The sequence below is a fragment of the Lynx rufus genome, unplaced genomic scaffold (assembly GCF_022079265.1).
Source record: "Lynx rufus isolate CCGP_SWC_20201006 ecotype Redwood Valley unplaced genomic scaffold, mLynRuf1.p SCAF_7, whole genome shotgun sequence".
Lineage (NCBI taxonomy): Eukaryota > Metazoa > Chordata > Mammalia > Carnivora > Felidae > Lynx > Lynx rufus.
Window position 1 is genome coordinate 98,786,814 of NW_025814889.1, and position 288,358 is coordinate 99,075,171.

General features: G+C 35.9%; 1 protein-coding gene and 1 pseudogene across 5 annotated transcripts; both read right to left on the reverse strand.

Moving 5' to 3' along the window:
* Positions 1-45,799: 45,799 nt before the first annotated feature.
* Positions 45,800-240,492, reverse strand: KCNC2 (potassium voltage-gated channel subfamily C member 2). Of its 5 annotated transcripts, none has more exons than XM_047066893.1 (4): positions 239,830-240,492; positions 55,540-56,467; positions 53,298-53,462; positions 45,800-45,909 (listed from the first exon to the last, which is right to left on the reverse strand). In XM_047066893.1, the coding sequence occupies exons 1-4, from the start codon at positions 240,490-240,492 to the stop codon at positions 45,800-45,802; spliced, it is 1,866 nt and encodes a 621-aa protein (XP_046922849.1). The 5 variants fall into 5 exon arrangements, with proteins under 5 accessions (XP_046922849.1, XP_046922851.1, XP_046922853.1 ...); XM_047066895.1 differs by lacking the exon at positions 45,800-45,909 and adding an exon at positions 47,012-47,073; XM_047066892.1 differs by lacking the exon at positions 45,800-45,909 and adding an exon at positions 47,782-47,918.
* A 20,401-nt stretch (positions 240,493-260,893) lies between these two features.
* LOC124501966 (cyclin-G2-like) lies at positions 260,894-274,820 on the reverse strand (annotated as a pseudogene).
* Positions 274,821-288,358: the final 13,538 nt, after the last annotated feature.

Consider the following 288,358-nt stretch of genomic DNA (forward strand, 5'->3'; position numbering starts at 1 on the left):
GATCCTTTTCCTCAAGAGGCTTACTGTCTAGAAGAAAGAGGCAGAATGTATTTTCTAAAAGTACATATGGAGTGACTATAATTATGTGTAAATTCATAAAATATTAATCACCTTTGTTTGCTCTAAGATCAAAGTTCTCATTTTGAAAAGAACATTTTTCAAGAACTCCATACTAAAATACTTTTGCTAAGTAGTGCAGAATTTTAGGCTGCATTCCACACTGGGTATAGTATATAGAGGCCAGTGCCATATGTATTTATGAAAGGTCTTAAGCAAGAGAGCTTCTCATAATGGGAATTCTCCTAAGACAAATCTTAAATATATCTGGATCGAGGTCCAGGGCCTCCTGCCCATCCCTGGCTCTTACGATGCAAATGTACCATTATATTATTTAAGGATGGTTTGGTCTTTATTCAGAACAAACTGAGTAAGGTTGTTTGCTTTAAATGTATGCTGGACCTGTCAGAAGCAGTCAGATTTTGTCATGCACTCATTTTATGACAGATCCAGGACATAGACATGAAGCTTGGCAAGTGCCTTATAAATTATAGCTATTCTGAAGCTTATAGCAATGGCTCTTAACTCAGGACCACCTTCCAAAGCTTCTTACAAAAATAAAAATGATACAGTTACCTAACGCAGGAATGCAAAAAACAACTCCCAAAACTAAGTTCCAAGCACCAATAATAGTCTTAGATTTTTTATGAAGCTGCTTTATTTTCCAACAAACCTAAAACTGTCACTATTAATAGAAAACCATGTTATATTATGTAATGCTTTTCTTTAAAGTTTAACCAGCCCTAATTCTAAAGTCCTGGCACAGCTTTTATCTGACAAAATCTCACTCACAATAGATGTGACACTAATGTCACTCTTTGTTTTACCTTGAGCATTTTGGTAATCTTCATTCTAAATGGAAATGTCCTGTAAAGGCTATCATTACTTGGAAGAACAATCTATATCTCTTCACTCATTAATTTAGGATAACTGTTCTATGTTAAGTGCTCAGGCCAATCAAGAGATCTTTATTATATGTTTGATTACATCAACAATAAAGATTCCAGTATAAATCTAATATTCAAAGTAGGAAAAAAACTAATAAATCAATGAAGGAGTTCAGACAGTCTAACATAAAAACCTGTGTTGAACTTATAGATTAAACTTTCACATTTACATAAAAAGTTTATGTAAGCTTGTTATAGCAACGCTTAGAAGTTCTTTATAATTTGTGCAAAGTGTGAAAAATAAAAAAAAAACATAAAAATTCACAAAGAATTTGTATTACCTATTTTTAAAATTATCAAAATTTTTTCACCGTTGTGTAATTATCATTGACTTATTATACATTCTAAATGACTTTCAAAATTTGTATATTCTTTCTAGGAAATATATACCAGTACATGATTCCCCTCAGAATATGAAGAAAAGGGAATTTCTCTTTTCCTTGCCTAATGTTATAGAATGGTTTCTATGGGCCAACTTAAAGATTTTATAATCAATTCCAAAACTCTTTAGTAGAAAAATGTGTTTCGGTCAAACAATCTTTAAAATATGGTACTTAGAGTGTAACCAGTAGTGCATATTGTATGGACAAATATGAAATAACAGAAATAGTTCTAATTTTTCAGTCTTGTTAACCCAGCATTCTCCATTCAACTCTTGGTTTCAAGATAATGACTTCCACATAGGTGGTATCCTGAGTGCAGAGAATAAGCTCATGACATAAATGCTATTCTCTGTCAGGGGAACAGTTTTGGTGGGAACAACAGTTTTCTCACGAATAGCATTGAAGAGATCAAATTACATCTTGATCCCGAAACATTTTATGCCAAAACAACAGTATAAACTTAGGTCTGATCTGCCTCAAAATGAAAAACTTCCAAGAGAAATAAAGCATCACCTTTTCATGCAACCACATAGATGAAGACCATAATATGGAAACAAAATTTTAAATAAAAAAATAAAACAAAGATCTTGCAACTGCAGACATGATGATAAAACTGTGTCCTTGCCATTAACAATCGGAAAACTGGAAAAAATACATGAAACAACTCTTTTCAGACACCAGACAAAATGCAGCCCAGGGGTCTAATCCTTGAGAAAAGAAAAACAAGTGAGATGACCATCACAATCGTCTTGTCTTTCTGCCTAGAAACACATTCCAGACCACAATGAAGGCAGAAGGAGTCCAACCAGAGGATTGTGTTATTACTGACAGCAGGAGGCAGGCAATGAAATTTGAGGAGACTGAGGCAACTATTATTCTGAACAAAGTAATGGAGAAGAGGGGAAACACACAGAGAAAGAATGACAGAAATTTGAATAGGGTTTGCCTTTAGTATTTGAATAAACGCTAAACTTCATGCCAAAGGTTAAGCTCATCAAGGCTCAACAATGAAACATGGGGTTGTAAACTGTATAATTCCCAAAGCTCTCACAGGACAGAGAGATGCTCAAATTCCAACCAGTCAGAGTGGAGGAACTTTATTGAGTATCCAAGCATTCATTAGAGACTCAAGAAGGCCATACTTTAGTGAATAGGCTCAGGTGATGTTAGGAATTACAGCTACTCTAGATGCCACCTAACAAAGGCTAAAATCCTCAAAACAGCAAGCTGGTCCACAAGTAACTTAAAGTATTGCAAAACAGAACAAAATGCCCAAAACCTTTAAAGAGAGACAACCAGGGGCGCCTGGGTGGCTCAGGCGGATAAGCATCTGACTTTGGCTCATGTCATGATCTCCCAGTTTGTGAGTTTGAGCCCCACATCAGGCTCTGTGCTGACAGCCCAGAACCTGGAGCCTGCTTTAGATTCTGTGTCTCCCTCTCCCTCTCTGACCCTCCTCCACTCGTGCTGTCTCTGTCTCTCAAAAATAAATTTTAAAAAGGTAAAAAAAATTAAAGAGAGACAACCAAATCCAGACATTAGACAATTTAATATTTACAATAGCCAGTATCCAAAAAACCTTACTAGACATGCCAAAACAAAACAAAACAAAACAAAACAAAACCCACACAGGAAAATGTGATCAATAACCCAGAGAACAATCAATCAATAGAAACAGACTCAGAAAGTGACAAAGATGGTAAAAATAACAGAACATGACTTTACAAAAAAAGAAAAACTATCATAAATATGCTTAACAACTTAAAATATAAATATAATGAGATGCAAAGTATATTAAAAAGAACCAAATGGGGGGCACCTGGGTGGCCCAGTCGGTTTAGTGTCTGACTCTTGATTTGGGGTCAGATTATGATTTCATGGCTCATGAGAGCAAGCCCTATTTTAGACTCTGTACTAACAGCTAAGAGCCTTCTTGGGATTCTCTCTTCCCCTTCTTTCTGCCCCTACCCAGCTTGTGCGTCCATGAGGGCTCTCTCTCTCTTTCTCTTTCTCTCTATCCCAAAAATAAATAAATAAGCTTAAAAAAAGAGACAGAATCAAATGGAACTTCTAGAGATGAAAAATACAACATCTGAAAAAAGGTTTGCTGGATGGTTTAATATCAAATTAGATGCTATAGAAAAAATAAAACACTATCCAAACTTAAACATAAAGAAAAGGTTTAAAACATGAACAGACCCTAAGTGATGTGTGGCTCAATATTGAGCAGTCTAAAACATGTATGGTTGGAATTACAGAAGACAGGAGAGGGAGTGAAAATATTTGAAGAAATAATGAAAACCTCACATTCAGAGGAACAAGGGTTACAATTCTACTGACTTCTTTTCAGAAACAGTGCAAACCCGAAGAAAATGGAATGTAGTTATACTGTTCAAACAGCCTGTTAAATTAAAATTTAATATCTAGGAAAAATATTTTTTAATGTTTATTTATTTTTCAGAGAAGAGAGAGAGAGACAGAAAGAGAATGCTGGGTTGGGCGGGGGCGCTGCAGAGAGAGGGAGACACAGAATCTGAAGCAGGATCCAGACTCTGAGCTATCAGCACAGAGCCCGACATGGGGCTCGAACTCACGGACTGGGAGACCATGACTTGAGCCAAAGTGGGATGCTTAACCGACTGAGTCACTCAGGTACCTCTCTAGCAAAAGTATTTTTAAGAAACAAAGGTGGTATAACAAAATCTTTAGAAAAACAAAAGTTGAGAAAGTTTATTGCTAGCCAACTTGCACTACAAGATGTGCTAAAAGAAGTCTTTTGGCTGAAAAAAACTAACTCCATATAGAAAATCATGGGGCTCCTGGGTGGCTCAGTCAGTTAAGTGGCCCAGTTCAGCTCAGGTCATGATCTCGCAGTTTGTGAGTTCCAAGTCCCACAACAGTCTCTGTGCTAACAGCTCAGAGCTTGGAGCCTGCTTTGGATTTTGTGTCTCCCTCTCTCTCTCTGCCCCTCCCCAGCTCTCACTCTATCTCTCTCAAAAATAAATGAAGATTGTTAAAAAAAAAAAAAAAATCAGATCTACACAAAAAAATGAAGAGTGCCAAAAACTGAAAAAAAATGTAGGTAAATTAAAAGTAAGACTTTTGTTCCTTGTTTTCTAATTTACTTGAAAGATAAAGAATACTTGTTATTTTGCATATTCACCATGAAAGCTTATCATTAAGTGGAAGTTGCAAAGATGGTATTTAGTGAGTAATATGTAATCCTCAATATCAGAAGGACCAAGCAAAATCTGACTTCATGGGCTGGGCCAGGGATATTTTAACTGAGGGAAAAGGAAAATGAAAAATTAAGACACAGGACATAATTTGCAAACTTTGAAGACCAAAATTTAACTTTCTGCATCATGACTTCACACTAACTTTCCTGAATTATTCCTCACTATTTGCCAACATGTTATAGAGAGTTCAAGAAAGTTGGACTGCCTTCTGCATTGTTTTTTATTGATTATACTTTTTCAGCATTTCTCAATGTTCTTACCACTTAAAATGAAAAATTCACTAACCCCATATCCCTTAATTATCTCTTCTTAGCTCAATCCTACCCATTATTTGAGGTTTATCTCAAAATTGACTTTTTCCATGGAGTCTTTCTTAATTCTCTTTGCAAAATTAATAGCTTCTGTTTTTTTCTTATTTTTTATTTTTAGAGAGAGAGAATCTTAAGCAGACTCCATGCTTGGTGTTCAGCTCTCAGCATTGAGCCTGATGCAGGGCTCGATCTCATGACCCTAGGATCACGACCTAAGCCGAAATCAAAATCAAGAGCCACATGTTCAACCAACTGAGCCACCCAGTCACCCCTAATAGCCTCTTTCTTTGAACCTCATGGTATGTTATAAGAAACTCTCTTTATACACATGATCTCTGTTTATATTACTTAGCATATCTTCATGCAATATAAGAAGAGAATTATCATCTACTGAGTACCTACTATATATCTCAATGGAACTAATCATTTGAAAAACACTAATCTTCACCACAACCCAGCGAAACAGATATTATTATTCCAATTTACATAGGATGAAATAAAACCGGTGTAAATTGTTCAAGATCACAAAAATACTAAGCGCAAAGCCAGAAGAATAACATGATGACAAAGCATACATTTGTTCCACTCAATATTGTATGTAATTAATTGGCAAAAACAAATGTAAACTCAACAGTTTATAAGGATAAGTTGTTAAAACATTAAGTATTTCAAAGAAGGAAGGAAGGAAAGAGGGAAAGAGGGAGGAAGAGAGAAAAATGGCAGAAGTACAAGAAGATGCTAACAAGTATCTGAAGCAGAAATTTCAAGCATTTTGGTTTGGAACATTTCATATAGAACACCCACGGGAGTACAAAAGGATAAATCAAAGTAACTTTCAGCTGCATTCAACAGTGGGTATTCTTAAGGGGAAAAAAAGCACAGCTACTACTAAAAATGATTATTTTAAAGGGATAAAATTGCTATTGATTTGGATTTCTTAGAATTAGAGGAAGTAACCTGAATAAAAGATCCATTGAATTGCTGTTGGCAACTCCAAATGCAGTCTTAGGAATGCCTGAGTGAGAAGATATGTTTCTTTTAAGTAGATCAAGTTTCTTCAATGGATGTTGCATATGTATATAATTAAAGAGATCTATATCTTAGGAATTAAAATGACAATAAGACAGCTATTATTTTGGATAGCAAAGTCAAAAAGCACATTAGTCAATGCCTTGGTTGCTCCAAAAATGTCAGCTATGTTGTACATCTGATACTAATATAACATTGTATGTCAGCTATATGCCAATAAAAAATACAAATTAAGCTCCTAACCTCTAAACTACAATAAAGAAAATTGTCAGGAACACTTCTGTGCTAGAAAGCCTCAAAGAATATTGCACAATGACAGCGATTTTTTGAGATAATAAGGTCATGGCCTCTACTCAGTTCTTTAAATAAATGGTTTGGAGCAAGTGTCGCATAGGTTGTTAAAATATTCACAAATATAATTTATGTGTGTATATATATGTAAATATGTCTAGAAATCTGTATGTGTGTGTGTATACACAGATATGTATATACACATATATGTATGTGTATATATATATATATATATATATATATATATATATACACACACACACACACTGATATAAATACATACATATAAATGTTCAGGATACATCTAATTACAAATACCTCTGAGTCTTGTGACAAAACAATATAAAAATATTGGGGATTATACATATATATATATATATATATATGTTATTCTGATGGATATATATCATGGGCAGATAAAAAGTTATATAATATATTAGCATATTTTAAAAAATAGAATAGGCAGATGTTACTAAGTTTCATTTGTTCACCTCAAGACACAGACATGCAATGATGTAACGTGATCACCACCAGTGTTTTGTGAAGATGACATAACAAGTTTGAAGTATATGGAGTTAATATCTAAAAAATGTACACCTTATGAAAATACACATTTAAATCTATTCCTGAAAGACATTAGCAGAGTTTTCCCAATATACGACTTTAAGATATTGAACCATTTTTTTTAAAAAATGTATTTACTAAGGCTTTCTTTTCAACAGACACTCCAAAGTGGTTCATAATAACAATAATTAAAATTTAAAATAATGATGATAGGAAGCAATTACTGTGGTAATAATCTGTGGAAGATAACTTCAAGCAGCTAATATCAAAGGCAAAATTATAGGGACTAAATAATAGTGGTAATCAAATGAACAATTTCCCTACTAAAAATGCTTATTTCATGGCAACCTGCTTGATTAATATTGTCAGTTGCGAATCAATTCAAAACAAACAAGTATATTGGCTAAAACAGATAAGCAGAACACCTTTCGAAAAATTAGAAAAATACTGTTAAGCATCACAAAAGACTCACTTGATAAATATTTGTGGAGACATAACTCAATCAGGTAAACAGATAAGAAATATAGATGTAATGTTGAATTATGAATCCTAATGTTAATTGACCCAGTTTGCATCATGTCACAAATATTACCTAATGCTTAAACTCCCTGAGTTCAATGACTTTGTGGACCACTAATCCACAGATCTAACCCTTGCACATTCCTGGTGTTAAATAGTTATCTGTTGAATGAGTGAACTGGAAGATGAAAAATCTCCTCTGAGAATAACCTTTGCGATGGGAAGATCCATATTTACTCCTTTTCTATATATGGTATGTACTTTCAATCTTTTCTCTATGCTGTTGTGGAGTCCACGTGTTACAAGGACATTTTCCAATGGAAAAGATCGATAAATTGCTAATTATGTGCCTGGCAGATTACTGTGTGTGTGTGTGTGTGTGTGTGTGTGTGTGTGTGTGATTTCACTGAACAACATGTGGCCCAGAGGGAACAGGAAAGCTTAACATATGGGATAAAGTGTTCCTTTTGGTGTTTTGTTGTGGCACTGCACAGTAAAGTTTTATGAGTTGCAGGAAAACAAATGAAAACAGTAATTCAGACTCCAGTCTAACTATCTCTATAACCTTAATTTTTGTTCTCACTTAGGCATAGCCATCTTGGGAGTTCTTATTACAAAATTTAAATTTCTGAATCAACAGAGCAATTCAAACAGCAAAGCTTGCCCAACCCATCAAAGAGGTTCGTGTTGCAGATGGTGGCAGAAGGGCAGGAACCTCTTCCGATGCATTCTTTCAGTCCTAGTGATTATCATGCTATATCTGGTATTATAAGTCCCCTGCCATTAAAGCCACAGAGTTCTTCTATTAAAACATGTCTTATCACTGCCTAGCCCCAGCCCTACCGTGCTTGCTCAAGATTTTATGAAAAATCCCTTGCTGATACTGCCAGCTCACTGAATGTGATAAATAGGCAAGAGGTGAATACTGTCAATGATTATGAGATTAAGTCTCGTCTAAAAACAGTATTAAAAAAGGTCTGGGAAAGGAAGTTCTGGTGAAAGAAAGAAAGAAAAAAAAGAAAGAAAGAAAGAAAGAAAGAAAGAAAGAAAGAAAGAAAGAAAGAGAGAGAGAGAAAGAAGAAAGAAAGGAAAGACCCAAATTAAAATAAGTGGGTAAAGACAGTTCATTATTGAGAATAAGAAGTTAATGGGCAGGCCAAGATAATTGACAACTGTAGATGCAGGAGAGGAGGCTAGGGTAAAATTAAAAAGGTAACTTGATTTGGTGTCTTGTAACTATCTAGCTCTAGCTCATATGTATAAAATACTTGGAATTTAAGAAACAAAACAAATGAGCAGAGGGTAAAAAAAAGAGAGAGAGGTAAACCAAAAAACAGACTCATTTTTTAAAAAGTTTATTCACCTTTGAGAGAGAGAGTATGTGAGTAGGGGAAGAACAGAGAAGGGAGGGGTGGGGGACAGAGGGTCCTAAGCAGGCTCTGACAGCTGTGAGCCCGATATGGGACTCAAACTCACGAACCATGAGACCATGACCTGAGCAGAAGTCTGATGCTCAACCAACTGAGCCATCCAGGCGCTCCCTCCTGAGAAGTGGACTCTTAACTATAGAGAACAAAATGATGGTTACTAGAAGGTAGGTAGGTGGGGAGATGGGTAAAACAGGGGATGGGAATCAAGAAGACCACTTGTTGTGATAAGTATAGGGTGTGGTATGGAACTGTTGAATCACTAAATTGTACACCTGAAACTAACATTACACTACATGTTAACTGGAATTTAAATAAAAACTTTAAAAAAAAGTGGTAAAGTCCAGGGTAAATGTGATAAGTTCTATGGACCTTGGTTCCAGAATTTCAATATTCTTCAGTATTTTTTAATAGTTTAATAACATGTGAGGCTCTACAAGTGGTATAGTGGATATTAAGATTAAAAGAATCTATAAATATTTAAAAATATTATCTAAAATATATACAAAACTCTTTGACATTTCTTTTTTTTTAATCAATATTCCAGGTCATGTGAAATAAAATTACTGGGATAGACTCCAGTTGGTGTTCTGGTTTTCTATTCCCAGGTTGGAAATGTCAGGGCTGAGCTCTGTGTTGAATCTTGTAAGGGAATAGTATAAAGAACACAGCTTTCTTGAAGTTAATGGAATGGATGATTAAAGAAAGCAACCAGCAGGGAGCAGCCCAGGTTCCTCAGATCTAGCCAGGGAACGGTAAACAACCAAGTAGAGTGTCACCATCTCCACTTAACGGGAACACAACCTATTGCCAAAGCTTTTAAGGATGATTCAGATCCTCTGGGTGACTTAAGTCTTTGCATAAAGAAAATATAACCTTGCCATCAGAGACTCAATTTCCTTGCTCCATCCTTTGAGTTATTTGACACGTACAACACCAGCCATTAAGAAATGGTCAGAGCAGTCACATAGTCCTGGATTTTCTCGGTCAGTACGAAATTAATAATTTCTGTCTTCTTGTTCGAGTGAGTGTGTCTTAGATTTGAAATCAGGAAATAATGTCCCCCTGCACCTGACATCACTGAGCATTAAAAAATTACTGCCTGGGTGCCTGGGTGGTGCAGTCAGTTAAGTGACCGACTTTGGCTCAGGTCATGATCTCACGGTTCGTGGGTTCGGCCCCGCGTCAGGCTCTGTGCTGAACGCTTGTTTGGAGTGTGGGGCCTACTTCAGATTCTGTGTCTCCTTCTCTCTCTGCCCCTCCCCCGCTGGTGTTCTGTCTCATCTGTTTCTCAAAAATAAATAAATGTAAAAAAAAAAAATTTAAATCACTACCTTAACTCAGATGGGACAGAGAAAGTAAGAGGGGGTTTTCTTAGAGTAAATAAGTTCCACACCAATTTTCAGCTTCTTAAAGAGAAAGGATCTAGGCTCTGAATAATCAAAGAGTTCAGGATAGTGAAGAGGTTAGCAGAAAATATGGGTTATTTTTTTTTCGATTTTAATGTTTATTTTTGAGAGAGAGAGAGAGAGTGCACACAGGCGCGCAGGAGTGGGGAGGGGCAGAAAGAGAGGGAGACACAGATTCCAAAGTAGGCTCCAGGCTCTGAGCTGTCAGCACAGAGCCCAACGCTGGGCTCAAACACAGAACCACATCATCATGACATGAACCGAAGTCGGACACCTAACCGATTGAGCCACCCAGGTGCCCCTGGATTGTTTTTATTTTTATTTTTAGAAAAGAATCTTTGAGGACCATAGATTTAGCTTAGACACCTCTGTGAAATTTCTGAAGTGAGATCTAATCTACAAGACTGATTTCACTTCTCATCATGGAACATTTAGAAAAGACCCTAATAACCACAGGAATTGCGAGTAAATATAATGTAGATGCACCTGCTGTTATCTCTCCTATTCACTTATTACACGGGATGCATATATGGGTGTGTATATGTGTGTGTTTGTGAGTTTTCTCAGCATCTCCCCCCATTATATTATGAAATTCTTCAAGGTAAGGATACATATATTTTTAAATATCTTCATGTTCTAGAGTGTGACATAGAATAGACAATTAATAAATGCATGGTTTTGCAACAGTACATGCATGTTTAATGAATGAATGCTATTTCCAAGAGAGGAAAAGTAAATAAAACAATAGTTAATTGGCTTTAGCTTACATGCTTAAATACCTCAGTGAAGAAGCTAGAATCTTGGCTTTTAAAATGGAATATAATTCATTTCATTAGCTTGTATATAGGAAGCAGAAAGGGCATAGACTTTGGATGGTTGCCTAGCAACTGCTTACCACTAATAGGAGACACTTTTGGAGACAGACCTGAAGAAAGGATCCTAAACCACTGCAGCATCAAATATATTTTCTAACTCAGATAGAGTTAATTCTTGATTATTAAATTCCACTTCATCAAATGGTTTCTGACTAGTTATGTACTATTTGGCTTTCTTCATAGGAGCATAGAGAAAGCGGTGTTCTCCATTTGCCTTATTCGATCAAGTATACCTCCCTCTCTACCACACTCAGGGTTGAAGAGATAAAGCTGAGTGAGTTTTCTAAAAGGAATGGTGAGCAAAGGCATATGGAAAACATGGAACCAAAGAACCTGCCTGTCTGGAACCAGATAAAATTATAAGGAAATGCCAGATGTGGCAGAGATGGCCATTCTTGAGGATACTGATGGGTAATTGTACTCAATGTAACTGATCGTGTCATTCCTCAAGTTAAAATCTGGAGAAGCTTGCACGGCCTATACCACCTCATGACCCTCAGACTGGATATATCTGACAGACATGTTTTCTTAGGTCTAGTTACTATTAGCCTCCACAGTTTTCATTTTATTTTATTTTAATTTATTTTATTTTATTTTATTTTATTTTATTTTATTTTATTTTATTTTATTTTATTTTATTTTATTTTATTATTTTTGAGATGGAGAGAGAGAGAAGGAGAAAGAGAGAGCAAGCCTGAGCGAGGGAGGTGCAGAGGGAAGAGGGGGAGAGAGAGAGAGAAAGAGAGAGAGAAACTTAAGCAGACTCCATACTCAGCACAGAGCCTAATGCAGGGCTCGATCTCATGACCATGAGATCATGACCTGAGCTGAAATCAAGAGTCAGACACTTAACCAACTGAGCCACCCAGGAACCCCCATCTCCATAGTATTTTAAAAATTACTTGATCAGCAATTACAATTTGGGACACTTTATGAACCTAATGTGTAATTCTATACTTCTTGAAAAAGTGGAAGTTCTAACAACACAGTGATTATGGCTAGGGCTTGGTAATATCCACTTCCTTTAGACAAAGGAGATATTCTCCAGTCTACCACAATTCTAGTCACTCCTAAATGATCAAACAGCTTTCATGTCAGGATTCCTTTCAGGGATACAAAACATACTGGTAAATTGAAGCACTCAGTGAGCTGGAGGCAGCTGATAGTGACTAAAGAGAAATAGTTTGCACATTTCTTCCCACTTTCAAGTTCAGGGCACATGCTGATACCTTGAAATTGGCCATGGTGGGATATTTACACAACAGAAGCCTGCAAATGTTATCATTCAGGTTCTTCACCCAGCCTCAGAGACCAATTGCTAAAGCTTTTACCAGTGTACCACCAAATTGAGATGAAATGAGAGTAGCCACAATTCACAAAGCTGCTTCAGTTATATATGTTACCTGCCTTATTGAATAAAATCGCAATTCACAATAAAAATATACTGGAACTATCATAATTGATGTCTACATTTATCTTTTAAACATAATAGCAAATAGTCCATTCCAGTGATACTGAACTGTTTGCCATTTTTAAGACGGGACATTTTTCTTTGTAAATATTCCCTTTTTATCGGATAATCTGTCTTGTCCATCTGACCAATGACTGCCTGTCTTCCAAAATTCAACTCAGATATTCTTTTATTTTTTAACTCATCTCATCCTCTCCTAAGTTACCTCCTTGACCGGCCTCAAGGCATATTTGTATGTTCCACCTCTGTGCTTCTGAATATGAAGCACATTCCTCTAATAGTTGTTCAGTGCTGGGCAATTGACTGATTGTCTCTTTCTCCTACTGGATTTTGTGTTACTTGAGAATATAGCTTTGCCTTTTTTAAATATCCTTCTAGAATGATACATTTCCTATTACCCAGTAGGTGTTCAGTAAAAATGCCTTTTCTTTCTTTCTCTCTTTCTCTCTTTCTCTCTTTCTTTCTTTCTTTCTTTCTTTCTTTCTTTCTTTCTTTCTTTCTTTCTTTCTTTCTTTCTTCATAGTGTGAGTAGGGAAGAGGCAGAGAGAGAGGGAAACAGAGAATCCCAAGTAGGCTCCACACTGATGTTAGGCTCGAGATCTCACAACTGTGAGATCCTGACCTGAGCCAAAACCAAGAATCAGACACTTAAGCAACCGAACCGCCCAGGTACCCCAAGTTTCTTAATTTTAATAAATATTTAGCATGGAGAAATGTAAAGTTCTTTTTATTTTGATACATTTTATACATGCTTGTTATAGTCATAAATACTTTCTGTCTCTTGCTTGAAACATGCCTCCCAAGCCTGAAACATATAGGTAGGGTGATATCTATGGAGATAAAGTACGGTGACAAGAGATAAAAAATGGCCTACTAGGACCACCAGGCTCTCAGCAAGGGACTGAATGAGAACGAGTCCAAGGCTACTAACAACAAATCCAACCACCTTTCCACTGGGTCCCAGTTGCCTCTCTTATTGTGTAATCCAATTGCTCCAACTTTATCTCCCTATTCTAAAAATTCCAGCACAGGTATTCTTTATCTTCTCATAGGCTCAGAAATTCAGTAAATATGCCATATATCCAGTTTCATTATTTAACACCTTAAATCTCTACTAATAACGTGAGTCCATTTCTACCTTTTCTGGAGTTCCTCAGAGACATCCCCTATCATCACCTTATCATTGAGATTTATTGATATCATTTCACTTACCAACTGCCTTCTTCATTTTATATCAGAGGCAGATGTTCAACCTGGCATCTTCCCCAGTTGCAATCAATGTACATAATACCACAGGCCCTTGATGGTTTCAGAACATTTTCCTGCCTATAAACAGGAAGACAGTTCAAGGTTTCTGAAGGCACATTTCAAGTGATGCTGCTCAATTCATCAGCAGGTCTCAGTTCCTTGGTTGTTTCATATTGATCTATAAAAATGGACTCTGATGTGGCAGCGTGAGAAGTGATCCTAAAGAAGAGATGAAAACCATGCTGGCACAATGTAGATACCCTATCCTACTGTGCTATAAGTATTAAATGAGCATGTTGAGGAAAGCTTTGATGTGTGGCGCAGGAGATATTGGATAACCCCTGCTAGGTGCCAAAGCTGTTTACTGAGATTGTTATTGCTTTTCTATTCAGTTTTTTTGGATGGCTTTTACTAGAAAAGAAAGAATTTTTTGGCAATAGTTATTTATGACTTTCATGATCTGTGAGAACAATTATCACTTAAGAAGAATATTTTCAGAATAATTGTCATATGAATTTCTCTTATGTTACATTAATACAACTTGCTGCAAATAAATTTAGTGTAATAAATGTCATTTATCCAAGGTTTTTAACAACTTTTTGAATCGTGTTTTTAAATGGTTTTACTTATAATATTCAAGCTGTCACATTAGAAATATTTTCTTTCATTTTGTTTCTATATGGTTGCTTTTACTGTCATTTTTATCATTTATTTAGTACCCATTGAGCAAGTCCCTATAACAAAGCAAAGGTTTTTGTCATTCTCCACTGAATTTGGCTCTGCTCTGACTATTCAGAGACAATCAAACCAAGAAAAACTTTAATTGTGGTTGATGAATTCTGAAAATGGCATGACTTTTAAAGGATTTCTCTCACAAAAATCACAACAGAAAGCATACAAATGAGTTTTTTAATCTATCTTTCAGAGTTGTGCTCACTTTCTTCTCTTCTTACAAACTGTTATTTTTTTTATCTAGATTAAAACAACCTGGTATTTGGAAAATCTGATAGACAGGACCTACATAGGTTTATACGATTCTATTTACAGATATTTTAAAAAATTTTTGGCAGTGTCTGTACCACAGGGTGTCCAGGTTATATCAGGGAGGTGGAATGAGGCAAGTGTTTCTCAAAGTGACAGTTATAAGTGAGTAAGACATAGGGAGATAAATCACTTGGTCATCATATTGATCTGAATTCTTGGAGGACATAGATCATAAATTTGAAGGAGAAAGGCAATGTATTTCTGCAAATGGATAGTGCTTAAGTCCCTAAAATGCTCCTTGAAAAAAAATGAGACACAGAAGAGGTTACTTTACCCTAAAACAATCTCACCTCCAATCTTGGCAGATTACTGAATTCTTCAGGCTTCTTGATTATCCTCTTAGATTAACATATCTTTAAGTGAGGCAATAGGGGTAGTCACTGAATGTAGATTCAGAGAATTTCGGCTTGAAAACAAACTTTGCCTCTTACCAACTGTTAACCTTAAGCAAGTCATTTAACCTCTGTAAATATTGATTGCCTCATCTGTAAAATAAAGTTTGCTGTAAAAAAATTACACAAGTCTCAAAAATCACATCATGCACAAAATGCATTGCGACCCCCAACCAAAAACCATTCCATTTCTTCATAGAACTCTGCTTTAGGAGCTAGCAAAAATTGTTCCAGTTAAACATCTAGTCATTCCTAAAAATTCTAGTGCTCCATGTTACATTATGTTGTTGTGTAATGAGGCACTAAACAGTATGGGTTAGGCTTCACTAAAATTCATAATTGGTTTATTGCCAGAAGAAATTGGCAAGTACACATACTAAGTTCACAAATTTGAATTTCATTTTGCTACATAATTTAAGATTTTCATCTTGCAAAAATAACCTTGGTCATCTCACTTAACTCCTCGAACCTTCATTTTTCTTCTTCTATAAAGTGGAGAGAATAATTCCAACTCCGATTCACAGGTTTATGAAAAGGAAATTTAATAATGTAAAAATAGCTATTATATTACCTAGGAATGTCCTGTGCTTATGTGCAGAAGCCAGAGTCTCTTGTAAGCATGAGTTGCTGTACTATCATGCTCTAAAGAATTACCTATTATTAGGTGAGATTCATTTATTCATTCATTCAAACCACACTGATATACTTCAAATATCATCCCAAGGTGGAAGACACTAAGATACATAAAACACATCCCCTAATTTCAAGATAATGTATAGTCGAAGACTCAGCTCACTGTGGCCCATGTGTATTTCCTTTGTGAGCATAGTTTATTTAAATTTTGAATTGGAATGCTTTTTAATGTACCCTCCGTCCAGTTATCCGAATGCTCAAATTCCTCCCTTTCTTCTTATATGAACCAACTCTAGTCAAATATGATAAGTGTACTTGTCTCCCAAAGGCCATGTAATACAGGTATTCCTTCCCTTGGCCAAATGGAAAAACCCCACTGTATATGCCTTACTAATGTGGTTTGACTTCAAGGATACTTTTAAGATGTGTGTTCCCAAGCAAGGCATTGGAATAACATTCAGATCATCCATTCTTATTTAAATATTTTTTCTCAAAAGCTTCTTTTTTTGTTTTCATTTTTCTTCTGGATTATGTATATCTCTAAATACTTCTTGGATGTGCTCTATTTCGTGTAATTTTGCCAAAATATAAACCCGCCAAACATGGTACCCTTCTCTTACCTCCTTCTGAGGACTATACTTCTCTCAAACTCAGCAACATAACTGAGATCACTTACTGCTAGATTATTCTACTCTTTACTGACTTTTCCTTTCCTGAACTGCTATAGTGTTCTAATGCTGGTACCGCTCACTTGGGAATGTAATCACATATGAAAACATTCCTTCAGCTATTTCAAATTTTTCCAAAACTGCATTGTTGAGTTTTTGACAGCAGGAACTGGGTCTTAAATATTCTTGTACATTCCACACCTTCTCCAAGTGAAATCTTGGTGAAGTAGTTTGGTGAATAAGCAGTGAAATATGGTCTAACCACATATATGGTAGAGTTATGTGAAATGTACAATTATCTATTTTATATGTAGTAAAAATTACTCTTAACTCTCAGAATCAACCTAAGAGTAACTTATCTGTCCACTTTCTTCATCCTTAAACACAAACAGCTGCAAAACAAACAAACAAAAATAAACACGCTCCAACTCTTATTCTGGAGCAATTAACCCAGTGACTTGAAATACCAATTATAGGGGCTCCTGGGTGGCTCAGTCAGTTAAGCATCTGACTTTGGCTCAGGTCATGATCTCATGGTTCATGGGTTCAAGCCCCATGTCAGGCTCTGTGCTGACAGCTCAGAGCCTAGAGCCTACTTCAGAGTCTGTGTCTCCCTCTCCCTCTGCCCCTCTCCTGCTCATGTTCTCTCTCTCTCTCTCTCTCTCTCTCTCTCTCTCTCTCTCAAAAATAAACATTTAAAAATGTTTTAAAAATACCAATTATAATAATATTATCTATGGGGCTATATTATCCATTAGTTTTCACAGAGGATTATTCTTATCTTCTGCTGCACTTGATAACCTCTTGATTTTATGCATAAACTTATTTTCCTGGGACCAAATGTTTCTACTTTACAGAATCATGCTTTGAATGCCTCTGGAAATAAAGCCTTTTGTGAGAAATTGTATGAAAACTTACAGAGTATTATTTTAATAGTTTCATCTAATACGTAGTCAGCTGAGCCCTGACTCTTCACGCAATTCCTAGGAGACCACAGTCCATTACTTTGATGCGCAAGATTTTAAGACTACATTTAACCATGCTCAGGCAAGGTCAGTTATCCTTTGTGGCTTTATGCTGTGTAAGACTGATCTCTTTATGTGCACATTTATTTTCCTTTCATTTTCTTTAATGGCACACGGCATGTTGGTCATATTTTCTCCAAATGGCTTCCATATAGAAAAATATAGTTGTTGTTTTTTTAATAAATGACGTCCCCCTATGGATTGATCTTTTTATGTATAAATTGTGAGGAGTCAGCATAAAGCAAAGGTTATTACTGTAGGAGCATTGAACTTCACTTCAGAAGGTCAAAACTTGCTTTCAGTTTTGTCAGTGAATAATTATATGACTTTTGTTGAGTTTAGTAACTTTTTTGAGCTTAATTTTCCTATACACATAGTAAGGTTATAATAATGCTACTACCCTCTAAGAGTAATTGAGGGTATCAAATGACATACTTTGAGTGAAGAGATTTGCAAACTTTTTAAAAATGTTTATTTTTGAGAGAGAGAGAGAAAGAGACAGAGCACAAACGGGGAAGGACAGAGAGAGGGAACGGGACAGAGGATCTAAGGTAGGCTCTGCCCTGACAGCAGAGAGCCCATGTGGGCCTTGAACTCACAAACCATGAGATCATGACCTGGGCCGAAGTCAGACACTTAATCAACTGAGCTACCCAGACACCCCAAGATTTGCAAACTTTTAAACATTATACAGATGTCCATAGTATAACTGCTAAGCATAAATAACGATGACCAAATCCTTATATTTGGCATTCTTGAATACCCCTAGGAAAAGCCACATAGAATAAGAGTTGAATGAACTGACTGACTTACAGGATTATGCAGAGCCAAAACACAGGTTTGAATATATACAAAAAAGAGGTCAGGGTTACATTTTGAATGGTGACTATATAAGAACAAAATAAGTTTGAAAATAAGTCCAAAACCAGGAAATTCCAAGTGGAAAAAACAATAGGTAATACATGAACTAAGAAATAATTTGATAGTGATTGTTATGATTGCAACATAAATATTCAATCAGTGCCCAAAATTCAGGGAGTCTATGCAAGTAGAAATGATAGTAATCAGGAAAGAGCTAAGAGCTATGCCACTAGTAGCAGAGAAGGAGAGCAAATGGGCAGCCAGCATTCACGGAACCTCACAGGAAAATTTCAATCTGGTCATAATAACATTTTAAAAAGTTCCAATTAGTGTGCCTGGGTGGGTCCGTCAGTTGGGCGTCCGACTTTGGCTCAGGTCATGATTGCACAGTTTGTGAGTTTGAGCCCCACATCGGGCCCTGTGCTGACAGCTCAGAGCCTGGAGCCTACTTTAGATTCTGTGTCTCCTCTCTCTGCCCCTCCCCAACTTGTGCTTTGTCTCTCTCTCTCTCTCAAAATAAATAAATAAATAAATAAATAAATAAATAAATAAATAAATGTAGACAAATTCTTTTAAAGTTCCAATTATTAGAATAATGTTAATTAATGAGAAAAGAATTAAAAAATACTTTTGTGTTGTTGTTGTTGTTGTTGTTGTTGTTGTTTTTACAGAAACATAGTGCAGAAGTTAAAGAGTAGAGAAACCAGAAGGTAGATTTGATATTTGGTCATATTGCAAAGTCCAAAAGAACCCTTTTATCCCATATCAGCCACACTCTCACAATTTAGGCTGGTACTTGCATATGTTTCAGGATGAGACCAAAGATGGCATTAATAGGCTAAAAGACTAGTATTAGAAGAGCTTTGTTTCACTGCGTCGCATTTCGTGTCTTTAGTGAGCTTACTATATAGTCAGAAAATCTAACAAGCATACAAGGCTGTAAAATTAAAACTGTGACAAGTGTCAGAAAGTTGGTGATACTCTTAAGCTTCTAAATTGGGCATGCACTGATTTATGCATGCCAGAGAAATTTCCCCAAGGAAGTAATAACTGAATTGAAATATGAGGAAGAAAGAAGCTAAGTGGTGGGGAAGCAGAAATGCCTCCTTCAGGCAGAGGAACAGTCTAGCCTCACTGAAGGGTGAGTAAAACTGGAGTACTGACAGCAAGGGGAAGGGCGGAAAAACATGAGGCTGTGAAGGTCAGTCAGGTCAGGTCTTAAAGGCCTTGTCTGTGGGCCCTGTCAAATAGCTTGGTCCTCTAAGTAATGAAATCTTTGAAGGGTTTGAAGCAAGAGGTCACATGTTTAAGTGTGCATTTCATAGAACATTGTGGCTTCAGGGTGAAGAAGGGATTTTTTTTTTTTATATTTACTTCATTTTTGAGAGAGAGAGAGAAAGAACACAGCAGGGGAGGGGCAGAGAGAGAGGGAGACACAGGATCTGAAGAAGGCTCCAGGCTCTCTGAGCGGTTAGCACGGAGCCCGACAGGGGGCCTGAACTCACGAACCATGAGATCATGACCTGAGCCAAAGTCAGCGCTTAACCGACTGAGCCACCCAGGCACCCCAAGAAGGGATTTAATGATGCAACATCACATATAGAAAGAATAGCTGTGGACTTGTAGTCCTTGTAGTAGAAAGGAGACAATACTGTATGGACTGGTGCAATGACAGTGGAGATGGAGAGGCTGATTTGAGATGTATTTAGGATGTAAAATCTATGCCCAGTGCTGAATGCTGTGATGGAGGGAAAAAGAGGGCAACAGATGTTGATTCAGGAAGCGCTGGAAGAGGTCCATCTTGTGGGGACAATAATGAGTTCATACATGTTGATTCATAGGTGTTTTTGAGATGTTGGCACTGGATATTGTAACCCTACTTGGGAATACGTTTTTGGATTCCAGAAATTTCAGGACTATAAATATAAATTTGTGAGTGATTTGCATATATTCCATAGTGGAATGGTTGAACAGCATTCAGATCTATTTTAATTTGGCGATCACTTTGCTGTATTGTGAGAATTTTCTCAACAGTATGTGATTAATCAAGTGCATTCATTGAGAGAGAGCAAGTGGTTTTACTGATTCACAGTTGGGGCTTTGCTGGATGGACGTGACAAAATAGCAAAACAGTCCAGAGAATTGAGAGTATTACTGAAGGTGTATTGAAATTTGGATAGTAGACTCTAATAAAATTGGAGCTATTTGAGGTAGTGACGAAGGAAAGGCAGTCAGTGGACTTAAGATGCCAATGAAGTCATGGATAAAAGCAGCTGGAATGGGAGTAGTTTGAGATCATAGTGGGATGTGCTTTAATTTTGATTGAAGATGAAATAGTTACAGGTGGCAGTAAGATACTCCAAGAATGAATGGTGTGATGGATTGGAAAAGATACTCATCGGAAGTGATGTCAAAGAGCTGGGGAGCTACATGGTGAACATCACCTGCCCCCAAAGCAAGAACAGAGCAGAGTAAACGGTCATGTAAATAAAATCACAAAGTCTCACATATTATTTCCTTGCTTAAGAATATCAAAGAAACAAGGGGGGTCTGGGTGGCTCAGTCAGTTGGACGGTGGCTCTTGATTTCGGCTCAGGTCATGATCTCACAGTTTATGAGTTTGAGCCCCACATTGTGCTGTGTGCTGATGGTGCGGAGCCTGCTTGGGATTCTGTCTCTCTGTCTCTCTTTGCCCCTCCTCTCTCTCTCTCAAAATAAATAAACATTAAAAAAAAAGAATATCAAAGATACAAGAGCATATGCTATTCTAGGAGCTTTTAAAAACAATTATGACAGGGGCACTTGGGTGGCTCAGTTGGTTAAGCATCCAACTCTTGATTTTGGTTCTAGTCATGATCTCACAGTTTGTGAGTTCGAGCCCCGTATCGGGTTCTGTGCTGACAACCCAGAGCTTTCTTGGGATTCTCTCTCTCCCCATGTCTCTGCCCCTCCCCCACATGTGTGCAATCTCTCTCTCTCTCTCTCTCTCTCTCTCTCTCAAAATAAACATTTAAAAAATTTAAAAAAATAAACAATTATGACAATAAACACTTTGGGGTTGCTCTGTGCCAAATATTTGTACATTGGAATCTAGTGTTTTTGGATATTTCACATTCTAGCTAATATTACACTCATGTCTCCTGTTATCACACACATACATACACACTAAAAAAAAAACAGAAAATATAACACAGAAAAAGTATCTATTTTGACAGTTTTGATCTTTAGGAAGCAGTGAAGACAGTCACAAGATATTTCCTAGTAGGCTCTTGGACAGAGAAAAGAAATGTAATTAAGATGTTGAATAATTTAATGGCATACCCTCTCCAGAGCATATCTACTTTCACTGCTGTTGCTATTTCCAGATCCTATTTTCCAGCCAGCGATTTTTTTATGAGCTGTGATATTCACTTGAAACCTTAATCATTCTCAGAGATCCAGCTCTAAAATGGAAACTAGGGCTTTTCCCTCTACCTGGAACGTACTTGAAAGAACTAGATAGAGCCGCTATGCCAACTGCTTTCAAGAATTATGGAGGGCAAGCCAAGGGAAATGCTTAAGAATAATGTAATCATTTTATTTATTTATTTTTTTAAGGCACTGGTTATGTAGACTTGCCCTGTGAAAACTTCAGTGTTAAATTTTCAGGCCCCAGATTAAACTGCTGGTTAGATGCACAATATGACCTAGGTAAGAATCTCTAATACACTATTTGATCATAAAATATGCTATTGACAGCATCTGAAATATATAATTAGAAAATAAGTGGGAATCATCATTTTTATACTTAAAATGCTAATTTGAAGAGTTCCATCAATTAACTTTCAACTTGCATTTAATATTATTTCAACAAATTTATTTGGCAAGTTCTATCATTTTACCTAATGCTATGTACACACTTTTACCTTTGTCCTGAGCTTTAAAACACAATCCTCATTCAATCCCAGAATGTTTGTACCCTCAGTTGTTTCTAGTTGTCTCCCAGCTATCCCATTGTCCTTATGCAGACTTTAACTCTGATATTCTCCAAAATGCCTTCTCAATTTTGCAAATGTTCTCCTTCCCCAAAGTGAAGTAAAATACAATGACTGATCTCATCCCACCATGGATTTCCAAGCTGTGATAGGCAGAATAATGTTCCCCCAAAAATATCTATGTGATAATCACAGGAACCTATACATATGTTATGTTATATGATAAAGGGGAAACAAGGTTGCAAATAAAAACCCTTTTCTAGAACTGACCTTAAAAAAGATTATTCTGGATTGTCCCAACATAATTGCAAGGGTTTTTAAAAGTAGAAGGAGAAAGAGAGAGGTCAGAGTTAGAGATATTTGATGATGCTATTCTACTTGCTTTGAGGATGAAGGAAGGGGCTTTAAGTCAAGGAATGCAAGTGGTTCCTAAAAGCTAAAAAAAGGCTAGGGTGACTGGGTGGCTCTGTTGGTCAGGCGTCCGACTTCAGCTCAGGTCATGATCTCACGGTTCGTGAGTTCTATCCCCATGTCAGGCTCTGAGTGTCAGGCTCTGTACTGACAGCTCAGAGCCTGGAGGCTGCTTCGGATTCTGTGTCTTCCTCTCTCTCTCTCTCTGCCCCTCCCCTGCTCTCACCCTGTCTGTCTCTCTCTCTCTCCCAAAAATACATAAACATTTAAAAGCTATAAAAAAAAGGCAAAAAAAAAAAAAAACCCACCCCACCAAAACCCAAACCAAACAAAAATAAAAATAGATTCTCTTCTAGACACCCTAGAGGGAACACTGTGCCACTAACACCTTGATTTTAACTCCACAGGACCCACTTTGAACTTCTGACTTCCAGAACTGTAACATAAATTTGTATTGTTTTAAGCCATTATGTTTGCAAAAATTTTTATTACAGTGTAATAGAAAACTAACACACAAGCTTTGGTCATGTGTCTATCAGCAACTTTCTGCCTCTGAATTCTTATCTTCATCAACAACTTGGATTGACTCTCTGTCCACATCAGTGACTAGCATTGTTATCAAAGCCAACTGGTTTACCGTGCAGTAGTCAGGGTTTCTCTTTACTGAGAAGCAATATCCTACTTTTGAAAAACTAAAAAGTGTTCCCATAAACGAAACATCTGAACACCCAGCACTAGAAATGATGGAGGCTTACAGTAACACTGCAGAAGAGTCACTTTCCTCAACCTCTCTTCATGCCATTCACCAGGCTCTCACCTGTGGGGCTGTTTTCTCCCCAGTCCCAGATTATTTTCTCTTATTTCTTAGAAGATCAAGAGTCAAGCTCATTTGAATGTGCCTGCATTTGTGCCCCTAATTCTCTACCTAAGATATATCTTAGGACTGCAATTCCCTTATTGTTGTTGCCTATTAGATCAGCTCATGAAGTATCTCTTCCCCTAGGAATTCCACAACTAATTGAAAAGACATGTTGATCTTCTGATTTGTCTAAATTAATAACAATTTCCAAATGCATATAACTTTAAATATTTTTAAAAATTTTTTAATGTTAATTTTTGAGAGAGAGAGACAGAACGCGAGTGGGGTAGGGGCAGCGAGAGGAAGAGAGAGAGAGACAGAGAGAGAGAGAGAATCCCAAGCAGGCTCCAGGCTCTGAGCTGTCAACACAGAGCCCAATGCAGCGCTCAGACTCATGAACCATGAGATCATGACCTGGGAAGTCAGAAGTCAAAAGTCAGACACTTAACACGTGCCCCTGGACTTGCTTAGTTAGAATAAGGACATTTTGATGCAACTTTGACTCAGTCCCATGAAAGCAATAATATCAAAATGTTTAAAAAAATTTTTATGTTATATATACAAAACGTATCCATGAAAATTATTCTATCTCTGAGCATCATCTTATTCCTGACCTTTACCATCCTCATTTCAGGATACTCATCAAGATTTTTAAATTCCAAATAATTATTAAGTGAAATATGTAACATCCCTACTGACCTTAACCATATTTCTGAGCCTCAGCCCATGCCATGTGCTATTTTTCTGAAATTTTTAAAGAAACAGCAACTATTTAAAAATAGAATTGAAAGTATGTAAATTTCTTTTACTCCCTCTAAGGAGAACTGATAAAAGTGAAGCAAAAGAAAGAGAGACTCAGAGAAGTTAAGTCTAGCTCTGGCTTCTGAGGAAATAGCAAAAGCCACAGTCTATCACCTCTTTTTCCCAAACTCAACTCCAGAGATGCCACAGAAGCAAAGAGAAGAACTATTAGGTCTTGTACTTGATACAGACAATTTGAAACTCCTGAAACTCCTGTAGAGACAGAAGCTGTTGGGGTCAAGGTGCGAGGAGAAATTGACAACCAAGTAGGCCATGGATGGAAGGTCTGCTGAGAAGAAAGCTTTTACTGGGTGTGTTTGCCCTCTCCTGGGAAGATCCTTGCCTGCTTCATTGCAGCTCAGAGGTAGAAACCAGTGCTGTCAACTGGCACTGGCCAACTGTGTCTGAGGGAAAACTGCAAGGTAGAGATCAAGCCTTGCTGGAGTAGCAAAAATATAAAAAGAAATATAAGCATACCCACCAGCTCCTGAATGTTTTCCTTCCTCAACTCTTTTCCATCTACACTCAAGGGCTAGGTGTTAATCCCCATGGGAGAATGTTGGAAAAAGAGCAGAGCCTACAGTATAAGTAAAGAATAACTCTCAGCCAAGCTCAAGTCCAAGGATGTTCCCAACCACTATTGCAGCCCTAGTTGTCGTGCCTCTCCCTTTGTGTCACACACACACACACACACACACACACACACACACAGACACACTCCCACAAGACACTCTGTATAGGACAAATATAAAAGGTGGAAGGGAGACTCCAAATGTTTCAGAGAACAAAATGAACAAAACAAAAAAAGTCATACTCTGGAAGATGAAGTGTGGTAATTTTCATAGATGGTATCAAAAATGATGAGGAAATGAAACATATAAGTGAAATATATATTTGGAAAATAAAAGTAGAGTTTCCAACATTTGTGGAAATCCTTCCAGAAGAAAAATATTGAGAGATGGAAATATTTATATAAGTGATGACTAGGATGTCTCAGAAATAAAGATCAATTAAACATCTCAGACTGAAATGCCCTAGAGAATTCCAAAGCAGAACACAAACTAAGAAACCTACTAAAAAATTCCGGAGAGAAAGAGAAAATCTACTAATGAAGAATAATCAAACTGACATTGGATTTTTCACCAGCATGTCTCAATGCAAGAAAATGACGCAGTAATGTTTTTAAAGTTTTGGAAAAAAACGAAGTTCAAACAAATATTAGCTATTCATCTATCATTTAAATGTAAAAGTGACATTACAGATATTCTTTGCTGTAAGTCCTTAAAGAGTTTACTATCCAAAGGCCGTCTTTTATATCATTCTTAGAGGAAGTACACAAATAAACCCTAGAAAATGAATTCAAGGATATAGAATATGACATTGACAATAACATTGAGTGAATGACTGAAAAGATGATCTTTGTCCACAAAGATAGGGATTAAATGCATCTTACTTATATGTTGATAAATCTGTCTATCCCTTCTTGGCACAACTTGAGTAGAAATGACATATTCACAAACTTTGACATCCACAGCCTTATAAAACCTCACATCTGTCCCATTCCCACAGTGTCTTACTAGATGACTAGATGACAGATACGAATAATAATCATATCCTACAAGGAAACCACATACTAGAATAAGTGAACTTGTACATTTGTGACTAAATAAGTCTACATGAAATACAATTCTTTAGCATTGTTTTCAATGTATCCACACACATGAATCATTAGAAAAACTCAACAGTATTAAAAAAAATTATTTGTACTGGAGGAATGAAATATTCTGTGGATTTAATTATGGGTTTTCTCTAATCAGGTTTTTCATATTAGTAATAAAATATACACCCACTGTCTTTTATTTAGAACTCTCCTGTGGTGGTAGAATTATGTTATAAATACTAATGTGAATAAACTTTGGCTTTATACCATAAGATATAGAGTTTCTGCATTAAATATTGATGAAAAAAAGGATAATTTTTAGGTATGCATTTTTCAAAGGACAATTGTAACTTTTAATTTGACATTTATTCTCATGTACTAATATATTTATTGTGAAACAGAACAAGACACCAGATGTCTTAGATTAAGTGTCCTTTTTTTGGGAAAGCAATATTTAATAAAGAACCAGAGCTCTCATTTTCCTGACATTAGAGGGAAAATGGCAGGTGTAAACCTATGCCAGAAGGAAAATCTCCCCTATATTCGGTGTGTGCTAAATAAAAAATTCAAGTATGTTGTTAAAAATGGAAGTGCTCTCAAAAGCAAACTTTAAAAGACTTTATGTTTTGAAAGTTCAACTTTAGAAAACTCTTTCCCTTTACGTGAACGACTGAGTTAATTATAAGTAAATCTATTGCTCTTTAAGATACTAGCTTTAACTTAAAAGATAGTTGAGAGGTAGTTTGAAAGTAATATTGAGGGGCGCCTGGGTGGCGCAGTCGGTTAAGCGTCCGACTTCAGCCAGGTCACGATCTCGCGGTCCGTGAGTTCGAGCCCCGCGTCGGGCTCTGGGCTGATGGCTCAGAGCCTGGAGCCTGTTTCCGATTCTGTGTCTCCCTCTCTCTCTGCCCCTCCCCCGTTCATGCTCTGTCTCTCTCTGTCCCAAAAATAAATAAACGTTGAAAAAAAAAATTAAAAAAAAAAAAAAGTAATATTGAATGCACACTGTGATATTATATTTGAATCTCTGATAAATTCCATCAAAAAGAAAAGGGAAAAAATTTTAAATTATTCCAAAATGTGTGTTATATTTTTATTAAATAAAATAGGTTTTATTTACATAAATTTGAATAGAATGAATAAACTTTGGTATGTTAATGTTGAAAGATCAGAGAGATGAATGACTATTGTTTGCAAATTTTGTTGAGTATGTGGTGGCTTTAGTTCAGAGAATGGTAAGAATATTTATGGATTGCTTACTATTTTACAGGCACTCTTCAAAGTGCTTTGATTATATCAGTGAACAAAATAGATAGACTTTCCTTCATGAAGCTGATGCTCTAGATTACTTAAATCTTTTAAAACTTTAATAACTTTAATAAAATGTAAATAAAACTTTTAATATAATTTAAAAATGAATTTTAAAATCTCAAATTGGCTATATTAAAAGCTCAATAAAAATCAACAACTACTTGATCTCCCAAAATGTTGATGTGTGCCTTACAATTAATTGACAAAACAACCAAAATGGCAGTTAATGTTCTAACCTATTCAGGCAAAGAATATAACATAAAGCTAATATGAAATCTTTAAAGACTATAGTCTAGACCTGTTTTCACTTTAAGTAGATTTATAATGTTGAAGCATAAGTGAATAAAAGTTAGATCTTTTTTATTCCATGATTTAGTGATGAGATTTTTTAGTTGCAAATTACTCCTGTTTTTCTTCTTTTTCCTTAAATCCTTCTCTGCATTGGACACTATGGAAACATAAAGTAATAGTAAAGAAGGAAATCTCTCCAAAAAAATAGTTGATGATACAACTAACAAGCAAATTTATTTTATAACCTTGGGGACAATATGCCATACTTGGCATGAGCAGTCTCTCTTCAACGGTATGAGTTCTCAAAAATAAATGAATATTTTAGCTATTAAGTTATTTAAACTTCACAGGATTTGGGGGCTGTTAAATTCTGTAAATGAAAATGTATGAAGATGCATTTGTCTTTAAGGTGGACATAAAAAATTTTATTTCTATGGCCAATCCAAATTGCAGTGAAAAACTTTGGATAATAATGAAAGATCACTTATGTTGTATGACTTATATGAAGCTTCATAAAAAAATTAAGGAATCTTGACTACTGAAATAATACGGTATAAAAACATAATATGCTTATTTTCTAAAAACTCTTTATCTCAAGTGATACAGATCGTTTAATGACTCAGAATGTCAACATTGTGAACCTTACATGTGAGCTCCATTTTTACAAACAGAACATAAAGGATATTTTTTATGTGGCAGTTCAGATGAGGTAATTGGGCACAAAATACTCCTGTTGAAAAGTTTAATTAGGCACGAATGGGGCTATGTATATATAGATAAAAAGACCTGACTTTGGGGCATTTTTATTTAAATCATCAAACCCATTACCATTCACGTGAGAAATAAGCCTACTGACCCAATCAAAATCAACATTCTTGCAAGAACAGGCATCTGATGGACAGGCACACTTGGGGTAGTTACCACAGACAATTTCTCTCCTAGTGTGCAAGTCCGTCTCCTGATTCCTCATTGGCTGAGTACTACAGAGGTTACAGCCTTATCTGGACTATGACCAAGTAAGGCAAAAAGTAGTCTGATTGGAACAAATGTACATTTCCGGAGGAGAGGCAGAGACTTTCAGTCCCTCCTTTGTTCCTTGGCACATGCTCATTGCAAAGCCAGGGAAATAAGCCCATGAAACAGAAAGGGGAAGAAGAACCAGGAAGTGAAGTATCTAAAGGTTTGGGACACCATTATAGGGGGGTGGGGGGTAGCGGGGTTCATATTTCCAAAAGGTTGTAAATCTGTTGTTAACTATACAGCACAGTTTTTATTTGGTATTTCTGAAAATGAATCATCTCCCTTACTTCTCACATTTCAGTCACAGCATTTACATGTTTCTCTCTCTCTCTCTCTCTCTCTCTCTCTCTGTGTGTGTGTGTGTGTGTGTGTGTGTGTGTGTGTGTGTTCCTATCTCTCTCATGTTTGGTCATAGGATTAAGGCTATTAGTAAAATAGTACAATGTTTATTGTTTAGAAGAATTAAAAACAAGTCATTTTCTTCTTCAATATATTTCATTGTCTAACTATTATTAAGTGAATAGCTGTGTTCCACAAATAGAATAAAGCTAAGATGATTTGCTTGAAATTTCCAGAAGAAAGAGTAAGAAAAGGAGACTAAGAAAATTTTTGCTGGTCTCAGTTGTTTTTTGATTGGATCTGAGTTTATTTCATCCTAGCTTGCCAACTTGTTAGATTTCTTAAAGGCTACCAGCCCAGAAGAAAATATCCCTTAAAATATTGTGATACTGTGTTCTCTGAAAAACCACTTTTTTTTAACATTTTTTGATTCAACATCAATCTAAGTAATATATTCTATCCTTGGTTGCAGAAATCAATTAATTATTTTGGTGTTGGTTTCTCTATTCCTCGTGTTTCTTGTAAACTACAGCATGGCATTTTTCCCCCCTTAGGAGAAGAACTGGATTATCTATATGCTAATTATCCCAAGTAGATTAAAATTATTTTCTGAGTTGCACAATTAGGGTAATGGTTTTTATGATAGTCCTTTATTTATTTTATCCTTGTTTTCTAATTAAAACATTCTGCCTGAGAACTTAGAGCTTGTAGGTTCAAAGATGAAAAAATTGATAACTAGGGTGATTATCATTGCTAATTTGAATAGGGTGCTTCTATCAAACCTTTATCTATGTTTCATGATGCACAGCTTCTGCCTGTAGATGCTGCAGCCTAGCATCAAAACTATAGATGTGGACAGATACAGCGTATATCAGTTTCCTAAATTATAACCCACTCAGCTCATTAACTTAAAAACCACCATCTCTTAATTTCTTACTTGCTTGGAAAGAAAAAATAATGATGAGAAAATTGAGTAACTTTCTAGAAGTATATATAATTTTTCTTTTTAGGAAAACAAGCTATTTTCTCACATTTGGGAAGTATCTTTAAACATACATTGATAGGTAGTCATAACTGACATTATTTTAAGGAAAACAGCTCAAATTTGACAACTGCAAGTTATATTGGGTTGAATGATATCAGTTTAAAACTTTATGTATCTGAAAATTCAGATTTCTCTCTTTTTCAGATAGGTCTTCTTTTAGCACTCAGTACTAATATGGAAGGTTTTATAACAAATAATTTAGGTTATTATTAGTAGAAATAATAGCCACTGGGTGGCTCAGTAGGTTAAGCATCCAACTCCAGCCCAGGTTGATCTCATGGTTCGTAGGTGCTTCAGATTCTGTGTCTCCCTCTCTCTGCCCCTCCCCCACTTGCTCACACATGCACTCTCTCTCTCTCTCTCTCAAATAAACATTAAAAAAATCTAACTAAGCAAGTCCTATGTATTAATGTGCCTTTGTTTATTGCTAATTGTGAGCCAAACACTGCAACATGCTTCTGCTTAACACTTAGGAAAGTGCTCTCATATTCAATGTCCTGTATGATTCCTCAGCCTCACAAAAGGTGAAATAACTTACCCTAGCACTGAGGTCTTCTGCTTCCAGAGTCTCAAAACTTTCCCTTAGACTATAGGAGAGTGAGCAGAGGTAATTCTTAATATAACTAGTAATACTAATTACTTCCAAAGTCCTCATTCAAATTCCTGCTGCCCAGGGATCCCTTTCTGGCACAACTTGAATAGAAATGACATGTTCACAAACTTTGACATCCACAGCCTTATAAAACCTCATATCTGTCCCATTCCCACAGTGTCTTACTAGATGACTGCCCAAGTCATTGCATTTCAAGGGATTTTTAAATAGATAATAGATTAATTTGCCTCCCTCTCAAAGGGTGTTTAAATAATTATCAGCAACCTCCAATGCCTTAACTCAAGGGAATGAATAAAGTGGTAATTTCCAGCTCTCTGACAGGGTTGGTAGGAGAAATGTTTTTGAACCTTGGGGTGTGGGAGTAGCAAGAATTAGGCTTGACATAAGCTGAATCACCCAGTGTAGGCAACTCTGTCACAATACCCACACAACCGCTTAGCATTCTTTCTGAGTAGTCAACCTAAACTTACAGGTATGTAGAGGCTCAAGACTCAACTTCAAAAAATGAAAAATGTCAACACTTTTAGAACCATTGAAAACCAATTGCATTTACACATATATTGCTTATGTTACATATGTTATTTATACAACATACTGCTATGTAACTTAATTATATCCAAGAAGTATTATAAAAGTGTGTCAACGTGTTTTACTCAGTACTATGTACTCACATCACATGAAAAGAATTAGGTCAACTAATCATATCAGCTAAAGTCCTAATTTTGAGTTTCTATTTTTTCAAAAAGTTCTTACCATAGCCTAAAATGCCCCTAAGTGATCTATGCCCCAGCTCATTCCCCACATTTCTTTTTTTTTTTTTTTTTTTGCTCAGCTCCAACCCCATTGGCTCCTTGTTGTTCCCTGATCGCATCAATAACACGTTGGCATTTCTGTCCTCTCAACCTGAAACACCCGTGTCCCAGATTTCTTCCAGTGCCAGACCTTCCATCAATACCCTATATACATGGTACCCAGACCATCCTCTCCCTATCTCCACATCCCTATTTATGTTGTACCCATTATCACCATCTGGTATACAACAGACAGAATTTATTCATGTATTTTCTGTCTTTCCCTATTAGAATCTAAGTTCCATGAGAGCAAAGACTTTGGTTTATTGAACCACTGTGCCTAGGCAAAAGATTGGAGATTCAATAATTACTTGTTAATGAATAAACCCAAAGAGAATTTAACAGTGTTTATCATAGCATTATTCACAATAAGCATTCACAAATGCCCATCAGCAGATGAATGGATAAAAAAGATGTGGTTTATGTACACAATGGGATATGATTTAGCCATGGGAAAAGAGGACATCCTGCCATTTGCAACAGCATGGATGGACCCTGAGCACATTCTGCTAAGTGAGGTAAGTCAGTCAGAGAAAGACATGAGAAGTATGATATCACTTATTTGTGGAATCTAAAAAAGTCAATCCTTAAAAAAAAAAAAAGACATAGAGTAAACATAGAGTAAAACAGTGTTTACCAGAGGATGGGGAAGAGTGGATAAGATTGATGGTGTTTAATGGTACAAACTTATACTAAGTACTAAATAAGCCATAGAGATCTAGTGTATGGGATATTGAATATAGACAATAATATTGTACATCAAGAATATAATTTGATAAATATCATCACAACAAAACCATATTACAATATATGAATGTATCAAAGTAACACACTGTATATCTCAAATTTACATAATGTTACATGTCAAATTTATCCAGTTTAAAAAAAAAAACAAAAAAGAACTTCAGAGATCCTAGACACTGCAAAAGTTTGGGAAGATATGAAATAAAAATGAATTCTAATCCATAAAATAAAAAAATTTTTAAAGAAAACTTAAGTGCATGTTGCAGTAAGAATCATATAATTCTGAAGTAATGCCATATCAATGAAACCAGTGTAGTGTTTCTGCAAATGCTTTAAAGTGAATAATTTATACAAAATAAAAGACATTATGAAATTTTTTCTGGCTTTTGACACTTTGTATAATTCCTAATTACTACTTTTAATAATCAAATGAAAATGGAGGTTTTAATCATCTGAATCTTGTCTGGTTGAAAATATTTGGAGCTAAAAGCATACCGATAAAATCAACAAACATTTAAGTACCTATATGCAAGTTTTTAGGGATTTCTTTATTTCTGCATTACCAGTGGAAAGATCCGTAATTGGGTATACTTTGAGATTGAGATTTTAACTTATCAGAATCATTTCTAATAGTGATAAAGCTTGATGGCAGATGTAGTTTAATTCTATCACATAAATCAGGCACAAGAAATATTATATAACTCTATCAGGTTAAATCTATCTCTATGCCTTTGTTACTGTGGCAAAAAAAATCAACTATAGTCATTATTGAGGAATTTCTTCCTCTTTGTCTCTAAGATTCGATGAAGATCGGTGAGTTTTATGCTTTCCAGAAAATGAAGCGTCCCTGGTCTTTCATTCTCACTAATGGTTGAAGGCATGCTTATATTTCAAGTTGGCATTTCTCTTGGGGAAAGTAACACTGCCGAGTGCAACAGAAGCTATGGGCTGCCTGACTCATCCTCCACTTGAACCTATCCTTTTTTGCCTTCCTTGAACGTAAGAAACTACAAGCACCAATGACTCAATTTACCAAGCTCTATGGCAGCTTGGAAGCCTTGGTGTACTGTCTGAGAAATGAACTAAAAGCAGAAGCTCACTGAATTGCTTTTTGCCATGGCTACTTCCCCATTCTGCTTCCTGAACCAATGACATGAGGCTGCCAGTACAGACGCCATATGAAAAGCAAAAGGATAAGAGCCAACATACTGAAGTTGGCAGAATAGGGAGACAGCAAGAGCCTAATGACATTGCTGAACAGCTGAGATAATGCCAAGAACCAACTATCTATGAATTAAATTTTACCTCTAAAGAATACACACTGTCTTAAGATCTGTAAAATTTTTCTTTCTGGTAGTTGAAAACATCTCTACTTGAAATGGAAACTTTGGTGCAAAGAGTCACTGTCTATCACAGTAGCCATGCAGCCTGCATCCCACATCTCTAGGTATATCATTTTCCACAGTTGGTGCTGTCGCTCCAGGCTATTGTAAGAAAGTGGATACAGTTACCTGTTATTTTGGTAACACTTCAGAAGGCTGCCTCCTTCTCATTCTTATGGAATTTTACCTTTCCCCAGAGTGGGCAGTTCCAGTCTTTTCCCTACAAGCACTGTATGTATTTTCCTCTTCTTTAGAAAGATCAAGTATATTCACTGAGAATGGAACTTTACACCCATATATTAAGAGCTCTTCTTAAAGGTGAAATAGAGGAAGGAATTGAATAGGGAAATTAGATACTGATGCCAGATAGTTCTTTTTCTATTAATTTTCCCAGTTACGCTATTATAACCTACTATCTCTTGGGGTGTACATACTTAATTTAGTAATGCAAAAGATCACTTTTTAAAAAGTTTATTTATTTTGTGTGTGATAGAGATAGTGAGAAAGAGTGAGCACGCCAGCAGGGGAGGAGCACAGAGAGAAGGAGAGAGAGAATCCCAAGCAGGCTCTGCACTGTCAGCTCAGAGCCCAATGAGGGGCCCAAACCCACAAACCGTGAGATCATGATGTGAGCCGAAATCAAGAGTCAGACACTCAACCGACTGAGCCACCCAGATGCCTCCAAAGATTGCTTTTAAATTCCAGGGTTTGTCTCAGCTACCAATAATCAATCAACTGCATGATGGACATACCCAATACATTGTTGGTTAAGATACCAAAGAACAGACTTCCACATCTCAGTCTTAAGCGCTCCTATGAAAAACAGTTAAAAACACAACCAGAGTTTAACTTGAAAGCAGATTTTGTTACTAGGAATAAAAGAAAATAAAAGTCCCATTTCAGCTCTTTCTTAGCCACCTAAAATCACCTTCAATCCAGAATCTATGTGTTAAGTTCGTGTAAAGTACTATTTAAATACATTTGTCCTTGTCTAGAAATAAGCAGAACTTGTTGGCAAAATAGTTAAAAGTATTGCCTTATTTTTTTCTGGTTATAAAGTAATATGCTGTTATTCCTTCCATCTTAGGAAAAAAAAATCATTCAACTCCACTTTTCCCATCTGCGGTTGCCCTATATCTTTGTTCCTTTTTGCAACAAATCTCCTCAAAAGAGTTTCTACATACATTTGCTATCTCCAGTTCTTCTCCTCCATAACCTTAAACCTATTCTAATCAGGTTTTTACCTCCGCAGCATCAACAAAGCTGATGCCATCAAGATTGCCAATGGCCTTGTGGCTAAATCCAACAGCCAGTTCTCACAGTTGATTATCCGCTTCTCTATCATGCTCTTTATTTCCAAGATTTCTCTTAGTTTTCCTTCTAACTCACTGTTTTCTCATTCTCAATATCCTTTGTTGCTCCTGACAATCTCTCCTTACCTATTAATGTGGAAGTGTCCCTAAGAATCAGTCCTTAGATCTCTTCTCTGTTCTTCTCCGCTCACCCATTACAACGGCTGTAAATGCTGTTTTTTTTTATACTAACAACTTTATACCAACAACTCCCAAATATAAATCTCTAGCCCAGACCTCTTACCTAATCACCAGTCTTATATATCCACCTGCCAACTTGAAATATCCCCTTGGGTGTTCAATGGAAATCTTGTATTTAACATACATAGAACTAAAGGAATTAAAATTTCTTTTGGCCTAGGAATAAAAAAGAGTGTGCCAATTTAGTTTCTAAAAAAGAAAACTACAAATACATAAATATAATATCTCCTTTTTGTGACTGATCAGTTTTTTCAATAATTTAATCTTTCACAGATTAATATACAGATTTTAGAAACAATTTCATAAATCATCCGAATGTAATTTCTGAACTGGGAAATAATGCCTTTCAGAAGCAGCAAATAAGGTTTTCTCTTTTCCCAACTCTATTCTCGTCAATTCAAAGAAAAATATGCCTAGTTATTCCCTAAAGAAGAGTTATCTTATCTTTGTTCATTTTTATCTCAAAAAAGAGCAGTCCCAAAGTGTCATGTTACTCCTATTGTTAACATTAATGATGACTGCATCCTCCTTGTCGTGCTAAAGGCAGCCATGTTTCCCATTTTCATAAGATTGTGAGAAACAGTTAAGCAAACAATCATGTGATCATAACCACTATTTTTTACCAGTTTAGAGTAGAATCTACTCCTAATGTGAAAGAACTAGATGAGGCACTTTTGTGATTTGGTAATTTTCTGAAGAATCCTCAATAGACAAGGGATATGCCAATACTACACCAAAGATTGTGCTTAATGTTGGGTAATAGTAATGTGACCCTGGGGTAATCTGGGAATCTGTTTAGCCTATTCTGCAGGATAGAATAGAAATAATCTACATTATGTTTTTATATACTTCTGGAGTTTTGTTAAAAATTTACAGTCATATTGAACCTTTATATTACCAAAGATAGTCTGCTAATTTCTATTTGTTGTTATAAAATGTAAATACCTTGATCTCTGGAGACAGTCTGTAAATAAGAAAATCCTTTGAAAGTCTGTTCGTGTTGATGCTAGGATAAATATGAAAGGAAGATTTCATTATCTTTAAAGGCAATTGGAAATGGGTTTAGAAACTGTTGCCAACATTTTGTGCAATAAGATCTACTACAAAGAAAATCAATACTAAAGAACAAAAATCACAAGTTGCTGTACTCTTTGTAAAAAACAAAAATCAATGAAAATATAATAATAATTATAATCATAATAACAGTTCATATTTACCCAGGAGAATCTTTGTACACAATACTGTACTAAGCATATTTCATACACCTTCTCATTCTGAACTCATGACAAAATTATGATGTAGATGTTATTTTTCTCAGCAGTTGACAAGTTTCTATAAAACTTAGTGTTTAAAGTACTTGCTGGAAAACATATAGCTAGTAAAGGATAAGAATAAGATTCCAACTCAAATTGACTTTGAGTCAATTATTTTCTTTACCATAGGTCAAGTAGATCTACCTTAACTAGGTTTATCATAGCATGATAGGACCTAATTACTTGTGCCAATTATGGGAATGGGGACCCAGAGGAGATCTGTAAAGTGAATTTCTAGTCCTGGGAATTAAGTCTGGCATTTGCTGTTGAAAAAGTTTAAAGAAATGTATAAGAGGTTCAAAACACTGTAACTACAGAGTCTGTGGCAAGTTGAAGTTTTAACTAGACTGGTATCGGTGTCCGAGAAGGTCCAGTCCAATGGGTGAGGCAGGATGGCAAGGGATCCAGGGACAGTGATAAATATGGTGTCCACTATATCCCAGATACCTTATGAGGCCCTGGAGATACTGAACAAAGGAACCAAATAAAAAGAATGAATAGTTGACCCTAAACAGGTAAAAGGAGCCAAATGACAAAATGTCTTGGATGGCAAGCTTAAAATTTTGTATTTTATTCTGACACTGATAGATAAACAACTGGGGGGAACACAATAAGATATGGATTTCAGAAAAATCAGTCTAAGTAACAGTTCGATTTAAAAAAAATGTGTTAAAATTCTATAAGTTCGGTAATGTGCTTGGCAGTAGAAATAAGGTGATGAATGCCTGCTGGAGGACCCTAAGGGTCAATTTCCAGAAAAAGAGCAGGCCTAGCTAACTCATTTTATTATGTTCCTTGACCATAAAATGAGAAGAGATGAATGGCAGCAACTTATCAGCTTACTTACAGTCCCCTGTCAATTTAACCATCCAAGAAAGAGGGGACTTAACTGCTTCAAAAAAGGAAAGCAAGCACTTGAGTTTTAATAATTTTAAAATAATATTTATAATATTATGAATAGCTTCTTAAGATCTACTTCAAAATTAAAGTAAGTTACAGAGTGGTTGGAATTCCTCCCCACCCCTACTCATTCCTTGTAAGTCCTCAAAGTTGTTTTATTGCGGTGTTTTATTGATTCACAATTTGTGATATCTATTAAGGAAACGTCAAAAACAAATTGCATCATACCGGTTAAACAGACGAGGAAAACTAAGATTACTGCAATAGGACTTAAGACTGTGCAATAGGGAAGAGAGATTGAACTCAACTCTGCTAAAACAAAAACAGCAGAGCTTTCAAACACTGGGATGAGTGAGAGGAAAAGTACTGGAAGACATTTGGGAAGATGTTGGTCAGTGTGGTTGGGCCATCTGTGTTTGCTAACTGGCATTTTAGGCTCCTATCCTCCCACAGGCACTGGTGGGTAGGGGCACTTTCATAATTATTATATTTTAAAGGAATGGCTCCCAGGCCCTTGGGAAAGACACTCTTGGGTTGTAACTGGCAAGAGCTGGGAGAAAAATTATATTTCCAAGGGATGGAGAAAGAATATGCAACATCAAGTTTTCTAAAGTAAATGCTCTAAGAAAACGGAGGTCAGGGTCCTCGAGTCAAGGAAAAATAAATCTAAAGTTTAGTCAAATGAGGAGAATATTAAGATATCTTGTCATAATTACCAGTTGGTAATTCAATGCTTTATTTTTAAGTAATATGTAACCTGATATTTAACATATGAGAAACAATCTCATATTTAAGGTGGTATGCTTGCATAAAGGATTTTTTGATGGTGTGAGGCAACAGAAATGTCTGCTTCTGGCTCTCTAGTGGACTACATATGTCAGAGAATGCTAAGTATTAATTCTGTGTCATTTTTCCATGGGTCTAACAAACCACATGTCAATACGTGGATATTTGGGACCAAGAAAAGCTGTTGCTAAAGGCAAACAGTCTTCTTCCACATTAATATTTTGACACTTAACATTACGATTTTTCATCATAGAGTTATCGGTTCTAAAAAACATATGTAGATCTACATCTCAACAATTTTAATTTTGGAAAATAAACCTTGTAATGATATTTGCCTTAGGAATCTCATTTGTGTCGTTAAGAAGTTGCACATTAAAAAGCAACCTGTTCTCAGTAGTATTTTGTCATTATATTTTGCTCTTGTAATAAATCAGACCAAAAGCTTGTGCAAAGACCTTTTATACAAATAAAAACAAAAGAAAGCCAGGAATATTTTATATTTTGACAGTCATTAGTTGATTCTGAAAGCATTTAACCCTAATATTAAAGAATTATTATTATTATTTGGTCAACACTGAAAGAAGAAAATAAAAACAAGGCATCTAAAAGAAAGTTGCTAACTTCATTCTTTGCTAGGGAATGTGAAAATTGGTGATCTCTTCTCCTGACTCCTTGTTATGCGATTGCAAACCTTTCAAGGTCTCCAGTGAAAAGAATGTCTGGCTCTTTTGTGCAGAACTTACCCAACATGGTTTATGAAGATGAATTATTGAATTTTTTCTTTATCTTTGGCTTGTCTTTTTGCTTACTTCACACTAAATGCCCTTGCTTCAGTCAATATTCAGTATTTGCTACTTTACCTTATGCCTTTTCTTTGTCTCTATATATCCAGCTGTGTGTATGAGTATGTTTTTTAATCATTATTATCTTAGATTCTGGATATTTCTACCAACCATCCCTCCAGAATTCCTATAATTTTTTAATGCTTCTCACCAGCAGCCAAGGTGAGAAGGTGCAGTAACTGCAACAGGAGGGAATACCATGTAGAGCATTTAAATTAATCCCTTTTGTTTCCAGAGAAACCAAGTTACTGGCAAGTGTGAGCTCTGGAGGAAAAAAAAAAATACATACAGTAATTCCTTGGGTACTAACTTCATCCTTAATCCTTTGCAATGAGGTTACAGGTTTTGTTTTTGGTTTGGGTTGGTTTTGGTTGGCAAATTAAGCATGTCTTAATACAGCTTCTTTAGACCACTAAGAAATAATTGATTAAACATATCTTTTTAGTTATGTAACACTGAGACCATTTAGTCATTCAAGAAAGATTTCAAGAACTGCCACATTCAAATTATGTGAAGAATCCTTTCCATATGGTGGCATTTTTAGCCATTTCATGTCATTATTTAGTACTCTTAATAGAAATTAAATTTCACTTAATGCCAAAGTATTTAAATAATTTTGCTGTAATAATTTTGCTTTTCCTGGCTTATAAGAAAATTTATCCCCCCCCCAAAATAGTTACTTGATACTGAGTTATATGGAATGCCCTTATCTCATTTTTTTACTATGAGAAATATACTGAAAAATGAAAATATAAGTTCTATGGGTCTACAATACGTGCACACTATTTTACAAACAATAATACATCATATTTGATTCCAAATTTGAAATTTGGCTCCAAAATGAAAAAAAGAATTTCCAGAGAAAAGATATGTGTCTGGTGTGCTAATAAATGAGTAGCTAAACTATAAGGTAAGTGGACACATGACATTTATAAAATCTAAAATGATTTGATTCATGTTAGTGTAATCATTTACATAAAATAACTCTAAGCAAAAGAATATTTTTTCACATTGTAATGCAGCTAAGAAAATTGTCCTGATAATGTCAATTTGATTTGTTGCTGATGAAATATAACATTATATGACTATGGGGAAGTAGTTTTTAAGGTATGCTCATAAAATTTTTCATACTCTTTAAGCCAATAATTCCATTTGGGGAATATTTTTTAAAATATATTAAGGTTTATTCTTTTTTTTTAATTTTTTAACATTTATTTGTTATTAAAAGACAGAGAGAGACAGAACATGAGCAGGGGAGAGGCAGAGAGAGAGGGAGACACAGAATCTGAAGCAGGCTCCAGGCTCTGAGCTGACAGCACAGAGCCCAATATGGGGCTCGAACTCACAAACCATGAGATCATGACCTCAGCTGAAGTCGGATGCTTAACCAACTGAGCCACTCAGGCGCCCCTAAGGTTTATTTATTCTTAAGAAAAAGAGAGAGAGAGAGAGTGAGTGGTGGAGAGGCAGAGAGAAGGAGACACAGAATCCAAAGAAGGCTCCAGACTCCAAGTTGTCAGCACAGAGCCCAAAGCTGGGCTCAAACCCATAAACTGTGAGATCATGACCTGAGTTGAAGTCAGATGCTTAAACTACTGAGCCACCCAGTCACCCTGGGGAATAACCTTCAAGAAAAAAGAAAAAACCTCCTTGCCACAAAATAAAATATACAAAAATATACAAAGACCATTGACAAAATGGTCAATGCTTTGTGATTTATAATGGAAAACAGGAAAAAGAAATAGAAATCATGAATAGCTGAGGGCAATGAATATATATAGAACATTAACCTAATGGGATATTATGCATCCTTTTTACATTTTAATTGCTAAAACAATACACCTATGTGCAAAATGTTTAGAAAAAATGCTATTCTATTAAGTTCAAGTATCTATCTTACATTAGGCCATGTTAGACAGGAGAAAGACCTGTGGGGTGTTTGTTCTTTGTTTTATTTAATAATACATACACATGAGACTTTACTTTTTAAAGCTAATATATATGTCCAGGCCTCATCCCAAGAGATAATTTCAAAAGATTTAGAGCTGAGCACAGAGGTGTGTGTGTGTGTGTGTGTGTGTGTGTGTGTGTGTGTGTGTGTGTTTATTTAGTTAGTTATTTTAAATTTTTAATGTTTATTTTTTATTGTATTTTTGAGAGAGAGAGCATGAGCAGGGGAAGGAAGAGCAGAGAGAGGGAGACACAGAATCTGAAGCAGGTTCCAGGCTCTGAGCTGTCAGCCCAGAGCCCAATGAGGGGCTCGAATTCACCAACTGCTAGATCATAACCTAAGCCGAAGTGGGACGCTTAGCTGACTGAGACACTAAGGCACCCCACAGGCATGTGTATTTTTAAAGGGCCCCAACAATTTTTTCTGATGCAGAGCCAGAAAGGGACCAACATACTAGATGGAGTTCTTCCATGGCAGGGATGATGTGATCATTGTGTGGCCCTGCAGTTCTTCCCTGAGACCGCACGGAGGGGGAATACAGTGCCTGAGCAAGAATGAACTGAGGCTAGAGGGGTAAAAGGCCAAACTGAAGCATGACTGAAATGAAAGGTAAAATACACACACATACCCACACTCACACATTATATTAATATTACAAAATGAGAATAACAAAAGGAAAAAAGGCAAACCAACAAAATGAAACCCTTTGGTTTGTGGAGTAGAACATTATGGAATTATATTTAACTTTATTTTTGTAGAAGCTTTGCTTATATTTTGTAAAAAAAAAAAAGCTATTTTTAAGGAGAAAGAATCTGCTGGTAGATAATCAACTAATCTATTTACTTCTTGAAATGAAACAGCAGATTTATCAATAATTTGTGTGTAGTCCACATTATTGGCATTGAGAAAATGAAGAGAACCAAATTTTAAAAATGAGTGTAAACTAACATACTCTTACCATATTACCCAGCAATTGTGCTCTTGGTATTTAGCCAATGGATCACAACCTTGTATCTACACAAAAACCTAACAGAGATGTTTACAGCAGCTTTATTCATGATTGTCAAAATTTGGAGACAACCAAGATGTCTTTCAGTAGGTGACTGGATAAACTGGGATACATTCAAAAACTGGAATATTATTCAGCACTAAAAGGAAATGAGCTATCAGGCCATGAAAAGGCAAGAAGAAATTTTAAATGCATATTCCTAGGTGAAACAAGTCAATCTGAAAAGACTATATACTGTATGAGCCCAAGTATATGACATTCTGGAAAAGCAAAACTATGGAGACAGTAAAAATATCAGTGGGTGCCAAGGGTTAAGGGGAAAGAAGGGATGAGCACAGAGGATTTTTAGGGCAGTGAAACTATTCCGTATGATATTACAATTGTGGACACATGTCATTACACACTTAACAAAATCCATAGAATGCACAACACCAAGAGTGAACCCTTATGTAAACTATGGGCTTTGGGTGATAATTATATGTCTTTGTAGGTCCATAGAGTGTGACAAATACATGACCATGGTGTGGGATGCAGACAGTAGGAAGATTGTGCATGTGTCAGGTGGGGGTAAATGGGAACTCTCTCTACTTTCTGTTCAATTTTGTATAGACCTAAAACTGCTCTAAAAAATAGTCTATTTAAAAAAAAATAGCATTAGGTTATGTGGGATTCTAACTGGAAATCACCAAAGTCTTTGAAGATCTTGCTGTTCAAAATGCATATTCAGCGATCCTTCACTTTGCCACGACAATATGATAAAGAAAAATATCAAGATGCATAGGGGCACTTGTACCCCAAAGTTTATAGCAGCACTCTCAACAATAGCCAAATTGCGGAAAAAGCCTAAATGTCCATCAGCTGATGAATGGATAAAGAAATTGTGGTTTCTATACACAATGGAGTACTACGTGGCAATGAGAAAGAATGAAATATGGCCCTTTGTAGCAACGTGGATGGAACTAGAGAGTGTGATGCTAAGTGAAATAAGCCATACAGAGAACGACAGATACCATATGTTTTCATTCTTATGTGGATCCTGAGAAACTTAACAGAAACCCATGGGGGAGGGGAAGGGAAAGAAAAAAAGAAAAAAAAAGAGGTTAGAGTGGGAGAGAGAGCCAAAGCATAAGAGACTCTTAAAAACTGAGAACAAACTGAGGATTGATGGGGAGTGGGAGGGAGCGGAGGGTAGGTGATGGGCATTGAAGAGGGTATCTTTTGGGATGAGCACTGGGTGTTGTATGGAAACTAATTTGACAATAAATTTCATATAATAAAACATAAAAAATTAAAGAAAAACATCAAGAAATACTAATTCAATACAATTATTTAATTTTTAGACAATGATGAAAAATATCATATCTTTGAAATAGAGTTAGTTTAGGGGAGAACAGGAAATTATTAAATTTAGTATCAATATGAATGATACTGAATCCATGTTAGAGAAAATTAATATATATCTATAATTTAATAATATTCAAGAATTTAAACAATTAACTGAATTTTGGCAGGGGAAATTGGAAGAGAGACAATTTTTGTCAGTAAGAAAAAATTTTAAGCTGCGTATTTTAATCATCATAAACTGCTCGGGATTTCAATATTTTAATAGATTCATTTAGCTCTAAATGTCTTCAAGCATGGTATAAATCCTCCAGAGCCCCTGCTTTGTAATATAGCCTTTTAACATATTCATTGTCTCTTTCCAAGAAAGTTCACTATTGCTATTCCATTAGTCTGTTTTGTGATTTATTTCAAAGATAAAATGAATATCTTCACTTTTCATTCATGACTATTTAATCTTGATTTTTTAATAAAAATTTGATGGTAATTATCATCTATTAAAACACATTCTTTCCCTCTTCTTGTGCATTTTTCCTCTTTACAGTAAATCCTACATTCTGACACCACAGTTAAAAACATTTTATCAGTAATTACATCTAGACATATTCCTTTTATGAACTCAGTCTTAATAGACTCTTAATCAACTCGGAGCATTTTTAGACATGGCAAAGATTCTATTGATGCATAATAGGAGAGTGTTGGATTTGCCAACCTCGTTTCTCTTTTTCACTTTACCCTTCCCTTAATCCCGATAGCTTCATAGCTTTTATAGGGTAAACTTATACAAAACCTTACCATATACTGGAATGTTAGCTATGTGTGGTGTGCTGTCAAAACAGAAGTCCATTACCCATAAGTGAGACAGAAGCCATCTTTAGATGGAGGAGGCATTCACAAGAGGTTCAGTAAATATTAGAAGATAAGGCATTTACAGGAGGCTCAGTAAATATTAAAACCATGAGAAACTATGGCAGAGAAGATCATCTGCAGCAAAAATAAAAGTAAACTGTTCTGCCTCTCTGATCCTTAACTTTACCATCATCAAAATGAAAACAAAATATATTTACCTCCAGAATTGCTGTGATGATTAAGTCAGAACATATAAATGAAAATTCAGTACTAGTCATAAAATGCCATATAAATATTGGGTAGTATCACAATTAATAATAATTCCATCTCAGAATTATAAGAAACTTAGGCAGGCAAAGCATTTAGAAGAGGAAAACACAGGCTACATGCCCAAGACTTGAATGAAAGTGAGAGCTCTGTATGTTCATAAATCCCTGCATCCCAAATTCCTTGTATTATGTGTGAGCGTCTGCTGTGGTACCATGAAGCATAAAAATAGTAAAGCCTGTTGAAAATTCCAAAACAAAGAGAGGAGCCAAGAAAAGAATATGAATAATTTAATCAGATAGGATTCAAGTTTATCCCCAGCTTATTTGCCTTTTATTCTTCATTTCAGTTAGTTACATATCCATCAGTTATCACCAAGGTTGTGCATGCACCTTGAAATGTTCACAAAAGGTCCACAATACAGGGGTTCATAATTAGGTTATATGTTATATTCAGAATCCCAGGGGAACTAATCGATTCTGGAAATATTGATTAAGCAAGATGAAGAATTCTTACACAGTTTCAACTACAACAATTTTAAACAAGTACAAGCTTCGGTTGCCACAAAACTCACAAAAAGTAATTGATTGAAGAATATCTCTTTTATGCAAAATATACATTTTAGGATATAATTTGATTAATACTCTACTATATACTGACATTACTCCTTGATCATTTAATAAAAAAATACTCTCGTTGCCAGAATTTTATTTTCTGTAATATTTATAATTGAGGTAACAATGACAAAAACACTTAAACCATGAATAACATTGGTGAGTTTTTTTTAAAAGTCATAATGATTCTCCAGAACTAAACAAATATGTGACTAAACACAGGTTAGTTTTGATAAATAGGCACTGAAAATTTCACAAAAAGACAAGCAGATAACATAAATGGTTTATAAAAAAATGATACCATCGATGTTCATGGATTCAAACAACAAAGAAGAAATAAGGGAAATTAAGACACATCTATACTACGCCATTATCACTGCCTTGTATGATTCACAGCACAATCTACTGCAGGCCCAAGAGGGGCAATTCACAGAGGTATGGGCCTTACTTGAAGCTTCAGAGATATTGATCATGAATTTGGCTTCCTTGGGTGTGAGATGGCTGAAGCTGTTGACCCATGCACACGTGTTGGTATTTACAATTGTCTCATGGATCCCGGCAGGTCCACAAGCAGACCACTCATATGGGGAGCACCAAATGAGTTCCAGCCACAGTTCTTTTCTAAGCTTTAGATGCCTCATGAAGACGCAGGGACTTCTTCCGAGTGCGACCTGGTCACATCAGGGCACATTCAGCAGCAGAAGTCTGTTTCCAGTACAGTCCTTGGCATGGCTAAATTCCACTGTCCCTTTTTCAGCAGTCAAAAATCCATGATAAATTCTGTACAACACTGCAGTCAATAACAGCAGCACCAGACAGTATATTAATTCCTTTACCATAAAGCTATATGGAATTATAACTTTCTAAGGGTGGTGTCATTAAAAGGATCACAGAATCTCTAAATATCAGATGTGTACGTCTGGGTAAATACATTGCCGTACAAAATCTCAGACATGCAGTTCATGCTTTAGGACTTAGAGAATAATAGACGTTATGTGATCAATGATAAAAATGACATTTGTCTTCCTCACAAAAAATAAACATGAGAATTAAGGATTAATCAACAGTCTCAAGGATCCTGAACGCCTTAGAAATAATAATGTTTATCCCTCAATTTATAGTATGGCATTTTTCCTCCTTCACATGCCCAATATACCGGACACACTATTGCTATTGCATTCATCGGGACGCTGTAAACAGAATTTCTTCCACTTGGGCTGAATAAAACTCCCTAGGGGTTTTGCTGGAGTGTAGTGATGAATGCTGGTTGCTAGGTAGTAGACACTGACACTGCAGCCAGCAACCAAATGTAATGGTGATACTGCTGCTTAAATCCTGCTTATCAAAAAGGTTCACAGTACTGATTAACGTAGGTAGTCTACAGGGCATCATCCATTTACACACAAAGCAGAGAGGCTGTTCCAAATAGCAGAGAAGGCGGGGGGCAGGGGAGAGGACCCGGTACTAAAATCATGAACATCTTATCAAGGCATTTCTGTGCTTCATGAAGACAGATGGCATATACATTGAAGACAGGGAGCTAAGACAGACGGACAAAACGCCATACAGGACAAAGCACCTGATTCAACACTGCCTGAAAATCTGATTAATCCCGTGAGTCAGAAATTTAAGGCTGGTCAAGAAAGCCTCCAGTGAAAACAATCATCTTTGATGTTTGCACAAAAATCAATAAATAAAAATAAAGGAAGGGGATAAAAAAAGACACGAGAGCTTTGGGTGATATTTGGCACTTTGCCTCTGAAAATGATGACAAATCCTGGGATTGGAAAAATATATATATGACTCTAATACCAAGCAGCAATTCCTGGCTAAACAATGCAAGCCTGGCTGGCAGTTACCTTTCTCTCATGTTTTGTGCCTTCCCCAAGTCATTAAGTAAGAGCTCTGGCCTCAGCTCGCGTGTAACCAGTAATGACAACCTCTTTGCAGTTATCTGTGTGCAAACAACCAGAGACATTCAGAACTCCAATACAGCATTTTTGAAGAAAAGTAAATCAACCAAGAAATTAAACTGTTTAAAACAAATATTTCTTTCAAAGAATAAGGAAAAAAAATGTCAAGGAGAAACTCGCCCTCCCTGCCCCACAATTCAACATGCAGAACAGTCAACCAGTGCTTTCATATCAGCAGGTACACATATCCTGAGCCATCCACGGTCCCCGAACTCTGCGACATTGCTTTCAGGTGATAGAGACAAGATGGTCCATGCAAATGAGCTGACCAAAGTCATGTTGTGTGCAATCAAGATAGGATCCCAAACATCTTCAAAATGGTTTAGAGTCACGAGAAATGAAGGTCCAATGAAGTGACCGGTGTTTGGAAGCACACTGTTTTAATTATATCTCCCTGAAGATATGTTTACGTATTAGCATACTGGCCAATATCTGACACTACCTGTCATTTTATTGCGAAAGGAGAGCAGGGTAATTAATATGGAGAAGTAGCACTACTTTAGATAATCTTTAAAGCCAGGAGAAGATTTGTTAGCTACCCAAGTGGCATTTCTGACTTCAAAAAGTAGTATCATGCAGGATTGAAACTGTATTTAATGGAGCCTGGAGTAACTCTACATTTACTTATTTCCATTTTGGGGTAAACAGTACTCGAATTCATACAATTTAGCCGACTGATGCAGTTTGGTTTACAAAATAGATGGGATGGGAGATCGAGGGCGCCTCAGAGGACAAGGAGAGTTGTAGGGTGATGTTACTGGAGACAGCCTCAGAGCATTGCCTGCCAAGCCCGCTATGTTGTTTAAGCTTCGGGATTTTTCATATCCTTTTATGAAAAAATGCACAGACATCAGTTGAATTCAACCAGAAAATAGACACAGACAAATAATACCATGCAGGATAATCAAAAGTGCTATTTTGAGCTCAAGGGAAAAAAATTTTTTTTACAAAGAATTCAATATTGAGACCATTTATAACTTAAAAAAATAAAGCTCACTATAGCTGTCATTCCCAAGAAATTAAATCAATCAAAACTTATAGTTGTAATACTTCAAAATTCATTCTTTCCCACTGTAATTTGTATTGATGTAATTTTGGTATATAAAATACTACAGATCTTTTAAGAGTTAGGCAAAGCAACTTAAGTAAGATATAAACTTGGCTAATATTTTTAAATTTCAAAATCTGTTTCTAAAAAAAAAAAAACCAAATGGGCTATTTTTTTCTTTTCACTTTGTATTGTTTACTAAGCTAATAAGCATGATCAACTTTAAGTGGACAACTCTTTTTCCAGCATATTCAATTTTTCAGCTTTATAGTGTTAAAAGGATGATTCTTAAATAATGGCGTTTGATGCCATTATCTAGGTGATGTAGAATGCCCATTTCTATATCTTTGGATAAAAAAATGTAAAGAAAAAAGGAAGGAAATGAAATATAAATTGAGTCATAATTTCAGTGAATTACAGTCTGAACTTTATGATGTGATGTTTTCAGTTAGCTCTCCACTGCCAAGAACTGAGAACCATTTGATCATAATTCACTTTTTCTATTATCTTGCGTTCTAATCAACTGTACGTGATTATCATGGACTTACGGAATAAAAGATCCTCCTCACAAGCTTTAACCCAGTGGTTTTCCTTAGTCACTCAAGCAACATTCCCATCAAAGTCACCTTTGGGAAGATTCATATATTGTAGCATTATTTATTAGAAAAAGAGTAGAGGCAGTTCAATGGGGTGGTTAGCACCATGTAAAGTTAGAAGTGAACTGTCTTAAAAGCAGGACAACTATTAATTGAAAAAGTAGTCAAGAACCAAATGTAGGAGTCAGTCATAAGAAAAACTAGTCAGGAAATAAGTGTTCTGAGAAGTCCACTGAAAAAAAAGTGTTGTCGAACAGGAAAATGAAATTCCCTCAGCCAAAGCTGAGCAAGTGGATACAACTTCACTAAACTTCATGGATTCCTTAGTCTCAGGACATATTCCTTGGGCTCTGATTAGCCCTCGGTGTGCATGTCAGTATATGAGAAAGAAAATGGGCCTATTGTGTTTCCCTGTGCTCCTCTCAGGTACTTTTTTTAATTTTCATGGAACTTCTGGGGAAGAAGCTAATACTATCTCTCCTCCTTTCACTAGAAAAGAAGAAACATTTTCAGTGAGTTAGTGATTATTTGATTTTCAAGCAGCCAGTACAAGAATGGACACAGACTGTAATAACTGCTCTACTGTGGGAGAAGCTGGACTGGACAGAAACGTCCTTCCCCATACACACACACAGAAACTTTCAGCAGTCTTCCTTGAAATTTTGTAGATGGAAATTTATGCCATCCATAACCTATTGTAAAATTCTCTAGGACATCCTTTCTGCTAATGAGAGGATTATATGCCAATAAGCTTTGTTAGCATTTAGAGATATAAAACATGGGAGGCAACATGTATTTCATTCTATTCCAGAGGATGATGGAATACTTAATAAGAGGATGTCTTAAATAATTAAAAAAGAATTGCAGATAATTTATCCTTACACAGGGACCTCCATGCTCCTGAAGAGCTAGTCATTACTGCTCTTCTGTAAAGACATTGGAAGTATAACTTTGGGAATTATATGAAGAATAATTTATCCTAGTTGACCATGTAATCTTCCCTACAGGACCTCCAAAAAGGTAAAAATTTACTTGATCGTTTTATGTTAATCACCCTAGTTATATGTAAATCTTGGTTCCCATTCTTAATGTTCAATTATTATTCTGAATTACAGTTTTTAAATTTTTTTTTCAACGTTTATTTATTTTGGGGACAGAGAGAGACAGAGCATGAACGGGGGAGGGGCAGAGAGAGAGGGAGACACAGAATCGGAAACAGGCTCCAGGCTCTGAGCCATCAGCCCAGAGCCCGACGCGGGGCTCGAACTCCCGGACCACGAGATCGTGACCTGGCTGAAGTCGGACGCTTAACCGACTGCGCCACCCAGGTGCCCCTGAATTACAGTTTTTAACATAAATATTATCTATTCTGTTTATAAGTCCTTTTACTTTAATAACTATAATTTCAGTGTTAATTTGAAAAGACTTCCCTTCTAATTTAATAACAAGTATTTAGTAAAATTATACGTTATTCATTGAATATATATATATTTTATTCTGCAGGTTCATTTCTGATACAAAATTTGATAAGGTTTTGCTTAAGCAAACTTTTTATTGAGTGGAATGGTTAAAAATATAATTCATGAGAATAAACAATATTGAACCTACTTGGAATTGGCATCTAAATACAAGGTGTGCCTATTATATGGTCCTTTTTTTTAAGTTTTTTTATTTTTTTAACACTTATTTACTTTTGAGACAGAGAGAGACAGAGCATGAACAGGGGAGGGTCAGAGAGAGAGGGAGACACAGAATCTGAAACAGGCTCCAGGCTCTGAGCTGTCAGCACAGAGCCTGACACAGGGCTCGAACTCAGAGACTGCAAGATCATGACCTGAGCCGAAGTCGGACGCTTAACCGACTGAGCCACCCAGGCGCCCCAATTATATGGTTGTCAAAAGCATGTGCTTATATGGGGAAATATTGAAACTGCCTAGCAATGTACTATCAATGGGTATGTTTTTGTGTATGTAATATGATTTCCTAAAAACTACTGAATAAATAAAAACACAGGTTCTAAGTATTGGGAGTTCATTCTTACAGGGAATCCATAAATTTTCTTAATGTATGTCCAACTATATTCATACTTGTTGGTAGAAAAGAATTCAGTGGGAATCTGGTAATTTCTTTTCATCTGTACAGGGGAGAATTTTCAGCACACTAAAATCAAATCAGTTGAAAGACCAACTTGAAAGATAAAAAAGGGATCATTTAGGAAATAAATGCCTGAATAAGAGTAATAGCAGAAATCTATAATCTACATAAAAGGAAACAAGAGAAGAAGTTAATAGATTCCTGATAAACATGACAAGACAACACACTAAAAAAAATAAGTGAAGTTAGCCAAAATGTTACAAGGACTGGGAGGAAAAACACAGTAGTGTAAAAAAAAAACAAGCAAGAATGAAAAAAGAAGTTGATTATGATGAGAAATGACAAAGAATAAAAGCCCATAGATGAATTTTCAAAGATGTGCTCACTGATAAAGAGAATTTTGTCTTTGTGAAATAGAATTTTACGTATAATTTTTCCATACAAACTAAATATCTTATTAATTGCTTTGCTCATGAAACTTTGCCATTTTACAGAAAAATTCTATATTTGCATAATGTTTTATAATTTGCAAAGTATTTTTTCATATGTGATCTCCTTTGAAGTTTAAAATTCAAATACTGTCTGACAGTGGAAGGAAAAAAATTTAGCTAAGTTCTTAACCATGTAACCTTAGTATAAGCATTGGATGTGATACTTTATTATGTGATGTTCAAAAATGTATAAAAATATAGCCACACATTACATATAAATACATATATACATATATATACATATATACATATATATACACATATATAGTGGGTTGAGATATGTAATGTACTTAAAATATAATGTTCTATACAATAAATTATTAGTTATACGTTATTATCATTAGTTAATGTATGTATACATATTTTGCTTAAGTACAATGATAGGATATTAACTATCATAAAATATTTAAAAAATTGTTCTAGCACTTAATATTTAAATGTAAATTAGCAAACAATCAAATAAACATATTCAAATAATTGAAATATATTTTGGTATAAAGAATAGATGCAGAGGAATGCAAGTAGCTTAAATGAAGAAGTATTTGAAATATTACATACTAAAATAAAAGAAGAGTCTGACTTCTCTTTTGAGATCAAAGGCATGGAGACAGACAGGACAATAAAAAGTGTTCAGAAGCAATGAAAGAGAAGTACAATATGGGTAATGAGACATTTCAAAGAAGACATCACAAAATAAATATTGAAGGCTTAAAATGTTAAAGTATTCAATTGGGAGAAACTGCAATGAATAGCAAAAAGTGAAGTATTTTTAAAACACAGTTGCACTAATATGAAAGTTTCGGATTGGTTTTCATTCAAATTCAGTACATTGCATAAGAAATAATTATAGTTCTTTCTCTATTCTGTCAATAAACAGAGAAAGAGAACCATGGCAATAAAGCAAACAGAATTATCAAAGTAGGAGTAATCAAAGAGCATATCAGCCCTTGGACCAGGGTAGGTAATGTCACAAAATTATTTCTTAAGGAGCGAGTAAAAGGGCCCAATTGTCCTGAGATCCATAAAGTTTACTCAAAACAAAAACAAAAAACAGCACCTAGGGAATGGTCAGAGACAGTGGCATAATCTAGAAAATTGGAAGCACATGGTGGAGTGGTGCTTCAATACTGTTATATTCCTTGACTAAGATGCCTAACCAACAAAATATACTCATTCAACAAGTGTTATTGAGTATCTTCTGTGTGCAAGTCACAGTTCAATGTGGGTTGAAAATAGTAATAAACTTAAAATTATTAGTATTGCCTTGAAGAGAAATTCTGTATCACATTATATAAGTATGCAAGTAGCCTTTTAAGTGATTGGATATACTGTTTTATACGGCCAGGGATGTTATATCTTTTTAGCCTTGTGACATTCAGATAAATCATGGCAAAGACTGCCCAAATACTGGATAAGAGATTTAATTAGAGAATGTTTAAAGCTTTTCTTTGAAAAAAGCCTTATTGTTCTATCAATTACTTATCAAATATATGCATAGAGCCAATTACTGAGTTTTATTACTTGTAGTTTAAAAGATAACTTTTAAAGACTGCTGAGTATATTATATTAAGATTATTAGATGAGTAACTTAATTTTTAAATACCCCATTACAATTCTTCCCATAGACAAATGGAAAACCAAAAACAAGAATGAATGAATGAATGAATGAAGACCGAAATGAATGAATGAAGAAAGAAAAAGACAGAAATGAAGAAAGAAAGAAAGAAAGAAAGAAAGAAAGAAAGAAAGAAAGAAAGAAAGAGAAAGAAAGATGAAATACCTTTCAGATATGACAGTCAAGTGTACTGTTATGTACTTTAAATGTTTATAATGAGAAAAGAGATGATGAGAAATGTGAAACAACACTGTGTGCAGTTTTTCGTAGAAAATGACAAAAGAGCATTTATATCACTCCATATATTAGTAGCACTTAATTTCTAAGTCACCTGTTAGGATCTGATTAAATGCATGCCTACCTTTCCTGATCCCTCCATCAGAAGCACACGTGTAATCACCTGTTGTCAGTAGGAAACATGTTTCCCCTCTTCTGTTTTTGTCTCTGGTACTAGAGCGTCTGATGGGGAGCCTTTCTGGGGGTGATAATGGCGGCTCACTTCCTGTACTGTCGTCACCTGATAACACTGGTCACAGCACCATGCCCATTGACAGACAGTGATGGATGAGGAAATGAGACAGTACAAAGAGTTTACACTGAATGTCCATAGTACAGTCACTCCATATACAAAACACAGTAATCACATCATGATAAGAAAAAGGATTTTCATCACTCATTACAAAAATCTACATGGAGCAAAATGGAAATGTATTGAAAAGGAGAGAAATGTTCTTTGGGAAATTTCAATTCCATTTTGGATCCCATTTAGTAGGAAACTGACTTTCACAGAACTAATATGAATTCAAAACAAGTGTGATAATGAACTGGCACACACATTAATATCTTAAGATTTTTGACATGCTTTGTAGTTACTGTGAATAGGAATCTTTAAAAGTGGAGCCTACTTAAGGAAAAACTCCGAGGTACGTATTTGTCTTTGGAGTTCTTTAAGACACAGGCTTTTAATATTTGCTGAAAGTAATTTCCCCCAAAATATTAATAAAATAAATCCAAAATCTCACTTTATGTCCAGGTTCTCCTTTTTGAAATGAAAAATATTTTTTGAGCATAACGAAGGAATAAGATTAACTTCTCCAAATGCCCTTGAAACAACTGTTTACTTCTATATGCTTGCCAAAGACATTTACATCCTATTGGCCTAGATGCTAGCTTGTTATAACAGTATTTACCCAGGTTGAGAGTTTGTCCTCTTTTTCCATGCCCTTCATAAGGAATCTGCACAGGTATACTGAGAACAGTCTGATGAGACCAACATCTACTAAACTCCACTATTCATAAAGACATTCTTGGCCTAATAGTTTTTAGATATATTGACAGAATCTGCAGAACAATGTACTAAATGAACAAAAAGATCTTTATGAATAATATATTTAAGAAAGCATTTTAGTTCCAGCCACATTTTTTTCCCCACTTACTTTGCAAAAACTTCTGGAAACTAATGAAGGGACCTATGGAAATGTTACTTGCCTTTTTTGTTTGTTTGCTTGCTTGCTCTGTGTAATTGGTGTCATTTCTGAATTATGCAAAAGTATTCACATAGGATTATCATAAATCTTTTTTTACAAGAAAAATATTAAATATATCTAAGTTACAGGGAATGTACATATCTTAAATTTTCATAGTGGGCTCAAAGCTAATTAAATTGTTTAATCTACAAAATATTTCATCTGTACCATACACAATAAACTAGAGAGGACACTACTGCCTATAACTTTGGCAAAATTAACATCAATTATCAGTTGATGTTCTCTAGGTTATTTATGGCAATGGAGAGGAGAAGGGATTCAGCAATATATCACCCAAAATTCATTTTGGGAGGGAACAGAGCGCCCAATGCATAGTGTAGAAAAAAGGAAATCCACAGGGAAATTCAACTTTGCCATTGACTAGACAAAGCAGATCATCTATCTCCAGAATAATGGTGAGTCTATTATATTACATAGCATTTTACCCAATCTAAAGGGATTATACTGAAGATCCTACCTAAGTTAACAATCATGAAAATTTAATCAAACCTCCAGAATATTACTAGCAACAACTTGTATTATCAAAAAGGCTATCTTCCATATCACCTTTTTGGTGTTCAGGCTTTTCAAATATAAGCATCCATTCTTTTTAAGTAACTGCTTCTTGTGAATTAGGTTGAGATGCATGGCCCCATGTGGCAGAGATAAAACTGAGACAAACACGCCAAGCCAAATGATATGGAAAGCAACATTTTGAGAATGAAAGATGGAAAATGGCCAATATCATACCATCACATCGTGCAGGGGAACAAAGAAACATTGGCACAAGAGCAACAAACAGGCAAAAGAAAATATTGGCACCATCAGCAGAGGGCATTCCCACTAAAGCAGGAAAACTCTATAGACCAGCTACGCAGGCTTCTACTTGGAATCTACTGAGAAAAGCTACAGGCTACAGTCTAGCTATCTACAAGCCTGATACAAACACATGTTTTGCGAAGGGGTAGAACTGAAAACTCATGAAAGTTTACAGAGAATGAAAATGGTTGCCTTCTACCTAAGGGACATACTGGTCTATAAAGTATTTAATGGCATGCATTTGAAATTGTGCCTTACCTGATCTGTTATGTTCCAGAAGCCGATTGTCTTTGCCCAGACACGTGTCACCCTGTGTGCTATTACAGGCCATATTTAATTCTGTCTTGCAAAAAGTAGGTGAGCTTGCCTGAGGGGCAGGAGGGATGTGCTTCTTTCTTTTCCTTGGAAGTTTCTGCTTCGCCATTGCCAAGGAGTAGTACATCCCAAAGTTGTTGACAATGACAGGCACTGGCATGGCTATTGTCAGCACTCCAGCCAGAGCACACAGGGCTCCCACCAGCATCCCTGACCATGTTTGGGGGTACATATCCCCATAGCCCAAGGTAGTCATGGTCACTACAGCCCACCAGAAGCCAATTGGAATGTTTTTAAACTGCGTGTGCTCACTAGCTGAAGGGTCGTTAGGTTGAGCTCCTACTCTCTCGGCATAGTAGATCATAGTAGCAAATATCAAAACTCCTAGAGCCAGGAAGATTATCAGCAGCAAAAATTCATTAGTGCTAGCTCGAAGAGTGTGTCCAAGCACCCTCAGACCTACAAAATGGCGGGTGAGCTTGAAGATTCTCAGGATCCTCACAAATCTTACCACCCTGAGGAAGCCAAGTACATCTTTAGCAGCTTTGGATGACAGCCCACTGAGTCCCACCTCTAAGTAGAAGGGTAGGATGGCCACAAAGTCAATGATATTCAAGAGATTTTTGATGAATTCAAGTTTATTAGGGGAAAAAATGATACGGACTAAAAATTCAAAAGTAAACCACACCACACACACTCCTTCTACATACGTCAAGGCAGGATCCGTTTCGATTTCATATTGCAGAACAACGCTTGTGCCATTGATGACTGGTTCTGTCTTGTTTTTAACAATATTGAAAGCTTCATGTGTCTCCAGGCAAAAGGTTGTGATCGAAACCAGGATGAAGAATAAAGAAGCAAAAGCAATAAACTGTAGGGGGCGGGGGAAGGGAAAGAAATAAAAAAAGAAACAAAGAGTGATCTGAACTATAATATACTTTGATCCAAATCTAAGAGCATCGATCCCCGCAGATGAAAAAGAGCAAAAGCATATTTGGAGATTTTGGAGGTTTTGCTTGGGATGTTATTTAAGTGAAAGAAGAGATGTGTAGGTATCATTAATTAGAGTTGCACATGTAATTTGTTTCAAGTTCTGTTTTCTGTTATATAGGCAAAAACTTTTGCTTATGTTGGAAAATAATTTCTTGACTCTTTTGTATAAGAAAATATACCTGTTAAGAAAGCATAAAAATCAATCCAAAACAACGTTAAAGGGCAACAGACTAAAGAAAAAAATGTAGACAGTGGCTCCAGATATTGGTTCTGATCCTAGAAACCTTCATGTATTAGATCAAGTTTTACATCTATAAATATAAGGTACAGTTCATACTGATGGAAATTTGGAAGCTACCCAAATTTTACTGTAGGTTTTTAGCTATAAATAAGATGCTCCAAGTTGTCACAGGTATGGACATGGAAAAAAAAAAAAAAACAACCTTTTGAGCTATGTTAAAGTTAAATTGTATCAGCTTAAGGTGGAGACTTGTCCAAAAGAACAAATCTAGGGAAGAGGAATAGTCAACAAGACTGAAGAGAGAGAAACAGAGTTAAGGAACAAATTAAAAGACAATTTTCTTTCTCACCTGAAAAAGAACTCCAAGTGTTATTAGAGTAGCATGCTATAAAATTGCAGGGTTCTTTTTTTTTTTGTTTTTGTAATTCAACTTTTTAGTTCATTTCATCAGTCCCCTATGTGAATACACACACCCGCTAATACAGAATAATAATAAAATCTCTCCTTATATAGTTCCTATTACTGCCAGACATTCATAAAAACAAATTATGTAATTAACTCATATCCATACTCATAACACTACTATTACCATATTTTACAGTTCTACAATATCAGCACAGAGTTTAAGCTACTTTTGCAAGATGTAAGATAACAAAAGGATAGACGAAACACCCTAACCTGATAAGTTTTGCTCCCAATTTTTCTGTTAACTACCAAACGCTCGCATGTTGAATACAAATATGTTAAACCATTTACTTATCTTGGGATCACATACTTCTTAATATTCAAGCTCTGAAAGCTTAACACCCAGTTGTCTGAGTGAATGGTACTGTGACAGTCAGTACCAGAGGCTTTCAAAGAAGCCTGCAGAGTTCTAGTGCTCTCTGATAATGCCCTTAGACTTAGCATGTGTCGTGAGCACCAAGGGATTGCCCCTTGAATATCCAAATTAATTAATTATGTAAGAACAAGAGGACATCAGTCAAGTGGAGGGTAGCCCTTACTTGGAAATATTAGGGTATATCCAAATCCCCAAACTGTCCCCTAATACCTGTTCTTCACCCATACCATTGAAAAGATCTAAGTTTCAAGAAGAGATTGAAACTACCTCCTTTTTTTCCTGGTTGAGTTTCAGTGTAAGAGAGATACAAAAGGACTAAAAGAAAACATCTTAGGATGGTAACTATCTGCCTTAAAGAACCACCTCAAATTCTGAAATTGTATCTATGCAGGGTAACAGTTGGTACACTGTTCATATAGAATTACAAAGCATGCCATTTTCATGGTTTTGCCTTACTCCCCCATGCATGTCTTCCAATCTCCCTTGGTTTTGACATTATGTTTCACTAATATCTTTTCCCAGACATAATGCAAGACACTAACATGTTTTCACTCAGCTTTCCCTTTGTCCAAATAAAGAGTTCATTTTTTAATAACTACTTGTAACAGTATCACTAAGACCCTCTAGATGCTTTAGATGATAGTATCTTCTAGAGGAAGAATCAATCATCCTTGATGCATGCATTACTTCTTAATATAATCACAATTTTATCTATAGATTTGTTTCTGATTCCCCCTGAAATTTTTTGTCATCAGAGCCCTGCTGGTGGGTATATGTTGATGCCCCCACCAAGCCCCCCCACCCCCGCCACATGCTCCCCCATCCACATCCAGTCTCCAGCATTTCAGATGAAATGTCAAAAGTTTCAGTGCACACATTCTATCTACAAGGCAGGTAGACAATATAAGGCAGTTAAAGCAAACTGTAATTTTATTTTATGCGTCTAGTATTCCTCAGTCAGCATTTTTTCAGTTAACTTTGCCAAACTCTCTCCACCTACATTCAGGTGAATTGAATGGGACTTCCCAACACTGCTGTTTCAAAATCTGTCCTCACTTCCCAGCCTATCTCCCAAACAACAAAGACAGTTTTCTAGGGTACTTTGATGCTTGTAAATATGAAACACTGAGACCTTTTATGAGGGAACATTTTCTTACTCTTCATTCATTCATTCAAGTATGAATTAGGTGCCTCTCTGTGCCAGGCCACAGTGTTAGGGCTTCAATTTAACAGTAGTTAACAAAACACAATCCCTGCATTTGAGGAATTCACAATCCATTAGGGACACAGACATTAAATAATGAACCATGCAAAAATTATATAATTACAATTGTGATAAATGCAATGAAGGATAAAAAGGCTCAAAAACGGGGCTTTATTTAGACTGAGGGGTCACAGACACCTCTGACAAAATATCAATAGACTGGAATTTGAGGGATAAATGAAGGCTAACTTGATGGAAACGGGAGACCCGTATATAACACAGTAGGAAATTTTAATAAAATGTCTGGACTTTTTCAATCTGGCTTTCTCAAGTGATGCCTTTACTGTAACACTGCAGGAGCAGAAGGTTTTCCAAGTCTGCCTCTTTTGCACAAATTACGATGATTAAAGCCCAAGCTAGCACAGAGGCTCTGACATTTTAAAGGTTAACCTCTTTTCCTAAAGAGCTTTAAATAAACTAGAAATATTACCTAGGTTTTAAAATGAGGCTGTAAAGAGACTTTAGAGCAGTTTGATTGCTTATGGTCCTCCTTTGGACTTGCTGGCTTATTGGGAAAGCTTTAGAATTCACTTGTCTTAAATTATTGTAACAGCCCCATTGTTTGGGATGAAGTAAAAATACAAGATATATAGGTTAAAGTGGTTTTTAACTTAAAGTCCTATGCAAATACTATAAATCATTATTATTTATACTTTAAAAATATATAATTATTACCTCAATAAGCACTACCAGAACCTGAGGCTTACGTTCATTAAATGAGTTATTATGTTGTCAGAAAAAGGTCAGCAGAGTCATAAGGTATTACACTTGGTGGTTGGAGTTTAAGTAACATGAATCATCTTGTTAAATTACCCATTTTAATTATCCACCCACAGAAGACATGAATAGACAGACACTTTTCTAAAGAAGACATCCGGGTGGCTAAGAGACACACATAAAGATGGTCAACATCACTCATCATCAGGGAAATACAAATCAAAACCATGATGAGATACTGACCTCACACCTATCAGAATAGTTAAAATTAACACCACAAGAAACAACAGGTGTTGGCAAGGATGTGGAGACAGGGGAACCCTCTTGCACTGTTTGTGGGAATGTAGACTGGTGCAGCCATTCTGGAGAACCATATGAAGGGTCCTCAAAGAAGTAAAACTAGAACTACCTTATGACCCAACAATTGCAATAGTAGGTTATTTACCCAAAGGATACAAAAATACAGATTTTGGGGGGTTCATGCACCCCAATGTTTATAGCAGCATCATCAACAATAGCCAAACTATGGAGAGAGCCCAAATGTCCATCAACTGATGAATGTACAAGAAGATGTGCTATATATATATATATATATATATATATATATATATATATATATAATGGAATATTACTCAGCCATCAAAAAGAATGAAATCTTGTTATTTGCAATGACATGGATGGAGCTAGAATATATTATGCTAAGAGAAATAAGCCAATTGGAGAAAGACAAATATCATATGATTTCACTCAACTGTGGAATTTAAGAAACAAAACAGATGAACATATGGGAAGTGAGGGAAAGAGAAAAGAGGGAAACAAACTACAAGAGACTCTTAAAGATAGAGAACAAACTGAGGGTTGATGGAGGGAGGTGGGAGGAGGATGGGTTAGATGGGTGATAGGTATTAGGGAGGGCACTTGTTGGGGCACCTAAGTGGCTCAGTTGGCTAAGCGTCCAACTCTTGATTTTGGCTCAGGTCATGATCTCAAGATTCGTTGAGATCAAGCCCAATGTTGGGCTCAGCACTGACAGTGCAGAGCCTGCTCGGGATTCTCTCTCTCTCTCACTCTTTCTTCCTCTCCCCCCTCAAAATGAATAAATAAATATTTTTTAAAAGGAGGGCACTTGTTATGATGAGCACTGGGTGTTGTATGTAGGTGATGAATCACTGAATTCTACTCCTGAAACCAATATTGCACTGTACGTCAACTAACTAAAATATAAATAAATAAATAAATTAATTAATTAATTAATTAATACTTGCCCATCCATATTCCTAGAAAAGAAATTTAGTCACATTCATTAGAATATACCTGGGAGCTTACACAAATGTGAATTCCTTACCCTCCACATGACACATCAGACACAGATTCTCTTGTTTAGGGAAAGGGAATTTGCATTCAACAAGCTTTTGTAGTGATTGCTATGCATATCAAAGTTTGAAAAACACTGTTTCAGTGTATTTTCAACTTGATAATACAAAGTTGATAATTCATTACTAAATGAATTGGAGAAGTTTCTAAATTATAAGCATTTGTAGACTCTTAAAAGAATCTTCCTAAATCTGTGTGTGTGTGTGTGTGTGTGTATCTTTGCATGTGAGTTGTGACATAATTCTGGCTTCTACACAAATATTGGTGAAGAAACAAAGCAACTGAACAGCCTCTAAATATACACAACTCTAAGACACAAAAACTTTGAAAGCCAAAAGTTGTCTGTGTTTTTACAAGTCGCTTGGAACTTGAATTTATCAATATTTTCATTAGCATTATTTAAAGAACCACATGATTTTGTATTTTTATTATTCTTCATTGCAATTTTTATAGCTCTGTATATCTTTAGTTTTTAAGGACTTTGTAATTCTGCCAGAGTGTGATAATAGTATAATAGGAAAATAAAAAAGAGTATAAAAAAAGATACAAACTGTCATTATGGGAAAGAGACATTCATTCCAGAAGTAGATGACTGTTTTGCTTTAAAAAAAACAAGCTAGATAGGCATTTTTTATTTATAAAGTCTAAAGACACTAGAAATGGTCTAGAATGGGAAGGTCATAACACAGAACTAAAGTATTCTTCATAATAACATGGTAAAAAATTGAATGTTGTCTTCTGACAACTTAAAAGTGGGGAAGTTGGAAAGAAATTGAAATCCAGAGAGAAAGAAACGGGATAGTTCTTTGAGGATGAGGAAAGTCCCATAATGGGAAGGAGCAAGCAAATGAGAGATCCCTGAGCGGTACAGCAGCAGAACTTTGGGACACCAATGGGGAATACCAAACTTTAAGGTGCTGCTTGCTCTGCTATGCCTTCAGCAAAAGGTGGTTGTACAAAAGAACCTGGTGTTGATGGTGCTTCGAGTGATGAAGGTATTGGGCCATGCAAAGACAAAAGGAGGGGAGCAGTCAACCATAGAGGCAAGATACAGTGAGGTTCAAAAACTTAGAAGAGTACTAAATAAGAATAAAAGATAATCAGGAGAAATGTAGCCCTTGTGAGAGTATTAGAGTTATTGAGTTATTAAGAGAGAAAGATCTCCCCATAGAATGAAAAATAAGAGCTCAGTTTATTGGGAACTTAGTTTGAGTATCAGATGAAAAGGTGACCCCAGAAGCCTTGAAGACCTAGAATCATCTGGAGGCAACACTTGGAATCCATTATCAAGGAATTTGTACACTTCATTTGAACTTAATTTTAAGAGACTTGGATACAGAAAATATCTTGTTTTGTTTTGTTTTGTTTTTCTGACTCTCTGAGTTAAGCCCAAATGGGTAAATATGAGGTTAGTTTGAATAATATTAAGTAAAAGAAATTAAAAAGGAAAGAAATGGTGGGAGGGAAAAGGTTTTATTTGTTTTTCTCCTTCACAAACTGGAAAGTGCTTAAGGACCAGAATGATTTCATATCCATTTTTGTAGCTCCTGCTTTTGGCACAGTGGTTAGTATTTAGGATGGCTGGCTGGCTGGATAGAAGGATGAAAGAATTAATGAAAGAATAAATAAATGAACAAAATAATAAGGTAGATCACATTGTAGTGAGAATAAAAATGATGTGAGGAAAAGGAACTAACAGAAATGAAATAATAAAATATGCATATTGAAGCAAAAAAAGAAAGAAAGAAAGAAAGAAAGAAAGAAAGAAAGAAAGAAAGAGAAAGAAAGAAAGAAAGAAAGAAAGAAAGAAAGAAAGAAAGAAAGAAAGAAAGAAAGAGCCAAATTTATAGCAGGAGCAAATTGAACTGGTCTGTAGGTCCAAACATTGCCCTCAGTAGCTTCCATTCATTCTGTTAATGGAATCTTATCAAGGAGTTGAGGAAGAAAATCACATTGTCATTTCTCTCTTCCTTTTCCCCTGTGCTAAGACCACAAACTCTTACAGGCATTAAATGAAAATAAGATAAAGCATGCTAAATAATTAAAACTTTAGAAAGCTCTCTAGGTGTTAAGTTGACTGAATTCACAGAACTCATGTATCATCTCAGGGACATTTAGAAGGGAGATGCCCTGCTACAATATTGACTTGTGGATGTAATAAGTAGCCAGTTTTTCTCCCTAAGCCCAGTGTCCATGATTAGCTTGATGAGTGTCTAATACTCTGTTTTTGTTTTGTTTTGTTTTCTAATTAGCGACCATGAAGAGAAAGCCCTCAAAGTGCCGTTCTACATAGAAGATAGTATGTACCTACCTCAGTGCAAAAATTCAAGTAGATCTCTAAGTATGTATAATAGGCTGACAGAAAGAGGAGGAAAGAGGAGGAAAGCAGGCTATATTTTTGTTTCATCATTTTCTCTTTCCTGTTAGTATTAAAATGAATAAAACTGAACTCTATAAGAACCTCAAAAGTGCCAAACATAATGAGGACCAGACTGATTAAATGGCCTTTTTCTGTGCTCCCCTAGCCCAGGATCACTGATGTAGCAATTTTCACACACTTTTGTTACTGATTCTACAAGTCCACAAATTGTTCAAAGAGAAGAACTTAATATCTATCTTTAGAGCCAAACACAGGCTTGACTGATGGCAAGAAGTAGGTGATCAGTTCTTGGGAAATTAGAAAAGGAAAGTGTTTTTGAAGTATGTTTAACTTGGTATGTAAAAATTCCACTGGCCCCAACACAGAATCTCCTTTAAAAGTCACCTTACCCATTAATTCACAATTAGAAACCTCAACCTATATTATAAACCTTTAAGGGGGAAAAGAACTTGAAGAAAAATTAAACTTACCTCTATTTGAAAATAAAAGTCAATGACATAATTTAATAGTTGGAAATTAACATTACAGGGAGATTTTTTAAGACAAATCCTAAAATATATACTTTGCCATGGCCCAAAAATTCCAGTCCTTAAAGGAGATTCCCATTCATGGGCCATGGCAAAAAAAAGCCTGAAAGCTCTTCTTGACCTTGACAATCACCTTGAAAACAGACTCCTCGAATCAGGAAATTGAGGTCACTGGAGTTCATCAATTAAGGTTGTGAAAATAGTCATCAATTGGATGAGGAGTTTAGGAAGGAGGAGTTTTCTTTCCTCCTTGATTTCCTCTCACTTGTGAAAGATGATGAACCATCACTCTGCTTTGAGACGATTTCTCACTTGCTCTGGCATCTTGCAGGAACTTTATGTACTAAAACTGATTTCAGGGCGCCTGCGTGGCTCAGTTGGTTGGGCGTCCGACTTGGGCTCAGGTCATGTTCTCAGTCAGTGGTTGGAGCTCCGTGTCGGGCTCTGTGCTGACATGCTGACAGTTCAGAGCCTGGAGCTTGCTTCTAATTCCGTGCCTCCCTCTCTCTGGCCCTCCCCGCTCATGCTCTGTCTCACTCTCGCTTTCAAAAATAAATAAGCACTAAAAAAAAAAAGAATTTTTAAACTGAATGATTTCTTGGGATTATGGTTGCAGTACTTGGTCTGGGATCAGCTTTAAATATCCTTTGTATGTAAATACTGATAAAGTTGTCAGATGCTCAGGGTTGCCTGACCTTGTCAGTTTTGCTGCAAAAAAACATTAGGTACATTGTACTGGGGTTATTATTCATGGAAACAATTGGTTAGGATCTATTTTCTCTCATGGAGCTAATGCTCTGAAAAGGGATCCCACCACAACAGTTTTAATCAATGCTTCGGAGTACGATTTTATTTTTATATAACTGTTAAGATTGCTGGTGGACTGAGTTAGCCAAAAGGAAGACAGTTGCCTGCTTCAAAGAAGAGGCGTCATATTTCAGGTTAAGATGTGAAAGCGTGAAGAATGTTACAGTAAACGCCGATTTCAGAATTCTTAGTGTAGTGTAGGAATTAAGATACTTGGGAATTAAGTAACTATGGAGGAACATCCTAAATTGCAAAGATTTGCTACTGCCAGCCTTCAACCCAAGTCAATTAAGCCAACCTGCATTATCATAAAACTGCCAAAATGCTGCATCTGTTTAAATGGGAGTTGAGTTTGCTTTATTTGCCTTGTGTACCCTGCCCCTGCTCTATAATGTCTGTAATCATGAAGATGGAAAAAATTGTAACATTAGTTTCAAATATGTGTTTGTGTGTATGTGTGTATACTAAGGAATTTCAGTTTTTGCAATTCCACATGAGGTATATCTATTTTTAGTTTGCATTTTAAGGACATTATATATTTTCCAAACAGAAATGCTTCATTCTTATTATACACATTCTTCTTTTCACTCTTAAATAATTAAATAAAGACATGAGCAAGGACTTCCAACAATGAGGAATCAGAGCTCATAGTACTTCCTGATCCAAAATTTCCACTTTTAGAAATTTACTCTGGTAAAATGTGGATACAAAAGTACAAGGATATATGTGGAAGGACATTCACTGAAGCATTACTTGTCAAAAAAAAAAAGTGTAAGTCAATGGTATATAGCATTACAAAGAATGAGGCAGCTAAATATGGAATGATATCCAATGAAACCTATTAAACAAAAAGATGACTGTGGTACAACAATATGTAGAGTCTAATACAACTTCTATGTACAACTCTATGTACAATCTCTATGTACAACTAATGCATGCTTATAAATAAATAGCAACATTACATTCTTAGCAATAGTTATAAGAGTGGCATCATGTGAATGTGTTGCAAATGGAGAATTGTAACTGATTCTATAAATATCTTCAAAGTTTAATTTTTTTATAAAAAATTTAATCATGTATTATATGTTTTATTTTAAAAGAAAATTCAAAGAAATTAATAACCAAGAGAGGATTAAGCTTGGATCTTCATTCTCAATGACCATTATGCTGATTTTATTATGCCACAGAAATTATACATTGGCAGATTGCCATTTGCCTTCTTTTGCCCAGCACCTTAAATTTAGCAGATGCTCTTAATTATGTATGTATTCAAGTCTCATATACTAGCTTTGCCGTAATTAACAAGAATGTGGTGTTGTTCACAGAGCTGTGGTCTCTAGAGAAAGAAAATGGTCTCTTTCATTAGTAAGAATATCCTCAAGGGCCAACCACATAGGGACAACTACAGCCCTGCGTCTGCTGGTTCCATGCAGAGTTGACAATTACTTCAGCCTCTTTTGAGGCTGGTAAAATCAACTTCTCTTCATTCAAGTTTTACTGTTTAAAAGCAGTTCCACAAACTTTATTGGATTTATAACGTTGAATTAGATCTTTCCTCAGTGGGGATGCCAAAAACATATATGATTACTAAATTCAGAAATTAGTGAAGAAGGTGAAGAAGATTAACCTACATGTAACTGTATATAATCATGTGAGTGTTTATAACACATATATGTTTTATATTTATATCAATGTATCAAATGTGTTTATATGTATAGATAGATATGTATACTATATACAGATATGATATGATATACAGATACAGGTATGAATATATTATGTAGATAGGTATAAAATTGATATAAAACAATATAAGATTTAGATTTCTCAAGTCAAGATACCCAAATATTTTTTGATCACTGAGACTTATGTGACTCCTGATAAAGATATTCCACCATGTTGATACCTTTATCCAATATAGATACACATCATTCTCTCTACATTTTTTTCCTATGCAACAGGAATTTCACTGAAATTTTTACTTGGCTTATCCACTCACACCTGAGTGTAATTTTCTAGGATACAGGCAAGGGAGGCCTATACATGACATTAGTATTATCACAATGAATTATGGTGTTCAAAGTTTGACTACAATTAAAAGTCATCAAATATGGATACACAGGATCATTTTAGTTCTCTAAGTCTTATGATGAAATTTAAAGTGTTTCGAATTGATGTATTACATGAAAATAATTTTTATAATTGCTTTATTAGATAAGAATTTTACAATTTTTAGTCGTAAGAATAACAGCTTATAGTCACTTCATAGCATAAACATGAATTGTAATTCTTAAATTCCAACTATTGAAAACTCCCTCCAAAACTTCCACATTTATTATATATTGTCTTAAATTCATTTTTAAATTATTTAGTTTGCTTGTAATGATATGACCTACACCATCATGATCTAGGAATACCTAGGAGGTCACATTTTTAAACCCTATCTACTCTTAAGTCCTAGGATATCTTTCTTGAGGCCAACACTTTCCAAATTAAATTATGCAAGAATCCTGTTTAACTTAGTTGAAAGTGAGGGAGGTAAATAGAATGCTAGTGGAAGGCAAAGGGAGGTGACTAGCTTACAAACACCTGCCAAAGATTTGTTGACTCTGATAAGTCTGTTTCTTTCAACACTCTATACATTTTCAACACATCTGTCTAGCCTACTAGAGCACCTCTGCTGGTCTAGTCCCTATACAACATAGGGAATCCCAAGCTTTAGTCTCAAATGTTCGCATTCTTTTTCCATACCTGCTTGCTCAGTAATCCTTTCTAAAACATAACCATATGCACAGATAGCCAAGTCCTGAGAGTCTCCCATGGTTTATGTGTGCATTCCTTTTTCTTCAAGATCTTTTGTTTGGTGGATATTTGTTCTTTCTTACTACTAAGCTGGGTCAGGACCCCTCCAATCCACCCTGGTCTACTTCAGCAAGTATGCCTACCTGGAGAAAGAATACTAGAGTCTCAGTTCCTGATCTGCCTGGAAATCTTGGATACTCTTGCAAATAGATGCAGATTCTTCCCAGGGGCAAATTTCCTATATCCCGCAAAACAAAAGCTCCTAGGTTAACTGGTACTTTCAATACAAGAAGCAGAAAAGTCATATTTAAAATAGGGAGGAATTGATTGGCTATGTAATTGGAAATCCTATAAGGTGAACCTTAATGTTGTTTGCCTAAGCAATTTAACTATATCAACAGCTGTCAGAATGTGGCCTGGAATTACTAGCAGTCCAGAGACCCTTTTCTTGGGTCTATAAAATCAAAATTAGTTTGAAATATTATAATACTTTTTGCTTTTTTCATTCTCATTGTCTTACCAGTTTATAGAGGAGTTTTCCAAGGGCAACATGATGTGGTATATTACAACAGAATGAATGTGCCAAGAAGATAGGAGAATCCAGCCACTTTCTATTAAGTCAGACATGAAACAGATCTACAAAAATGTAAAATAATGTCACCCTTATCACTTTACTCTTCCTCTTTCAGAAATTTTATTCTTTTTAAAAAATTATTTTTCTAAGTCATGGAGATGTAATGTAGAGCATTGGGAATATAGTCAATACTACTGTAATAACATTATATGGTGACAGATGGCAACTAGACTTATTATGGGGATCATTTCATAATGTATAAAAATATCAAATCACTATGACGTACAGCTAAAACTAACAGGATATTGTATGCCAATTACACTTCAGTGTAATTTTTTTCATTAAAAATATGTTTGCTCACATCACTGGATTACATCCTAATCATGGAAAATAAGTATCTCCTAACCTTTCTATAAATATTAATATGGCCTACCAGTGACTCCATACAAGATCATAAAGTCTCCAAGGCAATGTTCAATACAATCAGCTCCTTTACTAGATTATAAAGTAAATAAAAAACATGCATTTGTTATGTTAACAATTTTAAAACTGTCATGAATGAAGTGAGAGCTAAACTAAGTAATTCTCAGGAGTCACAGAAATCTATCCACATCTGCTTAAATACCGGAATCTTTTGAAATTTAGTAATCTCTTCTACTTCCATGATTCCAAATGCCATCAATGCACCAGTGATAGCTCACATGTCAATCTCCAGCTTATACCTTTCTGTGTGTGATTTATCATAATTCGCCAAATCCACAAGGTTCTTCAGGCTCAATTAAATAACAAATGATATAATGGCAATCAAAATAATAACTCTACTAGTCTGGATTCTCCAGAGAAACAGAACCAATAGGATATACCTAAGTACATAGAAAGAGATTTATTATGAGCAATTGGCTTACATGATTACCAAGGTTAAGAAGTGCCACCATCTGCTGTCTACCAGATGAAGGCTTGGGAAAGCCGGTGGGGTAGTCCTGGTCCAAGTTTGAAGACCTCGGAACCAGGGTAGCCAATGGTGTAAGTCCCAGTCTGAGTCTGGTGACCCAAGAACCAGGAGCTCCAATTTTCAAAGTCAGGAGAAGATGGAATCCCCACTGAAGCAGAGAGAGAAAATTCACCTCCCTCTGCCTTTCTGTCCTATTTGGACCCTCAACATGTTGGATGACGCTCACCCACACTGGGGAGGGGTTCTTCTTCACTCAGTGTACTGACTCAAATGCTAATGTCTTCTAGAAATATCCAGAAATGTTTACCAAATTGACACATAAAACTAACCATCACAGTGACTATCATGCATTTTAATAGTGAAGGTTTAAAAGGAACTTCAAACTCTACTTGCTCAATATATTACTGAAATCTATTCTGCCTGTTCTATTCTATTCTATTCTATTCTATTCTATTCTATTCCATTCCATTCCATTCTATATATTTCTTTTATTCTGAACCATCATTTACCAATTAACTAATTTACTACTTAGACTTCTTTTTTTCTTCCCGAGCATCTTCATCTGTCATATTCCTAAATCCTATAGATTCTCAGACTTGAAATATCTCTAGTATTTTTCTCCCTTCTCTACATTCCCAGTGCTAATGGATTAGCTTTTAATTTGCCTTTAATTAGCTGTTTCTGGATTACTAGAAATAAGCACTCCTTCAAGGGAACAAATATGATTATGTCACTCATCTGCTTAAAATCATTTAATGACTCCCATTATAGGATACACAATGTTCCTGATATATCATTCAAGGAATTTCTTTATGTGCACCTTACATACCTTTCTACTGTGAATATCACCATCTTCCCTAATATACCAGGAACTCCAATCCTCATGCCTTTGTACATAGAGTTCCTTTGTCCAATATGCTTTTTTCCTTTGAATGACTGGCAAAGAACTACCTAGTATTTAAGACTCGACTCAGAAATCCTTTGGTCTTTGAAATTCCTGAAATCTGAGGCAAAATTAAGCACTTTCTCGTTAGTTTCTTGCTCATATCTCTACTATAGCACTTATCTCATTTCTGCAATATTTTATTTTCTGCTTCTTCTGTAAAACACAATCTTGTGACATAAGTACACATTTAAAAAAAAAATTTTCAGTGTTTACTTATTTTTGAGAGACAGAGAGAGACAGCGCATGAGTAGGGAAGGGGCAGAGAGATAGAGAGACACAGAATCCAAAGCAAGTAGCAGGCTCTGAGCTGTCAGCACAGCTGGCCTCAAACCCACAAACCATGACATCATGACCTGAGCCGAAGTCAGATGCTTAACTGACTGAACCACCGAGGGGCCCCCATAAGCAGGGATTTTTATTTGCATTTTATGTCAATGGCATTAAGCTAGTGCTTAATAAATATTGACAAGAAGTAATAAACACTATGGCCAGACCAAAAATAAAGTTTAACTCAACTTTGTTTCACTTATTTACACTCAACCACTTCCTCCAAATGGATTTTCAAGAAGGCCTAGGAAAACAACAAATAGAATAGGAAGAAAAGTATAAACTAAAACTAATAAGTGAATAGACTGTCAATTTGAGTGACAAGAGCAGGGCAATGTCAGAGATAAAAAAGAAAGCAAGGCTTTAAGCAAAGAAGGATTAACAATGTCAATTTCTGTAGCGTTCAAAGAAGATAAAAATGGAGAAAGGCCTTTTGGATGAGATAATTACGCCAACATTAGTTTCCCTTGATGAAGCGTTTTCAGTAAAGAAATAGGAAAGAATCCAGATTTCATGGGATTAACAGACCAGTTGGTGCTGAGAAGTATAAGTGGCAAGTAAACACACACACTCACACACACACACATTACTGCATTTTCAAGGGCTAAGTCACTTTTGTTCACAGAGATCATTACAAATTAAAAAAAATTGTTCTGCTTTAAGAATAAGAAAAATGAGGGCACCAGGGTGGCTCAGTCGGTTAAGCATTCAACTTTGGCTCAGGTCATGACCTCGTGTTTTCATGAGTTCGAGCCCTGCGTCGGGCTCTGTGCTGACAGCTCAGAGCCTGGAGCCTGCTTCAGATTCTGTGTCTCCTTCTCTCTCTGCCCCTCTCCTGCTCAGACTCTGTTTCTGTCTCTCTCAAAAATAAATAAACATTAAATTTTTTTAATGGGCTAATTTTACGAAATATAAAAAGCTACTCAGCTAATACAGCACCAAACCATATTTTTGAAATTGTGAAGATGAGAGTTTAGCAAACAAACTAGTACCAAATGTTCTTGAATACTATTATCAAAATTATTTAAATTGTAGACATTTTTAAATCTATAACCAATGAACTATGTGATTATTTTGTATTGTTTTTAACTAATTTTACCCTCAAAATCTAACTCAGTATCTGTTGTCCTAAGAGGCATCAGGAAAGTAAGAAATTCATGACCTTGCCACTGATAACAGTTCTAAGGAGTATTAAGTGATAATAAAAATTATCAATAGCTTTAAGATGACAGGGGAAATACTGCCTTTGTCATTCAAAAAGTAGCAACTATTTTGGGATGAGCACTGGGCATTGTATGGAAACCAATTTGACAATAAATTTCATATATTGAAAAAAAAGTAGTAACTAAAATAATAAAAACAAAAATAAAAATAATCTAAAAATAATAACCATAATAATACTAATAGGTAATGTTCAGCAAGCACATCTGTCCTAAAAATATTAATTTTCTCATTTAATCCTGAAAACATTTTGCATAGTAGATTCTATTAACCCATTTTATAGAAAAGCAAATTGAGGTATAAAGACTAAGGTCAAAGCTCTCTGTTTTATGGCATATATTGCTCTCTAAATTCATTTTTTAACAAGAATCGTCAACTCTATTGAGCAGAAATATTAAGAAAATAAATATTACAATATTCCTATAAATAGTGTTTTATACACCTATATACATGCAAATATGCATACATGAATGCTAAACTTTGGTCATCAATAGTACAAAAGCAATAAAACTAGGAAAATAAAATTTCTGAGCTTTATTCCTGATATTTATATACAGTACTTTTTCAAGGTCCTTATAAAATAAATAGTATAATAACCAAACACTGATTCTACATAGGCAAAGATAAGGCTAGAAAGCAATTGTGTGTTCATTTTTTGGAAAGTTAACTATACATGCTGGGCCTAAAGTATCTAAAAAAATTCTGAAATTTGCATGAATGGACAAGTGTGAGCTGAGTCCTTTCTCCTCCTATATATATTTTTTAATCTCCATTTTCTAGCCAAAGAAAGAAATGGTTGTTTTCATAGATTATTTAGCTCATTTCAGAGCTTTCAGAGCAAGGTTTACAGGACTTGTCCTTGATATAGAGACAACAGAAGGAAAGCTTCTGAATATTTAATAGAGCTAAAAAATACTACATTTAATATTCTCTTGAGCTTGCACAGTGCTGACTTAGAAGGAAACCTAAAAGAGAAGGTGTCTCTTTTCCACCTGCAGAATCTTAAAAATACAGTCAGGAAAGCAGTCTCTGAAATGACACCCACAACTTGAACGGTTCCATTCTTAAAGGTAAAACACGTCTTTTAAAATATGTGCTGAAAGCTCTTAGTTACCTGGGGGGAAAAAATAACTAAACTGTGCTTTAGAGTTTCATGCATGTTCTATTTTTTATCATCCTATTTCCTCTTTTTAAAATTTCAAGTATTTGGGAATAGCTAGATTTTTAAGCTTTGTTTTATTTTCTTCTGCTTTGCCATTTTTGGGTTTTATTTATTTGTTTGAATAAAGCACAAATTTTAGGAATACTAAGCAAATCAGCCACCTAATACTATTTAAGAGTTTTTGCACATCCAATATGCCTTGATTTTGATTTTACAAATACAAAAATTCCTTTAGATAGGGTAAAATTTTAAAGAACTAGGACTGGAAAAGGAACTTCCTTACCTCAAAGGTACTTTTAAAATGGCTATTATCCTTCACGGGACTTTTGAAAAATGCCCTAGAGTTTGGTTTCTTCTCTGTTCTGCAGTTTCTTTATACGTCGTTCAAGAGTCTGTAATTCAATTCAATAAATATTTATTGTCCAACTATTAAGTTGAAAGCCCTGTGGTGTGAAATTCTGGAGAAACCAAAACAAGTTCTTGTGTACAAGGAGCATCTATTCTATATTTCTGTAGGAAAATAAATGCCTCAAAAAGGGGTAAAATATAGTCCATTCAATAAGAAGGAAACAAAATGCTTAAAAGTCAGTGGTCAACCCACTCTGGTCAGTCTTCTATGCATATTTCTCCAGTAAGAGCAGCTAGCTCTTGGGGTGGTCATCATTTGCAAACCTGTTGCCCATTCCAATGGATACATTTATGTTCATGCTCTCAAAAAGCAGGAAACCCTGAAGGTTGCTAAAGGCTGTATCCCTTTGAGACACTCTCACTAAACCACTTCCAGAATACCATGTTCTTATTTTCTTCCCACTTGTCTGGCCAATGCTTTTTAGTTTTCTTTGCTAGGTCTTCTCTTCCACCTGACCTCCAAATGTTCGAGTGGCATATGACTTGACTTCAGTCCCTTTCTATTTCTAGGTGACCTGATATGGTCCAATTATTAAAAACCTACATGCATTTGCTTATGATTCCAAATTTGTATCTCCAGCCCTAACCTCACTGAATTCTTAATCATTTGTTTTCTTATATTTGTAACAGGACATGATGTCAAATAAGTTTACTTATTGTTTTTTATTTCTTTCCTTTCAAATCTGTTCTTTCTCTCAATTTCTTTACCTCAGTAAATACAAAAATTGTTACTCAAGTCAAAACTGAGAGGTCATCTTGGTGCTTCCCCTCTCCCTCCTCACTTCCGTGTCTAATTCACAAACTCACCAGAAGCCAAGTAAGTATCATCTTCTTGAGAAACTGCCATAGTCTTCTAATTAATTTACTTGTCCCCATGCTTGTGGACATTGCTGGAGTTACCTATTGCTGTGTAAATACTACCTCAAAACTTAGCAACTTAAAAAAACAAATGCTCATTACCCCAATTTCATACAGGGTGGATCAGGGTAGGCCTGGCTCAGGGCCTTTCATGAGATTTCAGTTCAGATTCTGGCCAGCAACTATAGTCACCACTGGGACTGGTGGATCTGCATTCAAGGTAACTCACTCACAGGCCATTGGTAGGAGACCTCAATTCTTTGGTGTCTGTTGAAAGAAGGCCTCAGTTTCTTACCTATGGGCCTCTCATCGGGCTCGGTGAGTGTTTTCACATCATAACATGTCAGTTGCCCTTCCCAGAGTGAGGGATTCAAGAAAGTGAGAGAGAACAAGGAGGGAAATGTCATGCCTTTTATGACATTAGTCTCAGAAGTTTATGTACTATCATTTTCTTCATATTCTATTTGTTAGAAACAAATCACTAAGGCCAGCCCACATTAAAAAGTGGGAAGTTAAACTTTCTTTTCTTTGCTGAGAAAGCAGGGACTTTACATAGAACAATTCCACGACCATTGTGACATGTGGTAAAGTGGAATGAAAGGATTGAACAAATGAGCAAATTCAAGAATTGTGAGTTTGTGTGGATATTGACAGAAGAGCATCAAAAAGAAGTCTAGGTGACAAAGTCTAATTAGAAAGGTTGGAGGAGATTCCGAAATTCCGTGAGTAATTCTTTCTTTCTTTTCTTTTTTGTTTTTGAAAGAAAGGGAGAGAGAAAACATGCAAATGGGGTAGGGGCAGAAGGAGAGGGAGAGAGAATCCCAAGCAGGATCCATGCCCAGCACAGAGCCTGACATGGGGTTCGATCCCACAACCATGAGATCATGACCTGACCCCAAATCAAGAATTGGATGTTCACCCTACCGAGCCACCCAAGTGCCCCTGTGGGTAACTTCAATGAGAAGAAATGATCTAAGAGCACAGACGACAGAGACAAACTACTTCCAGTGGGGAAAGCTTCAGAACAGTGGTATGAACGTGGCAGCAGAGAGGAAAATGAAAAAGTACCTCTTTTCAAGAAATGGCAAAAGAAGGTGCCGCAGATTGAAAGCAATCTCGAGAAAAGTTAGGTTTCACTTAGGCGAGGAGATGGAGGAATGAAAGGAATCCAGACACAATCTGGTTGTGTTGGTCTGCTCAAATTGTTGTAACAGAGTATCAGAGGCTAGGTGACTTAAACAAAACAACACATTTATTTTCTCACAGTCCTGCAGGCTGGAAGTCCAAGAGCAAGGTGGCAGCAGGATTGCTTTCTGGTACAACCTGTCTTCCTGGCTTGCAAATGGCTTCCTTCCTTCCACGATCTCACATGGCATTTCTTCTATGTGTGTTCATTCCTAATATTTCTCCCTCTTCTTAGAAGGACACCAATCCTATTGGATCAGGGAGAACCCACCATTATGGCTTTATTTAACCTTAATTACCTCCATGAAGGCTCTTTCTCCCAATGCAGTCACACTGGCAGTTAGGAACATCAATATGTGAATTTGGGAGGTGAAGGGGAGACACCATTCAGTCCATAGCACTGAATTAATTACTTCATAGTAAAAATGGAGTGTGGGTTTCATGGCACCAGGTGAAAGAAGAGAAGAGCATCAGAGCCCAGGTTGTTGTAGGCAAAAGAAAGAGTTAGGATAGGTATTTGGAGGGTGGGAACACAGAGTAGGGAAGGATATCTGAAAGGAAAGACACAGTGTCAGATTCAGAATGGAGTAGCTGAGGAATACTGCAGTCTTGGTCTATAAGCAAAAATGGGATCAGAGCTGAATAAGCAGTGGGTTGTCATTTCATGAACCAAATCACCTGAAATGCTTCATTCAATCATTGGGGTGCCTGGGTGGCTCAGTCAGTTAAGCATCTGACCTTTGGCTTCAGCTCAGGTCATGATTTCACGGTTCATGAGTTTGAGCCTCATATTGGGGGGGCTCCTTGCTGATGGCACAGAGCTAGCATGGGATTCTCTCTCTTTCTCTCCCTGCCCCTCCCCTGTTTGTGCTCTCTCTCTCTCTCAAAATAAATAAATAAACTTACAAAAAAAATACATAATCATTGACAATGTTGGTGGTAAATTCAATAGAATGGTTCATATCTTTAAATTTCTTACTGTACATTTTGGCAACAGAATATGCATATGAACCAGAGACAGGATGTATCCTTTCACAGCTTAGGATGAACATGTTTAGGCAGGTAGAAAGCAGATGAGAAAATAAAATGCAGAGGCAAGACCCATCAAGTATGCCTGTACTTAGCTTGCCAATGTGCTAATTATCACAATCAATTATTATTTTCCCCCAACAAATGATTCATGATGATTTGGATGAATGTTCAAACTTTACAACAAGAGATTAGATAATTTTCACTTTCTTGGTGCTACAAAAATGATTTTTTAAACTATGAATGCCTAAAATGGTAAGAGAATTTAAAAAAAAACTTTCCATCCTGTTTGAAACTTGCATTGTTTCTAAAACTAGACTGTTCTCCAGATAGAAAAAACACTAAGAAGCAAAATTGATACATATGTTGCTTAATCTCTATTAAATTCTATTTCAAAATACCTTTCATTAACTCCTTTGTGCCTTTATTCCATTACTACATTACTGTAAGGTGCTATAAAATGCAATCTCTTATTAGATTCTAAAAGATTCCAAAGCCAGAAAAAAGCCAAATGTTGGATGGACAACATTACCTCCCCATAATACCTTTTATCTTTCATGATGCAGCTTCATGTTATGGATATGACTATTTTAATAAGATGTCCCAATTTTTTTTGAAATAATGATAACTTTTCACTTCCAGGGGGAAAAGCTGTAGTACACTAAATTCTGCTGCTAAAGACATATTTTAAGGGCACCTGGGTTCAGTAGGTTGAGGATCCCACTCTTGATTTCAGCTCAAATTGAGCCCTGTATTGTGCTCTGCCTGACAGTGTGGAGTCAGCTTGGGATTCTCTCTCTCCTCTCTCTCTCTTTTTCTCTTTCTCTTCCCCCCACCTCCATCTCAAAATAAACATCTAAAAAATGTATTTTAATATTCTACATAATTGTAGGAAGACTGAATAAATTTTTCTCTAAGTAATATGTATTACAGAAATGATACAGAAATGACATTTTTTTTGATTTTTCATTACTGCTGTTATTAGGAGATACTTTAAAATTTCTTCCCATTGAATTTTTGCTCTGCTATTGGAACGAATGGCAATTGTTTTCAACAAGATGAATGTTTTCAACAGTGGACTTTGGAATGACAAAAGAAATTATGCTCAAAAGTGTCATTTTCAAGTTTATTCCTTGTGACAGGGTATACTGCCTTTTAATTTTGAGTTTGATCAGAAAATGTTCTCTCTCTCTCTTTTTGAAATTTCATGCTTGCATGTTGTGGACTTAACTCTGCATTAAAATATGTCACTTTACAAATTTACTCGAAGTGAAAATATTTTGTATAATTTGGGTTGTGTATGCACTCTACTGAATATACATAGTATGTGGTGCAACAACAACAAATACTACATAAAAATTATATAAAATTTATAAAACTGTGACTGTATTTGCCCAAATGACATAGACAAGTAGATAGGTGGAAAAGAGAAACCAATATCACTGAAATTCTTTATTATCTGAGCATCTAATAATCCTTATTTATTAATTTGGTTTTCATATATACTAACATTTAAATGACAAAAACAGAAATACAAAATTAAATGTAATTATTAGTCCTTGAAAAATAACTTTAATGGTAACAAAAGATTGAACCACAGGAATTCAATGAATCCCTAGTGGGATTCAAACAGTAACAGTCAACAGCCATTTGTCAGTTTTTTCAAAAGACCCCAACAGCAGTGAGAATGTAGTAATTCAACACATTGGGATACCTCAGGTGAGGTCCCAGTTTGATCTAATTCTAACAACATTTTTTAAATTTATGAACATGTGTTTTTAAATATTTATAGTGTTTTAATAACTATTATAATTATAACATAAATATTTATACTACCAATTATTAGTCTTCTGTAAAATTTTAATTTTTTAAATGCTCAAAGAAACGTTTGACATGATCAGGCTTTCCTTTACTTTCTTAAATAAAATTACATTTGTATTTTCAATTTGCTATAATCCCACTTTCACCAACAAAGAAAAATGTGACATATATCAAAATTTTATAAATACTTAATATCAAATATCTGTCTACTAAAAGTAAAACATTATTCTTCACTTATAGAAATATAAGAATAATTAAAAAGATGTAACTTTATGATAGTAATATTTTCATTTCAGCCTTCCTTATTATTTTTTATTTCTTCAACATTTGCACTATTTTTAATAATTAGCCAATGTATGAAAGGTCACAATAAAATTTCTTCTCTGCATCATTAGGTTCAGCTACAAATTTTGTTGTTATATAAATTCTGATACAGTTAAGATTAATTATTTTCCTACAAAAACAAAGCTTGAACTAAAATGTGCTCCTCATGTCATTGGAAGTACTGGTAAGTGTTTTTTGTTTTGTTTTTTTCCAATGGAGCAAATCACATAAATTTGGATTATATGTATGTTACAACCTATGAATAAATTAGTTTCTTAGATAATTTAAGCCTTTAGGCTATAATTGCTACTCAGTTGAAACAGTTCATTTGCATTTAAAAATGAAAGATTTGGATAATAAGCAAATCAAGTAACTCACTTCATTGCAATTAATTTTACTAAAATTAATAACACTTTATTACTATTAAAATGATATAGTTATAGTTATATTACATGGACCTGACTTTAAGCCATGTGTTCTTTCTCCTTACGTAATCATTCATCATTTAATAAATAAATTGAACATTAATTTTAATAAATCCAATATATTTTGAACCTGGAATTGTCTGTGTATTTCTGTTTTTACTAGTTAACTACAAATAAAGATTTTCAAATTTAACAGGGTATGGTTAAAAGATATTGTTATCTTAAATATACCAAATAAATATATTCTAATTGTTCTTTTATCTATTACAAATTAATAGAAAAATAATTTTAGACCTGTAAAAATCTTTAACATCATGTTGTCTAATATCTTCAACTTATGGATGACAAAAACGCTTAACAAGTTGTGTCACATATCTGTAGTCACCTAGATAGTTTGTGGCAAAGTCTCTAATACACTATGGTATTCATATGCAGTTCTATTTAAACTTTTACAACAAGCAAGCAGAGAAATTACAAAACATTATAATATATTAAATCCATGCATTCAACAAACACTTATTGAACACCCACAATATGTAACACCCATGACAGACAGGCAAACATGACAGATATAAGCAGAATCCTATGGGAATGGAGGGACAGAAAAGATGAATTCTTCCCAGAAGATATGGAGAGTCCTCACTAAGAAGGAGTTATTGACCTCAGCTTGTCCCTTTAGAAAGCCTTATATGACTCTCTTCTGCATGGCCAGTTGTGTTAGAAGAAGAATCATATCCCAAACCTACTAAGGAAGTACTGAAAATAGATTCTACCCTTTAACTACGTGTTCTTAATATATAAAGATCTAAACAATCATCAAGATGGAGAATGTGTTCAGGAGCAGTAGCTGCTGCCCCCTTCCTGGATTCCTATAGTACCTCACCAATTTGTCAGTGTCCCTCACATCCTCCCTGCCCCCACTTCTGGCAGACTGTAATCTCTTTTACAGCAGAGAAAATAATTTATTCTTTATGCTCAGTCTTATGCATACAGAGGGCACTCAAACACTTCTACTGAACTAAAATAAACTGGATCTAATGGAATTATCATGGATTTACCTCTTTATTAATTATTTTATTTTATTTTATTTTATTTTATTTTATTTTATTTTAGTTAGAGAGAGAGTGTGTGCTAGTGGGGGAGGGGGCAGAGGACAAGAGAGAGGGAAAGAATATATCAAGCAGGCTCCATGCTTAGCATGGAGCCCCATGAGGAGCTCAATCCCATGACCCTGGGATCATGACCCAAACCAAAATCAAAAGTCAGATGCTCAAATGACTGAGCCACCCAGGCGCCTCAGATTTACCTCTTCAGCAAAGGAAGTGGGAAAAAGACGTTCCAAGGAAGGAAAAAAAAGCACAAGATTTTAAAAGACTGTAGTGAGTCTGGAGTAGAGTTTGGCAAAGCCTGCACACCTGGAGGGTAGACCATGGTCATGGAAAGCAAGGGCAAGTTGCTTATAGAGTAACTGATGGGTGATGAGTTGGATCTAAATTGAGAATGACTTCAGATGCCATAGTAATCATTGTGTCCTTCTCTGTTCACCACAGGTATCCCAGGGATGTTTTAAGCATGGTAATGACATAACTAGTCTTTATTTTTAAATTTTATGAAGTTTAATTAATGCAAAGGAAGAACTTTTGGGAGAAATAACTAAATAAGAATATATTCCAATCAAGAAAATGAAAGCATAGCTTAAAGCCATCAGAATGGAGAAAGGAAATACATTCCAGATATGTTTCCAAGGTAAAACAGAATTTGTGGATATGTTTTGTTAAGAATTATTTAATAAGGTTAATAATTTGTAGAAAAAGATTTGAGAAGTAGAGTGTGATTAACAGTTACAAAGGTCAGGGGGAAATAAAAAAGAACTTAAAATTGATGTTTGGACTTGGATAATGGGAAGTAATTGAAGACCAGAATGAGAAGTCTTTCATGGGAGCGCTTACCTCAGAAGCAAACTCTAAGTTCAGGAGTGACTGGTAGGGGAAAGAAAGGCTAAAATGTTCTTCACGCAATTCCCCATACCGTGAAAGAGATTTGAGGCAAAGCCTTAAAGGAGAGGACCAGTTAAAGGAAGGTCTATTTGTCTTTGCTTGGTTTTGCTCTTCATTAGAAGATATTTTGAGTACGCTCACAGGCAAAAAGAAAGACATTAGTGAAAAGAAAGGGCTTCAATATACAGGAGGAAACATACTTACCTGGGAAAGTTTCTTAACAGAGAATTAAAATTAAAGAACTACTGAAACATGTCAAAAGAATTAAACATAGCTTCACTTTTATACAGCCTGTAAATCAAAATAATTGTCATCACACGCTTAGTATATATTTTTTCCATTGAATGACTCCAGTGACCTAAGATTTCATTACACAGTGTGGGTGTTGCACAGTGACTACTGTGCTCACACAGATCTTATTTCAGTTCTTCCAATCTAAGCATAACTGGGCTCAATTAATCATTCTTTATTACCAAATGCTTAAAAGAAGTCCCTCTACTGGGTATATCAAGAAAAGGAAAGCATTCCCTCCCACACCTCCAGCCTCTGGGTAGAAGCTTCTTGTAGATCTAAATTACAGACCTTGGGGATAAATAAAACTTCAAGCCAATAAGGAGTTAATATCTCCTCTGTGCATCATCTACACCGTCTACACGTTTCTTATTCAGAGAGACCAGAGAGCAAGGTTGAGTCTCAGGGGGTCAATTTCTGAAGCTGTAAAGTCAAGTTCAGTAGCCCCATCTTTACACCAAGAAGACGGTAAGCAAGATCTAACTGACTGCCTTGCAACAAAATTCATGAGACGTAGATTTCTCTCTCTGGCTCCTTCACTCATGCACAGAAATGTAGCTTTTAACAATCATTAGCTAAACTGTATGAACTAACTTAAGAAAATACACTGAATCAATAAAACATAGGAATATTCTGCTTAGTGAAAAAATATTTTATGACATATTTTAGGCAAAAATGAGTCACTTTTTAACTCTTATAATGTTAAAAATTGTAAAGGCAAATTCTTTCAAGGAGAATTAAATATTTTCAGAGGAAAATTCCCATAGTCTAAAACATACATTGCCATTTCATCTCAATCCTTAAGGTGAAACACTCACAAATAGACCTTTTAAAAGGATCTTTACATATTCTTAAGTACATCCTATAAAATGATAATATATCAATATGTAAATGCATTTATAATATGTTCAATTTACAGGCACCTTTATCAGAGTTAATGTATTAATTTAATTAAAAAATAACTTTATAAATTGTAAATGGTGATTAAAATAGCATTTGTGGGAATATCTTGAAAAATTAATTTTTTCAGACAAAGGAGCTAAAATATACCCATAGGACATACACATGCAGAGGCAGAAAATTACATATTAAAAATACATGCTTTAAAATTAATTGTCCATTTTCTTAGCATATTTTTCACATTATTTCTTATGTTTATTTTGCTAAGTTTTAAATATTCATCTTCCTCATTGTTTCCCTGTAGCTATTTACATTATCATGGTATAGTAGAAAGCAAATTTTACAGGACTAGAATTGAATCATTTCTTCACCATTTACTATCTTTGCGACTCCTGGCAATTTACTCGGGCTGTATTTGCGTCCCACCCTAATGATAGAGATAATAAAACTCTTTATGTAGTTACTATTTGATCCTCCAAATGATGTGACCTATGTAAAAGGCAGTGTATAATGCCAGCGTCTCTCCTAGTGTAAGAGGCGTCTTAGAAGCAATTTAAATAGACATTTGCTCTGGGTAGACTAATTTATGAAAATGCTCCCATGCCTCACCAGGTGTCCTGGTTTAGGGAACTGAGAGAGGAGATTTAGACCCCTACTTCCTTCCACCTCATGACAGGAGGTGGAACCTGCAAAGCCTACATCCTACAAAGCCTACATTACAGCCCTGCACACTTAATGAGAAGGAACTCAATAAGTGTTATGTGATATCTCCCCTTCTTAGACATACCAGGCTTCTAAATAAAGAAGTCCCCTAGGCGCCTGGGTGGCTCAGTCAGTTAAGACTCCGACTCTTGATTTCGGTGCAGATCATCATCTCATGGTTCAGGGGGGTTGAGCCCCATGTCAGGCTCTGTGCTGACAGAGCCAAACTCGTCTGAGATACTTTCTCTCACCTTCTTCTCACCTTCTCTCACCTCCCCTGCTCATGCACATGCATGCACTTTCTCTCAAAATCAATAAATAAACTTTTAAAAAAGTATCCTAACAATACTGGTAGACAATTTTTCATAATTTTTTTTTCCATATAAGAAGGAAACCCAACACATTCTTTTTGTCATAAAAGGTTTGGTTCAGGGGTCCCTGGATGGTTCGGCTGGTTGGTTGTCCGACTTCGGCTTAGGTCATGATCTGGTTTGTGGGTTCGAGCTCCGTGTCAGGCTCTGTGCTGACAGCTCAGGGCCTGGAGCCTGCTTCCAATTCTGTGTCTCCCTCTCTCTCTGCCCCTCCCCTGCTCACGCTCTCTCTCTCTCTCAAAAATAAATAAACATTAAAAATTTTTTAAAAAAAGGTTTGGTTCCTCACTCATTCCTACTGAGAATTATCATATATATGTTATACATATTATTTAAGTTTTCAAAGAAGCAGAAAAAAAAAATGAACTATCCTTCTTAGTAAAACTGTGCCCTCCCCCCTCCAATACAACTCTTTTGTGATTCAGCAGACACCTCAGAATAATTCCTCAGGGCTATCATCATGAAGAACAATTAACTCTCCAAACACATGTGAGTTAGTTAAGGTGTTGAATAATAGAACACCAAATACAGAGATTCTGTTTATATAAATGTCTTGATAGGAAAGTTCAAATAGCTGTATTCTTTAATACGATGTTAATTTGATATATGTAACTTTGCTGACATAGAATTAACAGATCATGGACTTTGTTGTGAACTTGCATACAGCTCTGTCTTTCTGTTGATGCCTTTGTTGCCTAGCTGTTCATAGCTGTTACTAAACATCATGTAATCAAAAGGGAGAAGAATTAAAGTGACCTTGACGTTTGTGAGCACTGTTGCAAGACAAATATGATATCTAATTTGATTCCATTTAAAATGTTTTGAATGGGGGCGCCTGGGTGGCGCAGTCGGTTAAGCGTCCGACTTCAGCCAGGTCACGATCTCGCGATCCGTGAGTTCGAGCCCCGCGTCGGGCTCTGGGCTGATGGCTCAGAGCCTGGAGCCTGTTTCGGATTCTGTGTCTCCCTCTCTCTCTGAGCCTCCCCCGTTCATGCTCTGTCTCTCTCTGTCCCAAAAATAAAAATAAAAAACGTTGAAAAAAAAAATTTTTTAAATAAAAAAAAAAATAAAATAAAATGTTTTGAATGATTCTAATCACTGATAAGTAGATCCACCATAGGTGATTCAAACTGATGTTTAAAGAATATAAAAAAAAAAGATGGTAAAAGGAAAGAAATGTATTCTTTGTAATAAGATCCTTCAGGAATGTCTGTTATTTAAATATGTGCATTACAGATGCTTAATCTTTCTATGTATCTCAAGTCTTGATGACAGATAACATCTGGAAAACTCAAAGGTATGAAACGTTAGGATATTTTGAAGGGAAAACCAATAAAAAAATCAATTCCTATATACAAAAAGTCCTTTTATGGTTAGCTTTGCAGGAATTCTTCCATAGATCTCAAAAATTTCTCTAGAATTTGCCTAGGAGTACCTGGGAATGACAACCTTAACTTGCAATTGTCTTTCTCTTGTCAGTTTAAATCAGACCTTGAATACTATATCAGTTAGGTTTTTGAACTAAAGATCTTGAAATGGCTTTGATCTGACACAATTTTAAGACACAAGTCTGTCAAAATTGCCAAGTAAATATGACTTGCAGACTATTATGGGATTTCAGATCTCTCAATAAGACAGTTTCCAATGAAGTGGGCAGAACAATGCCCATTCAAAGGCATAGGAATACATCCCTCATTACAAAAATGTGTATTTATGTCATAGAAAAATGAATATCATATAAATTGTAGGAACTGAACTGAGAATTGTAAAGCTCATTCCCTGCCTTCATCATTCTGCACAGGTTGTTTATCTGTGCAGACCTAATATTCTGTCATCAAAAAAGAGCTACTGCCATTTCTTTGATTATTCAGTCTAAACATATAATAAGTCTGCACGACTCTCTAAGCTTCTCTGAAACAAATGTTACCATACAGCAATAACAACAATAATATTGTTATTTTAAAACCAAACATAATTCTAAAATAGGTTCTTGGCTAGCTAAATTCTGCTGACAAGAACTTTTGATTATAAATAAGAAATACATTTAAAAAGCTGTTAAAGTCAAAGCAATATCTCTGTACCAATTTCTGCAACTCATTTTCTTTGTAATTTTGCATGACTTCTCACTTCTTTGGGTAGGTAAGGTTTTCAGAAAATTCAACTTAAGAAAGAACTCAACAGAGGGGCCTCAACATGTTTAGTAAAAACCTTCCCTTGGGGCACCTGGGTGGCTCAGTCAGTTAAGCATCTGACTCGGTTTCGGTTCAGGTCATGATCCTGGGTTCATGAGTTCAAGCCCCACATGGGGCTCTGCACTGTCAGTGCAGAGCCTGCTTGGGATTCTCTGTCTCCCTCTCTCCCTCTGCTCCTCACCTTATCATGGTCTTTCTCTCTCAAAATAAATAAATTAATTATTAAAAAAAAAAAAAAAAAACAGGAGCGCCTGGGTGGCTCACTCGGTTAAACAACCTATTCCGGCTTAGGTCATGATCTCACAGTTTGTGGTTTAGAGCCCCGCGACGGGCTCTGTGCTGACAGCTCAGAGCCTGGAGCCTGCTACCGATTCTGTGTCTTCCTCTCTCTCTGCTCCTCTCCCTGCTTACAGCCTGCCTCTCCCTCTCTCTCTCTCTCTCTCTCTCTCTCTCTCTCTCTCTCAAAAATAAACAAACATTAAAAAAAATTAAAAAACAAAAAAAAAATTTTTCTTTCAACACTTTCAATATTACATTTTTTCAGGTAGATACAGATGATCTTATTTTAAGTATTTTCTTTGTTTCCTTGCTTAAAATACTCTGCACAATTAGAAAGGCTGCACCTAAATTTGGACAGTGTGAATTATTCATCTAAACTATGTACAATTAAGATACAGTTTCGAAGAGAAAGGATATAAAACTCTCAAAGTATGGAGATAGCTGATTTTCTAACACCGTTATTGAATAAACCATGCAAATGATTTAAAATTCCAGACAGCATATAAATTTATGGACTGCCTAGATCTAGGTAGTAATTATTCTTAAGTTATTGTTATGTCTCTCAATTTATGATTTTTTAACTCAATGAATCCAAATAAACTAGATTTACTCAGCCTAGGTAAAGTTGTTGCTTTGTGCTGAAGTTCTTCTGAAATATTCTGGATAATCGATCTTTCCCTATGGCAGTTTCACATATAGTAGCAATATATCATCCATTCTCTGTTATAACTCTTCAGGTTGTCTATCTCTGAAATTGTAAGCATTTTGAAAGGGAAGGATTGTGTCAGAAAAAAAATTGTCAACAAAAAACAGATTTAGAGTTTAAAATGATGGTTTGGCTTTATGATTATTATAATATTCTATTGAAATAAGAAAGAAAATGATTCATTACAATATTAGTTATAAAAGAAATTAGGTAGGAAATCGGCAAGCTGGGGAAGAAAATCTAACCAAGGCTGATTCATGAAAAATGTTTGCGTAAACTGCTGCTGTTGAAATTCTATAAAACTCATCAGTAGACTGTTTCCAAGGTAGAAAGTATAGAAGAGGGGCACCTGGGTGGCTCAGTCCGTTAAAGCATCCAACTCTTGATTTCGGCCCAGGACACAATCTCACAGTTCATGAGTTCGAGTCCCATGTCATGTTCTGTACTGCTTGGGATTCTCTCTTCCTCTCTCTCTGCCCCTCCCCTGCTCTCTTTCTCTCTCTCTCTCAAAATAAATGAATAAACTTAAAAAAAAAAGTGTAGAAGAATCCCTAAGCAGTTTTGAAGCCAACACAGGGAAGAGAGGAGGCAGTGAGGGTCTGCTATCCAAATCTTTATGAAGTCTCTGCTACTTGATCAATTCCACTTTCCTTGCCCTTCTGAAAATTTAGCATCAAATCAAGTTACCTTAAGGCAATAACTGCATTAACCCTTATAGTTTCAATAGTGACAGCCTTATTTACAATTCTGGTCTTGGTCTGTCACTGAAGTTCTAGTCTCTAGGGTCCTATGTGTAATTCTAGATTTGGATATGATCTTGGATACCACTTTCAAGTTTAAAGGCAGAAGCCTGGCCTAAGAACTGAGCTCTGCTCTGTTTTTATTCATTTCATAAACATTAATTATATACCTATTATGTTCCCAACATTAGGCATGACACACTGACACCACAAAGATGTATTGTATATATCCCCTGCCCTCAAAGAGATTGAAGTGCTAAATAATTGCTGAACAAGAGAGATGAGTAAATTAATACTTAGTATAATGGTGTAATAAGTGTTGTGTTAGAGAAACAGTGTGCCTTTGGAAGCACAGAAAGAGGCATATCCAACTCAGAAGGACAGTGAAGGTCTCAGTTGAATCAAAATCCAGATTACTAAAGGAAGGAAAGGCATTCCTGGATCAAAGTAAAGAAGAAATTAGTTAAATAGCAAAATGTGTTCTATTGTTGAATGAAAGTTTCACCTGGAAGAGTGGAAGCATGTGAGTCTAGAAAGATTAGACGAAAAGAAATCATTTAAGGAATCTGAATCTGAATGTCAATCTATGAACTTTGAACTTTAATCCCAAAGCAACATTGAAGATCCATGCAAGAGAAAAATAGACTCAGATCTATACTTTAGAACCCTATTAAAATATGATATAACCATATGTCATGATTTTTTGTGTGTGTGTTTTTAGTCTTGTTTTCTTCATTTATTCCAACATCCACCCCACTAAGCCAATGGTGGTGGTTAAACGTTGCCCCAGTCAAGAGATGTTATGATTCTTTATCCCATTATTCCTTCAAAAGAAAGCACAACTTCACATCTGAATAATCTCCTTAATCTCTTTGGAGAAAAATTGAATGTCTTCAAACACTTATCTACCTCCCAGGAGAGCAAAACACAGAAGTGCTACAGTATGTAAACTTTCTAATCTGAAAACTAAAAGGTATTAGGGGAAGACTCTGTAAAAGAAAATCATATAACCAGTCTTGAATCTGTTGGGGTTGCATGGAAGGTGGATGACAGCTATGAATGTTTTGTTAATTTTTACAATGTTAGAGTCTTTGACCTAAATGTTGAAATTTCTGACTTTAGTTTTAGAAAGTAAATGCAATTATACCTATATTCATGCTCCAAGTAAAAGAATATGCATACCAATATTCATGTTAGCTCCTCAATAAGGCAAGTATGAGATCTTTTTAAAATATCCTTCTAAAGCCTTTTTTCGAATGGACTTGAATTAATTACTTCCTATATAACAAACATAATTTTTCTATTTAACACTTGTAAATGACCTACTCTAACTATAAAAGCAAAGGAATTTTATAATGATCAAATTACTGCTTTAAAAAGCTTTTAGATGGACATGCTATTCTAAGACCTGATATGCAGTTAAACAATATAGCTCCTATGCACCTAGAACAGACTTAAGAATATGAAAATGTATAAACCAATGCCAGAATCTTTTCTTGATAGAAAGCTCTAGAATAGTGCCAAAGCCTCTTTATATGGTCAGAGTTTTCAATCAATTTATCCATCTGTATAATAAATAGTAATATTATTAGGCATTGTCAATAAGATGTTTTACTTATGATTAACCTCCAGAATGTGAGACCCTTGATACTCATTTTAATAACCCCAAAATACATTAGTGTATTTTCAGCAGTGAAGTCATTGACTTGCTTTATTTTACTATCTTATTTTCCAGTTAAAGGTACCTATTTGTCTCTACCAACAGAAATATCTTACAAGCGTTATTAGTTGTTAATAAATCTTAAGAATAAGGATTTTGGGGCCGCCTAGGTGGCTCAGTTACGCATCTGACTCTTGATTTCAGTTGAGGTCATGAACTCACAGTTTGTGAGTTTGTCACAGAGCCTGCTTGGGATTCTTGTCTCCCTCTCTGTCTGTCTGTCTCTCTCTCTCTCTCAAAAATAAATAAATAAACTTTTAAAAAAAAAAAAGGTTTTTTTTGTGGTTGGAAATATTTTCTAACTTACTATAGTCAATGGGAAGAGCACACATCAGTTTATACAAAAATTTTAGTTTCACCAACCTTTAATAGATCAATAGATTTATTACATTGGGTCAACAGGTCATTGATTGTACATTGGGTACAATAGGTCAATAGGTTTATTACATTGTTAATATACCATGTTATTGCCAGAGCTAGTTTCATTATTATTTACTGGGAAAAAATCACTTTTGGCATCATTCCTTAAATAACAATGCAACCATATATTTTCTATATGGTAAACCCTATTAAAATCAGTAATTTTCTAAGACTTATAAATGCTTGTTTTTATGGATATGAATGATTCATACAATAATTACTTTCCACACAAGGTCATTTTGGTAATATCTTATCAGATCCAGTCTGAGTAAATTTAAGTTTGTTTCCTAATGGGGTATTCCATGGTTCCTAGTAACTATAATTGAGAAAACAAGGTAAGGTTTCTGATGCAAAGCAACTTCTTGGCATTACTCATTTATTCTTTTTTTGTTTAGTTCATGATAACTTTAAAGGACAAAAATTTCCTCTCTTCTAAAGGATTCCAAGATATACCTTAATATGTAACTATGCATCTGTCAACAGTCTTAGAAATAACCATTAGAATCTTAGAAGGGAGCTTATGTAATTTAGGACCCATTCAATGGGTAATGTCCTTTGTTAGGATATCTAAGTAATGACAGGATAAAACCACAAAAATACAAATAAAGCGGCAAATAAGCTGAACCCCTATTTCCTTTGGTAATCCTGATGGAAAAGGACAAGAGACAGTAGCATGTTTAGAAGTAGATGTACATAATATACACGCATCCCAGTAGAAGACCGCTGTTGGAAATAGACTAAACATTACATATTCAGTTACTATCTGAGTTGTAAGAGGAGAGCCTTAATTATAATTATTAGGATATCCCCCTTTCTACTTCAGGACTCAAGCTCTCTCTGCGTTGTTTCTATTACTTGTTTTCATGCTGTGTGGTTACTCTTATACTTCCATTTTTTTGTGTGTGAATCGCTTTAATAAAAGGTAATACATTCAGCCCATCTTCGGTATCTTGTATATAGTATACATTAAGAAGACTGGTCAAGAGTAAGAAACCATTAACTATGAATAAGTGTTGGATAAAGTGGTCTGAATGAAGACTGGAGAATGTTGAGTGTGTTCCTTTGAGGAGACAGAAGGCCAGTAGTAATGGGAGACCAGTCCTGGTAGAAGGGCATTATAACGCAGGTTTTCAGGATACATCAGTATAAAGAAATTTAATTCCCGCTTAGTTCAAACTTAAGTATTTGAACATTCAATTCAATATTTTCACATAAACCTATCTTCTATAATTATAATGACTTTCAAAACAATGTCCTACCAGAGTAGAGAATACAGAAAGAGCTGTTGAATGGTAATAGCAATTTCCTTCAGTATCGTCATTCTTCACTATCAAAGAGTCAACACTTAGACAATAAGGGGTAAGGCTGAGATTCCAATCCAGTCAGTCAGCTTCTCTACTAACCAGGAGAGTGATTATGGTAAGCAAAACGAATGACTTGAAGGTATTGTGAGGATACTTTTAACATAATTTATATTCTTTCCATAATAAAATTGCAATGTTCTTCACTTAAGATGGTCTTTGAACACCATAAGTAAATTAACATGGGTATGGCTAGAGAATACCTAAGTAATGGTAGGAAAAATGCCTCTGGATTCTTCTTATATCTGAGCTTAATGCAAGGGCTTCAGAATTTTCTTATTGTATTTTCCTACTTCACTGAGATAAAAATGTATGAAACCACAAGAGCTACATATTTTATCATAAGAAGTTGAAATTAGACTAGGAGGTCAGAGAAAATAGAATTACTTGTTTTAATATAGATCCTGTAATATAATGTCAAAAGGTGTTTGTAACTTAGAGAATTTTTTTGTGATGTTGTGAATAAAAGGACATGGGATTATGTTAAAACCATATTTACGCTTTTGCCTCTTCCACTGAGGAGAAATGATAAACATGAAGAAAGATCAAACCTTTGATATTTCATATGAACACATTACAGTGTCCACTTTTCCACTGTTCCCCAGGAATTCTCTAGCAACCTACCATGGGGATGAAATTCCATTCCTGAAGGGAGAGGCTATAAAATTTCAATTCAAAATTTCAATTTCAAAAGAAAAAAAAATCTAAGTTCTCATGACTTTAAGGATATTATTTTTAGTAATTGGCACATAATATATACTAAGAAATACTTTAGTAACTAAATAAATGAGTAAAAGAAGAAATGCATATTGAGCCCTTTTGCTATTATATTTGTGTGTTTAAAATATGTATATGTTTGTGTGTATATACTGCGTATATATGTTTGATCATCATAAGCACTTGCAAGTTAAATCTTATAATACACTGTAAAAGAAAGAAGTCTCTACACAAGGCTGGAATTCTAACCAGAAGTAAAACAAAAACTGTTACCAGATACCAAATTTTTTGATAAATCTAAGCATCTAATTGGCTAGCTGGAGTTCATAGTTCTTAATTAGAGTTTCTCTATATAAAATAACCAAATAATCAAGAGTTAAGATAATTCTTTAAGATATATTTTTTAAACCCAAAAATGAACCCATAACCATATGGTCAATTAATCTTCAACAAAGCAGGAGAGAATATCCAATGGGAAAAAAGAATGACCCTTCAACAAATGGTGTTGGGAAAACTGGACAGCAATATTGCAAAGAATGAAACTGGGCCACTTTCTTACACCAAACACAAAAATAAATTCACACTGGATTAGAGACATAAATGTGAGACCTGAAACCATAAAATTCTAGAGGAGAACACAGGCAGTAATCTCTTTGACATCAGCCATAGTTACTTATTTCTAGATATGTCTCCTGAGGCAAGGGAAACAAAAACAAAAACAAACTATCGGGACTACATCAAAATAAAACTTTGGAATGGGAGAAGATATTTGTAAATGATATATCTGATAAAGGGTTAATATCCAAAATATATGAAGACCTTATAAAACTCAACACCCAAAAAATGAATAATCCAATTAGAAATGGGCAGAAGACATGAATAGACATTTTTCCAAAGAAGACAACAGACACATGAAAAGATACTCAATATCACTGATCATCAGGGAAATGCAAATCAAAACTACAATGAGATATCACCTCACACCTGTCAGAATGGCTAAAATCAACAACACAAGAAACAACAGGTGTTGGTGAAGATATGGATAAAGGGAAACCCTGTTGCACTGTTGGTGGGAATGCAAACTGGTGCAGCTATTCTGGAAAACAGTACGAAGTTTCCTCAAAAAACTAAAAATAGAACTACCCCATGATCCAGCAATTGCACTACTAGGTATTTACCCAAAGAATACAAAAATACTAATTCAAAGGGATACATGCACCTGAAGTTTATAGCAGCATTATCTACAACAGCCAAATTAAGTAAACAGCCCAAGTGTCCATCAACTGATGAATGGATAAAGAAGATGTGGTTTATACATACAATGGAATATTATTCAGCTATAAAAAAGAAAGAAATCTTGCCATATACAATGACATGGTTGGACCTACAGACTGTAATGCTAAGTGAAATAAGTCAGTAAGAGAAAGACAAATACCATATGATTTCTATCATATGTGGAATTGAAGAAACAAAACAAACTAGCAAAGAGGAAAAAAAGAGAGACAAACCAAGAAACAGATTCTTAACTATAGAGAACAAACTGATGGTTACCCAGAGGGGAGGTGGGGGAGGATGGGTGAAATAGGTGATGGGGATTAAGGAGTGCACTTGCGATGAGCACTGGGTGATGTATGGAACTGTTGAATCACTATGTTGTACACCTGAAAGTAATGTTACACTGTATGTTAACTAACTGAAATTGAAATAAAAACTTTTAAAAACAGATACTTTTTTAGCATTTTAGAGATAGAAAGAGAAAAAAAATATAGCATCTGTTTTTGGTACATACCATTCCTTTATGAATTCAATTCAAGAGGGTAGGTAGAGATAACGTGTTTCCTGTTCTTGTATCTGAAGCTTTCCACATTTCATCAGCAATGAGAATAAGGAGGAATAAAAGAGATCCTAGAATTGGCAGTGACTGCAGGATAAGGGGCCCAGATACATGATGGGACAGTCCTTCAGTGAAGATTTTCTTCCACCTGGTTTAATTTTACAGGAATTTTTTTTCTTTTTTTTTTCTTTTTTAACTTTAAAATATGTTGTTTTTTCTTCCTATTTTCTTACTCAGTCTCATGATCAGTTCTGTTGGCAATGAATTATTCTTCCAAAATAACTCAAGAATTTCATTGAAAATAAGTTTTGAAATCACAAATGCATTTAAAAAAATCATTAAATAACTAGCAAAGGCTGAAGCAGATGCACTGTGCAAACAATCCTTTCTCTGGTGCATTTGTACACTAAGAGTGAGGTTTAGAAACTGTTTTGTTTTGAATATGTGAGAGAGTGAATTGTATATTCACAATCATACATAAGCCCCATTTGTAGTGGTACTATAGAAGAAAAAACAAACCTAAGAAACTATTCAAGTTGTCTTTTGGTATAAACCAACTAGCCATGCATAAAGAGAACACAGAATTCAATCTAACACTAGTGATTTAGCTTCACAACAAAAATAAGGCCTTCTTGAATATATGTGACATCTCTATCATGGAAATATTGTTGCATCGTTCTGTACCTTCAAGCATGTACCAGTCACTTAGTGCTCCCTCCCACTCTGGTGCCCACTCACAGCACTGTTATGCCTATACCAGAATTTCATTCTTAGACAGTTGTTGCAGTTTGTATTTGACCACCCCATGATGGCATAACCCTCAGTACACAGCGGAGTGCTGAGCATAGATCAGAAATTATATATATTAATTGACAGAGATTGATGGATCTGACTATGGTTTCCTAATCTTTTCATGGCAAATTCCTTCCGGAAATAGTATACACTAGCTAGCATAAGGTAAAATTGGTGATTTTCTGAATGTCCTTCTATTTTCTGTAATTATAATCTATAGCATCTACACATAGTGCAGAATGATGCAGGGCTCAATCTCATGAACTGAGATCATGAGCTGAATGGAAATTAAGAGTTGGACACTTAACGGAATCATCCAGGCACCCCAGAAGTGTATCTTTGACAAGTTTTTCCCAGTAATCTTTAAACCTCTTGGAACAAGATTCGAACCAAATGAAATCCCATCCTAGAGAATTTTTTTTTTAATATCAGGGCCCTGGTATATCAATACATTTTAATTATCCATGCATTTTTTTCACATTCAATTCCTGGGCAATTTATATTTTGTTTTAATATCAATATGTTCCAATTGGAATAATGAAGAAGCACAATCAAACACTGTCTATTCTTTTTTCTTTTCCAAACTGCTACTTTTTAAACATTCATTTTGACCTTAGAAGCACCTTTGGCTGAAGACTAGCTTTATACAGACAATAAAGTATAATAACAAGACCTAAGACTGACATGACCAACCTCAGAATACCTTTGTTCTACAGATTTACAGCTCCTTCTTAACATAATAGTTTGGTTGCTGGGGATAGTTTGCTAAATATTTTATCCACCAACAGGCTGATTCACTTCTGGTAATAAATTTTCCCAGCTACTCTGGAAAATGCTAGCAATAAAAATTTCCACTGCAGGTAATGGAGTCATGCCTAGATAATAGTTTGAAAATATAAGAAGAATATAATACCTATTCATACCTCAGAAAAGAGAAGCAAAAATGTTGCCATGAAAACACACAGAAACTGAAAATCATGATGCACACTTGCTGTGCTTAGAAAAGAAACATAACCCATATTATTAAACATCTTTTCACACAACTGATTGGTACCTAGAAGCCTGTGCTTAACCCAAAGCCAATCCTATATGGACCTTTCTACTGATTTCTACTCATAACAAACATCTTCAGAATGATTGTGTTTTTAAAACTAAAAGAGGAGCGCCTGGGTGGCTCAGTCGGTTGAGCATCTGACTTTGGCTCAGGTCATGATCTCGCAGCTTGTGAGTTTGAGCCCCACGTCGGGCTCTGTGCTGACAGCTCAGAGCCTGGAGCCTGTTTCAGATTCTGTGTCTCCCTCTCTCTCTGTCCCAACCCACTCGCATTCTGTCTCTGTCTCTCTCAAAAACAAATAAACATTAAAAATTTTTTTAAAAATAAAATAAAATAAAATAAAATAAAATAAAATAAAATAAATAAAACTAAAAGATATTTCCTGTATCCTAGATGTGCACATTTTCATTGAATCTCTTGAGAACCACTTAGTTTCAGTTTAAGCTTGAACAAGTTGCTTTTCTGCTAAGTATTTTCAAAATGTGTAAAAGAGTCACAATGATATTATTTCTTACTATTACCTCACAGGAATGCTGTGAAGATCAATTAAAGCACTGTTTGCTGACAGCTTTGAAAAGTGCTATATAAACACAAGGTATTACAATTTTGCGGAATAAAGGTTATCTCAGGAAGTTTTAAATCTTGGAAATGAACGATGCATCAGAAGGCATTGGAATCATCTATAAAATCCATGTAATAATAATAATATAATAATATATTTAAAATTATAAAATGGCAGTGGAAGTGAGATTTCTAAACCTGATGCTGTTTCCTCCACCACCAACAACCTTCTGTAGTAAAAGGCAAATCTTTGGTAGATAACGACCACTAGACTAATACACCAACGACAGTGCTTTTGATACACATATGAAGAAAGGGCAGGCAGCATTATTTATCAAGTGCTATACTGTATGCCAGATCCTTTGCCAGTTGGTTTTAGGCAATGATCTCATGTAAGTCTTACAACAATATTTTTGGTATATGGGTATAATTTTAACTATTGTAGAAGTGAGGAAACAGTGTCAGACATATTTAATAATGTGCTCAAACCAAACAATTGTTCACTACCAGAGCTAAGTTTTCCGTTCTGGTCATCTGCTCTTTGCACTTCAACACGTTGTAAATGTTTATTTTAATGGTCATTGACCAAAATAGAATTAATATGTCTCCTATATAATGAGAATTTAAATTTCCTAAAATGAGAGAGATTGCTGTGTATAAGAGTAAATACTTCCCTGTGTGCAAGTGAATATTACCTTGTATGCAGGTAGAATGTGTACACTGTCCAAGGTGTAAGTACATAACTGATATTTAGTTGTAAATGCCACTGTGCAGAAGGACAATTTAGAGTGTTAACACAACAAGTAAAATGAAAACAATCTTGGAAGAAAATGACATTTGCAATGTGTGTGACCTGGATTAGTATCCTTAGTATGTACAGAATTCTATTTTTTAAAAAACAATTATATAATTTTTTTAAAGGTGAGATACAAGTCAAAGAAGACAAGCAGTGATTTTACAGAGAAGAACTACAAATGTCCATTATGTGTTTTTAACGTTTAGTTTCCCTAGTAACAAAAAATTCAATTCCAAACAATAAGATATTTGTTGTCAATCAAATGCATATTTGAACCAGTGTTAATAAAATTAAGGGATGTTTATTTCTGGTTAGAGTGTAAATTGGTACAATATTCCAAAAGATTAAATTATAAATATGAACCCCAAATCTCGAAAATTTAAATTCTATTTGATCCAGAAATTCTTTCAGAAAATCACCCGAGGGAATTAAGCATCAATGTGTTAAAAATTTAGCAATGAGAGTGAACGTTCCTTGTAGTGCTGTTTTTCATGGTAAAAATATGGAAGTAAAATCAATAGCCATCTAATAAAGAATAGTTTTGGTAAATTTTAGTGCATTCATATACTGAACTGCTTTATAACTAATTAAAATAATATTGTGGAAAAATACATTATGATATTGAAAGATATTCACAAATTAACCAAAAAAATCAGATTACAAAAGAATACTGAGAATGATTATACTTTTGTTTATGTACAGACAGCATGCGTTTCATTTTTTCATCCAGAGAGGGAGATACGTATATAGAGAGATAGAAACAGATCTGTCCAGATAGCGATAGAACTAGAGACACGTTGCGAGAGACACAGACAGATATCCCACAGAGATAGACTTGGAGATAAAAATAGAGATAGAGATATCTACATAGGGCAATAGAAATATATCTATAAATACAGAGTTACAGATTTGGATATATTCAGATATAAATGTATATGTGTATACACACACACACACACACACACACACACACACACACACATATATCCAGCAAAAGTTTATAAGTGGTTATCTCTAGGGAGTGAGGATTAGAGGTTTTCTATTTTGTTTATTTATATTATTTTGTTTAGAAATTTTCTAAGGTAAATATGTAATAATTTTTAAAAAGATAACCTGTAAAGACAAAAACTAACAAACAAAGGTCAACGCTGTCTTACCAAGAACAGTGTCACTGCTGTTTTCTGTCAGCTGTTTCAATTCATAGCAAGAAGAAAGAATCAAGACCCTTTTAGTCTTCTCCAATCATAATCTAATTTTGGTTTGTTAACTGTACTGGTAATTAATTGGCATCATATTTGAAATTTTCCAGGTTTAAAGAAAAATCCTTAGAGACAATCACCTTTGGTGCATTTTTCTGGTTGGAGTATAAATTGGTACACATTTCAGAAGATTAATTTACAAATATGAAAGTGTGGAGAATGTAGTTATTTAGTTAATTTGATAAAACCAGTGAGGGTACATGTTAAAGCCAAAAGAGGTTAATAAATTAGAAGTCATGAAAATAAGAGCTCCAATTCAAAATTCTGCTATTTACTAGGTATGACACCTTGAAATGTTTCCAAAAACTTCTTCCATCTCATTTTTTTTCATTTATAAAATTGGGTTAAAAATATACCTGAACAGAGATATGTGAATACTGACTCTGATAATATGCATAAAATCTATAAAGGTTTATATAAGAATTACAATCAGTGTGATTATTATTATTCTAAAAACAAATCAGGAAATTAACAACTTGAGTTAATTGTTTATATATCAGTACAAAATATTTAAACCTAACATTTTTAAGCCTTTAGGAAGGTATTTTACTATAGTAAACACAGGTTTTTCCAATATTTTCCTACTCTTTCTTTAATAGACTAGAAACACTGCACTGTAATTAGTAAAACTTCAAAGATATCAAGTTATATAAAATAAAATGGCATTTAGTTAAACTCAAAGAATAAATATATTCATTTCTAAAGAGTAAATATATTCATTTCTATTCCCTGCATACTACATTCTTGAACCAAGCTGGATATGTGTAAGAAGTGAGGTTCCTAAATTGGATGCCTCTCTTTAATTAGAATCCTCTGTTTAATTTTTGATTTGAGAACCCCATACTTCTATTGAAGTATCCAAGAATTAAACCACTTCAAGTGTATTCACAAAGAAAATTGAAAAATGTGGATGTCAAGAGTATCTAAGGGGCATCTCCTCTACCACGGATAATATATAATGGAAACTGCTCTCAAGGGGCTCATAATCATGTTGATTATATGTATACACACATATATATAAAATATATATACATTATTATTTACATATAAGACATACATGTATAAATATATATGTGTATATATAATGCACACAGGTTAATATATATGTGTATATGTATATTATATATATAATGCAAAACAGTAAAAGATTTTTAAAAATGCCATAGGAATTTACAAACATAAGATGTCATCCCTATCCTACTATTTTTAAATGATTAAGTACCACTCTTAGGCTCCTAGAATTAGGAAGTGGCATATTCAAATCTCTGCCATTTGATTTCAGAGCCAATGCTCTTAACCACTACAGAAGGGCTAACATCTGAAAACTCCATGAACTCTCTTAGGTCATGTATATATCAGTATGCTTAAGTAGTCATTTCTCAAATGGTATAGAAGTATCCCCAGGGAGTTTTCTGGTCTGGTATAAGGTCTTTATCACCAGTCTCTCACAGTAGTACTCCCAATGACAGGTTCCACTTAACTGATTATGATCACTTATCTAGTAACTTTGCAAATAAAGATTCATGTCTCCAAATATAAAGAACAAGAAAATTAGAAAATTAAATATGACTTCTAGCTGTGTCATTAATGCAATGGTTGTGAGGAAAGAACATTACATTAAGATCCAAAACACCTGATTTCCCAACCTCTGAACATTCTTGGGGAAATTTCTTTCTGCTGAGGGTAGAAGCCTGGCCCAAGCTCATACCAGTTCTAAAATTAATAATTTTAATATAATTCAGCTTCTATAGATAAATATATACCCCCATCCCCATAGTTTGCTCCATTTATATTCTAGGGAAGATTTAGGATCAGGAAGTATCGATAATGACTCTGAAATTTCTCTACCCCCAAACTGAAGAAGCCACCATTGTGCTTTAAAACCACTTGGGAAGACTTTTCTTGGTGTGTGTATTGGGTCGGATGGAGGGAAGACTGGAAAGGGCAATGGATGAGAAATCTGGCCATTAGAAGGCAAGACCTTTGTGCCAAATGTGTGGCTGTTGAGCCACCTGCCATCGCTGTCATATGTCAGTTGTGCAGTTTAGGTAAATTGGAAGAACATGTGTAACAAAATAATAATAAAAAGAATTTAGCTGAGATGAGAAATAAGATGCATTTTTCTACTTCAATTTGCTTGGTATATTTTACCTCCTTGGTGATCTCTTAAAGTACTAAAATGCATATGAGTAAGTGAGATCTTTCCAATTTGTTTTCAACCTACATTTGTTCGTATAGTAGAAAAGAAGCTCAGTGAGTCAGCACGAGTCTTCAGGGCCAAGAGGTATTTTTAGTTCACCTTGAAACAAGTAGAATATAGTCCCTTAAAAAGCAGATTCATTTAGCAAAATGATACAATGTAAGATAAATGACAAAGTTCAAGAAATGAAGGAAAAGTGAACATCTGAAATTTCTCACATTAGACATGGCATTAATATAGAAATCATCTACATTGCATTCTAAGTGGAGTGGGCTTATTTGGTGATTGGCTCAACTAGTAAATTGGAATTGAAAAACTATAAAATATTTTTACAAGGTTTTTTAATGTTCAAAAGCGCTTGAACTCATTTTATTTCATTCATGTAGTCATTCAACAATACCAACAAAATTGTCAAAATGCTTTCTACGTACCAGGTACTTTGCTGTGTACTAGAGATGTGAAGATGAATAACCCTTTGTTAGTTCTTGTGCTTATGGAACTTGGAACTTCAGAAGGAAGACCTATCACCCTACGAGTACACTTATGGCCCCATCCCTGCCAGAAGATATATGTTTACCAAGTATCCCCTCTATTAATTTCCCAAGCCGTCTCTGCAGGTTTTACTATCACTATTTTTGTGCGTTTTATTTACTACTGTAACTTAGTAACTCGGTTAAAATTTACAGGAACTGATTTAAATGCTATAGAATTACATATAATTTAACTAAAAATCTACATCAACTAATGAAAAATTGTATAGTATGTGTGAAAGAAAACTTTAAAAGAGAAGGAGGCTAGAATAGGAGAAGGGGTTAGAGAGATCTTGAAAATGTAAAAGTTTCTGTACACACAGAAACTTCCCAAATTTCTTTAAGTTCTTGCTTTAATTCAGAAAAACCCAAAGCAAAAATTGTTGAGAAAGCAAAAATAAAATGTGAAATTTGTCAGTAGATGCGTACTCACATACATACTTTACCGTTAAACCTCAAAGTAAGTAACCTTGCAAGGAAATAATTTGTCCAAGCCCCATCTGATAAACAACTATACTGAAGCACAAACCCAAACGTGTCTGTAACAGAACTCCTTGTTCTCAGTTACCACAGAACAGGCTCCCCATCCCCATAATGAAAAGATAATACGTAAAGGACAGATTAAACAAGAAAATATAATATCACCATTAGAATGTAAGCCCCAAAATCTTAATTGGTTAATTCTGGAAGACTGATTACAAAGTTTTGTAACAAAACAGCATCACAAATTAAAGTTAAATCACTACGCTCTATGTCAGCATTCCACTGATATATCAAATATTCATATATATATGTGTATATATTTTTTAATTACTCAAGAAAACAGTGAACAGAAGTGGGGTACATCCTGGTGATTTGTCTGTTAACATTCTACTGAAAATTAAGTGCCTATATAGTTCTGCTATAACACACTAAAGAAATATACTCTTTAGTCAGTCAATGCATAGGGTTTTATGTTAAGTAAGAAACTGTCACACATTCTCAGCATTCACTATGTAATACTCTTAAATTGATACCGTCTGTTAGAATGCTGTGTAATATAACTATAAAACAGACTCCAGCTGGCTCCCTTGGCTCAGAGTTCTGGAAAGCATATAGACTTTCGGGAGTAGGAAAGCTCTAGATTCAAATCCTTGTGTGACTTTGGGCAAGTTTCAGCTTCTGAGTCTGCAAAATAGGATTGATAAAACCTACCAGCAGAACTATTTTGAGGATAAAATTATATGACTAAATAAAATGCTAATATATAGGAGATTATCAATAAAATAGACTCCAGTTCCATCAGTAATTGAGTTAGGCTCTTCTTTAGAAGATTATCTTAATTACAGTGAAACCAGGAAAATAAAAATCCAACCTAGTAAGATTTAAAATATGACCTATGAATTTTTAAATATTGATGTGGTTTTTACCTGTGTTTCATTTATATCAATGGGAGATGTGAAGTAAAGAGAACATGCAACATTTAACAATTTTACACTTAATTGGACATTTACTTTCCACACTCTTTATCAGTGATGAAGTTGGTAGGATTATTACAAATGAAATTGTTATCTCCAAATGGTTAATAATGTCTTGGATTTCAGATTAAGATATCTAAACCTGTGCTCTCTATCTTGGTAGCCACTGGCTATATCTGATTATTTAATTTTAAAGTAATCAAAATTAAATAAAATTTAAAATTCAGTTCCTCAGTTTCACTAGCCACATTTCAAGTGCTTAATAAACACATGTGGCTAATTGCTACCATACTGGGTACTGCAAATATGGAACAGTTCCATCATTCCAGAATGTTCCATTGGACAACCCTGAAACAGGCTTTAATAGCAACTATTTTTAGCTTTGATTTTTTTCCCATACAAAATGGTCCAGTTTAAGACTTTCCAATAAGTTGAAATGGGATGTTTTTAAATAATATGTTACTATTATTATTAAACCAGTTGAGTCTTGGATGCCATCTTGTAAAGAGCGCCAATCACATTTCAACTGTCTAACATTTCTACCAGAAGTTTCTATATACGTTCAAACTCACTGCCTTTGGAATTACCTCTAAATTGTCACCATGCTGTTTTTTCTAATTCTTTTTTTGTCTTGTCCCTCTCTCCACTCTCACTGCCACTCTTATCAACCCTTTTCTCACTTCAATCTATCTTCCTAAGAAAAGCCATAGCAGCCTTCCAAAACACAGACAAGATGACACATCCAAGTACAAAATAAAGTGCAAACTCCTTAGCATTAGCATTAAGAGACTTCATAAATCCTCACACACGCCACCAATGCCCTCATAATGCTTTGATAACTAACTACTCCTGAGTTTTTGTTAAGGCTATTCCAAACACCTAAAAATAAGTTTGAGATCTTTAATTTCCATGACCTTCAGTTCCTCCATTATAAAGGAAAAAATATTTACTTTCAGAGATAACTTAGAGATTAAAGTTAAAGCATGTAATCAACCACTGCTGTTAATAACATTATCATCACCTTCTTCAACATTATCATTAATTTGGCTCTAGCCTCAGTCTTTAGTTGCATTCTCAAAGTGTTCTGCACAGACAAATTGGTAAAGACCCTTAAATTTCATTTCACTAGTGAAGGAAAATGGGTCAGACAAGGCACCATCCACTTGCCATGACAAATCATATCACTGAGGAGTAGCCGCAGGATACCAATGACTTTCTCATTAACACTAAAGGTTACTCAAAGGCTGTTGAGTCCAATGCTATAAATGACCGTAAATTGTTTTTATAAGATTTCTGAATTTAGTGGAAAGATTTTTATCATACCTCTTCTATCTCCTGATGCAACAGCTCCCATCTGTAGTCTGCATGACTTATTGCCCAGGCACACTACAATAACAAACTTATCCAGTTGGCAATGTTATTCTATTACCACTAAATGAAAATTACTGGTGTATTATTACTCTAAAACTTATCTCAGTTTTCATTCTCAACTTTCATTTAAGCTTTTTAATCCTTCAAATTCATTTTTTTTCAGCTTTTCATGCAGAAACAATTTAGAAGCAGTCTTAAATGAAAATAGCTGCCTTTTGATAAAATAAAAGCACTTGTTATTAGCAAACGCAAGGAATTTGCTGAATGACCGTAACAGGTTAATCTACTGGAATCTCAGCTTTCCTCACACATGGTTGTCTTTTGGGAAACAGTAAAATAATGCCAGAAAAACAATTTATAAAATGAAAGGTCTTAAAAAGTAGTGATTTTATCCTCATGGAAAATAGGTAGAAAGGTACTAAGTTGCTCTAATTAGAAAATCCTCAGTTTATATGGGAGGAGCCAAGATGGCAGAACAGCATGGAAATTTTTTGTGTGTCTTACATCCATGAAATACAGCCAGACCAACACTAAACCATCCTACACACATAGAAAACTGATTAAAGCATTAACACAACAATCTGCACAACCTGAACCACAGAATTCAGCAGGTACGTGGCGCAGAGTGGTGAACTTGGGGAGAGAGAATCCAGCGGCAGGAGGGGAGCCGCCTTTGCAGGCAGAGAGGTCAGAGACTGGGGAAGGGGGGAGAATACGGGAAAAGCATCCCTCCCCAAAAGCAGCTGGAGAGAAAGTGGAAAATTGGAAACAGCCGCAGGGCCTAAACTAAAAAGGGAGAAAGGAGAGGGTTTAAATTCCATTAAGACTGTAAACAAGGGGAGCGCAAAGGCTGCAACTCCACAGCTCAATACCTGGCGGTGCTCTGGTGGGAAGGGTGAATCCCCAGGAGCAGAGTGGGGTCCAGGAGGTTCTCGGGCCACACGGGGAGAAACAGTTCCACTGCTGGCAGGACATTTGGTAGAGACTGTTGAAGCCACCTAGTCCCAGCAGACTCCAGAAAACGGCCACATTCACTGTTGCTGGAACAAGGTCGTTAAGGGTGAAGCCTGGTGCCACATGTGTGTTGTGATTTTCCATAATCCCTGAAAAGCTGCTGCTACACTATCTTGCGAACTTTTTCTGGGGTGGGCTGGCACCTAGCCTCAGTCTCAGGGCACCAGCAGCAGCAGGGTCCAGCAGGCGTTCCTGGTGCAGCTGGCATTTGGCCATTGCTCAGTGAGACCCTCCCACAGAGGGGCGGAACGGGTCAAAGCTGCAGTCCTTCGGAAGTAAGGGGCCGGGGAAAACAGCTGCATCTGAGACAAAACTCCAGAAAGAGGTACTGCCTGGGGCTTGGTCATGGACAGTGAAGAAGCAGGGAGTGGACAAAAGCTGAAAACAGAGGACGGGTGCTTGACTGCTGATCGGAGAGAACAAAGTTCCCTTACTAGAGACTGGATAGCTGGGTTACGCCATTTTCACCCCTCCGGCGCATGCGCATACACACCTACTAACGCTGCAACAATCTACCCCAGTAGGCAGGCAGTGCCATCTAGTGGAGAACAGAGCTGTTACACTGAGCCCCACCCAGTTGGGCCATCCTCACTCTTTAAGAACACAAGTCTCACCGCCTACTTAGTTTATGGACTATAAAGCACTACAGTCTGACTTCTAGGGGAAAATGAAGTAATTTCAGTCCTATTTCAATCTGTTAGCCGGTCCATCTATTCAATTTTCTATCCTTTTTTCTTTTTTTTCTCTTTTATACTTTTCTTTTTCTTGAATACAGAAAAAATTCATTTTTTTCAATTTTTTTTTAAAATATTTTTCTTTAATTTTTTATTGTATTTTTTAATTTTGTGTAAGTTTTTTCAAATTCTATCTTACTTCCATCATTCTATTTTAGTCTACTTCAGTGTATTCACCTTTTCAAATATTTGAATGATTTCCTGGTTTTCTTTTTTCTCTTTTTTTGTTTCTTTTCTTTTTCTTGAATGCAAAAAGTTAAAAACTTTATTTTTACTTTCAATTTCTATTAAAAATATTTTTCTTTAATTTTTTTACTATTCTTTTTGCTTTTATGTAAATTTTTTCAAATTCTATTTTACTTCCATCATTTTATTTTAGTCTACTACAGTGTATTCACTTTTTCACATTTTCAAATGATTTCTTTTTTTCTCTTTTTTCTCTTTTTCATTCCTTTTCTTTTTCGTAAATACAGAAAGAAAAAAATCATTTTTCTTAATTTTCTTACTAATATTTTCTTTACTTTTGTGTAAATTTTTTTCAAATTCTATTTTACTCCCATCATCTCATTTTAGTCTACTTCAGTGATTTCATTTTTTCAAATTCTCAAACGATTTCCTTTCCCACCCCTCCTTTTTTTTTCTCTAATCTGTCAAAACAATTTCAACACCCAGACGAAAAGATACCTAGGATCTGGCATCATTTATTAGATTTGTGTGTGTGTTTTTAACTTTTTAATTTTAATATGTTTTTAATTTTAATTTTTTTATTTTAATTTTTCTACCTCATTAATTCTTTTTCTTCATTCCAAATTACAAAACGAAGGAATTCACCCCAAAAGAAAGAGCATGAAGAAATGACAGCCAGGGATTTAACCAACACAGATACAAGCGAGATGTCTGAACCAGAATTTAGAATCACGATAATAAGAATACTAGCTGGGGGCGCCTGGGTGGCGCAGTCGGTTAAGCGTCCGACTTCAGCCAGGTCACGATCTCGCGCTCCGCGAGTTCGAGCCCCGCGTCAGGCTCTGGGCTGATGGCTCAGAGCCTGGAGCCTGCTTCCAATTCTGTGTTTCCCTCTCTCTCTGCCCCTCCCCCATTCATGCTCTGTCTCTCTCTGTCCCAAAAATAAATAAACGTTGAAAAAAAAAATTTTAAGAAAAAATGTTAAAAAGAATACTAGCTGGAGTCGAAAATAGATTAGAATCCCTTTCTGCAGAGATAAAAGAAGTAAAAACTAGAAAGAATGAAATTAATAATGCTATAACTGGGTTCCAATCACGGATGGATGCAGCGGTGGCAAGGATGGATGAGGCAGAACAGAGAATCAGCGATATAGAGGACAAACTTATAGAGAATAACAAAGCAGAAAAAAAGAGGGAGATTAAGGCAAATGAGCATGATTTAAGAATTAGAGAAATCAGTGACTCATTAAAAAGGAACAACATCAGAATCATAGGGGTCCCAGAAGAGGAAGAGCGAGAAATAGGGGTAGAAGGGTTATGTGAGCAAATTGTAGCGGAAAACTTTCCTAACCTGGGGAAAGACACAGACATCAAAATCCAGGAAGCACAGAGGACCCCCATTAGATTCAACAAAAACCGACAGCAACAAGGCATATCATAGTCAAATTCACAAAACACTCAGGCAATGAGAGAATCATGAAAGCAGCAAGGGAAAAAAAGTCCCTAACATATAAGTGAAGACAGATCAGGTTTGCAACAGACCTATCCACAGAAACTTGGCAGGCCAGAAAGGAGTGGCAGGATATATTCAATGTGCTGAATCAGAAAAATATGCAGCCAACAATTCTTTATCCAGCAAGGCTGTCATTCAAAATAGGAGAGATAAAAAGGTTCCCAGACAAACAAAAATTAAAGGAGTTTATGACCACTAAACCAGCCCTGCAAGAAATTTTAAGGGGGGCTCTCTGAGGGGAGAAAAGATGAAAACACACACACACACACACACACACACACACACACACACACACACAACACACACACATACACACACATACCAAAAGCAACAAAGATTAGAAAGGACCAGAGAACACCACCAGAAACTCCAACTCTACAAGCATCATAAGGGCAATAAACTCATATCTTTCAGTACTCACTCTAAATGTCAATGGACTCAGGGGCGCCTGGGTGGCGCAGTCGGTTAAGCGTCCGACTTCGGCTCAGGTCACGATCTCTCGGTCCGTGAGTTTGAGCCCCACGTCGGGCTCTGGGCTGGTGGCTCGGAGCCTGGAGCCTGCTTCCGATTCTGTGTCTCCCTCTCTCTCTGGCCCTCCCCCGTTCATGCTCTGTCTCTCTCTGTCCCAAAAATAAATAAACGTTGAAAAAAAAATTAAAAAAAATAAATAAATAAATGTCAATGGACTCAATACTCCAATCAAAAGACATAGGGTAACAGAATGGATAACAAAACAAGATCGATCTATATGCTGTTTACAAGAGACCCGCTTTAGACCTAAATACATCTTCAGATTGAAAATATGAGGATGGAGGAACATCTATCATGCTAATGAACAACAAAAGAAAGCCAGAGTAGCCATACTTATATCAGACAATCTAGACTTTAAAATAAAGACTGTATCAAGAGATGCAGAAGGGCATTATATCATAATCAAGGGGTCTATCCACCAAGAAGACCTAACAATTGGAAACATTTATGCGCCAAATGTGAAAGCACCCAAATATATAAATCAATTAATCACAAACATAAAGAAACTCATCGATAGTAATACCATAATGGTAGGAGACTTGAACACCCCACTCAAAACAACGGACAGCTCATCCCATCAAAAAATCAACAAGGAAACAATGGCTTTGAATGACACACTGGACCAGATTGACTTAACAGATATATTCAGAACATTTTATTCTAAAGCAGCAGAATATACATTCTTCTCCAGTGCACATGGAATGTTCTCCAGAACAGACCATATACTGGGACACAAATCAGCCCTAAGTAAGTACAAAAAGATTGAGATAATACTGTGCATATTTTCAGACCACAACGTTATGAAACGCGAAATCGACCACAAGAAAAAATTTGGAAAGGTAACAAATACTTGGAGACTAAAGAACATCCTACTAAGGAATGAATGGGCTAACCAAGCAGTTAAGGAGGAAATTAAAAAGTATATCGAAGTAAATGAAACTGGTAACACCACAACCTAAAACCTCTGGGACGCAGCAAAGGCAGTCATAAGAGGAAAGTATATAGCAATCCAGGCCTTCCTAAAGAAGGAAGAAATATCTCAGATACACAACCTAACCTTGCACCTTAAGGAGCTGGAAAAAGAACAGCAAATAAAACCCAAACCTAGCAGAAGACAGGAAATAATAAAGATTAAAGCAGAAATTAACAGGTCACTGAAACCAGAAGCTGGTTCTTTGAAAGAATTAACAAAATTGATAACCACTAGCCAGTTTGAAAAAAAAGAAAAAGGAAAGGACCCAAATAAATACAATCAAGAATGAAAGAGGAGAGATCACAACCAACACAGCAGAAATAAAAACAATAATAAGAGAATATTATGAGCAATTATATGCCAATAAAATGGGCAATCTGGAACAAATGGACAAATTCCTAGAAACATATATACTACCAAAACTGAAACAGGAAGAAATAGAAAATTTGAACAGACCCATAATCAGTAAGGAAATCGAGTTAGTAATCAAAAATCTGCCAAAAAACAAGAGTCCAGGGCCAGATGACCTTCCAGGGGAATTCTACCAAACATTTAAGGAAGAGTTAACAACTATTCTCTTGAAGCTGTTCCAAAAAATAGAAATGGAAGGAAAACTTCTAAACCCTTTCTATGAAGCCAGCATTACCTTGATTCCAAAACCAGACAGAGGCCCCACAAAAAAGGAGAACTATAGACCAATTTCCCTGATGAACATGGATGCAAAAATCCTCAACAAGATATTAGCCGACCGGATCCAACAATACATTAAAAAAATTGTTCACCACGACCAAGCGGGATTTATACCCGGGATGCAGGGCTGGTTCAATATCCACAAAACAATTAACATAATTCATCACATCAATAAAAGAAAGGAAAAGAAGCATATGATCCTGACAATAGATGCAGAGAAAGAACAAATACAGCATCCTGCTGACAAAATACAGCATCCTTTCTTGATAAAAACACTCAAGAAAGTCGGGATAGAAGGAGCATATCTCAAGATCATAAAAGCCATATACAAATGACCCAAAGCTAATACCATCCTCAATGTGGAAAAACTGAGAGCTTTCCCCCTAAGGTCAGAAACAAGACAGGGATGTCCACTCTCGCCACTGTTATTCAACATAGTATTGGAAGTCTTAGCCTCTGCAATCAGACAACACAAAGAAATAAAAGGCATCCAAATCGGCCAGGAGGAGGTCAAACTTTCCTCTTCGCAGATGACATGATACTCTATATGGAAAACCCAAAAGATTCCACCAAAAAACTGCTAGAATTGATTCATGAATTCAGCAAAGTTGCAGGATATAAAATCAACGCACAAAAATCAGTTGCATTCCTATACACCAACAATAAAGCGACAGAAAGAGAAATCAAGGAATCGATCCCATTTACAGTTGCACAAAAAAAAAAACCCATAAAATACCTAGGAATAAATCTAACCAAAGAGGTGAAAAATCTATACACAGAAAACTATAGAAAGCTTATGAAAGAAATTGAAGAAGACACAAAAAAATGGAAAAAGATTCCATGCTCCTGGATAGGAAGAACAAATATTGTTAAAATGTCAATACTACCCAAAGAAATCTACATATTCAGTGCAATCCCTATTAAAGTAACACCAGCATTCTTCACAGAGCTAGAACAAATAATCCTACAATTTGTATGGAACCAGAAAAGACCCCAAATAGCCAAAGCAATCTTGAAAAAGAAAACCAAAGCAGGAGGCATCACAATCCCATACTTCAAGCTATACTACAAAGCTGTAATCATCAAGATAGTATGGTGCCGGCACAAGAAGAGACACTCAGAACAAGGGAACAGAATAGAGAACCCAGAAATGGACCTACAAATGTATGGCCAACTAATCTTTGACAAAGCAGGAAAGAATACCCAATGGAATAAAGACAGTCTCTTCAGCAAGTGGTGCTGGGAAAACTGGAAAGCAACATGCAGAAGAATGAACTTGGACCACTTTCTTACACCATACACAAAAACAAACTCAAAATGGATGAAAGACCTCAATGTAAGACAGAAATCCATCAAAACCCTCAAGGAGAAAGCAGGCAACAACCTCTTTGATCTTGGCTGCAGCAACTTCTTACTCAACACGATTCTGGAGGCAAGGGAAACAAAAGCAAAAATGAACTACTAGGACCTCATCAAAATAAAATGCTTCTGCACAGTGAAGGAAATAATCAGAAAAACTAAAAGGCAACTGACAGAATGGGAGAAGATATTTCCAAACGACATATCAGATAAAGGGTTAGTGTCTAAAATCTATAAAGAACTTATCAAACTCAACATCAAAAAACAAATAATCCAGTGAAGAAATGGGCAAAAGACATGAATAGACACTTCTCCAAGGAAGACATCCAGACGGCCAACCGACACATGAAAAAATGTTCAACATCACTCATCATCAGGGAAATACAAATCAAAACCACAATGAGATACCACCTTACACCTGTCAGAATGGCTAACATTAACAACTCAGGCAACAACAGATGTTGGCAGGGATGTGGAGAAAGAGGATCTCTTTTGCATTGTTGGTGGGAATGCAAGCTGGTACAGCCACTCTGGAAAAGAGTATGGAGGTTCCTCAAAAAACTAAAAATAGAACTACCCTACAACCCAGTAATTGCACTATAGGCATTTATCCACAGGATACAGGGGTGCTGTTTCAAAGGGACACATGCACCCCCATGTTTATAGCAGCACTATCAACAATAGCCAAAGTATGGAAAGAGCCCAAATGTCCAACAATGGATGAATGGATAAAGAAGATGTGATAAATATATACAATGGAGTATTACTTAGCAATCAAAAAGAATGAAATCTTGCCATTTGCAACTACGTGGATGGAACTGGAGGGTATCATGCTAAGTGAAATTAGTCAGAGAAAGACAAAAATCATATGACTTCACTCATATAAGGACTTTAATAGACAAAACATGAACATAAGGGAACGGAAACAAAAAAAATATAAAAACAGGAAGGGGGACAAAACAGAAGAGACTCATAAATATGGAGAACAAACTGAGGGTTACTGGAGGGGTTGTGGGAGGGGGGATGGGCTAAATGGGTAAGGGGCACTAAGGAATCTACTCCTGAAATCATTGTTGCACTATATGCTAACTAATTTGGATATAAATTTAAAAAAATAAAAAATAAAACAAGTTAAAAAAAGAAAATCCTCAGTTTATATGATGCAAACTATGTTTCTCTTGTGTTTCATTATATTTTCTAAACATAGTTTAAATTTTTTTAATGTTTATTTTTGAGACAGAGACAGAGAGACAGAGAGACACAGCGTGAGCAGGGGAAGGGCAGAGAGAGAGGGAGACACAGAATCCGAAACAGGCCCCAGGCTCTGAGCTGTCAGCACAGAGCCAGACGCAGGGCTGGAACTCACAAACCAAACCGTGAGATCATGACCTGAGCCGAAGTTGGACGATTAATCGACTGGAGCCACCCAGGTGCCCCTCTAAACACAGTTTAGAAGTTGTTGGAATATGTGGATAACTCTCTCTCACTGGTGGAAAAAATATTTATGGTCCTTAAAAATAACCTACAAGTGAGTAGTTCCCTATATAGTGCTCAAATATAAAAAATATGTTGTATTCAGAAAACAGAATGCCATAAGGATTGCAAGCAAATATAAAACTAGGTCTTTTAATATATATGCAAATCCTATCCATTTTGGTTGTAAGCCAGAATTTATAGGATCTCAGTTATTTTATCATTTATGGCAAATGTTCAACCACTCAACTGTGCTTACTAGTTGATTAAAAGGAATAGTATATATGCTGTATTTCTATATGATTTCCTTCAATTACTAGCATTCATTCTGTTACCATCATGTGTCTCAGAATGTGCTCCCTGGATCAACAGTATCACATCCACCTAAAAAGCTTGTTTGCCTGAAAAAATCTGAATTTTGGAGGTGGGGCCTGATCTGCATTTTAACAATCTCCCCAGATAAGTCAAATTTGAAAACACTGCACTATATTATTTAGAATTAAGGCAACTGAATGACAAAGCCAAAGGCAGATGAATGGCAAATAAATGTGGAACTTCATCTCTTTCCCCAATACTTATTTTAGATATAGAATGTAGTCAGTCTACATAATTACTCTTTAGAATAACAGACGTGGTTTTCAAATTTTCTTGACAAAGTTTCAGTAGTTTAAATAGTAAAATAGATTAATGCTTATATAGCCAACATAAATTTATTTGTAAAAATATCTTAATCAATGTAACAGTTCTCGGGGGGGGGAGCTTATTTTTCATTGCCTTGCAAATATATTCAAATATATTTTACTCAAGTTTGCATTAAAATTCATTGATGACAAGTTATATAAATATCTTCAAGGCAAATTAAATAAAGACATCTATTCCTGAAGAATGGGATTTTTCCCTTGGGTAAGCTATGATTATGGTAATTTTATTGTATAAAACTCTAAACAACAATGATAAAAAAATTAAAATTTTGTACTTAAGGAAAATACATGAATAATTGTCAATCTTCCCTTCCCCTACCTCTTCATATTTCTGTCACAATCTCTAAATGAAACACACATTAAACATTACAATTTAGTCCTAAAAGAAACATTCTTTGAGTAAGAGGCACAAGTTAATAGCTTTGTTTGAAATTAAATCTAATATGGACATAGCCTTATTATATTCCAGTAGAAGTCATTCTTCTCTGTACAGTTCAATCAGTTCATCACCAATTTTTATCACAAGATATGCCTATGACTTTAAAAGGTCAGGAATCCTACTTGTGATTGTAATTTGACCTTCAGATTTTATTAAATTGGTTGAATAGCTATCTGTTTCTTCCTCTTCTATTTAAAACCTTTCAGGGAAATGAAAGTGGACACTGGAGAGAAACCAGTGCAGTAATTGAAATTGTACCTTTTTATCATTTCATTAATACATAGAACCAAAATACTCTGTCAACCATAAACATAAAAAGAAGAGTGCATATTCAGATAGAATGGTAGCAATTCATAATGAAATAAAATTCAGGAAAGTCTTCTTTGAAATCTGTTCTCTTTTTTCACAATGTCAATTGTCTCAGCAGTGTTAATTCTGTATATTTTACAAGATTAGTTTATATCCATAAAAGGGAAAAAAATATGTCAAGACATGCTCCTACCCTCATGTGATTGTGGAAAATCAATCTCTGAGAGAAGCTAATGGCCCAGAGGCCTGATTTCTTCAGATGCAACATCCACTCCCGTGGAAAATCAGACTGACTATTCACCACAGATTGTTCACTCGTGGATCAGCGGGATACGAAAAGACTTGAAGCCTTTTCCAGTTTATTCAGGGATAGAAGCACTCATTTCATCTAGAAGTATGGATAGCAACACATTACAAACTAAATTATTCTTAAACTGGAGACTGAATGAAGTTGTCAACAATGTTTACACTACAGCTGGGGCTGTTATTTGGGTAGGGAAATCCTAGCACAGCCCGACATTGACTAGAGCTTACTGCACTAATTTTGCTTCCACGTAAATGGCCAATGGCAACTAAAACCCATGGTTACCCACAAAATATTCAAGATTTTCAGAAAAAATTAAGTTTAGCATCCTTATTACCTCCAATAGTAAATATAGATCTACTGACCAGCAAGAAAACTGAAGTAATGTAAAAGATGAAAGAAAGAAAGAAAGAAAGAAAGAAAGAAAGAAAGAAAGAAAGAAAGAAGGAAGGAAGGAAGGAAGGAAGGAAGGAAGGAAGGAAGGAAGGAAAGAAAGAAAGAAAGAAAGAAAGAAAGAAAGAAAGAAAAATGAAGGAAGGAAAGAATGAAGGAAGGAAGGAGAAAACTGAGGTAATGTGAGACTGCTTTGCTAAAAGGTTCTACCTAAAGAGCTTCATTTAATGTATTTGGAGTTATAACAATGCATACACTCAGTGTAGTGCTTTACTAGATATTTCTTTTAAATTTTTGATTATTTTCCAGTTACTGAAAAAAACACTCTTGCCTCTCTTTTGGGTTCAGAATATCAGTGTTGCACATTTAGTTACTGTTCACAATTTGGGTGGGTACAGCTTTCTGTTTGTTAAAAGTAACATTAGGGATGCTTGGGTGTCGGCGGGGATGGTTGAGTGCTGGACTTTGGCTCAAGTCATGATCTTGTGGTTCCGGTTCCTGAGTTCCAGCCCCATGTCAGGCTCATCGCTGTCACCCCGAAGCCCCCTTTGGATCCTCTGTCCCTCTGTCCCCCTATCTCTGCCCCTCCCCAGCTCACACTCTCTCTCTCAAAAATAAACATTTTTTTAAAGTAACGTTAAACATGATTTCTTTTTCAAAGTTGTCTTTCAGTTTTTTTTTTTAATTTTTTTTTCAACGTTTTTTATTTATTTTTGGGACAGAGAGAGACAGAGCATGAACAGGGGAGGGGCAGAGAGAGAGGGAGACACAGAATCGGAAACAGGCTCCAGGCTCCGAGCCATCAGCCCAGAGCCTGACGCGGGGCTCGAACTCACGGACCGCGAGATCGTGACCTGGCTGAAGTCGGACGCTTAACCGACTGCGCCACCCAGGCGCCCCTCTTTCAGTTTTTCAATTACACGAAATTTAAACAAACATGAAGTACATATTAAAAATTAAAAGTTAGCTGCTCCTCCTACACCAATTGCAAGTAGTCCATCAACTAACATTATATAAATGGACCAGCATAAAACATTGCTCTACCAAGAAAATACACAGTTAATGAGTTGTTATGTTCAAGCAGAGCAAAGTAATAGCCTGATTTGTTAAAGGTGATATAGCAATATAGCAAAAAATACTCTGCTCTTGTACACTTATAAATAAATGCACTTATTCTCATACTCCCCTAGCTTAAAAATTGAACCTGAATAGCAAATTCTCACCCAACCCCTCAAAATTATATGCAGTAGTATTTTGTCTTCTCATTTCTTCTTTTTTTAAAGTGTTTATTTGTTTATTTTGAGAGACAGAGAGAGCAGAGGAGGAGCAGAGAGGGGGACCAAGGGAGAGAATCCCAAGCAGGCTCGGCACTGTCCGTAGGTGTTCAATCTCAGGAACCATGAGATCATGACCTGAGCTAAAATCAAGAGTATGACACTTAACTGACTGAGCCACCCAGGCACTCCCTCTCCTTTTTTTTGAATCTCATTTCAATCGGTTGTAAACATAACCCCTCCCCAACTCAGGGAAATGTCTGGCTTACAAAGTCCTTCTTTTCATTTAACAAGAACTTTCACCTAACAGCAAGGTTTCCATAAGGACAAGTCAAGAAGACATTGAGAAGTTTCCAGGAATTTTTGAACTGAATCAGAGCTGATAAGGATTAATTAGCTACATCTGTCCTCATGACAGTCCTGATTTGAGAACAATAATCAAATGAAAACTCTAGCAACAGAATAGGCGGTGATAAAGACTTACTGCATCTCTCTCTCTCTCAAAGGTAAATCCCCACTGCAAAGACTCTAGAGAAACCAATGTTACAGTGAGATAGAGGATACATGACCCACTGTGCTTGCAAACACACCAATGAAGTCTAGGAACACCCAGCTCTTTTTAAAAGTTTAATGATTGGTGGGGCGCTTGGGTGGCTCAGTCAGGTGTAAGTGTCCCACTTCAGCTCAGGTCATGATCTCAAGGTAGTGGGTTGGAGCCAGGGTCGGGCTCTGTGCTGACAACCTGGAGCCTGCTCTGGATTCTGTGTCTCCCTCTCTCACTCTGTTCTTCCCCCACTCATGCTCTCTCTCAAAAACTTAATAAACATTAAAAAAAATCTTTTTTAAAGTTTAACAATAGGTAAAAACAGAAATTAACAACATCTCCTGTCCCCTTGATAGAAAAAAAAAAAAAAAAAGGCTTAAAGTCATCATGCTTTACACAGAGTGGACTATATATTATCAGCTTTCCGGTACTGACAGAGGATGATCTGTGTTTACTCATCTATATTTTACAGATAACAGAAGTATAACGATGGAAAAGTGTAAGAATGGAGAATGGTTTATAGCTAATCATCAGTCAAGAAAATTACACAATCATACTGACTGCTATCATTTCCAATTTATGATCTTAACCCTTACGTGGCCCCTTAGTGTTGTCAGGCAATTCTATTATATAGCATTATAATATATATTATGTTCCTTAATCAGGTAAAGATGCATGAGTGTAGCTGCACAGGGCCCTCACTTAGAAGGTCCCATGCTTGGTGTAATGTTCAGCTGTCACTGTCTTGAATTTTTAACAATTTATTAACAAAACTCTCACATTTTACATTTTTCTTCAGGTGCTGAAATTTATGTTGCCAGTGCTATTCCTAGTCAAATCACTTTTATACTCTTCCACTCCCCCAAATGACTATTCCACACGTTATTTTCTTTTATTTCTCCAGTGTCCTCTCCCTCTTTCTTGCTCTCAGTTTGATGGTTTGGGTGTCTTATTTTATTACCAAGAAGATGAAAACAATCAAAAGACAATTTTTACCTTTTCCTACAACTATGTTCGACAACCTACCTATATCTGTACCAATATAAACTTGGGTTTTCTCCTGTTAAATTGGGCAAATATTTCTTCCTTTTATCTAAAGCCACTTCTAACACCCAGGGAGCATGAGTTTTACCCAATGTTTGGTTTACTCCATCCTGTGACAGGCCAGTAAACCTGCCTAATTCTGGAAGACAGTATTAAGAAACCAATTTTGCCCTTACACCCGAACCACACTCTTCATTCCTACATTTATTAGTACTAAAGATAATATTTTTGGATCTCCATATATTCTTTCTTTGTCTTATTTTTCAGAAAAAAAATTGAGTTTTAGGAGTCTCTCAAAGATTTCAACAGAAATCAGTTAATAAATATTTGTTGAGTGAATGAACGAATGAATGAATGAGGTTAAGCATGTTTTTAAATATTTGATTACTTAATCTACCAAGTAACTTTATATTAAAAAATATAATCCTGAATTCCTTACATAATTATGATATTTTATTCTTATTCCATTAGGCAGGAATATGGATGGGTACTTTACCTGTGATTTCACCAACTGTAGGAATCCACTTCACATAAGATGGTAGTGGTCAAAGACTCAATTTACTTGAGAAAGTAATTTAGAATGAATGGCTTTTGGTAAAATGGTAAAGTCATATATGACTCCATACAGCTTTACCCTCTCCCTCCCACAAGACATCTACTACTTGAAGTCCCTAATTTTTTTCACAAATACCATGATGGATAAATCCCACAATTTGTACTTCCATTACACCACTTTGAACCAAGTCAACTGCAAACTGCTCAGCTCAATCTTATTTCCCGTTAGAAGTAAATATACAGTTCAAGTTCCCCATGCCTGTAGGAGATTCAATTTACACATGAAAACTGAGAAGAATAAACTAGATGAATACTTTCTAATAGTGTTGGTTTCATGATAATATTTTAGGAACATTGTGGGCGAAGTGGGGAAAGTAGTAAGTAATCCCAGTGGATTACATTCTATCAGAACAAAACTGCATTTACTTTCCTTATCCATTGAGTTTTCTCATAACACTTGTTTAAGATATTCTTCTGCTATAAATTATATAAGCTCCTTTACAGTTCTAAATGCTTAAAATATTTTTGTTGAGTATAGGAAAAATTATATGGCCAATTTGTTACTCAAAGGATCTATACCAGAGAAAGAAATGGTACTGTTCTTCAGAAGAGGGAGTAACAGCAAAAAACAAGTGATTATATGGAAGAACAAGAGCAAAGAAGTGACTAATGAACAATGGAAGGAGGGGAATGAGAGCATATATGGAACTCTCTACACTTTCTGCTAAATTTTCCTATAAACCTAAACTCCTCAAAAACAAACAAACAAAACCTCGGTTTGTCCAGGGCTCAAAAACAAAACAAAAGAAAACAAAAGAAGACAAAATGATACTAGCAAAGTAATTCTACCTTATTAAAAAAAATGCATTAGAAGCCATATAACATGATTTTTAACAAAGACTTTGAATACAGTAAGACTAGCCTTGCTCTTTACCATCTGCCTGACCTTGAAAATAAAATTTTTTTAACTTCTCAAAACCTGTTTCATTATTTAAAAATAAAGACAAAAAAAAAATAAAGACAATATTTGTACCTATGTCCTTGTGCTTGTTTTTCTTAATATGAAGTACTAAAAAGTTAATGGTATTCTTCTATTTGTTCTTATAGAAATAAGAGCAGCATCAAGTTATGAAAGGGTTCCGTTTGAACCATGGTACAAATTTACTACCTTCTACCTACTAGAGTTCTGAAATAATTTTTATTTTATTATTTTATTATTATGAGTATGTATAATTAAGAAGTTTTGCTCATTTTCAAGCCTTAAAGAGGTGGTGAATTAAGAGCAATGAGACTCCAACAAGAAGTTCGTAAGCAGATGATGTTCTTATCTAGATAAGAGCAATTTAAGAATATGGTTTGCTTGCTGAATATTTTATGTTAAAACACATTACCAACATTTAATGAAGAGAAGTTTGCTTCTGTTCTTCCTAATAAGAAGCATGAGAAGCTCTTTTAGTACCTACAAGTTTCACTGGGCACTTATGTTACTGTGCAATCTGTTGCTATTTGTAAAATATTTATTTCACATTACTCTGGTTGGTTGATTCAGGTTTTATTTCCACTGAGAACTACAGAGAAGCTTCTTAAACACATTCTAAACCTATCTAAAATCCCTCTTCTCTGTGGAATTCTTAAATTGTGTTGATCTGCTATGAGGAATTATTTCTCAGCAATCATACTGGAGGAATTCTGAAGTTATATAAAAGCATAAGCCAAGTGTGGTCTGAGAAAGGCTCACAAAGCTGCTGATATACACGGAGTGGGGCTGTGACCTCACGGAACTTAGGAAGGTTCTCTTCTCTCTGTCCAGCTGATTCACTGTTTGACCTTGCACAAGGACTCTTTCTTATTGGATATAGCAAATGAGCAAAAGGTGTCAATATCTTCTACATTCTTTAATAACATCTTAGGAGTTGATAACCTTAAGATACAAATCTTAGAAAAGGAACTGCTGGAAAATGCAAAGCATCACTATTATTTATGCAAAGCAAGATATGAAAACTGGAATGTATTAATTTGAAAAAAATGTGACTAGTATCTACAAGGCTGGCACAAATGCAAGGTGCCATCTTTCTGAAATAAATTTACTTTCTATTTCTAAGGCTCAAATGAGAGAAGGAAATTAAATATTGCACATACAAAGCCACAACTGTACAAGGCATTCAGAGATTCTGGACTTCAATCTAGTTCACATTCAAATAAAGTTCAGTTGCTCACACAGTTTTGCTTTGTTTTGTCCCTGAAAGGCCCAGCAGCTTGCCCAGCTGTCTATTGGTCATTCTTGATCATAGCTTTATTAGAGGAATCCTGTACTCCTGATATTTCCTTTGCAACTAAAAATGGTTACACATTTATATTGCTTCTGATCCTATGAACATGAACATTACAAAGGAGACATTACTTAGAAATTCTTATACAAACACATGGCATTTATAAGAATTCAACCTTGACTGAGTTATTATGGCTTCATTAGATAGCTGTTGAATGATTAATCATTTCAAGATAAAGGATTTAACTTTTGCTCAAGTACTAGATTACTATCACTCCCATCTCAATCTCAAATCCCTATGGAATAACTTCAAATTAATAAACAAACAAAACATATCACAGGAAAAAAAAACTGCCATATTTTGGACTTATAGCATTTGTCAGGATGAACAGAATAACTGTGAGCTGTGGGCTATTAGAGCAGTAGTCCAGAGTCAGAAGAGAGTTCTGACACCAATTAGTGGACTGACCTTGGGAAAATATTTGAGCTTCCATTTACACATAAAAATTGAAAGTGTTCACTTCCCTTCCTGTTAGAACCACTTTGCACATAACTTTCTTATTCCTGAGGTTCATCAGAAGATTTAATTTAATAAAAATATTTCTTTTTGTACTACTGTAAATAATCATGCGATTTCTAATAGTCTTTTGCATAACTAAGAGCTAAAATAGGAAAAATTACCAGTGAATTGAAGATAAAACATGGTCAATCTGATCCTCAAAGAGATCTACATCAGCAGCTTGCTCTTCCTTTGGTTTGTTTTTTATCACTATTATATACTTATTTTACAAATTTCAGAGTGTTCATATAGCAAAACATACTCTAAGAGTCCAAACCAATTGACAAAGTCCATAAGAAAAAGTGAAAATATACAAGTAAATAAAGTTTCCTAAAGACAAGTTGGATATATAATTTCACATATTGAATATGAAATCGAATTTGATGTGGAAATAATGTTTCTATAAAACAACACACATATTTTAGATGTCATTAAGTACTCATGGATCATATTGCTATTATCACGTCAGTGTTCTCCCTTCGTAACTGAATAGTGTTAACATACATTTAGAAAGTCTTAATGTAGTACAATGACAATGATTAGAACAAATCCAGAATTATAGCACATTTTTATACATTTTTTTGTCTTAAGAATAAACCTGAAAAAATTCAATATAAACACAACACAATTTTTAGATTATAAATTATAAACTCTGTTACTGATCAAAGGGAAATTCGAAACTTAGTAATCAGATATTAAAAGAAATATAACAGAGAAAATAGGGGGAATTATGAAGCAGTAAAGGTGTTTAAATAAAGCAGATTCCCAAATTTCATATACAAATATCGACTCAATTTGGATAATAGACCTGAATGTAAGAGCAAAGCTATACAACTTCTAGAAAAAATATGGGGGAAAAAAATCTTTGGGAAATTGGATAGACATTTTTTCTTATATAGGACACAAAACCCAGGAGTCACAAAAGCAATATATAATATACTAATATATATAATATACTAATATACTAATATACTAATATACTAATATATATAATTAGTGTATATATATTATGTATTAGCATATATACTAATATATATATTATTTATAAACTAATTTATTTATATATCTGATAATGAATTTGTATCCACAATATGTAAAGAAATCATAACTCAATAGTATGAATCAACAACCCAATTTTAAAAAAGGACAAAATATTTAAACAGACAATTCATCTAATAAGAGATGATGATAATGAATAGGCACATGGAAAAATATTCAGTATTATTAGTCATTTGGAATATGCAAATTAAACCACAATGAGATATTACTATAAAACTATTAGAATGCCTAAAATTAAGGGAGGGAAAGCAGACAATAAAAACTGCTGACAAGGATGCATTGAAACTGGAACTCTTATACATTTCCTAATGAGAATGCAAAATGGTACAACTACTTTGGAAATGAGTTTGACAGTTTCTTACAAACTTATAAACATATCTACCATATGAACCAATAATTCTATTCACAGGGTAATTACCCAAGAGAATTGGAAATTTGGGTCAAAGGCCTATACACAAATTCTTCATTCACAATTTCCCAAAACTGGAAGCAACCCAAATGTCCATCAACAGATGAATAATTAAACAGATTGTGACAGACCCATACAGTAAAAACCTATACAGCAACAAAAAGCAACAACATTCATGAATCAGAAGCATCATCCTAATTGAAAGAAACCAGACACAAAAAGGTACACATTGTATAATGCCATTTATATGACATCTGGAAGAGACAGATCAGTGATTTCTAAGGGCTGAGATGGCTGAGCAGGGGCAAGGCTGAATATAATGGGGCATCACATTTTGGAATGATAGCAATCTTCTATTTTGAATCAGGTGTTGCTTCCAACTGTATACATTCATCAAAACTCACCAAATTCTGACCTAAAATGGGTTCTTTTTCTTTTTTGAAAGGAAAATTATACATCAATAAACATTTATTTTTAAAAAATAGGTCTATGGTTCAATCATAGAGGGCTAGTTTTTTAAAAAGTCATTGTAGAAATATATGCATAGGTACAAAATTCCTGGAATAATTCAGTTAATCAGACCTTTTCAGTATTACTTTAGAGAACCATGTGTGACTTCGACTTGGGAAAACTTATAGGGAAAAAAAAAGAGAATATTGCCAAACAACAACCAAAAAAATCTGGTAGGGAAGACATGTAGAAACCATAAAACAAATGTTGGAACATAAAATGCATATTAAAAGAGAAATATGGCTTTAGACAGCATTAATTCTCAGGACTCTTATCTTGATTAACTCTAGGGTGTCTCTAACCACACTTCTCTTCCTGCTGCCCTTCCTGGTGGCTGAGAATCAGTTATCTTCTCATGGGAATTGTTAATCCCTCTCTCCCCACAGTTTTTAAGGATTGGCACAGGGGTCCTTCCAGGTCAGATCAGAATTTCAAGAATAAGCAATGCAAATTGGCCTGATTAGAAGGTCATAGATTTGGTGGACTGTTCCACAAATTTATTTGCTTATTTCCTTATTGGTTGATTTGGGGAGGGAGAGGCACATATCATACAGTTTGGTCCATAAAATTACTGCTGATATGGTGCTTTGAGAAGTCCTTGGAAAGACAGGATTGGGTGAAACATAATGAAAATCTTATGAAGAAGCTTCTATTCCTGCCCTTTGGTGCACAGTCCAAGATGCCTAGAGTGGCAAAAGAAATGTCTCCATTAAAAATATAAGAAAAAAGGGGGGGGGCATAGCTTTTCAGTTTCCTTTGGCATTAACTCACATATAAACATGATGCTGTATTTTTTGGGTGGGATCATATGGACAATTTGATATTGGTCATGAAAATACATTCTTTCCAGATGACTTGAACAAAAGGGGAGTGTTTGTTCTAGAGGTTATGAATCAAGATCACTCTGAAACTGCAGGATCATACCCCCGTGTAACCACAAAAAGGTCAATGCTTAAGTGGCAATTGACAAAGATTGGATTAATTGGATTTAACTCACATATCACATATTTGTCCATCTGCATTAAGAATTTTTTCTGAAGCTTTACATGTTTTAACACATTGCATCAAATTCCTATCCTTCTCCTTTTTATGAGATTTCTAACCTTGGGTCTGGTCACAAGTGAAAATTATATGGAAATATTGCTAAATGGGGGTCAGGAGACTTAAGTCCTTATCACCTCTGCAAATCTGAGCAAATCAATTAACCTCAATGGCACTCAGTTTCTTTTTAAGGGTTCTTTAAATGTTAAAATACCTAACTCTATTGGATGATAAATGAAAAGGAAGAAAATTTAGCTTTCTAAGCCTCTATGACATGACATTGAATTCAGATTATATTATTTATAAAATCTTAAAGTCATAAAAATCTTTAACTTTTCAAAGTAATTTCACCTACATTACTTCATTTTTAGTTCACAAAGTTATTGTTTTTATATATTTTGAAAAAATTGTTTTTGCTTTCAAATGTTAATCATTGTATTAGTGAGAACTAGTAAATATTATATAAATGATATAGAAATATTTAGAACTACATATATTTATGATATATAAAAATATATTTACCATATATTTATCAATATAACTTACTAGTGAGAACTCACTACCTAATAGCTTAGAGAAAAATAAACATATCCTGTATGTTGTCAATATAGCATGACTTATGATGATTCCTAATTCTTCTGGACAATAGTAGTTGTATCTCTGCGTTGGAAGAATATTAGCCAGTTTCACCGACATATATGCTACATACTTTTCTATGGTATTGAACAAGGAAGTCAGCCTTACCCTCCTGAGGAGAGCTGGCTGAAAGACATCCTCAATCACATTCTGGCATGTTAGTAAATTATAACACTGAATTATGTATGATAATTCTCTTTTAGGGAAAGAAACCACAAATAAAAGGAGAATGTTTCCTCTTCTCCATTACAAGACTATTGCTAATTTTAAATCAATATTTCAACTGTGAGTTGTTATTTTGGTGGCAGACTCATTTGGCATTTTGTACACGAGACTTTTCCACCTACTTTTAGGTCCTTTGTGTTGGGACTGCAAACCTTACACATACACAAAATTGGTAAGATAAGCTTTCTAATTAAGGATATTTATAACCCATGTGCCATATACCTACTCAAAAATTCAATCCAACACAGATAGGAGGGCAGTTTTATCATGTTTTACTTGATAAAATATGGCTATTTTAATTACATTTTTCACTTTGATGAGATTGGTTGAATTTCAGGTCACACAGTGTGCAGAGACTTACTATTTCATTCTGGGGCAGTATCACAGGTTGGAATTATTGTGGGAATACCTAAAGGAAGTTTTGATGTGATTTGCCAAGAAGCCGCATCTTGGTTCAGAGTTGGCCATTTGGTCTGTTACATCCTTTGAGAGTGCAGCTCTGAATTTAACAGAACAATAAATAAGAACTAGTTGATGCAGTGTGTGAGCCTAAAGAAACCGTGACCTCCACAAAAAGAACATCTCTAAAACAGAGGAAACTTAGCTAATCCCTAAGACAACCTTTTCTTCCTAAGAGCTAACTAATGTAAACATACTTCTTCCTTAGGAAACCAAAAGGACCCAAACTAAAGTTTCCTTGTTATCCACTTTAATACAAATTTTTCAAAGCTTTGGGTGTGCTACTGGTAATGCTATGGAGTTTTTCCTTATTCTCGGCACCAGGAGAAAACGATGAGAGTATGAGCAGAAAAGGAAAATAAAAATTGCATACATATTCCTCTGTGGCCAAATTTAACAAGCCTTGAAATTGCTAGAAAATGAGATTTCATTTAAGAGGAAGAGATGGCATTTAAAACACCAAATCATCAAGTTCAAACTGCTTATCCCAGCAATGCAAACTGACAGCATATGCACACACATAATCAAATGGGAAATAATAATAGTACATCTCGATGGACTGCCCAGCACAAGAAAGTCAATGGCCCAAAAGATATGTCAAGAATAATTTCTTCACGTGCAGTGCTCTCATGCTGTGCTTTCACAGCATGATTTCATCAATGGAGAGTATATGAAACTCTTAGGCAATGAGACCGGATCTTTATTCTCACCCAGCCTCTTTATAAGGGAAGAAGAAATCAGGTTATTTTCCTAAAACAAGCAGCTCTTTTCTAAGAGGTAGTGGTGGCAGCTTTTTCTAAACAGCCATATTTCTGTGTATTCACACGAATCAAGAGTGAAGGAAAATAAGCTATTTTCCCAAAGAGAGTAGGGACAAAAAGAGAGAATTATACAGTGGGGCAGATTTGACTCTTTTCTTTTCCAGAGGAAAATTCCATCACTTGGAATAGTTTTTCAAATATAATCATTACATGCTAATTAGATGACTAAGGTGACATCTGCACTAGTTACATACCTCTAATTTTGGAGAGCCCCAGTTGCTACCCCAGGAAGAAAACACGCCAGCGGCCAAAATGGCCTTTAGTAAAAACTATATGTTGCCTGGACATTTCCTCAGAACTACCCCCATAATATTTTTTGCTAGTGGCCAAAGAAAAGTAGGGTTTCTTTTTTTAGAACTACCTCCATAATATTTACTACCAGTGGCCAAAGAAAAGTAGGATTTCTAATTATAGATGCTTATGTATATGTACAAACACATTTCTAATTATATGTGTGTGTATGTGTGTGTGTATATATACACACACACATACACATTCATGTTGTTTTTGTGTTTTGGGGGTTTTTTTGTTTTTCTTTTAATTTTTAAGATCAAAGAGCTTATCTTAATGGAAGTAATTAGGGGTAGTGTAAAAAAAATTAAGTTCTCACCTACATGGTGAGTTTCAGAAGTTTTTAGAAAGTGCCCACTGCCTATGGAATACATCCCTTTCCTATACATGGTTACTGACAAATAGATTTTTTAACAGAGGGCAATGCCTTCAATTTTACAAGATAATTTGTTCCAAATAGCAATATATGAAAGGGAATGTTTTGGTTTGAACCTCACATATGATATAAAAAACTGTGACTAGTACTTTCCTCAAGGCAGGTCTTCATAGTTGGGAGAAGAGCACTGGGACATGAGATGCATCAGCGAGTGCCAGCAGGACAGTCAGGATGCCAGGACAGGAGATTGAGAATGTTGAAGACATGTTCCAGCTTTTCCTAAGAGGGTACTGAATTGCTTGAAAAATAATCTCCAAGGACAAATAGAGGCTCTCCAAATAAAGACAATCAAAAGGGTTAAATCCAATTCCATGGAAAAGAAACAAGCCATGAATGTTACTGGAAATTTCCAACTGTGAGTCAGAATGAATGTATGGACTCTATATCCACTATTATTGTTCCCAAATGTATGAGGTTTCTTTCTTTCCTTATTGTTATTGAGGTAGAATTGTTAAATAAAGGCTATGATTTGTCCTTATTCACTGTCTTGAAACCTGAAAATATAGCCATTCATAAAATTCCACCAGCTGAGCAACTTTCTGTAACATATTGAAGGAATAGTTATATGCTCTGGGGACTGATCCTTATACTTCACTGCCAGAGTTATTGAGTTCTTGATTTACTTAATATCAACAATCCTGCAGAGCACTCTATATCTGTTGTCTCATTTGCTTATTATACCAGAGCTTTACAATGCATACATATTCCATTTTAAAATGAGGTGCATGAAGTTTAATGTTAGTAACCTAAAGCCACACAGCTAGTATGAGAACTGGGACCAAAAATCTGATTCCAAAACCCCACATTTATTGAACAATGTAACACTTATATGCAGGGATTGGTACAGTGTGTTCTCTTCCAAAACATGGCCTGAGAGAATCAACATTAATGGTTGAATATAATCAAACTATCAAAATATAAGTAATATAATCGAATATAGCAATATATAAAATGTAATCAAATATAACAATATATTTTATTTCTGAGCATAGTTTTGAAATATGTCTAGTTCATATATGAATTTAGTAATAATAAACTTTTACTTTGGGTTTATATTACCAGGTCCTGTTTTAAATGCTCTCCAAATATCCAAATGCTTTCAAAATATCAGCTTGTTTATCTTTATAACAGCCCTGTGCAGTATATATACATAAAGAAATTGACATACAGAATAGGTAAATAACTTGCCCAAAGTGAAACAAAATAAAAGATAGAGCCAGGTACAGCTAACCAAGAAGGTACAGCTCCAAACTCAAGAATCTTACCACTAGGTTGTATTGCCTTTTAAGTAATAGAAGCATGTTCTCAAAATTAATGAAAATTATTACAATCAATTTATTCAACAAATATTTTTTGAGCACCTACTTTACATCAGGCCCTAATCTAGGTGCTTGAGATGAAGCTAGGATCAAAACATAACAAAGCCTGCCTAGGGAAGTTGTATTCTAGTGAGGAAGTCTGAAAACAGGCATTATCAACAAGTGAAATGTATAGTATGTTAGTCTTTGGAGAAAAAGAAAGGAAATCAGTGGAGTAGGAAAGTCTAGGTGTACAGGGAGTGAAGATTTACTATTTTAAATCTCCCTGCTGCAAAGATGACATTTAAAGAGAGGACTGAAGGAGGTGAGTGTGCGAAACATGCAGATATCTGGGGGAAGATCATCCTACCAAAGGGATCAGCAAGTGCAAGGCCCTGAAGCTAAAGAATGCTTAACCTCTATGAATAGCATCAAGAAGACCAGCATGAGGGGCATCTGGTTGGCTCAGTCAGTTAAGCGTCTGACTTTAGCTCAGGCCATATCTCATGGCTCATGAGTTCGAGCCCTGCTGAGCTGTGCTGACAGCTCAGAGCCTGGAGCCTGCTTTGGATTCTACGTCTCCCACCCTCTCTGCCCATCTCCCACTGTCACTCTGTCTCTCTCTCTCAAAAAATAAGTAAACATTAAAAAAAAACTTTTAAAAGAAGACCAGTGTAACAGAAGCAGAATAAACCAAGGAATAGATTAATAGAAGTGAAATCAGTGATAAATGGAAACCAAGGTCCATAGAGCCTTGGAAGGACTTGGCTTTTACTTTGAGAATAATGAGATGCCATTGTTGGATTTTGAGCTGAAGGGTATTCTGTTCAAGAATGGACCAGGAAGAAAGATGTCAAGGTGGGGAGGCCTGGTAGAAGGCTATTGTACAAATAAAAGTGAGATGATATTGACTTGGACTTGGGTAGTGGTGGTGGAGATAGAAGTAAGTATCAAATTCTAGATAAATTTTGAAGGTGCAGCAAATAGATTTTCCTAAAGAATAGGCTATAGGGAGTAAAAAGAGAGAGAGGATGAGGCATCTGGGTGGCTGAGTCGGTTAAGCGTCCGACTTCGGCTCAGGTCATGATCTTACGGTTCGTGGGTTTGAGTCCTGCGTTGGGCTCTATGATGACAGCTCAGAGCCTGGAACCTGTTTCATATCCTTTGTCTCCCTCTCTCTCTGCTCCTCTCCTGCTCATGCTTGCTTTCTCTCTCTCTCTCTCTCTCTCTCTCTCTCTCTCTCTCTCTCAGAAATAAATAAATATTTTTTAAAATATTAAAAGAGAGAGAGAGAGAGAGGTTAAACTTGACTCCAGTGTTTTTGGCCCACACAAATCACAGGATTAAGTTGCCATATTTTGAGATGGGGAAGACTTTTTAGAGAAGCAGGTGTAGAGATCACCAGAATTTCTTTTGGGGACATGTTAAGTCTGTCATGGAAGCTAAAAGGCAACTGGCAAGAGATGTCAATTAAAGCAATTGAATACAGGAATCTAGAGTTTAGAGAAAAGGCCTATCTGCATCAGCCTATTGGTATAATTCAAATATCTTGGACTGGAAGAGATCACTACAGAGAGAAATAGAGTGACCTATTTGAGGACTGAGCTGCTAGAGAACTCAATCATTAGGACATTGGGCAGAAGAGAAAACAGCAGGAGAGACTGAGAAGAAGCAGGCAGAAGGTGGAAGGGAAACTAGATGACCTGTAGAACAAATGCTTTGAGCAGGATGGAATGATCAATTGTACCAAATGCTGTTGACAAATGTTGGTGTTGTCAGGGATTGATGACGTCACATTCGTTTTAGCAACGGGAGGTCATTAGAGACCTTAAAAATAGTAGTCTCTGTGAAACTGAGGCCTGAAAGCCTGAGAGTAGTAGGTTCAAGCAAGACTCGTAGGGTAGGGAAGATGAGAGGAAATAAGGACAGCTCTTAGGAAACGTTACTATAAAAGAGAGCAGAGAAATAAGGTTGTGGCTGAAACAAATTGTAGTATGTTTCATGCTGAAGAGAATTATTCCAACTGTAAGAGACGAAACAGTGAGAGAAGAGAGCAAGAGAGAAAGGAAAATTGTTGGAGAGGTGTCACCAAGGAGATGAGATAAATGCATGTACTTAACACAAGGAGAGAATGTTATCAGATAGAAGGAAAATTCATTCTTAGGAATAGGAGGGAAAGCAAAGAATGAGGATATGGGCACTCCATGCAGATACATGCACACACAGGTTTCTTTCAGATGGTGCTATTTTCACAATGAAATAAAAGGCAATTAAAAAAACATCACCACCACCACCACTAGTACTGATTGAGTATCAACTATGTAGTAGGCACAGGGCTGAGTCCATTATTTATGTCATGATCCTGACATTACTATGGAGAAAACTGATATCAGCAATAAAACAATTCATATATTCAATTTCAAAAATACATTTTTAATTCATCACATGTTAATATTTAGGGAAAGCCAATATATGCAAGCACCAGTACATAGTAATGAATATTAGTTTTTAGAATCAAGTCCATATTCTGTCCGCAAATTTTTTCATTTATGTTAGCAAGATAAACCAAAAAAAGAACATAACACAAGGATATGATAAGAGTTGAAAGACTGGGGATAAATAAAAGAGCTTTTAATATGAAATTTATTATTAAGTCAAATACACATGGAAATAAAATATTTTCCATCTTTTACGTATTATACAAAGTATTTAGTCTATTTTACTAATCTGTCAGAAACAGAAAGATTTCTCTAAAACTAATCTCTGATTAATGGCATGGCCAGTCAATCTTCTCAAATCTCTTTTAGATTTATGGTTTCAACTGAAGAGTGGAAGGAAAACAAAATGCATCTGTTTATTCAAATATGTTTGTCGCAAATAACTTCATGTAACATTTCTATAATTTTTAAGTGTAAAAATCAGAAGAGTAAAAGGAATATGATGATGGCAACCATAAAGAATATAAATTTTTAAGTAAGCAGAAGAGCAAACAGAGAAAAATAGGCCTAAGTCATTGATTTCTAAAATATTCAGGAAAAGCTACAAGAGAATTACTTTTACCCAATGCATATTAAAACATAGAGCTCTCCAGACACTTTTATTTTCTGAAAGCAGCAAGCAGAATCCTGCATATGAACCTCATTTACTTTGAAATCATGTATTCACTTCACAAAAGATAAAAAAAAAAAAGAAAGAAAAAGAACAGAAAAAAGAAAGAAAACAATTGCAGAGTAAAAAAAAAATAAAGTCACTTGAACCGTCCTTCGGCCCATGACCTCTGCGAGCTGACACCTTATTTTAATCAATAGTAAGAATGTTCGCTGAATAAATTAATAAATAAATGTCAAGCAGATATCTGGTACAGTGTTTTGGGTTATTTTCCACCCACCTCTTTGTACAATGACCTCTCCACAGCTACCTGAATATATCCAAGAAAATTAATTTACAGTCTGGATTATGACGCAGAATTACTAGTGTTTAAAAAAAAAAAACAGATATGCAATAGACTGTGTGACCTTGGGTAAGCTACTTAACTTTTCTGATCTTTACTTTCCATATCTACTAAATAGGAAAAATCTGTTTTAAATTTAATGAATCACTGTAGGATATCATAGGATAATAATAATATTACAGGATAACAAGATAATACAAACAAAGTATTTAGAAAGGGGTCTGGAACAACACAAAATGAGATATCTGCTGTCATGATCATACCATTGTTTGCTTCATCTTTCCTAACCTCATTGTAATGATGCATTTCTCTCTCCTGCTTCATAAGTTTTAATAAGCTCAGAAACAACCATGTCCATTCTTAAGCAATTCTACCTCCCCAACTACTTTGTTCCTTAATACCTTATATTATGGCAGTGAGTTTGAGAGCAATTTTTAATGAAAAATCAGAGGAAGAAAGAATAGAGGGACTAAAATTGTTTCTGATTATAGCTATGTAAAATAGTTATATTTTATAATTGTATTTGCATATTCGTGTTTACCCTGTCTTTTTCATGTTTATGAACTGAAGTCTGTTTAGGAGCAGGAAAAGGAGACCCTGCCATCGTTTGCCCTCCAAAGCCTCTAGAACAATTTCTCCAATATTGTTTAACCACTCATCTTACAAGCAATTATTTGAAAAATAAGCTCAGAATTGGGACTACTATTTACCGTGACTAAGCCTTTAACTCCACTTTCCATTCCAAAACAGATGCTGAATTTCACAAACCCAGCAATTACAACTTGCCCCCACAAGCCCTCACAGCTCTTATAAGTGGATTCTTGGCTTAAATCTATTCTAAACCAAATAGGAAGCAGTGTGTTCATGAATCCAATGAGACAGTTTCAAGGCTGAGATAGTTTTCTTGGGCATGAACATTCAAGCAGTTCAGGGGAAATTCAAACTATTAGATTTAGCCATTAAACTTGACAGTAAATATCACTCCAAAGTAATATTTTCATATATATGCTAGAAAGAAGAGATGGACTTTCACAATTTCTCTGCAATCAAGTTTAGGGTAACTTGGGTAAAGAGTTATCTATTGGGAAGAGTACAAAGTTTAGAATCCAGACAAATTGGAGTTGAAATCTTAGGCACTTCCTAATGCAACTGTGGGCAAATAACTTATTTACTTATACCTCACCTTCTTCCCTTAAAATGGAGCAATTATTATAGATAGATAGATAGATAGATAGATAGAGATATTGATGTGAAGATTTAAAAGCAAACCTAACATAATAAACCTCATAAATGGTATTTACATTTTATGTATAACTAATCAGTCTTAAAGAAAGACCTCAGAGATTCTGGAGAGATTCTGAACTTAAACCTTAATTGCCACTATTCTGCTTGTGTTCTATGGTTCAAGACAACAGCCACTGAAGACAAATTGTTTACTCTCCTGTGTCTTATTGGAGTCCAGAAACCAATGGCCTCGTTCACCCAAAGATAACTTCTGAGAAGACCTGAGTTATTTTAGGGAGGTCATGTTCATGTGGGGTCTGAGAACTTATAGGGGAGCCATAATTAAGGACATGTTGCTGACCATCTTTGAAGTTAAGTGGGTATTAAGGCTTGCATTGCCCCCCAGCAGGTCTGGGAGCATCTGAGAAGATCCTTCATGGTGCTTCATCAGATTTCAAGTCCATGTCTATTCACTGAAGACCCAAAGGAACGAAAGTCTATTGGGCTTATATCCTTCCCTTGGTTGGCCAAGCACTTATGAGCCCTCATAACCTGACTTGATGGCCACCAACAGGCAATGAAACCCAAACACCTGGGAGGAATTTCAAGCAGGACATCCAAACTGAAAGCTTTTATTTTCAATAGTTCGCTAAGAAGAATCTGATAATAACTTGAAGCTAATAAAAAGCAGTAAGACCATATACGGGTATTCCTTAGGTCTTAAAAAGTAATCTGGAATTTAAAAAAAAATCAGTATAGGAAACAAAAGTGAACACGACAACATTTAAGAATTGGCAAAGATGAATGAACAAGAATATCTCAAAACAGAAAAAAAAATACAAGAATATAAAACATCACGGGAGAAGAGTTAAGAGTCTGAAGGAAAAATACAGGAGATTTGATATGCAAATAATAAGAGTTTCAGATGAAAGAAAAGGAACAGATGGAAGAGAGAGAATAATCAAGCCAACAATAGACAAAATGTTTTTTGAGCTACAGACCGAAAAATTTACCACATCCCAGAAAGGACTAATGGAAAAGAAAAATCTTATTTTTATATGTATTCCTGTAAGTTATTCTGAATTTCTAAAATGAGGTAAACTCTTTTAAGTTTTCATACAAAGTAACTAACTTTTGCAATAAAAAAGCATCAGACTAGCCTTCGAACTTACCTGGCATCCCAAAACGGAGAAGAAGCTAATACAGACCTGTGAGAAAAGGACTGTGATCAAGAACTCACCCAGACAAGACACCTATCACCTGGGAAAATAAAAATGTATCTCTGAATAGGCGGAGATGTCACCCATGTAATCCCATCTGAGGAAAATACATGCGAAGGTGCCAAAACTCAAGTGAGCAAGAACGGAGACTATGGGATAGGGGCAGAGGAGAGGAAAGAATGGAGAGCCATAAGCCTTGTAAAGCACAAAGATAAATCTACATGGATGATCTCCTTGAAGAGGCTGACAATTAATATGCTATGTAATAAATATACCTTCCTTTTCTGAGATCTTTTAACATAGTGTGTTTACCTAAAAAATGTTACATGTATAAAAATAAAGCACAATAAGAAAACGAATACTCGTGAACCAACCACGTGACTGTCCCCACACCTTGACTAGGCTACAATTCCTTTGGCTGACTCTACGAGCAGTGACCACCATCACTTTCTTGCTCTTTCTAAATTTATGGTTTTTTTAAAACATAGGTAACTCTATGTGATATACTCTTTGCTTTTCTTGTTTTTTAAGATTTATAAAAACTAGTATTAGATTATATGCAATTTTCTGGAACTTATTTTGATGCAATAATATGCTCCTTAAATTCATGCATGTTTTTCTGTGGATGATCTGCTTTCACAGCAGGATAACAACCCATTGCATGAACCCACTGCAAAGTTTGTCCATTTTCTTTTTGGAGAATTCTGGTGGTTAGCAGTTACAAACTGTATTGCTATGAAAACTTTCATTCATACTTCCTGGTGTAATAGTTTCTCTAAGGAATATGTTTAGATAAGTATATCAATTTATTGTATATTAATAGATATTCTACCAGGTAATGCCAGTTTTCATTGGGGCTTTCATTGGGGCAAATCTAGGGCTTTTAGCTCATTCTTTCTATTCTGCTGGTGCTTACTTTCCTATTTGCATTGTTACTTTTCAAATTCATATTTTGTGATTATTTTAAAAAAGAAACAAGTACAATGTTTCTTGGATTAAGTAGGGCACTTGCCATGATGAGCACTGGGTGTTGTATGGAAGTGTTGAATCACTATACTGCACACCTGAAACTAATATTATACTGCGTGTTAACTAAGTGGGATTGAAAGAAAAAGCTTAAAAAAAAGAACCTTCTTACTTAGTGACAATACCAAATTTTGACAACTTTCAAATAAAGCTTATATACTATATACTTATATACTATTGCCGTCCAAGTATTAAATAGGCACAACATGTAATCATAAAAATCATAATTTACAAAGATCTTCTATAAGCTCTGCTTATATTTATATTTAGCTTATATTTATAAGTTAAATATAAAAAGTTAAATTTGATAAAAGTACCATAAGCCTTGATAATTCTACAACTACAGTATGAGAGGTTAATTTACATCTTTCTGAGAAGGACAGAATACAGAGCAAAACGATTTTTTAAGGAATGAGGGGTCTGAAAAACACAACTAAAAAACTCAGTTATGTTAACCTATACTTTCTATCCATCTTTGAATCTATCTAATAATGTTTTATACTATTAGTACTGAATTTCTATTCATGTCTCAGGACCAAGTAATATTTATAAAAATGCACCATGTACTTGGCAATAAAAAACTTACTATATATTTTAAATTTTTTAAATTAAGAAATTTTACAGGCTATCAACAAATAAGTTTAGAAATGATGAAAAGATAACTGACAAGCTTACTAAAAGGACATTTTCTAAATGTTTTTCTTAACCCCTGCCATAAAAACTAATCAAAACTAAATGTACAAAATGTTTTTTAAAAATAGAAAGAAAATTTATTTTAGAAATAATTGGAGATCTACTCAGAGGGAATCTTACAGACCTGAGTATCATAATTATTAATAAATAAGAACTGAAAAAAATAGCTTGGTACTTGTCTTAAGAAATAGGAAGATAAAAAATAAACAAATAGACTAAGGAAGATGTAATTAATAAAGATAAATACTAAAATAAAAGAAGTACAAAATAAAAAGGGAACTTCTACTTTCCAAAATATCTTTTGATATTCTCTTCTAGCTGCCTTTATTTTCCAAGTGTCCATTAATTACATTTTATAATTAACAATGATAACACATTCATAATACTGAAGGGTTTTGAGTTTTTAGAAAGATGGTCATAATTAATTTATCATTGTTACTTTAGCTTATTACAGGTCACAAACTCAAATGTCTGAAGAGATCAGGTAAGGTACATAATTAGGTGCAGGAAGACAGGTGGAGGGTACATTAGGAAAGGCTGTGCACTCCCTATGCGGGGGGAATATACTGGCTGATCTTAAAGGCGCTGCCACCAGCATCAGGCAAACACTGCCACCTGGGAGTGTGGGCCCAAGACAGCCACAGCTTTCAACTTTTCAAAAGATGCCCACTAAGTCACTTTTGTTTTATTTTGTTTTGCTTTTACATGAAATTACTTGGCAACTAACTTAAAATTTTTTAAATAGAGTAAGACACTATACTGTATTACCTAAAACTCATGAGCCAAATAAAGCAAACCTACAGCTAAACTTGGTCCATGGGCAACTTATTTTCACTTTCTGCCTTTAAACCTAAAATTTAGTGCTCCAAAAAGTGTTATAACAAACAGAAAGAGCAAACGGTGATTTCATTTTTAAAGTTCCCTCAACAAGTTATCCCATACATTTTGTTTGGAAAATTAGACAACTTTTACACACTCCTGTTGTTTAAAAGAAAATAGACTTTCTTTAGATAAAATTAAAAAATTATGAAAATATTGAATATCCAAATCACATTAGATTTTGTATCTTTAAGTAATTTTTAGAAAGCTTTTCTATTAAAACAGAAAATGTTATAATTTCTTTTTGGTTAAATTTATCACTTTATGTAATGTGAAAAAAATTATAAAAGATTACTAATATCTAATCTAATATTAGATTACTAATATCTAATCTAATCTAATATTAGATTACTAATATCTAAGAGTATCTAATTCTACTCTATGCTTATGAAACATTATTCATAATTCATAAATTATTCTCCAATGACCAAATACTAAAAAAAGAAAAATATTTCAATTGAAGGAAAATTCTCTGAATTAAGCATAAAGATAATTCCTCCTTGATAGCGAAGAAAATTACATTTAGTTTTAATAGGACTTCTAAGAACCAGAAGATTTTTTCAATATTAAATATTGAAAAATTGTTTTGTTTTGTTTTGTCAATCCTTTCTACAATTGCCCTGTCCCTGTCTGTGCTCTATTACTATCTCAAATTTGGTCATGTCTACTCTATCTCATCTAAAAATTCTATTATGTGCTTCCTTTCCTCATTTTCTCCTTTTTGTTTATCTTTGATCCAGTGTTCAGCATAAAGAAACCAAGAGTCTAATAGAAATCATAAGTACATTACTTTTGAATAATTGTAACCATATGAAGGACAAATACTGATAAAAGGCATCATACCAAAACTAACAATTTGAAAATGCCAGACATACTGTTAGCAGAGGTGACCTAGAGTACACAAATATCACACAAATATCAAGTCTTTTCTTGACAATCAGCATTGCCTTGATAGTCTAATGACAGAAATATCATATGATATTAGATACCATTCTTTTATAGAATTCCATAAAAGAATTCCCAAGTCTAAACAAAGCAGAATCAATGTAGTTTAACTAGAAAACCTGAATTCAATTTATCATTTATATTAAAGGATAAGCAATAAGCAACCAAGTGTAGTTCAGAAGACACCACAAGCAAGAAGCACTTTATATGATAGAAAATGATGCTTGTAATTATATATCTCCCAACATTTGAACATCTGGAGTGTTCAAGGTGAATATATACACATAATGGTGCACGATTTGACAAATTTAAATGCTTTAAAATTAACGCACTGACATTAATCACAATTTTCATACCAAGAAATTTGGACCGGTAAGGTAAATGTACTTAATTTTTATAATAAAAGAGCTTAATCTCTTGAATGTTGAATTCCCAACCTCGATGTGTTTGTCATTTGGATATGCAGACTCTGACCATCCAGACATTAAAACCACTATTTCCCCTGTAGTTTTCCAAAGAAAAAAAAAGATGGAGAATTTAGTTCAGTGTAATCTCCCCAAATACACTTGAATTTAGGGTTTGTACTTATAAAAGTATCACACCATCCTATGCCAGAAATCCTGGCCTGTTAACTTCCTCATGCCACCCCCTAACCTCTTTGCCTCCAGCTCCAAATGTCATACCTACCTTCTCTTCCAATGGAATTTAGCATAAGAAAGAGTACATGGGCTGCTCATTATTTATAAGAAACTGTCACCTAAATCTCAGAAACTTGTCTACGGCCATACCACCCTGAACGCGCCCGATCTCGTCTAAATCTCAGAAACTTATTGTTGTACATTCACAATATAGTTGTATTTTGATCCTGAAGTTAGTCTTGTCCATGGTTCAGCACATGGCATATGGTGCTTCTGTCTTGGGTCATAAGACATGGGGCATCTGGCCAGATGACTCCTGGAGTCAATATCTCCAGGAAAGAGATCTTTTCTTTTTTTAATCAACAGAATCCAACTTAATTATGGCTTATTAATTTATAAATCTACTTTGGCCTTACCCAAAGTAACTCCCCATAAACACACACACGCACACACGCACAAACACACACACACACACACACACACACACACACACACACTTTATGAAAGTTTAATTCAATAGATCATGGCTTAAGATAAAAGAGAATTCAGAAAATTTAATTAATCTAATTTACATTTGAAATTCACTCAACTTAGTTTTTAGTTCGAACCTGAATGAAAAACACAAAATCTGATGGAGTAGTATATAAAATATTCAACCAAAATGATAGTTCTTTTGACATTTTGGCTTAGGGGCTCAAAACCAGTTATGGGTAGATATGTTTTAATAAAAGATAGTCCTAAACAAAAAAAATTCAAAAACAAAAAATAAAATTGTGGATGGTTGCCAAATTGGCCCCTTCTTCTTTTTGTCAGCAAATATCATAGATTCTTATACCCAAATACTCTATCTTACAGGCATCATTCATTTATTCAAAGAATATACAGGGAATATTTAATAACTACCAGACACTGCTCTGGCAGCAGGAATATAGCAGGGAGCAAAATAGACTAAAACTCACCCTCTCGAGCCTGTGTTCTATAATGTACTGCTGTGTAAGTGCTTTCAGGAAAAGTAAATCAGGCCAAGGAAATGTTAGAAAACAAGATTTCAGTTAGGGGATTACATCCCAAAGAGGTAACATTTGATCAAAGCCTAAGTGATGTGAGGAACTAAGCCTGCTTCCAGTTTTGTGCAAAGGTTCTGGATCTTCTAGTCTTGTGCAAAGGATCTGGAATCCTCTCTGTTCCGAGAGTTACATCATATTACTTCCTTTATCTACACTTTTACTTGTATCATTCTGTCCCCCAAACGCCCTCTAATTTACTTCCGCCTTTTGAAATCCAATCAGTTCATGCTTCCATGACCCCTTCTCTAAAAACCCTTGTCAACACTCCATTCCTGCCTTTCACTGCCACTTACTGTGATCTGTGCCCAATGTCATCATACTTAGAATCTAAAAGAGAAGAGAACTGATACTTATAGAATTTCTACTATGAACCACAATCTCTGCCGAAGTCTTTTATATATTATCTCATTTAATATTTATGAGATTTCTATGAGGTTAGGTATTACTATTCAATTTCACAGGTGAGAGAACGGAGCTTCTGAGAAATTCTGACCACACAGCTAGTAAGTGGCAAAGACAAAAATTCATACCCAGTTTCATATAACTTCATACATTTCATTCATTGTACTTATTCACTTATGCTTCTATATCAAAAACAGTGTGTCTTACGTCTTTTTCCAAGTTTAGGATGTAGATGATTTTCAATGCTTTTGTCTGAAATTCTATTCACTTTCCCCTCTGCATATCAAATTTTCAGGGCCCAGCATGCTATAATGCTTTTCTAAATTAGTGAAAGCCACACTGATGTCTCTTCTCTAATGCCTGGTACACTTGGAATCCCAATTGAACAGATTGGCACCTATTGATTTCTCTATTTGTGTGATTCTTAATTTGTTTTCTACACATAATTATTTATGAATCTAATGAGACCCCTAGATGGCCTCCCCAGAAAAATAATGAATATAATGACAATACTGTGCATTCCTGAAACTCATCCCTGGATCCAATTCTTTGAATACTTTTATTTAAACTACCCAAGAAAATTACGTGCTCCTTAAGAACAGAAACTATAATTTATTTTCTCTTGAGCTCCCTGCAGTGCCTGGCACAGTGCTGAACAAATATTAAGTGACTAGCTTGTCAAAGAACCTGTGCTTTAGATTATGCAAAGTGATAGGTTTTTAGCATAAACCCATCTAATTCCATTTGCTGGAATAAAAACAGGTTGTTTGCATTTTGCAGAACCCAAAGGTTGGGGGATTATAACTTTAAAAAGGGAGCATAATATAGTTCAGTCCCACTGTCTTGGGGTTACTGAGCTGTGAATTCTGAAGCTGGCTAAAGAATCTGGATTCACATGTTTAAGAGGCATGTCTGAAAGGAACCATAGAAACAGTGGAGCTCAACTAGGACTTCATGCTCCCTGCCTGTTCTCTCAAAGAGAACATCCAAAGAATATTTTCTCCCAGTGATATTATTGGAATTTCTCATTATAAAATAATAATCGTAATCATGATTGTAAAGTGAAAGTAAATATTATTAGATTTTAAAAAGAAGACTAGGGGCGCCTGGGTGGCGCAGTCGGTTAAGCGTCCGACTTCAGCCAGGTCACGATCTCGCGGTCCGTGAGTTCGAGCCCCGCGTCCGGCTCTGGGCTGATGGCTCGGAGCCTGGAGCCTGTTTCCGATTCTGTGTCTCCCTCTCTCTCTGCCCCTCCCCCGTTCATTCTCTGTCTCTCTCTGTCCCAAAAAAATAAATAAACGTTGAAAAAAAAATTTAAAAAGAAGACTATAAAAGCAGCTACTAAAAATCACTGTGATGAATTCTTCCAACTCACGTAATATCATTTTTTAATTTAGATTCAAATAAAATGAATATTCTGAGAGAATTGGCTGAATATACACATTGCAATAGAGGAAAATCCTGTAAAAGCAAACCTACATTTTAAAACAACCAAATAGAAACAGTAGGAATAAAAGACGAAACACGATATTTCATCCTGAAATTTAGATCACTAGGTAACAAACAAACAAAAAAAGGAACAAAACAGTAACGTAGGAAGGGTTAGACTGCAAGATGCCCCATTCCTAACATTGTCTGTCCTGGAAATCTCATCCTGGACCGTCCCTCAGTGGATTCCACATGCAGGGTCCATGTACACACACCTGCAACTCATGGTTGGTACAACTTATTTCCTGAAGCCCACCCACCTCCAAAGAAACAGCCTTCCCTTAATTTTCTAAATCTAAAGGATGGCATCTCACTTGCTCTCGCTATAATTTCCAGCCCAGCATAAAAAAACTTTCCTCTACAATTGTCTCCCTAAGATTCCATTCACATAGCAACACATTTTTTCTTCTGTTTTGGATACAGTTACTCCCTGACTCTCATTATCACTGGTAATTGGGCTTTTTTTTTTTTTTTTTGCATTGTAGTTAAAAAGAAAAGAAAAAAGAAAGAAAGAAAGAAAGACAAAAAGAAAGAATATCCAGATTTAATTACACATTTGTCACCATACTTTAAGAACTTTCTGGGTTTAAAGGCTTAATGTTTCTTGCTCTTTTGATAGTTTGAGAATGTTTTGTTTTGAATTCATTTTGCCTGCTCCTTTCAAAATATACAAAGGAGGAAAAAATGGGGAAGATACAAGCTGCACTGTCAACAGGCTGGTCCTGCGTTGCTTTTATTATCTTGACTACAGCCACCAATAAAAAAACAGACAATTTACATAAATTACCTATAAACACTGTCCCAAAAAAGACTGCAATGCTGACTTTCTTGTTGACTTGTAATGTTGACTTGTCTTGGGAATTGTTAGGACCATGGGTAGTCTTGGAAACTCCAAATGACTTTTATAGCCAAATGTTATTTTTTGACATCTCCAACCACTTTACTACAATTTTCATCATTGCTCCTTAACAATGGTAATACTGAAGAATATTCAAAGAATATAAAAAAGAAAAGGAAGAAATCAGAAATATATAAGAACAAACTAAAAATCAGAACTAGGTTTGGAAGGATTAAGATAGAGAGGGCAATGATTACAGTCCATATTCATAAAATACGCAAATAATAATAATAATAGCATATAGAGTAAAATATATATGTATAATATATTCCATAGTATAATGAACTAAATATATGGAAATTATAGTATCTTTGTCATTTTTTATGAAGGGCATATGAATGAACTTTAGGGCAATGAAGTTTGTAGGCACTCCATACTACAAATTGAATGGCACCCTGGAAAGAAAGGTGCAACTCGGTGTTTCTGCATAGTAATTAGTGTGGGCCAGTTATTTCTCTATGTACTTGCCTACATCACTACACCGTACCTTCCTCACAACAGGACCTATTGTTATCTTTGTAACTTCAGTCCCAACACAAGGCTTTAAAATGTCAATACTAATATTTGTAGAGAGTTTCACAAAATCCCTGCGAATAAATGGAAGAGATGTTATTATCTACTTTAGACACATAAAGCAAAACAAATCTCAGGCAGTATAAGTGACTAGACCAAGAACTCTCAGTTAAATGATCATTGGTCATTTACTAACAACCATTACTGAATGACTAGTATGTACCAAACTCCAAGAGTACAACCAAGGACGAGGCGTAATCGTTATTGTGGAGTGGCTAACAATCTAATGGGGAGAAAGACATAATGCCCATGTAAACAAATAAGTAAAATAACTTCAGATACTACTGATAAGCAAAATGAAAGCAACATGGTGGGACAGTAGGGTCTCAATTGCTTTAGGTGGCAGGCTTACAGAACGTACTTTGGGAAGGCCTCTCTGAAGAGGTGACCTTTGAATGTCAACCTCAATGCAGAGAAAGCTGCCTGTAAGAATCAGGAGAAAGAGCATCCCAAATAGAAGAAAATCAAAGATCAAGTCTTGAAACAAGCTGGTGAAGAGCAGAAGGACCAGAGTGGCTGAAATGCTATGAGTAAGCAGGAGCTTTTAAGTCAGAAGGAAAGGCTGGGCATTACAAGTAAAGAGGATAGGTTTTATACTGGCTACATTGGAAATTGGCCTTAAGCAGGGAAGCAGGGGGATATGGTTTAAACTTTAGAAAGCTTACTTTAGCCAATATGTAGAAAATAAGGTAAGAAAGGGGCAGAAGTTACATTCAGGGCCCAGTGCAATCATTCAGGAAGGAGATTGTGTTGTGCATTACATCCCTTTGAAACACTGTCAGAGAGAGAACATCTAACTGGAAGAAATGAATATGATCTCCCTGAATTTTATCTTTACCAATGTCCAAGCACAGGAAAGAGCCCAGGAGAAGGGAATTAGCTTATAAGCCAAATTTAGTATTTGCACCTTACTTCTGATTAACTTTACTGTAAGTTACCAGGCCTGGTGAGAGTCCACCTAATCTTGGTGAGACACCAAAATTACAAAGAATAAAACAACATTGAAATGTTACATGGAACATGTCTGCTTGACATCCCCTCTCACTGTATCCTTTCAGGCATTTCCTTTTCACTCAATGGCCCTGTTGAACAGATTAATATATTCAATGCACAACATGATAACTGCAATTCTGAGATATGAGGCTGCCCACAGTTGTTTCCAGGAATACAACAAAAATGCCATGGAGAGACTGCCAAAGAGCCATTTCACACGTAACTTCAAATTTTAAGTTTTCTTTGAAAAGTGGCTTTTGCCAAATGTAAGCACAGCAAGAAGGTGTGAGATATCTCTAGTGGAGATAAGGAAAAGAGTTTGGTTAAAAATAACTAGCATTATATATTATTTTATTATTTGTAAAGTACTTTCCTGTACAATGCCTCATATGATTCTCAAACTAACACTATGAAGTAGGATAAGAATAATAATAATCTCCAATATGGAGATGAATAAACAAGTTCAGGGAAGTTAGTGACTTAACCAAGAAAACTCAACCAGTAACTAGCCAACTGGGCCAGAACTTGAAACCAGTTCTTCTGACATTCAAGGTCATGCTGGTTCCATCACTCTCTACTGTTTGCATTGAGTGAAGGCTCTCTTGTCCAAGAAATCTGCATAGTACTCAAGTTAAGAGCATAAACTTTGAGGTCAGGAACAGCTCCATCGATTGATCTGTGCCCCAATTCTGCTACTTGATTGGCATCTCTCTGTGACACAACTAATTTCACCTCAAAGTCTTTTTTTGAGGATTAACACAATGGATGGAAAGATTTCATCATGCTTTCTTAAGCAACAGCAATAACTCTATAAATGACAGTTTTAGAAATGGATGACCATCACAACTAAATGAAAAATATACTCTAATTGGCTTTAAAATACCACTGTAAAACCAAATTAGGGATCAGGTGACTCAGACAGGTACTACACCCTGCATAAAGCTTTCAAGGAAGATTTCCAGTCCATCCTCTATATCTCACTTATAATTAATAGAAGGCTGGGGATTTAAATGTAATGTATTAAACATAAAACAAGAAAAACAAAAAGTTAGGTCTCTTAGGAGCTTCAGTTTAATATTTCTATCCATCTGCATGTAAATGGGTGTTCAAAAAAACTCACTTCCAATTAATCCCAAATACTTTATCATTTCAATAGTTGCAGAGATTCCACAATATGGCAGCAGTGTCTCATTGATATTTAGGATTGATTTATGTTGGAGGACAGACCACAGATTCCTGGGCATCCTGGCAAAGAGGCTTGTCATACTCAGCATCCTGTCCTGGCTTTCCCCCAGGAGCTGTGGCCTCCCCCTGCTAGCATCCTTCAACCCCATATTCTAAATCAAGCAGGACATACAGCTGGGATTGCATGTAGCAGCACTTCTTTATGATGTCATTCCTTGAGCCCAGCCAGTTCTGCTTGCAGCTGTAACAAATCTGTATGCTATCTCCCAAGTCCTAGGGAATGGCACCCTTTTGAGGTTCTAAAGCTCTGCTTGGACTGAGGCCACAAATGAGGCCAAAGCCATCAAAGAATTGTTCTTAGCCCAACACAAAAGTGCTAAATTTGATGAAAGATTCTGGCAACAAAGAAAGTCTCTTACAAAGCATTGCTTGGCACATGGCTATTAATTATCCTGCCAGGAAAAGCAGTTGCTGGTCCTCGGAAAGGATGTCTTTGAGAGACGTGGGAATGACTAGAGGGCTCCACTGTTTTTCAGAGGCTCTGCGATTATGCTACCATTTCTTAGCTGCATATGTCTTTTCATTTGCTTTTAATCATTGCAACATTTTCTAAAAACTAGATCTAACTATGAATCCAAAAAAAATACTTTATGTATTTTTTAACAATAGGAGATGCTGGATTCTATTTCCTTCTACTCATCTCTGCAACTGATATAAGCAATTTCCCAACAGCAGCCTCTCTACAGAGTCTGCCTTCTATCTATTCTAGACATCTGTGTACATTTCTCTGTGAGCCACATGATCCACCATTCCAAGATTGGCCTTGATGCTTTCTGTTGTTCCAATCCTAGTCCTTACAATGTTTCTAGTTCTTAATTCATCTCACCCCTACTTCCCAAAACTATAGACCTCTATGACCAGTACTATTAACTTCCCTATTTGGCTCTTAAATATATATCTGATTTTGATGGATTTCCTATTCATTGCACTTGCTTTGTTTCCAAAATTCTCCATTTTGGGAGTCTTAGAGGAGCCAAGAATTGTCTCTACCAAGTCAGCTGATTTAGGAAAATTTGCTAACAACTCTCCTTTTTCATTCTGCAATTAGTTACTTAGCAGAGGGCCAGGCATAGGGAGAGATACTAAGGACATGGCGGTGAAAAAATAGACACGTTCCATACCCTTGGGAAGGAGCAGATGCTAAACAAGTAATCACACATATAACTAGAAAATGAAAGCTGTGATAAGTGCTAGGAAAAAAATATGGGGGTGGGAGGGAATCAAGGAAGGTCCCTGAGGAAGCGATTGCCTTTGTCATAGGACCATAATCACTCTGTGTTTAATTGTGCTTTTTGATTAGTTATTGAAAGCAGAATGTTGTATTACTTTGGTTAATATTCAGCATGTGATCCAGATACTCTCTGCAGCTGTGCCCAGAGAGTTTGGTCTTATTTCTTTTGGAATTTCCTGTGGAGTAGAAGCATTCATTTCCCATGGCCATATTTGATGGATTAAAATAAGTGCTACTCATTTGTCAGCTCAGCTATAATGTCAGAGGAAAATTCTCCATTCCATTTCTGGTATTCCCTGTGATCCTTGGCTATATCTACTTCATAGAGGAGAAAGGTGAGATCCTTTGTGTTTAAGTGATCTCACCCAAGGCCTCTGTAGGTTCATGATAGAGAAAGTTTCAGAAGACAGAGCTCGGGGTTATTAGTTCTTGAACACTGACTCAGTGTCTATAGTGAATGACCTGAATTCTCACATGCAGCCTGCTGACACTGGTAGAGGCTTATATCCTGCGGTGACCCATCCAAAGTACTTAAGAGGATGATGCATGAAAGAGAGAGACCATTTGGGGAAATCAAAAGCCAAGTTCCACCACCACCACTAAGGCAAGAACATTAGTCATTTCACCCAGAAGAATGAAGCCATTTCTGCCCTCCTAGACTCAGGGATAGAGTTCAGTAAAGTTCACTGTTAGTGTGAAGGAAGAAGAGAAACAAGACCCATTTCAGACAATCATGACCAGGGGCACCCTACAAGATTTGTCATCCAAATCTTACAACAATCCTATAGGATGGGCATAGGATCTTGCCATGATGCAGAATTGGAGTCCCAGAGCCATTTATATGGTGGAAAGAGACATGGCCCATTCTATAACCCATCTAGGTGAGAACCCAAAGCCCTTAAGCTTCCCCCTACACCTAACCATGTTGAAAAAAATAGAGTATGAATTAAGAGTTAAGTTTGTTGTAAGATATGTAACATTTTCCAGTAAATTTCCTTGATGAGTGTCTTTTTTATATATAATGATTTATCAACAGAAAGTTTTATTTTTAAACTTAAACTTTTAAACTTTTAAACTTTAAAAAATCTGAATAATAGTTCAGAGAATATAATTCAGAGAACAATAGTTCAAAGTTGAGGGCTCTGAAGTCCAATATACTTGGGTTTTCATTCTGTTGCTTCTGTTCACTGGCTTTACTATCTTCTTGACTTTATCTCACCTGTAAAGTCAGGCTAATAACAGTACACTCTGGGGCACCTGGGTGATTCAGTCAGTTTAACATCTGACACTTGATGTTAGTAAGATCTAGCCCCATGTTGGGCTCTGCACTGAGCATGGAGCCTATCTGAGATTCTCTCTCTCTCTCTCTCTCTCTCTCTCTCTCTCTCTCTCTCTCTCTCATTCTCTCCCTCTGCCCTCTCTGCCTCAAAATAAATAAACTTAAAAATTAAAAAAAAGTACACCCCATTAGAAATTTTTCGAGTGTTGTATTGAATAATGCAGGCGTATTGCTTAATGTCTGACACATACTCAAAAAATGGTAGCTATCTTTTTATAATCTATATTCACATGAATGAAATTGTTTCCTGAAGCTGTGTTAAGTGACTGAAAAAGCTAAGCCAAATAAGCACACACCATTACATAATCTCAATAAAAGCTCAGATCTGCAGTACATATCCTATATTCCATTGTTTAAGTCTCAACCTTCTAGAAAACCTAGCTCAGACATCTTTGAAGCAAAACATAAGAATGACCATGTAATAAAAAGATCACAGAATTCAGGATCCAAAGAGCAAGGTTCTAGTCCCAACTCCCCACCTGTGATTATATGATCTTAGACTTAATTCTTATGAACTGATGAATAATCCCATGTTTAACATAAAGAAAAGAGAATTCCCCTCCTCTACATAGTTTCAGTATCAAAGTAGGTCATGTCAAAGCATATAAAAGTCTAGTAAGTATGTTTTTTTAGTAAATAAAACAGAAAAATTCAAGAATTGTCTTAGTTGATCTGTTAGGGCAAATAGGACTAATACAATTAAAAGACATCAAAGCAAAGCAGTAAGTACAAAATTTTTTTGTTCATCTATGGACTATTCATTATCATCCAATGTTTGCTTAGATTATATAATGAACCATCAGATACCAGTTGAAATCAGAAAGCTAGGAAAATATCAGGTAGCGTTGTAGGTCATAGCTTTGCCAAAAGAAATTTATTGTTTGGAACTTGGATTTATTTTAATCTGAGGATATTTGAATTCAGGTCTTAGGCCAATCTGCCTCAATAATTTATAAGGATATTTTATCAAGTAGTATATTTAAAAAATTGAGCAAATTCTAGATGCAAAAATCCCTAACAAGATCAATTATATTAAATTAAATAAATTCCTTCAAAGAGTAAATACAAATTTTGTAGAGAAATAATTGAAGATTGGCATATAAACCTTGCTCATTATTTTAAAGGATAAATGTTTCTCTAACATCATTATATGAATTTAAGGTACTACTTAAGGACAACAGTGAAAGCAGTTTCATAAGATTTCAGCTTCAAATTTGGGTATAAAGAGACATGCATGACAAAACATTCAGTTTTTTAAGTCAATTTTTACTGAATAGATTAAAGCTAAACACTAAGATTATTTTAATTAACAGAATCAATGATATGCAAATCTTGGTAGACTATCACTTGAAACCAGTTCTATTCTTAATGGTACAAAAATAGATACAATGAAATACTTTTATTCTAATTAAATGTTTTAAAAATACACTTAAGGAGAAGAGCAAAACAGCTTAGTATCTACCCACCATCTTAAGCAAGTACCTTTCCCAAATGCCTCCTTTAGGGTTAAATAGGCAGTGTGTTTGTAATCCTTAGTCCTGCCTAAAGTTCTCTTCCCAAACTCTTTATTCTGCAAAGGAAACCATTATAGCAGCATCCATCTTTCCTTTCATATGGGAAGATTCCAGTTACATTTGAGGACAAGCTTTAAGGTCTTGATTCTAGACCAATAGATTCTAGGGATAAATAGACCAATAGTGTCCAGCTGCCTGTCAGCGCAACACAGCCTGACTGTAGCTCTGTCTCTGGGATGTACTCTGCTCCACCTCCTTTCTCTCCTTCAGTTCTCTTCTACCCTGGCAGAACCCTTAGGGGTTTAATTCTCAGGGACCTTGGGGTCAATGAAAATCTCTCAAAATCACATAGAAATCAGGAGAAAGTTCAAAATCAGCCAGCAGTAGACACATTGGTTACAAAGTGGAGGTTCCAAAGGTTATTTGTCAAAACCTAAAATTGAAAACCACTTTTGGAACACAATGGAACCATTCTTCAATAAACACTACACTTTCTAAAGCTTTATATATTCCTCCTTTATCTAGTCTAGAAAATAAAATTTCACCTACAAATGCTAAAAGAAGATAATACAAAAAATTCCATAGAAGAGCCCAAACCTTTCAAATCTTGCCACGTGAAATTTGTTTTATGTATAGCAGGTTAGTTCCATATGAACTTAAATCATGTTCATTCTCCCAAATCAATTTTCACATTGTACATAAGGACAGAGAAAAAAACAATCTCTCCTGTACTGATCAATTTTTATGCTTCAAAAACAACAACAAAAACACACAAAAAACCCACAGATATGATTATTCCCACCTCACAAAACATATCTAGGGGATTTATACACCCCAAAATGCCTTGACACCATATTTTTTAAGTTAAAAGGCTATGGGTTTTACTTGATCATAATCTTCAGCTTTATGAAGATTTATTTTATAGGAAGAAACCAGCTGTTTTATACCTTCACCAAGGCCTGATAAAGAATTTAGGTTGAGATGAGAGGAATTTTATGAGCTGTAAATACAAATTGTTGGTAGAGGGGGCTTTTAAGATGCTTTAACAGGTTATTAAGTATTAGCTATCTGAGATGGTTTAAATATCTAATCATACACAGACAAACAATGAGCTTTGGGGATTGCTTGCAGACCTATGATTCTGTAGAAATAGGCCATGACACAGGTGTCTTTCAAGATAAATATGTCTTCTATGTATTGAAGAAGGATTTAAAATGTTGAATTTGCATATATTGTGATTAAATCTCTACCTCCTAGCAGGCTCATACAACTTTAAAAATATAAAATATTTTGTGTTCTCGTTAGTGATTACAATCTTCAGCAAAAATGTTTATAATCCTCTCACTGAAACTTACCATCTTTGATATCTTTATTATGATTCCTATTGAGTGGACCTTAATCAAAATGCATCAAAAGTTGTAGGCAAAAAGATAACCAAGCTGGCAAAGAACATCAAATATGTTCATGTGATTGGTGCATATTCCCCCACAATGGGGAATAATTATGCCAATTGTCAGACTCATGAGGCTACACTTTCCTGCAGCAATTTGTACCTAGAGTGGGTGATATGGATGAACAAAGCACACAAAAGTACACATCTAAATTGAGTATTCTGGAAAATAATCTCTGTGTTTGACTTGAGCCAAAATCAGACCAACTTACCTTAGCCAATGTACCAAGAACTTAGGGCCACATGATTATATTGTTATTCATCTAGATAGAAACTTTTTAATATGTTTATAATAAAATGTAAGCGACTGTGTTTCTGAACAGAAGAGTCAACCCAAGTGAAGAATCAAAGGAGCAGATGGGCTTCTTAACTGCACTATTTGCATATCCTTATGGAATGGCAGAATCTTTCACGTTTGGTTCTTTCTACTTTAGAAAGTGATCATTCTGAACATGAGTCACAGCTCTATGACTTCTATTTTAGTATTACCTTGTGTAAGGCACTTGGCCAAGACCATTAGAATGTTTGGGGTCAGTCATGGAGAGAATTGTGAAGTAGGTTTATGTCATTGCCATTTTATGTGTCAAACGCTCTTTTTGTATTCCTTTTACTCTTTTACAAGATGCGCTGCGATCAAACTCACACATACTCAGTCTACTGGCCTGAACCTTCAAATGAAATTCATTTCTTTTTCTCATTCCTTATCAGAATTCTGGGCTTTCCTGTTCCTAGACTCATCCATCAAGTTTTCAAACATAAATTTCATCTTGAATATTACTGAATATTATTATTTAGATATATAGAACAGCTAGATACATAGATACATAGATAGATGCATGGATAGATCTCATTTTACTCCTTAAAATAACCTCATAGATATTATTTTCTAAGTGATAAGGGAACTAAGGCCAAGATGGTTATCTAGTAGATTGTGGAGCCAAGAATAAAAGGCAACTCCCTCTTGTCTCAACCTCATGGCCTTACTACTCTCATAAAGTAAAGCATCTTTATAGACTAGTCCAGTGCTACAGGAACTAGTTTTAAGTGGAAATTTACTGCACTGAAGGGTATAAAACTAATAGTGAGTTAATGTGTTATCTCACTTATGCGCACTTAGAATAATTTGGTAAATTAGACCTTTAAAACAAAGAAAAAAGAATTTCCAATTTTGAAATATCAAGCATTAATGTATACATTCATACATTCACTCAACAAACCTTCACTAAACACCTACAATGTGCCAGGCACTGTAGAAGGTACTAAAATTACAGCTTGTATAAAGACATTTCTACATCTCGAAAAATTTTGGTCAGGGGAGTTAGGCAATTACACATCATTGATTACAGTGAAGTGGCAAATCATAAAAGACAGGTTTACACTGGCCACTAGGAACACAAAAGGAGTTTGGAAAAAACACTCTGTAAGGTTTCACATGTAATGTGACAAGTGGGTTGAGTTTTGTAGAATGAGGACGTTGATATTGCTGACTTTCAGGACTACGTGAAGAAATCCTATACGCATGAAGAAGTGTGAAACAACATGAGATGAGGCAAGAACTCATCTCATTGTCAGAATGGCTCTGGACAATGTGCAAGGCACAAAGAGAAGGCTGAAAATAAAGGGACATAAACTGATCTTAAGAGTCTGCCCTTTATCTTGAATCCTACAAGAAGCCATCAAAGGATTATTAGCAAAAAAGTGCAGGTTAAGATTTTTGTTAGCAAAAGTTTAGTCTAGCAGTAAAAAGAATTAGAAACAGGCCTTTGAAGAAGCACTTGGGGCAGGAAGGACTTGCCAGTGTTCCTACATCACATGGTAGAGGGCCAGGCTTCCAAATGACCCTGACATATTAAAAGAAAAACTCATGTATAGTAACCAACCTTTCAAAAAGTTTTCCATCATGTCTACTTAAACAGTGCTGTGTTAAGCATTTCCTACTCTAGTTAATGTACTGTATATTGTTTAAGAATTCTGCTTTCTAGTTTGTCTCAGTTAATGTTTTAGGTTTGGCACTTGTCTCAAAGGTTTATGAATGAGAACTTACTGTGGAAATTACGGAAAACAGGTAGTAACAATCTCTGTATTTTGGTGAAAGCCTCATTTTAACAAAGGGAGAATTAGTAGCTACATGACAGCACTAGTTGAAAATGTAGCTCAAATTAAATTCAAGCAATATTGAAAATTATAGGATCCCTCACTTGCTTTTAGAGAAAAAGGTCAGTTCTCCAACTGTTGACAGGAAGAGAGAAAGGAGCTTGATATTTAAGGAAAATTGCCTACAGCTTTAAGGAACTATGGAGAAAACAGCAGTCTCAATGGTCTGTTTTATTTAATTCTAGCAACGGTTTGAAACTAATAGTTGAACATGTCAGTTGGAAAATATAAAGAAAAAAGATGGGAAAGAAGCTAATCCTTTACAAGGTAATCAAAACACATAAATTCTCATCCCCAAATTGGAAAGCGTCAGAGGATGATGAGGCAAATAAACACATTGTCCTTAAAAATGAAAGTAACAAAAACTAGAAATGATGGAAAAGTAAAAAGGGGGGGGGCGCAAAGAGTGTTTGTCTAAAAAGAGGAGGTAAGTGGAAAAATAGAATTTAACATTTAAAATAAAGATGATTATGTAAGCATGTTTGGAAGACAAATGCAATGAGAAGATGGCTGAACCCATTAAAAAATCACAAGAAAATATTTCTATCTTACAATTCAATGTAGCTTTTCAAATAAGTTATCAATTATGGAATTGCTAATGGAATTCCCCTGTCATCTTTGAATAAAATGTTAAAGATTTTTCATAGTCTTTACCTGTAGAGGAACAGACTATAATCATAAAAATATATGGATATGACATTCTCCAAACTAAGAAGGAAACATATCAAGCCAAAACCATTAATAAAGGTCATAGTGATGAACATCCTTCTAATATTAAAGTGGCTTACAAGGAAAATTCTAGTAATGCAATAGGATGTCCCTGATTCAAACACCATATTGTAGAAGATTCTTATTACAGATTACCCTTTGCAATCTATTTTCTATTACTTTTTCTCCTAATTAGACTACTTTTCTTATTAAATATTTTTAACCTGAAAATATTTACAATATAGATTTTTTAATGAGCATTGGAATGCTAAAAGAAAATCTTTGGTATAATAATCACAAAATTAGCTAATAAAGAAAGTAACTCAGAGTATGTTTCATTCTCTGTGGCCAACATTGGAAATCTTTTCCCTTTATTATACTCATTCTGAAGTAGGAATATATTTAACATAAAAAAGATATGCATGTAAGTTTCTAATAGCCTTATTTCTGCAGAACACTGTCAATGACTGAAGCAGTGTGAGGATTGAAAGGTGTAAATAAATTCTTACAACTTCATACTCAGTGTGCTTTAAAACATGTCAGGGGAAGGCAAGAAGATTAGACTGGTGTATGTGGACCTCTTCAAGTTCCTCATAATTCCATGATTCCAACACCTAACTTACAAACTGAGTTAAAACAGCAAATCAACAAACTCCACTAGTAAATAGCTATTGTTAAAAACAACTGAATACTTAATGTAAGCTCCCTGTAGTTTTAAGTGTAGAAAGCTACTTTCCCCATTTGGAGACTCAGAGAAATAAACTGTTATGGAAAAAAGTAGCTCATATTTACATGTCAGGAATTCTAGACTTTTACATTTATGTATACCCAATATCAATCTCCTTTGTTCATAACAGGAAGAGAAAATCACATCTAGGATTTTGTCCATCAAGTCCTACAAGAAGAAAAAATAAAACAATATTCAAGCCTCAAGAGGATTTTCAGTGCCTGGTTATGTTATTCAAAAAGAAAGTTAAGCTTTAAAATCATTAATTTCATATAGGAGGTAGAGAAATGCATACAATCAGATGTTCACCAGTTGTGAGTCCCATTAGCTATTGATTCATGCTTTATTTATTTCCATGTTTTCTTGAGAGAAGATGCAATTAGCCTCTCACCTGCTAATCAGATACATAGCTTCATACCCCTTAGCATTTCGATGGATATTGATTTATGAAACTCAGGTCAAATTGTCACCAAATATGAAAGTCTTCACTGACTTTTATAAGCCAAGTTATTTTCAAGTAAGAAAAGCAGGCTGAATAGTCATTTAAAGCATGGATCATACTAAGGTTGCCAAGGTACCAACTTAAAATATTCCTAAGCTATTTATGCTTGCTCTTTCCTATGGTTATATGCTTCATCCCAAAGTACTATCTTATAAAAGCAAGCCATGGGTCAATGGACATGGTGGCAGATCCTACTCCTGATTTTGGCTGAGGTCATGATCTCTCAGTTTGTGAGATGGAGGCCCGAGTTGGGCTCCATGCTGATAGCACGGAGCCTGCTTGGGATTCTCTCACTCCTTCTCTCTCTGTCCCTCCCCTGCTCTCTCTCTCTCTCTCTCTCTCTCTCTCAAAATAAATAAATAAACTTAAAAAAATAAAAATAGGGACACCTGGGTGGCTCAGTGGGTTAAGCATCTCACTTCGGCTCAGGACATGATCTCGCAGTCCATGGGTTCGAGACCCACATCAGGCTCTGTGCTGACAGCTCAGAGCCTGGAGCCTGCTTTGGATTCTGTGTCTCCCTTTCTCTCTGCCCCTCCCCTGTTCTCATTCTCTCTCTCTCTCTGTCTCTCTCTCTCTCTCTGTCTGTCTCAAAAATAAATAAACATTAAAAAATTAAAAAAATAAAAATAAAACCATATATGGTTTTTATATCTTATAAAAGATCTCATAGTAATAAAAGAACAATGCATATGCTCAGCATGGTAAAAGTAAGGCAGGATAGCCAGATAGGGAAGTTCGGATTTAGTCCACAGTAAAATCCATATCAGCTCACTGGAAATTCTGAATGAATGACCAACATCTACCATTCACAGATAAAATCAATCCCATCTGTTGTGCCTTCTGAATTATAACTGTTTGGATGCACCAATGCAATGATGTGTAGAATACTCTTCAGCATATAACTGGAATACATATGTTGAGAAAAGACCTAATGAAGGCTTGAGAGTAGTTGTGGTACTTTGTATATGCTCCACCAAAATAAACAAGATGAGATAATTATAAATTTTCAGACATGTGATGGAACAAAGCCAGCTAGAATGCCTCAAATAAATACAAAATGACTCACAGGATAAAGAAGGGAATATTTCAAAGGAAAGATGACCACAATTTTTACTGATATCTTAATACATTTGGCTTTCAAAATCTACCCAGAAATTGAAAGGTGAATATAAACTTTACAATAATTTCTTATAGATCTTATCCTCAAATATTAATTACATTCTTTATGCTTTAGTATGTAGTAGCCTTAGTAAAGTATGTTTTTAAAAAACTGTTGGATGATCAAGAACCCTTTTTAAAAATAGAGGATTCCTGGGATGCCTGGGTGGCTCAGTCCTCTAAGCATCCATCTTTTAATTTCTGCTCAAGTCATGATCTTGTGATTCGTAAATTCAAGCCCCATGTCTGGCTCTGTGCTGTCCGATTCTCTCTCTCCCTCTCTGCCACTCCCCTTCTCTCTCTCTCTCTCTGTCTCTCTTAATTAATTAAATAATTAATTAAATCTCAAAATAAATAAATAAACTTAAAACAAATAAAATAGGGGTGCCTGGGTGGCTCAGTCGGTTGAGCACCCAGCTCTTGACTTTGGTTCAGGTCATGATCTCAGGGTTGGTGAGTTCAAGCCCTGCATTGGGCTCTCTGCTGACAGTGCAGAGCCTGCTTGGGATTCTCTCTCTCTCCTTCTCTCTGCCCCTCCTCTGCTCATGCTCTGTCTCTCTCAAAATCAATAAAATAAACATTTTTTAAAAATATTAAAAAAAAATAGAGCACTACTGAAAGCAGTGGCATATTATTGTGGTTATAGTAGGCAGAATGACAACCCTCTCCCCGCAATGTCTTCAGACTTGTGCATATGTTATGCTGCCTGGCAACAGGGGCTTTGCAAACGTAATTAAGTTTACTAAGCTTCAATTAGGGAAAATTTCCTGCATTATCTTGCGAGTCTAATCTAATCACATGAGCCCTTACAGGCAAAGAGCTTTCTCTGGCTCAAGGTAAAGAGATGAAGCAGAAGAAAAAGTTAGATTCAAAGTGTGAGAGAAACACCTTCTCATTGTTGGAGTGGGGGTAGATGGCAAGCAGAGAAGGAAACCAGGCATCCTCTCAAAACAAAGATGGTCTCTGACTGATAGTCAGGAAAGTCAAGATCTCTGTTCTACAACCACATGGAATTGAATATAGCTAACTCCTGAGTGAGGCAGATTCTTCCACAGAACCTGTAGAAGAGTGCTCAGCCCAGATGATACTTTGATTTCCAGTCTTGTGACATCCTGAACAAAGGACCCAACTGAGCCATGCTCTGCATGGAGTTCTGACCCATGCATGGAGTCATGAGGTAATAAATGAATGCTGTTTCAAGCCACCAAAATTGTGATAATTTATTACAACAGCAATAGAAAACTAATTCAGAAACTCTGGCTCTGGACTCAGACCCTCTACGTTCAAATCCCAGACCGACCACAAAGACATAATTTCAGAGAAAGTTTACTAATTGACCTGTACAAGTTTTCCAATCAGTTTTGCAAGTGATCAACCACTACAGCTAAGCATAATCTTAAGAAAGTCTCCATTCCAAGGCTCTGTATTTTGACTTGGAAAGTTGATTTAATAAAAACAATACCTTCTGCATAACTTTGTTGGGGGATATCAGGCAGATACTGCAAGTAACATATTTAGCTTAGTGGTTGGTATATAGTATGGGCTCAACAAATATTAGCTATTGCTATTTAAATATCAAATACATTTGCTGACATATTTAGCTAGATGTGTATTTGTCTATAATTTACATTGAAATATATCAACAATAAGTGGATTGATGGATAGAGTGTTGGATAAATGGATAGATACGTACATGACAGAGCATGTATAAAATGGAGTTGGTGGATATATGGATGCTCATAGTGAAATCCCTTTCAAGTTTTTGATAATTTTTATTATGAAAATATCGGAACAGGGGTTCCTGGGTGGCTCATTCTCTCTCTCCCTCTCTCTCTGCCCCTCCCCCCAACTCATGCTCTCTCTCTCTCTCTCTCTCTCTCTCTCTCTCTCTCTCAAAATTAGTAAATAAACATTTAAAAAATATATTGGAAAAAAACAAAATTCATGCCAGCAGGCTTTCACTAAGAAAACACCTTATGTTAGGGTAAAACAGTTATTATTAGCAAATTACAAATTTTGAAAATAAATCTTGCTTTTAGCCCTTGCTATTTCTCTCTGGCCTGTCACTGAGATGTTAAGGGAAACAAATTATATAAGGAATGAAAATTCTCAGTGCAAAATGAAACTATTATATGGTATATTTTTATTATACAATTAATAATTCTTCACAAAGTGGTACATTGGTATGTTTTAAAATAGACTCATTCAATCAAATTAAAGGATTCCACCACACTGCTGAAGAAATGTAACATAAATTTAATGACAGCTCCCTTGCTAATCCATGCTCCCTACCTGTCACTGCATTATCACTGCTGCTCAGTATTGCTTTCATTAATTCCTCACTGACTCCCTCCTACATCCACATTGACATCCACATCCTCTAGTTGATTAATTAGCATATGAAGTTGCTTTGAATCTTGGATCACTGTAAATGCTGAATTATTAAAGAAAGATTAATACAGTTACTACACAGATTGACTTTAAACTTCACCAAATGTATTATATACCTCATTTTTATCCAGATACCAAAATGTTTAGTAATCCTTCTTTTAATAATTAGCTATTTGTAACCAAGGATTTTAATCTATACTTACTATAGATGGTTGAGTCAAGAATTCAGAATTTACAAATATCTTACCATGACCCCTACCCCTCAAGTCTAGAATACATGTAAAATTTCTATGATTTAGCAGTTGCATTTCATATGAGTATTCTTACATAAACTGTCAAAATTTTACTTTCATATTTTACTAAATCTGAAGTAATTTTGAAATTTAGTACCTAAAAATTTGGAGTCTAGCTCTTATATGCAGGTTCAAAGCATACTAAAAATGGAAGTTAGGAAAATGTTTATAGGTCTTAATAATCAAATGATAATTACAAAATTCCATCTTTATAATGCATGTTCTGGATGCTATAAGAATTAATAAACAAATGAGTAGAATACCAAGACTGCACAAGCAAGTCAATATGAAGAGGTGTAAGCACTGGTTTTGATTTGCACCTGGTTCCCATCAATAACCCTTAGAATAATACTCAACAGACCTAGTTCTAGCAAGAAAAAAAGTCTGTGTACTCTTTTCAAACTACATGGGGAGAAAGCTAATTTAAATTGACATTTTTCTAACTCATTTATAATAAATTACTTGCTCTCCCAGATGAGTGGGAAAATGATATTTCTAGTGTTTATATTACAGTGATTATGACTGATTATTCATTAGATTTTCTTTAAAATATGCATTCCCACAATCAGCTAAAATGTAAAGAAAAATTTTTAACCCCAAGGACAATATATTTCATCATAATTAAAGAAGTGCTGAGGAAACCCATTGATTCTAGAAGGTTCAAGTTGATCATAATGCACAGAAATAGCCTAGCTACTAAAACTGAATGTGGATGCTCCAAAATGTTTCAAATTGTTCCCAGTAACAACTACATTTCACTTGCACAGAGATCATTAAGACCAAGTCAGTAATCATTCTGTATGTTGAAAGATGGCACATACAAGCCAAGTGAATCAGCTGTATTTCCTGGCCTAGCAGGGCTAACTAGGTGAGTAGGAAATAAGTAAGGAGGGGAGGGGGCAAAGTAGAGTCCAAACAGGGTATTGACCCCAGCAACACCTTTAGCCAGTGAGTTAGGAAAAGGCTCATGGAATAAACCTCTTGGACTCTTCAGTCACATTTTCACATGAACAATATCAAAATTAACATCAGAGCCAGATGTATTTGAATTTTAATTCATCTTTCTGCATTTGAACTAGATGATATCTTAATTCCTCTCTGTATCAGTGCAGTGGCCCAATCAAAATGGATAAATGAGGATCCTTTAATGAAGGAATGAGGAGCTATTTATAAAGGTGTTGGAAAAGTTAAGGAAATGCACAAGGGATGGTGAATCAACCCAGAGATGGCAATAGCAGAAAGCGTACCATCCCTAGTCGTGAAAAGACAAATGAAGGCACAGTATCAGGGAAAGCTGCCCTTTTAGGGGAGAAGCAGTTGGTGAAGAAGCACAGCTATTGCCAATTTAAGGCCCAGCAGGGAGGCAGGGACTTCTGGTCTTCTCCTTCTGGACTCATGCTAGCTCCTCCAATTGGCTGAACCCTACAGGAATACAGAGGGCAAGGAATGTAGCCCATTGAATACACCTCTAGAGCACAAAGAAGGTGGGGGGAAAGGATCTGGAAAGGCAAAGAATATCCTATATGTTCTACACAACCCAACACAATTCATTATTTTAAACAGTAGAAAAAAGAGAGATGAGCAAAACTAGTGAGCAGGAATAAAAACATGACAGAACTGTCTACAGCTCTCCACCAGTGGCTGAGTCAAGTGGCTCAATAATTCCACAAATGTAAACTAAGCCAAGTCAGCCCTCTTTCCAAGTGGTAAAATATTGAAGTGATAAAAGCTACTGTTCCTCATCTGAGTGGAAAGCACTCAGGTTTTTCCCATTAAGTGCGATACTAGCTATAAGATTTTCTTATATGCACTTTAACTGATTGAGGGTATTCCTTTTGTTCCTAACTTATTAAAACTTTTTATCATGAATTCTCATTCCTTTTTTTTTTTTTGCATCTGTTGAAAACATTAGATCATTTTCCTCTGTTAATGTATTGATATGGTGAGTTACATTGCTTTCTTTTCAAATAATAAACTTACCTTGCATTCCAGGGAAAAAACCCAGTTGGTCAGGATATATTATCTTTTTTACATTTTGTTAAATTCTATTTGTCAACATTTGATAATGATTTTTTTAGTCTATACTCATGAAAGATATTGATCTATAGCTTTCTTATAATGTATTTTGTTTTGAATACATTCTTTGAATTTGCTTTGAATAATACTGGTCTCATAAAGTGATTTGGGAAACATTCCATCCTCTTCTATTTTTCATTAGAATTTTTTGTAGAAGTGATAGTATTTCTTCCCAAATGTTTTATAGCATCTACCAGTGAAGGTATTTGGATCTGAATTTTTTTGATAGAAAGATTGTTTTAGATATAAGTTCAATTTCTTTAATAAATTGCAGGCTATTCATATTATCAATTTATTTTAATTCTTTTTAAAAAATCACATACAATTCACCATTTTGAAGTGTACAATTCAATAGTTTTTAGTATACTTACAGAATGTAAAATTGTACCTACTATTCTAATTTTAGGATGTTCTATCACACCAAAAAGTAATTCCATACAATAGCTGTCACTTCCTATTTCTCCTTCCCCTCAGTCCATGGCAACTGCTTATCTACTTTTGTCTCTATAGAATTACATATTCTGCACCTTTTTTTATAAATGGAATCATATAATATATGACCTTCTTGGGCTTGGCTTCTTTCAATTAGCATACTGTGTTCATGGTTTATTCACACTGTAGCATGTATCAGTATTTCATTTTTATTAACAAATCATATATTATATGGATATGCCACATTTAATTTATCCATGCATCAGTTGATGACCTTTTGAGTTGATTCCACTTTTTGCTTAATATGAATAATGCTGGGGCACCTGGGTAGCCCAGTCAGTTGGGCATCCAACTCTTGATTTGGGCTCAGGTCATGATCTCAGTTTGTAGGATTGAATGCTGACAGCACAGAATCTGCTTGGGATTCTCTCTCTCCCTCTCTCTCTCTCTGCCCCTCCCCTGCCTATGTGCACACACACACTCGCTATCTCTATCTCAAAATCAATAAACATTTTAAAAATATAATGCTGCTATGAACATTCGTGTACAAGTTTTTGTATGGACATATGTTTTCAAATCCTCTTGGGTATACAGCTAGGACTGGAATTGTTAGGTTATATGGTAACTCTGTGTTTAACCAGCTGAGGAAGTCCCACACTCTTTTCCAAAGTTGCTACATTTTATATTTTCACCCAGAACGAATGAGGGTTCTGATTTCTCCACATCCTTGTCAATACATGCTACTGTCCATCTTCTTTATTATAGCCATCCTTCTAGATGTTTGGTGATTATCTCACTGTGGTTTTGATTTGCATGTCCCTAATGACTAACAATGTTGAGCATCTTTTGATGTGCCTTATTGGCTATTTGCATGTCTTTTTTGGAGAAATGTCTATTCAGATTCTTGGCCCATTTTTTAAATTGAATTCCTTTTTATTATTAAGTTTATGAGTTCTTTATGTATCATGAATGAATACCAGTCCCTTATCAGATATACAATTTGAAAATATTTATTTCAATATGTAGGTTGTCCTTTCATCTTTCTTATTACTGTTATAACTTAGTTTTTACTATATCTATTTTATTTTGTGTCATTGATTTTTCTGCTTCTTTGCATGACTTTTGATGATTTCACTGAATTCCCTGAGTCTTAGGTCTTTCTACAGTTCCCTGTTGGAGCAGGAGCTATCCCCAGTTCTATATGACCTCTGGGATTATTTCACAAATCCACTTTCCAGTAGTTCTTCCCCACATATGCATAGTGTATTCGACCAAAAATTGAAAAATTCTAGTTTTCATATATCCAAAACAATATGGGAAGTTCCATCCTCTTTCATATTTTGCTCTGCAAATTACAGCATCCCTGGCCTCCCCACACACTAGACTCTTGTCTCCTCTAATAAAAGAGATTATTGGATTCTTTTAGATTCTCTCTCCCTGCCCACTAGCCTGGAAACTATCTCCAGGGAGTCATCTGGGACAGTGGCAGAACTCACCTTACTTGTTTTCCTTCTCTCAAGGACCATTACCCTGTGGCCTGGATATAGTTAAGATAAAAGAAAATCAAGAGTTTGGAAAATGAGTTTAGAAAGTCAGAAATCATAAATTCCCTTCTAAGGAATTTATCGCTGTTGTTTTTAAATTGTTTTTGTGCTGTTTTTTTTTCCAAAAAGGGATACAATCAGTTAGTTATGTAATTAAAAGAATCACCAAATAACAGTGTGAAAGAAGGTTTACAGGACAAAAATTATAATGGGGACCTGAAATGGGGTGGAAATTTTTGACAAGGTGGAAAACTGCATTTATAAATCACTCTAGAAATAAATGGCTCTGATGGGTATACCATTAAATCTGAAGAATGGCACAAAGGAAAGATTCCATGATGATGTTAGATTTATAACCTAAGAAAGTCAGTGATAATGATTCTAGGGAAAAGATTAAAGAATGCAAAAGAAGAAGTTATTTTTTTTAATGGGGGAGGAAGCTAAATAGTTAAAATCTAGATTATACACATTACATGTGATATACAACTAAATGTATTAAGACCTCAAAATATTTCTCTTTCTTTTTAATGTTTAGAGAGAGAGAGGAGGTGTGTGTTCACATGAGTATGGGAGGGGCAGAGAGAGAGAGGGAGAGAGAGAATCCCAAGCAGGCTCCACTCTCAGCCCCTGGAGCCTGACGTTGGGCTTGATCTCACAATCACAAGATCACGACCAGAGCTGAAATCAAGAGTCAGTCACACAACTGACTGAGCCACCCAGGCGCCCCAAGACCTCAAAATATTTCTTGTTGATATTTGTAGGCATTATATTTTACTTGATAATCCTGTATTAATAAGTGGAAAGATGTTAGAAATTGGTAAACAAGTGATTTTTTCATCCTTTATAAACTTTATCCAAATCCTCATTCATTAGTAATTCCCTTATCATAATAATTACCCAATTTTTGGACATCCTGTCTAAATTGCAACACAATTCAACTTTGGATACAGCAAATGTCTGCTTTGAAACCAGTGTGGATGAACTTTCATCTACCTTGAGTTCATCTGTGAGGTTTTGGCAGAAGAGTCAAGATGCCTAAAGACAGTGTTAGAATCTTTAAACAAACTAAATTAAAAGATGACTCTCACTTAAGCATATATTTAGAGCAATGTTGAGACAATTTTAAAATAAAATCTTCTTTTCTGTACTTTTCAAAAGTACATCTTTTTCCAAAGATGTTTTGGACAAAAACAAAATAAGAAAAGAAAGAGCATGTGCTAGGGGATGGATAATTCCCCACACTGCAATATCTTTTTTTCTCCAAATGCAACTAGCATGGTAAGTTAGTTCCTGTTTCAGAAGAAGACTGTAATTCATCAAAATTGCCCTAATCTAAGTTTTTGTCCCTTATCAAAAGAAAGTGAGTTCAACTTACACTGAGACCAGAGTGCCAAAACTTTTTCCTAATTAATCAATTGCTCATTTATGGCTGCAAGACTCCTTTAGAGATTTTTACCATGTCTAAGTCCCATGGAGGCATCATCTACAGATCATGATCTTTTAAACAAATGATGAGAATTTCAGCAACACTGCATTACAGACTTCCAACAGTGAATTTTCTATTTGACTGGATTTTATTCCCCCAAGAATTCCTACTAGCTGGTGAAATATGAACATTTGTTCAAAGTTATAAATGACTTCCTGACTTCATTCATTACTGTAGAAATATCTATCCAGATTTGCCTTCAGGAATAAAAATTATTAAATAGATATTTTCTGTTTTAAAATATGTATAAAATTCAATAACTTAAGATCAAATAACCTATACAAATTTATCTTTTGGTCTATTATCTTCCATGTTAAAAGAAACTTCAAGATCTGGCTATCAGGTATCATACAAATTAAGAAAAGTGTAATGGAATGATTTGTAAACCAGCATTTCATATTGATCGATCTTTGTTTAAGAAGGATTTGTAGCTAAACTCAGAGGTTCAAGTGTCCCTTAATTTTCACTTAGTTGAGATGACTAATAATATTATTTTCTCTGTGAAAGTTCTTCAACAATTGAATGTCAGTCACTAAGCACCACATGTAAATTTGGTTACCATTTTGGGCACTCTAATGGAAGGCTAAAAAGTATGAAATGGCCCAGTGGGGGAGGGGAGAAATGAGACCCACAAATAAAAGAAATAGATTCTGGTTCTGCTTCTAGACAGACATAAGCAAACATTTTAACTTCTTTGTAATTCATTTTTTGATAAAATGGGAATTAATTTATCCAACAATGTGCCTCGTGCAAATAATTGGGCTAGACAGCCGTGACATAGTGATGAACCAATCAGACATAGTTCTTGCCTTAAACAGAATAGTAGGGATGAATAACTAAAACAAACAATCATAATAAAATTTTTAAAACAGGAAGAAAATAAAAATGAAAAAAAAAGTGTCAGAGGTGAAAGGAGATGAGTATTACAAAAGTGTGAAACAGTGAGTATTGAGTCATATTTATCCTGCTTTTCTCAAAAGTGTGTTGTGATGTGCAATATGTTTAAACAAAACTCGTCATACAAATGGAAAGCTGCCTATTATTATCTCCAAAGGTGATTAAAATGTACCTGGGCAATTGTTAGAGTCACCTGACAGGTTTAGTCATTATCCACTTAAATTGATAAAATTAAAGCATAATGAATGGCCTGTAATAGATATTAAGTGATTACTTGTTGATAAAGTATTGTGATTTTCCAAAGATATAGTTATATTGTGTTTCTACTTATACCATGAAAGCACATGATTAATACAGACGCACATATACAGGAAGGTACGATATCTGTGTTGTCTGAAACAAGAATAATACAGTTCTACTGAACATAAGTTATTTCAAATATGATGCTGGAATTCCAGAAAAATAGACATAAGGTTATCTTTGTGATGACTTGAGAGTGATCAAATGTCTAAGTTCAGTGTTGGAAGATGTCCTGATGTAACACTGCACATATTTACAATAATGTTGCCAGCCCTAATCTATTCATAGACCTAGCAAGGAAGAGAGAGCATTGTTATTCTCCATTAATAGATCAAACATATTGATTGAGTTATATATTATACACACTCAGTAGATTTTTCAAAGCACTAAGATTTTAAACTCTTTTAAAGCAGTATCAGTCTTTCTAGAAACATCTATTCACAGATAATTAATTGATATAATTATAATCATCTTACAATAGAGTAAGTTTCTCAACGCCTACTCTTAATATTAAATGTGATATGCATTTGTAAGTAATAAAAATCACATTTGCTTTAAATGTTCTAAAATTCAGATTCGGGGCGCCTGGGTGGCTCAAGTCTCTAAAATGAAAACCTCTCAAGAAGATTCTACTAAAACAGAGTTGGAAACATACAGACAACTCTACCTAGAAGAATTAAAAGCTAGAAAGTCATTGAGAAATAAGCTGAACAGGACTAATGAGAGACTGTCAGAGAGCAATACTAAACTTCTGGTGGAGAGACAGCAGAACCAAACTTTTCTCAGCACTCTTACTATGAGACCACGCCTGGAACCACTTATGTTGGACATTTTGAAAATAATTTAGTGCTCAATAGAAATCTTACTCCAACAGGAAACTTAGTGATTCCTACTTCAAACCCACAGCCTTCAAATGACTACTGGAAGACTTACTTGATGAAGCTGCTACTGAATTTGAATAAGGATCCTGTAGAACTCCTTTAGTATCTACTGATAATTCAATTCTAAACCAAGATCTAGTATGGAAAGCGTCATATTCCGGGCACCTAAAATTCAGATTTGGGCCACCTGCGTGGCTCAGTTGGGTAAGCCTCCAACTTCAGCTCAGGTCATGATCTTACAGTTAGTGGGTTCAAGCCCCATGTCGGGCTCTGTGCTGACGGCTCAGAGCCTCAAGCCTGCTTCAGATTCTGTGCCTTCCTTTCTCTCTCTGCCCCTCCCCTGCTCACACTCTGTCAATCTCTCTCTTGAAAAATAAGTAAGCATTAAAAAAATGTTTTCTAATAAATAAATAAATAAAATAAAATAAAATTCAGATTCATACTAGAGTTCTCCTCAGTCTGATCAACCAGGTTTCATGTGATTATCACATGAATCACAAAAAGGAATGACTTTTTGTAAACTCATTCATACCAATACCAATAAATACAAAATAAATACAAAATATTTTCCTTGAAATAAATACAAAATATTTTCCTATTCACAATCTTAAATGTTATATAGCCCAAGTCACTAAGCCAAGATTTTACTGATTCTTGTGACCTAGGGTTACAAATACCTGTTCTCCTTAGATTCCTTATCCACAGTTACAAAGCAAATGGGAATAAATCCAGGACCAAACAGATGGAGAATAGCTGGGTTCATTAGGCAACACTCCAAGTGTTTGTTTCTGGCAAAAAATGTAAGATAAAAAAATATGCCACTGAATTTCTAACCATTATGCACTCACCACTATGTGTGAATGTGATAATGATGGCAGTTAAATTAATGTGTCCCTCTTTGCTATAGGGCAGGTCTGTGTTATTTCAATCATACATTCAAACATTTACTGTATGTAGACTCAATGTCTAACTTTCTTAATATCAATGTCCTTAAGTCCTTTCTAGGGAAAATAAGAGAGGTTTAAAAAATAGCTAGATAGGGGTGCATGGGTGGCTTAGCCAGTTAAGCGTCTTACTCTTGGTTTCAGCTCAGGTCATGATCTCACTGTTCATAAATTCAAACCCCACATGGGGCTCTGCACTGACAGTGCAGAGTCTGCTTGGGATTCTCTCTCTCTGCCTTTCTCTCCGCCCTTCCCCTGCTCACACTGTCTCTGTCTCTCTCAAAATAAATAAATAAACCTAAAAAAATTAAATTTAAAAAATTAAAAATAGCTAGATAAAAATAAATGATAATTACATACATACATACATACATATACACAAACTGCAGACACTGTTTTGAAAATAAATATTTTTAGTCTAAGAAGGAATTTACAAGCTAGGATATAATACTGATGTTACAGAACAGTCTTGTAATTGCAGAACTCTACATTGGTTTTGTGACAAATGACTTCCACACCTCATAGGATTATGGCTTTCACAGTGGACATGATCTCTGCCCACTCATTTCTTCATACCAGTGACTTATCTTAGCTCTTTGGAATGATGCAGATTCCTTCTAAGTCCACATTTTCTATCATTAATTGTGTCCTACAGATAATAGCACCCTACATGCACCTGGAGCATGATGACATTCTAATTTAATATGGTTTCTTCCTCTGACAAGTTTGTAATCATTTGAGAAAGATGTAAGCATTTTTCATTATATACATTAAATTTACGTTCAACTCCTTTTCTCTAATCTCAGAGGAAAGGTGCCCTTCCAGTGAAAACTAATTTGTCAGTTTAAACACTCAGGTCTCTCCATAACAACTGGGCCTCAGTTTCATGTATTATCCTTTCTCTCCTTTGTATATGTGACCTTTCTCTTCACTATCACCTTCTCTGAAATACCTACAATGAACCTAAATTCCTCATACTCTTTAATAATAATTCTTATGCTTTCACTCAGTATGCTCCCACTACAACTCTCCCAATCCACTGCAATTTTCTCTCCTCTTCCCTCCTCAATCAAATTTGCAGTAATAGCCTACTCTAGCTGTTTTCCTTTTTGGTCGTTGTTGCGCATTTCATTGCATTCAGTTTCTTCTGCAAATGCCTTTGTGAAGGCCACCAGTGACCACCTAATTGCTAAATCTAACAGATACTTTTAAGGCTTTTCTTTTTTTAATTTTAAATCTTTTTTAAATATTATTTATTTATTTTGAGGTGGGAGAGGCAAACAGAGAGAGAGAGAGAGAGAGAGAGAGAGAGTTCCAAGTAGGTTCTGCGCTGATAGCAGACAGCTGCACACGGGGCTCAATCCCATGAACTGTGAGATCATGACCTGAGCAGACATCAAGAGTCGGATGTTTAACTCACTGGCAAGGGCTTTTCTTTTCTTTTTTCTTTAGCCCTCAAGATGCTGTTTCACTTAGCTCTATCCTACTTCACTGACCATTCCTTTTAAGTTTCCAGCAGTAGGTGTTTTCCCTTTTTGTCTTATAAATACTAATTCCTCAAGGATTCTATCCTTGATTCTTTTTACATTCTGTGCACACCTACTGGGAAGTCTTATGTAATCTTCCAGTTTTATCTACCACCTATATAATAAATACTTTTTTACAACTGCATCTGTGTTCCTGGCTTCTTCCCCAAGTCCCAGGATCCTATGTGCAGCTACACATGATCTATAGAATATACTTTATTTGTCATAACCAAATTCTTCATCAGAAAAAGAAAAATGGACTAATCATATTTCTGAAAAAAAAGATGGCTTATGAAATTATGTTATAATCACATCCATTAAAAATAGCAGAATTATAATTAATGTTTTGTCCCAATGCACTGTTTGCACATGCATCTTTACACTAAAACATTGCTGTACAGATCATTTCCATTTCTGAATGAAGAAAGCTTTACAGTCATTATGACCTTTGGGAGGAAAATAAGACATAAAGAAGACATAAAGCCAACTTAAATCCTCTTGCTCAGTTCACATTTCCATAAACAAATATTCATCACCATGGAATATTTTCAACTCCAGCCTAGCAAGGAGCAGGACACCAATACCTCTGATTTAACCTCGACATTAGCAGTTCACATTTATTTTAATAGCACCAAAATGAAAATACAGTGTTAAGTTCATTTCCTGAAGAGAAAAATCTAATTCATCAAGATTCTGAGCACTACTAGAAGCCCACTATGGATATGTTGTGGCTTCTTAGAATGTGTTGTCCTTAATCAACAGTCATCCATGCTATGCCCTCACAGGGACTTACTTATTACTGGTATGGACATAAACAGAATCCTGCTAATTCCATTTTCAAAAGCAATGTTTATTTTAGAAGGATTGCATATCTGGAATATTTCTTGACATGAGAGCACAGCAACCATTTGAATTCTTTGCTGTTGCATTTTGGCTTTGCCAAGGGAAATAACCCACTGTTCAATCATTTACCTGTCTTACAAAACACTGCAAAAACTCTACCACTGCTTATTCTCACTCTCATTATCATAAGTCTAAAATATCTCTTTATACATAAGTGCGAATTACCAATACCAATTGGAAGAAGAGGATGACAATATCTATACACATGAAGTTATGAAATTACATTTTAAGGGCACTTGTTTCAGAATTATTTGGGTGCCTGTTTAAAAACAAAACAAAATAAACAAACCAAAAACAGATTTCTGGACCCCCCAGGAAATCCACTGAATCAGATATTTTCAGTAGAGCAAGTTTAATAGACTTTCAACGTGATCCTTATAAACATTAAAACTTGACAACACACATTTTTATTGCTTTTACTGAGTTGACCAATACTTTGAACTTTGAACGAGAAATCAGGAAGAGGGATTGAAAACAGAGGAGGTTGTCAAAGATACTTTTTTTTTTAAGGGGGATCTTATTTAGAAAATGTTCAAGGAGATGCATGCCAGGGCTACTCACCTGAGAAAATGCCAAAGCAATGAAGGCATTCTAGCATGACGTTTTAGAGACCTCAGGGACCTAATAAATCACATTATTTACTGTCTACATCTTTAAGATCAGCTTGACTACCTTTGCTCTCTTTAGAGTTAAAATAACCAACTCACTTCACTTATTTCTGCCATACAAAAAGCCGTCGCTCCAAGCATCCAAGTTGGCCCAGATATAATAATAAGGCCAAGCCTTGGAAAGGAAATGAAAAAGAATAAAACATGAACCAAAATTTTACCTCTTTCTCAAAGGAAACTGTGAATTATGGTTAGAAATAAGCTGATGAAACTGTAAGTGATGCTCTGCTTTAAAAACAGCAGCAAGCGAAATACAATTTGGCAACCAGGAGGAAGAACACAAAATTCTCAAAAAAGAGATCACGATTGAGGGTGAAATTGTCGTATGTGGACAAGAATTTTTGTGTGAATTTAGTTCAGCTCTAGCTGCTATTCCACATCCATAAATACTACCCTTATTCAGGCTTTCTATCTTTTTCTCTAAATGCGTTTTCTGGTAGGAGCTAATATAACTCTTCTCCAGCACCAAGGAGGAGATGTCTAAGCAGAAATATGGTAAAGCTATCTTTTAAACTATCAAAATGATTTTGACTTTGGAAATAGGACTATTTTGCCTTAGAATTTTTTTTTTGTAATTTCAGAAGAAACCCATGACTCTTCAGTTGTTAGGCTTTATTTTTCTTTTAAACCTGCTAAAGAATTAATAAAGTATCATAGAAGAAAAACTAATAGCAACCCATATTTGAGCCATAGATTCCCCATAATGAAAACTAAGCCAATATCTTCCCTAACTACTTCACAGGGTTGACATCTCTGTATGTTCTGAATGGCAATATGTGTATCAGTTACCTACTGTTGTATAACAAGCCACCCTACTACAATTTAGTATCTAAACCAAAACCATTTTTAGCCTAGTATTCTGCCTCAACTGGGTTTAGCTGAGGGGTCTTCTAATGGTGTCTGGTACGGTCATTCTTGAGAAGGATATTTTGTACCTGGCTAGTTTACAATGGTCTCACTCACAGGCTGGTATTTTGCTGAGACTTTTGTTCTGGGCACTTCTGTTCTTCCTATGTGCCTTCTCCAGCATGTCCCAAGAGAGTAAGGCACCATGTGCACGCATCTATCAAGCCTAGGCCTGCATTACCCATAATAAACCCATAATAAACTGGGTTTATTAAAACCCAGTTGGCCAAAATAAGTCACATGGTCAAGCCTAGCATCACTGTGGGAGGACACTGAACAGGATGTAGATGCCAGGGACATGAATCATCATGGACCATTATTATCACAATCTATCAAAAGTGTATTATAATTATTTTGTAAACTGTAAAGAATCATACAAATATAAAAACTATAATATTAAAAGCAGTGAAATAGTAAAATGGATAATAAAAATAGTAAAATTTAACTACACTAGTAAATTTAAAATAAGCCTATCAATGCCTTCCCCCCATCTTTGACCATTGACCTTGTTTGCTACCATTCAGTAAATGTGATTGATTTAAATTTCACTTTTAAAAAATGTCCTTTCAAGTACATGTCAGTGGAGATACATTTGGTATACACATCTGCTCAAGAGTAAATGGGACAACCAAAAGGCAGGCAGATAGAAAAGAATACCTGACACTTAGTTGGCAAAAAAAAAAAAAAAAGAGAGGGGTTAGACAAATGAATAATCATAAACTCAGTGAAATAAAGATTAGAAGTAGAGATATATAATTTACCATTTTTTAAATGATTGTCTTGGACTCAGAAAGAATGGGGGGATGAGGGTGGAATGAGAGATTGTCTGTCTCCTCCAGAACGCTATTTAATGTCATTCCAAAAAATAAAAAACTATACTTATGCTCTAAAAGAAGTGAAAGGGAAAGAATAATTTGTTTCTTCTGTTAGCTCCCCTCAGTAGTTAGTAATTGTCACTGAGGGAAAGACCTTTCTTGTGTCTAACCTAGGCTTTTCATGCTAAAATTTGAGCTTATTACCTTTGTTTCTGTCCTTGGGCAACCTGTATGAATAACACCAGTTACCTCCTTTCCACAATCACATAACCTCTCTACACTTGAGGGCTGTTCTTATGACCTCTCTTACTTTTCTCTTCCTTGCAGTTTTCTAAACTGTTTCTCAAAATGTTTTATTTTCAAGCCTTTGAACCACTTTCACTACACTTCGAAATCCTCTCAAAAATGTCAATACTCATCTCTAGGGAGTAAGGCTCCTTAATCTTAGGTTTTGATTAACCAGAGACAGCTATAATGCAGTTAAACTTTCCAACATTAGATTGTCTTGAGGATTTAAAAAGTTGATGAATTTACTTAGAATGAGCTTAAAATAACTAGTATAAAATATGGTTAGCAAGTACCACTTACAGTAGCAGTAACAGTAGTCATTAGGCACATTAGTTTTAAACATCCTCATGCACTGGCATTTTACTAACTGTTCTATACTCTTGACTAATGTTAGCTTCTCAGACATTATGACTACTAAATCTTCATCTTTACTCAAGCAGAGTCAATGATTTCCATTTAAGGATTCCATTTCTTAAAATTTATTCAACTTTCAAGGTTATTCAGACTTTGAATCTATCCTCTCACTTTCAAAGCAATGTTTCCATGTTTGGGTAAGGTTGTAACGAGTACTTATTTATTATAGTGGATTGAATAACCCGTGATGTCTTTAGAAGGGGCTGGAAGAAGGGCAATACTCCTTAGGGAGTATTACTAGATACCAGAGTAGGAAATAGTTGTGTGCTTTCAAGGATTATCTTATGGAATTCCAATAATAATAATAATAATAATAATAATAATAATAATAATAATTCACAAATAATGCTATCATGTATTAAATATTTACTATGTACCATACTTTGCAACATAATTTACATGGACCATTTCTTTCATCCTCACGAAAATGTAATGCTGTAGTAGGTACTTACAACTGTTCTCATTTACAAATGAGGAGTTCAGTCCTAGAGAGGTTGAGTGACTTGCTTTAGGCTGCACATCTTATAAGTGTCAATGTCTGAATTCAAATCCAGGTCAGACTGAAGAACCTAAATACCTAATCCTTAAAGAAACTTCCTGCACAACTGCTACAAAATAATCCTGTGAGAGTTACTGGCTATATTTTGTAGGTGAAGAAATTGAGGCAGGGTAGTTTAAATAATTTGTCCAAGACTCCACCATAATTGGCATACCTAAGATTTGAACCCAAGCCAGTATGACTTCATGATAAAACAAACAAAAAAAATCATAAGACACTTGTGGCCCTGGAAAGTACGACTCTGCAAATGTGAATTTCTTGTTAAACTATTTAGATAGACTTCTCATTTCACAAAGGTTTTAGGTTTGTGAAAAGAAAAATAAGGGGCACCTGGGTGGCCCAGTTGGTTAAGCCTCGAACTCTTGAACAGCTTGGGTAATGATCTCACAGTTTGTGAGTTTGAGCCCCATGCTGGGCTCTGTGCTGTGAAATTCTCTTTCTCTCTCTGCCCCTCTCCTACTCATTCTCTCTCTCTCTCTCTCTGTCTCTCTCTCTCTCTCTCAGAAATAAATAAATAAACTTTTTTTTTACATTTTTAATGCTTTTTTTATTTTTGAGAGACAGAGACGGAGTGCAAGTGGGGGAGGGCAGAGAGAGAGGGAGACACAGAATCTAAAGCAGGCTCCAGGCTCTGAGCTGCCAGCACAGAGCCCTTTGCAGGGCTCAGACTCATGAACCATGAGATCATGACCTGAGCTGAAGCTAAACACTTAACTGACTGGGCCACCCAGGTGCCCCAATAAATAAACATTTAAAAAAAGAAAAATGATAGAAACAGTGAAATCTGTATCATAAATAGTCTTTAAAGCTCTCTTGAATATATGATCTCAACTGATCACTACTACTCAAGCAAGCAAGCACACTGTACCTGACATGACAAACTACCCCACAACACCTAGTATCTTAGAACCCTCATTTATTCTGCTCATGGATCTGCAGTTTTGAGATGAACAGGCTACTCCTGCTTCACATGAAATCATCTGTTGGAGGTTCAAATAAGGCCTGGAGAGTCCACTTTCAAGATGGTCATATAGATTGAAGATAGGTGCAGACTGTCAGCTGGGCAGTCATGGATGTGAAGCCCCTCCATGGACTGCTTGGGCCTTTTCATGGTGTGGTAGCTTGATTCCAAAAGTGAGAAACCCGACAACTACACAGAAGCTTGGGAAGTCACAGAGTGACACTTTGCTGTAGGCACAAGTCAGCCCGCCCATATTCAAAGGAAGAGAACACAGACACCTATCCCTTTTTTTTTAAATTTTTTTTGTATGTTTATTTATTTTTGAGAGAGAGGGAGAAACAGAGCGTGAGCAGGGGAGGGACAGAGAGAGAGGGAGACACAGAATCCAAAGCAGGCTCCAGGCTCTGAGCTGTCAGCACAGAGCCCGACGCAGGGATCGAACTCACGAACCATGAGATCATGACCTGAGCTGAAGCCGGACGCTCAGCTGACTGAGCCACCCAGGCACCCCAACAGACACCTATCTCTTGATGGGAGAAGTGGTGAAGCAATGAAGTCATTACACCCTTGCATTCCTTTTACTTTAAAAGCCACTCTCCTTTAGCCCATTAATAGCCTCATCCCACTCCCAGTTCTGAAATCAACTCTATTTCTAACAGAGAGGAGGTACAAATCCCTGTTCAAGCAGTTCAGTAGCTTCATGATGAGTCAGTCTTGCAAGGTCTAAAGAAATAATGATGTTGATCAAAGAACACTCCCTCTGGTGGTTATAGCTCAGTGGTAGAGCATCTGACTGCAAAGAACACTCCCTCTGGAAGTTAGATCTAAGATCCAATTCCAGGAGGTTCTACCAACTAAGATATGTGTTTAAAGCCTGAACAGGCCTCAGTTCTCTCACCTGTAAACTGAGGGGGTTGGTCTAGATGACCTCCAAGGCCTCTGAAATTTATAATCAAAGCAACTCTTTACCCACTTATTTTCCCATAACTGCATCTCATAACTCATACACTAGTGCCCATCCAGATGCAGCATTTTTCTGTCTCTAAAAATCCACGCTGTGACAAAGCACCAAGGACCTGCAACCTTCTCAGAGGACAATGAGCACCTATCACAAGCACCTCTGTCACTCAGCTGCCTCACTTGGCTAGGAAGATAGATGAGTTTGGTAAGTAATCTGGATGAAGTGTTAGTAACCTGTCCCTCTTTGGAAATTGACTTGTTAGACTTACCTACAGACTCAAGTCTTGCATACATTTTCCTAAAATAACACTCCCTGTCTTTGATCCCCTATTCTCCTTGACCTTCACCTGATCAAAAAGTTCTAGTAGACTCTCTGATTTTCTGGCTTAGAATCCCCACTGCCATTTGATCCTAGGTTCTCAAGTTTATTCTGCATGCCTTTCTCTTTCTATTACTGCCTTTAACAAAGCACGCTGTGAGCTCTTATATATTTCACCTTGATCTTTGCTTCTTCCTGCAAAATAATAGCAAAACCTTTCTACAAAATCTTCTGTAAGTCAGCCTGAAAACTCCTATTATGTATGATATGTTTTGATGGGAGTGTTCATTACACATATAAAACTAATTTAAGTGTCAGCAATATTTGTTCTAATGTGCATGTAGACATACTCTTCATCTGATAATAAAAATGACACACAGAAGGTAAAGAATTATTGCGTAGGAGTAAAGTTTGTCTAAGAAAATATCGCAATTCATGGTGAATACCCATTTTTATATGACTGACATTGTGTTAATAATTATAATAGTTTTACTTGTCACCAGAAGGGGAAAAAGGAGAATACTAGCTTTAGTGTAAAAAGATAGATTCATAAAATGTACTGTCTGATGAATTTAACCATGATTTCTTTTTTAATTATCATCTTTAAATTAGTTCTTTAAATTAGTAAGTCATAATATCCACAACATATTTTGAAATACAAGTTATTGAAAGACATAGATATTATCCTTAAATATCCTTAAAATGCAACATGGTAGGTGCATCATGCATTCATATGTGATAGAGCAGATACAATCAGTGAATTGGTAGAGTGTCCATTAGTATCTTAATGTTTTGTTTATTAGAACTTCTCTATGTTCTCTTTAGGATGTGCACACTTCCCAGTTTAAAAGGTCTGGGCAACAATTTCTAACATACTATACATAGGCATAGATTCTATAAATTACACGTTAGCTACCGCTTATTTACGAAGTGGGTCCAAGCCAGTTGCACCAAGTACATAACCTATTTTCCTCGCACATATAGAAAATCAAAATGACAAATATCTTTTTAAGAGTTGTATAAGATATTGACCACAGCCTGTCTTTCCTAAATCATTAATCTTACGTCATATGACCAAATTAATATATAGTTTTAATATTTCTTTGATGAGCATATTTTTTAGTTGTGAAATGTGAGACCAAAATTGAATATAATGACTTAAAAAGATTTCATCACTGTCCAAGATAGTAGAAAAATAATCTTCAGAGTCCTGCTTACCATATATTTTATAAGTAGTGTAATATATGTGTTCTAAGTCTTTTTGTAACTGTAAAATATTTCAAAATCTAAGAAAATACTGAATATAGTATAATGAACACTTACATGCCCACCCAGCATTAAAGTGTACTTATATCATATCATATTTGCTTCAGGTCTTTTGTTGTTGTTGCTTATTTTTATTTAGGAGATAAAATGTTTGGCCACAGCTAAAGTCCCACAACCTCATTCCTTTTTCCTTGCTCACCAGAATTAATTACTCTGGCATAGCCATTGCATTACCAAGACTCAGGAAACAGAGAATCCTGTAATGGCCTTTTTTCACGGGAAAGAAGACAATCCTTATTCTATCATTTAATCCTTAAACTACCATTAATTCATTAATCTATCATTTCCATGCTGCTTGGATCTCTATCTAAATGGGGTCTTCATAAAATTTTACAATCTCTTCATCATATTCATGTGGAAGATGAAGGCCTTACACTAAATCAACCCATGATTCTAATTTATTTAAAGTCATTTGCACATGAAAATGAAATGATAACAATTAAAGAAGTGATCAGCTTTAAAAGAATAGTACAAAAAATGAAAGCAATAGTCATCCTAGGAAAGAACTTGCATCTAAAGTGGTCACAAAAGATGTTTATATTGATTAAAGTAGGGCCTAGAATTTGGATAAAATTTGAATGGATGAGAAAGGGGGAAAGAACCCTTCCTAAAACTTCAGGTGAAGTTGCCTGAATGCAGCACAGACATGATACTTGTCTTGGTGGCCAAGACCACAAACCTGGGACTTCAAGAAAAGGCAGGGATAAGGTCCATATTCCAGTTTCCAAGCTCCATCCTTGAAAAGACCAAAGCAACCTAGATTTCAGATAAGCAAGGTGCACAACAATTTGGGAAGTAAAAGGTCTTTCTGGGGCCAAAAGCCAAGGTTTACAGTTTAAGGGATAGAAACTAAATATGAAAAATATTTCACCCAAACTATAAGAGCTCTTAAATACCATACTTAGGAATTTAAACTTCTAGCAAAATTTAGTGAAATTGTATCTGTTGCATAAAACTTCAGTAAAGAATGTAGCATCCTAATTGTAAATGAAAGCACAAAATGCTCCAAAGGATACAAATCTATGATTTGTTGTCACGTGCACTTTTAATAAAATCCCAACTTTATCCTTTACTTGTCTATAAAAGAGTAAATGAGATAATCTCCATTGAAACTGACAAAATTTTATAGGTCTTCCACGACATCCCATCTGTAACAACTATTCATTGAAAATGAGCTCTTAGGAGACATTCCCACTTTGACTAGATTTTAAACTATGTGTGTTTAGCTCAGAAGGTCTACCTGGTCCTATTTATATAGATAAAATAGAGAAACCAGGGTTTTTATCTGTTTTTTGTTTTCTTCTAGATGTGTCATCGCGAAAAACAACTTGTCATTTAATTAAAAAAAAACTAATTCGGTGACTATAACTGCAATATTTTCACTTGACAGATTAAAAGAAACAGACTTTTGGGGTGCCTAGGTGGCTCAGTTGGTTAAGCATCTGAATTCTGGTTTCAGCTCAGGTCATGATCTCATGGTTCATGGGTTCAAGCCCCACATCAGGCTCTGTGCTGATGGCACGGAGCCTGCTTGGGATTCTGTCTCCCTCTCTCTCTGTTTCTCCCCTGCTTTCACTCTGTCTCTCTCAAAAATAAATAAATAAACATTTAAAAAAAATTTAAAGAATAAAAAGACTTCTTATGTTTATTTTATATTTTATTTTATAGGTGAAATAAAATTATATCTTTTAATTGCTTTTACCAAAAATATAATGCAAGATCATTGGCAAGCATTGCTGTGGATTTATAGTTTCTCATCAAATTTTGGACCAATTCTTCAAAGAATAGCAAAAAAAAAAAAAATTGGCTCAATTCTCCCTTAATATCTATCTAGGGAACAAAGAATGAGTCAGCATTTCTAATTCAGGTTTTTGCCTCAATTCCAACTCAACAGTTTGAGGATTTTTCTTGTCTGCCAACACAAACATTTTTTTAAGATGGTTTTATTTCTTACAACACTTTTTACATCATATTGCACTTCATGATGTAAATGAGTGTGAATATCTTTTTGAGCACCAAAGTACTAAAAAAAAAATCTTGGTTGAAAATTGAAAATTGATATCATCTTAATCACTGTCTACCAAAATATTAGAATGTGATATACACGTGATGAATGGCCAATTCCCAGTAACTCAATGAACCAAGTACACAATTTAAGGAAGCCTTTATCCATTCATTTAAAAATGCAGTGGTGTGGGAGCACCTGGGTGGCTCAGTTGCTTTAGCACCCAACTCTTGATTTCAGCTCAGGTTATGATCTCACGATTCCTGAGATCAAGCCCCATATCAGAGGGGCTTGTGCAGAGGAAGATCTCCGTGGAGATGAAACACAGGGCCTACCTACTTGGGATTTTTCTCTCTCTCACTCTGTTCCTCCCCTACCCTCTCAAAATAAATAAATATGTTTTTAAATGCAATGGTGTGGAAAAGTTGAAGGAACTGTGTGTGTGTTTGTGTGTGTGGGGGGGGGTAAAGTATGCATTTTGTTTTATGGTTTTCTGCTTACTCCACTCCTTGTATTACTAATATTAATTTGAAAAATTAAGTGAGTCCTGGGTCCACAAATTTCCATTCACAAATTAAGACTGTGTATTATCTATTTTTCATTATCTTTTGGTCTTCTGAAGACCACATATTCACCTCTCCTTCAAAAAACGTTCAGTAACATAGGGCAAGCCAAGAAAATGCACACCATTGAAAATGAGAATAGTTTCCAGTTCGGCTGGAACCTTCGTCAGCAGAAGACAGTTTTCTTTGCCAGTCTTCTAAGAAGCTATACTAATGAAATAAACAATCACTAGGTATGGCAAATATTTCCATATACATTCTAGTTCAAATCTCATATTAGGCAACTTATTCTTTATTAGTGCTGCATATTTATAAATTAAACAGCTAAATGTTTGTTTTCATTTAGGTTTTGACCTGTGTCCCAGAATTTAAAGTATTCATTGGAAGACATTTTAATTATCTGCCTAGAAATAAGAAGTCTAGTATAATTATCTAATAATATAAAAAGGAGAATAATAAGTCAAAATATATATATGATTATCAAAATTGGACAGAAAAAAACTCAACATCTTCTTGCTCAAATTTTGGGTATCTTAACTAGAAGCTGTTACGAAGGATTACTGCAACAAATTCACTAAGAATTCCTGTTTTATTCAACTAAAAGTTTCAGTGCTTTTAAAACACTAAATCTGGACACCTTTAGGTTGGAATAAACATTATAATTTGCCACAGTGCCCAACACTCTTTGGTATCTTAATATAAACCACTGTCTGTTACCTGTCTGACCCCTGAAGGCATTTGATTGCATACCTCAAATCTAAAGCAATATTCTGCACCTCTATCCAGAATCTACTAGAGATTGTTTCTGCTAAATATATATTGATATATTTAGGCTTTATGTTATTACGTATATTACTTCAAAATTTTCAGAAAACCACTCAACCTCATTAATTTGGGTGATTGAGAAAAATAAACAACTTTAATTACCTCTACTTAATAGTTTACTCTATTTTTCACTACACCGTCATCATCCACACTAACACACGCTATACTCACTAGTAATGGTGAGCTTATGGTTTTATGAAATATAACATACTGCCTTTACAATGTCTAGTCTCCAGGCTAGAACCATCATCACCACCATCTCCAATTTATTCATTTGGCAGATACCTACTAATATACAAATGTCAAAGCCACTTTTAAGAATGCTTAACTCTCACAGGCAGACTGAGTTGATCTTTCCTCTAAGCACCATTAAAATACACATACCTTTTCATGGTTATAGTGTGATTATTTGATTGCATGGCTATCCATTTATTAAACTGTGAGCTCCAGCAAGTGCCTTGGGCAATACTTTAGACATAGTATTCATTAAATATTTTTCAAAAGAAAAAATAAATTGTTGCATAAATAATATCCTCAGTTTTCCAAGTCACTTAGAGAATCACTGTAATAATGCATTTAAGAAAATTGGATTCTAGGGAGACAAACCACAAGAGACTCTTAAATACAGAGAACAAACTGAGGATTGCTGGCAGGGTGTTGGATTAGGGGAAGGGCTAAAGAGGTGAGGGGCATTAAGGGGGTAACTTGTTGGGATCAGCACTGGGTGTTATATGTAAGTGATAAATCACTAAATTCTATTCCTGAAATTATTATTACACTATATGTTAACTAACTTGGATTTAAATTTAAAAAAATAAAGAAAAAAGAAAAAAGAAAAAGAAATATATTTCTAAAAGAATGAAAGAAAATTGGATTCTGTGGGTGCCCAGGTGGCTTAGTGGGTTAGGTGACCAACTCTTGATTTTGGCTCAGGTCATGATCTCATGGGTCATGAGTTTGAGCCCTGCACTGGGTTCCACACTGACAGTGTGAAGCCTGCTTGGGATTCTTTCTCTCCCTCTCTCTCTGCCCCTCCCCCATTCATTCTCTCTCTCTTTCTCTCTCTCTCTCTCTCTTTCTCTCTCTCTCTCCCTCTCTCCCCCCCCCTCAAAATATATAAATAAACTTAAAAACAAAGAAAAAAAGAAAGAAAAGAAAAGAAAAAAAGAAAAGAAAATTGGACTCTGAAACCAGACTGTCTGTGTGCTAATTCGGGCTTGGCTACCACTAGCTGTGTTAACATAGGTGAATTACATAGACTCTCTGACCTCATTTTCTTATCTGTAACACAGGTATAAAAAAGGTAACTTCTTTAGGGCGCCTGCGTGGCTCGGCTGATTAAGCATCTTACTCTTGATTTCAGTTCAGGTCATGATCTCAGGGTCATGGGATGGAGCCCCGCGTGGAGCCCCATATCCAGCTCCATGCTAAGCATGGAGCATGTGTAAGTTTCTTTCTCTCTCTCTCTCTCTCTCTCTCTCTCTCTCCTGCCCCCTCCCCAGCTTGCACTTTCACCCTCTCTCTCTCTCTCTCTCTCTCTTAAAATAAATAAATAAACATTTTTTAAAAAGCAATTCCTTTAAAGGATCATGATGAGAACTAATCTAGTAAATACATTTTGCAAACTTATAATAGCCCTAGCACATAAAAGTGCTAAAAAAATGTTAACTATTTTTATTACTGAATCCAAGCACAGAAATAATGACTTTTTATGGGCACCATAAACATCATTTATAAAGGAAAACAAAAGAAATGTGTAATCCTCACAACTCTTTGATTTTAAATGGAAGTTGTTGGGCTTTTTTAATCTTGGAAAGGCTCACTGGCCAAGTGTATCTTTGCATATACATATGAAATACAGTCTCCAGGAAGAAAATGTTGTATCAGCACATTATTCTAATCAAGATTTTACAGTTGTGCCTAATATACATAAGACATCACCATTCTGTACATTCACTTTTAATAAATAATGCCCTCTTGAATATCAACAATGTTTCATTCACTAAATTTGTCTTTATGTGGCCACAAGAATTAAATGTATGTTAAAATGGAAACTGAGCTATGTAAAGCATAAGCTAAAAACCCCTACAGTAAAATGTAGAGGTAGATTCAGTCTTCTATGCACTTGCAGTTCTTAAATTAACACTCAGGATATTTTTTCTATCAGTACATTGGATTATATACCCTGCATGCACCTTTGTGCTGAAGAATTAAAATTATTATATATATATACACATTACTTTGAACACATCATTAATCTTATATGAAAAAGGAATCAAGAACTCTGGGAGGTGAACAATTACCAAAGATATTTTTACCTTGACAGTTTTGCCTAAAACCAGAAGACTTTGTCCACTTTGATAACTGGATAGAAGGACAAGATTGGTAAAACCCAAGATCCTCACAATGCAGGGACACTAACAGAAGATTAAATATAGAAGAAATAAACCCTTCTATCTGAAAAGACCATCAGACAAACATGACTATCTAGATCCTGGATGTGGGTGAAGAGAAAAAGAAATCTCCCCTGAGAAGCTGCAACCATAGACTAGTTTTCACACAGGTTTGCAAATGGTATTCATTCCATATGTTCAGCCCCAACGTCCACAAATTGAGAATTTAAAGGTGTCCCAGATTGGTGAAATGCCAGATAGCTGGCAGAAACAAATGTAAACCCTCTCTGGAAGAGCTCAACTTCAAACTACACATCAAAGAATTCCCACAGATAAAATTCCAAGATAAATGAATAGCTCACAATCAAAATTCACAACCCATACAAAAACTAAGCCACAATCAATAAGAACCAGCTGAGTGTAATATATAGGTAAGCAAATAACAGAGGAAGGAAGGGAGGAAGAAAGAGAGTGAATAAAGATAGATGATAGATAGATCTATAGATAGATAGATAGATATAGATATCTATCTATAGATAGATGATAGAACAAAATTTAAAACAGACAACTGGCTCTGGAATTATTGTCTACTTATGTAACACATTTAAAGCAATTCAATCCTTAAGAAAGTAAGGTTTGATAACATGACCAGAAATCAAACAGATTTGGAAAACAGAACAAATAAGACATATAGACAGAAATGAAAAATATAATAATGAAATAAAATTTATTTGACAGGTCAACTAAAGGCATTAGTTAAAGAGAAAGTTAGTGAATGGAAATAAATGTCAAGATGTTACCCAGAATATGGTGCAAACAGTCAAAGAGAAAGAAAATGAAAAAGAGAATACGACTTGAAGGTAGTGGAAGAAAAGCTAATGTGGGTACAATGGTAGGTCAAAAAAAGCAGCCAATAAAAGGAAAGTGAGGTAACACTGAAGACAATTTTAAGACAATGGTTGAAAGACTCAATCCTCATATCCAGGAAGCTGTATGAATCCTAAACAGAAAAACGAAAAGAAATATACTCTTGAACACATCACAGTAAAATAAAAATTACCAAAATGAATGGGAGGATCTTAATATCTGCCAGGGAGAAAAACACAGATAATCTTCAAAAGAATGGTTATTAAAATAATTGCTGGTTTCTGAACAATAATAGAAGCCAAAAAAGAATGGCTCCCCTAGGTTACTGAGAGCAAATAGTTGTCAACACAATTCTATTTCCAGTATTGTACATTTCAAGTCATTTTCAAACAAGCAATAATTGAGAAAATATATTGCCAAAAGACTCTCACTAAAGCCAATTTTCATTTATATCTTTTAGGCCAAGGAAAATTGTTCCAGATGTAAGATTTGAGATGTAAAAAGAGAATGATAAGATAACATACTGGTAAATATGTGAGCAAATCTGGATAAACTGATTGTATAAATTAGCAACAGAAACCTCTGGTTGTATGCTTGTGCAGGGCCAGGGAGTGAATAAGCTAGAGTTCTTAAAACACTGCACCATAATACAATAATACACAAGTATTATTACATAAAACATAATAATAATACATAAGTTGATGTAAGAGTGACCAAGTTAAGGAATTCTAAGGCATTTGATTTGTTGCAGAGAATAAAAACATAGCCTAATAATAGACTCCTCAAGTAAAGTATGCACGTTAAGTGTGCTGAGATAATCACTAGAAAAAAATGGTCATAAAGCACATAGCTCCCTAAAATTACAGAAGAATATATATCATAAGAAAGAAACATTTGAAAATGCAATTTATCCCAAAAGACTGGAGAGAGAGAATGGGAAAAATAGCAACAATAAGTACTAATGAATTTCAAAATACTATGTTGAAATAAAGTAAAAAGTAAATAAATATAGTATGATTTCGTACGTTTAAAGTCCACAAAAGGTCAACACTCAACCATTTGCTAGTTAGGGATGCATATAAAAGAACTATTATTTGGAATAATAGCTATTTGGTGGGTGAGATGGTGACATGTGATGGGAGAGGGGACATGGAAGTTTCCTAACAGACAAGTGATCTCCTTTTCTTAGTCTCAGTGAGGTAGCAATGATGTTTATTTTATCATTTTTCTTAAAGTATGCATGCAATGTTATGTACTCTCATATATATACTATGGTATAGCTCACTATAAAATTTTAATTTTACTATCAGGACTCTTTATAAAGGAAACTTACTTTAATTCCATTGAGTAGTCTCATGACAGACTGGCTGGAGCATATTGGAAGTGGATGCGTCCCTGATATTTAATTATTTGGCAAACATACAACTACTACATTTGTTGTATCAGGAGAAATAACTTGTGGAAGATTTAGATAGGAGCATCTGAAAGACTGGCACCTCAAACAAGCCATATTCTTTAGACAAAACTGGCTATTAGAGAAGAAGCAGCTGAGATTTGGGACATCTTGGTTGAGATCTCCTTTCCAGGGATTGTCACACCTGTCCTCATCATCATCTATTTCCAGACTCCCAGCCAGATGTTCTCATGAAGGGTCAGTGGTTCTCAATTTATGCAGCCTTTACACCTTGGCAAATGTGAGGCATGTAGGACTCTTCCTCTCTGGCATTTATGGTGTGTGGAAGATAAGCTACAATAAATCAGACTGACTAAATTTCCTAAGCCCATCTGGTGCTGCTGCTGCATAGATAGATGCCATCGTGTTTTTAAAAAGAAATCCGACTGGCAATGGTGTGTCTTGAGTCATGAAATGTGTGAGCTGGTCACCCAAATAAGTAGGAGAGGAAAAATCACTTCAAGATTCTATAATTCTGAGCTATTTTCATTTGATGTCATTTCATAAATCATATGGTACTGGTGCTATAAAACTAAATACACAGTATATAAATAGATAATGGAAATGCCTGTGGCTTTCTGCAATAGTTACAACATGGCAACTGCTCTATGAGATTTCTTTCACATTTTAAGCATTTTGAAAAACTAAAATTTGTTTCTGTCAGTTTTCCTGTCTTTATTGACTCTATCAAGAAGTACCTTTCAAGTTTCAACACACTTTTTTACTCATATACTGAGCTGTATGCTAAGTATAAAGAGAGTTCCATAACTACCACCAAACAGTGTGAAGCCCACACAAGTTCAGGAATATTGAAAGATGCTACTAGATTCAATCCTGTCTTCTTCTAACTCTCTGTCCCAAGAAAACTGCCCCTCTTCATGATGTCTGCAAAAATCTTTGGCCCAGATATTGTAGTAACAACTATCAATACAGAAATTGAATTAGAGCTTGATTATGTAAACTGAGGAAATTATGTTCTATGGTGCCTATAATGAAGTGAGTTTCTCTCAGGCATTCTACTATTTAACAGATGATTTGGAGGCAGTAGAACAAAATAGAAACATAGAAAACTAAGAATAGCAATATCCCCCCCCCAAAAAAAAAGCTGGACTCGAATCTAGCTTTAAACAAATGTCAGGGACAAGTAACACAAAGAAGAGTAGACTCACAATCATTCAAGAGAATGAAGGTAGTACCATCATGATTGCACAAAGATGGAGTCCCAACCAATTATATGTAGATTTCCATCAAAGTCAGAGTTCGTGGCTGAGATAGGGCAAAATGAAGATGAATTGTCTTTATGATGGCAAGGCTTTATATAGCCCTGATGTGTGAGTTCATGTGCTATATATTTAGCCAAGGATGAGAGAAAATGAGAAGGCTTGTTAAGTCTTCCAGTGACTCTAACTTGAGAGGGTGCTTAGCTGGGGAAAGAATGAGAGAAGAATGACTGTTAGACATTGCCTGAGCAGTCGAAGAGAAGCAGAGCATGGTTCCATAATGATGACATTAGGGAGGTTCAAGTCACTGGGCTAAGTGCTTTAGATACAGTTTATCATTTTCTCTCACAATAAGGTTTTGAGGCAGGTATCATTTACAGATGAGGACAATGGGAAATCCCAAAGAAACTGGGCCACTTACATCCAAAAAAGGAGAAGATGTTGTCATCAGGGAACATAAACAAGAAATAAGTACCCGCAATGCAGCACTATTTATTTAAGGAGGCAGGGTTGGGCTTCAGTGTTTAGAAAGGATGTTCTAATAGTCTGATCTCAAGTCACCAAAGGAGATGGTTATATATTTCTTCCTTATAGTTGTGAGGATGGAGATGTCACAGATATTGAAAATATCTGAAGTAATCAGATTTAGATAATGCACCAGGATCAAATGTGTTAAGGTTTAGAGCAGTGGTCAGCAAACTATGATCCATGGGCCAAATCTGACTCCTGCCCATTTTTTTGTGCAATCCATAAGCTAAGAATGATTTATACATTTTTAAATGGTTGAAAAATATGAAAAGAAAAATAATAATTCATACATACAAAAGTTATAGAAAGCCCAACTTTCAGTGTCCATAAATAAAGTTTTATTGGAACACAGCCACACTTATTCTTTTACATAATGCCCACGGCTGCTAACATGCTAAATGTTGAGTATGGTCACCACAGACTAAAATATTATCTGATCCTTTATAGAAAAGGTTTGCAATACTGCTCTAAAGTCAGCAAATCTTGATTCAAACCCTAATTTTTTGTAGCTATGTTATCTTAAGAAAGTCACTTAATTTCTTTAAACCTCAGTGTCCTCATCTTAAATGATACCAACCTTGAAAGTTTATTGTGAAACAAAATGATAACCTATCCAAACACTTAACCTAGTGTCTTGCACATAATAAAAACTCAAAAGAAATTATAGCTACAGATACTGTGTCCAGATAACTCTAACACCCTATTGAACTTTCCAGCTTACAATGGGTTCCATAAGCCCATTTAGAATTTTTCAATATTATTATCACACCCAAATAGGTCCATCATGTTTTCATTTTCCAATAAAGTGGCTAATGTGTTTATGAGCCAGAGGGTGGCTTAGCCAAAACTAAAACTGTGTAAGTTATCAGCTATGCCATATAAATCATCTTAGTTCAAGAAATACTTATTGAGAGTCCACCATGGTCTAGGGACAATCATAGGTGCTGCCATGGTTCCTCCCTGTGCAGAACCTGATGGTTGTATCCTCCCTATTCCTCACTGACAGAAGTTCAGTTTTGTTAGGAGTAGCATTGTGCCCAGCTAAAAGAAAACACTACGTTTTCCTATTTACCTTGAAGGTAGGAATGAGTGATAATGAGAAGTAAGTGGGAGTCACTGGGTGACAGTCTTTCATTTTGGCTGGGTTGCCCCTTCCACTCTTTGTCCTTAGTCCATGCCCTTCCTCCTCTTTGAACTGTGTACATGACGGCTAGAGCTCTAACCGTCATTTTCTGGTTATGAGGGAAAGGCAAAAATTGCAGAAACCTATGCTTTAACATCCAGGAGCTGCTACACCAGCAACTATCTACTCCAAGACTTCTTGATAAATCAGAAAAATTAAGTCTTTAATTTGTCTCTTAGATTTTTTCTGTTTCTTGTAGACAAATCCAGCCTTAACCAGTATATCCACCCTCAAGGAGTTCTTTGATCCATATCCAGTACTTCTTTGGTCTCAGGCACCCAAACATCAAGACTACAGTTTAGCAATCTCGTTCAGCTTCTTATCATTTGTGCCTGAGTGACATTATATAATCAACCAGCACCTTCAAAATGATAGCAAAAGAGAACTTTTCTAAAATGATAGAAAAAGAGGAAGAAAGAAAGAAAGAAAGAAGGAAGGAAAGAAAGAAAGAAAGAAAAAGAAAGAAAGAAAAGAAGGCAGGAAGGCAGGAAGGCAGGAAGGCAGGAAGGAAGGCAGGAAGGAAGGAAGGAAGGAGGTGTGTCATTCCCTGGAGAAAAGGAATTTGAGCGGCTGAGCTCTGAATGAGACATCCTGCCTGCTGACTACTGACAGTGGTGGTATTGACAGCAGCTCTGACTTGAGAGCTTGAACTCTGTGCTGTGAATCAGCAATGCAATTACATTATCACTTAAAGACATTAAATGGAAACTTCAAACTTCATAGACCTGTGGTTCACCCACTCCTCTAGAAACTTTTTCTCTTACAAAGATTAGATTAAATGGCAGGGAGGCTTTAATAATGTCAGGACCATTTAAGTCATAACTTGCTCAGACAGGTCACTTATTTAAGTGGCATTTGTATTTGGCCAATCTTTGTCATTAACTGAATCCTCTGGACCTTATTTACACAGTTTACATTTGAAGTCAATAGAAGTTGGTAGGAGACTTATTGACATTTTCTCAGTGTTCAGTAATGGATTCATAAACTTTACCAATTTTTTAGTTTATTAATCTATCCTCTGAATAAGTCTGTCATCCACCAAACCTCAAGCTGTGAAATAGAACAGTTATAAAATCAATAATGCTGCTTTGTAAACCAAAAAATGCCATTCTAATTTTCCAAACTAACAGAATCTAACTTTGTCTTACTCGAAAATGGGAAAAAGTTATCTGAGCAACTTTACTGACCACCTTTGAAAAGAATGAAACCATACGTGTATTTGGAAATCATTCACTAAATCGCTGAAGATTAAGAGAGTCTCGCGTGCTTTGCCGAAGATTACATATATGGTTTGAGTAAAGGGTTGGACTGAAGATTATATTTTTAGATATGAAGAAAAAAGTAGCCACACACTTTTAATTAATAGCAAAAACAAAGTAACAATCTATAGCCCTTAACTTCACACTGGGTGTAATCTTGGTTTTTCCCTACCATGAAGGCCTGGTGCTTTGAAATCTAAAACAAGGTTTCTTCATGGTTATGACATTTCCCATGGCATTTACTCAAAAAAATCAATCTGGCTTCACAAGCACTGGAAACAGAGTCTTATGAAATGAGAAAACCATAACAAGGCATCAGCCAAAAAAGTTACTTTGATTTTTTTTTTCTGCCCAAAAACCTTCTGAGAAGCTTTATCTGAAAATGGATCTAGTAACACTTCAAAGGCAAAGGCCATAAGAGGCTTTTTTTAACAGCAGGGTTACCTTCTTCTACAGATTTAATTTCAGTCCCCTGAGACTTTGAATATAATCAAGGTATAGAGTCAATACTGAGCAAAATTTAATTTGGTCTTGTCCTAATCAGACCCAAGGGATGCAACAGAAATGACAAAAATTCCTGTTTAAAAGGCTTGGAGGTAAGGGGTGGAAATGTTATTTGTATAACTGAACTCTAAGTTGCAAAACAGTGTGGGTCTTGCTTTGGTTTTTGTTTCTCTCCCAATAAAAAAATTCCTTAAATTCCAGTAAAGCATAAGAAATATTCCACTGATTGCTTTGGGAATACTAGCATGACAGGCAGTTGAATACAGAACCCTAATGGACTCAAGTCATGTGGTTTAAGATTATCTCATGAAATAATTCAAGATTTATTTGTATTGGGAAAATGCAGTGAGAAGAACCAGTCCAACCCCCTACTCAAACCAGATGTGTAATCTTAGGCAAAGCACGTGAGACTCTCTTAAGCTCAATTTCTAACCTCACTGACCAATTATTAGAACTAGAAGGCATAATGATCACAAAAGGGCTCAACCAACTACAAAGCAGCTTATATATATAATTTCCATTTTCTATAGTGGCCAAAACCCTATATCTACCAGAGAGTTTTTTTCTAACTACATATTTAAAGCTCACTCCTGGAGATCCCCACATACTCAGGGATCTACGTATTTAAAGTCCTTTGGGTTATTCTAATGCAGTCAAGTTTGCAAATCACTGTAACTATACTGTGAATTAACTGAAGGCAGAGAAAGTGTTAGACCACTTTTAATCTCCTGCACCTACCACAGGTGTCTGCCCCAGAATACATTCTTTATAAGTGAGGGCTAAATTAAAAATATATAAATGAATGAACACATGATAAAAAAATTCTTAGTTACTGTTATGAGATGAATTGTTTCCCCCCATATACATAAATTCATATATTGAGGTCCTAACCCCCCAGCACTTCAGAAAATGATGATATGTGGAGATAGAGCCCTTTTAAAAAGTAATATACCAAGTTTAAATGGAATTGTTAGAGTGGGCTCTAGTCCAATATTACTGATGTCCATATAAGAAGAGGAAATTTGGACAGAGAGAGAGATACCAGGGGTGTGCCTGGTGTAAGGACACAACAAGAAAGTGGCTCTCAGGGCACCTGAGTGGCTCAGTCTGTAAGCGTCTGACTTCTGTAAACTCAGGCCATGATCTCGCGGTTTATGAGTTTGAGCCCCATGTCAGGCTCTGTGCTGACAGCTCAGAGCTTGGAGCCTGCTTCACATTCTGTGTCTCCCTCTCTCTCTCTCTGCCCCTCCCCTCTTTGTGCTCTCTCTCTGTCTCAAAAATGAATAAACATCAAAATTTAAAAAAAGAAAGAAAGAAAATACAAGCAAACCTGGGTTTATACTTTAGGATATCTAAGCGTTCATTAATCTCAAAAAAAAGCCATGATGGCAACAATAATAAACATATGTACAACTATGTATTTTCAGAATTAAATAAGATTATTAAATCTAAAATATTTTTGTAAATATTTATGGATTTATTCTTACAAACACACTTTCAAAATATAAATAACATCTACTCAAGTATAAACTAATTTTACCCAAAGCTACATGGGAAACTACTTTCAAATAGTGGTGCAGAAACAAAGAGTTTTCAAACACATGAAAATAGTCTGTCAAATGGAGGACTCTGATGACTGTTAAATGCAAAATTCACTTCATCCAGAATCAGAGACTTTTACAGAATGAAATTCTGCAAATGTTAACATCATGAAGTTGAGGTATCTCAATTTCTGCTTAGTAGAGAACTTGATTGTCATCTTCTCCTCCAGTGTTATAAAGAAAGAAAAATTATTACTCTGATCACTTGGTAAAATGTATGGTTTGGCAAGTTTTATAATCTAGAACTGCCACATACAGTCACACAGATTGACCACTGCCCAATTCTAGAGAGTGTCATTTACATGAACTTGAATGTGACTTGCACTGTCTTGGAGTCATGCAATATTGTTTCTGAGTGGGGAATATATTTTTACTCTAAATTTTCTTACTAGAAAAAAACAGCCTTATTCCCCTATCCATAGTATATTTCCATGGGGCAGGTGAAGCAGTAGCAATTAACAAGCAATATGCAGGTAGAAATATGAAAAACCTGCTAAAGAGAGAGTTGATACATTAAAAGCACTGAAACGGTAACTTAAATTCCTTCAAAGTTATAAATTATGTGCTTATAATATCCCCAACATGTACACCATTCATGCAATCAACAGTGAGTGGACCCACCTTGAACAGAATGCTATATGAGGTACTATTTGGTATTATAAAAACAAACACATTACAATCATGTTCTCACTCTCTACTACAGACTGAATGTCTGTGTTCCTGCAAAACTCATACAGTGAAACCTAATCCCCAACATAATGGTATTTAGAGGTATGGCCTTTGGGAAGTGCTTATATCATGAAGGTGGAACCATCATGGCTGGGAATAGCGTCCTTATAAAAGAAACCCTAGAGAGCTCCCTCACATGTGATGACACAGCAAGAAGATGGCCAGCTATGAACTGGGAAACAGGCTCTCCCCAGACACCTCTATCTGTCGGCACCTTAATCTTAGACTTACCAGCCTCCAGAGCTGAGAAATAAATTGCTGTCATTTGTAAGCCACCAAGTGTATGATATTTTTGTTATAGCAGCCTGAACAGACTAAAACATTCTCTCTCTCTCTCTCTCTCTCTCTCTCTCTCTCTCTGCCCATCTATTTATCTCTCTCTCATTTTTTCTCTTTCCATGCCGGTGAGCCTTTCTGTATGGCTAAGTTTTCCATGTCTCAAAAATAAGCTTTTTTGTTAAAAAAAATTAATGTCATATAAACCTCTTTCTAAGATGTATTAAATGCCCTTCTCATCTTTTTTGACAGAATACTTAACCTCAATTTCTTCATTTATAAAGCATTTGGCTATATGGAATCTGAATTTTGCTAAATAATCGAGGTTATTGCTTTCAACCTAAATGGTGACCTTTTTTCATGACATACTGGGGCCATCAGCAAAGAGTCTGCTCAAATTTATGGAACTCTTTAAACACACAAAATGGCACTTAATGGCTATGGCTTTGGAATTATTGATTACTTATATATTTTTGTTCTTTTCCCTTGCTCTTACACTGTCAGAGGCTATGTCTTGCTATGATGAACATCATTGCATCCATTTGTTCTGACTGATTTTCCACCTCAAGTGACATCCTTAAAATCAGATAACCAAGCCTGCTAAAACCCTATAGAAAGAGGCTTGCCTGTGAAATGTTAGATTTTGACTACAGAGAACAGACTTAATGACATCTGTGTTGCCTACTCATCATCAGAAAACCTCTCTTTCTCCTTTTGTTTTGGCTTCATTTTTTGGAAGAGGTCACTTCACCCCCTTTCCCTATTTGCAGATTAGCATAAGGGAACATTTTCAGCTTCCTTGAGAAATCCCCATCTGGGACATTCACATGGGGGACATATTTTAGCAGAGATTAAAAAGGCTAAGGGCATGACTTACTTCCTCTTTATTTCCTGTACTGAAGAGTAGAAGGATCTTTCCTACTGTAATTTGTCCTCACAAAGCAGACTTATTTGACTGGTTGTAAAAGTGGGTCTACAGATCCAGACCCATCTTTCTTTCTTCATGCGGGTAAGCCTGAGCATGTGAATTACTGTTCAGTGAGAGGAGGGTGGCATGTTGCTTTTGCCCCAAAGCCCAAGACTGGCACGACAGCTTCTTGGAGAGGCCCATCAAGGAGAAAGAGACGAGAGAAGAAAAGTGGGTGTTGCTGTTTTCATGTGCTTTTCATCAATTAGTTATTAAAGCTGATGTTTTATTTCCTTTTGTCTGTTCTTCCTTTATATATATATAGCTCCCTTGACCAAAACTTCAAAAGGAAAGGATTGATAGGTCATATCCAGAAAGATATTACTATAAAATTGTTATGGGGAATAAACAAAAGTTCTTGGGAGAAATCTATTTTTTCAAATGGGATTCCTAAGCTTAAAGTCAACCAGATGGTGAAAAAGAACACTTCTCATTTGGAACAAACACATTTAAGTTTCTGCAAATTAATAATTTGTTTTGATACCAGCCACTTACAGCTGGAGAATAAATGAGCAGTAAATATAGCATTTAAGTACACACATATTTCTATGGATGGTTAAACTTCAAAAATATGAGATAGATACATTGTCCATTTAAAAAATATCTATTGCTACTTACTCATTCCAACCATTTTTGTTCCGTTTGTTTTTAAAGAAGCTGGTTATGTCATCTTGAGTGCAATTTTGACAATCTCACCACCACACTTGGAGACTATAACTTCAACAACTTGAAAAACACAGATTAAATTATGTAAAGTGAAAGATGAGTTCTTTTGCTGAAACCTAAAAATTTAAAATGCTAAGTGTTTATTTTAAAACACTTATAATTTTGCTAGACTTTCTGTTAAGTAAGCTTTTCCGATGAGCCTATTTCAAAATTGCCAGGAGACTTGCTGTAAAGATTGTTGCTGCTACTGTGAGACAGGCCCCAGGTGGAGAAAAGGTAGTTTCTCTTTATTAGAATTTTTAAGAACAATATGAAACAAGAATAACAGAATGGTACCTGGATTCAGGAATTCTCAAAACTGTCTCTTTAAAGAGTTACCTTTTAGGACCGCCTGATGGCTCAGTTGCTTAAGTGTCCGACTTCAGCTCAGGTCATGGTCTCACGGCTCGTGAGTTCAAGCCCTGCGCCAGACTCTGTGCTGACAGCTCAGAGCCTGGAGCCTGCTTCAGATTCTATGTCTCCGTCTCTCTCTGCACCTTCCCCACTCACACTCTGACTCTTTCTCTCTCAAAAATAAATAAACATTTAAAAATTTTTTATTATTTATTTATTTATTTTTTAGAGAACGAGAGCATGAGCAGTAGACAGAGGGAAGGAGACAGAGAGAGAGAGAAAGAGAGAATCTCAAGCAGGTTCCATGCCCAGCACAAAGCCTAACTCGGGGCTCAATCCCATGACCCTGAGATCATGACCTGAGCAGAAATCAAGAGTCAGATGCTTAACTAACTGAGCCACCCAGGAGCCCCTAAAAGGTTACCTTTAATACATGACTTAAGCTCCCTGTTACATGGCTAGTTTCTCATTGGTCGCTTGCGAATACAGATTCAGCATCTGAACATTATTAGCCTGACATTTTATTGTTGTTGTATTTTTCCCTATATATTTTCAGTGAGGAAATTGGTCTGGACTTATGTGATACTCAAGTATATGCGTTGGCCCTGCCTAGGTATACTCAGACCAGTCCCACACACTACCACCTAAAACTGAATTTGAGTCACTTCCCTTTGTTCACAATAAATCAGCATCCATTTTGAGGAGTACTCCGGTTATAGTATATAAGTATCTGAAGTATCACAGGCCAAATTTTACCCTAAGCCCCACACATATTTGAATATTTTTCACAGTGTGCACTAACTGGGAAATACCAGTTCCTAGAAACCATTTGGATTTCTGATCCTTTGCTTGTAGCCACCATCCCTGCAAGCTTTCACTAAATACATTTGGGCATAACTATTGATCCTTAACTGGAATGCATTCCTCTGGATTAAACTGCTGCCAGGGAGAATTTTGGTAACAGGCTCACTAGGTATCTGCAAGAAAGACATGAATGTTCTCTGAGTAAGTAGATTATAGTCCTTTAAACACTAGCCTATAGCAATGGCAGTTTTATTTCCCCTCAAAATCTATTCTTGATCTATGAAAATAGTCAATATTATGGTGCCTGGAGTTTTCTATGTGTTACTCATAGGTCAAAAATGGTTGAAATAAAAATATATTCATTTGCATGAACTATTTCAAATAGAATTTATATTTGTTGGGTATTTATTAATACTTCAAAAGCTCACATAACAAATTCTGTCAGGTTTTCAATTTTGTCCTTCCCTAAATTTACCACCAAAGGATCTACCAACCTACTGCAGTTATAACAATTGTACTTAGGCCAAGCCATGACTGCTATACATGTTTCCATTTCTCTTTCATTTCTCAGTGATTCTAACTTGTTGAGATCAAGACAGTGATCTTAAGACAGTTCCGTAGTAATATTTCACAAATCCATGGGGCTTATTCACTAAAAATTCTAAGGAAAACTGATACAAGGAGGTCTATATTGTTATTTTTGAGTCTGACTAGAAGTATTTAGAATATCTATCCTTTAATGATTTTGTTTCTGTATGCTATCAATGGCCTGAGTAGAAAAATCTCAAAAACCTCTAACAAGTGAAGAGATTGAAGCAGTAATTTTTAAAACTATCTTCCCCCACCAAAAAAAACTCAACCTACATAGTTTCACAAGTGAATTCTACCAAGCATTTAAAGTATACCAATTCTTCACAAACTATCCAAAATAGAAGAAGAGGGAACAGTTTCCAATTCATTCTGTGAGACCATTATTACTCTGATACCAAAACCAGAAAAAGACATCACAAAAAATAATCTACAGAATATTCCTTATGAACACACACACACACAAATCAACAAAATACTAGTAAACTAAATTGAACAAAATATAAAAAGGATTATATATCATGACTGAGAAGATTTAGCTCAGCAACAGAAGGCTAAATTAAATCTAAAAATTAATCATTGTGATACACTATTAATAGAATATAGGACACAAACCACATTATCATTTTAACTAATGCATAAAATGCGTTTGACAAAATCAAACATTCCTTCGTAATAAAAACACTGAAATATCTAGGAATAGAAGGAAACTTTCTCATCTTGTTAAAGGGCATGTGCAAAAAACCCATAGCTAACATCATACTTAATGGCAGAAGCCTAAGATCAGGAACAAAGTCTAATCCCAGGAACAAGCAAGGATGTCCACTCTTGCCACTTCTATTCAACTGGAATTTCTAACCAGGAAAACTATGCAAGAAAAAGAAATAAAAAGCATCCAAATTAGAAAGGACGAAGTAAGGTATCTCTATTTGCAGATGACATGATCATGATGATAAGGAATCCACTTCAAAACGTTGTAACTCATAAACAAGTTTAGCAAGTTTGCAGGATACAAAATAAATATGCAACTATCAACTGTATTTCTATACACTAGCAATGAACAATTCAAAAATGAAATTGAAGAAATCATTCCATTTAAAATGGCATCTAAAATATTTAAGAATGAATTTATTAAAAGGAGAGCAAGATTTGTACATTGATAATTACAAATATTTTTAAGCTTAAACATCTCTAACTAAATAAATAAGTAAATCCATGTTCATGAATTAGAAGACTTAATATTAAGATGGCAATTCTTCCCAGTCAATTTACAGACTCAACATCGCTATCAAAATGCCAATTGACTTTTTTGCAAACATTGATAAGCTGATACTACAATTCACTTGGAAATTCAAGGGACCTAGGATAGCCAAAACAATTTTAAGAAAAAGCAAAGTTGGAGGATTCACACTTCTCAATGACAAAACTATAGTAATCAAGACAGTGTAGTAGTAGCATAAGAATAGATATGTAGGTCACAATGAATAGGATTACGATTCCAGAAATAAACCCTAAAATTTATGGTCAGTTGATTCTGACAAGGGTGCTAAGACAATGCAGTGTAGGAAATAATTGTCTTTTTATGTGGTGCTGAGATAACCACATGCAAAAGAAGGATGTTGGTCCTTTAACTTGGGATATACGTATCACAATTGACTCCAAATGAATAATAGTCCCAAATGTAAGAATTAAACTATAAAACTCATAAAATAAAACAGGAGTAAATCTTTGTGATCTTGGGTTACGTAATGGCTTCTTAGCTGCTATACAAGTGCACAGAACAGGGCCATCTGGGTGGCTCAGTCAGTTAAGCATCCTACTCTTGGTTTTGGCTCAGGTCATGATCTCATGGTTTCATGGGTTCAAGCCCCACATCAGGCTCCGAGTTGACAGTGCAGAGCCTGAGATTCTCTCTCTCTCCCTCGCTCTCTGCCCCTCATTCACTCACTCTATCTCTCTCTCTCAAAATAAGGAAGTTTAAAAAAAAAAGTACAGAGAACAATGCCTGGCATATAGTTAGGTCTTGTTTATTTTTGAAATCTAGTTAAATAATATTTTATTTTATTTTATTTTATTTTATTTTATTTTATTTTATTTTATGTTTATTTATTTATTTTGAGAGAGAGAGAGAGAGAGAGAGAGAGTGCATGGGGGAGGGGCAGAGAGAGAGAGAGAGAATCCCAAGCAAGCTTCCCACTGTCAGCACAGATCCCAACCTAGGGTTCGATCCCACAAACACTGAGATCATGACCTGATCTGAAATCAAGAGTTGGATGCTTAACTGACTGAGCCACCCAGGCCTCCCCAGTGAAATAATATTTTAATTTCAGTATATTTAGTTATATGAATAATGTGTCTATTGATATATTTTGTTTTATATTACCTTCTTGCTATTTTCTTTCTCTTTTTCTTATCACTTCTTTGTCTCTTAATTCTTTCCTGCCCACTTTTTGGATTAATCAAGTATTTTTTAAAATTAGTCTGTATGTAGTTATTAATGTTTTAGTTAGGCATCTTTGTATGTATTAATGGTAACCTTTGAGATTACACTATGCCTCAAGAGAACTTTTTAAAGTTCTCTTAAATTCTTTTGCCTCTTTGCAAATAATTCAAAAGTCTTAAATTGAATAGCACCATTTTCCTCCTTCTGCCCTTTGTAGTATCATTGTGTCATATTTTACTTTTACATAGGTTAGAGCCCTAAAATACATACATATTATTATGGCTTCAGTCAATATTCTTTTATATTTACCGATTTCCAGTTCCATTCCTTCCTGCAGCTCAATGCTTTCTTTCTGGAATATAGTAAAACCTTTCTTTGGGAGCATAATTCATTCCGAAGCATGCTTGCCATCGAGAGCACTTGTATATCAAAGCGAATTTCAAGAACCATTGGCTCAGCTGTGATCATATGACATTCAGTGTCATGTACTATTCATATTGCAAGACATCGCTCCTTTAGCAAGTTAAAATTTATCAGAAATGTTTGCTCCTCTTGTGGGACACTCCCAGAACAAGTTACTTGCAATCCAAGGTTTTATTGTATCTTCCTTCAGCATAGAGAACTTTCTTTAGTATGCTGATGGTGACGGGGCGCCTGGGGGGCTCAGTCCTTGAGCTTCCAACTTCAGTTCAGGTCTTGATCACAGGGTTCCTGAGTTCCAGCCCTGCATGGGACTCACTGCAGTCAGCACAGAGCCCACTTCGGATCCTCTGTCCCCCTCTCTCTGCCCCTCCCCTGCTTACGTTTTTGCTCTCAAACATTTTTAAAAAATAGTATGCTGATAGTGAATGTGTTCAGCTTTTGTTTACCTAGAAATGTATTTATTTCTTGTATTTTTGAAGAAAAGTTTCACTGAAAATGGAATCCTAAGTCAGTGGGTTTTTGTTTTCCATCATTCTCTGAAAATGCTATTTTATTGTGTTCTATCTTCCATAATCTGTTATAATATGAACAATTCCTGTTACTCCATCAAGGCAATGTCTCTTTTCCCTGGATGCTTTTAAGAGTTTCTCTTGTGTGCTTAGGTGTGTTTCATGTTCTCATCTAGGGTTCTCTAATCTTGAACCTGAATTTTATCAGTTATGGAAAATCCTCAACCACTATCATTTTAAATATTGTTTCATTCATTCCCCTCATTCTATTACTATAGCTTCCCAATATTTACACCATTTGATCATGCCATAAATATCTCAGGGTTTTTTCCTATTCATATTCTTTTTTTCCCCATGTGTTTTTGTTTGTATTTTCTACTGATCTCTCATTTGATTTCACTAAATCTGTGTTCTGATACTTCTAGTCTACTGTTAATCCAACCTAACAAATTCTTAATTTAGCATTAAGAGTAGAATATCCATTTGAATCTCTCTTATAGTTTGAAAGTCTACATGAAATTCTCCATGTTTTTTATTTATTAAATTCATATTTTCTTTATTAACTTTAATATATCAGTTGTAGTTAGTTCTTGTCTGCTAACACTACCATCTGGATTATCTGATCCAATTGTCTATTTTTCCCTTGATTTTCTTGTCTCCTCCCTAGTCTTTTAAGCTTTCATTTATATACCAAATATTGTATATTTAGAAAAAAAAAAAACATATAGACTGAATTTGAACATCTTTTCCCCAGAGCAGATTCATCCTTTCCACTGTTAGGTAGATAGTTTGAGAGGCTAATTACTTAATCCAATAAGGACATGAAATGGATCAGGGATACTTTGCATTTTCTGTATGATTCAATGCATCTGTAGATTTCAATGTCTAAGGGTAAGATTTGTAGAATGTGTTTTTAGGCTTCTTCCACTAGCAGGATTTTGCTGCATCAGAATGAGAGTGTATGAGATTTCACTCTGCTTTGACAGACCAAGATTAATCTTAACTTCACAAGTGTTACACTTTTTACCATTAATTCATTAAACTCTCACAGCAACCCTAAGATCACTACTATTATAATATGTGTTTTACCTGTGAGGAAACCAAGCAATAGAGTGATTAAGAAACTTTCCCAAGATCATTCAATAATTAGTCACAGAGCTCACATTTAAACCAAGAAGTCTAGAGCTAGGAACCATGCTCTTAACCACTACACATTCATTATTGCCTTTCATAGATATTGTAAATGTTCAAAATGGGAATTGGTTGAATAAATGATGCAGCTGTCTATAGAATATAATGTAACCATTAAAATTACCGCACAGATCTATATATATTCAGGCACATGAAATGACAGTATATGTATATTCTTAGGTAAAAAAGAGAGAGAGAGAACAAAGCTGTATTATAACATGATTTCATTTTCATTTTTGTGAAATAAAATAGTAAGGTATGCATTGCTGTAGACATATGGTAAAAATGTGCAAATGTGTGAAAAATATAAAACAATATACATCCACATAGTAGTGATGATTATCAGCCAGCATGGGGCTCTGAGTGAATTTTTACTCTATTTTCTGTATTTTTATTTTTCCCTTTTGTTTCCATTTAACAAGCATGGAATACTTCATTAAATTTTCCATTTATAAGATAAAAATTCATTTAGTAAATACTACAAAGAGTACACTTGAAGGATTAAAAATAATCTAGGGCCCCTAGCTGGCTCAGTCGGTAGAGCATGAGATCCTTGATCTTAGGGTTGTAAGTTCAAGCCCTATGATGAGTGTAGAGATTACTTAAAAATAAAATCTGTTTTAAAAATCTAGAATTTTTCCCCAAAATATAAAGTAAAAGCTCTTCATGGGTCACATTTTTCTCTTCAGAAATTGTGATAATTACAAGCTGAAAATCATTCATAAATGTAATGCATGTGAAGAAAATCATAGGTCAATAGTGGAATGACATAATGAGGAAACCGAACAAAGAAAATAACCTTGAGGTTAACATATGTAAAGATGCATGAAATTAAAAATAAATAAATAAAGGTTGACAACTAGACTTGTCTTAGCAGAGAGGTCTTTGACCAATCTGAGTTGTAACTGATAAATTGTGTTTACAGTTCTATGCTTTTGGCTCTTCTGTTTTCTCAAAAGTACCATTGAGAAAGATTGAGTTATTAAATCATACATCCTACTGGATAAATTTTTTATTATTTTCATTTTTAAAATCTTCTCCCTTTTCACACAATTCCTATTTTATAATAGAAGTTAATCATAGCTGTATATGTGATGGTATCCTAAGACTTTCTGACACCTTGATGGCCTTTAATCTATAATGCATAAAAAAGTTATGTTAAATCCTCAATCATAATTTCTAATTTTCCTTTAATCTCTGCATTTTATCTTCCATATTCGAATGACAACTCTTTGTTAAAAATGTATGATATGAGATTGCCAAAGACCAAAATGAGCTCCATTTTGGAGGAGTCCCTCTCTCCAAAAACCTAATCTCTTCTTGCTATTCATCATTGACTCTCCCTTAACTGACAACATGACCGCTGGTCTCTTTTTTTTTTTTAAATGAATGATTTGAGAAAAAATGAAAGGCATGGCTATGTTGGGAAAACCAATCAACCATTTAAAAAACCTTATCATGACTTTTAAGTATCTTTTCTGAGTATCTAATATGTGTCAAACTAGTAGGTGTACATAGTAAATATATACTATAGATTAAAACAATAATGGATTATTTATTAAGCACTTGTCTATTGCTGAGTATTGTGTTTAGTCTTTTACTAAAGCAGAATAACAGCAAACATGTATAACCAGTCCTGTTTTGCAAAATAGAGAACTGAGTCAGAAAAGCTGATTGCCCAATGTCATAAAGGAGCTGAAAAGTGGGGGTGCCAAGCTGCAGACCCAGAGACTTGGTCTAATTGCTGTGCTATATAATTATCGATTGCATAGCTTCCATACCCAGTAAGTTTCATATAAATTTACTAGGAAAATTATAATTAACTAAAAATCAAACAGAACACAATTGTTTTGAGACTCACAAATGAAAAATATAATGTTTTGATTTTCTTTTATTTTGACAACTGCATTTTCTGTTTCTAAAACCAAATTGACAGAAGAAGGAAAATTGCTCAAATATATCATACACACACACACACACACACACACACACACACACCCCCCTCATCCAACTAATCCCTAAATAATTTTGTAATCAGTCATTGTAAATAATGTATCAGTCTATAATTGGCTAGAATCTGCTCAAATGTATTTAATCAGCCAAAATAAATATTAAAAATATGTTTCAGTATTTTTGGAAGCCAAGTTTACACAATCTTCATTTAAAGTTTCTCTTATTTTGTTTAGGCCATAGCTGTAACTATCTGTAAAGTTTTCCTTCTAAATATAATCCAAATAATGACTAACAGAAAGACTTCCCTTTGCAGAAGTCAGGTCGATGTTGTTTTAATCATCAATATTCCATCAAGAAAGGTGCCAAAAGAGAAACAGCAAACATTTTTTGTCAAAGTCAGCTCTCCACCAGGCAATTAATTTACTACATGTAGCCTCCCTTTCTGAAACCTAGAACGCAATCCAATCATAAATAAATCATAATAATTAATCTCTTCCAAGCATGAATCTGTTTAGGATTGTCTTGATCTGAGGCCCTGATGTTCTTTACCAACAAATTTCTATTCTAGCACCCAGCACAGTACCTAGCACATAGTGAGCACAGATCAAAAGTATTTTTTAAAAAATGCATAAATCATTGACTAGCACAAAACAAATATAAAACTAAACGACTCTGAAAAACACTTGAATTAGTAATAATGAACTAGTATAAATTATTTAAGATTTATAATGAGGGGCACCTTCAGTTGGTTAAGCGTTGGACTTCAGCTCAGGTCATGATCTGGAGATCCGTGGATTAGAGCCCCAGGGTGGTCTCTGTACTGACAGTTCAGAGCCTGCAGCCTGGACCCTGCTTTGGATTCTGTGTCTCCCTGTCTCTCTGTCCCTCCCCCGCTCGTGCTCTCTCTCTCTCTCAAAAATAAATACACATTAAAAAATATATTTACAAGATCTTCAATGATGTTTCATTTCTAGTGATAATGATGATCTCATTTAGAATGCAAAATAAAGGGGCGCCTGGGTGGCTCAGGCGGTTGGGTGTCTGACTTCAGCTCAGGTCATGATCTCAAAGTTTGTGAGTTCGAGCCCCGCATTGCGCTCGGTACGGACAGCTCGGAGCCTGGAGCCTGCCTCAGATTCTGTCTCCCTCTTTCTCTGATCCTACCCCACTCATGCTCTGTCTCTGTCTCAAAAATAAATAAGCATTTTTAAAAATTTTTTTAAAAAGAATGCAAAATAAAAATTCTCTTTTAAAATTTATAAAATCAAAAGATACAGGTATATAATTTTCTTAACTAACCAAACTTCATTTGTACTTTCTCTTCACTGAGCATTAAGGCAAAAAAAGTTTGGAAGTAATTTTAAACCAATATAATCAACTTCAGAGTACCTTCATTTCTTCATTTTCTGAGTTTCATTTCTTCAATCATTAGTATATATTTATTTCCTTCCTGATGATAACAATAGCAAAGTCATTTTTATTTTTTATTTTTTATTTGTTTTTTTAGAGAGAATGCAATCAGGGAAAGGGCAAAGGGAAAGAAAGAGACAATCTTAAAAAGGCTCCATACCTACCATAGAGCCCAACGAGAGGCTCAATCTCACAAACCACAAGATCATGACCTGAGCCAAAATCAAGAGTCAGAGGATTAATCGACTCAGCCACCCAGGTGCCCCCAAAATCATTTTACAGACAGTAATTTCTTTAATAAAAATTTTGATTGAGTTTGGACTGAATACTCTTCTTCCTCATAGTTCTAACATTTTTCCAAACTGGTCCTTTAATTTAATCAAGTTATTGAAACAATAGCAAACTTAAATATTCTAGATCATTAATTAAACTTGATCAGGATTCTTAAATATTATTAATACATGGCGAATTTTTCAAATGTTGCAGAATATAATAATTACAGAATAATAATCGTAAACACTTTCGATGCTATGCATGGATTCCCTAGTAAATAGAAAACGGCAAAAACATATCTTTTCTTGCCTCATTCTCACCAAAAGAGAGATGGAAATTTTGCAACACTGCTGTACAGTCTAAAATTGACACAAATAGATTTTCTTTGACATAGTACAGATCAGTGGCCCTAATCCATTCCTTTTACCATATAAAGGTGGTCATTCAAATCCAGCCTTCAACTGAAGCTTGAATCCCTCAAATTCCTTCCATTCCCCACTTCTTGGCAGTTCTTAGAATGTGCCTTCTTTGTTTTTGAAAAATGAAGCCTATTCCTGGCAGAAACCCACCAAAATTTGATTATTTATTTCAAATAGATTCAAAAAGATGTTTTCATTTGAGTAGTCAATATATTTCCCTGTATGAATTATCTACAGTTTTGTACACTTATCTGTATGAGCATTTATTTTTCTGGTCTGGTTGGAAGGATAGAAGAGAAGAAGAAGTTTAAGAAAAAGAAATTAATGCCAGATTAACTCTTCTCAGCTAGCGGTGATAAAGAGGTGCAAAAAGCAAAGAAGTTATTCTGTCCAGGGGCAGAGGAATCTACTTTTTGCTTGCCATGCAGAACTTCCAGGAAAACAGCAGGAGGAAACAGTCAGACCAATGAGAAGAGAAGAACCTGTGTACCAATGATGAACACAACAATGGACATCTCAGCTTAAGATGAAATCATACCTTCACACAGGGCTGGGACAAGAGTAAGGTAAATGAGGCACAGACCTTGAGCACAAAACACTAAGATCAATTTAACACACGTGTATTAAAGTTCTACTCTCTACCAATATAATTCTGGGATCTGCCTTTCATAAAATATCTTAGCTCAAAAGAATTAAATACGTCAAAGATGGGTAAGCTGTAAGTTAAAATAAGTATCATTAGAGAATTACAAATAAATTCCCATCAGGTTCAACAAAAGGTAGCTTACACCTATGGGCAATTGTATCTAGGAATTACATCATGGGCGCTAGCTATTCTCTACATAACTCCATCCCTTGCTCCTTTCCCAGGACTTAGTAGGACTGAACGTCCGTCCGTTTCCTCTTTGGTTGAAAGGCCTAAGGGACTATTTCTGGCCAATGAGTTGCAAGTGGCAGTGGTGTTGGTTACTCCCAGCCCAGAGCATTTAATTGCTAATGTAAGGCTCTGCAGAGTTCTTTTTTTTACCCTCTGGCATAGTAAGGAACAACTTTGAAATGGTAGTCTCTGAAGAGCTACAATTAGTAGGATTTCCATGCTGCCCCATAAAGTACATGTAGCATGAGCAGGAAAAAAAAACTTTGCTGTCTAAAGTCTCTAAGACTTTGGAGTTCCATTTTACTGTAGAATAACACAACCTATCCTCATCAAAATGACATCTAACCTCAGTGTTCAAGAACAGTTTATGAATAGGTTTGCCAGATAAAATTCAGGGTGCCCAGCTGAATTTGAATTTCAATAAACAATGGAAAAAATTAGTATAACTATGTTCCATGCATTGTTTGGGACATACTTGTACTAAAAAATTATTCATCGTTAATCTGAAATTCAAATATAATTGGACCTTCCATATTTTTACTTGCTCAATCTGACAACCCTATTTATGAAGGCAGTAGTACCTGAGATGGACTTTAAATAATTAATAGATTTTTGACATATAGAAAAGATAAGCAAATGCTCAGGCAAGGGTCCAAAGGCCAAAAGTACAGAATGTTCCAAGATCAGGAAGTTTAATTTAACTGAAACACCGTGTACTTGGAATGGAAGACATCCTTACATGTTGTTATTTCCTAGGATTTCATCCATGACCCTACTCTCATTATTCCATGTTTGTCCTAAGCAGTATCATCCACTCCAGTCCTTCCTCTCATGAGCTGGAAGTGGACTAGATAGGCAGTCTGGGCTATAACTCACTTCTATAACGTCCCCCCCGGTGACAGCCACCATCTTGCCTAGATTCTTACAATAGCCACCTAACCCTCATTCAGCCCTTGCTCCCACTCCTATATGTTTCAATATAGTGACCACACTAATCATTTTAAAACAGAAGACAGATCATGTCACTCTTCTACTCAAAATGTTTCAATGGCTTCCATTTGACTCAGAGTAAAAGTTGAAGTCCTTACAATTGGCCTACAGGCCCTATAAGATCTTGTGCTCTGCAAACTCTCTGACTTCATTTACTATTTTTCTTATCTTGCCCCACACCAGCCAAATGGCCTCCTTGATGTAGCTCAGAAGCAGCAGGCACACTCTCAGCATGGAACCTTTGCACTCCCTCTTGACTCTACTGGAAAACACTTTTCCCTTATTCTTTGGCACAGCTTGCTATCTTCCTTCCTTCAGGTCTCCGCTCTAATATTACCTTTCCAATGAAGCCTTTCCTTATGGCTAGGACATTGCAATCCTCATCTCTTATCAGATATTTTCTTTCATCACCATGTAATACACAATGTATTTAACCATTTATACTGTCTGCTCCCCCAATGAGATATAAGCACCACAAGGATAAAGGCTTTTGTTTTATTCATTGTTGCATCTCTAGTGCCTAAAACAGCAACATGCACATAGAAGGTTTTCAATGAATATTTTTAAATGAATTAATGCATAAATATTGTGGAAGACAAAAAGAGTCTTTAATGGTTTGAAGTCAGTAAGCATATCATTTGAGTTCTTCTTTTTTTTTTTTTAATATTTATTTTCAAGAGACAGAGTGCGAGTGGGGAAGGGGCAGAGAGAGAGGGAGACACAGAATCCGAAGCAGGCTCCAGGTTCTGAACTGTTAGCACAGAGCCCAACGCAGGGCTCAAACTCACCAGCTGTGAGATCATGACCCAAGCCAAAATCAGACACTTAACTAACTGAGCCACTCAGGAGCCCCATCTGAGTTCTACTTTAGCAAGATTACTTTAGCAACCAAGTGTAAAAGGAATTGTGATACTCTTAATTTAAAAAAAAAAAAAAAAGCTAAACCAAAATATCAATGTAGGGAAGCCCAATAAAGTTATGATGTTTTTCTAAAATGTCTCCATGTATTTTTCAATATCTAATACCAAACTTTTTAAGAAAATATATACTCCTATTTTCCAATGCCATAATCTTCTCATGAATAATCCCATAAATAACACAGGAGAGATAAGAGTTCATTGAGGAAGCTATTTCTACAACAATAAAAGGGCAATAGTTGGGCGAATGGGAAAAATATGTATGTGAGAGATAATATAGTATGACAATTTTAGAGTTATGCAATCAATTGGATAAGGAAAAATGTAGAAATTTTTTCAAGATATCTCTGGAGTTCAAGACCCATGTGATAGTGCTGTAAATAGCAACAAAACATTTTACAGAGACTTGGAATTTAATCCTTATGGGTTATTCCTATATTATTTTAATCACCTTTTAAATTCTTTTATCTACTCTCTGTTAGCAGACCATGTTTCCATCAGCTTTGCTCATCCCTATCCCATATCAATGTTTAGCAAACTATTTGCATTCTTTCAAGAATATAAGAGCAGTTGTAGTTTATCTTAAATTTTAATAACTAATAAAGCTCTTTCATGAAATAGATTTTCATTTTTTAATAGTTTAATTTTTCAATAGCTAGTTATTATAGGTTCATTTTAGGCACTACATTTTCTTACCCATAGTATGGAAAAGGAACCCATGTGATAGTTTATCATTAAAACAGATAAAAATACAATGAAAGTCTTAGAAGAAAATATAGGAGAAAAGCTTCATGATGTTGGATATGGCAATCGTTTCTTGGATATGATACCAAAAGCACAGAAAACAAAAGAAAACATAGATAGGTTGGACTTCATCAAAACAGAAAACCCCTATGCCTCAAAGGACACTGTCCACAGAGTAGAAAAGCAGCATACAGAATGAAATAAAGTATTTTCAAGTCATATATCTGATATGGACATGATATCAAGAATATATACAGAATTTTTACAAGTGAATGACAAAAAACACACACAACCTGACAAAAAAATCAGCAAGGGACTTGAACAGACATTTCTCCAAAGAAGATATACAATGACCAAGAAGCACATGGAAAGATGTTCAACATCACTAGTCATTAGAAAAATGCAAATCAGAACCACAATGAGATACTACTTCATACTCATTTTAAATTGTTATTATAAAAAAAAAAGAAATTAACAAGTTTTGGCAAAAATGTGGAGAAAATGGAAATCCTGTACATTGCTGGTGGGAATGTAAAATGATACAGCCACTGTGGAAAAATGTTAAGATGATTCCTCAAAAACTTAAACATACAATTACCGTATGATCCAGAACTTCTACGTCCAGGTACAGATCCAAAAAAAAAAAAGAAAGAAAGAAAGCAAGGACTTGAACAGATACTTGTATACACACATTCATAGCAGCATTATTCACAGTGGCCAATTATAGAAGTAATCCAAGGTCCCATCAACCAATGAATGGATAAACATGGGGCACCTGGGTGGCTCAGTAGGTTGAGCATCCAACACTTGATTTCTGCTCAGGTCATGATCTCAAAGTTTTTCTCCCTCTCTCTTTGCCCCTCCCCCACTTACACTCTCTGTCTTTCTCAAAATAAGTAAATAAAGTTAAAAAAAAAAAGCCAGATGAACTGATAAACAAAATGTGGTACATACATGCAATGAACTATTATATTGCCTTTTTTAAAAAGGGAAGAAAACTTTTACATATGCTATAACATGAATGAAATTTCAGGATATTATGCTAAATGAAATAAGCCATTCATAAAAGGGCATATATTGAGATTTCTAGAATAGCCAAATTCATAGAGACAGAAAGTAGAATGGTGGTTTCCAGGGGCTGGAGAAAGAGGGGAAAGGGCGTTAGTATTTAATGGGTACAAATTTCCAACTGGGAAAGATGAAAATGCTCTGGAGATGGATGGTTGTGATGGTTGCACAACAATATGAATGTAGTTGATGCCATTGACTTTACATTTAAAAAATTATTAAGATAGCAAATTCTATAGTATGTATATTTTACCACCAAAAAAAAAAAAAGATAAATTGATTCACATTCTTGCAGCTTCCAATTAAAATCCCTTCATAAAAAGAACAATGAACAAAAAGAATACAACATATCATGTTCCATGGCACTGTGCAATAGTTCTGATTCTGGTGAGAAAGATGAGAATCAAGATATTTGTCCAACTCTCCCCCTCCACCCCTGCCCACACATGTCTGTTCATTGAGAAACCTCACCAAGCCCAGACAGTATTATAATAATTGTCTGACAATTTTTCTTCCTGATAAGTTCTCTTTTTCTCGGTAATTTAATATTAGTAAATATAATTTAATATGATATAATTTAATAATTTAAGTTAAATATAAGTTAATTTAATATGTTACAAGCTTTTACTATCCTCTCAAATGTCCTCTGCCACTTCTCGCCTCCTACTTTATCATAAAAATCAAGGCCTCAGACATGAACCAGTTCATCTCCTGGCCCATTTAGAATTTTATCTACATTAAACTTAATACTATTTAATTATCTTTATTCTCAGAGAATATATGATTCTTGAGCCATCCATTAATCCTTTCACCCATATCCATTTATTCATTCATTTAGGAAATATTAATTGAGCATCTGCTATGAATCATTTCATTGTCTACCTTTTCTATAACTCATTTCAAAAAAATTTTTTTTTCCTTTTTTTCTATTTCTTGATTTCTCCTGGCTCGGAGTACATTCAAGTCATATCCAAACTCAAACAATATCCTCTCTTGAATCCAAATGGACAGTTCTTTGAATCTGCAAGTCTTTCTTACTAAAACCCTTTCACTTTCCCTTAGGCAATTGCCTTGAAAGAGTATTTTAGACTAAAATTTTCTATTTTTCTCTCTTCACACTGATACTTCCGTTCACAGAAATATGGAATCTTCCCACATAGAAACTGCACATCCAAAAGTTATTGATCACTATGTTGATAAATTGAATAAGTACTTTTCAGGCCTTATATTATTGGATTTCCAGACTATCTATGGCATGTTGGCCTTTGCTTGGATCCTTTATAAATGTTTTATACCCATAGGTTGATGATTGGCCATATCTTGCCTGACCATACCTTTTCTCCATGGCCATTATTTCTCAAGATACTTTGTGAATCCTCTTCTGCACACTCTTTATATTTTGCCATGTCAGAGGGTTCTATACTTGGGGTATTAGTCTCATTACTCTACATACTTGCATTTAGGTTTTTTAATCCACTCCAGCCCTTCCTCTCATCTAAGCTTCAGGCATATAGTCAAATGACTGATAAATGCATGCATCTGAATGTCCCACAAACACCCCAACATGCCTATGTTGTATTTATCATCTTTGTCTTATAACCTTAATCTCAGTTAATGACACTAGTCACTCACCAAAACCTAGGAATCATTTGACTCTCTCACTTTCTACATATAATTACTTCAACACTATGTTGCAATTACATCCCAAACACATTTCAAATACAGAAGAGTGCCTTTTCCATATTTACTAGCATTGCCATAATTGAAATCATCATAGCCCCATAAATCACTGGCGGAGCTTCCTAACTCCCTACTGCTATTCGTGCCCAAATTTATATAAACCCATTCCTTGCTAGAGTAGGTATGATCTATCTGATTGAACTGTGCCTTCAGTTAACAATGAATCCTTAATACTTCAACTTTAGAAACAGAATGGTTCATTTCAAATGATACAGTAAATTTATACAATCTCTTTGAAGATAAATTTAGCAATTCTTATTAAAGGCCATTATAACATTTGTGACCTCTGAAACAGCAATCCAAGTCCTGAGACTGTGTCCAATGAAAAAGTTCAAAAGAAAAGAAAATGTGTACTTGCAAATATATTCTTATCACTAAGACCTCAATAATAATTTATAATAGCGAATAAAGAAATATATTGACTGAACATTGTGTCTCATTAAAAAGTGTGAAGAGGAAGACTGTAGCAACATGAATGTGTTAAGAAGTTAAGACAATGCTCCAAATTATTATACACTGTGCTTCAACTTTGTATATTAGAAAATAGAAAGAAATGAAAGCAATTGTTTTAGAGTGTATTAGTTTGCTAGGGCTGCCACAACAAAATGTCCAAGACTGGACGATTTAAACAGAAATTTATTGTCTCAGTTCTGGAGGCTAGAAGTCCAAGATCAAGATGTCAGCAGATTTAGTTTTTCCTAAAGCCTCTCTCCTTGGCTTGTAGATGGCTGTCTTCTCCCTATTTTCACATGGTCACCCCTCATTCTGTGTTGTCTGTGTCCTAATCTCTTCATATAAGGACACCAATCATGTTGGTTGGTGAAGACCCACCCTAATGACCCTATTTTAACTTAATTAACTCTTCACTGGTCCTATCTCCAATACAATCACATTCTGAGGTGCTGGGCCTAGGGCTTCAATATATTAATTTAGGGATGATACAATTCAACTTATAGCATAGGGTAACAATTATAAGTGAAACTTTTTTTATCATTTTATCAAGTCTTATTAATATTATAATAGAGCTTTAACATGAAAATTTAAAAAAATAAGAGCTACTTTCCAAGCAAAGCTGCTATAAAATGAAGTGAGAATTAAAGGGAAGATTTAATAAACTTACATTAAGAAAGTGAATAAAGTCTGATCCATCCCCCCACTTCCTGGCAAAAAGAACAGTGAAGAAACATCATGAAGAGGTAATGCTATTCCATGAACAGACACAGGGTTCAGGAAATGTGCCTACAACCCTATAACCTTATTGTTGAAATCTCAAATATATACATATATATATATATATATATATATATATATATATAAAATACATAATTACATTATATAATACATATTTTTAAAGAATTGTTGAATTGAAAGGAAATTTGAGAATTATATAAATTAAGATGCTTTCAGTTGCAACCATCAAGGAATCAAGCTGACTAAAAATACAGGGAACTTAGATCTCAAATTTTATGAAAACCAGAAAAAGGAGAGGCTTCAAGTTTGGCTGTCTCGCCAGCTCAGCTAGGTCATCAAGTGGTCAGGTTCATTCAAATGGTCTGCTCTAACATCCTTTGTCATTGCATCCTTCGTCAAACAAAAGTTTTAGTCATCACATCCAGATATAATGTCATACAAAGAGAGAAAACTTAGTTCTCATCTTGAAATGCACTGTTTGGAAGGAGGGTGCTCTCTGCAAATGTTTCCTTGGGAATGTGACCTAAAATTTCACTGCTTTGGTGAATTATTTACTTATAAAATGAGTAACATTGTTCTCGGACCAGTCAGTCCCACCATTGTACCTAGGTTGGGGTCAGTATCATCAGAGACATACAGCTATCCACAGAGAATGGTGGCTGACTGAACAAAATTGGGATTCTCTTATGAGGAAAGGATGTGGGAGACAGAGGTAAATAATAATGTCATTGTCTTACATATTAACACTCTAAAGGTGAAAAGCAGACAGATTAAATACCTTGTCCAAGAATTGAGTGATGAGCCCTACCATTGATGCTCATGTCTTTTTGAAAGTGGAATATCCAGTGAGAACACTGGTATTCCTCTCGCTTTTGTAATATAACTTATCCCCAAGAACACATTGAAGGCATGGCTCAAACACGAACTACTAAATGGACTCTTCCACTTTCATCACAATCTATATCTATGCATAGTGATGTAGTTCTATGCACCACATGAATTAGCACAGATGCATACATAGGCCTACTACATGCCTGTAGAAACTAGGCCTTTTCAAAAAGAAATCAAATGGTAGGTAAGAATTACACCAGAATATTGATCTACAGAGATGGCAAAATGATTCTTGAAGTTCTTAATGTAATGGACATCAAATTTTTCAGCAGTCACTGTTGGTGAAGGCAGTGTGAAAAGTTTCCTTCTTGAAATTATGTTTTGTTGACTACCAAAAATCGTTTCAAAGACCTCATTGCAGAGTAAAAAGCATCCTAGATTTGGGTAAAAAAATCCCAAGTTTGGAATTAGCTTTGCAGCCTACAAACTTTGCAAACATGGAATTATTTACAGCTCTGTAACCCTCAAATGGGAATTTAATCAAGTAAAACAAAAACAATAACAATAACACAAATACACCACCCTCAAAAAAACATCGCAGAACTGCAGTGAAGTAAAGTGAGATAATATATATGAAAGCATGTAGAATACAGCTTTGCACAAAGAAGACACTTCTGCCTTTGACACAGAAGGATCCAAACAGCCAGCATGAAGCAAGGAATACACATTAAGACTGCCATTTCGGGGCACCTGGCTGGCTCAGTCGGTTAAGCATCCAACTTCAGCTCAGGTCATGATCTCACGGTTCATAATTTCGAGCCCCACATCGGGATATGTGTTGCCAAGGTGGAGCCTGGCGTCTGCTTCAGATTCTGTGTCTCCCTCTCTCTCTGTCCCTCCCCTGCTCTCTGTCTCTTTCTCTCTCTCTCTCTCTCTCAAAAATAAATAAACGTTAAAAAAAATTTTAATAAAATAAAAATAAAAAGACTATCATTTCATAACGGTACAAGCATTTCAGCCCTCTTTATTCAGATAAGAGAAAAAAAAACAAATCATGCATAGAAAACTTCTATGAGCAATGAGCTTATAGATCAGGCAATGGCTACCCAGTACATTGCTATTCTATCTTGGGGTGTGAATGTTTCATCTCTATAGAAATCAAACAAACCAGACAGAAATCTCACTTCACAATTAAGTATGAAAAACAGAAATATACTAACGAAGACAATGAAGGAATAAGAATTAAATCTTATCATTCTAAAAAGTTTCATCCATATGTTCCAATAATGTGTGATGTATATACTACTACATAATTAAACAGTCTGATTCTGAGGTTGAATCAGAGTACAATTAAAAATTAGGATTTCTGTTGGAAATGATACAGTATTTTACTTGTCTATAAACATTCAGAGGACAAAAAATGTTTTTAATCTTTATTTATTTTGAGAGAGAGAGCATGAGGAGGGAGAGAGAATTGCAAGCAAGCTCTGCACTGTTAGCACAGAGCCCAATGTGGGGCTCGATCCAATAAGTGTATATTTGGTGACCTCATATACAGATTCAAACCCTTCTCAATGACTTTCCAGCTATGTGAACACGGACAAGTTATTTGACCTCATCAGATCTCAATTTCTTCATCTATCAAAAGGGGATCATTGGGCGATATCACAGTTTTATCAAAATGATTAACAATAACAATTCTGTGAAAACATAGCTGAGGTCTCTTAAATCATTTAATCCCCATTACAAGTCTATTAAGGAAATGTTATTATCTGGGTTTTCAGATAAGAAAATGGAGGTAAAAGGAGGAACAGGACCATACCCAAAGTCATACAGGTGGGTAAGTGACAGACTTGGAATTATAACTCAGGCAGCCTGCTTTCAAATTCCTGCTCTTTCCAAGTGTGCCTGTCAGGCACGTGTTAACAACGTGGTGTGTGTAAATGCACAATGCCTGCCTGACTTCTGAGAAGTACTGAATGTGTGAAATTTTCTAAGATCTTCAGTCCCTTACTCCAAACCCTGAAGGCTGGATCTTTTTCAGAATTCCAAATTTTTTAGGTTTTAGAAAGACAATATGGTACCTTTAACACATGTTATGTGAAACTTTCAGCAGAGTCTGGGGCAGCGCCCCATAATCAAGCACATTAATATTTCTGCAGCAATCAGAACATTCACACTAAGTGGGATAAATAAAGAAAACTATAAATAGTGTCACCCCACTTCAGGACAAGTTTTACTGCAAATCAGGTACTAAAAAATGTTCTGTTTCCAGAGATTGGGGAGTTGAGAATTGAGGGCAAGAAATTGTTGGCTATTTTATGCTTGGCACTCTACTGTATGCTAGGGACTCGAGATGTCTAACAGCACAGCAGTAGAGACAGAATTAATATATTATCATCCCAACCTTCTATCCCAAAATATATTGTTCTGTGATCTCTACTTCTAGACTCCTAACGATGGCGTCGTGAGCAATCTGATTGTTAATTCATGTTACTGTTTGTGGCTGAGAAGAGCCCAAGGGTTACCCCTCTCAGGAAACATATTTACATGTTAACAGAGTCATTCAAAAATCACAGGGCATGAATTAAAAGGACTGACCCTACTACTGTAAGTTTTTTTTACATTATATAAAGTAACATGGTACAAAGAGTTTGGTGTCCCTCAACTCAAAATCGTCCACTAACAGACTACCTACAGAGACCTCAAGCCTCAATTTGACAAATCCTTTGTGCTAAACAAGTAGAAGCTTCCATAACTATGATCATTTCTAAAACAAATTCTAGTCTATTACAGGAGATACTCACCAGAATAAAAATATTAAGCTTTCTCAATGTCCAATCCAAAAAATGAAAAATACAAAAACCACTGTGCCTAATGCATCAAAATTATCAGACATATTCCGAAATAAAATAATCAGTTACTGGAAAGACCTGGAAATAACAAGACCCCAGAGATAAGAGCAAAATACATTTGAATTTCTGTAAAGCTTTGATGTGCTTTGAAATATCATCTACATATGTTAGGAATTTTAACATAATCACTATGCTACTTTTCAAGTCCAACTGAATGAGATCTGTCTTTTCACCATAATGGGGATGTAAGAAAATGGAATGTCTGTCAGCTCCCCTTAGGGAAGCTTCACAACTTTAATAACAGAAATCTGTTTTACCCTGGAATTAGAAACTAAATTAAATAACATTTTTGTCTTAAAATATTTGATTGATCAAAGAAAAGTGAAGCTGTTACTATTTTTCCCAGTTAAAAAAAAATATCTAGATTGTCCAGTAAAAATGTAAATACTTGTTTGGTTTTTTTTTAAGGAACCTGTAATTATTCGAGTTTGTATACATTTGTATGCAGGCAAAAACTGACAACCAGGTGTATGACAATAAGATGTTCAAACAGAAAAATCTTGCCTAGATTAGTGTAATGCTTCTTTAACCGGTAGCTCTCCTTCCATTCTTGATCTTCTCCTAACCATTCTCCAAATGGTAACAATGATATTTCTAAAATTTAAAATGGATTTCGCCACTCATCTTCCGATCAATTAATCCCTCACTAAATTCTCATCGCTCTTAGGATAAAGCCCAATATCCTTTACGTGGCTTACCAGGCTCTCCAAAGTCCCCATCTGCCTCTGCATCTCTGTCCATCTCTCCCTCAGATGCTCAGAGTTCCAATCTTACTCAACTTCATTCTCTTCCTCACCACTGGTGCACCTGATACTCTTCATGGCACAGTTCACACACATCCTTGTTCATACCCACTTCTAATCCACAATTTCCTTCAAGATTCTATATAAACTTCAATCCCTATAGGCTTTCTCTGATCACCTTGGCTTGGTTAGATCCACTTTCTAGATGTTTCCTATATATCCCCTATTAACACACTTATCATATTTGATTGTAATGATTGGTTCTGGTTTTCCAGGCACAAATTCTATAAATATTTGTGTGTTATCTCTTTAATACTCATTAACAGAGTATTTCACTTTTGTAGACACACAAAGAATGAATAATTTTTAAAAATACATATGTCTTGTAGGATCTGGACATTTGTTGTTCTATTCAAGAACATATACCTATTATGTAGAGTCTTCATAGATGTTGATTGGCTAAGCTAAGGAAACCTGGATTAATAGCACTGAATTTAATCATTAATAATAACATCCACCATTGGATGAGTACCTTCTTCATGAAGGCAATTTACATATTTTTCTCACTTAACTCTTACTACATCTTAATATTCAGCAAAGAAAGGGAGGTAATTTCCTGGAAGTGAATAACTGAATTGGCAGAGCTGGAATGTGAGCCCCAGTCAAATTCCACCAGGCACTTCTTTTCACTACCTTACATTGTTTGATATTATGTGCTGCCACACAGTATCACAGTATTTCTTTCTTGAATTAAGGAAATGTAAGGGTCACCAGGCACAATGATCTCTTTTAATTATCTATAGCACATGGGAAAGATTATATTCAAAATATTCATCAAGTCCTGTATGATGCATTGATTGAAGAGCCACTCATGCACCTAAGTGCTTGCTTGTGAAATGATCTGTGAATCCACAGAGATAGAACAGAGTTGAAATGCTTGTGGTGGTTACATGCTCAGTTCTCACTATTTAGAACCAAGGCTGAGCAATGGTTGAGACCGGTGATATCCTCATGGGAAATTTTTAGTATGTAGGCATTCATAAACGGACAAGTGAATGCAGTGAAAGGAGCAGAGGTGTAGAGCTGGAAAGATGCAGAGAACAAATGTGGAGAGGTGAGAATAGATTCCACATCTGAAATGATTTAAAATCTTTTGAATTTTCTCACAGGAGTTATAGAATCAAGAGTTTCAAGGACTTTATATTTAATTCTTTAAAGGAATGGTAACAGGGGCGCCTGGGTGGCTCAGTCAGTTGGGCGTCCGACCTCAGCTCAGGTCATGATCTCACACTCCGCGAGTTCAAGCCCAGCGTCAGGCTCCGTGCTGACAGCTCAGAGCTTGGAGCCTGCTTCGGATTCTGTGTCTCCCTCTCTCTCTGCCCCTCCCCTGCCCATGCTCTGTCTATGTCTCAAAAATAAATAAATAATAATAATAATAAACATTAAAGGAATGGTAACAGATAACATATTTGATCAGATACTAAGGGATAGAATTATGAAAGACATCCTTTGGCACAATGGTAACATTTGCAATTACATGCAATTTATTAGTTCACACACTTACTCAATTTCTATATACTTCTGAAAAGAGAATAGTATGAAATTTGTAGTCTACTAAATATAAGTATTATCACAGTCACCTATAAATGCTACTTTGGTTATTGATCCCAATGTCATTGTAATTCCAGTAAAGAAAATAGAGGTATACCTTCAGTGGAGTCTCACAGAACAAAGGAGTCTACAAATCCTGCATTTTCGGAAATTTTCTTTAGGTTTCTTTGAGTTCTAGGACACTCTAGTGCATTTTGAAGAAAAACATTGCACTCTCCCTCACCATTCCTTCTGTGCCTCTGCACACTACTCGAGCCAAAATGATTAACTTGTGGGGTGCCCTCAAACTCGAAGCATTCCCAGTGTTGCTCCCCTTACTGGCAACATAGTTTTTCTTAGTCCTCTGCCTACGTTGGTTGTGTCATTTAAGACTCAGCTCAGCTGTTGCCCTCCTCAAGGAAATCTATCCTGATTCCTAGGTGTGGTCTGGGTCAGTTGCTCGCTCCAAGGGTTCTTAAGACATTCTGTGTATGCCTCCCATGAATTTATCAAGCTGTGTAATTGCTTGCTTACCTGTCTGCTGCACCCCCAAACCCCAGTTACACTGTATGTTCTTCAGGCTAGAGGCAAGTTCAGCACCAATAGCACTTAGTAGGCATGAAACTCAATAGATATCTAATCCGTGAATAATGAAAATTGATTTGGGTACTTAATTTTTCTCACTGATAATTTCTCTCTGTGGTGTGCATTAGAGTTGATATTAGAGGTGATATTTTTTTGTAAGTTCACTAAATCCTTTAAAGAAGAAAGACTATGGAATTCTCAACATGTTACATTTTCAGTGCCAGGAGCTCCATTTGCACACACTGCTGCATCTTAGGAACATGCTTTTTTAAAGCTGTTACATTCATATTTTTTTATGAAATTCATAAATGACCAATGGAAACAAAATTAGAAATAAATAATATTTTAGGATGAAAAAATAAATGATGGGAACCAACAAGTGAAGGTAGAGTGTGACTCATTTCTCAAACAGAATTTGTTTTTTATGATGCAGCATCTCAAAGGGCTTGTGTATTGAAGAACACACTTCTGTTTAAAGAGATTATGCCCTTAGTATGACGTTGACATTGTTTAAAACATTTTTAGAAGTCCTCTGTTGGAACTGACTCAAGAGACAATTTACCAAACACTAGAAAATCAGTCTTACTGAATAATAGTTATAGGATATGCTCTTTTGTTCCAACCTCCTTCTTTGTCCTTATTTTCTTAGCTGCTTTCCTTCACCTGTTTGTTCCTCGGTTACTGAATTATAGGGAGCTCACAGTGGGGCATGCCGGCACGGCTTACGAAGACAGCTATTTGCAGAAGAGACACAGTGAAGGCCAAAGGGAATGACTGTGGAACCAAATTGAAGGCAGAGACAAGAAACAGTCTTGCTCAGAGTATATCACGGAGCAGACTGCTTAATTTAAGTTTAATTATGCACTGACTGTTACCTGTCTGAAAATGCCACAAGCAATAACATAAATATAACAGTCTAAGGAATATAAATGAAAATTATGAGAAATCACATTATCAGAAGGTAAGAATTCATATACCCATATATTTAAAAACACGCCTATGGTAAAAACATGGATCTCTATATAGCACATTAATATTAACAGTTCCCCCTTTGTGTGCAATTCTTTAGTAATGATTAAAATCCCTATTTATTCAATAGTCAGACCTCTTTTGAGTAAAATGTATTGGGAAGAGGCCATCAACAGGCAAATGGAAGTCATATAAAAGTCAACAATACGTAAAAAATACAGAGTCACTTAAAGTATGTTGGTTCAATACCATCTGAATGAAAGTTGACATTAAATTTTACCCTTCCTCCAGTTCTGAGACCACAGATACCACCTCTGGCAAGGACTCAACCATCTCTACTGTTGTTCTGGAAGTAGTGTCACTGGATGGCTTGAGAAGTTATCTCTATTTGAGCACTGACTGCTTCAAAAATTAGAGCTAGAGATACAGCAGACCCTGTACAGCACCGTGAAGATGTAGAGTCAGAAAATTTGGGTAGAGACTAATGCTAAAATAGTGAGAAACACCTCAAAATGAGAGAACCACGAGCCCCACGTTGGGCTCTGTGCTGACCGCTCAGAGCCTGGAGCCTGTTTCGGATTCTGTGTCTCCCTCTCTCTCTGACCCTCCCCCGTTCATGCTCTGTCTCTCTCTGTCTCAAAAATAAATAAACGTTAAAAAAAAAAATGAGAGAACCAAAAATTTCATTCTAAATTCTCTTTAAAACACCATGGGAGTGAGGTGCCTGAGTGTCTCAATTGGTTAACTGTCCAACTCTTGACTTCGGCTCAGGTCAAGATCTCACAGTTTGTGAGACAGAGCCCCATGTTGGGGTCCGCACTGGGCATGGAGCCTGCTTAAGATTCTCTTCTCCCTCTCCCTCTGCCTCTCTCTCTCTCTTTCTCTCTGTCTCTCTGTCTCTCTCTCTCTCTCTATTTCTCGAAAAGGAAAGGAAAGGAAAGGAAAGGAAAGGAAAGGAAAGGAAAGGAAAGGAAAGGAAAGGAAAGGAAAACAAAAGAAAACAAAAGAAAAGAAGCCACAGTGTAGGGTTGCCACTGTAAGGTAGCAAATCAACTACCTTTACATGTCAGATAAGAAACAAATATTTTTAGTATAAGAATGACCCATAATTTGGTACACATATTTATACTAAAAACACTTATTTATTGTTTATGTGTAGTTCAAAGCTAGCTAAATGTTGTATTTTATGGCAACACTACATCCATAAAGACATACTATAGCCCAGAAGGTTAAGAACAAAAATTAACAACATGCCAGAATCCAGGAAGAGTTTAGACTAATAAAATACCTATTGATGAGAATAGTTAAGAATTAATGTTCATAGCAATATTGTGCAAACTTTTGAAGTGGGAGTTGAGAAGGAGTAAATGTTGACCGGGATTAGGGAAATCTGAAAACCCCCTTGAACTTAAAAGTTATAGTTGGTGCAGTTCTTATGTCTGACTAGGAAAACCACATCATACAAGAATCATTCCAAGAATAATCTTTCAAAGAATGGGAAGTACTTAATAAGAAGGAAGAACTCTACTTCTGCAACAATATTTTTCCTTAGTTGTTACTCTTTTGATTGCCCAACAAGTGGAGAGAGTTGCCAGTGTAGTCATGTTCTCAGTCATGTTCTCCGATATCAGCAGTGTAACAATGAGCCATGGGAACTCCTGCTCCTTGTTCCTTATTGTCTAAAAACCATTTCAGGGAGCCACAGAGCTGAAGGAAGAAAGAGGCTTACAATTGTTTCCCTCAGAGATACATTTGCAGGTTGCCTTTGGAGTGCTGCATGCGGGAATATATATATTAAATAATCCACTTATGAAATAATCAGTCAACCAGCCTGTCAGGAAACACTTCTTTGAGTACCTACTATGTACCAGTATATCCTAGGCATTGATAATTCATTAAACAAAAGTGATCTCAGTCTCCCCTGTGCCTCTTGATCATTCACTCCTTGTGCCTCATTCAAAGAAGCAGGCAATGGTATTAGGAATACTATCTTACTTTATTTCACAGTCCAAACCTAGTGCAATTATACTCAAGGCAATGATGGAAAGTTGTCAGCTTTGCTCTCCACAATCTATTAACAAAAATGCAAATATTCTTCAAAACTCTCTACCACAGCCTCTGGGATTTTCTACCTGTGATCCAATGGAAAAAAAGCTCTCCTGTCCCCTGATCTAGATATACAACAAGCACTTGATAGATACCACCAATCATTAGACTAAAGATTTGCACATCAGCCTGCCCTTAAGCTTCATACAATAGTAATTACCATTTATAGAAGGCTTATATCATATTAGACATTCTGCTATACTTATTAAATGCATTATTTTATTTAGTTCTCATATCATTTAATCCCCATATACCCACTTCATGACTAGGTTCTTTCACAAATAATGAAACAGAAATTTAAAGAAGTTAATTACTTTATCCAAGGTCATGCAACTAATGTGTCATACAACCATATCCAAATCCAGGCCTGCCTGATGCCAAGATCTATGCTCTTAGCCATCACAACACACTAGAACATACATGGATTATAAGGAAAGGGAGACTGTGCTAGAACATAAGTGGATTATGAGGAAATTCAGGACAATTCTGAGTCTTGGATGCATTCCAATGGTAGGTATAGAACCATCTCTATAGGTGGGATGGAGAAACTGAGGGGTGAGGCCGGGTGGTGTGGTGTGGTGTGTGTGTGAAATACCAAGAGAACTGCAGGATAAGTGCAGAAGTACTAGAAGTGCAATCTGCAGCGAGAGATAAATGAAAAGCATCTTGATATCGGAAAGTGAAGTTGTTCCTGTAAAACTATCTGCTCCAAGTTCACTGTGAGACACAGTTATTGATTCAACAAAAACAAAAGCAAGGAGATTGAAAAAGAAAAATGAAAAAATGAGAACTGATCTAAATGAGAAAAGAACCAAGCAATCCAATAAAAAGAATGTACCAAGAATGAGAAATGTGTTAGAAAATTAAAGTTTCTGTTGATTATAGAAAAGAAGAAACCTGATATTGCAAAAAAGAATGAGATAATTAGAAATGTAGAAGACTATTTAGTAATTTTTGCAAGAACGCACAAGAAGGAAAAACACAACAGTGATAAAAGATGACAAAGAAAATAGAAAAAAGGCGTGAACATATACAAATAGGTAGATTTGTTTTTAAAAATGATGTGAAGGGCGCCTGGGTGGCGCAGTCGGTTAAGCGTCCGACTTCAGCCAGGTCACGATCTCGCGGTCCGTGAGTTCGAGCCCCGCGTCGGGCTCTGGGCTGATGGCTCAGAGCCTGGAGCCTGTTTCTGATTCTGTGTCTCCCTCTCTCTCTGCCCCTCCCCCGTTCATGCTCTGTCTCTCTCTGTCCCAAAAATGAATAAACGTTGAAAAAAAAAAAAATTTTAAAAAAATGATGTGAAAACAAGGGAGCTTCATATGGCTCATGAGGCCTCCATGATCGTCCTCTGCCTTTCTTTCCCCTTGGCTCCTGACCCCCTAGTCACACCCACCTCCTTTCAGTTCTTCCATCCCACCCCACCCCCTTATGTCTAGGCCTTCTATCCCATTAGCTCCCATTTATTAAACACTTTTTTCCTTCCTAAGTCCCACTTGATGTTTTAGCTCATGTCCTGTTTGGGGCCAAGGTTTGTTTAGGGTTCCTGCCTGTGTTGACAACGTGTGGGAACTTCCCTGTCCTCTCTTTTGTGTACACTTTATTGTTTCTCAATCTCAGACAGAACCTACAGACTTAAGGAAACGAAATCCAAAACTTCTCTATTTAGTCAAGATCAAGGTCATTTTTGTATGTGAATGCAAGTCATCCCTGAAAAATAAATTTGAAAGTATACAGCGGCGATATCACAAGAAGTATTTTCAAATTGACTCAAAAAGGAGGAAGTAATGAGAAGAAAGCAGAAGTGGTAATTTGTTAAACACTTACAAATATGTCTGAAAATTATGGCTGAAAATATATAGTTACAAATTATATACCTATAACAATAATAAAAAGAGATAAAGTATAAGTTATAACTATTACAACTCTTAAAATAAATTATCACTTACATACGTGGCACATACTTAAAATCAAAAGCAATGAACTGAAATACTATTTCAATCAATAAGGACTCAGTAAAAGACATATACCCATGATTAATATACTAAAAGTAGTAGCTTACTTACATGACATCAATAACTAGTTAAAATGTAATGAGGAGCAATATCATTCACAATACCAACTAAACATAAAATATGTAGTAATAACATTGAAACAAACTTATAAGACATATATGAAATAATCGATGACAATCTTTTTTTGAGATCTAAAACCAGATTTGAATAAAATTAAAAAGGTACTGTGTTCCAGATAACAAAGGTTAAACTCTCTATAAGATTAAACTCTCTATACCCCAATGTTTAGAATTCTCTTAGAGAAAATAAAAATAAAATAATTATACTAAATCTATAATAGTCTTTAGTGGATAAGAGGGCTATTTGCTTCTTCAGTATATTCTATACTTCCCCAACTGTCTATAATAAGAACACGTTACTTGCACATCATTCATCATCAGGGAAATACAAATCAAAACCACAATGAGATACCACCTCACACCTGTCAGAATAGCTAAAATTAACAACTCAGGAAACAACAGATGTTGGCGACTATGTGGAGAAAGGGGAGCCCTTTTGCACTGTTGGTAGGAATGCAAACTGGTACAGCCACTCTGGAAATAGTATGCAGGTTCCTCAAAAAATTAAAAATAGAGCTACTCTATAACCCAGAAATTGCACTACTACCTATTTATCCAAAGGAAACAAAAATGCTGATTTGAAGGGGCACATACACCCCAATGTTTATAGCAGCACTAGGGACAATAGCCAAATTATAGAAAGAGCCCAAATGTCCATCAAATGATGAATGTATATATATACAATGGGATATAACTTAGCAGTCAAAAAGAATGAGATCTTGCCATTTGCAACAATGTGGACGGAACTAGAGGGTATTATGCTAAGCGAAATTAGAGAAATTAGTCAGAGAAATACCATATCATCTCACTCATATGTGGAATTTAAGAAACAAAACATAAGAACATAGGAGAAGGGAAGGAAAAATAAGTTAAAAACAAAGAGGGAGACAAGCCATAAGAGACTCTTGAATAGAAAGAACAAACTGAGGGTCACTGGAGGGGTATTGGGTGGAGGGATGGGCTAAATGAGTGATGGTTATTAAGGAGGACACTTGTTGCGATGAGCACAGGGTGTTATATTTAAGTGATGAATCACTAAATTCTATTCCTGAAATCATTATTACACTATATGTTAACTAACTTGGATTTAAATTAAAAAATAAATAAAAACACTGGTGCAGCCACTCTAGAAAACAATATGGATGTTCCTCAAAAAGTTAAAAAAAAAATGCCCTATGATCCAGCAATTGCATGACTAGATATTTTCCCAAAGGATACAAGAATACTGATTCAAAAGGATACATGCACTACAATGTTTATAGCAGCATTATAAACAATAGGCAAATTATGGAAAGAGCCCAAGGGTCTTTGACTGATGAATGCATAAAGAAGATGTGCATGTGTGTGTGTGTGTGTGTGTGTGTGTGTGTATGTGTATATATATATTAATATATATATACACATATAGTATATATATATTAATATATATATACACATATATATGTATATATATGTATATATATCACATATATAATATATATGTAGATAGATAGATAGATAGACAATGGAATATTACTAGCCATAAAAAAGAATGAAGTCTTGCCATTTGCAATGACATGGATAGGGCTAGAGAGTATTATGCTAAGCAAAATTAGTCCAAGAAAGACAAATACCATATGATTTCACTTATATATGGAATTTAAGAAACAGAACAAATGAGCACAGGGGGCAAAAAAGAGAGAGAGGCAAAGCAAGAAACAGACTCTTAGCTATAGAGAACAAACTAATGGTTACCAGAGAGGAGGTGCATGGGGATGGGTTAAATAGGTGATGGGGATTAAGGAGGGCACTTATTGTGATGAGCACTGGGTGTTGTACTAAGTGTTGAAACACTAAATTCTATACATGAAATTAAAATTAGTTTAACACTGACTAACTAGTTTAAAATTAGTTAACTGTATGTTAACTAACTGGAATTTAAATAAAAACTTGAAAGGAAAAGAAAGGGAAAAATAGTAGTAAACAAACTGTAATGACCCTTAATCTTAAAAACATAAATTTGATTTAATATTGCTGTGTTTTGAATATTATTAATGTATAAGTTTTACTTTATTATCTCTCAATGGTTTTTCCTAAAAACAATACAGTTTTACCTTATCTCTATAATGTAGAGAGTATATTTGTATAAATGAAGGCTTTTCTATCCATTTGCATAACCATTAGTGTGCACGTATGTTTCTTCAAATGTCTTTCTCAGTCCTTTTATTTGCCACAGCTCAGAGGAAATATCCAGACAAAATTAGGTTTTAATATAACGGTCTTCATTACTGCATTAGTTTGATAAAGTGTATTCTAAATACAATGGGGAAAATTCACCTTTGGATATTTCTATTTTATTAAATGAAATGAGATAACAGTACTGTGATGAATAGGAATCTTTTTTTCTGCTCTCCTTGGCTAATTTCTTTGCTGCCACAACATCCATTCTTTAGTATCTTTTCTTAGGACACAGCATCCTTCGGTGAAGGCCCGATTTCCATGTAATTAGTGAGACAATCAGTGCCATCTATTATCATCAGTCAGATGATTCTCTACATAATAGGGACTAGGCATTTGGTCCCATTCGCAACGGTTCTGTGTGAAAAATTAAAGTGCCCCAATATGTAAACATTATTTCAGCTTAATGCTATTACTTTATTTGGGGACTTTAAGTACCAAAAAACATCTGTTAAACTACCAAAGTTCACATTCTTATGAATGTATTCTCAAGGGGCAGATGACAAATTAAAGTTTCACTGTTCTCCAAGTGAGAATTTTCTAGGATTTTGTAATAATGGTAGTCTAATAATCTCCTTTACAGCAATGGTAAAGTCATACACCACTGTTAGGCTTTGAATTCCTTCATTAGATTAAATATTTAGGTTCCACAAGAGATAAAAGTAGATATAGTAGGTGGGCTCAAAGAAAATAAGAAGAAACAATGACTTTGTAGGGAAGAATCAAAGAGAAGTGATCCTTGTAGAAACTTATGAATTATTTAAATGGTGGTAAAAACTCACTGAGAAAACTATCAGATGCTGTTTATAACTCAGGACAACGACAACAACAAGAAGAATAAATGGCACAAGTTCATAACAAGTATGGACAAGAAGCTTATACACATATCATTAAATTCTAGTGCAAGATAGTAAACTTCATCTCCTTGGCTAAGTTCTCATTAAAAATGATGAAAAAAAAAATCACAGAGATGGAAAGCAGGAAACATTGCTATTCTTGAACCAGAAATACTATGACATAGAGCAAACAGCACTGGAATAATGGAAATGCAGGTTGAGGAGAAAAGCAGAATGGAATTCAATATAAATGCAAGAGAGAGCATTACCTGGGATTGGTCCAATCCTTGACAAGGAAATCCAGAGGAAACCCAAACTCAAAGGCAAGAGGTACTAGGACAAGAAACTGGCTGTGGAGCAACCTGGAGGTCTCCCACTTCCTTTAGTGGCTGACTACAGATTTTTCCCTCAAAATATAGTCCACAAGAACAGCTCTCTAAATTAAGTCGAGAATCAACTGAGGGGAAGACAGATCCTGATTAGGTGTGTTGATTTGATAGAGGAAAGTGAAGCAAATTTCTAAATGCCTCAGATTTCCTCAAAGTGCATGGAGAAAAACAGAAGGAAAGGTCACTCCACATTAACTGAAATACAGTAAAGTCCTGTCTCCAAATAGAGCATCCTTTCTTAGACCTTGAGAGGGTTCCTAGTTTGCCCACCCACTCTGAAGGGAATCCTAGGTTTCTACCTGATCCTGCCTATATACCCACATAACACTATAATCAACCCCTACCCTCTTTCAAAGGGAAAGATATGCAAAGAAAATCAGTGGCATAAAAAAGAAAAAAGATGAAATAATAGAAAAAAATATCCATAGAAGAATCAGAGTTAATACCAGAAATGTAAGAGAACTTTAAAAACTGTCTAACTAGTATCTTCAGAAAGATTCATAAAGATATTCTATATATTGTATCCATTAAATGAGAGCACACTGATATGGAAAAGGAGAAATCAGAAAATAAAAGATGTATTGAACAAAACAAATGTGTTGTCAAAATAGTGAAGTTCATGTACCAGTTTGAACAGTATCTCCCCAAAATTCATGTGCACCTCAAACCTCAAAACATGACCTTATTTTGAAATACCATCTTTGTAGAGATAATTAGCTAAGCTAAGATGTGGTAATATTGGATTATTATGGGCTATAATACAATAATTGGCATCTTTATAAGAACTAAATGAAACACAGAAATGCAAAGGGAAGACCAGCATGTGAAAACAGAAACAGAGATTGGAGTGATGCATCTACAAGCCTAGGAACCCCCAAATTACCAGCAACCACCAGAAGCTAGGAGAGAGCCATGGAACAGTATTTCCCTCAGAACCTCCAGAAGAAACCAATCCTGCTGAAACCTGAATTTCAGATTTCTACCCTCCAGAACTGTGAGAGAATAAATTTCTGTTGCTTCAAGACATCAAGCTTGTAGTAATTTGCTACCGTAGCTTTGGGAAAATAATCTAGTCAGTTAAGCGCTATAATACTGTGTTTGCAAAGTGATATGGACATTCAGGAAGAAACTAACTACTTTTGAGAGAGTTTAGAAGGTGTCAAGTAAGACTTGATAATTACACAGGATACTAAAAGATGATTGAGTAAACCTATTACAGCCAGGAGGAGAAAGTATTCCAAGCAGTAGAAAACTGTATGCAAATGCAGAGCAACGTGAACACATACCTGAAATTCAGAAATGGCAAAACATGTGGTTTGACTTCAGTCAGTATTTTACTGGTGGATTATGAGAGGTATTATTAGAAACATAGGTAGTGGACAGATTCTGAAGAGTCAGGCAAAACAGAGTATACCTCAATATGCCAGCCATAAAGGGATTTTAAACAAGAAAATGGCATGGTATATTTATGCTTTAGAAGGAATTACTCTGCCTTGGACCTGAAGTCACCATCTTCTTCCTTGCTTTCATTTTGTTTTGCTTCCTCACTACAATTGCTCCTTCCTGGACTTTTTTCTAAAGGAAATATTTATTTGAAGTAAGTTTCTAAGGAGTATTTAGAGCCACAGAATCTCATTAGAATTTTTTGGATCCTCAGTTCAGTGTAAGCTTCTAGCTTTGGAGTCTACATTAGATAGTCAACTTAGAAATTATGCAAAAGTTAATATTTTCTTGGGCCTCAAACCAAAATAATAACAATGCAAAGCTAACATTTCTTCTAGAGAGGACTTCTTAGTCCTCACCACCTTTTTATGGTGGGGAATTATTGTAACCAAAAATTTTAAGGGACATACTTGCATATAATTTCACAACCATAAAATCTATGAAATGGCTGTCTATAATTGGGTAATTGGTATTGAAATATAAAATAAAACTTACAAAACATAATACAAAATATTATAGTGTTAAATCCCTTGAAAGAAGAACTGATAAACCAGACTCTTAAATCATGTAATCACAGAATCTTGGATTAGAAAAAAGTCAGAAGGTTTTGCTTGTCTCACTGTGCGACAAAAAGTAGAAAGACATTCTTGATTTCTCTCTCTGCCTCATTCACTGCACCTAATCAATCAACAATACCACTTTAACTATGTTCATTTTACTTCATCCGTCTGGCCACTGTCTTAATTCATGTCACCAGTATTTCTAACCTGGATTACTACTGCAATAACATGCTAAACTACAGTCCTCCTGACAAATTTGCACTCCTCGGCACCAGCCCAATCCCCTCTTCAGGTACAAAGGTTTCAGAACGATATTCCCAATTACAAATCTGTATGCCACTGCTCCATTAAAAATTCTTCAAGAGCTCCCCCATTACCATCAGAGGAAGACCAGACCCTCTCAACAGAGCTTACCAAAATTTTGATCCAAGCTCAGCTTCTGTCTCCTGCTACATCTCGCGATCCCTTACACAGTGCTGCAGCTGTCCTGAGTTACTTACAGTATCTTGCACAGACCATGCCTTCTTTCCCTTTTAGAATTTCGTGCAGGCTTTCTCTCCATCTGAAAAGTCCAGCTACCTCCTCTCCATCCTCTGGTACCAAGAGAGACACTTCCTCCAAGAGGTTTTTTCCAACCTTACCAAGACTATGTTAACTTCCAAAATATGCTACGCCTGCTTCTCCTGGAGATCTCATGTCATTGCACTGTCACTTCCCTTTTGTTGTTCTCTTCCAGGAGACCACAAACTTCTTAAAGGCAGGAAATATGCCTTCACCTTGCCAGTTGCAAAATGCCTGGCATATAATACATACGTGTTAGATATTGTTCTAATTAATCACTACTTATTCTTGGGGGATAAAATTGAGTACCTACAATTTCCCAGACAGTTATCCAGTATCCACATGAGAAATCTCAGGAACAAACAACTTATATTTTCATGAACTTTCTAAATGCCAAAAAGCTTCCTCAAATTGTGCTATTGCAACCACACCATAATAGATGATGATGATGATGATGATGATGATGATGATGATGATGTTGATAGAACCGACATTTACGGAAACAGGCACTATGCTGAATTCTTTTTTTATTTATTTATTTATTTTTTTTTGAGACAGAGTGTGAGCAGGGTAGGTGCAGAAAGAGAGGGGGACAGAGGATCTGAAGTGGGCTCCAGCTGACAGCAGAAAGCCTGATCCTGGGCTCGAATTCATGAACTATGAGATCATGAACTGAGCCGAAGTCAGATCTCAACCAACTGAACCACCCAGGTGCCCAAAGGATTCTTAACATGAATATACTCAGTCTACTTTCATAACAATCCTTTAAGTCAGATACTATTATTTTCAGTCCAGATGAAAAGTAAAAGGGTTAGAGAAGCAAATTTATGAAAGTTACACGGCAAGCAAATGGTGGAGTCAGGATTCAAACTCAGCCAACTGAGTCTAGTCCTTAGCATTAATTCACTCCCACCTCAAAACCAAATGTCAGAGAGCCCGTCTTTCAACTCTTTGACCTTAAAAAGATCTGTAATAAAATAATAATAATAATAATAATAATAATAATAATAATAAATACAATTAAAAAATAAAAATCTAGTGAAATTTGTTTTAAACTGGCTTCCAAATTCATCTGTCAATGGAACTCTTTTGAGGAACAACCCTTGTTAATATCCTGGAGAACTGCAGATCTATAAAATGCACTTTGGGAAATAATGGTCTAAGCATGATTATTGTCCTAATTCACTGTTAAATTGCATTTGCTCTTGCAACGGTCACATCAAAGTACTGGCATGTACTGGGCTAGGAGCCAACTGCAGCCCCAAAGATGCTCACTTGATCTGAATCTTATCCAAATCTGACTAGTGAATTTGAATCTCTAGAGTGAAACCCAAGGAACAAAATTCAGTCATCATCTTACATTATTTCTAGGCACATCTAAGATTCAGAACCACTGTTCTGGAATACACTGTGTTTTCCAAATAATAGTGTTCAGTCTTGCCCTGGACTGGGTATCTCACACCTTATCAGGAAATCTCCTTTCTAAGCCTTTCACTTCCAGATCCTTTCACTTCCAGTTTCAATCTTTCTTACCTCTCAAGCCTCTTCTCTGGCCCTCTGGTCTTTCTAGTACCATGGCATGGCATTCCTCCATGTTTGCACACTACTCAGTTGACCTTCCTCTTGATTGCTGGAAAACACTTATCTTTTGGAAGTTAACTAAAATGTCATCTCCTCTGTAAAGTGGGTCCCTCCTCAGTCTGTGTGTTCATACTATACTAATGTCTCTATTGTGGCGTTTAATGTATTGTATCGTAACTATGGATGTACAAGTCTTCTTTTTCAACAGAATACAAGTGTCTTAAAAGGAAATGTCAAACTTTAGCCCTTCTTGCTTACTCAGTACAAACTAGTCCTGGCCAATAGTTGAAGCTCAATAATTGTCAGCTAAGAGATTCGAAAGCATGTTAAAGCTTTTGTCTTTGGTGCTTGGTTCTTGTCCAGTTTGTTTAGCTAGAGAGAAATGTAATAACACCCAATGACAACACGTTATTTCATAAGCCAATCAATACAAGCTAAGAGAGAGGAAACACAAAAGGTTGTTGGTAAAGAAACCAAACGCTGAACTGAAAGTCAACTACTCAGAAATAATGTTACCAAGAAACTATCTAAGATAGAGAAGTCAGATGAATTAAATCAATGATTGATAAATAAATAGAAGAATGAACAGATTTTGAAAACCAATACTCAGTACAGTAAAAAAAAAAAAAACTAAAGAACTCAGACTGCACATTACAAATTGAATTGAACAGCACACTCAGTCACTCAGTTAAACAACCCTGTTTTTGCATTGAAACTAATCAATTTTGAATGTCGTTGAAGACTATTAGTGAATTAAAATATGCTTGATTTCATTAACTTTCTTGAATTTTATACCTCTGGCAGTGTACTCTAAATATCAAAGCACCGTCAACACCTTATGAACCTGGAAATTAAGCATAAGCTCAAAATATTTCTCAATCATGATAAAGATATAATAGTCCTTCAACTTCTATATGACTGATAGGTTCACCAGGCCCGATCATAAAATTCCAATAGCTTAAAAAAAATACTTGCAGCTTACATTCTGTTTGCACAAAAAAAGGGCCAGCTGAGGCTCTATTCTCTCCACTTCCTATTCAATTTACATGAAAGACAAATTTTATTAAAGATATTTTAGAAACCTTCATAATGGCCTTCTCATTGCTTACCTCAAGAGAGAAGCAAGGCAATTCAGATGACAAATCAAACTATAATAGTAAGGAAGTTTATTCTTGCTATGATTACTTTGTTATTGTTTCCAATACAATTATTACACAATATTCACTTTTAGCAAATAGCATTTTACCGTTAATCAATAAACATAAAAATACCAAATTAAGCAACCCTATATTTGAATTTCTGTTGTATAATTTGCAAACACAGACACAAATTTTACATAAATTCTGAATAATTTCTGCTGTTTTCATTGAACCCAATCTGACAAACCACTCAACAAATAACTTTATTCTGGTTCAAACAGTTTTTGCTTAAACATGTTGTCTTAAATTTAGAATTAACAATATTGTTTGGATATATCGACAAAACTACTTATAATCACTATTTTAAAAATGTATTTGTATTTTATCATTTAGTGAACAACTTAACAATTCTGGACAAAGTATTGGTGTAAAGTAAGACCAAAAGGTGGCTTATTTTCATCTCTGGAACTCTCCATAGAGACATCTCAAACGAGAGAACACCTTCCATTGCTGAGGCGAAATCACAGAACACCAGCCAAGAAAGGCTATATTGACCTTTGCTTCAATTTTCAAAGATGTCAGCAATGTTGTAAGATACGTAAAGAATAGCAAAACTCTAGGATCTGATAGCAAATCACCAGGGTCTTCAAACAGAAAGTAAAGAAGACATTACTGAGGCGTCTACATAGGATTTTCTTGATACATGGAACACTAAGGAAATGTCAGATTACAAAGATGTCCTTAGTATTATGAACTTTCAAAGGAAAAGGTAAGTCAAGTGACTGCATAAATTATTTAGAGTGTCTTTTTCCCAATACCACCAGCAACACTTTGGCCCAACTTCTTCTGTTTTGGTTCCTGTAAAATTCATTCTCTCAAACACCCCCAAATTTTAATGCTGTTTTACATTTCATCACAGACTGGTAAGCACCACCTTTGACAAACTGTCCACTGAAGAAAGGCTAAAGGTGGGGCGCCTGGGTGGCGCAGTCGGTTAAGCGGCCGACTTCAGCCAGGTCACGATCTCGCGGTCCGTGAGTTCGAGCCCCGCGTCGGGCTCTGTGCTGACGGCTCAGAGCCTGGAGCCTGTTTCCGATTCTGTGTCTCCCTCTCTCTCTGCCCCTCCCCCGTTCATGCTCTGTCTCTCTCTGTCCCAAAAATAAATAAACGTTGAAAAAAAAATTTTTTTTAAAAAAAAGAAAGGCTAAAGGAAAAGTTTTTCTGCCCTGTATTTACTGACCTGACAACAACATCCAATCTCATTTGCAGATCTTAACAAGAGCTCCAAACCTTTCACTCCACTGACTCACCCGTTATCTTGTGTAAACCACTATAATCTGGTTAATTACATGTGAGAACACAATGCTCTATAAAATATATTAACCATTACTAACAGAGTGAACTAGGTTCACACTGATAGATTCCCAAGGCAATAAATCAAGTAAGAGTAGAGAAACATATTATAAAAGGCACACACACACAATGGGATAAAGGGAAATAATAGGAGGTAAATGCATAAGCAGGTTAGTTTTCAGGCCTTAAAGGTAGTAGAGCAGTAAGATGTAGAACTGGTAGAGAAGGCAGCAATGGAAGGCTGTACCTGGAAGGGAGTCTGGAAATAAAGTGAATACATAAAACAGTAACAATTTCCCCGCTATGACTAAGCAACAGAATAGGGAAAGGGCAGACCCTACCCATGCTATTCTTAACATGCTTGCTGCTTCCTAAGAGCTAAAGATTGCACATCTAATGTTAAACACAGTGCAGACTAAGCAACTGAGATTGAATGGGATAAATCAGAAGGTCTAAATTCTAGCCTTGCTACTGTCGCAAGCTAGCCATAGCTGTGAACAAGTGAGCTGCCTCTTCCATGAATTGAGGCAATTGTGCCAAGTGATCACCAGTGTCCTTCCGATTCTATGTCTAATGAACACCAGAAGTCTGTCATATATAACAGTAATCAATCTCACTTAAAGAGCATATATTTTGGATATATATACGTATAATACATACACACACGCACACACACACTAATATTCTCAAATCAAAACTTTAAGCCATATTCTTACAAAATTCTTTCATTGCTTAAACATATAAAAATTTTATAAACCTATCCCCTGAGTACGCATCTATGTTAACGACAATGAATGTATCCTCTTTTTATGTAAACATGTATATCTTGAAATAGAAAAACTATTTTCCCAAAAGAGAAATATAGAACACTATATAATACATATATATTTACCTTTAAATATTCTTCATTAGTGGGTACATTAAAATATAAATTTATTTTAAGTATGTTAGACAGCATTCTATTCTCTATGTTTATTCTAATAAAAGGAGTTATGAAAGATATTAGAACTCAATAATTTGACATTATTTTGTAAACACTTAAATGTGTGTTAGGCATATCTGTAAATCCTCAAGTGAATAAGACTTTTCCTTCTGTATAAGATACAGGAAAGGGAAAAGGATGGTGTCTTTGACAAGACACTTTTCAAATGGAAATAAAACGGAGATTATCTAATCAGTTATCCTTGTGGTGGATGGATATACACCTGCACTGAATCTCAGATTTAGGAAATGACGGAGCCAATCATCTTTATGGGTTTCATGACTGAGCCACAGCAAAATGATTTCCTGAGATCAATATGTGGTTGAGGGAAAGCTGTTTTCAATGGGAACAGGAAGCTAGGAGCTAACCTGTTTCTATGGTAACCAGAGCAGCAGCTACCCAACAGCTGTAGGGAAAAAAAAGGGCAGAAAGTTATAAGTGTGAAAAAAACAAACAAGAAAAAAATCAATACTGGTTTACCTCATTAGTGTAATGGTCCTTAGAGTACAATCACAATGAGGGCAGACATTTTGTTTCTCCCCCGCCCTCTCCCCAGGGTTTTTAGCAATCAGTACCTTATTTTTCCTCCAAACCTCAAAATCTAAAAGCTGGAAAGAAGTTTGGACACTAGCTAGCCCAATGTGTCATTTTCTTTTTTCCAGAATAAGTCAAAGGAAAGCAAGACTCAAGAAGATGAAGTAAATTCTCCAAGGTCACACCACTGGTTGTGAAATCTAGTTTAGTGTGTGGGTCTCATATATCCCACCCAGGCAGTTTTCCAATACTGCTTCCATATATTCTCTCCTCCTGCTCTCTCCTCCACCTAAATACCCACATTTTAGTCACTTCCTGTGAAAACATTGACTATATGATATTAAAATTAATGACCACCCTTCAACCTATAAGTAAAAGCAGTGCTATCTATTCATATATATTTATATGAGAGAGATTGCTTTTTGAAAAAGAGTCTGAAATTATGTCCTTCATACTGAAAAAGAGTCCTTCATATTTCAAAAAGAAGTGGATTAAGTTTGTATAATATATTGATGGTTATTGTTTACACTACGTTGCCGCTACATATTTCCTTCTGGAGATCTGTGCTTCTCTTTCATCAGTCCTTTAGTGCCCTTTACTATTTCATTTAGACATGTTTTTAAAGGTTGCCATAATAAAAGGATATGACTCGGAAGTTCAAAAAATATGAGGCCTGAAAGTGCATTTTTTGTAGTAGTAAAAATAAATGATAATGATATACATTGTCAAATGGGAAAGGTTGACCTGCATGTTTCTATATAAGGCTACACATTCCTTGTGTTCAGCTGCTTTGAAAATAAGGCTCTCAATAGAGAAGAAGAATTTCTTTGACTTGCATTAGTTTTGTCAACTCAAGTCTACAAATGAGCTTTTAGCAAAATATCACAGAATAAAGTCATACCTAATCTTTCCAACTACATTCACCTTTGGCATGCCTAATACTCAGCAGTGAATTAAACCACCTAGTTTGTGATCAAATACACAACTGAAAATATAATTTTCTATTGAACTTACTTGATTCTTTTTTTTTTAATTCACATCCAGGTTAGTTAGCATATAGTGCAACAATGATTTCAAGAAGGAAGAACTTATTCGATTGTTTTAATGATGTATTGAATTAGTTACTCTCTGAACCTATCCAATACTCAGAATAGAAGTATAAAGTTAATTACTTTGTGAACTCTACAGTTAGCGGCCTGGAAAGAGTCAAAGTACACTTACATGTTTATATGGGCAAATGCAAAAACACCAGACATTACAGCACACTTTTTTCAGGGGTCTGAAGTTTGGATTAGTATTGTCATATAGTTGGCCATGACTTTTAATTAAAATGGAAAGGAGATGAGGACCCTAAATAATTTGGTTGTTTTGTATAAGTACAGCCTTCATCACACTGTCCAATAATATTACAAAGACAGAGCCTACAAATCATTGTAAAAACAGAAAAACCAAGATAACACTTTCATCATAAAATAAAGACTAACAATACCTTAACACCACCATTTCTAAATAGAATGTCTTCCTGAATGTGTCAGGCAATATTTCCTTTTTTTTTTTTTTTGAAGAAAATTTATCTATAATATCCCTGGAATTTTTTTTGCATTTCTTAATTTAATAGATAATGTTTTTAGAAAATGTTTTATTATAAATAGAGTGGTGAGCTTATTGAGGGCAAAAGACTATATCTTCTCCATGTATTCTGATAACTGACATAGTTGAGTGACTGCATAACCAATACTCACTGATTAAATATTCTAAAAATTCTAATAATTGACAATAATTTTTTATGAACAAGCTATATTTGGCCAATAATACTTTAAACTTCAGCAATACTTACAAAAGAAATATTAATACTTTTTTCTTTAATCTTAATATGTGACTCAAATAGTCCATTCCTTATTATAATTTTTTAACTTAAGCGTTACACTCAAATCTGGCAAACAGTTATTTAGATCACTTCTTTCCTATTTTATCTGTGGTTTGAGGAAGAGGAAAAAATAATCCATAAAAAGTAAATTAAATATGTACAATTCTGAATCCAATTCTATATATTGAAATTTAAATTTTAATAGTTTCAAGGAGTATATTTTAATAATTCTGTGGAAATAAACTAATTTAAAATTACTAATAAAATGAGTATTTTCAAAATCTAACAAATGATTGATTCCCTATCATAGCCCATGGATGATTCAGGATGATCTGCACATAATGATAAAGGCCGGAGAACATACATAAAATGATCTGGACCCAAAGACCAAAAAGCCAACATCTTAAATGTGGTTCCACGGCAGTTATTCTTTCTATGCTCTTTAAAGGTAAAAGAAAAACAAAATGCCCTATCACCTAACCAAAGATAAACAAGTGACCGAGGAAGAGCAAGGAGAAACATAACTGCTTTCAGCTCCTTAATATTGGGAACAAATTATTTAAAATATTTTGATTCTGGTATGTTGACCTTATCTTATTTTTTTTTTCACTTCTAAAAAATCCAGAAGTTCAATCAAAGAATTTCGGCCTGGCACCTGTCCACTTACCTATGATATAATGTTTTCAGAAGAAAGCACATACAACCTTCATTTCTCTTAAACTTAGATATTAAATTGGGAAATATACAATGCAAAACATTTTCACAAATACATCTATGCATCCTTGATTTTTGCTATTTGTAAATTTCACCCAATGGCATCAACAGAATAATTTCTCCTTTTATTTCCTGATCTCATTTTTTTTTCAGAACAGGTTTCCATGACCACTTATATTTGATTTCTTATAAATTTCTATTTGGAATACTATTCTTACAAATTCATTTAAGTATAAAATATAAACTTTTTTACCAAGTTAACCGGAACAATTTTGACCTTTTGAATATGTATTTACATCACAAATTTAAAGCAATAGAGGAGGGATAAATGCCAACCAAAACAAAAAGCAAGAATACAATGTTACAAAATTCAGCTAATTATCTATCCAGTTCCTATCACTGTGGTTTCATTCTGGCACTTTAGTTCATAAAAGTTAGAAATAAAACATATCTGTTATATAATTGAGCCAATCTCCTCAATATTGGGAAAAGATAAAGACATTGATGACAGGTATAACAAATTGAAATAGGAATTCAGCCAGTTAAAATTGTTCATCTCAAGTATATCAATAAAAGATGAACTAATGTAAAAAAAGTAAAGAGGGTTTATAAAAGTTAAATACTTAACTTCTACTAAGAATGAGACTTGTGGAAGTAAGACCACAGCTGAAGCAAACCACTTGATAATTGACTTATGTCTCCTAGAATCATGTCCATGCAAAATATTAATTTCATCCTGTTGACCTCCCAATGTAATATTATTTATCAAACTAGTCAGATAACATTAAGTCAGGCCATCATCTGAACTAAAAATGTTCATATAAAAATATTAAATCACATTTCAGTAAAATGGTGACTTCTGATTACTCTTTTTAGGCAACCCCCAAAAACTTGAAAAGGGATTTCCCTGAAGACAAGCCCCACAAATGTTAGCCAATCTGAAAGATAGCAAAACATCACATATCAAATGGTCAATAAAAATGCGAAGTTCAAACAGGTTCAAGAAGTTAATTCAAATCCCGTATTTTGACTCTAATGGTGGGTGGTGCAGGGTAAAACCTCTACCAAAGACCTCTACCGAAGGTCATAGAATTTCAAAGTTAGAATTCTAGTAAGCGTCTTATCCTGCATTAAATCTCAAGAGCAACATGATCTGCAGATTTCATAAACCAGTCAGTTATAATCAGTGGTTATGGTAAAAAGGGCCTGGGGAAGACGTCATGAGACCTCCAGCATAATTTTGGATCTGCTATTAACTTGCTGTATGACCTTGGCCATCACTTAGCATCTGCAGTCTTCATTTTCCTCATCTATAAAATAAAGGGTCTTCATGAAGTGACCTCAAGGAAACTTTCCAGATCTGTGATTCTCACCTGATTCTACTTCTAATGGCTCTTTGACCTTGTGTTAATCTCTAATACATCTGTGTTCTTTCCTCACCTAAAATGGCTACATGTCAAACCCTACTACTGTTACAATGAAATCTTAGGAACATTTTTTTAAAACTATTTTCAAGTTAATAGTCTACCCTTTGATCAATAATCAATAAAATCAATTTCCATAGCAATAATAAAAATGAAACACCATGTTAAAGTTTTTGCTATGTAATCTAGGCCACAATGAAATCTATTATATTATCATGAGGAAAGATAATAAAACATTCTGTCTTTTTTTATAGCGTGCAATCTGGAAAAAAAAAATCACATGATGAGCCTGAAAACAAATTCAGATTATCTTTTTAGCCACCAAGTGGAAAGAGTACTGTGGCACTCAGCTGGAATAAAAAACAAAAAAACAAAAAACAACAACAAAAAAAAAACAACCACAGATGTAATGGTCATGAGTCTTTGATTTAATTTAAGTAAATATGCACTTGTTTTTGTTTTTGTTTTGAAATCCAACTCTTGTTGAATTTATAGAATGGTCTTAACAGGAAGAGTTCAGAGTTGAAGTTATTAATTCCATATTCAAACACTAAAATTTATGTAGGCATTTAAATGCCAGATCCAACAGAGGAGCAATGCTTAAAATTGTCTCATTCATATTCTATTTCAAACTGAAAACAAAACATATCCTCAGACTTCTACAGTGGTATCAGAAGCACATCTTCTGACAAGTTATCAGATAGACAGCTGCACAATATCTCAGATGCAGAGACTTCTGACATACAGAAAAAGACAATAATGAGGATGGAGCCATAGTGAAGCTGCCTTGGGGGTATTTTTTCCCAGTGTCAGAAGCAAACCAGACACACGCAGTTGCAAAGATTTAGCTAAATACAGTACTCTGTGCTCATGTATAATTAAAAAGCATTCACATACTGTATAATTTTTTGGTTATTTATATTTCTTTTATTCCCTTTAAACTGGAGAAACCAGTATTGGTTACTTTTATAGTCCCTTCATGGGATTCTGAAAAATTAATTGGGAGTCTCAAGGACTAAATTTAAACTGTCATTCAAGCTAGAAACTGAAAAGAAAAAAATTGAGGATGGACTCACAATCTGAAGAGTAAAATAAAGTTTGCCACAATCTAGATTACCCAGATTTAAACAATCGGACTAACCTAGCATCACCAAGTGACCAATTCAGATTCAACCTGTAAGAAACACAGGTACAGCCCAAGGGGAAAACGACCAGCTCCCAATTTCAACGTGCAGGTGGGGTCCCTGCTCAACTCACTGGGACAAACAATTCAGCTTTCTTCCCCCTTGGAAGGAGACAGGCCCAAAGAGCACTCAGGAGAGTCTCTTCACAAAGTGACCCCGCTGGCCCACCCTCTCCCCACCCAGCCACACAGGTATATTCCATTTTCCCTTCTCTGTCTTCAGATTAGATCCCTAATTGGAGCCACTGCTCTGAGTGGGTCAGATGTGGAGTGTCAGGCCTTCCTCACTGAAAATGTCAAATCGTGATGACCAGAAGGCCTGAAGAAACATCCAAACTAACGAAAAAGTTGGAACAAAAGAGTCAGGAAAAACAAAGCAAAACAAAAAAAACCCTCAAGGTGAAGCGCGACACCACTTTCAGGACAAGGTTCCGGACAGACTTGCACCGAGAGGTCGACCTTTGCCCTTCAGTTCCCATCTGCTAGAGTAAATCTGTTTGAGTTGAGGACAGGTGGAGGATGGAGGGGGCGGGGAGGATGGCGGCCAGGGTCCCGGAGTTTACCTTGCACCAGACGGGCTGCTAATCTCATCCTTAGGGAGCCCAGGTTCCCTTCTCCCTCCCACCCCCTCCCGCACCCCAGAGGCCCTTGGTGGAAGAGAACCGAGAGTTGGGAAGGAGCTGGAGCAGAGGGAAGGGGGCGGTTCTGGCCTTACCCTGGCGGCTCTGGACGAGTAGGGGTCCTCGAAAAGGGCCCACATGCGGGGCTGCAGCCTCCTCCAGCGGCCAGACTTGCCGTCGGGGCCCCCCAGGCCCGCGGCGTCCTCGATGCCCAGCCTCTTGGCCGCCAGGTCTTCGTCGTCGCCGGGGTCGCCGCCGATGAGGTCGGGGGTCTCGAAGATGTCGAGCGCCTCCTCGGCGTCGCGGTGCTGCCGGTAGGTCATCCAGCAGCAAGGCTCCACGTCCGTCTCGTCGATGCCCCAGAAGGCCAGCTCCTCCTCGAAGAGCGGCCCGCACACGTCGGCGGGGCAGTGCAGCTTGCCCGTGCGGTAGTAGTTGAGCACGTAGGCAAAGACGCCCGGGTGCCGGTCGAAGAAGAACTCGCGGCCGCCGCCGCGGGGGCTGCAGTTGCCCGCGCCGCCCTCAAAGCAGCCGCCCGGCCCGGGAGACAGTGGGGGCGGTCGCGGCGGCGGCGACAGCGAAGGGGGCGACGGCTGCAGCTTGTCGCCCGCCGCCGTCAGGCAGTCGCCCGGGGGCTCGGAGGCGGCGAGCAGGGCCAGGCGCGTCCCAGGCAGGGTCTTGAGGGTGCTGCGGTAGGTCTCGTGTCGGGTGCCCCCGACATTGAGGATCACCCTCTCGTTGTTCTCGATCTTGCCCATCTCTGTGGCTCAGACATGACTGGGGGGGAGGCGAACACAGCGCCAAGTTAAAGATCTCGGCCGTCAGAGCCGCGCCGTGACCCCCACCCCCACTCCCAGCGCGAGTCCCAGGAGGCAGGGCTGGAGACGGGCGAGGGGCAAAGGACCCTCCCAGGAGGAAACGCGCGCCCAGCTCTGTCCCCGCCTCTAGCAGCACACGTTCCCCGGGCTTCCAGAAAACTGAGGTGGTCTAAGCTTCCCTGACCTTCCAGGACACCTTCTTCCTGGCCTCCCACCTTTCTCCCCTTGCTCTGATCTCTCCTACTTCGTCTTTTCACCCTTCACTTCCCTCCCCTCTCACAAATAACCGGCTCCTAGGTCCTAACCCCCACCCCTCCTCTCTCTCCAGACCCCTCCTCCCTTGCCCCCTTTCTCTCCCCCTGCCCTGGCCCCTCTCTTCCGCTTTCCTAGACCCTCTCTGCGCCCCCCCTGGCCTGGAGGCAGTTCGCTTAGGCAACGAGTTTCCTCCACGGAGACAACTTGGTGGTGCTGGGTGAGAGCCCCCGGACGGGGCGGGGAGCCCCCCACTGCGCGCGTACCCTCGGGACTCTGGACGGCTCGCAGCGCCCGGGCACTCAGGGCACTCTTTGAGTGCCCTGTTCCCGGTTCACCTCCACTCTCCCTCACGGACCAGGCACAAAGACTGAACGCAGAAGTCAAAGCACAAAAATCTCCCTGCTGTTGCCTTTCACCAAGGAGACCTGTGACTAATTTCCTGATCCAATTTCCTTTTCACATTATTGTTGTTGTTGTTGTTGTTGTTGTTAATATTATTATTACTTGGGAAAAACCACTAACTAGGATACATTTTTTGAGAATACGAGTGATCAACGCATCCCACCCCATCCCCCCTTCCCAAGAAAAACAAACGCCTGGGGGATGGAGGGTGGGGGCTTGCTTTCTAGGAGGGGCGAGGCCCTGGGAAAAGCCGCTGGAGGCACACCCCCTGGATCCCTGAGCTGACAGCGTCCCGGTTTCCAGTCTCCCAGCCACCTCTCCCCAGGGCTTCACCTCCACATTCCTATTGCGGAATGTGGGGAGATGCCTGCCTGCAGGGTCAGCATGCCCTTCCCGGCAGATCACCCCCTTCCCCTTCCGCCCCCAGATACCTTAACGAGACCGACAGAAAAGTGGTTCTGCTTTGGTTTCCGAGTGGACGAGCTTCTCCGGGCAGCCGGACTGAGTCCTGACACCCAGCCGAGCAGCCCTGCTCCAACGAGAAACTACTTGTTGGCGTTTTCCGGGTTCAGGTGGTTGGGCCGCTCCTCCGGGCACTGGGGTCGCGGAGCCAGCCCCCGCCGGCCGCCGGCCGCGCTCCCCGCCTTCATTCTGCGAGCTGCGGGCTCGCCCCGCGCCAGCCTCGGCGCCCAGAGTCACCATCGCGCAGGGCTGGGCAAACCATGGAGCTCGGGGCGGGTCCAGCCGGCGCTCCGAGACCCCGCCGGGAGCGGGCACCGCGGCTGGCCGTGGCCGCGGCGGAGCTGACCGCAGGTCGGGAGAGCTCGCCCACTTGCTGGGGAAGTCCCCCGGCTCCGACCTGGACCTGCAGGTTTTGTTTCTCCCCCGCAAGCAGCCGCCGCCAGAGCGGTCCCTTCCGCACCACTCGCCGTCAACCACCAGCGCCAGAGCACAGAGCTCGGGAAAGGGTGGGTGGGTGGGTGGGTGGGTCTGGGGAAGCTCTCTTGTACCAACCAGGTTCATATATTTTTCTTCCGTGAAGCTCTATCCCCACCCTCTCTGGAGCTTCTGCCTGCCTTATTTACACCCCACGCTCCACACCCTTTCTCTTCCCACTGCCCCACCCCTCCCAACAAGTGACAGAGCATCTCTAAGACCAATTCCATTTTTTTTTTTTTTTCCTTAATGACAGCTGAGAGGAGAGAGAGGTCTACTTACAGGTGACAAGTGAGTCTTGTTTCTCGAGTCTTACACATGGCTCTGGCTTGCTCTTTCCAGTCAAATGTAGGTCTCCAGTCACCACATCATGGTTACATAAAACAAAACAAGTTTAAAAAGTTTATTCCAGGAACATAATGCTCTAGCAAGTGAAAATTCAGGGTTCTCTATCAGAAGCTACAGAGGCGAGCTACAGATATCCAAGTACCAAAGGAATTATCTAATTGCTCAATTCCTCTCTCAAATTTTATTGGGCCTTGTATAGTTTGCTAGGGCTGCCATAACAAAGTACCATAAACTGGACTGTTTAAACAGTAGAAATATTACCTCCAAGCGCTGGAGGTAGAAGGTAGAAATTAAGGTGTGGCCTAGGTTGGTTCTTTCTGAGGGCTCTGAGGATTGGACTTATTCCAGGCCTCTCTCTTTGGTCTGCAGATGGCCATCTTATCCCTGTGTCTCTTCACATCATTCTCCCTTTTATGCAAGTCTGAGTCTGTCCAAATATCCCTTGTATATAATAACACTTGTCATAATGCAATAGGGCCCACCTTAACGGCTTCATCATTAAAGACCTATCTCTAAAATAAGATCACATTCTCAAGTACTGGAAACTAGGACTCCAACATCTATCTATCTTTCTTTCTTTCCCTTTTTCTTTCTTTCCTTCCTTCTTTCTTTTTCTTTCTTTCTTTCTTTCTTTCTTTCTTTCTTTCTTTCTTTCTTTCTGAAGGGGGTAGTGCTGGGATACAGTTCAACACATATCAGTTTATACCACCAGAGTGTGTGTTTCTGTGTCGGTGTGTATATTGAGAGAGAGAGACTCTATTCCACAGGTATAGCTTAAAAGTATTGAAGGCCATGGAGTAGGTAAAACACTGGGTTGTACGTAGGAGGAAGTCTCTCTCAAAAAACAGATACTGATATTGACACTGTGATTTGGAAAGTATAAGAGTTACGAGTTACTGATAAAAAAGTTTTCACAATATACAGGACTGCAAGATAGGAAGTTAAATATAAATAGTTCCTTAAGAAAACACCTATCTTTTATGATAGTAGGTGACTAAACAAAGTAAAGAATTAAAAGAAGTCTGAAAGGTCATCAATGTCTAAACTAATATAAGAAAATATGGCATGGATACATTTGTAAGAAATTTACTAACAGTATGACAGTAAAAGTGTAGTAATAACCTAAGGAATAGCTATATGGACCCAGCCTTGTGACAACTTAAATTTGCTTTACTAACACACACTCACACTCAAAAGTATAGAGCTTAAATGCTGAAGAAGTGATTGTAGTTTAGCACTATTATCAATCATTGAGGCATTTCTTAAAATAACAGTGATAGTAAATTTCAGTTGCCAGGAAATTTCCAAAAAAAATTATATTCTAATTATAACATGTGTTCTCATATTGTCTAGATGGTTCCTTATATAGTTTAATGTAAATTCAATAGGGAGAAAAAGGCATATGGTTTGCTTTAAAATAAATTAGCAATAGTAAGTGTAGTAGCAGTAGCATTTATAATAATAGATAACATTTACTGAGATCTTACTATGTGCAAAATGTTTTACATAAATTACTCCTTCTAATTAAAATGGAGGAAATATTCACATTAAATTACAAGACTTCCAGGAAGATAACTCATATAGATGGCAAAAATCAATAATGAAAGCCTTCAGCTTGATAATATTAAATTTGTATTTTGAGGGATCTATAGAGAAACCAAAGGAAGGGGGGGGGGATGATGCAAAGGAATCATGGAGGGGAAATGAGAAAACAAAGGTCTAATGAATCAATTTGAGTCTAAGTTTATATAAGCTATCTAGAAATAATCACATTGACAAGAGGATCATCTTTTAGAAGAATTCACATTTTTCTTGTGATTCATAAAGGATTAGATGTGAAATTCAAGAACAGTTCAGATAAGTTTGAAAATAAGAAATACGGAAAGATAAAAGGATGAGATATGCATATCAATGAAGAATTGATAGAAAAAGCAGTGAATGAAATACAGTCTCTTTTATTTTTTTTTTCTGGTCAATCTAAGAGGCGAAGATCCTAAAACAAATATTCAATCTTTATTATATAAGACAGGAGAGAACAGAAAACCCCTCCAGCTAACTAACTCCCTGATGCCTCTGTAAAAGACAGATAAAAGTGAAAAGAAAGCAAATCTTTGAAAGATGGCAATGGAAAACTGAGGTGGAAAAAACAGTTGTGGTTTCCTTTGTTGGTCTGTGTGGAGCAAGGATTTAAAAGACCATATGGACATTACCCCTGGCGGAGAAGCAACTGAAATGCTGCTTTCTTTATATCCTTGAGTCAGCATCACAGAAGGCTATGGAAACTGAGCACTGCATCACCACCAGAAATGTGGCTTGATCTCATTAAGCCACACTGTGACTGTCACAATGACATACTTGTAAAAGTTTAACTCTTGAACAAATTAACTCTTATAAAGTTCACTGTAAGAATTTTAAAAATATTATTAACCTCAAAAAGCAATATATTCATGAGCAAAATGCCTCTGCAGATTAAGAAACGGCCACAATTTCCGACCCCGCCCTGTAGATATGCCCCCTTGTAATGTGGCTTTGCATTTGCTCCCATCAAGTCTGTTTCTCCAGCCCCTGAATCTGTACTGGCTTTGTAGCTTGCCTTGGCCAACAGAATGAAGTGGGAGTGATGTACCAGTTTAAAGCCTTGGTTTCAAAAGGTCTTGCATACTTCTGCCCTCTCTCTTTTTTGGAACCTGACCCTAGTGCTATGAGAATAAACCTTAGCTGGCCTGCTTGATGATGAGAGGCATAAATACCAGTCTCTCTCTGTCTCTCTGTCTCTCTCTCTCTCACACACACACACACATGTGAGCACGCAAGCACACACCTTTGATACAAAGAGAACCACCATTAGGAAACAAGTCAGAAGATATAATAGAGGAAGGATTTATTTTTTTTTAATTTTTTTTTCAACGTTTATTTATTTTTGGGACAGAGAGAGACAGAGCATGAACGGGGGAAGGGCAGAGAGAGAGGCAGACACAGAATCAGAAACAGGCTCCAGGCTCCGAGCCATCAGCCCAGAGCCTGACGCGGGGCTTGAACTCACGGACCGCGAGATCGTGACCTGGCTGAAGTCGGACGCTTAACCGACTGCGCCACCCAGGCGCCCCAATAGAGGAAGGATTTAAAAGAAACGAATACCTAAAAGAAATAAAATGCCCTGGACAGCTAAAACTTCTTATCTCTGCCCCTAGATGATTCACAGCTAATTCCTAGAAGCAGAACTGCCTTGCTCTTATGCATGTGTCCAGAAGAACTGTCCAGCTGAACTTAGCCCAAAGGCACTGACCCACAAACTTATGAGCTTCAAAAATACTGTTGCTAGGCTATTAGGTTTTGGCATTGTTTATTTACCAAACTGATTCATCCTCCTCTAAGCTCCTTTTATCTGAAAAGTAAAAAAAAAAAAAAAAAAACTATGAGCTTACTTACCTGCCCTCTTAACAATAACATTTATATCATATATTGTGAATTCTAAAAGAAAATCAATATATGATATATATTTTCCTCATTTCATACATTTTTGAGAGGCAGTATTTCACAGTGGTTAATTCCACAAGCCATGGAGGCAGGTAAAATGGAGTTCATCTTCTGAGTGTTACTCACTAGATAAAATCGCACAGCTCCTTGAACCTCAATTTGTTCTTCTATAGAATGGGGAGGATGACACTATAGTTAATATGAGAATTAAATGATATAAGGCCAATAAATACTTAAGAAAGTTGCACATTTTAGGCATCTATGTATAGTAACTTTTATTGCCAAATAAAGAAATTTCACACCAAATAACATAGTTAATGACTGACAGAAGCAGGACAATAACCATATTCTCTGACGGCAATCCTAACCCTATCTGTTGTACCATCCTGCTTTGTACCGAGGTCAAAACTAGCTCAAATACCAGATAATTCCATAGAGATGTAATGAAACCAAAATGCTAGAATTTTTGCAATAAGTCTGCATCCTCCTCAAATTATTTTAACTTAAAAATATATGTACTGGAGTGCCTGGGAGGCTCAGTCAGTTAAGCATCTGACTCTTGATTTGGGCTCCGGTCATGATCTCACAGTTCGTGAGTTCAAGCCCCAGGTCGGGCTCTGTGCTGACAGCATGGAACCTGCTTGGGATTCTTTGTCTCCCTTTCTCTCTGTCCCTCCCCTGCTTTTGCTCTCTCTCTCAAAATAAATAAATAAACAAAAATATATATATAGACCACCTTTTAATGACCTATTTTATGCAACACACAATTTTTTTAATACCCAGAATAGTTATTTGTGACAATTATGATAAGATGGATGTACATTTGAAGAATTCATGGATTACTAATTTTACAACTTGGTCATTTGATTTGCAAGAAATATTTATATATTTTTGCATTGCTTCTCAAGAGCCAGAATCTTTGCATAAATAACCAGCATAACAACATAGACAGTTAGCCAATTTGAGCTTACTGTATACTTAGAAAATTAATGTGCAAGAGTGCTGAGAAAAGGCATTTTACATTGAAGGAAGGGAAAAATTTTCCACGAATATAGGATGATGTTGACTGATGAACATTAAAAGCAAGAGTTGAAAATAGCCTTCTTGTTGCAAAAAATTCTGGGCCATAGTCCTCTTCACCAGCCATTAATTTTAATAGATTATGATAATAGATAGATGATAATGATAGGTTAGATAGATAAATGATAGGTAGATGGACAGATAAATGATAATAGATAGATAGATAGATAGATAGATAGATAGATAGATAGATATAGATATAGATAGATAGATAACCTTAGTAAATGGAGCAGCCCATTATTCACACCACACTACTTGAAGTCATTGTAACTTACATAGGGGGTAAGATGCAGTAGTTTTTTCCTAGGATGACTGCTCTACCACTAAGTGTTAAATTTTTGGCAGATATCAATAAAGTGCACTTTACTTTCTAATGTTCCTATTCCTCAATAGGTCACGGATGCTAGATAAGACATTTCATTAAAATTTTATAATCTGTATTTTTAGTACTTTCCTGCCTTCTATTGCTAATTATTTCATACTTGTATGACTTACTCTACAACATTATATACATTTATAGATTCACTCTCTAAATTTTCTTTGTAACTCCCCAGCCTTAGGAGAGCTCTATGCTTTGAAGTGCATCAGACTCCCCTGAGAAGCTTTTTAAAATGCAAAAGTCTCCACCCTGAGATTCTGATTCAGTTCATTTGTTCTGCACCAATTTCTGCAATTGGAAATCTATGTTTTTTAAAAGCATTCTATGCTTCAGGAAATGTTCATGGGAAGCTATATTGAAGTGAATGTTTATAAAAAATATGACAAGACATTAGCTGAACATTGCATCTGCAGAATATATCAAGGAGGGATGGGACAGGAAGAGAGCTAACATTTATTAAAAGATAAGCTATAGATACATATTATTTTATTATTCATTACAGTAAGTTTAACAAGCAAGTGTTGAAATACTCATGTTCTTCATATCAGGCAAGAGATTGTTAGAGTGATTCAGGAAAAAGAATTATTAGTAATTGCAATAGTCAAAACTTTCTTAAGTACCCAAGTACAAAATAAAATGCCAACAGTTTTAGATATAACTCATTTGATCCTCAGCCTCTGACTTTACCAGAATTATACTAATGAGACTAAGACTCTGAAATTTTACAATAACTTGCCCAATATCACACAGCTAATAAGAGACAGCTGGTAACATTCAAACCCACAGGTGTTTAATTCCAATGGCTGTGTCCCAGAGAGTAAATGGCAGAGCCATGATTTGAATATATGTAGAACCATGATTTGAATAGGAAATAGAATTTAGACATGACCAAAAAAATAAATAAACTTGAAAGATACCAATTGTTTAGTGAATTGAAAACTCATTGTCAAAAGATCTCAGAGCGGTATCTCCTCCTTCTGTTAAATAAACAGTGTATGATAAAAACATAATCAAAACAGTAGATATTTGAAGAGGACTCTGTTTGTATTTCTTTGATACAAAAGGAGAAGAATGGAAACCAGGAGCCACAAATATTGTACTGTGAAAGATTGGAAATAATCAGGTTGATCTCCCCAGGAAATAAATTAAGCTGAAAGAGACTAGCAATAAAACTAAAGCCGGTATAGGCACACCAGTTTAGCTTCATTATTAGGAAAACATCTAGACAGGTAGAAGAGCAGGCTTCTGAAAAGCTACTGTATGCAGGTTTCAAACGGAATTGAGGGAAGTAAAAATAACAGTCAGCGCAAAGGAGCAGTTCTAAAGAGGATACAGACAGAGGAAAACATTATTGAAATTCATCTCCTTTAACCAGACCACGGAAACCTACTTTTCAATTTTATTTTTATTTACTTCTTAAAGAAATAGAACTATGGGATGGCACAGAATATCATGCAATTGGGGGGACAGAAATAAAAAGATAATATAAAACTACAATATGGATTACCTTGATAAAATCAACCTCTTAAAATGTTAAACCACACACCAAAACACACAATTAATTGTTTTCAAGAGATATAAAACACTTTTTGAATTTGTTAGGAGAAAACGTCTATTTCAATGCTATATTTAAATACATAATCTCTTTTAAAAATCCAGTATTCTCTGAGTATCTTGAACCCTTTTATTGCCAGAATTAAATTTGAACATTTAGCTAAATTGATTTAAGAGCAGCATTGGTTGATTTCATTTCATTACTCTGATGGGTGATACAATTTATTAATGAAATGTAAGCCAAAGGAAAACTCACAATACACATTCCTCCCTAATCCTAAACACAATACTCCCTGCTTTTACTACTAATCATTTCAATAGGTTGTTTTAACCCCTTTTAGGCAAAGACCAAATGTATATATTGGGTAGTAGAAGCAAGTTAAACAGCGTATGTGAAGACTCTAACTAAACTGTTCCAAAGGCAGAGCAAACAGAATGCCTAGAACTAAACTCATCACCCACCACTTCAATCCCCAATTGAGCCTTCTCCAACTCTTCCTGAAATCTTTGAGTGACAACAATATGCGCAAGCTAAACATTTGGAAAACATTTGTGACTCACTCCTTTTTCTATCTCATATCCAAAGTCAACTCTGTTACCAAGTTCAGAAAGTTCCTTCTCCTAAGCATCTTTCAAGTCTGTTCACTTTCTTCCATTCTTAATTGTCCAAGCAGTCAACGTCTCTTACCCTGCAAGGTATCCACAGCTCTGTAACAGAGCTCCCTGTCGTCAGTATGATGTCACAAAATCTATTCTGCATGCTGCAGTCCAAATGGTCTTCCGGAGAATAAAGATATTTAAGATGTCCATGCTGTTTTGATTGATTACCTCTCAATGGCTATCTCTTGCACTTACAGTGAATCCAAATTCCTTCAAATGTCCCTGTTCATCTCACTGGGGCTTTTCTTCCCAATACTTTCTCTTCCTTAAACTGGCTGGGGACATTCCCACATGCTGTTTTTGTTGTTTTGTTTTGTTTTGTTTTGTTTTGTTTTGTTTTGTTTGTTTTCTGGAACCCTCTCAGCCCTCCTCACATGTTAACTGCTACTCAACCTTCAAATCTCAGTTTAAACATGATTACTTTCTCAAGGGTTTCCTTGATGCACTAAGATACATGGTACTGTATGCACTCAGTATTCTGTGTGTGCACATAGCGCTCTTTATTTCCACCATCAGAACACTAAGAAACCAGAATTATAATCACTTGTTCAACTGTTTTTCTCCCATTCTAGACCATAAGAATTGGAATCAAGTCTGTTTTGGCCATAGTTTTATCCCCCAATGTCCAATTTAGTGTCTGGCTTCCAATGCTCAATGACGATAATAATGAAGAAGATGGTGATGATGATAAAATAATTGCAGTGGAGATTATACTGCAACTGGTGATCCTGGTTATCATTATTTGTACCTACCATCTTCCAGGTTCTGTGCTAAATGATTTCCCTGTATTCTTCCATTTAATTCTCACAACAGTGCTTTAGTATATGTACTATGATCATTTGCATTTTATAGATAAGGGCATGCACATAGAGAGAAGTTACTTTAATTGCCTGAAATCAAGCTCCTAGTTATTGGAGTAATATTGAAACAAGGTGTGTTGCCCGCAAAAATTGTCTTTTTCAATAATATTTGTGTTGAATTTTGTTGAATATTGCGGGCAATGTGGAAGAAATTGTTCTTTATGACTCCAAGTTCCTATAACTAGAATTTTAGGTATTGGATTCTTATTTTATTGGATTCCAGAGGTTTCAATCTCATTCATTCACAATGTAATTCTAATGCTTTCATCTCTGCTTCCTTTTCTTAAGAATTCTAAAGGTGGTATTTCCTTGGATAATTACAAAACCCGTGATATCCAATAAGTTTGCAAAGCTAAAAGGTTTTTGATGGGTATTAGGGGGTTTATAGATCAATGTCCTCTTAATTTCTAAATTAACTTAGTGAAATACTTTTCAGTTAATACCCTGTTCTAATATTAGTCATCTATAGTTTAAAAATAAGAAGAAAAAGTCTTCCTAAATAGAAGGAAGCTTCTCAGCCTGGTTCTTATCTGAAGTAGGTTAGAGTCCAAAAGCTTTGCTTCATTTTGAACCTTCTCTGCCCCTTTCAGTCCAAGATAATTTCATTCCTTTAGTTTCTTCATGTATCAAATGATATACTCCATTAAACAAAAGATAAATTCCGAAATCTTTCTCAGAGTCCATCTAAACTGTGGGTCCTCTGTAAGGCTGCTGTGATACAAAACCCACAGAAGACTTCAGAGTTTCCTTGTTTTAACAGAGAAGGTCTATGAGGCATGCCCTTACACTTGTTAGATGCCTTTTATCCACGTGAAAGTGTCTGTAAGGCACACCAACTATACCTTTTTGAGATTTTAACAAAGAATCTTATAGGCCCATCTGAATTTGATTTCTTATTTTGATATTCTTTCGCTAGGAGGGATTGAGAAAAGAGAGTTTTATTTTCAAATTTATAAAATTTCTCTAAACTATGCTAAAAAAACTCAGAGATTTCTTCTTTGGTGCATCTCTTCTTCTCATATTTTATTACAGGCAGCAAAAAGAAGCTAGTTGTTACTTTGTACATTCTGCCTAAAAATCTCCTCTGCCAGATTCATGAGTTCATTGGGTTCCCTTTGTATTTTTCATGCAACAATAGGCAACAATATTGTCAAACTTTCTGCCACTGCATAACAAGATTCTCTTTTTTTCCTGCAATAATAGTTTCCTCACTTTCCTCCAAGCACTTGCCAACAGTTCCCCCAAGGTATTTCCAGCTTCTTACTAACAGTCTATTTGAGATTCTTTCAGCTCTAGTCTACCGCTGTGTCCCAAAGCCAATGGCAGATACTCTGGGTTTTTATTATAGCGGCCCTCTACTTCTAGAACCAAATTCTGTTCTAATCATTGCTGTCTCATAAACTGTTCCAAAACTTTGTGGCTTAAAACCAGAGCCGTATTATTATTATTACTATCTCTTAACAGTTCTGTTGGTCAGGTATTTAGGCAGAGTATGGCAAAGATGGCTCATCCTTAGTTCCATCATATCTGTGGCATCAGATGGAAAGACTCAAATGGCTATGGGCTGGATCAGCTGAGGCTGACTGAGAATTTGCCACTTACATAGTTTTAGGATCTTTCTATGGGATATCTCCTCTTAGTTTCCTCATTACAGCAGGCCAGGGGAGTCAGACACTTGCTTCCTAAAGCTCAGAGCTTCTTCAAAACCAATAGATCCAATAGATCTTGGTAGAAACCACAAGGAATCCTATGATGCTGCAAATATTACCCTAAGCTCCAATGAGCAGTTTTATTTCTAGTGCCTAATGTATTAAGCTAGTTCCTGCCTTGGAACCATTGCACTTACTGTTTCCTTTGCCTGAATTGCTATTCTCATGGATCTTTTCCTGGATTGCTCTTTATGTCATTCAAGTCTCTGCTGACTCATCATTGCATAGTGACTGTCCTGACTTGGTTATTTCCTGCATCAGTCACCAGAATCCAGGAGGCATGCCACTTTTCTTAATGAAATGGGGGGGGGGGGGGAGGTTTGCAGTGGAGACATCAAAAGGAAGCAAAGAACTCTCCTTTACATATGCTAAGATACTGCAACTACTTATGGCTCATTTTTTTTTTCCCCGGATATTTTCTCTCTCCTAAATCAGAATTCTATGGAAAGCAAAGTTATTCACAATCTTATTTTTATGTATCTTTTTTCTTGTTTTTCACCTAGGAGTCTAGAGAATGTATAGTTTTAAACAGAAGAAATAAGTTAGAATCCAGGCTTTAAAAAGTTAAGACCAGAGAGCAGAATTGCCAGCCTTAAAATACCCTCAACCCTTCTACGAACCGTGTCAATCATCACCAAGCCATCATCTTATGTTTTACTTCCATGCCCTGAGTAACAGTAGCAATAGATGGAGGACAGAGGAAAAATGTCCAGTAAAAACAAAAGCTTCTGCATTTTTTATTCATTCAAAAAATATCCTAAGCTCTCATTTCTCATCTGAACAACAGAATACCAAATGAAATTGTAAACTTGGGAATTTTTGTTAGACATAGGATGAAAGTTCTGACTTCAATGAGAGTAAAATGTGTTGTGTTGTCATAGTGGATGCAAAAGAAATTATTAGAAAGCAATGCCTGGATTGGCTCGGATGAACTCTCCCTCTGGGCAGTAAGGGAAACTAGGAACTTAATTGTAGTCTTGTCCCAGTCTTAGAAATGTGCAGTCCAAATCGCAAGGGAACATCATTAAACATCAAGTTTCATCACTTCCAGTAGGATTTAGAAGCAAGTTAATTTCACATGCATTTTTTCTTAGTAAGGAAAATGTTTCCACAGAATCTAACTCATGGGAATCTTACTAGAATCTATTACACCATGAAAAAAAGCAATACAGAAATATCTTTGTGCCATTGCTGAACTAAAAAAGCATAGACAAGGCTGGTAACTTGCATAACCCATTAAGAAAGAGTACCCAGAAGCTCCATTCTCAGGCTAGCAAAATAAAAATCTTGAATCTCTTCCTGTGAAGATAAAATTACTATATTGGAGCAAAAATACTTGTAATGAAAATAGAATAAAGAAACTCTGGCCATAAAGGACAACTGGAAATACAATTTGCTGAATGATACCATAACATGTCCACTACCCATTTGCTACCCTACAGGAGATAAGAGACCTCAAAGGTTGAACATTTTACTTCTAGAAAAAAGAAGCAACTCTCATTTAGCATATAAGAACATTAAGATTTTTTCTAATATCTAGGAGAGCTGGTGTATGTTCTGGTTGTTCACATTTTCAAGATATGGAGCAGTCATTTTTTTATTTTTCAAATATTTATTTTTCAATATTTTATGAAAGGCTGTCTAGAATGTATTTCACATTTTTAGCCTTAGAATGTGGTATGTAAGAAGCATAATTTATCCTCTCTATGAAGATAGAAGTAAAATACTTTATTATTGCTGTATTACCTTATATTCATTTTATTATTGATGAATTTAACTCACTAATTAAATATTTATTTAATTTCATTTATACATATACACATTCACCACACACACACACACACACACACACACACCCCTTGGCACATCAGAGTAAAACTGCCAAAGAGTAGAGACAAAGAAAATATTTAGTTGTAGCCAAAAAGAGGCACGATATCATCAAATGAGTCACAATAAGACCAAAATCTGAGTTATAAATAGAAACAATGAATATTATAAAAAAAATAAAATAGGGGCGCCTGGGTGGCGCAGTCGGTTGAGCGTCCGACTTCAGCCAGGTCACGATCTCGCGGTCCGTGAGTTCGAGCCCCGCGTCGGGCTCTGGGCTGATGGCTCGGAGCCTGGAGCCTGTTTCGATTCTGTGTCTCCCTCTCTCTGTGCCCCTCCCCCGTTCATGCTCTGTCTCTCTGTCCCAAAAAAATAAATAAACGTTGAAAAAAAAATTAAAAAAAAATTAAAAATAAAATATAACAACTTCAGGGTATTGAAAGAAAATTATTTCCAACCTAGCATTCTATAGCAAAAATATTCTCAAAAATGAAACAACTATATTTTCACACATAGATACTTACACACGTGAGAGAATTTGTCAATAGCAGATTCACCTGAAAGAAATAATAAAGGAAGTCATTTGGGTGAAAGTAGATTGATCCCAGATGGAAACATGAGAAGAGGGAAGTAAATACAGAGCAATGAGAAAGATAAATATGTGACGAAACCCAAGTGAATATTGACTTTATAAGCTAATAATAATATCATGTGCTGTCTAAACTGCATATAAAATTTAAAACAAAATAAAAATACCATAAAACATAGAGATATATAGAATTTACATGTTCTAATGTCTTTTAATGTTGTTTGCTTTATGGTTAAAAAGTTACTAATTTACATTATACTTAAACACATCAAAGATGTATATTATAATCTCCTAGGTAACCACTAAATAACAGTAAAGTGATTTTTTAACTAGAAGTTAATAGAAGGAAAAATAGGAAAAATATTTTTTTAAGTTTATTTATTTATTTTGAGAGGTGGGGGGAGGGCAGGAAGAGAAGGGGAGAGAGAGAGAATTCCAAGCAGGTCATGATCTCATGGTTTGTGAATTTGAGCCCTGGACACTTAACTGACTGAGCCATCCAGGTGCTTCTGTTCTTCTTGGTTTTACATCCTGGTGATTGCTTTCATGAACTACTCCATTTTTTACTGGAATCATATATGTAAACATCATATATGAAATGTTATGGAAATAATCTGAAGCCTATGGTGACATTAACTTCCCCAAGAGTGGAATTACTTTTGCTACCTTTTCTGTTACTGCTCTTTGATCTTTTGCTAAGTTTACACATATTTTTGAGTAACTTAAAAATTTTACAAAGAAATGTTCAGCTATTTTATTTAGCTCATTTTGAAAAAAAAGCAAATATTTTAGGATACTCTTAATTCATCTATTAAACAATTACGTGTTGTTAAATAAATTATTGTGAGACCTATGCAGTCAGAAAAGCTAATTATCATGGATTACTTAGATCCCTTGGTAGGAATTTTAAAAAGTTGGTTTCTTGAAGGGCTTTTCTCCTTCTGGTTCAACCTTATTCTAGGATGTAGCCTTTCAAATTCTAACCTAAAGGTGGGAGATTTGCCAGTGCTATTCCTTCCATTAAATTCTGATACCAAATTTTCCTATAGTCCTACAAGACTAAAGCCTTGTTCAGCTCTCCCTCTTTGAGACCCTTGTCTTAGAACTGGCAGATGTTTCCCCACTGTGAACTGTTGCCCAAATGTCAGGATCACTTCTCTGAGTTTCTCTTTATTCCTGAATCTTTGCTTCATAATTCTTCACCACCTTGTTAATTTCCTGTTTCTTCTAGCAATTTTGTCTTCTTTTCTAGATGATCTAGGTGGTCTCTGTTACTTTACCTGCCATTACCGAAATCACTTCTCTATGACCTTTTGCTAAAAATTATTCAAAAGAAGTATGAATTGCTTGTTCTGATTCAGTAATTAAGTACAACAAAGAACTGCTCAACAATTTTATCTAATTCATTTTTGCAAAGAACTTAACATTTCAGGATATCTTTTATTTGCCTTTTCTAACAATTACTTATTGAGGATTTATACATATGTATACATATACGTGAGCACATGTATACACGAGTATATCATAATGAAAAGACACAAAAGTTTGCTACCTCTTAGCATTTACTTTTTCACTGGTATAATACAGTAAACACACATAAATAAGTATTACAATTTTAGGTTATAATAAAAGGTGTGAGGAAATAAAAAATAGATTGTTATAGAAATGAAAATGGTAAGCTGAAACTTAAAAGATTCAGAAGGAAATCCTTGTGCAGAGTATTGGGAAAACAGTGCACAGGCGGAGGGAAGTAAATAAAAAAACATCCCAAGGAAAAAAAAATCTTGCTGTGTTATTAGATCATGTCTGAAGGTGTGTGAGCAGGGTATCAATATGAGTTGAAGTTGAAAAGGAAAACAGAATCATGTAGAACCTTGTGGACTGTAGTATCAACAACTCATTTTTGTTCCAGAACTTTTTTTCATAGAATACAATATGAGTTATGGTGCTGAACTATAGCTAAGTTAACAGCCATAATACTTCTACCCAAGTGGCTACAAAAAGAAAATGCTCTCAGGCTACTAAACTGAGAGGAGAGCCTGGACTATCAATATAGTTAGTGACTAGATTGTTTCTACTGACAGTTTTACCTCTTAAACTGTTGTGGGAGCAACATGGGAAATTGCTACTCTGAACTTAATAATGACCAAGAAGGAAAGACTGGTTAGTAAAGTAAAAGTGACAAGAACCTTGAAGAAAGGAAACAATGCTACCTTTAAAATAACAACAAAAGAAAATTCCAGGACATTCAACCAACATTCTTCATGTTTTTAGATGGAAGTATTTTTTATTACTTTGAGAACAAAGTGAAAATGGATTCAGGCAGTCGGAACCTAAGAAGAAAGACCTCAAAAGTTTTCAAAATGCTCCCAAAAATGTAATTCTGCTGACATCATTATGGAAGAGATTCTGATGAGGAAGAATATGGGGGCAGAAACAATAAAATTGATATTTCCACAAAGGAAGCTTTCTGGTACACTTGATTTAAAGAGACAAATTTGTGAAACTGACAAAATAGTTGTACTTAAGAATGTTTTCAGGAGGGGCACCTGGGTGGCTCAGTCCGTTGAGTGCCCTACTTCGGCTCAGGTCATGATTTCACAGTTCCTGAGTTTGAGTCCCACATCGGGTTTTCTGCTGTCAGCCTATCAGCACTGAGCCTGCTTCGGATCTTCTGCCCCCCTCTCTCTGCCCCTCCTCTGCTTGCACTCTCCCAAAAATAAATAAACATGTTTCTAAAAAAGAATTTTCTGAGGAATTCTTGTACACAATGCATTTAAAGTTATAAAGATATTAAAACACCACTTTTTGGAGCAGAAACCGGCAATGGGGCAGCTTGAGGAAATGTTGATGTATTATGAGGAAGAAAATGACACTGAACTATTTTGTATTTGTATTCTCCTGCAGGACGAATAACTATAGAGAGTAGAGTGAACACACCAAAAAGAGGGCGTTGAAAGCCAGAACATAATATATTTAAAGAGACACAGTTACATCTCAAAATGAGGCCAGTTGAATTATTGCAAATAATTATTTGCAATAATTGCAAATAATGTATTTGCAGGTGAATTATTGCAAAAATGGTAAAATAACTTACCAGTGAGTTGGCTGAAGGATATACAATGGATTAATTTTTGAGAAATTCTGGTGAATACATGAGCTACTACAAGTCTGGAGAGAACCTAATGTCCTAATATTCAAAAAGGCAGAAAATAGAGTGAAAAATCCAAGGGACTATCTTGTCTGAAGAACACTTCTACAAAGATTATAGTGGTATAATTTTTGAATTTTGTGAAATGAAGTTTTAAGAGACTTAATACTAGTATATTTTTCCTTCTCTCCATGCTATGTGTGTTCCAACCACAGAGGGCCCCCTTTCATCCAAACACCTGGCACATAATAAAAATCTGATCAACTTTGGTTGAATGCATAATCTAATTCTCAAATCTCGATGTCTCTATAGCGGTATCATGCAATGGATTTTCCCACAGAGACCTACTGTACATGCTATTCCCTCTGCCTGTAAACCTCTCATTCTCTTGATCGACACTTCCTTCATCTCCCCAGCTTTGATCCAGCCAACCCAAATCATCCCTCATGTCTCAGGTTCAACACCATTTCATTATGGATTCCTTTCCTGACCCCTCTCCACCTAGAAACACAAATATTGGACAGATTCTCCTGTTATATCCTTAGTCTTTCATAGCATTTTTCACCTTTACAATTGATTCATTGTCTGGATAATTATTTACTTAATATTTGTCTTTCTCACCAGACTGTAATCTCTATCAGGATGAGGAGCAGGTTTATTTTGTTCATCTCTACAGCCCAAGTGTTCGGGTCAGGGATATTTATTGGTCATAAGTTCTTTGTAAGGCTGTTTGTGGGTATAGGCAAGGTCTTTTATAGAAATCTCTAAGAAAATTGGAGAAATATGAGCTGGTCATGGTTCAGTTAGATTGAATAGCAATCTTGAATTAAATGACTATTTCCCAGGGATAGAGATTAAAGAGGGTCTAGAGAAACAGTATATATTATGTGTCCAGTAGCACATCACATGATAAAACAGTGATCCATTATCTTTAGTATGAAGAAGAATCACCTTTGTACTTGCCTAAAAGGGCAAACTCACAGCCCCACTCCCAGCTGATTCCTGAGGTTCTCTGTACTCTCCCTATAGGAAATTTTTCCAAGAATTTTGTGGTTTTCTTCAGGGTCTCTGACTGGAATATTGCAAGGACATTCTGTCTCCCATTGATCTTTTTCTCTTGGGTATATTCAGTAACAAACTACATTAGTAAGAGTCTATCTTGGTGGCTTTTCTATTTTAGGCTACTGTATAAATGACATGCACGATAGAATTACAAATCAAAGAAAACATTTTACTGTGAGGGAAGAAAAGAAAAAAAATTTACTCCCAGCACAGACTTTTTAAATAAACATTTTAGTTTAGAATAGTTTTAGATATGCAGAAAAAATGAGAAGGTAGTAAAGAGTTTCCATTCACCCACACCCAGCTTCCATTGTTAATAACATCATACCTTATTATGGTACACTCATCACAATTAATGAACCAGTATTGATCATTGGGATTTGGGAGTTTGTTTTGTTTTGTTTTGCCTTGCTTTTGAACACTTCCTTGCTTCCTTACTTTTTGTGGTACTTTTTGATACTATAAGATATTCTGAGCTCATTTTTAATATTCCCTGACCTAATGCTGGAACCAGCCATTTCCCCAAAAAAGGCCTTTTTCTTTGAATGGAAAATGCTATTTGAAACCGAGATCTAGGTGTTCATTGCTACTTGGGGGTCATTGCTTCTAGGCTCCCTCATCTGACAGAATAAGGGAATACATGTATATATATTAACCTATATATATGCACATATCTATAAACATTTCTATATGTGAACATCAGTACTATATTAAGCTAGACATGAGTTCACACTGAAGTCTCTGAGTCTAATCCATTATTACCACATGAATTATTTTAGCCTTGATTGTCTGCAGCCTCCAAATCCATCACTGAGAAGCCTGGCTCCCATTGTCTTATTTACTTACTCAATTGTTTAATCCAGTATACACCTACAGTAGTTTCAGAATTGTTAACTCATACACATGGGAAACAGTGTTACCGCTGGAACAGAGCACAATGCTTACTTAAAGTTTGCTTTCCTTTGGTGCTATAGATTCCACTCGTCTACTTAGGTCAAAAGGTTTGCCTCCACCCTCTTCAATGAGATTGTTTCATACACTGGTAGCACAGACAGATCTTTTTCACATTCTGCATTCCATTCTAGGATCCCTCCATCTCTTTACCTACAAAGTTTCTGTAGAGAAATCAATGCAGAAAGATAGCTTTCTAGGGGTTCCCTTGTATATGATTGCTCTTTTTCTCTTGCTACTTTCAAAATCTTTTCCTTGTCTTTGACTTTTAATATTTTGATTATGTATGTTTCAGAGTGATCCTCTTTGGGTGGATCTTGTTTAGGATCCTTTGAACTTCTGTACTTGGATGTCCATATTTCTCCCTTAATTTGGCAAGTTTTCAGCTGTTATTTCTTTAAATAATCTTTCTGCCTCTTTTCTCTCTTTGGGATTGCCATGTTTATAATGTTTATAATGTTCCCATAATTCATGTACACTTTTTTCATTCTTCTTTGCTCTTTTTGCTTTTTGTTCCTCTAACTGGCTAATGTCTAATGATCTGTCTTTGAGTTCACTGATTGTTTCTTCCACATGATCAAGTCTGTTGTTGAAGCTCTCTACTGAATTTTTTTTTTTCAGTTTTATCATTGTATTCTTTAGCTCTTGGATTTTGTCTGGTTCTTTTTTATGTTTTCTATTTTATAATTAAAACTCTCATTTTCTTAATGCATTGTTATCCATAATTTTTTTCATCGTTTATCTGTCTTATATTTCATTGAGCTTCTTTAAGGTAATTATTTAGAATTCCTTGTCAGGCAAATTGTAGATCTCCTGGGAATTTCCCCTGCCCACTCCCTTTGCCAGCAGACCTACTCTTCGATTGTGGGAGGAGACTGGAGTCCAATAAAGGGCACTTTCAGGATCCCTGGTGGTGCAGATGGACATATCTCCTGCTGAGATCCTACCATTTTAGGTCTGCAGGAAGACTGTGACTATGAGGAACTGGAGCCCTATATAAGGCCCTTTCAGGATACTCAGAGGTACAAACATATATCTTGTTGGGTCCCTGGTGTCAGCATGACTATTTGTGGACTGTGGCTGGGATAGGCCAGAGCCCAGTTACAGAACCCTTTTAGAATTTACAGCCTTCCAGGTGTGGCCAAGAGAGGCTGGAGCTGGTTTACAGACCACCTCAGGATCCACAGCCAGCACTGAGTTCTGTATGCCTGTTACACAACATACGAGTGAGTGTGATTCCTCCAAGATCCCTTGACATGTTGTGCTGGTAATACAACCAAAGCCAAGTGGGACAGTAGTCGCATCCTCAGGGTTTATGGAGCTGCTTCCGATCTGTGGTTGGGACTATCGGTGAGTCAGCCGCCTAGCTGTGAGCCTTCATTCTCAAAACAGCTCCTCCTGGTTTTAGATTACAGCAAGGTTTCACATCTTAACTGGATTCTCAAAGCTCCCACAAAGGCTCTTTTGTCTATGGATGGATGCCAAATTATTGTCGTTGGAGGGGAGGTAGATATGAGTAAAGTATGTCTTCTTTGGCCCTCTTGTTAATATATATCACTGTTGCCTGCATAGGTCTGACAAGAAATCAGCCATAATTCTTACCAAAAAATTATTGATCTATAGTAAGTTTCCCTCATCATCCCCTCTGTCTATTTTCATGATTTTCTCTTTGTTTTGGTTTTTTGCAGTTTAAATATTATATGCCTAGGTGTGGATTTTTGGTATTTACCCTTCTTTGTGTTCTATGAACTTCTTGGATCTGTGATGTTTGTCATTAATTTTGAAAAGTTCTCAGATATTATTATTTCAAATATTCCCTCAGCTCTGTTTTCTTTCTTCTCTTTATTGTATTCCAATTATATGTTTGTTATATCTTTTGAAGTTGCCCCACAATCTTGAATATTATGGTTGCCTTTTGTCATTCTTTTTCTCTGTGTGTCTCAGTTTTGGAAGTTTCAATGTACCTGTCATCACTTAAATTGTGAAACACTGAGACATTATCTTAAAACATCCTGTTGCTGCAGACACATAGAAAAGAATTGGCAGTATAAACTTCATCATCTGTGTTCTCATGTAATCTTATTGTCCCAATTATCGTTGCGTTCTTTTCTGTTTAATTTTGGAGGACAAAAGTATTAATTCACTTGTCAGTGAATTAATACAATCCAATACCCAGGGGTTTTTTTTTAAATTTTTTAACCTTAATTGCATTTTCAAAATCCAGCAGTCATATTTTTAATCTCTAAGTATCTTTCTTGGATTTTTAATGATGTTCTACTCTGGTTTTCTTGAATTTTAACACATTTACAGATTATGGATTTTTTTTAAGTTTCTTTAATTTCTTATAGTAAGTTTGTTTTATAGGTGGGCATTTGTTTTACTTCCTCAGAGTAAAACATTCAATAAATACATTGGTCAACCTTTTGGTTTACTTAACCTTAGAGAGGGAAGCTTATGTCTGAAAAATTGTGGGGTTGAGATGGGTTGTAAGAAATTGAAAGGGTCCTATGTAAGTCACAAAAGCAAGAGAAAAACTTACATTTGTTATAATTTTACTTTGGAAAGTTAATGATCAAGGACATTGCACTTGGATGCAGTTAAGCCTGGGTTTTCTCTTCTTTGCTGAAGATTTTCTTGTCTGTAATTATGCAGTTGTCCCAATGCTTTCTATAAAATTATTCTCATTGGCTTGACAGCTCTCACTGGGAACTACCCTCAGCTGTCTCCCTGATTTAGCTAAAAGTGTATATGAGAATAATCTGTACAGCAGGCTCCCTCCATTGCACAAACCCTGACATCCAGGAAATTTCTGATGGTAGACTTAATTAGGATCAAGTTATGCTTCTTACCAACTGCTGTGCACCCACACTCTTATCCAGCTCTTGCCATTCAAAATTAGGTAACGGTAATGGTTTTTTCAGTTCTTCCTGAATTAGGCTACAGTTTTATATGCAGTGAGTTAAAGGATAACATAGCTTCCCCAATACATTGTCTCCTTTTCTATAGCCTGTAGACTCCTCAAATCTTAGAAGCAAGATCCACATTCTTTTCCAATGTTAATTTTTGATACATATTTTTCACTACTGTTATATTCCCTTAGTAATTTAATGACAATTTTATGAAACATTAATGGTAAAGTGCTTCAAAAGTGGGGGTTCATATTCCATAATTTTATTATACTCTATATTAAATGTGTTAAGTCAATTGAATACTACTGATCACAAATATTATATTTATCTAAGTTTTACCATAGTGAAGTCATCTGTCTTTACTTCTTTTGGATACTTTTGAGATTTTCTCCTTACCATTGGTTTTCAACAATTTGATTAAGATGTGCCTTAGAGTGATTTTCATAAGGTTTACTCTTCTCAAAATTTATTGAGATTCCTGGGTCTGTAGACTTATAGTTTCCTCCAGACCTAAAAAATTATTTACTATTATTTCTTCTACTGATTTTCTCTCATCTCTTCTCTCTCTTTTTTCCTTTTGAGATGGCAATTGTATGCATGTTAGACTGCCTGTTATTATCCAACCGGTCATTGATGCTCTGTTTATTTCTTCCCTCATTTTTTGTGTCTGTACATAATTTTGTATAGTTTTTACAGCTTGTGTTTAAGTTCATTGGTCTTTTTTGCTGCTGGGTCTAATTTAATGTGAATGCTGTCTCAGTCTTTTCAGGTTGATATAACAAAAGTGTCAAAGACTGAGTGACTTAAAAACCAGATATTTATTTCTCACAGTTCTGAAGGCTGGGAATTCCAAGTTCGAGACACAAGAAGATTTGATATCTAGTGAGGACACACTTTCCAGTTCATAGATGGTCATCTTCTCTTTGTGTCCTCACATGGTAAAAGGGGCAAAAAGGCTCTCTGGAGCCTCTTTTATAAGAGCACAAATTTCATTCATGAAGGTTCTACTTTCATGACTTAATCACCCTCTAAATGCCCACCTCCGAACACCACTACATTGAGGATTAGATTTCAACATATGATTTGTGAGGCACACAGACATTCAGTCTAAACTATGATCTACTTTATTTTTCATCTCAGATACAGTATTTTTTACCTCAAAAATTTCAATTTGAGTCTTCTTATATCATTGAACTCTCTCCTTTTCATGATCGTGTTTTTTTCTGCCTTCTTATTCATATGGCTCATAATTAAAATAGCTATTGTAATATCTTTGTTTGCTAATTCCTTCATCTCTGTAATTTATTAGTTGATTCTATTGATTAGTTAAAATTCTTCCTACATTAAAAAAATTCAATTCCAATATGTTCCCTAAAAATCTTTAACAAAAACTTATTAGAGCCAATTAATCATAGTAGCCAAAAGTTGAAAAACAATCCAAATATATTATCAAATTTTAGTATATTCAACAAAATATTACTCAGTAATAAAAAGGAACAAACTACTGATATACACAAAAACAAAGAATAACTTCAGAGATCCCATGTGAGTGAATGGAGTCAGACACCATGCAGAGCAGATATAGGCAGGGTAAATATAGTGTGACTATTTACATGCATTTCTAGAAAATAGAAAACTAATTTATAGTGATAGAAATCAGAACAATGGTGGTTGGCATGAAGAAAGGAAGAGGTGATCAAACAGAAAGGAGTAGAAAGGGACTTTCTCTGATGATGTTACTGAACTAAACAACAATTATAATGTTGGTCAGATGGATTTATATATTTTCCAATTGATTGAATAGTACTCTTAATATCTGTGCATTTAACTGTTGGTAAGTTATAGCTCAATTTAAAAATGTTATGAAAACTTCACTGAAGAGAAATAGTTCAAAAAGAAAAAAACAAAACGAATTGAAAATAATTGCAACCTATGAATGGTTCAAAATCTTAACTATCTAACAAAATTTGGAAAATTATCAAATGTTTCTAAAGAATCGGAAAATTTGAAAATACAAATAACCAAGGATTATGACTTAAAAACTTATAAAAATCAAGAGTGGGATACAAAAATAAATTATAAACGTTTACTGACAGACCTGAAAGAAGAGCTGGAAAAGGAAAAGATGGGTCATGAGCAATAGAAGAACAATTAAATAATCTATATTTGAATATAACCTAAATCAATGATCAAAGAAATTAACAAACAAACAAAAAAACCACCTAATTCTAAAGTTCATGAAAAGAACAAACTAAGGATGCTATGGAAAATATAGCTAGATGCTATGGAAAATAGAGATATAGCTTTTTTTAAAATAAAATTAGTGATGAAAGACATGAATAACAGAAGTTAAAAGATATTACAAAGAGTCTCTGTAAACAGATCCGTGTATATACTTTAATTTAGTTTGTGGTGAAGACAGCATTGTAAACAAAAATGAAAATGTGGACTATTCAGTTACTAGTATTTGAAAAATTGGGTTTGCACAGTATTTGAAAAATTGGATCTCCGTGTGTGTGTGTGTGTGTGTGTGTGTGTGTGTGTGTGTGTAAATTCCAGGTTAATTAATATTACAAAAGCAGTAGAAGAAATTGTAAGTTAATATTGGTAGAGATGTTTTCTAAGTGAAACACAAATCCAAAGAAAAGAAACTGACAGATTCTGTTTCTTAGAAACTAAAGACTCCCTAAAACAAAATAAATCATAAATAAAGCTAAAATTTCAGCAAGGTTCTGGGGAAAATTTTGCACCATATACTACTATATTACTGGCCAAGATTACTATTTAAAATACACACACACACACACACACACACACTCACATACACACACACACAGAGTTCCTAAAGTCAATTAAAAAAAAACAATAAAAATAATGGAAATAATGGACAGGATGTAAGTCACAATGGATAATCACAAATATCTACATAAATATATACAAAAAGATGTTCAACCCGATTAGTTATAAGGAAAATGCAAAATAAAAAGGAATTATTTTTCATATGTTTGACAAGAATTTCAGTGATTACATCAAGCCTTGGCATAGAAATGAGGAATAGTACTTTTGTACACTCTTAGTGGGAGTACAAATTGCAGAAACCATTCTGGAAAACAAGTTGACAGTCTATCAAAATAAAATCGTTCATCTCCATTGACTCAGCAGTTCTACTTCTAAAAAACAATCCAAAAGAACTATGCATAGATGAGCACCAAAATAGACACAGTAGAATGATTTATTTGTTGTGGTAGTAAAAATTGGAAACCTAAATATCCATCAAAAAATTATTCATAATAATATTGTAGTGTATTACATGGCTATTGAAATGAATGACATAGGCTTTTATGTGCTTGTACAAAACTTAACCCTAACTCTATAAAAATGAAGTTATAAGATGCAAAAACTAAAGGTTAAAGTATCCATTTCTATCTGATAGAAATCCCAGAAAGAGAAAAAGAAAAAGAAAATGGGGGCGGCTGGGTGGCCAGCCAGTTAAGCATCCAATTCTTGGTATTTCAGCTCAGGTCATGATCTCACAGTTCAGGTAATTGAGCCCTGTGTCAGGTTCTGCACTGACAGCTCCAGAGCCTGCTTGGGATTCTCTCTCTCCCTCTCTCTCTGCCCCTTTCCTGCTCACGCTCTCTCTCTCAAAATAAATAAACATTAAAAAAAAAAGAAACAAAGAAAATGGAGAGGAAAGAACTGAAAATATAACAGTCATCATTTTTTTATAACTAAATAAAGATGCATACCCTCAGTTGAGAAGCCTCATGGAGTACAGAGGAGGGCAGAAAATATAAAGCAGTACATATTTATATGCAGTACAGAAATATTTAAAAGCATTGAGCACAAAGAGAAATTCTCAACATTTCTAGAGTTAAAACAGTAAACTTAAATTTGAATCATTGACCCAAGGTCTAAATAGCAACATAAGATGTGAAAAGATAAAAGACTAACATAGCATATAGTGGATGAAGTATGGACTCTGTTGTGAACAATGTTGAAATAATTGGTTCGCAGTATGAAAAGCACAATGAAGTTATGACCATATGTCGCAGAAATAAGCTCCAGGATTGAAAGGATATTGTGAAAAGAAAAACAACAACGTTAGTAGGAAGTGTATCCTGATATCTTTTATCTCTCTATGGAGAATTATTTTTAAATAAGAACAAAAGGCATTAATGATATGAAAGCAAATTGTGTATAGTGTTACATCAAAGATAAAGATTTTCTCAAATAAGTGCCTCTCAAATGAAGTTAGAAGTAAGGGGGTATTTGCAACATCTAAAACTGACAAAGGATTAAGATCTATAATACACAAAGAAGTATTATAAGTTATCAAGAAATGGGGAAACCAGAAAGAATTGGGAAATTATATGAATGGGCGATTTATACACAAAAACACCATATAAATATATATATATACATATATATATGTATATATATATATATACACACACAAACATATGGAGAGAGAGAGACCAATAGCAGTAGTAATCATAGAAGTACACATAAAAATGATAATGATATACGTTGTATTATCATCATATTCAAAAAAGTTCAAATAATGTCAAGTATTGATGCAGATGCAGGGAACAAAACCCTGATGCATTAGATGGCATCCGTGGCACTCATTTTGGAAATAAATTCTATTGACTAGTAATCAAATAAGGGTATGCATATATCCCACAAAAAGAAAAAAAATTCCAGTGAAACCCTTGCTGAGGTACACAAAAAGGCATAGATAAAACTGCTCATTTGAAGTACAATAGTAGTAAAAAGTTGGAAGCATTCCAGATATCAGTCAACAGAAGACTAGATAACTTAGGGGGTTACTGAAAAGGATAATTCCAATAAATTCATGCAAAAATTTTTCCAGTTCTATATAGGTTGAGTGAAAAAAGTAAGAAATATAATGCAACACATATACAAATGTGTATGCATTACATGCAACAGTACTGTATATTTCACACTGACACCTTTATGGAGAGTGTGGATTGACAGGATATAAAGTAAGCACAAAATCAAGAAAAAGCATATGGGAATGAGATCATATAGGGAGATGAAGGGCATAAAACTATAAAAATAAACACTTGTCATACATCGACTAATAACGTACCAAAGAATATACCTCAATTTAGTCAGCACACTTGAGATCCTCCTCAAATTTTAACATTCAGTATGGGCAAGTCCACAGTGAAACAAGCATTCACATATGCTACTATTAGGTGATACTTTTCAGGACCTAAATGCCAATCTGTGTTTTGGAATATATAATAACCTAGTCAGTTACCAAGTACATAATAATGTATAAAAGTAGTTTTATGCTTTTATAACTGTCAAGAGTTTTATCACTCTTGACTAGCAAAGCCACTTTTAACACATCAGTCTGAGCCTTTGTCTACTTTCTAAGATACTTCTATTTTATTCATTCAGCAGATGTTTACTAAACTGTAATTTCATACCTCAAACTCTCTGCGAATTCATCTCTGTCCTTTACCGATTCCCCATCTGCTTCTCTGATGGCTCTATTATTTTATCTTTTTCATTTTAATCTACCCCTAAACCTGAAAATCGCCAAAAGCTCAACCATTCTGTTTTTGCCTAAAATACTTTTTAGATTAATCCTTGATTTTCATAGTTTCTCCATATTGTCAATTTCCAAATCCAAATCTATTTTTTCATCTGGATATTGATGCTTTCATATCATTCTATTACCTCAAACTCAAAATAAATCAGTTGAATTTCATCATCTTCCCACCAAAATCATCTCTGATGGCCAATTACTGCCATCTTCTCTGAATGCATTGTTATCCCAATTGACCACTTAAGCTAAAAAAAAAAAAAAATCATATATTTGTTTGGCTCTTTTCTTTCCTTTATCAATCATATCAATTCTCATAAATTCACATCTGTATTAGTTTCCTATTGTAACAAATCACTATTAATTGGCTTAAAACAATATGAATTTATTATCTTACAGTTCTGGAGGACAGACGTCTGAAAGGAGTCTCACTGGGCTAAAATCAAGGTGTCCGTAGTTAGTAGGGCTGCATTGCTTACTTGTTCTAGTGAGAAAGCCGGCAATGGATGGTTGCCTTTTTTTATGATGCCATTTCTCTGGTTCTTTTTTTTCTGTCTCCTTCTTCCTTGATGACTCTCGTGATTATACTGAACCCACCTGGATAATCCAGAATAATTTCCTGGAATAGCTGATTTAGCACCTTAATCCCATCCTCAACCCTAATTTCTCCTTGCCATGTAATAATCACAGATTCTGGGATGAGGATTTGAACATCTTTGCAGATCCATTATTCTACCTACCACAAAGTTTGTTCCATACCAATTCAAATTTCACCTCTTTGTTTTATTTTTCTCCATATTTCATAATTTAGGACCAATCCCTTGCAAAATCCTTTTCCTTCCAAAATGCTTCTGGGGTTCTTCACCAGGCACCCTGCATGTGCTCAAACCAAGTCACGTTTTTTATCATCCACCTGTACCGTTGTCCTAGTTCTTATGTCACAAATGTTCTTTTTCAGACTAAGTCATGTCATCTTTGAGTATCCACCACAACCCCCATCCCCTCTCAACAGTTGTGAAGTTGTCTAAGACAAGTGAAGCCATCTTTTTAAAAAATTCAGTAAATCATTTGACGCTTAAATGATTGAATAAATTCAGATTTTGTTTAGTAGATATAGCTGTTTTATTGTACCTAGAAGAGAACAGTATTTCTTAAAAGTAAAAATTAAACAATTCATCCCAGAGTTAGTATTACTTTGTTATTACCAACACCCCCACCCCCCACCCACGCTAGCAAACCACTGAGAACAGCCCCAGGTGTTACTCTGTTCTTTCCTGCTAGATTGAAACTCAATAATTCCAAGTTAAGCCTCATCTCAATATCCTCAAAAACCCAATTTGGCAATTCCTATTATTATCTGCCTGTACCCAGTACATTTTAGCAAGCCTCCTTTCCTGAGGCCACTTGCCTGTCTTTTTAGAAAAATTCCTTTTTCAATTGCTCCAAACTCGGTCTTTTCCAACTGGCTGGCATTCAGTTCTTCTGGAAATGATTGCCTGTCTTTCAGGCTACATAAAAAACATAATTCTTTAAATTCCAGAATTTCTCATAAAACGTTTCCTTTATTTCACTGTTCATAGCCATACCAGACCAAATTACTGCTACACGATTATTAATAAGTCATGATATTAGTTGGTCTGAAGATAATGTGATCACTTTCACTGACAGGGAAAACAGAGACTGTAATTCAATATCCAATAACATTTGAAGAAGGAAGTATTTCTTCACAAAGCTTTCTGGGTCAAAAGTGCTGTATAATTTCAAAATAACACAATCATTTTATTTTGGCAATAGAGGAAACGAGCTTCAAAGATTCTAGGGTATGTCTACTCAGATGCATTTTCAGACGTCTCTCTGAGGGAGAAAAGCTCTATGTGGGGGCGGGGGGAAGCTGGTGTTGCTACATTTGTTGATGAAGGTAATTACTTCTTGGGGCACTTGCGTGGCTCAGTCAGTTAAGCATCTGACTTGATTTTGGCTCAGGTCATGATCTCACGGTTCGTGGGATCAAGTCCTGAGTCGGGCTTCCTCTCTCCTTCTCTCTCTCTCTCTCTCTCTCTGCCCCTCCTCCACTATCTCTCTCTAAATAAATAAATAAATAAATAAAGATTTTTAAAAACAGTTCTAACAAAATAATTAGGACGGAAGACCAAAACATCTGGTGACTTAAAAGTTAAGTTTGCTGAGGCACTCAACATTGTTCAGCAGTTCTCAAGTATTTACTGTTGTCAAGAGGTCGGAGAGACAAGCATCATGGAAACCAAATAGGGAAAAAGTAAAATCCTGTTTTGGGGTCTTCACTGGTTGTCTCTGACCTGGAAGAAAGAGTTGCTGAGCCATAAAGTAAGTCATCTTGTCACTGTTTGAATTAATTATGAGCTACCTGGAGGGTTGCGGTGAACGGACTAGCAACCCCTCACAGCTCCCAGCACATGGAAAAGCCTTGGTTTTAATCAGAACTCTTGATGCTTGCTGAGAATCTCCTCACACATGGTACTCAGTGCTTCCCAGAGGCAGGCAGGGTACAGTACTTCCTGCACAAACATGATGAGTGCAGAATCTAGAATAGGAAATCTCTGAGGTTGATGACCTTTGAATGATCCTCATTCCTGTTTTAATGACTGAAAATTGTTAACATCCCACACTTCCTTTTTTCTATGCCAGGGCACTTGACCGTTACTGTTTTCAGATTTCCCTTTCTAATCTTTTTCTCTATTGAACAACCCCAACCACTCCCCCACCCCTTCACCCCCACCCCCACCCCCCGCCACCTTATCCGTTGCAGAGCAAGACTCTTTCCTGTGGATAATGAACTGTCCTGCATCCCAACCTTTCTTTCAGGACCTCTTCAAAGTTCTTCATACAGACGACAGGGGAAAGAAAGTCTTCCAAAGGAACCAGAGTACTAGCCCAAAGCAGCATTTCCCAAGTGTAGATTTCTTTGACATTTTTGTGTTATCATTAACATGTACATAAATTTTGCATCCTACTTACTTCCAATTGTATCTGAGTTTGTATGAATCCAAAGTGTATGAAATTGTTTATCAACCATGGAAATTGATGCTACAGGAAGATAGGCCTTGATTAATTATGACTTTCAGTATTCACGTAAGCCTGGAAGCTATTCTTTTCTCCAGGTCCACAGGAAAGTGTGTATATCGACAGATTGTAGAGGTGACGTTCCCCCAACCCCCTAACTCTGCTTCCTGACCTTTACATTTTCATCTTCCAATAAAAATCTATCTTCATTTAAAACAATTTATCTTGGGGCGCCTGGGTGGCGCAGTCGCTTAAGCTTCCGACTTCAGCTCAGGTCACGATCTCCTGAGTTCGAGCCCCATGTCAGTCTCTGGGCTGATGGCTCAGAGCCTGGAGCCTGTTTCCGATTCTGTGTCTCCCTCTCTCTCTGCCCCTCCCCCGTTCATACTCTGTCTCTCTCTGTCCCAAAAATAAATAAACGTTGAAAAAAAAATTAAAAAAAAAATTTATCTTATATTGTGCTTGTTAAGGTCACTTTTTTCAATGTAGACTTTCAGAGCAGGTTCATAGTCTTTCTCTGCCATACTTGTACCACAATTCTAGGTGATTTCAGAGTTTACATAGACAAAAAAATTCACATCCTAATTTCAAATGCCCTAGACCTCTTTTGCCTTACCCTTTCCCCCTCTGCACTGTAGCCCTTTTCTAAGGGACATGCCTTATCTCGTGGTCCGTGGGTTAGAACCCCGCATCAGGCTCTATGCAAAAAGCTCAGAGCCTGGAGCTAGCCTGCTTCAGATTCTGTGTCTCCCTCTCTCTGCCCCTCCCCTGCTCATGCTCTCTCTCTCTCTCTCTGTCTCAAAAATAAATTTAAAAAACATTTAAAAAAAATTAAGGTACATGCCTTGAAGAGGTAACTTGAAACTTCGGAGTTCTTGGGGCGCCTGGGTGGCGCAGTCGGTTAAGTGTCCGACTTCAGCCAGGTCACGATCTTGCGGTCCGTGAGTTCGAGCCCCGCGTCAGGCTCTGGGCTGATGGCTCGGAGCCTGGAGCCTGTTTCCGATTCTGTGTCTCCCTCTCTCTCTGCCCCTCCCCCGTTCATGCTCTGTCTCTCTCTGTCCCAAAAATAAATAAACGTTGAAAAAAAAAAATTAAAAAAAAAAAAAAAGAAACTTCGAAGTTCTACATTCCATTCATTGTCAACAAATTCTTGATTTTTCACCTCTTATATACTATCCTTCCCACCAAATATGCACAGGAATCACAACAAACCCTCCAGGCCCTGGATTCCACCCCCCTTTTTTTTTTATTTGTTGATTTCATCCTAGTCTACCTTCTTTTCTCACTGACAAGGTTGTTCATCTGAAGTTCCTCATCACCAGCAACCTGCAAACCCAAATCCTAGAGCAGTGAGTTACCCTTTTTTGGTTTCTGCATTTTGGAACTTGGTAATGCTAGATAAAAAGCCCCTGGTTCTTTCTTTGATCTTGCACTACTGAATTCATGGTTTCCAACATTGGCTAGGACCTCTGCATCATTTCAGGACTTTACTTGTCCTGATTAGTTCCCTTCAACATTCCCCACAAAACCCATTCAGAACCTGCTCCCCCATGGGGCGCCTGGGTGGCGCAGTCGGTTAAGCGTCCGACTTCAGCCAGGTCATGATCTGGCGGTCCGTGAGTTCGAGCCCCGTGTCAGGCTCTGGGCTGATGGCTCGGAGCCTGGAGCCTGTTTCTGATTCTGTGTCTCCCTCTCTCTCTGCCCCTCCCCCGTTCATGCTCTGTCTCTCTCTGTCCCAAAAAAAATAAATAAATGTTGAAAAAAAATTAAAAAAAAAAAAAAGAACCTGCTCCCCTGAAACCTCTTTCCCTCTCAGACTGGACTCTGTTTTATTTTCAGCAGATTTCTGCCTCTTACTTCATACTTCATCAAGAAAACAAATGCTCTCTCCTTCCACTTCCTACATCCTTTCTCACAAAATGTATTATCGTATTAACATGTAGCTAAAGATCATTTTTATTTAAAGTGAAAAACATAGTGCCTATATTTAAGTTATTTTCAATTGTTTGAGAGGCCCTAACCCATTTGATAGTTTAGAATATGAAAATAGACCAGATCTGCTCTGAATAATTATAGACGACAGTGTTCTAGTCTATGTATTCCTGCCTCGACGAGGGCTGAATGAAAAACTACCCAGTCCTCCATTTATTGCTTATAAACTATATACATACTTTAAATTCTGACACAGTACAATTAGATTTCTAAAACAGAAAGCACGGAAACTGTGCCACTTTCAAGTTGAAAAAGACAGTGCATCTTTGATCACTGCAATGGAGACAGAGCTGCTGAGACTTCATTCTTTAGAACCCACCTCTTCAGAGTCCTCACTTTCATCAAGGTAGCTGTCCACTAGTGTTGTTTACAACTCAGAAATACCCTAGCTGCTGTCTTGGAGGTCTGGGCTCTGCACCGAGAAACAACCCAAACCAACTTCTTGTAACATTTGAGAGAAAATATTCAGCTAGACACTTAGAAACTACTTCCCTTCAATAAAAGAACTCAGTGTCATTAATCTTCAAATGCTTTATAACAAGCAGGAATATTCGTGATAATTTGCTGACTTACGTTTGTACTTCCAGATTGAGGAGGTACAAAGCTCACACAGATGGCTTTGCTTTTGAAAAGACTAGTTGAAAATTGTAAGCTTTCAGCTGAGCTTCCAGGTTACCAAGGCTCGATATTTCCTTCCTTTCTGAAATATGAAGTATAATGTTCTTATACAAGTAGAACAAAGTTCAAGACAGCAGCCTGTTCCATTTCATAGTTCTGAATTTTTTCCAGAATTATATTTTCCCTTCATTTTCTGTCAGAACCAGTGCATTTACACTGACTAATTTGGATTACTTCAGGAGTGGAAGAAATGCATTCTTGTTCAACTATGCCGGCAACCAGCAAACACAACAGACTCCAATGTGAGGCAAATCTTAGGTCTCCCTGTCGTAAAAGCCAAGGATCTGTCCAAAATATTGGTAGCCAGGATGAAAGTTTATGTGCAAGATTCCCCCAAAATGTTGGTTAAATCCCTTAGGTCTCTACATTTTCCTGTCTCCAACACAAAATGTTATTGTTCTCAAGGGTAACCTTCATCAAGCTTGGCCCTCTTTTTTTGTGGTTGCAATTTCTGTTCTTACTCCAGGGAGATTTTCAATAGCTCAGATAGCTGGACTTATTCCAGACTGCCAAAGATCTATGCCCCCAGATGCTTCAAACTAGGTAGGAGATGCTGCATCTGGCCTAGAGATGGCTGAGCACAGAGGAACCGGACAGAGTCTTCCCTGGGTCAGGTACCCACCAGTTTAGCAGTGCCCCCAAAAGGCATCCGACTCTCCACCGGCACTAACATCTCCTCTCAACCTCACAGCCCCAGCGTCATGCCCCTGCCCCTGCCAACCTGCCTGCTGGCAACATCTCCTGCAGACTCTGGGGTTGTATGTCCCCAGCCCCTCTGGAGCCATGCCACGCCACTGGTGGAGGCCAAAGAAAACCTCTTTTTGTTCATCTTTTTTTAATTTCCAAAGTTAAAAATTGCCCTCTGAATTTTTCTTTCATTATAGGACCCCATTCTTGTTTCATAGGCAGACTATCTTTTCTCACACCCTTGATGGTATTAACTATATTTGGTTTCTTCTGTTCCACTGATGGTCTTTGTTATTGTGCAAGTTGTGTTTTCCTGTTTGTTTTTTGTCTCTCCTAAATTGTCTTTTCTTTTTTTTTATTTTTTTTAAACATTTATTTATTTTTGAGACAGAGAGAGAGAGAGAGCATGAACAGGGGAGGGTCAGAGAAAGAGGGAGACACAGAATCTGAAACAGGCTCCAGGCTCTGAGCTGTCAGCACAGAGCCCGACGCGGGGCTCGAACCCACAGACCGCGAGATCATGACCTGAGCCGAAGTCGGACGCTTAACCGACTGAGCCACCCAGGCGCCCCATAAATTGTCTTTTCTTGAATGTCCACTGATTGTTGGCTGTCCTCTCATATGCAAAAGTGAGAAGCTGACTGGAAGAAGTGCATGGGTGTGTGTTGATGGGTCGAGGGTATTAACCTGGTTGTCTAGGATTCTAGGAGCTAGACAGGAGAAGCAGCCTGCTGGTCTTGCATTTCAGCATGTAGATTTTTGCATTATCTTACCACTTTTACTCCCTACACACACACACACACACACACACACACACACACACCTTATCCTGTGTGCCTGTTGTCTCTGAACTCAGAGGCTCCTTGGGCTCAGTTTCTCCAGACTAAGCATGCTATTACCTATGATGCATGTGGGTGGGGTAGTTTCCTGACTGCTCAGAAAGTGTAAGGGACCAGGGAAATTCAACCAATTTGTATACAGATTTTCAACCATTCATGTTGCTAATCATACCTCACTCCATGTTCTAAGCATTCTGAAAGGGAAATTAGATTAATTCTTACAGGTACTCCTCCTCTTATAGGCATTTGGATTCCTCTTTTTTATGGTCTGCTAAAACCATTAAATTTCCTCCGTAAGTTTGTTGTCTAAACTTAAAAAAAATCTTTCATCCACTATTCTTCACTGATATTTTAATGAAAAATTTGGAGGGAGAACTGCTGGACAAAGATGGTCAGCCTACTAAGTTTTACTGGAAGGGCTCCATAGTTAACTTGATATTTCTAAAACATTGGACAACATCATAGGTATACATATGGTTTGGGGGCAATATGTAATGCCATATAACAAATGTAACATTAGAATAGCCTTCTGGCTCCACCTTCAAAGAATAATCAGAATTTGAGCCTCCTAGCAGCTAACGTCCCAATCCAGTGATATCATCCTTGACCAAGACGCTATCATCTATCATGTGGATTCGAACAGTATAGCAAATGACAGAAGCCAATCTGGATTTACTCTGATGCCTGAAATCTCCCCGAGAGCTGACTTCACACTATGCTTGCTAGCATTCAGAGGAGATGTCCTACATTATGCTTGTACTGTTCAGTGACTAAATGCCTAGGAGTCATGTTAAATAACAGGCTTTGTTTTCTCCCCAGACTTAAATCTGACATAACGTTCATTTGTCACTCTAATATGTGTGTACCAGCCTCTTAACTCTCTTCTGTGGTTGCCTTTTGTAGAAGGGGTCTAGACCACTGATAGAACCCTTATCTGGTGAGAAGAAGTGGGTGTAGAATGCAGGAGAGGAAAGCTTCCCCCACTGGCAGGAGCCATCTTGGCTGATGTTTTGTAGTTTTGCCAAAATAAGTGCAGTGATCTTTTGTCGAGTAATCAGCCTCCTCTTGCTTATTATGTAGCTGCAGTTCCGAGATTTGCTTTCAGCAAACCCAAAAAGAAAAATGTGAACCACATGCTCCTGACAGTAGGTAGTTGATTCAGTACTAACATTAGGACCTTATCCCCGAACCTCAGAAAACAAGCACAGTTTAATGCAGCTGGTAGAATGGGAGCATATGAATGAAATACCACTTTCAAGACCTGCCGCGTAGCTTGGGAAAGCTTTAGAGTGAGATGAATGTCTGTGGAATAGGTGGGTCACTAACCACTGGACATAAGTGAGAATGCACTTCCCATGTCTAACCCCATTTTTCCAACCACAGCCAGGAAAGGCCAACAGTTGGAATACCCCCATTCCCAACCATCCCCACCCTTTTTCAAAAAAATCTGAATGTTCATCCATGTGTATTCTTGACCCTATCTTCTCCCAAACTACCTACTACTCCATCAGTACCTCCTGTTTTTTAAATCTCCTTCCCTTTTACCTTCTTTTTCTTATTATTCTTAAGTAGTACCCTTGATTTATCCTCACAAGTGTGTTTTGCCTTACATTCAATTTTGTCTGGTATTAATTTAGCTTTTTCATCTTTCTTTTGATCATTTTTTGAATGGTATATATTTTCTCATCCATTTTGATATGGTTTTAATTTAGGTAATTAATTATTTAATTTGGGTATCCTTATAAGTAGCATGTGGCTAAAATTTTTATTCAATATGATAAAATCTGCCTGATGAAATTAGCCTAATTGTATTTATTACAGTTATTGATATTGTATTAGGATTTTACTAAATCTTTTTTTGTGGTTTCTGTTTAGCCACAGTTTTTCATAGATTCCTTCCCTACCTATCTTCTGTTTGATAAATATTTTTATGTTTCTTTTTTTTCTATGATGATTTATTTTCTTTAAGTTTATTTATTTATTATTGTAAGGGAGAGAGGGGAGAGAGAAATAGAGGCGGTGTGTGTGTGTGTGTGTGTGTGTCTGGGAGGGGCAGAGCAAGAGGGAGAGAGAGAGAATCCCAAGTAGGCTCCACACCATCAGCACAGAGCCTGATGCAGGGCTTGAACTCATGAACAGGGAGACCATGTCCTGAGCCAAAATCAGGACGCTCAACCAAGCCACCCAGGTACCCCTCTGTGATGATTTCAAAGCTGAAGATTGCATTTTTATTCTTTCTGGTGATTTCCGCTAAAATTTTGGCATGAATACTTAACTATAATTTTTAACAAACGTTAACAGTATTTCTACCTCTACCCCTAACCAATCACACTTTTACAATCTTTTCCCACACGGTGTTATTGTTGTTTAGAGTTTTCATTTTATCCTTTATTTTAAATCCATACAAAAAATAACTTCATTGAGTAATTTTTTGTCATTTGCTTGCATTTGGAGCAAAAGATATAAACCATCTTGAATGGAAGCCCTTAAACTTAGGAACATGTTCAAGTCTCTCCGCACTGTTCTGGAGGGGTTCCAGGGCTGTCAACAGATTCTCAAAGGGGAACACTGTCAATAGATTAAGGACCGCTCACCTTCAGAATAAAATCCAAGTCCCTTCTCATGGCATACAAGGCTCCCAGAACCTGCTCCTACCAATACCTCCGGGTTTCTGCCATTCCTTATAGGACTAGTCAAATTCCAGCAGAGACAAAGCAGTACACGAGCATGCACGTGCATGCACTCACAAGAGTGCAGAAACACACATGCACAGAGCACAGCACATACTATGCTGTCCCTTACTTCTGAACATTTGCTCATGCTCAGTGAGTCTAGAATGCCTCTCTCCTCCACACTTCTCCCATCTTTGTCTCTGATATCCACTAGCTAACTCCATGAGCATTTTCCTCTGATTAGCCACCACCAACACATTGCTGGGACTTCCATAGTTGTTTATATTTTATAATTTGGCTTATCTTTTTTTTCAATGTTTGTTTGTTCGGTTTTGAGAAACAGAGAGTGAGCCAGGAAGGGGCAGAGAGAGAGGGAGACAGAATCTGAAGCATTCTCCGGGCTCTAAGCTGTCCACACAGAGCCCAAGGCGGGTCTTGAACCCCCAGACTGCAAGATCACGACCCAAGTTGGTCGCTTAACTGACTGAGCCACCCAGGCGCCCAGCTTACCTTTTTATAATATGACTGTTTCCCACATTAGACAAAGAGTCACATGAACGTAATGAGTCTGTCATTCATGTTTGCATTCTCTAGTGCTTGGCTCAGCACCTGACATATAGAAGTACTCAATATGTATTTGTTGAAGGAAAAAACAAAGGAGAAGAACTACAGACTTGCTTAAGGGTAAAAAGCAATTAGGCTAAATACTTTCAATTAAGATTAGAGTCTATCTCTAGCTTCAGAATTAGCCAACCATAAGGAACACCAGTGAGACTCTTAATGCAGAAATGAGAATTCAATCATCTAATTGGAAAATAATAGTGAAACAGGGACTGTACAAAATAATTGTTTCTGGGGTGTGTGTATGTGCAAACACACATACACGCATATCACATATTCTTTTTTTCTGTTTTTCTATAAGATAACTTCTTACTGAGTTCTGAGGGACAGATGTCTCAGGAAATATAATTGCTGGGTCCTACCTGGAGGTTGGGGGTGGGGGGAGCTTGCAAGGTAACAGAGGAAAATGGGGAGACATTAATCTCACTCCATTAAGAAAAAAAAGATGTTTAGGATATAATGATGTATAAATATGCCATTTATAAGACAGAAGATAGAGATTAAAAAAAAATGGGGAATCACATTAATTTAATATAAGAGAATAGAGACATGGATATTACACCACTGAAATTTAACTTTAAAATATATGAAAACAACACCTGAATAATACAGCAAAATTGGTAATCAACATATAAAATATAAAAATTGAATATAAATATTCAACATAAAAATTCTGAAATTAAAAAAAAATACAAAGATAAATGAAAAATCAGAAAATATGCCCAGTATCAGATGAGCAAGCTGAATACTGTGATATGTCCTAAAATAGGCTTAAATTTCGAGAAAAAGTAAGTAAAGAATTCTCTGAACTCCAAAAGCAGTAAACAGCTTACTATCAGGAAACCAAAGTCAAGAGTGCTTCAGACTATCAGACAGTGGGGTGACACCGTCAGAGTCTGAAAGAGGAAGTGTGTGATCCGAGACTGGTACACTCCTAGTCTAAGAGATGCCAATTTCCAACATCCCTTCCACTCATACATCTTTCTTCAGAGAACAATAGGGTGTGGTACTTAGAACACTACTAACAAAGGATTGCAGGAAAATTCGAAGTAACATCTTCAGATGTCTTACAAATTACTTATTTTAGCGATGTGTAAATAATGGGGAGATTAGAGAACGGCCACTTAAAGGGGTAAAATACAAACACCCCGAAGGAAAGAGGTTGGCGTGGATTGTAAATAACTCCAATAATCTCTGGAACAAAATTGCACTTTAAAAAAACATCAGTTTTTCATATAGCAGTCCTAAAGAATGTGACAGGAGAGAAAGAAAAACATAAAAAGCATAAAACATCTGATATACTAATGATCCAAACATATTGGGATTGCTGAGGCAGATAGAATTTTATGGATTTATGTCAGCTGACAGATATTTATTGTGTATTTATGCATCAGATGCAAAGCCGGAGGCTATACTAGACTATGGGAATATAGTGATGAACAATTAAAAGTGGCAATTGCCCTCTCAATGCAGGTAATGGTTGATATAGACGAATGTGAGTGGCAAAGTGGTACAGAGGATAAATGGTGCTATGGTGAGTAAAAGGAGTTCTAAAATTTCTGGCATTACAGATGAAACCTGAAAGTGTGTTTTGAATTGTTTATAAGAAATTTCAGAACTAGAATGATACCTTCTGAATGACACTGAAATACGAAAGGGAACGTAAGTAGGAAGTGCATCAAAATCTTACCCTACATCTGCCTTCCAGCCTTCGTTGTCTTAGGGAAGTAACTCCATTACAAACTTATGCAAGTGTCATCTTTCCTGTCTCTTCCCTTATTTTTCTAGCATATGTGCAAATACATATCTGCATGCACACACACACACACACACACACACTCATCTAGAATATAATTTCCATATCTGTCCATGCTGCCAATCACTTATCACACTTAGCAGTCACTGGCTTCTTCATCTGCAGTTTCTGGGACCTATAAAGCTTCTTGAGGACAGAAAGCAGACCTTATTCTACTTTGGACTACCAGGGTCTAAGCAATACCCCTCGCTTCTCTGTCTCACTAGAAGCTCTCAAAAGTCCCTTTTTCCACTTCAGGTGGGCCTATATCCATTACAGTTGTAGTCTACTTAAACAAACTCCCTTTTAACACATACACACACACACACACACACACACTACTCAAAGATAGGTGAGAATAAATGATCCCTTGAGCCTCATTCTAAGAAAACAGGCAAGCTTTTGTTTTTACTGTCCCAGAGTTGGAAGCAGAAATGATAAGAACTCAACTCAGGATCTGAATTTTTTCTGCATCTTATAGCAATAAGAACCAAACATAAATTATTCTCTCTACAAATTATCTTGCCATATTTATTAGAGTCATTGGTGAAACAGGGGAAATGGACAAATTTTTTTCATCAAGAGAATTATATGATACTTAATCTAAGACAGTGATAAATTCACTAATTGCCAGAACTAATATAATATAAAGAGTAACTGTTGCAGAGGTAAAATATGTTCTGCAAAGCTATGACTTTATATTATAGTTCAATTTCATTTATCTTTAATAAAGTATAACTTTGGATTCTATGTATCACTCATTCATATAGATGTATCATGCCTATTTTCTTCTTTAATGTCTCAAAAGAATTTTATAAACCATGGGCCATATTAATTAAATCCTTGATTAGTTAACAAAATGTTTTTAATATCTGTTTTATTCAAATTGTAATTAAGGATTTGTTGTGCTTACTATTTTTGTACAAAAAATAACCCCAGAACTTAGCAGCCTAAAGCAAACATTTTATTTTGCTCACAGAGTTATGGGTCAATTATACTTCAATAAACCTGAAATTAAAAATAAACAGAATACAGAAAAGCTCATCTAGGTGGTTCTCACTTGGGGTCTGTCAAGTGAATATGGTGAGAGGTTGGTTGGGGCTGCAATCAACCCAAGATGACTCACGCACATGGTAGACAATTGATACTATCAGCTGGGAGACCAGAGCACCTCATACAACGGCTCCAATCTGGCAGTCTCATAGAGTCTGACTTCTTACTTGGTGGTCAAATCTTGCAACAAGCAGTGAAGACACTTTGTGGCTTTTTCTTGCCTAGTCTGAGAAGTCACACAGCATCACTTCAGCCACAGTCTATTGTTACAATCAAGTAACAAGTACATATCCAACTAGAGAAGACACACACCCCACATCTGGGTGTGAGGTTAAGCTCACTAGGTAAGAACACTTTATGGGATGAGATACTGTCCCGGCCATCTGTAGAAAACACAATCTCTTACTGGATGCAAAAGACAATTGACTGCCTTAGGGTACACGCCAAAGATGTTAGGAATGTTGCCTAACATCTCTATAGATACAAAATTCATCTTCCACATGTATCATCTTCCAATTAATTTCAGTAACAATAAATTTTGTTACTAATCACTCTTTCAAACTGTCACCTTACTACATACTTCGTAAGAAAAGAATTGATAGCTTTAATACAAGATTTTGATTTTCCTTCATGGGCTCTGATGAAAGAAGAGAATTCATCTCTCTTTTAAAGAATAATTCTGGGGCATCTGGGTGGCTCAGTCGGTTAGGTGTCTGACTCTTGATTTCTGCAGGTCATGATCTTGTGGTTCGTGAGTTCGAGCCCTGTGCCAGGCTCTGAGCTGACAGTGCAGAGCCTGCTTGGGATTCTCTCTCTCTCCCTCTCTCTCTGCCCCTCCCCTTCTCACTCTCTCTCTCTTATTTTCTCTCTCTCTTAAAATAAATAAGCTTTATTAAAAAATAAAAAAAAAGAATGGTTCATATGATTGCCATTTGGGATTAATCAGAAAAATAAAGAAAATTCTTCATTAATTTTTTTTCAGGCAAAAAATTACAAAAGAAATAAATGTATACTAAGTTACATGTGTCTGCTAGATTGTATTAAGCACTATACCTAGAGATATATCCACATCTACATCTCTTACGTATATCCATATTTATACCTATAGTGAGTCCTTCAGTAAAGACTCAGTGACATTAAGTAGCTTCCCAAAGTCATACCTAATTTGTATCAGAGCTCAACTTTGAAATCAATATTCAGTGACTTCAAAGGTTGTGTCCTTTCCACATCATTTATATTAAAATGTTAAAGTACATGTTTTTTTCTTGATATAATGGTCATATCCAAATACATCATCAAAATTACTTTTCCTTGACATCATATATTTTTTTAAGTTTTTCTATATGAATCTCTTCAACTACTGGATAAGTGTACAACTTTCATAAGTGACACATAATGATTTCCTTGAATAGCAGTCACCTGTTCCATATTGGCTTTCTAATCATCTGAAAATCCCAGGAAACTCAGCATACAGTTGCAAAGGTGAGAATCTTTTCATTTGTATCTAAACTTCAGCTATACTCAGAAATCCCATTCTAACTTGATAGAAGGAATACTTAAACACAACAGAGACCATGGTTGTTTTCTCCTTGCATAAAATTCGTCACCAGATAAATCATTTTTTTATTCAAACCCTTACAAATAACTTTGCATTGCTTAGAAATCCAAAAACTATACAAATTAGCTTACACAGGTTGAAGAAATCTTAAAATGTGTATCCAGTAATACATTTCTATAATTTATTCAATCAAATCTCCAAAATCTTAACCATTTCAGTTTTTTATAGAACACCTGAAATGCCATCTCAATAATACCTTAATAAATCATGACTTCAGAGGGATGAATTATTATTATTACTCCCCTGATAGGACACAGTTCTTCCATGCCCCACTGTGTTTAGTTTATACCTGTGTTGTATCAAGCATGAACTAGGGGCATTTAATTTTTTAACTTTTTTAATGTTTATTTGCTTTTTGAGAGAGAGACAGAGCGAGGGACACAGACAGGGAGACACAAAACCTGAAGCAGGCTCCAGTCTCTGAGCTGTCAGCACAGATGGAGGGCTCGAACCCACGAACCGCGAGATCATGACCTGAGCTGAAGTCGGACGCTCAACAGACTGAGCCTCCCAGGCGTCCCTATGCTACAGTGTTTTAATGTAAAAGTGTTCAAATGTAAGAACCATAACAATTGTTGCTTTAAATCACACATGTATTCACTTAGCAAATTTTGATTTAATATCTACCACACCTCAAGAGACTTTCCATTAGATACCAGGGTCATAAAGTGAAATAAGATATGGTTCTTATTCTCAAGAAGCTTACAATACAATACAATACAACATAAACCAAGTAATAACTATAGTATGAAGTGATAGATGCTTCATTTATCCAATGCCAATAGGATCCAAAGAACGGCAAGTATATCAGACTCCAGAGTTTCTTGGCTTTAGCTTTCCAGAAGTGATGGTTCTTGAGGTAGTATTAGAAAACAGTAGCAGTTGATTTAGATGCGCTAATGGAGGAAACAATGTTAGACAAAAGTATCAGAGCAGTACTGAAGGCACAGAGGTTTAAAACCTCATAATCCAGGGGCACCTGGGTGGCTCAGTCAGTGAAACATCCTACTCTTGGTTTCAGCTCAGGTCATGATCTCATGGTTTGTGGGTTCGAGCCCATGTCGGGCTCTACTGACAGTATGGAGCCTGCTTGGATTCCTTCTCTCTCCCTCTCTCTGCCCTTCCCCAGTTGTGTTCTCTCTCTCTTCCTCTCAAAATAAACATTTAAAAAAAATTAAAACCTCATAATCCTGTTTAAAAACTTTAAGTAGTTTAGAATGGCTGGGGGAACAAAGAGAATGAACTGTGGAGAGGGAGATCAGCTTGGGGAGACTAGATTATTTAGGTTATCTGTCATAAGGTGAGGAGTTTGAACTTCTCTTAAAGGTGTGGGATACCATGGAAGAACTTTAATCATGGAAATAAAGTACATTTGAGAAAGATAATTCTACAAGCAATGTGTAGATGGGTTAAAGTAGGAACGGAGAGGAAGCAGAATTGATGTGGGGCTAATACACATGTAAAGTGGTAAGAGCTTGAGCAAAGGAATAGGCACTGAGAATAGTGAAAGGGATGGATTCAAAAGTAAGAAACCCAAGGACTTGAGACCAAGGAGATACACAAAGCATGAGAAAAATCTACACTGAGAGCTTTGGGCAATTGAACAGAATAGTGCTACACAGTAAGTATAGTTGATCCTTGAACAATATGGGCTTGTTCTGTGCAGGTCCACTTACACGCAGATTTTTTTTTTTTTTGGTTACAGTACTGAAAACAATTTTATTATATATATATGTTTTGTAATATGAAATTTATTGTCAAATTGGTTTCCATACAACACCCAGTGCTCACCCCAACAGGTGCCCTCCTCAAGACCCATCACCCACCCCCCATCAACCCTGTTTATTCTCAGTTTTTATTTTTTTTTTTTATTTTTTTTTTTTAAATTTTTTTAATGTTTATTTATTTTTGAGAGAGACAGAGACAGAGCGTGAGTGGGGGAGGGGAAGAGAGAGAGGGAGACACAGAATCGGAAACAGGCTCCAGGCTCTGAGCCATCAGCCCAGAGCCTGACGCGGGGCTCGAACTCACAGACCGAGAGATCGTGACCTGGCTGAAGTCGGACGCTTAACCGACTGCGCCACCCAGGCGCCCCTATTCTCAGTTTTTAAGAGTCTCTTATGGTTTATATATTTTTAATGTTTATTTATTTTTGAGAGAGAGAGAGAGAGAGAGCGCACAAGCAGGGAAGGGGCAGAGAGAGGGGGACAGAGAATCCGAAGCAGGCTCTGCCCTGACAGCAGCTAGCCAGACACAGGGTTCGAACTCATGACCTGAGCCAAAGTCTGACACTCAACCAACTGAGCCACCCAGGGGGCCCAGTACTGAAAATGATTTTAATAACATTTTATTTTCTCTAGCTTACTTTACTGTAATAATGCAGTATACAATACATATAATAAACAAAATATGTATTAGTTGACTATGTTATCGGTAAAGGGTTCTGGTCAACAGTAAGTTATTAGTAGTTAAGTTTTGGGGGAGTCAAAAGTTATAGGTGGATTTTCGACTGCACAGGGGATCAGCATCCCTAACCTCTGTCGTTTAAGGGTCAACCGTATTATACATGACTGACAGAATGAGGTCATGATCAAATGAACAGTGGCTCCACGATGAGGCACTTATTCTTTATCCTGTGAAGACATCCAAAAAAATGTTCTCCTTAGAAGTTTGTAGAACCATAAAATAAAAATGGAAGGCTATAACAGGAGCTTTTCCTCATTATCAGATACAACACTTCCCCGTCAACCCACTGAATTCTCTTTGCTCTTCTCTTGCGTGGCTTGTTACACAGGTTCGGTTCCTTCTACTTTTTCAAGCATTTTCACTGTAGATTTTTGTCCTTGCTGGCCAACTTAGTGGCAACTACAGTTTATCACAGTACATGTTTTATTTATGCAAGGACTATAAACCATAATCTCACATATATACGCATGCTAAATACTGGGCGGTAAGCACAGCCTATTGTATACAATTCTCTCCTGAAGTAACTCACAACTTTGACTGGAAATTCAAAGTAATTAATAAAATGTGTCTTATAGATGTGTCAACACTATGGATTGTTCTAAGTCAGTTTACCTGTGCAGAGTCACTGGTTGATTAAGAACATATGTTCATATAGTAAAACATTTAAAACAGGAACATACACTTTTACCTGTATTATACTCTAGTTACTCCAGCATTCTAATGTATATTCTTTCCTAACTAAAATACAGTACTCCTTTTTTTTTCTAAAAAAAATGTGAGTTTTCCCAAAAACTCTGTAAAACTTTATTAATAAGAGTAGAGACACTAAAATGAATATATAGAATTCAATAAACAGTATAGCTATTGAGAAACCAGCTCTATACCACAAACAAGTAAAGACCTTTTAAAGATCTACAGAATGATGGAATACACTTGATATAAAATGTATGTAACATCACCATAACATATAATTTCATATTTAATATTTTAAAGTTAATCAAGAAATATTTTAGACTCTTGAAGACTGTTAAGAATTTTAAAAGCCAGTTATTATATTGTCCATGTTTGAAAATATAACCATGTAATTAAAAGCTCTCCTATTAGACTGAATACTAAATAATAGATTTTATTACACTGAAATCAGAGAACAATGCAGACAGTAAGGCAAATGCAGAATGATTTATTGGGCCAAGAATTATAATTTAACAAAATATACAGATAACATATTGAATACGTATTCCTTAACTCTACATTGAAATAACAGTGGAAAGTAATAAGAAATTAACTATTCCTAAACTCCTATATAGACAAACTTCTTGCAAACAAACACATATCAGTACTTATATTAAGAGCGTGATGGTTTATTTAAGAGTAAGAAGTGACATTAACATATTAAATCCCAGAAGAATCTTCCCTTTTTTCCCAATATGACAGCCTACACAATACATTTTGTGATTATATTCACAAGATGACCCAACAATGTTAAGAATAGATTTGTTATGAATAAAAAATTATCAATGAAAAACAGTACATGCATATTGAGCACCCACAGAATTAGTCATTTTAATATGAGAACAATTTGTAGGTTTTAAAATGACTATAGTTGGATACATTTTTCTAAGAATAAGAATGCGATTAAGAAATGGTGTTACTATCGAGTTACTATACTTACTATAGACTTATTTCTGCGAAAATGTCTTCCAGCATATTGTTTTAATTACAATAACCTAATGGCGGGGGTGAATTCCAAGGAATAAAGAATTTAGCTAGTGAAAATAGCACTAAAATTGTTCTTTCTGATATTTTAGTGGTGAGTTTTAGTACCTACTCGAAAAAGTACTACTTTGAATGTACTGTGTTCCCACACATCACACAACTGATAATGTTGCCAATGGCATAGATGAATAAAATTATATGCCAAAAGTCATATTCTACAACTTATTTTACTCAACACCATTCTTTTCTAATTTATGTAATCATAATATATAACATTTAAAAGTATGAACTTGGAAACAACGGAGTTTTCTCTTCTCTCTGTATTTCCAAGCCGAAGTGAGGAGAAGTGAAGGAAAATTTAGAAAGGATAATTACAACATATTTAATCATTAAATAATATCTATTGAGAAGAAAATGTTTCAGTTGTTTTAGTATAACAAAAGGAGGTGTTTAGAATAACATACATTCATTTTAGGACACAAACATCCTTTTACATTTTGTTAAGAATTAGAAAATTATCCCTTAGTCCATACATGTGATAATGCACTTTTTGAGATCTTTACTTAAAAATCTCAGAACACATTCCCCCTCCCATTTTACACTGTTTCTAGCTAACTAGTAATTCTGTGTAGGTAAGAAGGATTGCAGTTAAAAATAGAATAAAAGAACGAACAGAGCTGATCACTCAAATAATTACACTGTGCTCAACTGGACCAAAAAAACAAAACAAAACAAAACAAAACAAACCAGCACATAATTTAGAAGAATTCACAAGACAGGTCAGTGTTTACATAAGCATTTTAGGGGTAAGCCTCCATCATTCTAATAATTTATCTTATGGAAAACATCTACAATCACCGCACAGGGAAAGTTTCCCTTGCATATCCGTTAATTCCTTTA

Coding starts and splice junctions, on each gene's coding strand:
- KCNC2 (XM_047066892.1), bottom strand. CDS start 240,492: ATGGGCAAGATCGAGAACAACGAGAGGGTGATCCTCAATGTCGGGGGC. Junction 56,468..239,829: donor ACTCGTCCAGAGCCGCCAGG/GTAAGGCCAGAA, acceptor CGCCCCCTACAG/TTTATTGCTTTTGCTTCTTT. Junction 53,463..55,539: donor TCTGGAACATAACAGATCAG/GTAAGGCACAAT, acceptor TGCTGTGACCAG/TGTTATCAGGTGACGACAGT.